General features: G+C 37.6%; 3 protein-coding genes and 1 pseudogene across 21 annotated transcripts in view; 2 read left to right on the forward strand and 2 right to left on the reverse strand.

Annotated features, from left to right (window-relative positions):
* Positions 1-13,473: 13,473 nt before the first annotated feature.
* Positions 13,474-13,815, reverse strand: LOC101417493 (mitochondrial import inner membrane translocase subunit TIM14 pseudogene; annotated as a pseudogene).
* A 32,318-nt stretch (positions 13,816-46,133) lies between these two features.
* Positions 46,134-101,685, reverse strand: EAF2 (ELL associated factor 2). The gene is made up of 6 exons (XM_004480754.4): positions 101,459-101,685; positions 95,357-95,451; positions 72,897-73,033; positions 71,075-71,220; positions 60,873-61,091; positions 46,134-46,303 (listed from the first exon to the last, which is right to left on the reverse strand). Exons 1-6 carry the CDS (start codon positions 101,565-101,567, stop codon positions 46,257-46,259), a joined length of 753 nt encoding a protein of 250 aa, XP_004480811.1. The 5' UTR covers positions 101,568-101,685; the 3' UTR covers positions 46,134-46,256.
* Positions 101,686-101,775: 90 nt separating this feature from the next.
* IQCB1 (IQ motif containing B1) lies at positions 101,776-183,998 on the forward strand. Of its 5 annotated transcripts, none has more exons than XM_058295726.2 (16): positions 101,776-101,890; positions 102,372-102,458; positions 107,355-107,466; positions 107,698-107,860; positions 110,718-110,847; positions 118,162-118,255; positions 122,727-122,826; positions 134,492-134,670; positions 137,107-137,216; positions 142,142-142,251; positions 149,415-149,557; positions 160,137-160,214; positions 167,455-167,603; positions 172,146-172,277; positions 182,012-182,168; positions 183,480-183,852. In XM_058295726.2, exons 3-16 carry the CDS (start codon positions 107,367-107,369, stop codon positions 183,707-183,709), a joined length of 1,875 nt encoding a protein of 624 aa, XP_058151709.1. In that variant the 5' UTR covers positions 101,776-101,890; positions 102,372-102,458; positions 107,355-107,366; the 3' UTR covers positions 183,710-183,852. The 5 variants fall into 5 exon arrangements, with proteins under 5 accessions (XP_058151709.1, XP_058151713.1, XP_058151711.1 ...); XM_058295725.2 differs by having other exon boundaries at positions 101,867-102,245; XM_058295730.2 differs by lacking the exon at positions 172,146-172,277 and having other exon boundaries at positions 183,480-183,998.
* A 28,803-nt stretch (positions 183,999-212,801) lies between these two features.
* GOLGB1 (golgin B1) overlaps positions 212,802-288,358 on the forward strand; it is a 124,644-nt gene continuing 49,087 nt past the window's right edge. For 3 of the 15 annotated variants that reach the window (XM_058295735.2, XM_058295740.2, XM_058295742.2), the window contains exons 1-11: positions 212,813-212,965; positions 245,214-245,295; positions 246,025-246,177; positions 246,377-246,529; positions 251,637-251,768; positions 255,255-255,380; positions 257,561-257,683; positions 258,758-258,871; positions 264,827-265,229; positions 266,376-266,491; positions 285,753-285,867. In XM_058295735.2, the coding sequence (XP_058151718.1) occupies positions 245,215-245,295; positions 246,025-246,177; positions 246,377-246,529; positions 251,637-251,768; positions 255,255-255,380; positions 257,561-257,683; positions 258,758-258,871; positions 264,827-265,229; positions 266,376-266,491; positions 285,753-285,867 (1,516 nt within the window). In that variant the 5' untranslated portion in view covers positions 212,813-212,965; position 245,214. The other 12 variants (XM_071214751.1, XM_071214754.1, XM_058295747.2 and 9 more) reach the window with 12 other exon arrangements.

Raw genomic sequence — 288,358 nt, forward strand, 5'->3', positions numbered from 1 at the left:
TATTTTACATAAATTAAAGTTCCAAGAGGCTAAGTAACTTGCCAAAAGTCACATGACTAGTAAGTTGCAGATCTGGAATTTCATGACAGATGTGAAAGGTAGAGATTAGTATAGTATCAGTAAAGCCCATGGCCAAAATTCATATATTTAAGGAAAAAGATATAAATTATGATGGAGACTATATAAATGGACATATGAGAAAGCTGAAGGATTGACTTGCATTGAAGAGGAATCAACATCATAAATTGGAGATATAGGAAAAATATTAATTTTTGTTATCAACATAATAAAGTTCACATAGAAATATCCTGTAAGCAGTTCAAGAAGTGGGACTAAAGAAAATGAGAGAAAAGATTTGGTGATGTACATTTGGGAATCATTCTTTTCCATTGCTAAATTCATTCCCTGTGCTTTCAGTATTTCACTTCAAGATGCATCCATATATGAATAATGTAGGAAGATGGAGGAGTAGAAGCCCTAGGACCCAATTCTTCCACCAGAACAACTATTAAACAGGCAGGAACTAACTGAAACAACTATTTTGAAACTCTGGAGATTAGAAGAACACTGTTCAGCATCCAGCAAAGAGAGGGTGGAAGAAACTGACAAATTGCTCCCTCCGCATGGCATGGAGCCTATGCCCCACTCTCATGCAAGGCCACCATGGGACCCAGCCCATGGCTATCTCCCTGGAGACCAAAAGGGACATAAAAGTCCTGGCATGGGCATGGCTGATCACTGATCATGGCTTTTGATTTGTGGCTTAAGATCACTGGGGCCCTGTCTCTACAGGCAGCCATTGTTTCAACCCACAGAGGAAACTTAAAGACACTGTGCTTCCTCAGGGTTGTGGGGGACAATCAGTTGAAGGGCAAGGCTGGGCAGGCCAAGAAAACTCAACTTTTGGGAGCAATAGAAGAGGCTCTTGGCACCCTTTCTGATCCCCTCCTCAGGGGACTTTGGAGCTGATCTATGCCTCCTTCATGGGTCACTGGCACTATTTTGTCTGGGAAAGACTGACATGGGAAAGTCCTCAATGGTGTGCCCCTCCTCCCAGAATTTGCCTTCCAGGCAAAAGCAGCTTATGACAATAAAGAAGCATCTTTATTGTAGAGGCAGACAGTGTGGGGCAAAGGTTTGCCAGCTTCAAACACCTGGGAGAGAGAGATCTGTCTCCCAGGAAACAGGGGAGACAACCAAAATCCTGTAAACAGGGAAACTCCAAAATCACATACAAGCAATTGCTCAAAACAAGATTCAGGCCCAGAAAGACAGAGAAAATCATTTATACTTCATTTGCCTTGAGCAGACCTTCCTGATAGGAGGGTTGAAGTTAAAAAAAAATCTCTGTATTAGCACCACTGTTTACAAAATCAAGAATGAGACATCTCAGGGAATAAGTCCCAGATTTAACAGTTTAAAATGTTAAAATGTACAGTGTACAATGAAGGAATACAAACCAGAAACAGGAAATGAAGGCCCATCCAAAGGAAGAGAATAAAAATCCAGAAAACACTAATGAAGATTAGAATGTGGATATACCAAAGACTTTTAAAAATACTTAAGTAGATGAAGGAAAATACAGAGAAAAAACTAAAGGATATTAGGAAGACAATGAATGAGCAATAGGAAAATCTTAGTAAAGAGACAGAAAATTTTAAAAGGAGCCAAACAAAACTACTGGAGTTGAAGACCACAATATCTGAAATGAAAAATTCCCAGGAGGGTTTCAACAGCAGACAGAAGAAAGAAACAATGAATTTGAAGATAATACACTTGAAATGAATCAGGTTGAGGAATAGAAAGAAAAAAGAATTATAAAAAGTGAATAGCATGAGCACCCCTGGGACACCATCAAACATACCAACATGTGTATTATGAGAGTCCCAGAAGGAGAAGAAAGAGGCATAAAGAATATTCAAAGAAATAATGACAGAGAGCTCCCCAAACTTAGCACAAGACAGGAATGTGCGCATCCAAGAAACACAGAGAACACCAAACAGTATAAACATGAAGAAAAATACCCCATCATATTGATCAAATTATTGAATGCAAAGGAAAAGGAGAGAATTCTAAAAGCTGCAAGAGAAAAGCAAGGTATGCTGTACAAGGGAGTCTTAATTAGATTGAGTGCTAATTTCTCATCAGAAACCATGGAGACAAGAAGGCAGTAGGCTGAAATACTTTAAGTGCTAAAAGAAAATAACTTCTGACCAAGAATTTTATATCCAGTGAGATTTTCCTTCAAAAATGAAAGATTAAGACAATTCCAGATAAACAAAAGCTGAGGGAGTTTATCATCACTATACCCGCCCTCAAGCAATGCTGAAGAGAATTCTTCAGACCAAAAGGAAAGGACTACTAGAGAGTAGTTCAAAGTGGCATAAATAAATAAAGACCTTTGTAAGGGTAACCACTTGGAAAATTATAAATGCCAGAATTATTTTAGTGTATTGTTTGGCCTGTAAGTCCAATTCTTACTTCCCATAGGTGCTAAAATGCAAATGAATAAAAAGTAATGAAGAGCTATGTTTTTGGACATACAATGTACAATGTAGAAAAAGTATATGTGTATGCTATTGAAATTGTTGTATTAACCCCATGGTAACTACAAAGAAAAAGGATGAAAAATATATCAAGGTAGAAAAGAGAAGGAACTCAATGTGGTACAACAACAAAAAATCAAGTAAATATAAAAGTAGGCATTAATGGAAGAATTGAGGGACAAAACTAAATAGCAAAATGGCAGAAGAAAATCCTAAATTATCAGTAGTGACTTTAAATGTTAAGTGGATTAAACTCTCCAGTCAAAAGGTAGAGTTTGGCAGAACGGGTAAAAAGCAGGACCCAACTATATGTTGTCAGCAAAAGACTCACATTAAATTAAAAGATTCAAGTTGTTTGAAAGTGAAAGGATGAAAAAATATATATACCATGCAAGTAGTAGCCAAAAGAGAGCTGGTATGGCTATACTAACATTAGATAAAATAGACTTTAAGTCAAAAACAGTTAAAAGGGACAAAGACAGTTATTATATACTGATAAAGGGAATATTAAAAAAAAGAGACATAATAATTATAAATACATATAACCTAACAAGGATTAGAGCAGAGATTAATGAAGTAGAAGGAAAATACAGAGAATCAACAAAACTAAAAGTTGGTTCATTGAAAAGATCAATCAAATCTACAGACCTTTAGCCAGACTGACAAAAGAAAAAGAGAGAAGACACAAATAATCAAAATCACAAATGAAAGGGAGACGTTAATACTGACACTGCTGAAATAAAAAGAACTACAAGAGGATTCTAGGAGCAACAGTACACCCATAAACTTGATAACCTAGATTAAATGGAAAATTTTATAAACACACAAACTACCAACAGAGTGACTCAAGAAAAAATATTTGGAAGCCACATATATTGAATAAAGGTTTAATATCCATAATATAGAAAGATATCTTTCAACTTAACAATAAAAAGACAACCATATTTAAAAATGGACAAAAGACTTGAATAGATGTCCCTACAAGGAAGATAAACAAATGGCCAGAAAGCACATGAGAAGATGCTCAACGTCATTAGCCATCTGGAAATGCAAATCAAACCTTCAATGAGATATCATTTCACACCCACTGGAATGGCTGCTATTTTTTTAAAAAAGGAAATAAACAAGTTTTGGAGAGAATGTGGGGAAAGAGGGACACTCATTCTTTGCTGGTGGCAATGTAAAATGATACAATCCCTGTGGAAGACAGTTTGGCAGTTCCTCAGAAAGCAAGGTATAGTACTACCATATGACCTGGCATTCCCACTACTAGGGATATATCCCAAAAATTGGAAACAGGGACTCTAATAGATATTTTCACACCAATATTCAGAGAAGCATTCTTCACAATTGCTAAAAGTTGGAAGCAACCCAAGCATCCATCAATACAGAACAGATAAGTAAAATGTAGTAAATACATATAATGGAATATTATTCATTCATAAAAAGGAATGAAATCCTATGCATGTAACAAATTGATGAATCTTGAAGATAGCATGTTGAGTGAGATTAGCCAGAAACAAAAGGACAAACATTGTATGATCTCACTGATTTGAAATAATTAGAACAAGCAAACTCATAATCTACCAGGGGACAGGGTGAGGATAGGGAATGGGAAGTTAGGGCTTAAAATGTACAGATCCCCAAAAAATACATTAAAAGAATTATATACCATGATCAAGTAGGTTTTATTCCAAGTAGGCAAGTGTGGTTCAACACAAGAAAATCAATTAGTGTAATAAATCACATTGATAAATTGAAGAAGAAAATCACATGATCCTCTCAGTTGATACAGAAAAGGCATTTGACAAAGCACAGCACTCTTTCTTGATATTAATAAAAGCACTTCAAAAGGTAGGAAAAATAGGACTTTCTCAGTATGGTAAAGTGCTTATATGAAAAACCTACAGCTAGCATTGTACTCAACTGTGAAAGACTGAAAGCTTTGAGATCAGGACCAAAAGAATGCCCACTGTCACCAATATTATCCAATATTGTGCTGAAAGTTCTAGCTAGAGCAATTAGGCTAGATAAAGAAATAAAAGGCAGCCAAATAGGAAAGGAAGAAGTAAAACTTTCACTATTCATTGAAAATATGTTCCTATATCTAGAAAATCCTGAAAAATCTACAACAAAGCTATTAGAATTGATATATGAGTTCAGCAAAGTGGCAGGATACAAATTAATACACAAAACTCAGTAGTGTTTGTATACACCACTGATGTGCAATCTGAGTAGGAAATCAGAAAAAAAAATTCTATTTATAATCACAACTAAAACAATAAAATATTTAGGAATAAACTTAACCAAGGATATGAATGACCTGTGTTTAGAAACTACAAAACATTGGTAAAAGAAACCAAAGAAGACTTAAATAAATAGAAAGACATTCAGTGTTCATGGATTGGAACACTAAATGTAGTTAAGATGTCAATTCTACCCAAACTGATTTACAAATTCTGCACAATCCCAAAAAACATTCCAACAGTCATTTTTGCAGAAATTAAAAAGCCAATAACATAATTTATTTGGCAGGGTAAGGTGCCCCAAATTGCCAAAAATGTCTTTAAAAAAAAAAAAACAAAGTGGAGGACTCTCACTCTGGACTTGAAAAAGCATATTACTTAGCCACAGTGGTAAAACAGCATGGTACTAGCATAAAGAGAGATTGACCAAAGGAATAGAATTGAGAACTCAGAAATAGACCCTCGCATCTAGAGTCAAGTGATTTTTGACAAGGCTGTTAAGTTCACCCAGCTGGCCCAGAACAGTCTCTTCAACAAATGGTGCTAGGAAAATTGAATAATCATATCCAAAACAAAGAGGACCCCTATCTCACACCTTATACAAAAATTAACTTAAAATAGATCAACGACGTAAATATAAAAGCAACCACCGTAAAACTCCTAGAAGAAAATACAGGAAAACATATTCAAGATCTTGAGGGAGACGGTAGTTTCTTAAACCTTACACCCAAAGCACAAGAAACAAAAGAAAAAAAAAAACCAGATAAATGGCACCTCCTCAAAATTCACACTTTTGCACCTCAAAGGATTTTGTCAAAAGGGTGAAAAGGCAGCCAGCTCAAGGGAAGAAAATATTTGTCAATCACATATCCAATAAGGGTTTAATATTCATGATATATAAAGACGTCATACAACTCAACAATAAAAAAAAAAAAACTATTTGATTAAAAAATGGGCAAAAGACTTAAAATGACAGTTGTCCAAAGAAGAAACACAAATGGTGAAAAACACATGAAAAAAATGTTCAACATCACTAGCAATTAGGGAAATGCAAATCAAAGCTACAAGATATCACTTCACACCTATTAAACTAACCACTATTAAAAAGTTGAAATCTATGTGCAAAAATATAAATCTCCACCCATGCCTCACATCATATTCAAAAATTAACTCAAAACAGATCATAAAACCTAAAATTACAAAACCTCCAGAAGAAAATGTAGGAGTATATCATTGTGACCTTAAATTAGACAAAAGTTTCTTTCAAAAAACACAAACTATGAAAGAAAAAGTTGATAAATTGGACTTCATCAAAACTAAAAACACCTATTCCTCAAAAGATACTGCTAAAACAGAAAACATGGACTTTGAAAAAATATTTGCACACCACTGATAAAATACTGGTATCCTTAATATGTGAAGAACTCTCACAACTTAATAATAAGAAAGAGATACAGGTGGGAAATAATCAATGAAAAGATAGTCAGCACCTTTAGTCATTAGGAAAGTGCAAATTATAAAACTACAGTGAGCTACCACTATATACCTATTAAAACGGCTAAAATTTTAAAAACTGACAGTGCTGGAGAGGATGCTGTGCAACTGGAACTCACATGTTGTGAGTGGGATATAAAATGGTACAGCCACTTTGAGAAACAGTTTGGCAGTTTCTTATAAGTTAAACATATACTTATTACATAAGTCAGCAATCTCACTCCTAGTTTTTGCCTAAGACAAATGAAAACATATGTCCAAAGACCTGTACATGAATATTCATAGTAATTTTATTAATAATTGCCAAAACCTCAAATGCAGATGACACAAATGTCCATTAACCTATAAAGGGATAAATAAACTGTGGTATATCCATAAAATGTAATAATACTCAACAAAAGAAAGGAATGAATTAGTGATACCTGCTACTACATGGAGAGATCTAAAAAGCATTATACTAAATGAAAGAAGGGTAATTCAAAAGGCCAAGCGTTGGAGCAGAACAGATTCAAGCAGTTGAGTGCCTACCTCCCTCATGGGAGGTCCCTGTTCAGTTCCTGGTGCCTCCTGAAAAAGAACAAAAAAAGAAACAACAAGTAAAACAAACGAAAAAACTAACTCAGAGAAGCCGATGTGGCTCAATGGTTGAGCACCAGCTTCTCACATACAAGGTCCTGGGTTCAATCTCTGCTCCCAGTACCTAAAAAAAAAGGCATACGTTATATTTTCAATTTATATGACACTTTAGGAAAAGTAAAATTCTAGGGTCTGACATGACATGAACTAAGGAGTTACCACATAAGGGCATGAGAGAACTTTATGGGGTGCTGGAAATAGTCTATATTTTAATTATGGTAGGGGTTATATGACTGAAGGTGCTTGTCAACATTCATATAACTGTACATCTAAAATGGGTGAGTTTTGCTCTATGTAAATTATAGATCAATAAAACAATTTAAAAATGGCAACAAAAAGGTTGGAAAACTGTATATGTTGGAGAAAATGTGGAGAAATAGGAATGTTTATTCACTGTTGGTGGGAACATAGAATCATACAGCCTAAATGGCGGACTGTTTGGCAGTTTCTAAGGAAGTTGAATATAGAATTACCATGGGATCCAGCAATACCATTACTGTGCATAAACCCAGAAGAACGGAGAGCAGTGACACAAATAGACATCTGCATACCGATGTTCATTAGTCATGATTACCAAAAGTTGGAAAAACCCCAGGTGTCTGTCAACTGATGAATGGATAAACTAATTGTGGTGTATACACACAATGGAATATTATGCAGCAGTAAAAAAAATTAAGTGTTGAGCATAAATATGACAACATGGATGAATCTGGAGGACATTATGTTGAGGGAAACAAGCCAGACACAAAAAGACAAATACTGTCTGGTTGCACTATTATGAACTAAATATATTATGTAAACTCATGGAATTAATAATTAGAATAAAGGTCACCAGAAAATAGCATGAGGGTTGAGAATAGAAAGTTGATGGTTAATGTATGTCAGCCAAAATGGTGCTTATGCAAAATACCAGAAGCCTGTTGGTTTTTATAAAGGGTATTTGTTTGGGGTAGGAGCTTACAGATACCAGCCATAAAGCATAGGTTACTTCCCCCACCAAAGTCTATTTTCACATGTTGGAACAAGACGGCTGCCGATGTCTGCCAGGGTTCAGGCTTCCTGAGTGCCTCTCTTCCCAGGGCTTGCTTCTTTCCAGGCTCAGGGTTCCTCTAGTCCCAGGACTTGATTCTCTTGCCTCACAACCATGCTCCTCTGTGTACTTACTTTCCAAGACTCCAGCATCAAACTCCAACATCAAAATCTTGAACTCTGTCCTTTGCATGTCTTTTATCTGTGAGTTCCCACCCATCAAAATGTGGGGACTCAACACCCTACTGACATGGCCTAATCAAAACCCTAATCATAATTTAATCACACCCAGGTACAAACAGTTTACAAACATAATCCAATATCTACTTTTGGAATTCATAACTATATCAAACTGCTACAGCTAATCTGTGCAGAAATGGTTAAAACTGCAACTATGGATAGTTGTCAAAAACTATGAAATTGTGCTGTGCAAAGTGTAAACTATAATGTAAACTGTAAACCATTGTTAGTAGCAATGCTTCAATATGCATTCCTCAACTGTAACAAATGTACCACGCTAATGAAAGATGTCATTAATGGGGGAAAGTGGGGAAGAAGGTATGGGGTATATGGGAATCCCCTATATTTTTGAGGTAACATTTATGTAATCTAAATCTTCGTTAAAAATAAAAAAAAATTAAAAAGAGGTTGTTTGTAAACCTTTGGAAATCAGTAGAAATTGTGAGAGCACATAATGCTGTTTGTGACTAGCAGAGCTATTATATGGGTATGACGGTAGTTGGAAGGGAAACCTAAGGAATTTATATTACCAGAAAGAAAACTGAAAAATGTAACATGGGATTGTATAACATAGTGAACCTCATGTAAAATATCAATACGTGTGATTTTGCATATATGACAGTTTTAACAAAATATAAATACAAATATACTAGGGAGAAGAAAACAGATTAGCAGCTATGTAGGGCAGGGGAAGCATAGAGAGATTGAGAGGAGATGAGTTTTGTTTCTTTGGTTGATTTTTGTTTTTTAGTATTATTAATATTACAGGAATAATGAAAATGCTCTAAAAATGATTGGTGTGATGAATACACAACTATATGACTAAACTGAATGCATTTATGCTTTATTAATACATATCAATAAAATTGATTTGTTAAAAAAATAAATTGCATACTGCTGAGAAAATGTATAGGATTCATATTTGGAATAATGGAAATATTTTGATAATGGATGGTGGTGATGGTAGCATAATATCGTGTGAACATAATTAACAGTGCTGAAACATATGTCTGAATGTGATTAAAAGGAGAAATGTTAGATCATATAAATGGTAACAGACTACAAATTTTTAAAAATCTATGGAACTGCACTACATAAGTGGTGAGCCCTAAGTTAAACCATGGACTATAGATAATAGTACAATTGTAAAAATGTGCTATAATCGATTGTAACAAATGTTCCAAACTAATGGAAGGTCTTGGTAGTGGGATGGTGTATGAAAATACTGTATTTTGTGCATGGTTGTTGTATAACCCACAATTTCTCTACTAAAGAAAAAAAAGATGCATCCATCTTTCCATTAAAAAAAATTAAAATTTAATTTCAACAAATATAATGAACTAGTTTCTTTATAGGTAGTGTTGCAAACATCAGTTTCCTTGATTTTTAGTGGATGGACTCCCTAATGGAATATGATTTTGGTCTTCACCAGAGAAAGAGAAAATTATTTTCTTTTCTTTTTCTTTTTCTTTTTCTTTGTTTAATTTTTAGCTTTGTTTTGGGGGAGGTTTTGGATTGCAGAAGGGTCACAGCTGTAGCAGGGGAGAATCACTGGTGCAAGGTGTTGGTGCTGAGGGGATATATATGGAGGAGTATACTTGGGGCATGCCTCTATGGAATATGAATATGTTCAAGTGTTCACGGGTATTGTCTCAGTGGATAAAGACCTGAACAATAACTGAAAGAATATTGAATTCCCATCCAAGAAAGTACTGTTACATTCTCTAATAGAGCAGCAAGAATCCCCTGAGTACATGGGCAGTGTCTAGCGAAGTAGGACAGATCATTATTCCAGACCTTGCTATTGATGGTTGTACTTTTGAAATTTTTCTCAATAAATTGAAATTTAGCCTAGTTTTACATATTGCCTAAGAGTTCCCTCCTGAAAGTCTCCTTGTTGCTCAAATGTGGCCTCTCTCTAAGCCAAACTCAGCATATAAATGCACTACCTTCCCCCTATTCCGCGTGGGACATGACTACCAGATAAGCCTCCCTGGCACTGAGAGATTATTGCCAAGCACCAACTAGCAGTGCATTTGGAAAAAGACCTTGACCAAAAGGGGGAAATATCAAATACAAATGAATTTTCATGGCTAAGAGATTTCAAAGTAAGTCAAGAGTTTATTTATGCATGTCTCAGGAGGATCTCATTGACTGCCACTGTAAACAGTGCCTCAAACAGTGGGGTTCCTGGGGGCTCTAGCAACATCTAGACACTGTAGGCAGGGCAGACAACCTCAGGAATTTAGCACTCTGTCAGTGCACTTTGCTTGGAAATATATGCTCCCCAATGTAACAGAGCTGGACTCATTTACAATTTCCCTACACATGACTCTTTTGCCCCTTTTATTTGAACTTATAATTAGTGCTATACCCATTAAATGTATTTCTCAGACTTAAATCCTTGGTCTGTTCATATGCTGGTTGATCCGTGAATCTCAGCAGAGTTGCAGCCAACTCTACTTTGCAGTTCATTGGACTTGCCTAGATCAAATAACAAAAGAATAATGCTAGACAACACCCATCCCAAAAATCAGAGAGTATCTATAACTTCAGGCAAGACAGTTCCATCCATCTGCCCCATGGGATCTAAGCCCCCTCTCAGTCAGAATCAGAGTGGCATCACCATCCTAAAATCTTCCAGACTGTGGAATGAACAAACATAAGAGGGGAAAGCAAGTATGGACTTAAATGGACTTATTATTCTAGTAATAAAAGAACTTGTTTTATTGATATAAAGGCAGTATAGTGGCCTCCACAGGTTCTGAGGGGAGGGAGAGAGAAGAATAGGTATAATGAGAGGTACGTTAGGGACACTGGAATTGTCCTGCATGACATTGCAGTGACAGATAAAGGACATTATAAATTTGTCAAAGCCTATAAAATTGTGTGGTGCAAAGTGTAAATTATAATGTAAACTATAGTCCAAGGTTAGTAGCAATACTTAAATATTTCTTCATCAATTGTAACCAATGTCCTACACTGATGAAAGACATTGTTAATGGGGGAATATGTGTAGGGGGTTTGGGAATATGGGAATCCCCTATATTTTATATGTAAAATTTATGTAATCTAAAGCTTCTTTTAAAAAATTTTAACTAAAAAAAAAGAACAAGATTATAAATAAATTTTAAACTGTGTTATTTTTGCTATATCAAAGAGGTAAAAGAAGAAAAAAAAGTATGGTGTCAGTCAAAAGAAGAGGGAAAAGAATTGCCAGAGAGTTATGAGAGAAATAAGGGAAAAAATGAAGACTAAACCAAGGAGGAGGTCAGGCAACACCAGAATGAATGACTGAGTTAGAATATGAGAGAACGAACACATCACTCTATCCCTCACAAAATTCTCAAATTACTGATTTCAGTAATGTATTGATAAATAAGGCCAGGATAAATTCTGCCTTTTCCTCCCTAAACCTTACTTCAGACTTTGGCCGTGTCTTCTCAGCTTGTTATTATATGCCTCATCCCCCCTCTCTCCCATCAACTTTACCCAATGAAGGGCCTAACTTCTTTTCTGATTGTGGCATTAATGACTAAGCTGTAGTTATTCTTTCAGGGAATATTGTTCCTTCTGACCCAGTTTGGTTAATGACTCTCAAAGCAAAACAAATAATTAGTCATAAATTACTATCCAAGTTAAGTAGTAGAAGCACTGATGCCTTGCGAATCTTCTTCAGTGGCTTCCTCTACCATGGCTTTGTACCTCTGGAATTGTATCTGATCTGGCAGAGCACATAGAATACCATCTGTAGAAAATACACCAACTCATTTGTGCTCATATGTTCCCAAAATAGCAAACGTTAAAATACAGATATTGGTTCCCTGATACTCCTTTGTTCTGATGTTTGTTCTGATCTTTATGTCAACAAAATGCTAGCATTCAAAGAATCAAATAATATCAGATGGAAGGAATCTTAATTTTGTTCCATGTGAACCAAACTTTGATGATAAGAATCAGTTAGGGCAATTCTTTTTTCTTCTTCTTAATTTGTAAAGAAGCTTAAGATTACATAAAAGTTACATAAAAAATAAAAAGGATTCCCATATACCCCATACTTCACCCATTAACAACATCTTTCATTAACATGGTACATTAGTTACAATTGATGAACATATATTGAAGCACTGCTACTAACCATGGTCTATAGTTTACATTATGGTTTATACTTTGCATCACACAGTTTTATAGGTTTTGGCAAAATGTATAATGGCCTGGATCCATCATTGCAATATCATGCAGGACAATTCCAAAGTCCCAGAAATGTCCCACGTTACACCTATTTCTTCTGTCTCCCTCCCCTCAGAACCTCTGGTGAACACTGTCTTTATATCAATGTTACAAGTTCTTATATTACTAGAATAATAAGTTCATCTTGGTCCATAGTTGCATTCCCAACTAAGTTTGTTCATTCCTCAATCTTGAGGATTTGGGGATGGTGATGCCTTCCTTGCTCCAATTGAGAGGGGATTTAGATCCCATGGGGCAGATGGATGGAACTGCCTTGCTTGCAGTTACAGATATTCTCTGATTTTGGGGGTGGGTGTTGTCCATCATCCTCCTTTTCTCATTTGTCCTAGGCAAGTGCAATGAACTAGAGAGTAGCTCAGCTGAGATTCAGGGCTCAACCAGCACATGAACAGACCAAAAATTTAAGTCTCTGGGACAGATATTTAATGGGTATAGTGCTAATTATAGGTTCAAATAAAAGGAGCAGAAGAATCACATGTAGGGAAATTGTAAATGAGTCCAACTCTGTTACATTGGAAGCATATATTCCAAAGTAAGGCCCACTTACAGGGTGCTGAATTCCTGAAGATATCTGCCCTGCCTATAATGTCTAGATGTCTCTAGAGCCTTCAGGAACCCCCGTTTGAGACACTGTTTACTGTAGCAGTCAATGAGATCCTGCTGAAATGTACATGAGTGTAACTCCTGGAATGACCTCCCAACTCACTTTGAAATCTCTTAGCCATAAAAACTGATTTGTATTTAATATTTTCCCCTTTTAGTCAAGGTCTTTTTGCAAATCCATCACTAGTTGGCACTTTGTAATAATGCCTCAGCACTAAGGAGTCCCATTCCCAGGAGTCATGTCCCATGTAGGGCAATTTTTATATAAATACAAATTTACAGGTCTTTCCCTTGAACATTTCGATTCAATAAGTTTAAGCAGGGACCTAAGCCCTGTATTTTTTTTTCACAGCTTTGAGGCATTTTATTATAAAAAGTTGGTAATCATATACATAAATTTATATGAACTTAAAATTCATACATTTACTTCATTTCTTAGCTTGACATTCTAGTAAATCATTGATTTTGGCTGCTAAATAAGGAGATCCTCCTTTGTCTGGGTGATTTAAGAGCATAATTTGTCTATGAGCATCTCTTATTTTTCCTTTATTGGCAGTAGGACTTACACCTAGTATTAATGCTGCCTCCTGGTTTGTCATTTTGGGCTCAAATCCACCTGTGTGATAACCACCACTGAAGGCACATTTTGGGAGACTTTGAAAAACTTGTTTTACTTGAGGCTCCATATGCTTCATGGCTTGCAAAACACAATGACCTGCAAATCCTGCAGCAGCAACGGTCAGTCCAACTGCTACCACTAGACTGGCCATAGCTCAGCCTTGGCTCTCCTGCCTCCAGCAGGAGCGCAGTTCATCCCAGCCCCTAAGCCTTGTATTTTTAATATGTATCCTTGGTGATTCTTATGTCAAGGATTTAGAGAACACTGGTTTTACATCTCTCTTCTATTTTAGTCTAGTGTAGATGTACTTAGAAGAGACAGATGAAGGGCTAGAAGTCCAGGTTCTCAAGGCTTAATCCAAAACAGTTTCTATCATACCAACATGCCTCTTGTACTTTATTATTTTTACTAACTTGAAATCGATAGAAGGATGAAAGAGAAAAGATCAAAGAGAAAAGTACTTCCTGGAAAAAAAAATGAGCACAAATTGTTCAGAGCCACAAAAGGCAATAAAAGTGGAATCATTTTAAATATTGGTGATAAGGTAAAAGAATATTTGTGGTCTTGGTGATCAGGACATCAGAGAGTAATGTTTTACAGTCATACCTGGCCAGAAAACAAACTCTGTAATAGTAAATACTAATATGTAAATGATACAGTCAGATAGAAGAGGTCACTATGAAATGAAAAGAGAACATGTGTTAGCAAGGTCACCGAATTTAAAATCAGCACATAAAAATTAATTGCATTTAAATATTGTCAACAAATAGAAAATGGAACTTAAAAAGTATACCAGCTATAATGAAATAAAAAGTACTTAGGAATAAACATAACTAAAGATTTTCAAGATCAACTATGAAGCATTTTTGAAAGAAATTAATGAAGATATAAATAAATTGAGAGAATACCATGCTCATGGTTTGGAAGGCTCATATTGTAAAAATGTCAATATTTCCCAAATTAACCCGAAGTTTCAACACAATAAAAATCCCAGGAGGTTTTGTGTATGTATAAAATGACAAGTTGATAGAAAAAGACCTAGAATAAAAGGGGGAAATGGTAAAGACAAATGAGTTTATATGACTAAGAGACTTCAAAATGAGTTAGGAGGTCATCAGAGGTGTAGTACTTACACACATCTCAGCAGGATCCCAGAGACAGTCAAAGTAGATACATCCCTCCAGTGCTGCTCCTGAGGGCTATGGAGACACCCAGGACCTACAGTCATAGCAGATGGCTCTGGAGTTCAGTGTATTGCCAGTGGGCCTTACTTTGGGATTTATGCTCCTGAGTGTGATGGAGTTGGACCCAGATGTGACCTCTTTACACATCCCTCTTTGTCACTTTTGCTGAAACCTGTGGCTGGTGCTGGGTTTGGTGTATGCTCAGGAGACTTGAATCTCTACACTGTCTGTGTGCCAACTGGGCCCTGAGCCTCAGCAAAGTTGCAATATCTACTCTCCAGTTTGTTGGACTTACCCAGGTCACCTAACAGGGAGCTGAGGATAGTCAACCACCATACCAGGGAACCGAGAGAATCTATAGCTGCAAGCAGGATATTTCCATCCATCAGCCATATGGGAATTAAGCCCCCTCTTGATTTAGAGGTGAAGTGGACATTGCCATCCCAGGGTCCTCAGGATGGAGGAATAAAATATGGATTAGAGTGGACTGACTGGTATTCTACTGTTGAATTATTGTGATTCTCGCAATGGGAGAAATATCACTGATGTGGGGACAGTGGCCACAGGAGTTGCTGAAGGCAGGGAGAGGGAAAAAGAGGTGTGATATTGGGTCATTTTTGGGACTTGGAGTTGTCATCAATGATATTGCAGGGACAGATGCAGGACATTATATATCCTGCCATAACCCCCTGAATGGACTGGGGGAGAGTGTAAACTACAACATAAACTATAATCTATGCTGTGTAGAAATGCTCCAAAATGTACACATCAAATGCAATGAATGTACCACCCTAATGAAAGAAGTTGCTGATGTGGGAGAAGTGGGACTGTGGGAAGTGGGGTATATGGGAACTTCTTACATTTTTAATGTAACATTTTGTGGGATTTATGTATCTTTTTAAAAAAGATAATAAAAAAAGGAAAAAAATGACATGTTGAATTTTAAAATTCAAATAGAGGTGCAAAAGGCCAAGAATAGCAAGGGCAATCATGATGAATAACAATTGTGGAGGGCTTATATTATCCAATATAAGACCTATTATAATGTTATAATAATTATGACAGAGCAGTAACAACACAAAGATAGATAAGCAAAGAATGAGATAGAGATTGTTTCTTTAAAAAAGACCCACACAACCACATAGGCATAATTTATGAAAAAGACAACTCTACAGTGCAGTGAGGGAAATAATGGTATTTGCAATAACTAAGCACCATTTGGATATGCATATAAAAATTTCTATTTTCAGCCTTACCTCACACCATATGCAAAAATCAATTCTGTATAGATTGGAGATCTATATTTTAAAGTTTGAAAAAAAGCTTTTAGAATAAATAATAAGAGAACATCTCTATGACCCTGGTATAAATCAAGATTTCTTAAAAAGGATATAAAATATGCAAATCATAAAAGAAAAAATTGAAATGTTGAATGATATAAAGTTAAGAACTTATTTCCTGCAAAAGCAACTAATAGGAGAGTGAAAAAACAATTCACAGAGTGAGAGAAAATATTCATCTTACATATATCTGAAAAGGGATTTGTATCCAGACTATATTAATAATTCCAAAAAGAAAAAAGAAAATGTAATAATCAAGAAGAAAAATGTTCAAAAGTTTTGAATAGATTTTCAAAAAAAAGGATATCCAAATGGTCAATAAATTCGTGAATAGAAAAATTAACACCAATCCTGTTTATACTCTTCCAAAAAATTGAAGAGGGAAAATTACTCAACACAATTTGTGAAGCCAACATCACCCTAATACCAAAGCCAGATAAAGACACTACAAGAAAAGAAAATTACAGACCTCTAATGAACATACATGCAAAAATGCTTAACAAAATACTAGCAAATCAAATCCAACAGCATATCAAAAGGCTTACACATCATGACCCAGTAAGACTTATTCCTTGTATACAAGTCTGGATCAACATAATAAAATCCATCAATGTAATACAACACTATATTTTAAAAGTTGAAGGTAAAAAAACCATATGATCATTTCAATTGATGCAAAAAGGGCATTCAACAAAACCAGCATCCTTTCTTGATAAAAACACTTCAAAAGATAGAAATAGAAGGAAAATTCCTCAATATGATAACAAAAGGCATATATGAAAAGCCCATACCCAGCATCATACTCAATGGAGAAAAGTTGAAAGCTTTCTGTCTAAGATCAGGAACAAGACAAGGATGCCCACTGTCACCATTGTTCTTCAACATTGTACTAGAAGTTCTAGACAGAGCAATCAGACAAGAAAAATAGGAAAAGAAATAGTAAAACTCTCATTGTTTATGAATGACCTGATCCTATATTTAGAAAATTCTGAAATGTCTACAAGAAAGCTACTTGAGCTAATACATGAGTTCAACAAAGTGGCAGGATACAAGATCAACATGCAAAAATCAGTAATGCTTTTGTATACAAGCACTGAACAATCTGAGGAGGAAATAGGGGCGGGGGGGGGGAGGAAGGGGAAATTCCATTTACAATAGCAACAAAAAGACTGAAATACCTAGGAATCAATGTAACAAAGAAGTACAGGACCTATAATATGCAGAAAACTACAAAACAATACTAAAAGAAATCAATGAAGACCTGAACAAATGGAAAGACATTCCATGTTCATGGACTGGAAGACCAAATATCAATTCTACCCGAACTGATTTACAGATTTAATTCAATACCAATCAAAATCCCAACAATCTATTTTACAGAAATAGAAAAGGCAATTACCAAATTCATTTGGAAGGGAAAGTGTACCTGAGTAGCCAAAAGCATTCAAAAAAGAAGAGTGACATGGGAGGAATTTCACTGCCTGGACTCAAAACATATTACAAAGCTACAGTGGTCAAAACAGCATGGTACTGGCATAAAGATTTGTACATCAATCAGTGGAATAGGGTTGAGAGTCCAGAAATAAACCTTCATCTCTACTGTCACTGGTTTTTAACAAACCTACCAAGTCCATGTTAATGGGACAAAACAGTCTCTTCAACAAATGGTGCTGGGAAAACTGTTTATCTATAACCAAAAGAATGAAAAAGAACCTCTATCTCACTCCCTATACAAGAATCAACTCAAAATGGATCAAAGACCTAAATATAAAAGCCAGGACCATTAAGCTACTAGAGGAAAATGTAAAGAAACATCTCAAAGACCTTGTGGTAGGTAGTGATTTCTTGGACTTTACACCCAAAGCATACACAACAAAAGAAAAAATAGATAAATGGGACCTCCTCAAATTTAAACACTTTTGCACCTCACAGGACTTTGTCAAAAGGGTGAAAAGGCAACCAACTCGATGAGAGAAAATATTTGAAAATCACATGTCTGATAAGGGTGTAATATCCATGAAATATAAAGAGATGTTACAACTCAACCATAAAAATACAAATGACCAGATTATAAAATGGGCAAAAGATCTGACTAGACATTTGTCCAAAGAAGAAATGCAAATGGCAAAAAAAAAAACAACCCACAAAACCAACACATGAAAAATGTTCAACATCATTAATGATTAGGGAAATGCAAATCCAGACTACAATGAGATATCATGTCACACCTATCAGAATGGCCACTATTAAAAGACAGAAAACAATAAGTGTTGGAGAGGCTGTGGAGATAGGAGCACTTACTCACTGTTGGTGGGAATGAGAATGGTACAGCCACTGTGAAGGACTGTTTGGCAGTTCCTAAAGAAGTGGAATATGGATTTGCCATGTGACCTGGCAATACCACTACTGGGTGTATATCCAGAAGAACTGAGAGCAGTGACACAAACAGACATCTGCAAACCTATGTTCATAGTGGCATTATTCATGATTGTCAAAGGTTTGAAACAACCCCGGTGTCCAACAACTGATAAATGGATACTGTGATGTAGTCACACGATGGAATATTTTGCAGCTGTAAGAAGAAATGAAGTCATAAAGCATATGTGATGGTTATGCTAGTATGTCAACTTGTATGTCAACAGGTAATTGTGCCTAGTTTTTGGTCAAGCAAGCACTTGGCTAATTGTAATACAAAGACATTCATAGACTTTCATCATCAGTGAGTTTTTTTCTGCATAGATGGCTGATTACATCTATGACCAACCAGGGAGATTGCTGACTGCAATGAGTGATGTTTTAGCCAATCAGTTGAATGCCTTGAAAGGGGAAGTAATTTCAGTATTCAGAGAAAATTTCCTAGCTCATCTTTGGACAGCCAACATCTTCCAGAAACTCATCAATGACTTTCAATGGACTTTCATCAGAGTCCCTGGTTTGCAGTCTGCCTGTGGAACTTGGACTTGTGCATCCCCGCAGTCACTTGAGAGAATCTTATAAAATCTCATTCTATTTACAGATATCTCCTGTTGATTCTGTTCCCTAGAGAACCCTGATTAATACAATATATGACAACATGGATGAACCTGGAGGACATTGTGTTGAGTGAAGCAAGCCAGACACAAAAGGAAAAATACTGTATGATTGCATTACTATGAACTAAACATATTATGTAACATATTGTATGATTCTCTTTACATAAAATGTAAATATAAATCAATTTATAAAGATGAAATGTGATTAGTGGCTATGTAGGGCTAAGGAAGGCATGCTAAGAGGTGTGGAGTTTTTCTTCTTGGAGTAATGAAATAATTCTAAATTTTTTGTGATGATGGATGCACAGTATTGTGATTATACTAACAGCCATTGATTAGATAGATTGTATGGTATGTGAATGTATCTCAATAAACTGCTTAATAAATAAATAAATACATAATTGTGCAAGAATAGCCAGAAATAGCAGTGATGTACTTTAGGGGAAAGATGGATATTGAAAGATGAAGAATTTTCTTCTTTGTCTGTTTAAAATGATTATTATTGAAATAATGAAAATGTTCTAATAATGATAAATTTGATGATTGCACAACTATGTGATTATACCAAATACCACTGACTGTACACTTTGGGTGAATTACATGCTTTATTAATATGTATCAATAAAATTTATTTGTTAAAAAATTTTTTTTAAGTAAGTATTCCCAAACAGTTTCCCTAAGTGCTTTTGGTTGTTATATTTATATTCTGGATACAGCTCCTTTGGTGAATATCTGTATTGCAAATCCCTCCTCTCAGACCGTATTTTCTCTTTTCCCTCTCTTAATGGTGTCTTTCACAGAATATAATTTCTTAATTTTAATAAAGTATAACTTATCTTTCTTTTATTTGTATGATTAGTGCTTTTGTGTTCTGTTTAAGGACTGTGTCTATCCTAAAGTTATGAAGATATTACCCTATTTTCTTCTAGAAGACCTTCACATTTAGGTCTATAGTCCTTGTTTAATTAATTCTTGTACATGGAAGTGTGAGCTAGTGTTTGTTTGTTTGTTTTTTTCTCCATTTGGGTATCATATTGGCTCAGAATATTTTTTTAAAAAAGATGTTGTTATAAGTTAGGTGCTGTATGTAGGCTTGTTTCTAGATTCTGTTCTACTTATTTATTTGTTTGTCCTTACACAAGGAATACACTCTCTTCCTTGATGTAGTTTGAGAGCAAGTTTTGATGAATGGGGTTCATCTGTTTCAATATTGTCCTGATTATTCTAGGTCATTTGCATATACACATAAATTTTAGAAACTGTCAATTCTGGTAAAGGAAACCTGCTGGAATTCTGATTAGGATTGCAGTGAATCTAAAGATTAATTTTGGAAAATTTTTGTCTTAACCATATTGTCTCCAGTCCATGAATATGGCATATCCATCCATTATTAAGGTATTATTTAATTTCTCTCAACGATGTTTTGTAATTTTCTGTGCAGACATCTTCCATATCTTTTGTTATATATATTCCTAGTTATTTTATGTTTTCTATGTTATAGTAAAACTTTAAAATTTCATTTCCCATTTGTTTATTATTAGTATACTGAAATACATTTGTTTATTGTAAGTATACAGGAATATAATATATAATATAATTGCTATTTATATATTGATCTTTTATCCACCAAGCTTGTTTAATTCATATTAATTTTAATTGTTTGAGATTATTTAGATCTTCTATATACACAATCATGTCATTTGCAATTAAAGCATGATTGAATATGCCTTGTTCTTTCTTTATAGTATCCAACTCCCCATCATTAATAAAATGGTATTCCCTATTGCCATGTTATACATGTTGTGTATACTATACTTTGAAGATCATACGTGCTTTTTTGCAAATATTCAACTGCCATTGTGGAGCAAATGCAGGCATCAACAATATGTAAATGTGCATGACTATGTTCCAATATAACTTTATTTACAAAAACAGATGGCATGTGTAGCAGTTAGATATAACTGATGAATTCCAAAAAGAAATATTGGATTATGCTTGTAATCTGATCTGTACCTGGGCATGATTGAGTTATGATTTGGGGTGGGGACTCACAGATAAAAGGCATGGCAAAGAACAGAGCTGAGGGTTTCTGATGTTGGAGTTTTGATGTTAGAGTATGATGCTGAAGACTTAAGGTGGAGCCCCAGGAAGTAAGCTTCCAAAGGAAAGAAGAGCCAACCGAGTCCAACTCTGTCATTCTAGGGAGCACAAACTCCCAATCAGAGCCTACTGGTAGGGCACCAAACCCCCAAGCTGTGCACCCTGCCCACAGTGTCTGGATGTCTCTACTATTCGGGCAATACTTACTTTGGCAGTCAGTGAGATCCCACTGAGATGTGCACAAGCGTAACCTTTGGAATTGACCTCCCAACTCACATTAAAGTCTTTTAGTTATGTAAACTCATTTGTCTTTACTCTTACTCCCTTTTGGTCAAGGTCTTTTTCCAGTTGCATTGCTAGTTGGTGCTTGGAAGTAATCTTTCAGTGCCAGGAAGGTTCATCCCCAGGAGCCATGTCTCATGTTAGGGGGAAGTTAATGCATTTATATACTGAGTTTGGCTAAGAGAGAGGCCACATATGAGCAATAAGGAGGCTCTCAGGAGGCAACTCCCAGGCACCCCACAATACTAGGCCAAGTTTCAATTTCAAAAGCAAAAGTCATCAACATCAAAGGCATGTCAGTGGTCCATCCTCCCTCACCAGTCACTGCCCCTGCACTCAGGGGACTCTTGCTGTCCCATTAGAGAATGTGGGAGAGCTCCCCAGGATTGGAACTTGACATTCTTTTGGTTATTGTGTGATTCTCCACCCACTGTGACAATGTCCCATGAACACTTGAACACATTTAGATGCCTTATAGGTACATCCCAGGTGAACCTCCTCCTGTGCACCCTCCCACCACTGACATCCTGCACCAATGATCCTTCCCTGTCATAGCTGTAACACTTCTGTGATCCAAAACTGCCTCAAAAATGAAGCCAAGAAAACAATCAAATACAATTAATAAGAAAATGAAATAATAATGATAGTTTCAAAAATAAATAAAATATGATTTTTAAAAAAATTTGGAATAATAAAAAATAATTTTAAAAATATAAAATTAAAAAAAAATTTTGGTATTATGCCCCTCATCACTGCAAGATCTGCTATCCTGTATGTACAGTGACATTTTCCTCTGTCCATTTCCCCAGTCTTATTCTTTTCATTCCTTCTTCAAAAAGGCTCCAGGTTACAGAAAAATCATGCACAGAATATAGGGGATTCCCAAACACTCAACCTCCTCCCCATTTTCTCCCTCCCCCATCAATAACATTTTACATGTGGATGGTACATTCACTACAATTGACATATAAATACTGAAACATTGCCACCAACCATGGTCAATGATCTACATTATGGTTTACATATTGGACCATACGCTTTTATAAATTTTGATGAGATTTAACATGGCCTGTATCCATCACTGGAAGACCATGCAGAACACTTCCATCACCCCCAAAATGACCCATGCTCCATCTATTCTACTCCTTCCTCCCCATCCCCCTGAGGCCCATGGCAACCACCAAGCCTCACTCCCCAAGGAATAAGACTTAGTTATTTGCAACCACACTGAGGGCCCAACACACTGGCCCATCCTCCCCTACTAGGCACTGCCCATGCTCTTGAGAGTCTCCTGACACTCTACTTGAGAACACAGAAGGACTCCCCGGGATGGGAGTTTGATACCGTCCTGCTCACTATGTGGGTCTCCACCCACTGGCACAACACACCATGAAAAGATGAATACTCACACACTTCCTAGAAGCCTGCCCCAGGCAAGCCCTGCCTTGAATGGCCCCCACATTCAACACCCCAAACCAGCTTAATTGTATATTTTTCTCTTTTTAACATTTATGTCAAATCCATGGATGTGTGATATCTCTTTGTTTATTCTGATTTTTTAAAATTTCTTTAATATTTGTAATGTTTTGTGTTCTTATCTTGCATGTCCTTTGCTAAATTTATTTGTATTTTATTCTTTTTGACAGTATTCTGATGTAATTATTTTCTTAATTTCATTTTCAGACTTTGTTACTCATATATAAAACTAAAATTGATGTTAGCATATTGAATTGGTATTCTGCATACTTGCTAAACTCATTTAGTAGTTTTAGTAGGGTTTTTAAAAAATATTACATGGGATTTTGTACATACAAGATCATGTCATTCACAAATAAAGATAGACTTATTTTTTCCTGTGCAATCTGATTGCTATATAAATATTTATCACCAGGTAGTAGAACTTCCAGTATAAAGTTGAATTGAAGCAGTGAAAATGTATATCCTTGCCTGTTCCCTATTTTGGGGGAAAACATATATCTTTCAACACTAAGGTTGACATTAGCTGTAGGTTTTACAAAGATACTCTTTATCAGGTGGAGATAGTTCCCTCCATTCCTAGTTTGTTGCAAGTTTTTATCATGAATGTGTGTTGTGTTTTGTCAAAAATACTTTTCCTGCATATATTGAGATGATAATGTGGTTTTTGCTCTTATTCTGTTAATCTTGTATAATCCATTAATTGACATTCAGTTATTAAACTATACTTGCATTCCTAGGATAGAATCCTCTTAACATTGTACATAATCATTTTCCTAAGTTGCTAGATTTGGTTTGTTAGTACTTTGTTCATTTTTTTTTATGTTGATGAGGGATATTGATATATAGTTTTGCTTTCACTACATCTTCTTATGATTTTGGTATCAGGGTAAAACTGGCACTGTAGAATGAGTTTGGAAGTGTTTCTACTTCTGCTCTTCTGCGAAAGAATTTGTGAAGTCTTGGTATTATTTTTTCTGTAGGTATTTGATAGAATTCATCAATGAAGCCATTTGGCCCTTGGCATTTCTTTGTAGGAAGATTTTAAAGATTTATTTATTTATTTATTTCTCTCCCCTTCTCCCCCCTGCCCCAGATGTCTGTTCTCTGTGTCTATTTGCTGCGTGTTCTTTGTCTGCTTCTGTTGTTTCAGTGGCACGGGAATCTGTGTTTCTTTTTGTTTCGTCATCTTGTGTCAGCTCTCCGTGTGTGTGGTGCCATTCCTGGGCAGGCTGCACTTTCTTTCGCACTGGGCGGCTCTCCTTATGGGGCGCACTTCTTGAGTGTGGGGCTCCCCTAAGCCGGGACACCCCTGCATGGCAGGGCACTCCTTGTGCACATCAGCACTGCACGTGGGCCAGCTCCACATGGGTCAAGGAGGCCCCGGGTTTGAACTGTGGACCTCCCATGTGGTAGACGGACACCCTAACCACTGGGCCAAGTCCGCTTCCCAGAAGTTTTAAAATTATGAATTAAATTTCTTTACTTGATTGAAATCTTTTAGCAGTTTGATGTAATTGATGAGTTCCAAAAAGAAATATTGGATTATGCTTGTAATGTGATCTGTACCTGAGCATGATTGAGTTATGATTAGGGCGTTGAGTCCTCACACACTGAGAGGTAGGGACTCAAAAGTAAAAGGCCTGGTAAAGAACAGAGTTGAGAGCTTTTAATATTGGAGTTTTGATTTTGTAGTTTGATGCTGAAGACTTAAACTGGAGCCCTGGGAAGTCAGCATGCAGAGGAAAGAGAAGCCAGGCCCAGGAAGGGAGGAATCTTGAAGCCAGAGTAAAGCAAGCCCCAGGAAGGAAGGAACCCAGGAAGCCTGAACCCTCATAGACATCGGCAGCCATCTAGCTCCAAAAAGACTTTGGTGAGGGAAGTAATTTATGCTTTATGGCTTGTATCTGTAAGCTCCTACCCCAAATAAATACCCTTTATAAAAACAAACCAATTTCTGGTATTTTGCATCAGCACCCCTTTTGGCTAATAAAAGTCTCTTCATATTTTCTATTTTTAATAGAGTAATTTTTGTTTTTGTATCTTTGTAGTAATTTGTCCATTTCATCTAGGTTGTCTAATTTGTTGGCAGGAAGTTGTTCATAACATTCCATTTTAATCCTTTGAATTTCTATTTATCAGTAGTGATATCTCTTCTTTCCTTCTTGATTTTGGTAATTTGCATCATCTTATTTACTTGTACAATCAATTTAGGTTATTTTTTACTCTTTTCCAAGAGCCAATCATTGTTTATATTGATTCTCTTTGTTTTTGTTGTACATTTCATTGATTTCTATTCTAATCTCTATTATTGCCCGTATTCTGCTTGCTTTGGATTAGTTTTCTCTTCTTAGTTTATTAAGGTGGATACTGAGGTTATTGACTAGATAGCATTTCTTTTCTGATAAAGGCATTTAAAGTTATAAATTTTCATCTGTGCATTGCTTTAAAAAATTGTCAAATACATTTTAATATGTTCAATTTAGTTTACACCAATTTTTGAAATATGTTCTAATTTCTTTTATTGTTTTGACCCATGCTTTATTTAGAAGTGTGCTATTTAAAACTTCCAAATATTTGGGTATACCCCAAATTTCTTCCTATTGGCGATTTCTAATTTAATTCTGAAGTGGTTTGAGAACATACTTTTTATGATTTTAATCTTTCTCAATTTACTGAGTTTTCTTTATGGCTTAGCACATGTTACATGTTACTTGAAAGGAATATGTATTTTGCCATCATTGGATGGAGTATTTTAGATATATGTTGGGGAAATTAGTTGTTATCAAATCTCCTATATTCTTGCTAATTTCAATCAATTATTGAGGGTCAGTTATTGAATCTCTATAACTGTTGAAAAATAAATTTCTCCTTTCATTTGTATCAGTTTTTGTTTCAAGTATTTTGGAGCTGTTATTAGGTACATAAATTTATATTTGTTACATATATCTGATGTATTGAACTTTTATCATTTTGAAATGTCTCTTTGTCTCTAACATTTCTTGCCTTAAAGCCTAGTTTTATTGCTAATATAGCTCTCTATTTTGCTGTTTGCATCCTTTTGCTTTTAACCTATTTGTTTCTTTGAATCTAAGATGTGTCTCTTGAAGACAATGTAGTTGGAGTTTGCTTTTGTAAAAATCAAGTCTGACAATCTTTGCTTTTTCATTGAGGTATTTAAATCATTCACATTTTATATTATTAAGGTGGTTGAGTTTAGATTTACCATTTGTTATTAGTTTCTATATGCCTCCTGTGTTTTTCGTTTTGTTCCTCCTGGACTGCCTTTATTTGCATTAAACAATATTTTAGCTTGCGATTTTAATTACTGTTTTTTTACTTTTTGTATTATATTTTGCTGAGTTATTTTCTCATTGTCTGTCTTAAGGATTACGATATGCATCACAATCCAGCAAAATCTACTTCAGATTAATATTAACTTTATCCCAAAGAAATATAGAAGCTTTGCTCCAATATTGGTCCATTATCTCTCCCTTCATTTGTCAAATTTATAGCATCTACATATGTAAAAAAATAATACTGTCATAATTATTGCTTATACAATCATATCTTTTAAAGAACATATGAAAAATAAATGAGAAAGTACATTTCCATAGTATTTTATATTAACCAGGTGTTTACCATTTCCAGGATCTTCATTTCTTCCTATGAATTCAAATTACTGCCTGACTTACTTTAGTTATTTTTTGTAAGTTTCTCTAAGCCTTTATTTACCTTGAAATGTATTTTTTACTTATTTTAGAAAACTTTTTTTTTTATTTTTTATTTTTTTAAAGATTTATTTATTTTATTTAATTCGCCCCCCTCCCCCGGTTGTCTGTTCTCTGTGTCTATTTGCTGCGTCTTGTTTCTTTGTCCACTTCAGTTGTTGTCAGCAGCATGGGAAGTGTGGGTGGTGCGATTCCTGGGCAGGCTGCACTTTCTTTTTTTTTTTTTCTTTTTTTTTTTTTTTATTGACTTTGTAATAATATTACATTAAAAATATATATGAGAGGTCCCATTCAACTCCACCCCCCCACCCCCCTCTCCCCCCCCCAACAACACTCGTTCCCATCATCATGACACATCCATTGGATTTGGTAAGTACATCTTTGGGCACCTCTGCACCTCATAGACAATGGTTCACATCATGGCCCATACTCTCCTCCATTCCATCCAGTGGGCCCTGTGAGGATTTACAATGTCCGGTGATTACCTCTGAAGCACCATCCAGGGCAGCTCCATGTCCCAAAGACGCCTCCACCTCTCATCTCTTCCTGCCTTTCCCCATACCCATCGTCCACCATGTCCACTTTTCCCAATCCAATGCCACCTCTTCTATGTGGACATTGGATTGGTTGTGTCCATTGCACCTCTATGTCAAGAGGAGGCTCAGATTCCACATGGATGCTGGATGCAATCCTCCCATTTTCAGTTGTAATCACTCTAGGCTCCATGGTGTGGTGGTTGTCCTTCTTCAACTCCATCTTAGCTGAGTGTGGTAAGTCCAATAGATCAGATTGTAGGTGCTGGAGTCTGTTGAGGCTCAGGACCTGGCTATCACATTGTCAGTCCAGAGATTCAAATCCCCTAAATATATCTTAAACCCCAACATTAACTGCACCTCCAGCACATTAGCATGAAAGTCTTATGAAGGGAGATCCCATCTGAGTCCAGATTCATCACACATAAACACCATTTCCAAAGAGGGGCCATCTGCCCTGGTAGTTAACCCCATCGGCCATGACCATAACTCCCATGGGTCTCTTTAGCCCTCAAAGGAACCAATATCTGGGGGTTGTATCTGCTTTATCTGTCTCTCTGACTCTGCTCAGTTGTGCATGAGGGCAATCCTTCTGCCAGCCTCCAGACTCTTTTTTAGAAACTCGTAGCCATATAAACTCATTTCTCCTTTCCATTTCCCCCTTACTTTAGGTCAAACAGCATTTTAAAGTCATGGTATTTTATGTAGACATGGATATTCTGCTGATCTGCATTGAACCTTCCGTATAAGGTCATTTTCCAGTTGCATCATCAGTTGGTAGTTGATAGTGGTCCCTCGTTGCCAGGGAGGCTCATCCCCGGGTGTCATGTCCCACGCTGGGAGGAAGGCATTGCATTTACATGCTGAGTTTGGCTTCGAGACTGGCCACATTTGAGTAACATGAAGGCTGACAGGAGGAAATTCCCAGGCACAATGTTGTTCTAGGCCTTGTTCTTATTTTAGGTTTATCAGCTCACAAGCATAGTCATTAGCATCAGGGGCTCACTGTTGAACCCTCACTCCCTCCCGGTCCCCGCTGCTGTACCTGGGAGACTGTCGCTGCTCCCCTAGGGACCATGACAGAGCACCACTGGCCAGGAACCCAGTACCCCCCCTGCTGTGGTTTTTAATTGTTGCCACTATGAGTATATCCAAACATTACCATGCACCCTGGACATATGTTCTGTACAGCTCCCTGTCAGCCATATATCACCTGTCATTGGTATCCCATACCAGTATCCCTCCATTGCCATTGTTGAAACACTCTGTGATCCAGAACTCCCCGAAATTTGAAGCCCAATATAATGTCATGGTCCCTTACTAGGGAATGGCATATAGCAATGGGTTTAAAGGATAGATAAAGAATTTGGATAAAGTTAGATAAAGAACTTAGATAAAGAATGTTGACTTGAAAAAATTCCACATCCTATCTTTTTCTTTTTTTTCTTTCCCCCCCCCCCCTAATTATTCAGCTTTTCTTCACAGGAGTCCTAGACCACAGCAATGTATATATATAATATACAGCACTCCCACACATCCACCAGAAAACCTTTTCCCTTCCACAGTGATACTCTTACGCCCTATTCATATCATATTTACTTAAAGTGATGTACAGAGTCTGAGACATTAGCTTTCTAACAAGGTGACATCTGTGCTTACATTATGGTGCATACTTTAGGATACACAGTTCTTTACATTTTTAGTTATCCTATGTTTTACATTATGGTTTACATTATCAGTCTGTCATCTCCTATATGTTATGGTGTAATATTACATGTTTTATATCCATCCTTGTGTACTCTCAAGAAACTCCTCTCTTACCCCCCATTTACTTTGGTTCCACACATTTAACGTCCATTTTCCCTTCCACCTTGGTGCCCACAGTGACAGCCAACCTCCGTTTCCTGAGGAGCCACTTCCAGAGATAGATGGAATAGTGTTCAGGGCCTAACTTGCTCAACTGCCCCAATGCCCTGGGAGCCACCCTTTCTCTCGAGGGATACAGTTCCCTCTATTTGATGGCATTAGTCCTCCCCAGGATGTGGGTCCACCCCCACTCTCACTACTTGGGTTTCTACCCCATGGTGTCACCCACTCTGGCAGAATGAGCATTTAGACATTCCCCAGGAGCCCATCCTGCATCAGACCCTCCCCTCCGAGCATTCTAAACAGGTAACCCTCTTTATTATATTTTGATATGATTTTCTCGGCATTTTACTCTCCACCAACACCTGACCCTCTCCTGTGTTCGTATGCTACCCCTCCCTCCCCCCACTTTTGGGCAACGTTACCCATCCGTCCCTCCCCAGCCACCCTCAAACCCGCAAAGCCCCAACCAAAGGCAACCCCTTGCCCCCCTTTTATCTCTTCTTTGTGTTCATACTTACCACCATCTCGTCTTAAATTCCACCCCTGCAGACATCGGCTCATATCCTTCCTCCACCCTCCGATTTCCTGTAAGCCTATCGTTCAGTCTCTTGCTATCTAGGGCAGCTTGTTTATTTCATATCATTGAGGTCATGTAGTATTTGTCCTTCAATGTCTGGGTTGCTTCACTCAACATAAGGTTCTCAAGATTCATCCATGTTATCACATGTGTTTGTAGTGTGTTTGTTCTTACAGCCGAGTAGTATTCCATTGTGTGTATATACCACATTTTATTGATCCACTCATCTGTTGATGGGCATTTGGGTTGATTCCAACTTTTGGCAATAGTGAACAATGCTGCTATGAACATTGGTGTACATGTATCGGTTTGTGTCCTTGTTTTCAGTTCTGCTGGGTATATACCCAGCAGTGGTATTGCTGGGTCATATGGCAAATCTATGGCTAGTTTTTTGAGAAACCGCCATACTGTTCTCCAGAATGGTTGGATCCTTCTGCATTCCCACCAGCAGTGGATGAGTGTTCCCCTTCCTTCACATCCTCTCCAGCACTTGTATTCTTCTGTTTTTTTCATAGCTGCCAATCTTATGGGTGTAAGATGGTATCTCATTGTAGTTTTGATTTGCATTTCCCTGATAGCTAGAGATTTGGAACATTTTTTCATGTGCTTTCTTGCCATTTGTATTTCTTCTTCGGAGAAGTGTCTGTTTAAGTATTTTTCCCATTTTTTAAATGGGTTGTTTATCTTTTTATTTTCAAGATATAGGAGTTCTTTATATATGCAAGTTATAAGTTTCTTATCAGATATATGATTGCCAAATATTTTCTCCCACTGTGTGGGCTCCCTTTTTACTTTCTTGACAAACTCCTTTGAGGTGCAGAAGGCTTTAATTTTGAGGAAGTCCCATTTATCTATTAGTTCTTTTGCTGCTCGTACTTTTGGTGAGATATTCATAAATCCATTTCCTATTACAAGGTCCTGTAGATGTTTCCCTACACTGCTTTCTAAGGTTTTTATGGTCTTGGCTCTTATATTTAGGTCTTTGATCCATCTTGAGTTGATCTTTGTATAAGGTGTGAGATGGTAATCCTCTTTCATTCTTCTACATATGGCTATCCAGTTCTCCAGACACCATTTGTTGAATAGGCCACTCTCTCCCAGTTGAGAGGGTTTGGTGGCTTTATCGAATATTATGTGGTTGTATATGTGAGGTTCTATATCAGAGCTTTCAATTCGATTCCATTGGTCTATGTGTCTCTCCTTATGCCAATACCATGCTGTTTTCACCACCGTAGCTTTATAGTATGTTTTGAAGTCAGGTAGTGTGATTCCTCCAATTTCGTTTTTCTTTTTCAGTATGTCTTTGGCTATTCGGGGTCTCTTCCCTTTCCAAATAAATTTCATAGTTAGTTTTTCTAGTTCCTTAAAGAAGGCTGCGTTGATTTTTATTGGGATTGCATTGAATGTGTAGATCAGTTTTGGTAGGATAGACATCTTAATAATGTTCAGTCTTCCTATCCATGAACAAGGAATAGTCTTCCATTTATTTAGGTCTTCTTTGATTTCCTTGAACAATCTTGTATAGTTCTCGGTGTATAAGTTCTTTACCTCTTTAGTTAAATTTATTCCTAAGTATTTGATTTTTTTATTTACTATTGTGAATGGTATTTGTTTCTTGATTTCCTCCTGATCTTGCTCATTATTGGTGTACAGAAATGCTACCGATTTTTGCGCATTGATCTTATAACCTGCGACTTTACTAAACTCATTTATGAGTTCTAGAATCTTCGTTGTAGATCTCTCAGGGTTTTCTATGTATAGGATCATGTCATCTGCAAATAATGAAATTTTGACTTCTTCCTTTCCAATTTGAATGCCTTTTATTTCTGGTTCTTGCCTCAGTGCTCGAGCAAGTACTTCTAAGACAATGTTAAATAGGAGCGGAGACAGTGGGCATCCTTGTCTTGTTCCTGAGCTTAGAGGGAAGGAGTCTAGGATTTCTCCATTGTAAACAATATTGGCTTTAGGTTTTTCATATATACTCTTTATCATGTTCAAAAAATTCCCTTGTATTCCAATCTTTTGGAGTGTTTTTATCAAGAAAGGGTGCTGTATTTTGTCAAATGCTTTTTCTGCATCAATAGATATAATCATGTGATTTTTTTCCTTCAATCTGTTTATATGGTGTATTACGTTGATTGATTTTCTTATGTTGAACCATCCTTGCATACCTGGGATGAATCCCACTTGGTCGTGGTGTATAATACGTTTAATGTGTTGTTGAATACGATTAGCAAGTATTTTGTTAAGTATTTTTGCGTCTAGGTTCATTAGAGAAATTGGTCTGTAATTTTCCTTTCTTGTGATGTCTTTGTTTGGCTTTGGTACTAGGGTAATGTTGGCATCATAGAAGGAGTTGGGTAATGTTCTTTCTGTTTCGATGTTTTGGAATAGTTTCAGCAGGATTGGTGTCAGTTCTTTCCGGAATGTTTTGTAGAATTCACCTGTGAAGCCATCTGGCCCTGGGCTCTTCTTAGTTGGGAGATTTTTAATAACTGATTCTATCTCTCTGCTTGTGATTGGTTTGTTAAGATCATCAATTTCTTCTTTTGTCAATATGGGCTGCTTATGTGTTTCTAGGAATTTGTCCATTTCCTCTAGATTGTCATTTTTGTTGGAATATAGTTTTTCAAAATATCCTCTTATGATAGTCTTTATTTCTGTGGGGTCAGTGGTGATATCGCCTTTCTCATTTCTTATTTTGTGTATTTGCATCTTCTCTCTTTTTTTCTTTGTTAGTGTTGCTAAAGGTTTGTCAATTTTGTTAATCTTCTCAAAAAACCAGCTCTTGGTCTTGTTTATCTGTTCAAGTGCTTTCTTATTTTCTATTTCATTTAGTTCTGCTTTATCTTTGTTATTTCCTTCCTTCTTCTTCCTGTTGGGTTACTTTGTTGTTGTTTTTCTAATTCCTTCAAATGTGCAGTTAGTTCTTCAATTTTTGCTCTTTCTTCTTTTTTGATATATGAATTTATGGCTATAAACTTCCCTCTCAGTACTGCTTTTGCTGCATCCCATAAATTTTGGTATGTTGTGTTATCATTATCATTTGTTTCAAGGTAGTCATTGATTTCTTTTGAGATTTCCTCTTTGACCCACTATTTTTCTAAGAGTGTGCTGTTTAATTTCCAAATCGTGGTGTGAAATCTGGGCTTCTGTCCCTTGCAAATCTCCAGCTTGACTCCACTGTGGTCAGAGATAATGTTTTGTATGATTTCAATCTTTCTGAATTCGTTCAGCCTTTCTTTGTGGCCTAGCATATGATCTATCTTGGAGAATGATCCATGTGCGCTTGAGAAAAATGTATATCCTGCTGTGTTTGGGTGTAGCGATCTATATATGTCTATTAGATCGAGCTCCTCTAATATACTATTCAGATGCTTTGTTTCTTTGGTGATTCTCTTTTGAGATGTTCTGTCCAGAGTTGATAGTGGTGTATTAAAATCCCCCACTATAATTGTAGATGTATCTATTCTTTCACTTAGTTTTTCCAGTGTTTGCCTGACGTATTTAGAGGTACCCTTGTTAGGGGCATAGATATTTATGATTGTTCGATCTTCTTGACAGATTTTCCCTTTGACTAAAATGTAGTATCCTTCTTTGTCTCTCACAATTGTTTCACATTTAAAGTCTATTTTGTCTGATATTAATATAGCTACTCCTGCCTTTTTTTGGTTATTGTTTGCTTGTATGATTGTTTTCCAGCCATTCACTTTCAATCTCCATGCGTCTCTGGGTCTAAGATGTGTCTCTTGTAGACAGCATATGGATGGGTCATATTTCCTTATCCAATGTCCCAGTCTGAATCTTTTGATAGGTGAGTTTAATCCGTTGACATTCAGTGTTATTACTATCAAGGAATTATTTGTGTTAGCCATATTTTGATTGGATTTGTGTTTGTCATATTTTGTTTGTATGTTTTTTTTTTTGTCTTTTTTGTTGTTGTTGTTGGTCTTATACTCTCCTCCAACTTTGCCTTTCCTGTTTTTTCCTTTCTTCCTGCAGAACTCCCTTTAGAATTTCTTGAAGGGGAGGTTTCTTGTTGGTATACTCTTTCAGTTTCTGTTTGTCTGCGAATATTTTGAACTCTCCATCATGTTTGAATGCTAGTTTAGCTGGATAGAGTATTCTTGGTTGGAAATTTTTTTCCTTTAGTACCTTGACTATATCATACCACTGTCTTCTTGCCTCCATGGTTTCAGAAGAGAAATCAGCACTTAATCTAATTGAGCTTCCCTTGTATGTGATGGTTTTCTTTTCTCTTGCTGCTTTTAGGATTTTCTCTTTGTCTTGAGCATTGGATAATTTGACAAGTATATGTCTTGGGGTGGGCCTGTTGGGGTTTATGACTTGTGGAGTGCGCTGTGCTTCTTGGATATGTACATCTGTCTCTTTCAGTAGATTTGGGAAGTTTTCAGCCATTATTTCCTGCAACACTCCTTCTGACCCCTTTCCCTTCTCTTCACCTTCTGGAATGCCTATAATACGTATGTTTGAGCGTTTTGCATTGTCATTCAGGTCCCTAAATCCTAATTGGATTTTTTCTATCTTCTTATTGACCCCTTCTACTATCTGTTTGATTTCTGATGTACTGTCTTCCACATCACTAATTCTCTGCTCTGTCTCTTCTAGTCTGCTGATATTTGCTGCAAGTGTATTTTTGATTTCTTGAACTGTGGTGTTCATTCCCATCATATCTGTTATGTTTTTGCGTATGTCTGCAATTTCCCCTCCAAGTGATGTCTTCATGTTGTTAACCTCTTTCATTACTGCATCAAATTTGTCGGTGATAAATGTTCTGAGATCTTTCATTGCTTGTGCCAAGTTTTGCTCCCCTCGTGATTATTGGTTTGTTGATTGGATTCAGCCATGTTTTCCTGATTATTGGTTTGGTTTGTAGATTTTTGTTGCTTTCTGGTCATCTCTTTATTTTGACGAATTTAATCAGTTCCTTAGCTTCTTTGTCTGCTCTTGGAGGTTAATTAGTTGTTATTTTCGCATAGGTGTTATATCTTCTCTTTGTCACTTTTTTCTTCTTATTCTAGTTACTTGTTGTTGGTTAAGTTCACTTTAGAGGAAAGTATTAGTGTTGGGGAAAGGCAATTGTGTAAGCAGGGGAAAAGTGTAAAGTAGTATTGGTGATGTATGTTAACAAAGCAAGAATATGAGATCTGGGAGGATGGAGGTTAGATTCATGTAGATTGTATAGAGTTATAGCTGTAGGTAGAGTACCTTTTATGAAGTAGATGACTGAATATGGGAGGAATATGGTATGAACTACAAAGCTATTGTTTTCATGAGAGAGGGAAAAAGAAAAGAAAGGTAGTAGTTTCAAGAGTGGTTAACAGACAGAAAACAGAACAAAGGTATTAGAAATTAAGAGTTAGACACTTTGTGGATCAAAGAACGGGAGGTGGGGGGTGGAATATAGGAGAGACAGTAGATGATAGTGGATATCAAGATGCAGGGGAAGGGGGATAGTGTAGGTAGCCTAAATCAGTTCACACAGAAATGAGGCAGTGGAGGATCGGAAAACCCAGCAAATGTGAGGTGTTCCCTGTAGCACCTATTGTATACTTGAATTAAAATAAAATAAGTGGAAGATGAGGGACAAGAGGGAAAGAGAAAACCGAAAAAAAAAACTAATTATAATAAAGAAAAAAAGAAAGACAAGAAGAAAGGAAGAAAGAAAAAGAGGATGGGCAAACGGTGGGGAACGGATAGGGGGAAGAGAGCTACAGGTATACACGTGTCACAATTGCAACACTATCTAAAACAACAACTTCCCCCCGCTTTGCCCTAAAACCCCCCGTCTGTCTGCCCAAATGGGTCTGCAAGCACCTCCCTTCCCACAAACCCCCAATAGGCCGCCCAGGGCCCACGAACTCCCCAGTACTGCAGATGCTCCAAAAAAAAAAAAAAAAATTTAAATAAAATAAATTAAAAAAAAACAAAAAAAACACAAAGAACAGAAACCCCTCCGCAGGCCCGGCTCCGCCCGCCGCTGCCCGCCGCGGAGGCCTGGACCGGCTCTGCCTGGCTCCGTACGCCGCAGCGGCCCGGCCCGGCTCCGCCCGGCTCCGCTCGCTACAGCGGCCCGGCCCGGCTCCGGCGTCCGCCTCTTGCCACAGCGTCCTGGACCGGCCCCGCCCGGCTCTGTACGCCACCGCGGCCCGGCCCCGCTACGCCCGGCTCCACTCGCTACAGCGGCCTAGGCCCGGCCCCGGTGTCCGCCGCCCGCTGCCGCGGCCTGAACTGGCCCCGCCCGGCTCCGCACGCCGCCGCCGGCGCAGCCCGGCCCGGCTCCGGCGTCCGCCGCTGCGGCCCGGCCTGGCTCAGCCCCACCTAGCGGGGCTAGATGCCTCGTCTCCGCCTACCCAAGGAGGGAATCCTCTACAGGTAGCTGGGATCTCCATGTATATTTCACAGACGGATCCTCTCTGTTACCTTCCCTCCAAATCGATGTCCAGACACCTCCAGACCAGCAAAAATCCCGAAACAATCCGGTCCCAAAGAGTCTCCAACTCCGCCCAGCCGATTCCCTGCAGAAGACCCTAACAGGGATGTTCACTCAGCCGCCATCTTGCCCCCTCCCTCTGCACTTTCTTTTGTGCTGGGCGGCTCTCCTTACGGGTGCACTCCTTGCGGGTGGGGCTCCCCCAAGCGGGGGACACCCCTGCGTGGCGCGGCACTCCTTGCGTGCATCAGCACTACGCATGGGCCAGCTCCACACTGGTCAAGGAGGCCCAGGGTTTGAACCGCGGGCCTCCCATGTGGTAGACGGATGCCCTAACCACTGGGCCAAGTCCGTTTCCCAAAACTTTTATTTTAAAATAACTAAAAAGTCACAAGAGGGTGTGAAAATATATACAAGGAAGCCCTGCGCTCTTCACTTACTCTCCTCTTATGTTAGCATCCTGAATACCTGTAGTACAATATCAAAACCATGGCACTGGTATAATCCACAGAGATTATTTCATTAGTTATACATGCACTCATTTGTGTGTGTGTGCATGTATACTTCTATGAAGATTTGTCAGATGTGTAGCTTCATGTAATTACCATTATAATTAAGATGCAGAATTGTTCCATCCCAAGGCTCCCTCAAGCTATCCCTTTATAGCTACGCACGTCCAAACATCTCACTCCAAACTCTAAACCCTGGCAACCACTAATATATTTTCCATCTTTCTAATTACATTATATTAAGAACATTATATAAGTAAAATCAAACACTATGTATCTTTTTGAAATTGTTTTTTTTTTTACTCAGCATAATGCCCTTGAGTCCATGCAAGCTGTTAGGTGTGTCAATAGTTTCTTTTTATTATTGAGTTGTTTCCTATGGCATGAATGTGGTACATTCATGCCATAGAAAATGTTTTCTCTGTTTTCTCATTGAAGGACATTTGGGGTAGTTGCCAGTTTGGGGCTATTATGCATAAAGCTGCCATGAACTTTTGCTTACAGCTTTTTGCATGAACATAAGTTTTCATTTTTCTGGGACAAAAGCCAAGAGTGCAATTGCTGGGCCATATGGTAGTTGCATGTTTAATTTTTTAAAAAACTGCCAGATTATTTTCCATAGAGGCTATACCATTTTACATCCCCACTAGCAAGTATCGGTATTCTAGTTTCTCTGCATGCTTGCCAGCATTTGCAGTTATCACTGGTTTAGTCATCCTGATAGGTGTATAGTGATATCTCATTAATATTAATTTGCACTTTTCTAATGTCTAATGATGTTGAACAGTTTTATGTACTTATTTGTATTCATATCTATATCTTTGAAATGTCAGTGCATGTGTTTTGCCCATTTTCTAATTCAATTGTTTGGTTAATTTACCATTGTGTTTTGAGAATTTTTTGTGTATTCTAGGTATAAGCATTTTTTTCAATATGCGATTTGAAATATGTTCTCCAGTCCATAACTTGTCACTTTACAAAATAAACATTTTTAATTTAAAGAGTCAAATTACCATTTTTTTCTTTTATGGATTACGTTTTTGGTGTCAAGCCTAAGAACTACTTCCCTAATATTAGGTCTTAAAGATTTTCTCCCATCTATTTTTTTCCTAAAAATTTAAATTTTAAATTTTAACTCCCTGATCCATTTGGAGTTAATTTTTGTATAACATCTGAGATTTGGGTTGAGGTTCAGTTTTTGTTGCCTATACATGTCCAATTGCTTCAACACCCACTTATTTAAAAGACTATTATTTCTCCACTGAATTGTCTTGTACCTTTGCTAAAGAGTGGTTGGTCATATTTGTGTGGGTTGATTTATTGGTTCTCTATTGTGTTCTATTGATCAAAATGTGTATCCATCCTGTAGTAGCATACTGTAATGATACTGTGGTTGTATTATTGTAAGTTTTGACATCAGGAAAACTGACTATTCACATTTTATTCCAGTTTGAATTTGTTTTGGCTATTTCAGGATGTTTGATTTCCACATTAATTTTAGACCAAGCCTTTATAAAACCTTGATGCCATTTTATAGGAATTGCATTAAAACTAAAGATCGACTAGGAGAGAACTGACATCTCTGAGGTTACAATCTATGAGCACAGTATGTCTTAACTATTATTATTTTATTTTTTATTAGCATTTTAAATTTTTGGCATACATATCTTGTACATATTTTTGTTAGATTTATACCAATGTGTTTCATTATCCATGAACAGTTACATAAATATATTACATTTTAAGTTTCAATTTCCACTTGTCCTTGTCAGCATACAGAGATGCAAATGATTTTTTAAAATCTTGCTCTTGTACTCTGACTTTCTTGAAATAATTTGTTAGTTCTGTGAGTTTTTATTATTTATTCCATGGGATGTTTTTACATAGACAGTCATGTTGTCTGCAAATATGGACAGTTTTATTTCTTCTTTTCCAATCTGAATAGTTTCTCTTTCTTGCTTTCTTGTGGCGGCTAAAATTTCCAGTACTATGTTGAAGGAAAGTGGTGAGTTTAGACACTCTTGCCTTATTCACTATCCTAGGCAGAAAACTTTCAGTCTTTCACCATTAGTAAAATGTTAACTATAGGTTTTGGTAGATATTTGAGGTGGTTGGGAGATGTAAGTACCCTAGAAAAACATGTTCTTAAACTTAATCCATTCCTGTGGGTGTGAACTCATTGTAAGTAGGGCCTTTTTAATAAGGTTACTTCAGTTAAGGTGGGGCCCAAACCAGTCAGGATGGGTCTTAATCCTATTACTGTATTTTGTTATAAGTGGAATGAAATTCAGACAGATAGAGAATGCCATGGGAAGCTGAAATTCAGTGGAAAGTGGAAGAGAACAGAGAGGCCAGAGAAGGCAACCATGTGTATTGCCATATGACAGGAAACTTAGGATCAAGGATGGTTGGCAGCCACCCCCAGAATGCCAATTCTCAGGAAGAAAACATCATCTTGATTACCCCTTGATTTGGACTTTTCCTTTCCTTTATTTATTTACTTAAATTTTTAAAAATTAATAGATCACAAGGAATGTATGAGGTCACCCCTCGGGCTGAAGCGTGGTTTGCTGGCCTGGCAGGGGAGCGGCCGCGGTAGGCCAAGCCGCTGCCCCCATAATAGGGTGGCTGGTCGGACTCACCGCCACCCCTGAAGGGAGCTCGGCATGGGCGCAGAGTGCCCTCGGGTCTCCCCTTCTCGGCAGCCATGCTTCCGTGGCCGCCCCTCCTCCCCGATGGCGCCACACGATGCCTGTGGGGTGGCACCCTTCTTCTTTCTCCCTGCGCAGGCGCAGGGCGGAAAATTCCAGTCTGCCCTTTTCCCCTCCCCCGACAGCAGCAACAGCCAGGCGTGGGCGGGAAACTCAAGTCTGCCCTCCACCCCAGCAACAGCAGCCACCAATCCCTAAACCCTGCCCCTTCCCCCAGCAACAGCGACAGCCAATCCCTAACCACCACCCCTCCCCCGTCCAGTACCGCCCACTGACCTTTCGCCGGCAACCAATCAGAACAGGGCGTGGCTTCGACCAATCAGCCTTCCCCAGCCCCTATAAAACTGTTGCCTCTCCCTCAATAAAGTGGACTTGCGTGTTTACCTCGTCTCCGCAGTAGTTCTTCTGCCGTGCGCCCTCCAGTCCTGAGAGCCCCCGACAAGGGCCTGGCCTCCCTTGTCCCCAGTTCGTCGCCTGCTTCTCCGGGTGACCCCTTCGTCGCCGGCTTCGCCGGGCGACCCCATCAGCCGAACCGCGCAACCCCTGTGAGACCGACCCCTGGTCTGCTGCCGGACCGACCCCTCGTCCCAAGTGGGACCGACCCCTTGTCCTGAGCTGGACCGACCCCTCGTCCGCAGCCAGACCCCACCTCTACCGACCGAGCAAGCTGCCACAAATGTACATTAAAAAACATAAAAAAACAAAAAACATAAGAGGTACCCATATAACCCACTCCCCACCACATCATTTTTGTAAATTGTATTTTTTAAAAGATATTATACATCACGAAAAAACTGTTACGCTAAAAAATATGAGGTTCCAGTATACCTCCCACCCTCCCCTACCCCACTCCTTCCACACCAACAACCTCCCTCATCATTGTGGCACCATCATTGCACACAGTGAACACATTTTGGGGCACTGCTGCACTACACAGATAATAGTTTACCCTGTAGTTCACACTCTCCCCCAGTACATTCAGTGGATTATGGCAGGATATAGAAAGTCCAGCTTCTGACCCTGCAATATCATTAGGGCAACTCAAAATCCACCTCAAAACTGTGAGCTAATAAATTCCCATTGTTTAAGTCAACTCATTGCATGGTATTTGCTTGAGTAGCCAAGGAAATAAAACAATGTTCTTTATCAAATTGAGTTGAAAAAGTTTCACTCTAGTAACAGTTTGCCGAGAGTTTTGTTTTTTAAATCATTTTCTGCATCAATTGATATGAACATATAATTTTTGTTCTTTAACCTGTCGATATGTTGGATTACACTGATTTTTGAAAGTTGAGCCAACCTAGTATTCTTGGGATAAATCCTTGTTGGTCATTCTATATAATTCATTTTATATAATCAAACATAGGTTTCGGTTAGTTAATATTTTGTTGAGGAATTTTGTGTGTAAGTTAATGAAACATTTTGGTCTGTAGTTTTCTTTTTTTATTCTATGTCTTTATCTGATTTTGATATCAAGGTCAAATAGGCATAATAAAATGAGTTGTGAAGTGTTTCTTCCTCTTCTCTTTTCTGGAAATGACTCTGTAAAACTGTGTTAATTCTTCTTTAAATATTTGGTAGAATTTACAAGGGAAACCACCTGGACCTGGAAATTTCTTTTTCAGGTCCTTTTAAGCTAGAATATAAATTTCTATCATGGTTATGGGACTATTCAGGTTATCAATTTCACCTCATTTGAGTTTTGACAGTTGCATTTCCCACACATCTGTGATGCTCTGTTAATTTTTTTTACAATCAATTTTTCCAGGATTGGCTGACCTAGGTTCCACTGTTACAACTGCTGTGGATGGATTGGTCCACTGCTGCCCTGAGAGTGGGGTGGGTTTTTGGCTTCCCCTGTCCTGATCCTTTGGCCAGAGAGACTAGGCATTTCTTGTTTGTGTATGCTTGTTTTTTGTTTTTATTTGTCTTTGCCTGTTGGTGGTTCTGAGTTATTTCAAGTCTCTCTGGTACCCAGTCCAGGATATAAAGTAGATAAAATAAAACCCAGGGTACTTTAAAACAATTAGAAAAAGCAAACTCATAGAATCAGAATATAGAATATAGATTACCAGGGGAGGGGGTGGGGATAAGGAATGGGAACTTTTTTTTTGTAATATGTGATCCCTTTACAGGAAGTAAAGGGACAAAAATTTTTAAGATTTATTTTATTTATTGATTTCCTTGCCCCCCTCCCCCTTGTTTGCACTCATGATTTGCTTTCTGTGTTTGTTTTGTGTTCTCTGTGTCTGCTCATCTTTTTTTTAAAGGAGGTACTGGGAACTGAACACAGGACCTCCCATGTGCAAGGGAGGCACCCAATCACTTGAGCCGCCTCCATCCCTGCTTGTTGTGTCTCTCATTGTGTTTTGTGTTTCCTCATTATGTCTCCTTGCTGTGTCATCTTGTTGCATCAGCTTGCCGCTCCAGCCTGTGTCAGCTCACTGTCTTACACATCTTAGGAGGCACTGGGAACCGAATTTGGGACATCCAATATGGTAGGCAGGTGCCCACCTTCTTGAGCCACATCTGCTTCCCAGGAATGGGAACATACAGGGTTCCACCACACCAGGGAGCCAAGAGTGCCTACAACTGAAAGCAGGAGGACTGCCTCCAGCATCCATGCGGAATCTAAGGCCCCTCTTGATATAGATGTGGAGTGGAAACAACCATTCCAAGGTCCACAGGATGGAGGAATAGAGTATGGATTAGTGTGGACTTACTGATATTCTATTCATGAACTATTGTGACTAGTGATAGAAGAAAATGTCGCATTGGTGTGGAGAAAGCAGCCATGGTAGCTGCTGGGGGTAGGGAATGGGAGGAAGATATGAGATGTGGGGGCGTTTTCAGGACTTGGAGTTGTCCTGGGTGGTGCTGCAGGGACAGGTACTGGACATTGTATGTCCTCCCATGGCCCACTGGGTGGAACGTGGGTGAGTGTGGGCTATGATGAGGACCATTGACCATGAGGTGCAGCGGTGCTCAGAGATGTATTCACCAAATGCAATGAATGTCTCATGATGATGGAGGAGATTGTTGTTATGGGGGGAGGAGTGGGGTGAGGGGGGTGGGGGGTATATGGGGACCTCATATTTTTTAATGTAATATTAAAAAAATAAATAAAGGCAAAATATTTTTTAAAATGTACAGGGTTCCTACCGGAATGATGGAAATGTTTTGGTAATGGATGGTGGTGATGGTAAACACAACATTGTGAATGTAATTAACAGAACTGAAATATATATCTGAATATGATTAAAAGGGAAATATTAGATTATATTATAGAAATTAAATACATAATTTTAAAAAGCCATAGAACTATACCAAATAAACAATGAACTCTAAACCATGGACTCTGTAATTAATAGTGCAATTATAAAAACATGTTATCATCAATTGTGAATGTTCCACACCAGTGCAAGGTGTTGGTGTTGGGTTCTGTAAACCCACAACTTCTCTAATAAAGAAAACAAAACCAAACAAAATGAGAGTACTCACTATCTTATCATTCTTCAAGTCCTATGGTTTCTAATCAATCTGCCTTCTTTCCAGCTCAGAGTCCTTTAATGGAAACATTCTCAGGGCATTTAATTGCGTCTAAGGGGAAGGGCAGGGAAAAGTGAATCAATGCCAACTTGTCTATGACCACAAGTTGCCTTCATTTTGAAAGATAATTTTGTTAGAGAATTCTTGGGTAACCTATTTCAGCACTTTGAAACTGTCATTCCACTTTGTTCTGACCTCCGCTTTTCAGATGAGAAGTAGTGATGCTCCCTTGTACCTAATGAGTTATTTTTTTCTTGCTGCCTTCAAGATTTTTTGACTATGTGTCTAGGTATGGATCGCTTCGTATTTATTAATTTGAAGTTGATTGTGCTTGTTGAAAGTGTAGATTACTTTTTTCATCAAGTTTTTCAACTATTTTTCACTTTTTTCTGCCTCTCTCTCCTGTTTCTAGGACTTCCATTACATGTATGACACATCTCTGATGCTCTGTTAATTTTTCTACAATCTATTTTCTTTTGTTCTTCCAAGTGGGTAATTTCTATTGATCTCTCTCCAAGTTCACAGATTCTGCTTTCTGCCATGTCGACTGTTGAGCTCTCTCTATATTAATATTTCATTGGAATTATATTTTTTAACTTTGGATTCTTCGGTTAGGCTAATTTACTCTTTTCATATTTTCCTCTAAATATTCAACACAGTTTTCTTTAGTTATTTGAGTATACTTATAACAGCTTCTTTGAAGTGTGCTCACTAAATCTGTTATCTTGGGACATTCAAACACATTTTCTGCTGACTACATTTTTTCCCAAAGATGGATCATGTTACTGCTTCTTTGTAAGTCTCATAATTTTTTGTTAGAAACTGAACATTTTAGATAATAGTTTGTGACAATGTTAGATTCTGGTATTTTCTCCCCAAAAGGTTGTTGTGCTGTTTTTTGTTTGCATCTTTGTTTAGTAACTTACATAGGTTAAATCATTGAAAACGTCTTCCATGTGGTGTGAAGCTACTGCTCTAGCCAGATTTTTTGTTTCGTTTTCTAATTTTTAGCCAGTTTTCCTAGGGGTGGTGCCTCTGTTTGTGTAGTTTGTGGTCAGCTAAAGACTGGACAGAAGTTGTGGTCAAACACCTTGGGCCAATAAGGCTTTTGTCCTTTGCTAATGGATCTGCATGTGCAGGGAGTACTGTTTTCAACTTTCCCAGGTTTTAGTTTCTGCCAGGCCCTTTTGAGTCCTATACAAATGCATGTAGCCTCCAGGCTGGTCAGGAGTGTGTGAAGAGCTTTGTTATCTCTATCCGTTGCTGCACCTGTACACAGCCACATCCTAAAATACTGTTGACTCAGGTATGACTGAAACCTCAGGCTAGCAGGACTAAGCTCTTGACCTCCTTTGCTGGCCAGTAAGTGAGAAATGACTTCCGTTTACAATGCTGCTGCTCCAAATTGCTTGAGTCCCTTTCACAGGGGCAGAGTAGCTGCTAGTACTTAATATATTAGATTGTTACTGACCTTTTCATAAAAAATTGTTAAAATTTTCTAATTCTTGGATTCTTAATTTTGATTTTTTAGTAAATTATTAAACAGGAATGGTATGTGAATGATGTAATTCCTGAATTCTGACATGTCCAATAATAACTTCTTATCAAACTATGGATGACACTTGATGGACATAGAATTTACAAGTCATAATCATACCCTTTTGTACAGATACTGCTTTACTAAGTTTAGAGTTTTAGTGTTGTGGAATAGTTTAAAGTTCATTGATTTTTGTTCCTTTGTAGACAATTTATGTTTTCAGGTTGCATAATTATATCATCAGAACTTTTGTCAAGCCTCTCAGAACCAGTCAAACTAAAAGGATATGAGCTTAGAATCATGTCAGGATCATCAAATGTTTCTGATAGAGAATCTCTTATACAAGAACTTGTCTAAAACAAAATCTTCCTCCATGTTAATGAAAACTCACCAAATAAGGAGGCACAAAAGAGCAAGAGATATGATCTCATTCCTCATGAAGCTACTTCTCCAGAAAACAAGGTATAGAGAATAACATACTAGGAAAGGTCATTAAGAGCTTGTTCCACTTGTGGGACAAATAAGGAGAGGAAAAGATGAGCTATTTGACTTAAAGGTAGTATAGTCTGAGAACATAATACGTAGCATATTATGTAGCCAGCACTATCAACTCATATTTTCATGTATTCATTTCTGGCAGACTAAACACTAACAAAAGCAATCCAGCAAAACATTTGGTAAAACAAATTATAATTTGTCTTTCTCTATTAAAAGCTAAGCACATTTTACTAGATAATTTGAATGTATGAGATTGTTTTGGTCAATAAATGACATAATTGTGGTTCTCAGCTAAGTATTGATGAAAAATTAGATATAAAAAGAAGACACAGATAGATTAACTGAAGGTAAACCAGAAAGTGGGAGGAATACAGGGATGGAGAGAGAGTGAAAGAAAGTAGAAGGGATTAAAACTAAAACTCATGGTTTTTTAAACAAAACTAAAAAGATTCCAATGTTAAGAGGTGGGATTAAAAAAGAATCACTGGCCAATGACTTTCGTATTAAACAAATACAACTACAATCTGACATTCACCATTTCCCCCAATTCAAAGATATTATAAATATAAATATTAGTAATATTTCTTCTTACCATTTTGCTTTTTCTCTCAATAGTAAAATAAGAAATTGATTAAAAATTGATAAACAGAATAGTTGTTTCATTAAGACAATTATTTAACTTTATCTTAACCCTAAATTATAGCTTAATTTAGTCTAAAATTAAAGTATTTTCAACCAAAATTTGAGGAATACAAAAGGCTCAGAAATATAGTTAAAACCAAAGATATTTATTTTGAGGGATACAAGATACAAAAGGCCCAGAAATACAGTTACAACAATATTTATTATAAATCAATAATTTTGACATTTCAACATTGTGATAAACGACAGTACTGAATTTGTTTCCAGAATATCTAATCTGCTACTCTACTTCTTATCTAAGAATTTGTGTGTAAATTATCTAACCTCTGAATCTGTTTTCTAATCTGTTAAATGGAAGTAAAACACTTCATAAAGGTTTTGTTAAGATTAACTGAAGATACCATAAGAAAATGTTGGCACTCAGTAAAAAGTTAAAATTCTGAATGAAATTCAATTTTTTCAGCTTCAAACTTAAGACATATTTCCTTCAGTTTTAGGAATTTTTATTCCTAATACAAAATAAATGACCACATGCTTATCAATTATATATTTATAGCTCAATGTATCTTCAGTCATCACTGTCACTTCCTGATTCACTCAGTTGCAAATCATTTCCTAAAATAAAAAAGAAATGGCAAAACAAGCAGTAATTAGATATTTAATGTATTTATTTTTGCATAAATTGAATATTATGCAAAATATAATTCCAATGGTGATTCTATTTAACTAGCATTTTGTCATTAATAATCTGATTGCTATCCTGTAATTTAATTAGTCATTAGTAACTCAAATAATACATGTAAAGAAAAAAACAGTCAAATTTAAGCATGGTTTTGGTATCATCTAACATCAATTTTAGTCTTCTTTCACAAACCAATGATTTAATTATACTAGGAAATTAGAGAAAATGTGGTTCAGAAGATCAGATTATAAGTTATGTAAGATTTTACTTAAAATGTAGTCCTAATCATTTAGTAGTGTACATCAAGATGGGTATGGAAATAGTGGTGGGAGATGTAATTTTACATAGAATAATTAGGGAAGGCCTCATTGAAGGTGACTTTTGAAGAGAGATTCCAATGTAGTAAAAAAAGTCATGAAACTATCTGGGGAAAAGTTGTCCCAGTGAAGGGAACAGCAAACATAAATACCCAAGGCAAGAGGATGCCTGTTTTGTTCTCGGACTGCAAGGTGGCCACTGAGCTGGTGCAGAATGAATGAGAAAGAGAAAGGTAGGAAATGAGGTCAGAAAAAGGTAGGAGACCATGGCTTCTAGGCATCATAAAAACTTTGGATTTTTAAAAAAGTGTAATGGGAATTAATCTGAAAAGTTTAAGCAAGCAACTGAATAGACTATAATGGCAGAGCAGAAGCATTGAAGCAGGGAGACCACTTATGAGTTTAATGCAGACTCTCAGCTGAAAAACAATGTTGGCTTTGACTCAGGTGGTACAGGTGGAGGCAGTGCTGTGTAGTCAGATTCATAATATACTTTGAAGATAGAGCTTAGAGGACTATCAAAAGCATTGGATTAGGAGTATGAGAGAAAGAAAATGAAAAAAGACCCCAAGGTTTCTGATCTGAACAACAGTATGAATGGTGGTATCATTTACTAAGAGATGGTAAACATCATAGAAACACATTTGATCTATGTATCTTCAAAAATAAAAAAAAATTTTTTTAAAAACACATTTGTGGGAGAAAAATAATAAGTTCAATTTTTGACTTGTTTGGGATACCCAGTAAACATTCACACATATGCTGTAAGAAAAAATTGAATATACAAGTCTGGAACTCAAGGTAGAGGTTAGAGCTAGAAAAAAAGATCTGGGAGTCATTAATTGGAGGGAATTATTTGAAGGTATGGGATTAAATGAAATTACCTGGGTAGTAAATTACAAAGGCTTAGGGGAAAAAAAAGAAACTTTTTTGTATTTAATGAACACAAAAGTTCTCATATTTTGAAGTCTATACCCAATTTAAGAGTAGTTTTTATGCTCTATATAAATAACTGTAAAGGTATCTCAGTCCATCTCATGAGCATGATAACCAATTATATCATTTAGTAAAGAAATCTAATAAATCTTTTGTTTATCTTGCTCCTATGATCATTTTATCATTTTCAAAAGATTGTTTCCACTTATACAATTATCGTATGATATGAGAATGTCGACTTGATATGGTATCTGTAATATGAGTTTCTCAAGTGATATAAACCCAAACATTTTCAGGATTCCACTTGCATTCATAGACTTCATGCCATCATGGTTATATGCACTGAATGATCAAGCTCTTGGCTGAAATGTTCAGTCAGTTTTTAAGGTCTTAGATAAGGCTTTACATATGACATGCCTAGTAAGGGAAATTTCTTTTTAATCAAAACAGTATGAATGAGAAAGAGAATGATAGAAGATGGCTTGGGAAAAAGATAATTAACCTACTGCAAATGTATTCAGACATCTAAACTAACAGTTTTCAATGAGAGCACTATGTTCCCTAGGAGATGTTAAAGGAATTTACCCAAGGGGTTGGTTGGCACAGTTACTGTAAATTGCTAATGGAATGTAGAGGGAGGAGGGACCCAGGGTTGCTATTATGTCTTGCAATGCACAGACTTCCAGGAAGATGGAGGATTAGAGAGACACAGGACTTACTTCTCTCCCAGAAAAAGAACTAAAGGACAGGTAGAAACTGTCTGGAAAACTGCTCTAGAGCTTAGGACACCAGGCAAAGGCTGGACACCGCCCAGAAGAAAAGACTCGATGGGGAAGGTCTGTGAATAAAATCTGCAGCTGCAGCTGTTGGTACCCATTTCCCCACATTTGAAGCAGGACAGCATTGAGTCTTCTGTCTCCTGGCTGGTGGCTATGGATGGAGAGGGGCACAGGTGTCCACCTCCCCAGGCAAGGGGAGTGAGAGGGATGCAGCCTACGGTTGATTTAGCTCTACGCCAACATATGTGTCTGTTGTGTCCCCTTCCAGGATGGGATGGGCTCTGACACTGAGCATCCTGGGAGCCAGCAGGGAACTAAAGAGACCCTCCCATCTCCAACACTCTCCCTACTGAACTGGGCTGGCTGTTGATGACACAGAATTTATTTCCTTCCAAGGAAAAAGGAAGGGGCAGCTGGCCAAGGAAGGAGAGCGGAGACTGGGAAAGTTTGATTTATCCAGTCTTGGCCCTGAGAAGAATTCTCTGTCACATCATCTCTGCACTGCCAGCCCAGTAGGAGTTACAGCACACACATTCTGACCAGGGTTTGAGCAGAGGTCTGCTGAGGAGTGCCACCTGCAGGCAGACCAAGAAGTGCATGCAAGGACTTAGAAGAAGCTTTTATAGCCTCCCTCCAAAAAGCCTTTGGAAAGTGGTCTGCAACCCATTACTGGGTCCATGGTCCTGAGTTGAGCAACTAAACAGGGACAATCCTAAAGACCAAGAACAAGTTGAATGAAGAATCTAAGAACAGTGATAACAGACAGTCACACACCACTGAGCTTAAGCCATACTAAGAAAAAGGATCATATGGCTTAGGCAAAGGAACAAGTCAAAACTCCAGATGAGACACAGGATTTAAGAAAACTAATCAATGATGTTCATACAAATCTCCTAAATCAAATCAAGGAGTTAAAATATAATATGGCCAAAGAGATAAAGGATATCAAGAAGAAACTGGGCGAGCACAAAGAAGAATTTGAAAACATGAACAGAAAAATAACGGAGCTTATGGGAATGAAAGACACAATAAGTGAGATGAAAAACACACTAGAGGCATACAACAGAAGATTCAAAATCATTGAAGAAAGAATTCGTGATGTAGAGGACAGAACATCTGAAATTGAAGAGAGAAGAAAAATGAGAGAATAGAAAAAATTGAGCAGGGACTCAGGGAGTTGAATGATAGCATAAAGTGCAACAACATACATGTCATGGGAGTTCCAGAAGAAGAAGAGAAGGGAAAAGGGGCAGAAAGAGTATTTGAAGGAAAAATGGCTAAGAGAAATAAATTTACAAATCCAGGAAGGGCAGTGTACTCCAAACAGAATAAATCCGAAAAGACCTACTCCAAAACTGATATTACTCAGAATGTCAAATGCTAAAGATAGAGAAAATTCTGAAAGCAGCAAGAAAGAAGCAAATCATCATGTACAAGGGATGCCCAGCAATACTTTGTGTGGATTTCTTATCAGAATCATGAAGTGAAATAAGCCAGACACAAGAGGACAGGCATTGTGTAGCATGACTAATATGAACTAAATACACAGAGTTAAACTCTAGAATACACGTTACTAGGAGATAGAATAAAGGTTGAGAAGGGGGAGCTGATGCTTGACATATGTAAAATTTATAGTAAGATTGATTGTAAATGTGTGGAAACGGACAGAGTTGATGGTAACATATTATAGTAAGCATAACACTGATGTTTATAAATGTGATAATTAGAAATGTGATAAATGTGGTAGTCTAGGGATGTAAATGTCAACTGAAAGAAAGCTAGAGGATAACTAGGCACTGTATAACAGTGAACTTGGTGGTACATGAGGATTGTTGTTAACAGAACGGATAGTAGAATGTCTATGAATTAGAACAAATGTATGCCACTGTTACAAGATGCTAAGAATATGGTAATACAGGGGAAAATACAACTAATGTAACTTATGGACTGTAGTTAATAGTAATATATTTGCATCAATGGTAAAGAAGGTACTATTTCAATGCTAAGTGTCAAGAATGGGGGGTGGTTAAAGGGTTATGGGATTTTTCCTTTTGGAGTAATGAAAATATTCTAGAATTGATTGGGATGATGACAGCACAATGCTGTGATGAAACAGAGAGCCACTGACTGTACACTTTCGATGGAATATACAAGGCATGGGACCGTATAACACAGTGAACCCGTGGTGGATGATGAACTGTGGTTAACAGAACAAATATGAGAACTCTCATGATTTAGAAGAAATGTACAATACTGATATATGCTGTTAAAGATAGGGTGGTTTATGGTAAAAATACACCAAATGTAAGCTATGGACAATAATTAGCAGTAATATATATATATTTTTAAAGATTTATTTATTTATTTATCTCCCCTTCCCCCCTCACCTGGTTGTCTGTTCACTGTGTCTGTTTGCTGCATTGTCTTCTTTGTCTGCTTCTGTTGTTGTCAGTGGCATGGGTATCTGTTTCTTTTTGTTGTGTTATCTTGTTGTGTCAGCTCTCTGTGTGTGCGGCGCCATTCCTCGCAGGCTGAACTTTCTTTCGTGCTGGGCAGTTCTCCTTACGGGGCGCACTCCTTGCGCGTGGGGCTCCCCTATGCAGGGACACTCCTGCATGGCAGGGCACTCCTTGCGCGCATCAGCACTGCGCATGGGCCAGCTGCACACGGGTCAAGGAGGTCCTGGGTTTGAACCACGGACCTCCCATGTGGTAGATGGACGCCCTAACCACTGGGCCAAGTCTGACACCCTAGCAATAATATTTTGATAGCTTTTTCATCAATTGTAACAATATATTCCACAACAATGCAAGGTATACAGTGGTAGGGTGATGTATGGGAATCCTGTATATTATGCATGATTGTTTTGTAAACTCACAACTCCTCTTTTAAAACAAAAAAGTAAATGGACAAATCTAAGTAGATTTTAATAAAAAGAATTAAAAGTTTCTGGAATTTTAAAACTTTTTCTACAAATGGCAGATGCAGCCTTGAGCCAAATTATGATGGCATACTGTTTTGTGAGACAGGATTGTCATCTCTTTTAAAATCAAAGCAAAAGGACTTTGGATTGAACAAGATGGTGGCATAAGATGCTCCAGGGGTGCTGTCCACACAATCTTTGAAACACTAGCAAAAACTGCAAAGCCACTCTTCTCCAAACTCAGGAAAATAGTTAAAGGGTTGTAATAATTGTGCAAATGACAAATCAAGAAAAAGTCTGAAAAACAGTAGGCGAAGTACATGCTGTCCCTGCTAGCCCCATCCCTACTTCTTCCCCAACCCGGTGTGGAGGTAGCCTGTACTCCCACTGTGAGTCCCTGGCTCTGTATCAGAGGGAAGAGAGTAACCCCTGAGCACATACTAGGGTGACTGTATATTAGTGTCAATCTATTGAGTAGAAGACTGAAAAACTGAATGAGGTATGTCCTCCTAGAATTTGTCTGGAAAGCAGAGAAGCAGCTAAAGCTGTGTAAGAAACGTCAAGTCTAAAAGGCCGGGGGCAAAAGACTACTGCATTAAGTCACACAAAAGAGCACCAAGGAGAGAGAGAAAGTCTATTTCAAAGGGAGTAGAGGGGGACATTTGAACTTCTGTACACTGTAAATGGGGGCAATCCTAAAGCCACAAGCAAGAAAAGGCCACGAAAAGAAGCTGGCTAAAGGTCTAGGCAGTCTCTGATAAGACAGAAATGACCCTGCACTTTGCATTTGTGAAGGGCTGATCTTCACAGAAGGGCTAATCTCCGAGGGAAACCACCAGTCAAAGCAGAGCCTATTTGCAGACTGTGAAGGGTGTGCTTTTGCTTAGGTCTGTTTGTTTTTGTTAGCTCCTGGCACTCAAGGAAATCTCTGTCATATCACTACCTAGATACAAACTTAGGGAACAGAGCTCAGGGACTTACTCAGGGACTAAATCCTGGAGTTACACATTTTAAAAAACCAAAATGTACAGTATGCGGTAAACATATTACAAGACAGAGAAACAAGATAAAAATCCAGAAACCATCAATTTGAAAATCTCAATAAAGAGACATTTTTAAAGGGACCAAACAGTTATACTGGTGTTGAAGACCACAATAATGAAATGAAAAATTCCCTAAAGGGTTTCAACAGCAGATTGGTGCAGGCAGAAGAAAGAATCAGAAATACTAAAGACAAGAAAATTGAAATGCTTCAGGCTGAGAAGCAGAAAGTGAAAAAGAATTTTATTTCAAAAAGTGAAATGAGCATAAGAATCTGTGGGACACCACCAGGCATACCAGTATCTGTCCCAGAGGTAAAAAAAAAAAAAAAAAAAAAAAAGGACTGTAAGAGGATACTATTAAAAAAACTGTACAAAAACAAAATTAGATAACCTGGACAAAATGAACAAATTCCTAGAAACACACAAACTACCTAAACTGAGTCAAAAAGAAATTGAATATCTCAACAAACCAATAACAAGTAAAGAGATTGAATCAGTCATCAAAAGCCTCCCAACGAAGAAAAGTCCAGGACCAGATGAGTTTGCAGGGTATTATACCAAACATTTCAAGAAGTAAAACCAATCCTCCTCAAACTCTTCCAAAAAACTAAAGAGGAGGGAATACTCCCTAACCAGTTCTATGAGCCCAACATCACCCTTATACCAAAGCTAGATGATACCACAAGGAAAGAAAAGTACAGACCAATATCCCTTATGAATATAGATGCAAAAATCTTCAACAAATTACTAGCAAAATGAATCCAATAGCACTTTAAAAGAATTATACAACATGTTGAAGTGGGATTTATCCCTGATATGCGAGGGTGGTACAACATAAGAAAATAAATTAATGTAACACAGCACATTAACAGAACAAAGAAAAAAAACACATGATCATATCAATTGAGGCAAAAAGACATTTGACAAATTCCACACCCTTCTTGATAAAAAATGACTCAAAAATTAGGAATAGAATGAAACTTCAACATGATAAAGGGCATATATGAAAAATCCAACACTAACATCATACTTAATGGTAAAAGACTGAAAACTTTCCCTCTTAGATCAGGAACAAGACTAGAACATCCACTGTTACCACTTTATTCAATATCGTACCAGAAGTTCTAGCTAGAGCAATTAGGCAAGAAAAAGAAATAAAAAGGATGAAAATTGGTAGGAATAAGTGAAACTTTCCCTATTTGCAGATGATATGATACCATATACAGAACACCCTGAAAAAACTACAACACAGCTACTAGAACCAACAAATGAACTCAGCAAAGTGGTGGTGTACAAGATCAACACCCAAAAATCAGTAATGTTTCAACAGACAAGCTATAAACAATTGGAAGAGGGAATAAAAAAAAAAATTCCATTTACAATACGAACTATAAGTATCAAAATATTAGGAATAAATCTAACCAAGAATGTAAAAGACTTATACACAGAAAACTATAAAACATTGCCAAAAGAAATGAAAGAAGACTTAAATAAATGGAAGGACATTCCATGTTCACGGATTCTAAGTAAATATTGTTGAGATGTCAATTGTACCCGAAGTGATTTATAGATTCAACGCAATCTCAATGAAAATTCCAACAACATTCTTCGAGGACATGCAAAAGCCAATCATCAAATTTATCTTGATACATAAGTGGCCCAAACAGCCAAAGCCATCTTGAAAAAGAAAAACAATTTGGAGGACCACAACTTAAAATTATTACAAAGCCACAGTAACCAAAACAGCATGGTACTAGAAGGACAGACATAAAGATCTTTGGATTTGAATTGGGAGTTCAGAATAAACGCTTTCATCCATAGCCATCTGATTTTTGACAAGGGTGCCAAGTCCACTCAATTTTGGAAATAATCTCTTCCACAGATGGTGTTGGGTAAATGAAATGTCATATGACAAAGAATGAAGATGGGCCCCTACTTCACACTGTATGAAAAATCAACTCAAAATGGAACACAGACAGGGAAAAAAAATTTTTAGAGAAGAGAAAAAAAAAAAAAAAGAAAGAAGAATGGAAAAAAGACCTAAAAAGAAGAGTCCAAATTGTAAAACTACTAGAAGAAAACACAGGAAAGCATCTTCAGGACCTTGTGTTAGGTAATGGTATTAGACATTATATCTAAAGCATGAGCAACAAAAGAAAATATAGATAATAGAAATTCATAAAAGTTAAGCACTTTTGTGCATCAGAGGATTTTATCATGAAAGTAAAAGGACAACCTACACAATAGGAGAAAACATTTGGAAACCATATATCTAAAAAGTATGTAATATCAAGAATATATAAAGAAATACTACAATGCAACTACAAAAATTCAAGCAACCTAATGAACAAAATGGGCAAAACATGAATAGACATTTTTCAAAAGTAGATACAGAAATAGCCAAAAGCACATAAAAAGATGCTCAACGTCATTAGCCATTGGGGAAATTTAAATCAAAACCACAATGAGATACCATTCACACCCACTAGACTGGCTACTATTTAAAAAAACAGAAAATTACAAGTGTGGAGAGGATGTGGAGAAATAGGAACACATTTATTACTGGTGGGCATGTAAAATGGTGCAGCCACTTTGGAAGACTGGTGGTTCTTCAGAAAGTTAAGTATAGAATTACCATATGACCTGCAATCCCACTTCTAGACCCAAAAGAATTGAAAGCAGGGACTGAATGAACATTTATATGCATACTAATGTTTATGGCAGCATTATTCACAATTGACAAAAGATGGAAACAACCCAAGAATTCCTTAACAGATGAATGGATAAATAAAATGTGGTATATATACAATGCAATGTTATTCAGTCATAAAAAGAAATGAAAATTGTCACTGTACATACAAGATAACAGATCTTACAGTGATGAAAGACACAATGTACAAAAAATTTTTATTTTATTTCAAAATTTTTTTACTTTTCTATTTTTTATTTTGTTTTTTTAAATTATTATTTTATTTGATTAATTTTTGACTTTGTTTTTGGAGGTTTTAGATTACAGAATGGTCACAACTGTGGCAGGGGAAGATTACTGGTGAGGGATACTGGTGATGTGGGAGATGTATGCGGAGGGGTATACCTGGGGTACACCTCTAAGGCACATAAATATGTTCAAGTGTTCATGAGGTGCTGTCTCAGTAGGTAGAGACCCACACAATAACTGAAACAATATTGAATTCCCATCCTGGGGAGTCCCGTTACATTCTATAATAGAATGTAAGACTCCCCCTAGTACAAGGGCAATGCCTAGTGAAAGAAGACAGACCATTATGCCAAGCACTTGATGCTGATGATTGTATTTATGAACCTTATCTTGTGAAATTGAAACATAGCCTGGTATTATATATTGCCTAATAGCTCCCTTCTGAAAGCCTCCTTTTGCTCAAATATGGTCTTTCTCTAAGCCAAACTCAGCATATAATTGCACTATATTCCTCCCTGGCATGGAACATGACTCCCAGGGATAAGCCTCTCTAGCACTGAGGGATTATTACCAAGCCTTGACTAGTGAAGCATCTAGAAAAAGACCTTGACTGAAAGGGGAAACTATTAAATACAAATGAGTTTTTATGATTTAGAGATTTCAAAGTGAGCTGGGAGGTCATTCCAGAGGTTATGCTTTTGCATGTTTCAGCAGGATCTCATTGACTGCCACAGTAAACAGTGCTTCAAACAGTAGGGTTCCTGAAGACTCTAGAGATATCTAGACATTATAAGCAGGGTAGACAGGCTCAGGAGTTTGCAACACTGTCAGTAGGCCTTATTTTGGAATATATGCTCCCCAATGTAACAGAATCATTTATAGTTTCCCTACACATGGCTCTTCTGCGCCTTTTATTTGACCCTATAATTAGCACTATACTTGTTAAACATGTGTCCCAGAAACTTAAATCTTTGGACTGTTCATGGGCCAGTTGAGCCCTGAATCTAAGCAGAGTTGCAACACCTACTCTGCGGTACTTTGGCTCAACCAGGACAACTAACAAGGAGATGATGATGGACAACACCCATCCCAAGGAACAGAGAATGTCTGTAACTGCAAGCAAGACAGTTCCACCCATCTGCCCCATGGGATCTAAGCCCCCTCTCAGTGGGCATCACCATCCCAAAATCATCAAGATTGGGGAATGAGCAGTGGACTAAAGTAGATTATTATATTTATTACTTTTCTAGCAATGGAAGAACTTGTATCATTGATATAAAGGCAATGACCACCCGAGGTTCTAAAGGGAAGAAGAGGGAAGAATAGGTAAAACATGGGGACATTTTTGGGACATTGGAATTGTCCTGCATGTCACTGCAATGACAAATACAGGCCATTATACATTTTGTCAAAACCTATAGACTTGTGCAGGGCAGAGTGCAAGTTATAATGTAACCTATGTTCCATGGTTAGTGGCAATGCTTCAATATGTGTTCATCAATTGTAACAAATGTGTCGGTCTCTCTTTAATACGGCATAGTATTCTTTACACAATTTTAACATGATTTCAAGAGCAGAACTAAGAAACATTACTGATAAGACTTCAGGGTGTAAAAATACCACTTTTAGAGATGGTTAGTTTTTTTTTTTAAATGTTTTACACAAGTGTTCTAAAAAAGTTTTCAGGTTGGTAGTGTTCATCAAATTTTGTTTAATGTCAGGGTTACAGTCAAACCAAAGATGATGTTTTATTTCATTGGGATGTGTTACTATAGCCTAAAGTCCATAATGCTGTAGTAGGTTTCTCCAATTTGAGCATTAGTTCCCCAGGACTCTTGTTTAAAACAGATTGGGGGAAGCGGACTTGGCCCAGTGGATAGGGCATCCGTCTACCACATGGGAGGTCCATGGTTCAAACTCCGGGCCTCCTTGACCCGTGTGGAGCTGGCCCATGTGCAGTGCTGATGCACGCAAGGAGTGCCCTGCCATGCAGGGGTGTCCCCCGCATAGGGGAGCCCCACGCGCAAGGAGCGCGCCCCATAAGGAGAGCTGCCCAGCGCGAAAGAAAGTGCGGCCTGCCCAAGAATGGCGCCGCACACATGGAGAGTTGATGCAGCAAGATGACACAACAAAAAGAAACACAAATTCTCATGCCGCTAACAACAACAGAAGTGGACAAAACCAAGAACACGCAGCAAATGGACACAGAGAACAGACAACGGGGGGGGGGGGCGAGGGGAGAGAAATAAATAAAATAAATCTTAAAAAAAAAAACAGATTGAAGGTCCTATCTCCAGAGTTTCTGATTCAGTAGGGCTGAATGTGGGAAAGTGTGGGAAGGGGAGGGGGGAGAGGCATATGGATGAATACCCTATGTTTTTGATGTAACATTTATGTAATCTAAAGCTTCTATAAAAATAAAAATTAAAATAAAAAATTAAAACAAGAAATGGAGTTCTGATAACATGTGACAACAATTATGAACTGAAGACAACATGTTGAGTGAAAGAAGCCAGTCACAAAAGAACAAATATTGTATGATCTAACTGTTATGAAATAATTAGAATAAGCAAATTCATTGAGTCAGAAACTAGAATATAGATTACCAGGACTGGGGTGGGGTTAGGGAATAGGGAGTTAATGCTTAAATGTACAAAGTTTCTATTTGGGGTGATGGAAAAGTTTTGGTAATGGATGGTGGTGATAGTAGCAGAACATTGTGAACATAATTAGCACTGAATGAAATATTTGAACATGGTTAAAAGAGGAAATTTAAGGTTGTTACTAGAATAAAAATTTAAAAACAAACAAAATAAAGCAAAAACCATGGGACAGGAAGCGGATGTGGCTTGAGCGATTGAGCTCCCACCAACCACTGGGAGGTCCTGGGTTTGGCTCCCAGTGCCTCCTAAAAGGAAGACCAGCACTCAACAAGCAGATACAGAAAAGGCAAACTATGAGGGGGTGGGGAGAAACAAATAAATAAATCTTTAAAATAAACAATACAAAAAAACTATGGGACTGTACAACACATACAGGGAACCATAAAGTGAATCATGGACTATAGGTAATGCTATAATCGTAATAATATTCTTAAAGCAATTGTAAGAAATATACCAGGCTAATACAAAAAGATGGGGTGGATATATGGAAACTCTATTTTTTGATGGTTTTTCTGTAAATCTACAACTTCTCTAAAAAAACAGAGCAAGAGGTAGAAATTGTTTATACATGAGTAAATTACATTTGTTTTTTCCTCATATATCATTAAACAAAAACTGTAGCAGTAGAGTAATAAAGTCTATTAGAAACAAGAAATTTGAATAAGCAATTATTTGTTCATTAACAAATTACAATTGAAGATAAACTACCTTTGTGCTACGATTATGATAAATAAAGACTTTTTATAAGAGTCATAAGAATATTTTGAAAACAAAAGGAGGGCAAACAGCAGAAAAGTTTAAGAAGTCCTGTGATCCTTTTAAAATGCAAGTTCAGGCTTAATTTAACAAGAACTTTTCTCTATGCCAAAGTTCTTTTGTCTTCATGTCTCTTTTCTGGCTCAGTTTTGCCATCCATTAACCAGTTGCCTGACTACTGGAACTCTGAAATACCACTTTTCTTCCATCTTTATCCATCCATTCACCTCACTTCTATGGCTGTCTTAGGAATGAAGTGGTAGACAATAGCCATCTTTCCTCCTCTGCTCTCAGTTCTCCATTGCATGTCCTGCTCTCACCTTCCATCAACCCAATAATTATCCTTCTTTTGAGTGATGGTCTCTATTATTATCCTTTTCACAGTGGGTCTAGGAGTACAACACTCCCCAGATAAACTAATCCAATGGCTTTCAATTCTGGCTGTACATCAGAATTGCCTTTAAATTTTTTATTGACCAGAATCCACTTCAAACCAAATAAACAGAACCTCTGCAGTTGGATGATTTAGGTCATCACAGTTCTTTACTAGTCTAGTGAAAAAGTTATATCAAGACAAAAAGAAACTGTGAATAGAAATTAGACAAAAATGAAATAATAATCCATGTTTAAACAGCATGACTGAACATTAGATAGAAGTCCTACCTCTAACTGAAAATCAAAAATCCAAATCTCCTATACATTTCAAAGAACAATCAAATATACACCATTTATCTAGACATATTACTTTTTTTATTTTCATAGAAGCAAGACACCCCTAAAAAAAGTTCTATTAAGATTAGAAGAAATTATATGCCCTTAAATAAAAACTGCAAACAAGGGTCATAATATGGCAATTTTAATGTCTGATATTGCTATAACTTCCTATCTAGCCGGTTCATGTATTCACATACCTTGCTGAAACAGATTTTTAACTTCATCAAAACCTTCAGTTCAGGCAGCGGACTTGGCCCAGTGGTTAGGGCATCCATCTACCATATGGGAGGTCCGCGGTTCAAACCCTGGGCCTCCTTGACCGGTGTGGAGCTGGCCCATGCGCAGTGCTGATGTGCACAAGGAGTGCCCTGCCACGCAGGGGTGTCCCCTGTGTAGGGGAGCTCCACGCGCAAGGAGTGCGCCCCATAACGAGAGCCGCCCAGCACAAAAGAAAGTGCAGCCTGCCCAGGAGTGGTGCCACACACACGGAAAGCTGACACAACAAGATGATGCAACAAAAAGAAACACAGATTCCTGGTGCCACTGATAGGGATAGGATCAGTCACAGAAGAACACACAGCAAATGGACACAGAGAGCAGACAATGGGGGGTTAATAGGGGAAAGCGTGGGAGGGTATATAGTTATACCTTATATTTTTGATGTAACATTTATGTAATCTAAATCTTCTTCAAAAATAAAAAAAATTAAAATTAAAAAAAGAAATAATGGGAAATTGAACTAGAGTGATTGTGGAGATGCAGCAAAGGAGACTAATTTGGGAAATATTTAGGATGTAAAAATCAAAAGAACTTGGTGAAAAATTGGCTACATTGTAAAGAGGGAGAGGAAGTAAGTCAACCCTTAAACACTATAGGTTTCTGGTTTATATAATTAGATGAATGCTGCCTGTCACTAAGAGTAAACATACGGAGTCCAAGATCATGAGTTGGTTTTGGACAAAGTGAGTTCCAAGTGTCTTTTACTAAGAGATGATGTTGGACCTATGTGTCTAGAGTTCAGAGGAGAGGTTGGGCTAAGATATAAATTTGAAATTATCTACATATAAGTACTGATTGAAACAAATGTGAAAGAGATTATCTATGGAAAGAGTATTGAATAAAAAGAAAAATGGGCCTAGAGCAAAGCCTTATGGAACTTCAACTCAAATGATTGAGTGGAAAATTATAAACCTGCAAAGGAAAGACAGAAGAGTTTCTAGAGAGCTAGAGAAAAAACAGGTACGACATCACAGAGTCAAAAGAAAACGATTTTAAAAAAAAGAAAATGAATAATTCAATAAAAAGGTAATTGTTCATAGTGTCATATGCACAAAACAGGAATCTTTCTTTTTTACACAAATTTTAGATCATTATCAATATGGCTTCATGGTGAATTCTTACTTTTCAAATTATTCATGTTTATGTATACTTACTTAAAGTATTCATCAGAAGGTCACTGTTGGCATGAAATCTATTATGGCTGGCATCCATATGTCCTGAGTGATAAGTGCCTGGATCAGGAGAGGATCTGCTCTCATCATCTTCTGAGTCACTAGAACTATCCTCACTACTCGAAGATGATGAACTTTTGGAATCTGAGGAACTATCACAACTACTCATCTGGTCCATTATATTAGCTTCTGCCTTCAGTTCTAAAAATAAAACAGAAATGAATACTTAGATTAAATAATACATAATGTAAAATTCTGGCTACATTAGTTTCTAAGAAATTATTGATGAGCAACAAATAAGACCAAATACATATTTAGAACATTTAAAGTATTTTATTTAAAGCTCCTCTACCATCAAGTTATACTTCAATAACAGGATTATGAAAAACTAAAAGACTTACATTACACTGGCCACAGAAAATGTCTAATTATAAACTCCACATTTATTTATACCACTGTAGTTAAATATACATGTAACTCAAATATTACATTTATATAAATATATCATAAATAATCTGAAATATTTAAGCTTTTAGGCAAAATGGTCCCTATTTCTTTTCTTATTCCTTTACTATACATAATACAATAGAATTTCACTCTTTTTCTGGCTGTCCTAGAGAACAGTTTGACCAAACATCTTTATTAGGTTTAAAGTTTTTTTTTCCTTAATGGGGATTTAAACATTCTAAATATTTTTGAATTATAGCTTTGGTTATAAATGTTTCAGCAGATAAAAAGGGCAATAATGCCAAAGTCTTCTTTGGTTTAGTGTTTTCAAAATCTTTTCTAAGACATGGAAATTTATGGTTGGAAAGGTTTTCAGCTACCATTTAAATTAAAGTCATAATTTTACAAATGAGGGAACCAAGATACAGAAATGTCAAAGTTATTAGCTATTTAAGGGTAGAACCAGGTCCACTGACTTTTAGGCCAGTATTTTTCTACTGTATGAGCACATATGTCAAGTAGTTACACAAAAATTTTTAATCCAAAAAGTTCAAAGTGAATAATAATCTCAGCACATTGTCATTTGATATCATCTTAGTACATGCCATGTAATCTGATGATTTCAGCCTACTAGCTCATTCTCTCTATTACAGATATGTTGCCTTTCTTTCTATTATTTGGCCATATCAAATCTAGTCCCATCCTAAATTGTCTGCACTAGCTGTTTCCTCTGCTTAGCATATTCTTCCCCAAGATGTTTTTTTTTCTTAATATGTAATTTACATACATAATGGTGCAGAGTTTGATAAATTTTAGAATATTTGTAACCTGCATATCTACCACTGAATCAAGATATAGAATATTTCCATCTTCCTGTGCTCTTTTCTACTTGATAATTACTATTTTGATTATATTACCAATGATTCTTTTTTTGTCTGTTCTTGGACTTCATACAAATGGGCTCATTCAGCATGTACCTTTTTTGTGTCTGCCTTCTTTCATCAATATGTTTCAATTCATCCATCTTATTGCATGAATCAGTAGCTCAATCTTCTCTATTGCTACATGATATTCCATTGTATAAATATACCATAAGCTGTTTACCCATTGTCCTATTTATGAATATTCGTTTACAATTTATGTGTTTACAATTTTATACTATTATGAATAGCCATATACAAGTCTGTTTTTGGATATATGCACTCATTTCTCTTGAGTAAAAACATAAGAAAGACAGTGCTGGGTCATAAGATAGGCATAATGTTTAATTTCACTCAATACTGCCACACAGTTTCCAAACTGGTTGTATCATTTTATAATCCCATCAGCAATGTCTGTACCATTTTACATTTCCATCAACATCTCCCAATTTACAGATGCTTCATACCTTTCCCCACCCCAACACACACACACTTAGCAAAGCCAGTCATTTGAGTTTTATCTTTTCTGGTGTTATGGTATCTCACTGTGGTTTTGATTTGCATTATTTTGGTAAGTATTAATATGAAGCAGCTATCTTCATATTAACCGGCCATAGCTAACCGGCCATTTAGCTATCTTCTTTTTTTTTTTTTTTAATTTATTTATTCATTTATCCCCTCCCCCTGCCACCTTGCACTTGCGGTCTGTTCTCTGTGTCCATTCACTGCATGTTCTTCTGTGTCTGCTTGTCTTCTTTTCTCATCTTCTCTTTAGGAGGCACCAGGAACCGATCCTGGGACCTTCTGACATGGGAGAGAGGCACTCAACTGCCTGAGCCACTTCAGCTCCCTGGTTTGCTGTGTCTCTCATTGTCTCTCCTCTGTGTCTCTTTTTTGTTGCATCATCTTGCTGCACCAGCTACCTGCACGGGTCAGCTTGTTTTCACCAGGAAACCATGGGAACCAAACTCAGGACCTCCCGTACAATAGACAGGAGCCCCATCACTTGAGCCACATCCACTTCCCTGGCTATCTTCTTTTGTGAAACACTTTTTGTCCATTTTTGTATTGGGTTGTATTTTTCTTTTCTTGCTGATTTGTCAACATTTTTTGTATTAGTTCTTCCGGCTACAAGCCCTTTGTCAGACATATGTATTGTGAAGTATTTCTTCCAAATCTGTAACTAGCCTTTTCACTTTTTTAATAGTGTCTTTTGATGAAATTGTAGATTCCAGATCTCTGAGAGCCTGCATCCTTCTTAAAGCAACCTTCCCAAAAAAGTCCTTCCTTCCCAACCACCACTGCCTTGTTTTATTTTCTTTTAGGCATTTATTTTCTGAAATTCACTGGTTTATTTGTTTGCATTTGTTTGCTTTTTTTTTTTTTTTTACTGTCACTCCCCACCCTCATTCACACTCCCAAATGTAATTACGGTAAGAATGGAATTGTTGTCTTTCTTTTCTGCCCTCAGATCCACAAAACCCAGAACATTTAGTTGCCTAACAGACCTATAACTGGACTTTAAAAAGTAACCATCTAACAAATGAATAAACAATGTCCAAGAACAACTCTAAATGCTCAAACAGCAAGTCTAAAATTTTAATATTTACTTTAAAACTACTACACAGGCCACATGACCAACCCAAATTTGTTGAAAAAGAAGAAATATTGGTGAAATGTTTATAACCTGTTATTATAATTCACAGTTTTAAATATTAATGTTACATAGACCTGTCAAGCTGTTTAAATATTAATGATACTGGTCAATTTAAAATAATGTTGAAGTTCTAAGTAACAGCACCTCAAAACTGCATGAAACCAATGAAATGGACAGATGGCCAAAATAATTCTTCATATATGAAGGTGATATTGGGGGTTCAGCTGGAGAGAATGAGCTTTGAATTGTTTTTTCAATAGTGATTATAAACATAGAATGAAATATGCAAACCATCTCAGTCTAAAGGCTTCCTTGTAATCTACTGCATGAATGTATCAATGCAGTACTGAATAAAAAGTAAAGCTTATATCCATGGGCATAACAAAAGTGTTTATTTGAATAAACTCAGAAACAGGATCACTTTATTGCCAGCATTCTATTCTAATCTACAGAAGTTAACATGTGGAATATCAAAATTGTTAATACAAAGCTTATCAAACCGAAATGTTGAAAGAAACAATTTCTTAGCCTAAATATAGTAATTTATTTGACTCAATGATTCACATAGAAAACATTTCTAAAAGTAAACTATGAACAAATGAAACTTTGATTATGTATCTCTTAAAATAAAAGCTTTTTGTGCGATCTATGTATCTTTAAAAAAAAGATAATTAAAAAAATAAAACAAACGCACAAAATATATATAAGCTATAGGGGAGCCGATATGGCTCAGTGGCTGAATGCTGACCTCCCGCATACAAGGTCCCGGGTTCAATCCCCAGTCCTGGTATCTCAAAAAATATATATAAATATATATATCTCAAATATATATATATATATAGCTACAGTTCCATTTCTGTTCAGGATGCAAGAGCCACCAGACAACACTGCTCTCATCTTAGCAATGAGAAAAAGCTGAATAAATCTACAAAACCAGAATTTGCTCCATGCCCAGGTGAAGTGAATTCCAAATGGTTACATGCCCTTCTGAGAAGAGATGGAACACAAAAACTCTTTCATTTTTGACAGAGCATGGGAAAAAGAGGTGACAACTACAAATGCCAGTAAGAAGTAAACAACTAAAATTTTAATAAAATCTTAAAGGTTAAAATCTTAAAGGCTATCATGACAGCTTAGAATCTTTAGGAACCCCAGACCAAGGGGAAAACATATCCACTTGCCAGCTCATTTCCATGGGCCAGGCAAATGGCTCATAAGAAAGATTTGGAACAGGGTAGAAGATCCAAGAGGGCACTCCACAGTGGTGGTACAGGTAGTCAGAGCTTGCCAAGATTTGAGGGTGGAGCAGGAGTACCCGGAGAAGCCCATCAAAGCTGTGGACACTGAATGAGTAAAATGTAATCAGCTGCCACTTGGGGGATGGGCAATTAACTTCCTCATATTCTGGACCTGACCTTGATTTGACCTAAGTTAAAAGCCAACTATAAGTGAGCAAACCAATCTCCACTTTTCTCTACCACTCCAAGAAAGATAGGGAGGATTAGAAAACCTGTCTCTGCTGACCTTGCAAAGATGATGGGCAAATGTGCAAAAGCCATCTGGTGCTGGGGGAATGACAGAAAACTTGTTCATGTCCAAGATTTTGTACTGTTACCAGGTAGAGATTTGCTGTTGCAGGGGAAATAGTGGGAAGCCTCACTTAAGTCCAGTATTCCCATTAATAAAAGAAAGTTTGCCTGCCATGTCAGGGAGGGGACAAGAAATCAATCTGTGCTCTAGATCCTGAAATGAATAGGAAGCAGATGTTGCTTGACAGTGGGGACAGGCAGGAACACTAAGGAAGTAGCATTCCTAAGGTTGAGGTGGGTACAGGGCCTGCCTAAGAAAGGGTGGAAGAGAGGAGAGAAACACCCCTGACCTTATCATGAGCTTTGTATCAAGTTACCAGAATCAGCAGGTTACCGCTGGGTAAGGAGTAAGAACATGGAGAAAGACTTTTCTCTATACAGGCATGCAGAATCTGTTGAGAGGAGGGAATAAAGTAGGAACACTGAGGAAAATCTCTGGCACTCCAGGCTTGTCACAAAGAACAAGGTAGTAGCAGTACTCCCCTGGAGAAGCCTGAGTGCACTGAAGGTAACAAGAACAACAATTACACTGAAACGCAGCTCCAAACTAACTAGAATGACTCAGCCCTCCCTCCACACTAATAGCCTGAGAGAAGAAGAGGAATGTCCATTTCCAAATATTTGCCTCAAGTTTCTACTGCTCTTAATTACAAAGTCTGTAATTCAGTGAAGATTATGAGACAAAAAAAGCAAGGAAAAGCCCAACCACAGTCAAGAGATAAAACCTTCAGCAGTTCCAGACCCAGTGATGACCCAGATGATGGAATTATCATGCAAACATTTAGAAATAACTATGATTAATATGTGAAAGGAACAAGAGAAAAAGGTATACCAAATGCATAAACACATGGGGAAATTCAGCAAAGAGCTAAAAGCCATAAAAAAAAAGAAAAGAAAAAGAGTCAAATGGAATATTAGAAATGAAAACCATAACATTGAAGATGAAGAATTTCTGTGACAGGCTTATCAACTGGACGCTGCAGAGGAAAGAATCAGGAACTATACAAATCCAGAAAACATTGAAGAAATATCTTTCAAGTTCTAAAAGAAAAAATAAAAAGACTATTAATCTTGTGAATAGTAATAACTAGTGAAAATATCTTTCAAAAATAGGGTCAATATAAAGACTTTTTCAGAAATACAAAAGTTGAGAGAAATCATGGTCAGCAGACATGTACATGAGAAATATTAAAGATAGTTCTTCATGCAGAAGAAATATGATGCCAGATAGAAATTTGGGTCTTCACAAAGAAACAAAGAATGCTGAAAAGATAAAATCATGATTAAATATAAAACACGTTTTCTAATTGACTAAAGCTAAACAGTAAACAATGCACTGTGAAATTTATAACACATGTAAAAGTTAAACTCATGAAAACTAGAGCACAAAGGAAGAAATAAAGATAATATAAGTATACTGTTGCAAAATTCATACATGATGGTGCAATATTATTTGAAAGTAGATTGTGATATGATAAAGATATATATTATAAATCTCAGACTAATCAGTAAAAAAATAAAAATAAGAGGTATATCCAAAAGCCATTGGGAAACGGACTTTGGCCCAGTGGTTAGGGCGTCCGTCTACCATATGGGAGGTCCGCGGTTCAAACCCCGGACCTCCTTGATCCGTGTGGAGCTGGCCATGCGCAGTGCTGATGCGCGCAAGGAGTGCCGTGCCACGCAAGGGTGTCCCCCGCATGGGGGAGCCTCACGCGCAAGGAGTGCGCCCGTGAGGAAAGTCGCCCAGCGTGAAAAGAAAGAGCAGCCTGCCCAGGAATGGCGCCGCCCACACTTCCCGTGCCGCCGCCGACAACAGAAGCGGACAAAGAAACAAGACGCAGCAAATAGACACCAAGAACAGACAACCAGGGGAGGGGGGGAAATTAAATAAATAAATAAATCTTTAAAAAAAAAAACAAAAAAAAAACCACAAAAGCCATTAGTAGATGAAAAATAAAATCATAAAAAATACTGAATCCAAAATAATACAGGAAATGAGGAAAAATGAAACGAAGAACAGCTGGGTTAAAGAGAAAATGAGGGAAGCAGATTTGGCTCAACTGATAGAGCATCTGCCTACCATATGGGAGGTCCAGGGTTCAAATCCAAGGCCTCCTGACCCGCGTGGTAAGCGGGCCCATGCACAGTGCTGATGCGCAAAAGGAGTGCCATGCCATGCAGGGGTGTCCCCCGCATAGGGGAGCCCCACACACAAGGAGTGCACCCTTCATGGAGAGCCGTCCCAAAGGAGAAAAGCGCAGCCTGCCCAGGAATGGGGCCGTAAACATGGAAAGGTGACACAGGAAGATGATGCAACAAAAAAAAGACACAGATTCCTGGTGCCAGTGACAAGAATGTAAGCGGAAACAGAAGAACACACAGCAAATGGACAGAGAACAGACAACATGGGGGCATGGGGGGGGGGAGGGAGGGAAAAGGGGAGAGAAATAAAAAATAAAAAAATCTTTTAAAAAAGAGGAAATGAATAGCAAGATGCTATATTTAAACCTAAACATATTAATAATTACATTAAACAAACTGAAGGCAGAGACTGTTATTGGATAGAAAAGAGCCAGTAATATGTTCTGTATGAGAAATCTGCTTTAAACATAAAGGTTAAATAGAATAAATGGAAAAGAATGAGAAAAGCTTCACCATGAAAATGCTAATCCAAATAAAGCTGGAGTGACTGCATTAATATTAGACAAAATAGACGTCAGCAAAATATTATGAGGAATAATCAAGGATATTTACAACAGTTAAGGAAACAAATCATGAAGAAGATATAATAATCCTGAATATATTCCTAATAATAGAGCTTCAAAATTCATATCTTAAACACTGATAAAATTGAAAGGAGAAATAGATAAATCCGAAGTTATATTTGGATTATTTCCAGACTCTTCTTAGTACCTGACACACTCACTAAGATAAACATGATTTAAACATTATCTCACTAAGATAAACATGATTTAAACATTATCAAGCAACTCTACCCTAGGTTTACAAAATATTACAGACGAAAATGGCAAAACAATATTCATTTTAATCACATATGGAATATTCACCAAGGTAGATCATGTACTTTTGATCTTAACATAATTTTTAAAATCAAACTTCTTATTTTGAAATAATTATAATATAAATTCACATGTAAGATAAACTATGGAGAGATTCCACATACCCTTTATCTAGTTCTCCCAAAAGCAAAATTTAACAAAACTATAGGACAAATCACAACCATGATAGTGACCACTGATACAATCAAGATAGAGAACAATTACATCCTCACAAGGATCCTTCCATATTGCTCTTTTATAGCCACACCCTCCAGCTGCTCCTTCCCTATTTGCTGGCAACCATTAATCTCATCTAGGGAACATTCGTAGGAACCTCTCAATGTAAATGAAATTCTATTTCTATATCAAGTTAGACTAACAACAAAGCTTTATCTTGGATCATGTTAACTTATCTTCTATATTTGTTTTCCCCAGAGTTATGTTTCAATGCAATGCTTTTATTAAGGTCTCTGATAAAAAGAAATTGAAAGGAACCTCTATGTATACAGTAAAATTATTGTTGAAGACACTGTGTAGTGTAATGTTCCCTAGAACAGGTCCCATGTGATGAATTTCTTTTCTAATTTAATAACAGAAGAGCCTGATTCTTTGGAACATGTCTCTTAAATAATATGCAATAAGAAACTTATATCTTCATTTTTGTCTTAGGTGGCCAGGAACTCTAGAGGTAAACGTATTGTTTCAATAATCAGCAAATTTGCTTCCTTTGCCCCTTTGATATCTTGATTTTCTGTTTCTGTATTTTATTGTATACATACTCATAATGACATCATGATTCAGACCTATTTTGGAAGCAGACATGATATAACAATAAAATAAAATTCAAGTTGTCTTGTTGAACAAGTGTTCTGAACTTTTATCTCCCTTACTGTAATAGCAGTGCAAATGTGTAAAAGAACCACTGATGTATTGGGGAACTAATACCATTCTGGGCCCAAAAGAGGGTGTGAGAGTTTGAAACTATTTTGTGAATCCCCAAAAAAGAAAGATTATGTTTTTTAACTAATCCATTCCTTTGGATGGTAGACCCTTTTGATTGTACTATGCCAGTGAGATGTAACTCAGATTGAGACTCTGCCGTCTTGCTGGGACTGAGATAAACAGAGACACAGAAAGAGAGACAAACAAGAAAAGAAAGCCACCACCATCTTTACCCTGCCATGTGTGAGAGAAGATTCAAGCATTGCTAACAGCCAAAGCTGAAGCATGAACCCCCAAGAGTCCAGGCCCACAGAACAGCTCATGACTGAAGAGATGAACTCCAAAGCTGGGCTCCAGGAGATGGTGAAGCCTGGAGGGGAAGGCAGGGACCTAGGCAGAGCTTGCCCACCATCCTGCTTTACCTCCTTGCAGCTTGCCTGGATCACTGGCAGCTGACTTTGGTGAGAAAGCATCTCTGACTGTGTCTTGATTTGGACATTTCATGGCCTTGGAACTGTAAGATTTTCCCCTAATAAAATTCCAATTTCTGGAATTTTGTGTCAGTAGCCCTGTGGCAAACTAAGACAGGGGGCAAGTGGACTTGGAGAGCTACATGGAAATCATGAAGGTAAAATATAAAAGCAAATATACTTTGGTGACCAGAGTCTCACTGCCACAATTACTATACCAACATCCACACCTCAGCTAGAAAAATAATGGGGACTTATGTTTTCTTACTTTCAAAAGGACTGTACCAGGTAGAAATGCTTTCCGTCCAAGAAGAGAGCAGCAACTCTGAAGAATTTGTCTGCTGCTTCGGCTTACTACATCTCTTCACTTCCCTAGCAGTTTGGTGACGTCTTAGACATCTACATATAGTTTGGCTATATACAAAGAACTTCAACAGGAAAATGCTATGAAGAATTGAGTTTGAATTATAACAACTGCCAAAAAGAAGAAAACTCACAGTCACATCCATCTAAAGTCACTTTTTTCCCTCAATAATGAAAAAATTATACAAATTCTCTCATACAGATATAGTCTAGAACTTACATAATACTCTGAATCATGAACTACATCCCTTCCCCAGAAAAATCCATAATAACAAAAAAGAACACGCTCTCAAAATATTTTTTGGGGGGTGGGAAATGGGGAATTAATGCTCAGAGCTTCTGTTTGGGAAGATGGAAAAGTTTTAGTAATGTAGATTACGGAGAGAATTAGCAGAACATTGTGAATGTATTTAACACCATTGACTTGTATACTTGAAAGTGGCTAAAATGTTTAACTATGGACTACAGTTAATAATACAATTATAACAGCAATGTTTTATCAATTGTAACAAAGGTATCATACTAACACAAAATGTTAATCACAGGGAAAAATGAGTGGTAGGGGTTAAGGGAATTATGTACTTTCTGCATGATCTTTCTGTAAACCTACAACTACTCTAACAAAAAAAACTTATTTGTGCAGCTAGTCCCATTGTTAATGAAGTTCAAAATTTCCACTTAATATTTCTTAGTAAGTCTTTTGTAAAGAGCCATTATATACATTTATATTTTACCTCTTTCAATATCATCCATTGGAGATGCTGGGGACATCTTATCTTTGGATGGAGAATGTTTTACAAGATTGGGAGTCTTAGTTGAATTCTGCATTTGTTGCTGCTGTTGCTCTAAACGGTACTGAATTTTACTACTTCCTTCAACTCTGCAATTAAGGAACATCAAAGATCAAAATAGGTATGACAGCAATTTGAACTCACAAAACTACTAAAATTGAACACATTATTTTCCCTAGATATCTTTAAAAATTATTTTCAAGATAAAAACATTAGTTCATTATTTAACAAATACCCACTGAACACATAGCATACACCCAGGTCTACTGACAGATAGAAATATGAACAAAAACAAGAACACTACTCAAATTGAAAAGATAGGACATACATAATGACTAAAATAAGAGGGAAAACATAAGTACACAACAGAGGTACAATAATTTTAAACTCTAAAATCATCATTTCTGTTAAAATTACATCACTTCCACATTTTCAATTCATAAGTTTAAGATATGCTACTAAAGGGAATACATAAATTTTTCTTGTAAGAAAAAAAGTGTAACACATTTATGCTTGTTTTCTGCTTCTTCCATTTCCCATCACAAAGTCCTGTTAGTACTTCCTTCACAAAATATTTAGAACCTCACTTTTCATTTCCACTCTCAGAAATCCCAGTTCACACATTTTTTTGTTTCCTACATTGTTTCACTGTACTCGTTTTCTTTGCTGGATTAATGTTTCAAAACAAAGCAGTAAGTATGCCAATCCTTGGCTTTAAGAAACCTTAATATGCCATCACTGAAGGCAAGACAATGTTCTAATTTCCTAATATCTAATCTAATATTTAAGGCATTAACCTCAATTTACTTTTACAATCTTATCCCTAACCCACTATCAACATCACCTTCCACTTTCAAATACTATAGACAGGTACACAGATTCTGTTCAAACTGGTCATATTAATTTGCTCTGAATAAATGAGCTACATCCCTACCTTCAACTTTGTTTACAATTTCATGTCCTCTCTGATCAATTAAATCCGTATTTTCCAACCTCTCCTACATGAAATAATCACCTGGGGAGAGGGATATACTAAGTATTAGAGCTTCTTGGGTACCTCCCCTAACCTGAAGTTGGATTTGGGAATTAATTTTTAACAAGCATCCAAAGTAAGTCTTACGATCAGAAGTGTTTGACCAAAAAAACAAAGAAAAAAAAATCCCTAAATCTTAAACTCCTGTCCAGATACATGTGTAAGGCCTCCCTGAATGTTACAATCTTCTCTCTTTACCCTTAATTCCTAGAGCAATTTTTGTCTATACTACTTGTATGGCTTTTAGAACAAGTGCCCTTATATTACACGGTTATTAATGCCCCACCTATTTCCAAAAAATATTTGAGATAGCTATATTCTGTTGAATTTTGCAGTGGTATAGTCTCTTAATCCAGACTTTTTAAGTTTAGCATTTGCATAATAAACTTTCCTTTTTCTAGTCCCTTGAGTATTCTCAGTGCTCACTACATATTTACTAGTGAAGATGAAATTATTTTAGAGGGTATATAATGGCTCCTTTCAGTCCAATTTTATTAAATCATCTATAATAGAATAAAAGGTATACTTATACATATAGAAACAGTAGAAAAACAGTTTTATATATCATAAGGAAGAAGTAATAAAAGTTTTTTTCTGAAGAATGCCACCAAATTTAAACTTGGAAAAAGATTAAAATATTTTGTAGCATAATGTGACAATTCAATCTCTTTTCCTAACATTTACTTAGCAACTTATGAGTTTATAAAATGATTATTTCATTAAGCTACATACCTTGTTTTTTTAACAGTAATGTTGCTGCTGAGTTTTTCTAGTCGACATTCTCCAGTATCATGGTTAATGATCAAAATGCATTCTTTTAAGTAAGGTTTCTTTGAACCTTTGAAAACTGTTACTGGTGGAGTTGAACCCTGTTTAAAAGTTAATTATTATGGTTAAATCAAGCTTACCTGGAGGAAATAACCAATCTAATACTCAGATAAAACACTTGAAGAAACTAACAAAAAGTCTTTTTGCGTACAAGCACCATTTGTCTCCCTACTCTTATTTCCTCTGTATAAAAGGGACTGAAAAATTCTATTTGGGGCTCGGTTTTTATTAGGACAGGAGTCTGCCTAGTCTGGCTGGTTGAAATAAATCAACTTCCTTCTCAGAGTTCTCATGTCCTGGTCTTCAATACCGCATACACCCGACTTCTGACAACATTATTACTTCAATTTTACCATAAAAATTCAGTTGGGAGGGCCTTGAGATCTTCTGGTCTTAACCCATGCTATACTTCAAGGCATCTAACTATTTAAATTTACTATTGATCCCAAGCAATGTAGTAAAAAAGACAGATATGAAGAGAGGCTGAAACCTCATAGCTGTTATCATTTAAGAAAGAGAACAGAAGAAGGACTTGCCTTGAGCTAGTAAAGACTTATTTCATTGGACTACAGTGGGTAATTAGGATACAATTCTAATACAACCAATATATTTAACAGATAAGAGAATAGAAGCCTTGAATAATACTATCTTCTCGTCATTACTGCTTTCTAAGTTTAGTTTTTAAACCTGGTATTCTCTCAAAGTGGTGCCTCTCCTTTGCAGATTGAGGAAAATTAATGTATCAAAGAACACTTATTACATTGAACCCAGTGACGAATTTTAGCATTAATTGTAGGCAGAAACCGTCTGAAACAACTCTTCTGTGGTTCCAGAAGACAGGAGAACTGTACAGCATCCAAGAAGAGCAGGAAGAAGAGACTGAGAAACTGCTGTAAAAACCTGTTTCACTCTAAGGTGTCTGCTAGTGTCTGTCCCCCACTCGTGGGGAGCTGCTTCAGGTCCAGTCCCTGGGTGGCTGCAGCAGTAGGAGAGGGATGTGGAAACCCTCCTCCCCAAGAACAGGGACAGGCACGGCTGAGTATTGATGATGGCTTTTAATCAGCAAATTTAGATCCCTGGGTCCTGGCTCTGAACAGCTGGTTCAGCCCACCTCACCCACTGGAAGTTTTGATACTGCCTCCTAAGGGCTGCATGGAATGTTTTGCTGAAGAGCACCATCTTCTGAGCAGGCCAAGGAAGCACAACTTTGAGAAGCCCAAAAAAAGGTTTTCTGGCCTCCTTCCTTACCCCATCCGCAGGGCCCTTTGGAACTGATCTGCACCCCCTTCATGGTCCCTGGCACTATTTTGACTGGGGAATTCTGACTTGAGAACATCTTCAGGAAGCCTCTTCTAGAATTTCCCCTCCAGGCAAAAGCAGCTAGAGACAACAAATGGAAAAAGGAGAGTTAAAAAAAAAAAAAAACACTATAGAGGCAAAACAAAACCAAACATAATAGATCAAGATTCCCAGAAAAGTAACAGAGAAAGGAAGTTTTTTGCCTGGGGGTAAAACAACTGCACAAACAGAGGAACCCTAAAAATCATACCACACACCCCAGACAAAAAGGGAGATAAAGAAGGATTGAATAAATCTGTTCAGTTAAACACAGGTAATTCTAAAGGTCTAGAATAATTTGAACCAAGTGTCAAAGAAGAGCCTTCACACAAAGTCAGTCAATAATAAAAATCTAGTAAGAGAGAGAAACTTACCTTCAGAGCAAACTCATCTAGATAATCAGATGCCTAGACATCAGCAAAAAATTATAATTCATACTAAGAAACAGGATGATATGGCCCAGTCAAAGGGACAAATAAAAAATTCAGAGGTGTCAGAATATGGAACTATGTAGAAACAAATCTCCTAAATCAATGAAAGAAGATGAAAGAAAATAGGGCTAAAGAGATAAAGGATATTGAGAAAACACTAGGTAAGCATGAAGAAGAATCCAAAAGATGAAAAGAAATATATATAAATAAAAGAAATATAACAGAACCTATGGGAATAAAAGGCAAAAGAGTAGAGGTTAAAAATACACTAGAGGCATACAACAGCAGACATGAACAGGCAGAATAAAGAAACAGCAAACCAGAAGATAGGACAATTGAAACTGGACATTTAGAAGAATAGAGAAAAGAATAGAAAAAATTATGCAGTGTCTTAATTATTTAAATGACAGCATGAAGCATGCAAACATATGTGTCGTGGGTGTCCCAGAAAGAGGAGAGAAAAGGGACAGAAAGAATATTTGAAGAAATAAAGGATAAAAATTTCCCAACTCTTATGAAAGACAGAAATACTCACATCCAAGAAGTACAACATACTCAAAACAGAATAAATCTTCCAAGACACATACTAATCAGAATGTCAAAGAAAGAATCCTGAAAGCAGCAAGAAAAGAGCAATTAGTCATATACAAGAGAACCACAATAAGATTAAATGCTGATTGTCATCAGAGACCATGGAGGCTAGAAGGCAGTGGATTGATATATTTAAGGTACTGAAAGAGAAAAACTGCCATTCAAGAATTTCTTACCCAGCAAAACTTTCCTTCAAAAATGAGGGTGAATTAAAAATATTCATAGATAGAAAAAAATAGAGTTCTTCAACGAGACCTTCCCCACAAGAAATACTAAAGGGAGTTCTGGGAAGTGGATGTGGCTCAACTTATAAAGCATCTGCCTACCCATGTGGGAGGCTCCAGGGTTCGATACCCAGGGCCTCCTGACCCATTTGGTAAGCTGGCCCACATGCAGAGCTGTTGTGTGCAAGGAGTACTGTGCCACGTAGGGGTGCCCCCGAGTGGGGGTGCCCCACGCGGAAGAAGTGCGCCCTGCAAGGAGAGCTGCCCCATGTGAAAAAAAAAAAAAGTGCAGCCCACCTAGGAGTGGCGCCACACACACACAGAGCTGATGCAGCAAGATGACACAACAAAAATGAGACACAGTTTCCCAGTGCCACCAAGGGTGCAAACGGACACAGAACACACAGAAGTGGACACAGAGAGCAGACGATGGGGGGGGGGGGAGGGAGAGAAATAAAACAGATCTTTAAAAAATAATAAAGGGAGTTCTACAGACTGAATGGAAAAGACAGGAGAGAGAGGCTTGGAGTACAGTACAGAAATGAAGATTATCAATAAGGGTAACTAAAAGGGTAAAAAGAAAGACCAAAAAGAAAAAAAGATATCACATATAAAAAGAGAGGATAAAATCACTGAAGGAAATACTGCATTTACAGTAATATAATTGAGCATTAATGGAATAAACTCCCCAATCAAAGGACACAGGTTGGTAGAATGGAACACTGCAATCCCAAAACAGCAAGATATACATTCTTCTCAAGTGCACATTGATCATTCTCCATAATAGATCACATGCTAGGTCATAAAACAGTCTCAATAAAAAATCTCTGACCACATGGAATGAAGCTGGAGCTCAATTATAAGCAAAGAACTGGAAAATCCAGGAATATATGAAAGTTAAATAACATTCTCTTAAACAAACAGTGGGTCAAAGTAGAAACTGCAAGGGAAATCAGTAAATATTTTGAGATAAATGAAAATGAAAACACAACATATCAAAACTTATGGGATGCAGTGAAGGCAGTACTGAGGGAGACATTTATAGCCCTAAATGGTTACAATAAAGAAGAAGAAAGCCTAACTGCACATGTGGAGGGACTAGAAAAACAACAGAAAACTAATCCAAAAGCAAACAGAAGGAAAGAAATAACAAACACCAGAGCAGAAATAAATGAAATAGAGAATTTAAAAACAGAGAAAATTAAAAACAAAAGTAAAAGTTGGTTCTTTGAAAGGATCAACAAAATTGACAAACTCTTAGCTAGACTAACAAAGAAAAAAAGAGAGATGCTAATAATTAAAATAAGGAATGAATGGTAGACATTACTACTGACCACATAGAAATATAAAAGGATCATAAGAGGATATTATAAACAAATGTATGCTGACAAACTGGAATAAATGGACAAAATCCTAGAACACATGAATAAGCCACACTGACTCTACAAGAAATAGAAGGCAGACCAATTACAAGTCAAGAGATTGACTCAGTCACCACAAACCTCCCAACAAAGAAAAGCTCAGGACCAGATGGCTTCACAGGTGAATTCTACCAACCATTCCAAGTAGCTTCCAATCCTGCTCAAACTCTTACAAAAAATGAAGAGGAGAGAACACTACCTAACTCATTCTGTGAGTCCAGCATCACCCTAATTCCAAAGTCAGATAAAGATACTACAAGAAAAGAAAATTACAGACCTATCTCTCTTATAATATATTCATAATTACATAAATATATTAACAGATACAAAAATATTTATAATTGCATAAATACATTGATAAAAAATCTGAAAAATTACTAACAAATTGAATCCAACAGTACATTAAAAGAATTATGCCACTTACTCTCCAGCTCATTGGACTCACCCAGGACAACTAACAAGGAGATGATGATGGACAAACACCATACCAAGGAATTGAGAGAGTCTACAACTGCAAACAAGAGAGTCCCATCCATCGGCCATATGGGACTGAAGCCCCCTCTCAATTAGACGTGGAGTGGACATCACCATCCCAGACTCCTCAGGATTGGGGAATGAACTATGGACTAGAGTGGACTTACTCCTATTCTACTATAGACTTATTGTGATTGTAGCAATGGAAGACCTTGTAACATTGATGTGGAGGCAGTGGTCACTGGAGTTTCTGAGGTCAGGGAGAGGGAAAACAGGTGTAATACGGGGGCATTTTCAGGACTTGGGAATTGTCCTGAATGACACTGCAACAACAGATACAGGCCATAATATATAATATCTTGCTATAACCTACAGAATTGTGTGAAAGAGAGTGTAAACTACAATGAAAACTATAATCCATGCTTAGGGGCAATGCTCCAAAACGTGTTCAATAACAACGAATGTATCACACTAATGAAGGATATTGTTATGGTAAGTGTGGGTAGTGTGGAGAACAGGGCATATGCGAATCCCCTATTATTTTTATGTAATATTTATGTAACCTAAGTATCTTTTTTAAAAAATTTTAAAAAAATTTTTAAAGAGTTATGCACCATGATCATGTGGGAATTATCCCAGGAGTGCAAGTGGTTAAGCATAAGAACATCAATTAATGGAATAAACCACATTAACAGAATTAAGGGCAAGAAAAACAAATGATCATCTCAATTGACACAGAAAAGGCATTTGACAAAATGTAGCATCCTTTTTTAATAAAAATACTTTGAAAGATAAGAATAGAAGGAGCTTCCTCAAGATGACAAACGGCATATATGAAAATCCCACAGTTAACATCATATTCGATGGAGAAAAACTAAAAGCTTTCCCTCTAAGATCTGGAACAGGATAAAGGTGTCCACTTCCACCACTGTTACTCAACATTGTGCCAGAAGTTCTAACTAGAGCAGTTAGGCAAGAAAAAGAAAAGAAAAGAAAAGGCATCCAAATTGGAAAGAAGAAATAAAACTTTCATCATTTATAGATGACATGATATATATAAAAAGTCCCGGAAAATCTGTAACAAAGCTATTAGAGCTAATAATTGAGTTCAACAAAGTGGCAAAGTAAAAATCAACAGGCAATCAATAGTGTTTCTATACACTATTAATAAGCAATCTGAGAAGGAAATCAAGAAAAATTTCCATTTACAATAGCAAATAAGAGAATCAAGTATCTAGGAATAAGTTTAATCAAGGATGTAAAGGATCTGTTCATAGAAAACAACAAAACATTGCTAAAAGAAATCAAGAAGACCTAAATAAAGTGAAGGATATCCCACCATCATGGATCAGAAGACTAAAGATCGTCAAGATGTCAATTCTAACTAAACTGATTTTCCAGATTCAACACAATCCCAATAAAAAAACTATAACAACCTACTTTACAGAAATGGAAAGGCCAGTTATCAAATTTATTTGGTAGGATAAGGGCCCCAAATAGCCAAAAAATACATATATATACATACACACACACACTGAAAAAGAAGAATGAAATTGGAAGACTCATACTTCCTGACTTTAAGTCATATTATAAGGCTACAGTGATCAAAGCAGAATAGTACTGGCATAAAAGGTATATTGAAAACTGGAATCAAATTGAGAGTTCAGAAACAGACCCTCACATCTACGGCCAACTGATATTTAACAAGGCTGCCAAATCCACTCAACTGGGGTAGAATAGTTTTTTCAACAAATGATGATGGAGAACTGGATATCCATATTCAAAAGAATGAAAAAAGACCCCTATCTTGTACCTTATCAAAAATTAATTCAAAATGAATGAAAGACCTAAATATAAGAGCCTGGACCATAAAGTTCCTAGAAAAAAAAAGGAAGTGAAAAGGCAGCCTACTCAACTGGAGAAAATATTTGGAAACCACATATCTGAGGGTTTGATATCCAGCATATGTAAAGAAATCTACAACTCAACAATAAAAAGGACCAAGAAATTAAAAAATTAAAAAATGGACAAAAGACTTGAAAAGATATTTTTCCAAAGAGGAAATAAAAATGGCTAAAAAGCAGATGAAAAGATACTTAACATTACTAGGTATTAGGGAAATCAAAATCAAAATCACAATGAGTATTCTGGTATTCTACTATAGAACTGTTGTGACTCTAGCAATGGAAGAAATTGCATCATTGATGTGGAGCCAGTGGTCAAGGTAGTTCCTGAAGGCAGGGAGAGGGAAGAAGAGATGTGATGTGGGGGCATTTTCTGGACTTGGAGCTGTCCTAAATGATACTGCAGGGTCAGATGCCGGACATTATATACCCCGCCACAACCCACTGAATGGACTGGGAGAGAGTGTAAACTATAATGTAAACTATAATCCATTCGGTGCAGTAGTGCTCCAAAATGTATTCACCAAATGCAATGAATGTGCCACAGTGACGAAAGAGGTTGCTGATGTGGGAGGAGCAGGGGAGGTGAAGGGTAGGGTATATGGGAACCTCTTCTACTTTTTAATGTAGAATCACTTTTTGTGATCTATGTATCTTAAAAAAAAAAAAGAATTAAAAAATAAATTTTAAAAAATCACAATGAGATATTTCACATCAGCTAGAATGGCCACCATTTAAAAAAACAGAAAAAATGTTGGAGAGGATGTGGAGAAACAGAGACACTCATTCATTGCTGGTAGGAATGTAAAATGGTGCAACCACTGTGGAATACAGTTTGGCAATTCCTCAGGAAGCTAAGAATAGAACTGCCATACAATCTAGCAATCCGGCTACTAGGTACATACCCAGAAGAACCGAGACCAGGGACTCGAGCAGACATTCGCACCCTGATGCTCATAGTTGCATTATTCATAATTGCCAAAAGACGGAAGCAACCCAAGTGTTCATCAATTGATGAATGGATGAAACAAATGTGGTATACACATACAATGGAATATATTTTAGCTGTGAGAAGGAATGAAGTCCTGATGCATGCAACAGCATGGATGAGCCTCGAGGATATTATGTTGAGTGAAATAAACAAGACACAAAAGGACAAATATTGTATGATCTCACTAATATGAGCTAATTATAATAAGCAAAATCATAGATTTACAAAACTATAATAGAGTTTACCAGGAGATAGAATGAGGGTAGAGAATGGAGATTTGATGGTTAATTTGTGCAAAATTTCTATTTAGGTGGATTATAAATGTTCAGAAATGGACAGAGGTAGCACATTATTGTGAGTATAATTAACAGAGCTGAATTACATTTGTGAATGTGGTTGAAAAGGAATCATAAGAGGATACTAGAGAATCATAAGAGAACGCAAGAGAATAAAGGATGAGACTGTATGACATTGTATAACACTTTATAACAGTGAACCTTTCTGTGGACAATGACGATGGTTAATAGCACAAATAGAAGAACATTCTTTCATGAACTATAACAAATGTACTTCACTATTATAAGGTGTTATAATAAGGTGGTATATGGGAAAAAATATACTCAGTGCAAACATGTCCTCTAGTTAATAGGAATATTTTAATATTCTTTCATCAGTTGAAACAAAGGTACCACACCAATGCAAAGTTACAACAATGGGGGCATGGTATATGGGAACGTTGTATTTTCACATGAAATTATGTAAAGTTACAACTTCTCTAATTTCAAAAAATTACAATAATTAGGGAGTGGATGTGGCTAAGGTAGTTGGGCACCCACCTCCCACATGGGAGGCCCGTGTTTGGTTCCCAGTGCCTCCTAAAGAAGACAAGCAGAAGCAATGAAAGGGTGCAACAAGCTGACACAACAAGCTGGTGCAATGACTAGGAAGAGGATGTGGCTCAAGTGGTTGGGCACCTGCCTCCCACATGGGAGGGCCCAGGTTTGGTACCTGGTGCTTTGTAAATAAGAGGAGCAGACAAGTGGACACAACAAGCAGGCAAAAAGTAGACACAACAAGGAGAGACAAGTGGACAAAGCAAGCAGAATACTGAGCAGAGACAAAGAGCAGACACAACAAGCAAACAGATGAGGAAGCCATTTTGGAGGGGGGAATTAAAATAATTTTTAAAAACCATTATGCTAAGTTAAAGAAACCAGACACAAAGTACTACAGATGGTATGATTCCATTTGTATGAAATATAAACATAAATAAGTCCACAGAGACAGAATTAGATTAGTGGTTATATAGGGCTGGAGAAAGAAAGATTGAGAAGTGATTGCTAAGGGGTATTGGGTTTTTCTTTTTTAAGTAATGAAAATGTTCAAAAATTGACTGTGGTCATGAATGCACAACTCATTGATTATATACCTTGAATGAACTGTATGGCTTGTGAATATATCTCAACAAAAATCCTTAAAAAAAATTGAGGGGTTATAATACTCACCTCATAGGCTTGCTATAAGGATTAAATGAGAGTTCAGCTTCAATGAGTCTAACACATACAAGATGCCCAATAAAATTGTTTCTCCTTCCTTGCATTAAAAAAAAAAAACCAATGTGACTCTCATCAAGCAAGCCTTTAGATATAACATCAAGCCTTTAAATATAACTAACAGGATACATGGAGAAAAGAGGAAGAAGTTAAATAATACCAGAAGTAATTTGAAATCTAGGATGTGGGTATATTCCTCCAGGACAAATAACCTAGATTCTCCAATAAAACAATGGCATAAAAAGAGAAGGGACTTTCATAGAATAAAAGAGATTTAGGAAACATAATATCCAAATACAACATTGTAATCTTATTTGGATTTTGGTTAGGAAAAAAAACTAAAGAAGACATTTTTGTGGAGCAGGTGTAACTCAGTGGTTGAGTGCTTGCTTCACATGTACGAGGTCCCGGGTTCAATCCCCGGTCCTTCCTAAAACAACAAAAATAACAACAAAAACTGCTTAATAAATAAATTTTTAAAAAACAAAGGAAAAAAAAAAGACATTTTTGATACTATCATTAAAATGTGAGTATGAACCAGATACTATTAATAGTAATTCTGCTAGGTGTGATAATAGCATGGTACTTAAAAATAGAAATGACCTTTATCAGTTAAAGATGCATACTTAGTAATAATGGGTGAAATGAAATAATGTCTTAGATTTGCTTTAAAATACTCCAGGGGGAAAAAAATGAAGGGAGAACAGATTTTTAAAAAATAATAAACGTTGATAATTGTTGAAGAGCTCAGTTATGAGATTTCTCACTATTTTCCATAATAAAAGGTTAGAAAAACCTGATCATTACTAATAACCTACATCTACCTCCTCCCCTATCCCTTACCCCTGTCTACCTGAACCCTAAAGGAATTTTATGTTAAGCGTTCCCTTGCTTTATCTGGCATGTACATATTGCTAAATGATATATTGTTTTAGGTTTGTTTTTGAATTATCTGCAAGTTCTCTTCTTTTGTTGCTGTATATTAGCCTGTCCACTTCCTTGACTAAAATGTCCTTACCTTTCTCCTTCACCTTTACAATGACACCCCTAAGACACTATCAACAGCACCCTCCACTTCAATTCATCTTCAAGACTCAGTTCAGGCACTGCCTCCTCTGAGAAGCATATCATGTCTCCTCCCCTTCCTTTGGCTTGTGATGTCTCTCTTCTGTGCTCCCATAATATTCTGTGTATTCTCTTATGATAGCCCTTAATTTCTATATTTTAATCAGTTATTTCTTATGTTCCCCATTAAATTTTTTATACTTTATTTTTAGAGAAGTATTAGAATTACAGAAAAGTTACACCGAAAGTATAGGGAATTTCTGCATAACTACTCCTATACACACACACACACACCTTTCCCTATTATTAACATCTTACATTTGTGTGGTACATTTGTTACAACTGATAAACCAATACTGAAGCACTGCTACAAACCAGTCTACAGTTTATGCTAAGGTTTACTTACACTTGCACTGTACAGTTTTATAGGCTTTGACAAATGTATAATGTCATGTGTCTGTCACTGCAGTATCACACAGAGTAATTTCACTACCCTAAATATGCCCTGTGCTCAACCTATTCTTCCCTCATCCTCTCTTCTAAACCCATGGTAACCTTTATCTTTATACCAAAGTCACAAGTTCTTCCATTAACACCAGCTAAAAACTACAATAACAATAAATCTACTTGGATTCATGGTTTCACTCCCCCCTTATGTTTGCTCGTTCCTGAGTATTGAGGGATTTGGGATGATGTCCTTCTGACTGCTTCAGGCTGAGAGAGGATTTAGATATTGTGGGGCAGATGGAATTGTGTTGCTTGCAGTTGTAGATACTCCTTGTTCTTTGGGGGGATGGGATTTGGCTCTCATCATCATTCTGTTGGTTGTCTAAGGCAAGCCCTAAGAACTGGAGAGTAGGAGTTGGCCACAACTCTGCTAAGATTCAGGGCTCAACTGGCATATGAACAATCCAAAGATTTAAGTCTATGAGAGATATATTTATTGAGTATATTGAAAATTATAAGTTCAAATAAAAGGAGCAGAAGAATCACAGGTAGGAGAATTATAAATAACAATGTAATGTTGTGGAAATAGAATATCATATATTACCGAATAGGGCCTGCCAAGGGATTATTGATTTCATGAGGCCCTGTGGCTTGTCTCTGGTATCCAGAGATCCCCAAAACCCTCAAAAGCACTCTTGCTTGAGGCTTTGTTTACTGTGGCAGTTTGTGAAATCTGCCAGAGACCTGCCTAAGTGTGTTATCTGGAATGACCTCTTGAATCACTTTGAACTCTCTTAGGCATAAAAACTCTTTTTTATTTAAAGTTTCCACCTTTTGATCAAGATCTTTTTCTAAATGCATCATTTAGGACATTTCATCACTGTATTCTCTGTAGCTACTTAGCATAGAACTTACTACGTAAAAGGTACAGTCTCTCTCTCTCATACACATATATCCACACAAAAATACCATGGCATATACTTTTTTAGATATATCTCTGGTGTGCTATGGGAGATACAGTTTTCCAAATGATTGCTTTGCCTTTTCAGAAACATACAAGTTGCAGGCCTGAAAATTACCTCTGTATTTGCCATTTCTATAAGAAAGGTAATTCAATTGAGATCATAACCAAATACATGGTGGATGGCAATGCTTGATTAAAGCAGGATGTGAATGAATAAAAAAGGTTTTATTAATAAATGTAGGAATCTCTGCCTGTTTGGAATAGAAAAGCAATGCAAAGAATGAAAATAGGGAGACTACAATTTAAGAAAAAATACTCTATATGGCAAAGGAAGAAACTGACTAAAGTTTTTCTACACACCAAACATCACCAATCAGTAATACTATAAAATGAGACCATGGTGATGGTGCCTGTTATCAACTTAAGGTTTTTCAATTACATAAATTTAAGTAGCTGGTTTAAGCTTTTCTTTAATAAACATCATGAAGAAAAGAAAACTTAGGTTATTGTAGACTAAATTTCCACATTATTTTAGAATCACCAGAATATGAACACTTCACTCATAACAGAGTAACACAAAGGTTTACTCATCCACAACATCTTATACTGAATTGATTTTTCATTTCCTTCATTCCCTATGGAAGCAAATGAAAAATATTCACTAAAATGCCACCACAAATTTAATTAGCCTTAGGGAAAACCTTCAGGGGCAGCAACTGATAGTCTGACATATACTTAAGAGTCTCAATAAAAGATGTTGACTGATTAAAAAAAAGAAAAAGATAGTAAACTAGAGAATAGAGAGCTTAATGGCTATGTCTCTAAAATCATGACAGGCCATCTTAATGCACAGAAGAAAATGTGAAGAGACCTGCTTAAATCATTACTACTACAAAACTCAATAAAGAAAACAAATCTCAAGAAATCATGTTCCAGTGCTTTTTTAATATAATGAAGAAAAAAAGTTATAGTCTCGGTTTTCTCTGAGAATAGACCAACTCAGTACAAAAATAAGTAAATAAATAAACAATTGAATAGTTAGGAATTTTAAACTCAAGTACTGAAAAAACTAGAGCTTGCAACAAAGAACTTGCAGTTTTAGGCAAATGATATTTCATAGTGTTACTTGGATTCATCTGGAAATAAAGAAATGTACAAGACTTTTGCTTAAAGTCACCTTGATCTATTCTCTGATTTTCAATCCATTCTCTAAACTACTGCTAGGCTCCCTCAAAACATATAAATTTCATCATGTCACCTCTGCTTAAAACCTTTTTCTAATGTCTATGGTATAAAGGCCAAATTCTACATTACAACATAAAAGAACCTTCACAATTTGATCACAACCTATCCAGTCTCTACTCCTATCATAAGTAAAACAGTTTTACTGAAATATATTCACACATCATACAATCTATCCAAAGCGTACAATCAATGGCTTTCAGTATAATCACAACAGTGCTGTGCATTCAGCACCAAAAAAAATTTTTAGAACAATTTCTTTACTCCAAAAAGAAAAACTTTCCCCCTAGCAGTCACCACTCAATCCCTCTATCCTTCCCCAGCCCTACATAACCACTAATCTAATTCCATCTTTATAAATTTTATATTTACATTTTATGTAAATAGAATCATACAATATGTGGTATTTTGTGCCTGATTTCTTTCACTCAGCATAATTTTTTGTCTGATATTAGTATCTTGTAACAGTAACATACATTTGTTGAGTTTCAAAGAAAAAGTCTTATATAAGCAATATCACCCGTATTCATATTTCATATAAGGTTTTACTATGTTATATAGTTCCATGTTATATTTTTTAGGTTTCCTATCATCATATAATTGCGCTGCTAGTTACACAGACTATGTTGTGCTTTCACATTTTCTATTCTGCACAGGTTAACCGTTAGCTTTCCATCCTCTAAACTCATTCTATTTTCTGGTAATTCATATTCACGTGATTAACTATATGAGTTTACACAACATATATAGTTCATAGTAGCACAATCATACAGTATTTGTCCTTTTGTGTCTGGCTTGCTTCATTCAATGTTCTACAGGTTCATCCAAGTTGTCATATGCTTTACAACTTAATTTCTTCTTACAGCTGTATAATATTCCATTGGGTGTGTACTCTACAGTTTGTTTATTCATTCATCAGTTGATGGCCATCTGGTCTGTTTCCATCTTTTGGCAACTGTGAATCATAATGCTATGAACATCAGTGTGCACATGTTTATTTGAGTCACTGCTCTCAGTTCTTCTGGGAATATACAAAGTAGTGGTATTGCCAGATCACATGGAAATCTATATTCAACTTCTTCAGGAACTGCCAAACAGTCTTCCACAGTGGCTATACCATTCTACATTCCCACCAACAGTGAATAAGCATTCCTATCTCTCCATGTCCTCTCCAACACTTATAGTTTTCTGTCTTTTTAATAGTGGCCATTTTAATAGATATGAAATGATATCTCATTGTAGCTTTGATTTGCATTTCCCTAATTGCTAGTGATGTTGAACATCTTTTCATGTTTTTTTTTCACCATTTGTATTTCTTCCTTGGACAAACTTCTATTCAAGTCTTGCCCATTTTAAAAACCAGGTTGTTTGTCTTTTTATTGTTGAGTTGTAGCTCTCTTTATAATTCATGGATATTAAACTCTTATCCAAAATGTGATTTCCAAATATTTTCTCACATTGAGTCAGATGCTTTTTCACCCTTTTGACCAAGTCCTCTAAGGTACACAAGTGTTCAATTTTGAGGCGGTCCCATTGACATATTTTTTCTTTTGCTGCTCATGCTTTGGGTAGGTCCAAGAAACCACCACTTACCACAAAATGTTTAAGATGTTTCTCTACATTTTTTTCTAGCAGTTTTATGGTCCTGGCTTTTATATTTAGACCTGATCATTTCGAGTTGATTCTTGTGTAGGGAGTGAGATAGGGATCCTCTTTCATTCTTTTGGTTTTGAACATCCAGTTCTCCCAGCACTATTAACCAAGTCCAGTTAACAAGGATTTTGTAGGTCAAAAAACAAAAACAAATAAAACAGTAGACCATAGAGGTTAAGGTTTATTTCTGGGCTCTCAATTCTATTCCACTGATAAATGTGTCTGTCTTTATGCCAATATCATGCTGTTTTGACCACTGTAGCTTTGTAATATATTTCAAGATCAGGAAGTGAAAATTCTTCCACATTGCTCTTCTTTTTTTAATGCGTTTGGCTATTCAGGTATACTTTCCAAATAAATTTCCAAATAAATTTTTAATGCACTTGGCTATTCAGGTATACTTTCCCTTCCAAATAAATTACCAAATTTCCTGTTCCTGTAAAGTAAGCTGTTAAAATTTTGATTGGTATTGCATTGAATCTATAAATCAGTTTGGATAGGACTGACATCTTTACAATATTTTGTCTTCCAATCCATGAACATGTCTTTCCATTTGTTTAGGTCTTCTTTGATTTATTTTAGCATTGTATTGTAATTTTCTGATTAAACGTCATGTAATTCTTTGATTAAATTGATTCATAGGTATTTGAGTCTTTTTGTTGCTAAGGTAAATGGAATTTTTTTCCTGATTTCCTTCTCAGATTGTTCACTACTAGAGTACAGAAACATTACTGATTTTTGCATGTTGATCTTGTATCCTGCCACTTTGCTGAACTCGTTTATTAGTTCGAGTAGCTTTGTTGTAGATATTCCACAATTTTCTAAATATAGGATCATGTCATCTGTGAATAGTGAGAGTTACTTCCTCTTTTCCTATTTGGATACCTTTATTTATTTAGTCTAATTGCTCTGGCTAGAACTTCTAGTACAATGTTGAAAAACAGTGTTGACAGTGGGCATCCTTGTCTTGTTCCCAATCTTAGGGGGAAAGCTCTTAATATTTCCCCATTGAATGCAATGTTGGCTATGGGTTCTTCATATATGCCTTTTATTATATTGAGGAATTTTCCTTCTATTACTACCTTTTGAAGTGTTATCAAGAAAGGATACTGGGGGTGGCGGACTTGGCCCAGTGGTTAGGGCATCCATCTACCACATGGGAGGTCCGCGGTTCAAACCCCGGGCCTCCTTGACCCATGTGGAGCTGGCTCATGTGCAGTGCTGATGTGCGCAAGGAGTGCCGTGCCACGCAGGTGTGTCCCCACGTAGGGGAGCCCCACTCGCAAAGAGTGCGCCCCGTAAGGAGAGCCGCCCAGCACGAAACAAAGTGCAGCCTTCCCAGGAATGGTGAAGTACACACGGAGAGCTGACACAATAAGATGATGCAACAAAAAGAAACACAGATCCCCGTGCTGCTCACAACAACAGAAGCAGCAGACAAAGAAGACGCAGCAAACAGACACAGAGAACAGACAACCTGGGTGGGGGGGATGCAGAGAGAAATAAATAAATAAATCTTTAAAAAAAAAAAAGAAAGAATACTGGATTTTGTCAAATGCGTCTTCTGCATCAATAGAGATGATCATGTGGGTTTATCCCTTCAATTTGCTAATGTGGTGTATCACATTAAGTGATTTTCTTATGTTGAACCAGCCTTGCATGTCAGTAATAAATCCCACTTGGTCGTGATGTATATAACTCTTTTCATTTGCTGTTGGATTCTATTTCCAAACATTTTGCTCAGAATTTTTGCATCTATGTTCATTAGAGAGATTGGTCTCTAATTTTCTTTTCTTAGTATTTTATCTGGCTCTGGTATTAGGTTGGTATTAGCTTCATAAAATAAGTTGAGGTTTCCCTCCTCTTCAATTTCAATTTTTTGGAAGAGTTTAAACAGGATTGGTGTTAGTTCCTCTCAAAATGCTTGGTTAGAATTCACCTGTGAAGCCCTCTGGTCCTAGACTTTTCTTTGTTGGGAGATTTTTGATGAGTGATTCAATATCTTTAAATGTGACTGGTTTCTTGAGTTCAATGTTGAGTAATATAAGTTGTTTGTGCATTTCTAGGAATTTATCCATTTGATCTAGGTTGTCTAACTTGTTGGCATACAGTTGTTCATAATATTCTCTGTTGGTCTCTTTTATTTCTGTGAGGTCAGTCATAACTTTCCCCTTTTCATTTTTGATTTTATTCATTTGCATCTTCCCTTCTTTTTTTGTTAGTCTAGCTAAGGGTTTGTCAATTTTATCGATCTTCTCAAAAAATCAATTTTGGGGGTTTTGTTTTTTTGGAGGTAGTGGCTATTGAACCCAGGACCCTGTACAGGGGAAGCAGGTGCTCAACCACTGATCTTCATCTGCACCTCCAGAACCAGTTTTTGGTTTTGTTCACTTTTGTTTTCTGTTGTTCTCAATTTCATTTCTGCTCTAATCTTTATTATTTCCTTCCTTCTGCTTACTTTGGGAATGGTTTGCTGTTCTGTTTCTAGTTTCTCCAGTTGTTCAGCTAGATCTTTAATTTTAGCTCTTTTTTCTCTTTTTAATATAGACATTTAGGGATGTAAATTTCTCACCACTGCCTTCACTGTATCCCATAAGTTTTGATAAGTTTTCTTCTCATTTTTGTTAACCTTGAAATATTTACTAATTTCTCTTACAATTTCTTCTTTGACCCACTTGTTGTTTAGGAGTGTGTTGTTTAGCCACTGTCCATTTGCAAATTTTCACCTTTCCCATCTATTATTGATTTTCAGTTTTATTCCCTTATGATCTGAGAAGTTGTTTTGTATAATTTCAATCTTTTTGTATTTATTGAGACCTGCCTTGTAACCTAACATGTGGTCTATCCTATAGAAAGACACATGTGCAGTTAAGAAGAATGTACAACCCTCTGATTTAGGATGCAACATTCTGTTAAGTCAAGCTTGTTTATCACATTGTTCAAGTTCTCTATTTCCTTGTTAATCTCTTGTCAAGTTTTCCATCTAATGATGTAAGTAGTATGTTGACGTCTCCAACTATTATTGTAGAGATGTCTATTTCTCCCTTAAGTTTTGTCAGAGTTTGCCTCATATTTTGGAGCACCCTGGGTAGGAGCATAGATATTTATGACTATTACTCCTTCCTGGTTGGTTACTTTTATTAATATAAAATGGCCTTCCGTATCTCTTTTGTGCATTTAAAGTCTGTTTTGTACGCTATTAGTATAGGTACCCCTGCTCTTTTTTGCTTACTGTTTGCATGGAATATCTTTTACTGACCTTTCACTTTCAGCTAGTTTGTATCCCTGGGTCTAAGGTAAGTCTCTTGTAGGCAGTATATGGATGACTCATGTGTTTTTATCCCTTTTGTCAGCCTGTATCTTTTGACTGGGGAGTTTAATTCATTCACATTCAACGATATTACTGTAAATGTATTATTTACTTCCTCCATTTTATTCTTTGGTTTTCACACGTCATATCTTATTTTCATCTCTTTTTTACTCATTTAATCATTTTGCTATTCTTGCCTTCTAAACTCTCCTCCAAGTCTCTCTCTCCTGTCTTTTTCTTTCAGTCTATAGGGCTCCCTTTAATATTTTCTGCAAAGGTGGATTCTTTTTCAGGAACTCTCTTAAATTCTGCTTATTTGTGACTATTTTAAACTCAACTTCATATGAGAAGTTGATTAAAGAATTTTTGGCTGGCCTTTTCCTCTTTCAGTGTCCTAATTATATCATGCCACTATCTTCCCACCTCCATACTTTCTGATGACAAATCCACACTAAGTCTTACTGGGTGTCCCTTCTATGTGATGGTTTGCTTCTCCTTTGTTGCTCTCAGAATTTTCTCTTTATCTTTGGCATTTGACATTCTGAGTAGTATGTATTTTATAGTAGGTCTATTCAGATTCATTCTGATTGGGTATTCTTGGATATGTGAACTCATTTCTTTCATGAGAGTTGGGAAATTTTCAGCCATTTTTCCTTAAATACCCGTTCTGCCCATTTTCCCTCCTCTTCTCCTTCTGTGTTATGGGAAAACATTAAGGAACATGGTTTGAAGTTGAAATGTTTCCATAATGCAGACAAAAAGTGCAGGCTTAGGAACACCAGGCCTTGACTAGATGGAACGCTGTATGGTCAGCACAAAAAAAATGTTCGCGTGAGGAGGCATTTGAACTTTGTATGACCTGTACCTTATTATTGTAAATGTTGCACCTGTCCCTTATTATAGTAATAACGAACACTGCTTATTAGTTCCTAAATAAATACAATGTGGAAACTAGAGTTAAGGCTCTCAGTTTCAGAAGCTGTGAGTCCCCTGGTCCCATCTTTATTTCCTCTCTTGTGTCTTTCTTTCCGTCCTTTTATTTTTTCAGTTCTGCATCACCTTCCCTTCATGCAAAACTATTGCTGAGCTTGTCTCAGCAACTGGCACCCAATGAGGGGCACAAAGGGAAGAAGAATCAAGCAAAATTAAAAGAGTTGTCATGGCATAGAGCCCCGAGTGGTTTAGAAGGCCTTCCAAGTCCTCAGCGAGTAAGGACACTCTCAGGTATTCTAGCAGGGTTATGATGGGAAACAGAGACAGTTCAACAAAATAACACCCATATGTCTGTCTCCTCAAACAACTCCTCAAGGCAGGAGGAGCCGAGGCCAGCAAGTCTTGTATTTCAGAACTTTTACAGATTATAAAAAATATTGCTCATGGTTCCCAGCAGTAGGAAGTTTAGAATTAGAAGACTAGGAAAGACTAGGAAAAGAGTTTAAAAAATTACATGTACAAGGTATTCCACTCCCTGTTACTATTTGGTCCACTTGGACGATTATTAAATCTGTTTTGGAACCTTTGCAAACAGAAGATGAGGAAGAAAAAATGAAAATAGAGAAAGTGAGGAAGTTCCTCCCACTGGATTTTTTGATGATACTAAAGTTATTTTGTCTTCATCTCCTTCATTAACTGACTTTAGAAAGTCACTTCTCCCCCCCCCCCCCCGCCACCCACCACCTCCAGCCTGGGACTTCCAGAGTGGGAGAGAAGCACTCAATCTCTTGCGCCACCTCAGCTCCCTAGCCTGCTGTGTCTCTTATTGTCTCTCCTCTGTGTCTCTGTTTTGTTTTTGTTGTTGTGTCATCTTGCTGCACCAGCTCTCCACATGGGCTAGCGTTCTGTGCAGGCAAGCACTCTTCATGTGCCAGCAGTCTGCGTGGGCCAACTCTCCACTCAGGCCAGTTCACCACACAGGTCAGTTTGCCTCCACCAGGAGGCCCCAGGAATTGAACCCTGGACCTCCTATATGATAGATGGAAGCCCAACCACTTGAGCTACATCTGCTTCCTTCTAATGTGTTTTTTACCTCACCTATCATGTTTTTCATTCCCGTGAGCTCTGTTAATGCCCTATTCAGGTTGTCAAATTCTTCCTTGTTCTTGTTCAATGTCTTCTTGATGTCCTTTATCTCTTTAGACATATTTCCTTTCAAGTCATTAATGTGCTTCTGGAAATTTGTATGAATCTCATTGGTTAGTTTTCTTGAATCCTGTGTCTCATCTGGGGCTTTGATATATTCCTTTGCTTGAGCCATTTCTTTCAGTTTTCTAGTATAGCTTGTAATTTTGTGCTGATGTACAGGTATCTGATTATGATGGCAAGTTTACTCTGATCCTCAATTTTTCTCTCTTTTGTAGGGATTTAGTGGTGGGAGGCTGTGTGCTACTTTTGTTCTTCGATTCTTGGTTCAACCTGTTGTAGTTCTTTAGGATTGTCCCTTTTAGTTGCTCAAATCTGCGCCATGTGCCCAGGGTTGCAGACCTGCTTCCAAGGGCCTTGGGGAGGGAGGCTGTAAGGCTAGAAAAAGACTTTCTTACTTACTTACCTTTAATTTCTTCACAATTTCCTTGGTCAGCCAGCAGAGAGCACTCTTTGGCAGCCCTCTCATTTCAGTGTGGTCTGAGTGTGTTCTCTGCAACACTGACCACAACAATGTGAGAGAGGATCCAACCTGGATATTCAGAGCCTCATAATTCAAACTTTCTCAGAGGCTATTCGCCAACCTTTGCTGGCAGCCTCCTCCATTTTCCTGGGTAGGAAATAATTTCACTTCCCTCTGCATCCTAAACAACTAATACCAGCGAAGCGGGCTTGGATAGGGAGTCTGTATACCACATGGGAGGTCTGCGATTCAAACACAGGCCTCCTTGACCCGTGTGGAGCTGGCCCACATGCAGTGCTGATGCACGCAAGGAGTGCTGTGCCATGCAGGGGTGCCCCCGTGTAGGGGAACCCCATGCGCAAGGAGTGCACCCCGTAAGGAGAGCCGCCCAGCGCAAAAGAAAGTTCAACCTGCCCAGGAATGGCGCCGCACACACAGAGAGCTGACGCAGCAAGATGACGCAACAAAAAAGAGACATAGATTCCCATGCCGCTGACAACAACAGAAGCGGACAAAAGAAGAACATGCAACAAATGGTCACAGAGAACAGACAACTGGGGTGGGGAGGGGGGAGGGGGAGGGGAAGGGGAGAGAAATTTAAAAAAAAAACAATACTAATACCAGGTGGTAAGGAGTGTGATTAAGAGAGCAGGATCTTCTTAGTTCTGTGCTGGCCCCCCAGAGCAAACAACAGCATGGCCCCTACCAGCCTGGATCATCTTGTGGGATATAGCAGGACAAATGTGTTGGCCAAAAGCTGAATCAGCCTTAGCTGTGTTGCTCTCTCTCTCTCCCATTTCTTGGGGAGGGGAATCAATGTAGCCCTCTCTCTCTGTAGCTCCCAGACTTGAGAATTCAAAATTATCTGCTCATCAGGTAAGGGTGCTGGTGACTACAGTTGCTGCTTCTACTCATGATCTCTTCATCAAGACTTTTCTTCTGTGCCCCTCTCTCTTCTACGTGGTGTCCAGCCTTCCCCAGGTGTCCCAAACCCTAGAACATTTTTTTTCAGTCTGTTTCTGCCTCTCCTGTAGCTATTTTTCTGGGAGAGAAGAGAGTTCCATGTCTTTTTAATCCACCATCTTCCTGGAAGTCCCTTACTCCTTTCAGTTTTCATTATTCTATAATCTACTACATAAAATCTCTTTTTTCACAAACTTCTTGCTCTTTTAGCATTTGAACCTTTTACATACTTTTTAGAATACCTAGAATATTCCACTCCTTTTCTACCTGATGAAATCCTAATTGTCTTTTAAGACATCAGTTGAGCTCAAATATCACCTCTTTGTGAAGCCTTACAAGATTCCACCAGACAGAACGTTTGATTCTACTTAAGTGCTTGTGCATTTTATACATGCTCTAACTTACCATACTAGATGCTTACACAAGAAGGTAGGGGATTTGTTAATCATCTTTGTATCCCTAGTTCAGACTACAAAATTTGGATCATAATGGTAATTTAAAAAATATTTAATTTAGATCTCTAATTGTTTCAAATCATTTGCTACAAAAGTTCTTGAAACTATTAAATGGATATTTTTTTAATTACTTTACCTAAAATATTTTAAAATAAGGATTTTCACTTTGCAATATTTATTAATTACTTTTTATCTGACTACACTACACATACTATGGAATTACTTTTCTTTAAAGTTACTAAAACTTTAGGGAAGCGGATTTGGCCCAACAGATAGTGCATCTGTCTATCACATGGGAGGTCCAAGGTTCAAACCCAGGGCCTCCTAACTCGTATGACGAGCTGGCCCACACTCAGGGCTGATGTGCGCAAGGAGTGCTGTGCCACAAAGGGGTGTCCCCCGCATAGGGAAACCCCATGTGCAAGGAATACGCCCCATAATGAGAGCTGCCCAGCGTGAAAAAGTGCAGCCTGCCCAGGAATGGTGCCACATACACGGAAAGCTGATGCAGCAAGATGATGCAACAAAATGAGACACAGATTCTGGGTGTCACTGACAAGATTACAACTGGACACAGAAAAACACACAGCGAATGGACACAGAGAGCAGACAACATGGCGGGGGGCAGGGAAGGAGAGAGAAATAAAAAAATAAATAAATCTTTAAAACAACAAATAAATAAAGTTAATGAAACTTTAAACAAAGCAATCTAGTCTAAATATATAGAAATACTCACTTCTATATTTGGCAGGGTTATTGTCACTTGTTCACCTTTGCCGACTTCAAGGTCTCCTTCACAAGAAGTATCAATAGAAGCAGGTTTGAAGTCATCTGCAAAGAAATATAAATACTTGAGTATTCAAAAAATGAGTGCATTTCAGAATGATAAATCATTTTTTAAAAAGTTAGTAACTGAAATGGCTTGGAAGAGTCTGAAGAACAAACAAAATATAATCCAATTTATTTCCACATAAATTTTGAGGGGAAAAAAAGCTAGCTATACTCTAAATCAGTATTCCTCAACCACACTTCCTCAGAATCCTGCTGAGACCAAGATAAACTACATTAAGATGTTTTACTTGCTAAAAAACTGATGTCAATAGAATGTTTTCAATTTTCAGTCTTTTTAACCCAAAATTTTTTCTTAAGCCTTTGGTGTCCACTACCACTTGCGGTCTGTCCTAACAGAGTACAAAATTAATGAATACATGGCAAATACATATTAATGGAGAAATTTAAAAAAAGGAAAAAGCAATCTTATTCAGTTTAATGGCTTTAGTTTTTTCATGGATATGTAAACTATTTTGGTACCTCAAAAGGACTTAAGTTTTAATTTTCAGTTTGAAATGAAGATATAGTGCCTGGGAGGAATTAAGGATGCTCAAGGTACTTCATGTGCTAAACAAGCTTTAAAACCACTAAAATATGAGAGCTGCTTAAAGAAATTCATATTTTAAAAAATCCATATCAATATATCGAACACTGATAATAATATAAATGTAGAATTCCTTTGGTTATATATTTTTTTCTAAGTTAACTTTTGATTAAAATATAGCATACTTGCAAAACAGAGCATAAATATCATAAGCTTGATGTGGGTAATCAGCAATCAGATAAAGAAAGAATATTATGGCCCTCCTCCTCCAGGCCCCTTTCAGGTATTATCCTACCCCAAGGGATTTATCTTTATATTAACAGGGAAGCCCCAAAAACAACAAGTCTAAATCCCAAGTAATGAATCTTTATTAATGGAATTTAGGGTACTGTAATGGGCAGATCTTGGGTAGGAGAATTTTCTAGTGCTCATCAAATCAAGACTGTCAATAAACGAAGGCTGGTCATGCTTCACAATGACAACGTTTATGGAACACTTATTTGTGCCAGGCCCATGCTTAACACTTTATATTCAATTCCCATAACAATTCTATGAAAAGAAATAAAATCCATTTCTCTATTTCTTAAACAAATATAAATGCAAATGAATATAACAATCACTTAAAGTAATCTATATTCTTCATAATATAGTTTATTTTTTATTCTTCATACTGCTTTAATTCAAATCCAAATACATGCAATAGCCATCTCTTAAAATCTCTATGCTTATTCCTAAATTTTAGGAAACAGATAAAAAAATAACATAAGAAATATGAAAAATGTATAAGTTTTGATTTAAAATTTATCTCTAGGTAATAAACCTGGGAACCAAAGAATGAAGATTAGGCTGAAAGCAAATTGGGAAGTTCATTAGTAGTAGCAAGGTAAGTAAGAATGATGATAAGTTTAGTTTTAAAGATAATTAAGATAGTATATTTCAGATGCTTGAAAGAGGGTTTAGATTTAGTGAAGTAAGTATTAATTTATATCAACTAATCAAAAGACAGTGATATTGGAAGGAAAAAAAAAAGGCCTGAATATCACAGAAGAGAAAGAATGCAGAAGAGAAGCCAGAAAAATCCAAGAAAAATGAGCATAGATACAAAACAAAACAATAATAATAGCTATTATTTACGTGCTAATCAGTTTAAATGTTTTCCAATCACTTTTATTTCTAAATCTCACAATAAACCTATAAATAAGTGAATATCCCTCTTTTAAAAATCAGGAAAATGAGGGTAGAAGAAGTTACGTATTTTGTCCAAGATCATGCAACTAATATTTGCTAAAGCTAGAATAAGGATCAACAAAACCCAGCAATATTAAAATGATGAGAGGTTGGCCAAGACATATCAACATCAATGGGGACAGAGAAAAACTTTGGTTTGAGAAGCAAATAGCATTTGAGACGCTAAAGGGAGAGCTAAAGTCATTTTATAAGGATGTATATAGTAGAAAAGAAGCAATTACCACTTTTTAAAAAATCTTTCGATATAAGTAAGTCATTAACATGCCTTATATAAGTGTCCACAGTTGGTCTCAAAAAGTCCTCAGCTTTCTATTTTTTAACCTTCCTTCAGGGTTCTGCTCATCAATGTAAATATTCCTCTAAATATTCCTCAATCTTCTTCATCACTCACATCTAGTCACTAAATCTTCTTTCATAATATCTTTCACAGCTATCTCCTTCCATTCTTGAAGTTATCTCCTTCCAGATTAGTTTCTGATTGTAAACTAGTAAAGGCTAAACTGTTTAAATACTTCCAGACTGTTCTGCTTTTCTCTATTCTATGTTTTTGCTCTCTTGGACTTTACATTTTATTTCAAAGCATCTTCTTCCCTGAAGCTACTTTTGGGTGCAGCCCTTTTCATATCCTCCAAAATCTCAATTTCTTCTCCACTTCCATGGATATGGCCTACTATATTGTATATATTTTTAAAAAGTACAGTGCTTCATACTTCAATTCCTCCAGAACCTAGCACAGGGTCTTTATTACACCAGACACATAAGAAATCTTCATTGTTGACTCTGGTTTGGACTGTTCACCCTACTATAACCACTTCCAAACTTATTTTAAATATATAGAGATGCTAAGCTATATATAAAAACATGGTTTTCTAAATGTTTCCTATAGATCCAGATTCATCTCTACCCAATTTCTTTAGGGGAGATATTGCCATATTCCTTTTATATTTTTTCATTAGTACACTTCTGTTCTTACAGAGTGCATCAATTACTTACTATCTGACAATGAAGAATTCTCTGATAAATATGTAAAACATAGAAATTACACTCTGGATTAAAACCCTCTCTCTCTGATCTTCAATAGTTTTCTGACAGGGGGAGTTGTGATTGTCATTTAACTGTAGCTAACATTGTCTAATGCTTTAGTAGAGAAGTTAGCCAGGTAATCCATGGGAGTGAAGCAGAGCAGTGGCCAAGCAAATGAATGTGTCCCCCCTCAAGGGAACAACCACAATTCAGCTCCACCTGCTGCCAAGAGAAAATATGGGTTTAGTGTTGCCGGATTATCTTCTGATTTTTAAAAACAAACTGGAAATCCAGACAAAAGCTCCAGATTTTTAAGTATTTGCAACTAATTTAACACAGCAACAATTATGTGGGTCAAACAAAGCATTTCTAAAGTCAAACTTGGTCTATAGGCTGGTAAATCTATATCTCTGCTTTAGTGTTTAAAAAGTGTTTTTCTATTGTTTTGTTTTTTACAATATACTATCACTTTTGATCTTCACAACTGCTTTTTGAGTTGAATATTCTTTCCACATTTTACCAATGGGACTACCTCTAAAGTAATGAAGCTGGTAAATGATCAAGCCAAGAACACAAACACATTATATCCACCCATTATAGGGCCTCTTAGCCTATATCCATGCTTGTTAACTTTTGTGTTGACTGTTAAGAGATGTGGAAAATCTTAAATTCTGTGAAAAGCTGTTGAAAATTCTAGACCACTTATAGAACCCATCTATCCACAGAAAAATGCACATATGAACATACATATCAAATACTGTATAATTTCAAGAGGTTCATAGGCCCTAAAGCCTATCAATAGATGCCTAAAAATATATGAGACTAACTTAAGGAGATGGGAATGTACTCAAAGCATCTGTAACTTTACTTAATGGTAAGAATTTATAATCAATAAGTCTATCAAAACTATTCTGAACTTAGTTGCTTTTCTAATTATTCTATAGTTAGGTTTAATCAATTCTACTTTTTATTACTTGTATTAAGTAGTATTGTCTTTTATTTGGCCTTCACTTTTTTTTTAAAGTATACAAGTTTTGAGTATCAACAGGTTAAGACAGTTCTAGAATTACAGAATTTCAGTGAAGAATCTGTTGTAAGCATTTAGTTTAGCATTGATTAAACATCTCATGTGGGAAGCGGACTTGGCCCAGTGGTTAGGGCGTCCGTCTACCACATGGGAGGTCTGCGGTTCGAACCCCGGGCCTCCTTGACCCGTGTGGAGCTGGCCCATGCTCAGTGCCGATGTGCGCAAGGAGTGCCCTGCCACGCTCAGGGGTGTCCCCGCGTGGGGGAGCCCCACGCGCAAGGAGAGCCGCCCAGCGTGAAACAAAGTGCACCTGCCCAGGAATGGCGCAGCACACACGGAGAGCTGACACACAGATGATGCAACAAAAAGAAACACAGATTCCCATGCCACGGACAACAGCAGAAGCGGACAAAGAAGGCGCAGCAAATAGACACAGAGAACAGACAGCTGTGGTTGGGGAGGAAGGGGAGAGAAATAAATAAATAAGTATTAAAAAAAAACACACATACTGTAAAAAAAAAAAAAACCCAAAAAAACTCTCATGTGCTCCCCACCACATGCCAGACTATCTATTTGACAGGTTTTATTGCCAAGTCTGATAAATGCTTTTTGAAAGTGTAAGTGAATTACATTCACTGGCACTCCTCATAAATATAACCCTTCAAGAATAATGACTAGTATTTATTGTCTACCACATGTCAAACACTGTGCTAGGTTGTTTACACTATCTTAATTAATCCTTACAAAACCCTTGAAATGTACTTATTATTAATACCATTTTACACACAAGAAAACTAAGGCTGAGGGCTTAGAAAATGTTTCTAACACTACATTACTTAAACAGATGGTAGAGGCCAGGATTCACATTCAGGTCTGTCTAAGACCACAGCATATCAGACAGGCATAACTGCCTCTTTACATAAAAAAAGAATATTACTCCCCCCAGATTACATTGATTTATGTGCTGGTTATAAAATAGGTTCACCTGTACTGTATGAAAGTCAGATCCCCTTTCTATTGTTTCCATCCTCACTTTGAACTTTTTAAGTGAGGATATACCCTTCAAGGTTTAAAAATCTACTGTTTTTCATAACCTACTGGGAGTTACTGTAATTAGATTGTCTACATCTCAAGCAAACTTTTAGAGAATGTATTAGTTATTTTGCTTGAAGCCTGGAATACTTCAGAGAAAAAACCATGAAGGTCTGTGGACATCCTGATGGTAGGATGGGGGTACAAAATGACTCAGAAGGGTGGAAGATTGAGACACTGAAGAAGGCAAGGGGTGAATAAAAGGACTGAAAAATTATCTACTGTGAAATTTTGATACACATAAAAAATGAGAAGTTATGATTCAATGATCTCAAAACTTCCTTCCAGCTCTAGAATTCTATGCAAAGAATCAATGTTTTACATACAAAATTATAATATGATATATTTTCCCTCCTGAAATCAGCATCAGGAAACCACTTAAGCAAGGGCTCTCTTCTCTGTCTCAACAACATAAAAGAGAATAATTTATTAAAACGAGTGACAGAGCACATAAGTAAACCAAAGGATAGAAATCATAAGGAGAGAAATATCTTCCAAATACAGCAATTAACAAACCCTCTAATACTTAATAATCAGTATTTAACTTACTGAATGAAATGGGTCCAAAAGAGATTCAGATCATTGGGAAAGTACAGAATCTCTTCTCAGGAACAATCTAAATAAGGACCTTCATCATCCAGAGGTCAGAAAAAGTGAAGAAAGGAGAGAATATCCTGCCACCATCCTCAAAGCAGTCCTTTCTCCCTGAATAATGAAGAGGAGTTCGGCCCCTTGCATCCTTCTTTTTGTCACATTATTTTCCTTTCCACCGCTACATCATCCATCTGTCAACGTCTGTCTCTACAGTCACTCCTACAACCCTTCTTCACAAAGTGTCACCTTCCTGCTTGCTGGTCTCACTCAAATCCTTCAGTGCAGGGTTTACCCACATCTGCTCCGCTCCTGCTCCTTCCCCCGGCCTCCAGGAACGCCAGGCAGGACAACGGAGCGCGCTACGCCTCCCATTCTCCAGCAAAGTTAGGAGAATTGGAGGACAGAACTCGGAAGGGTTCCTGCCACCACACCCCTATACCGGCGGTTCTCCCTCTTTCTCAGTGTCCGTCCCCACTCACAGCGCACAGTGTGGAAAGCGCAGCGCGGCTGCTTCTCGAAACTCTCGCCCAACTTGAGAACCCGCTCGCGACTGCCAATGTTCAAGTGTTTCATCGCTCCATGCATCATTATCTTCCAGCCGCAACCTTGCCGGCGCCAGCGGCGCTCACCACTACCTGCCACTCAACCTGAAGTAGACTTGGTAGCAGCCGCCCGCACCACCACCACAGACTCAGCGAGCGCCGCACTCGCGCGACCCTAAGGGGAACCTCTCGCGTGCTGATTGGCTGCCCGGCGAAGAACGCCCCGCCCCTTGGCTCGGAGGCGTCCTGGGCCCGCCTTCGCGCGCGTTCTAGCGTAGCGTCGCGCGCTGCCGGGATAGGGCTGCGCCGCTGAAGCGCGTAGCTGGAGCGTTGTCCGCTTTCGGTGGAGGAACGCAAAGCGAGGATGAGGTAGCTGACCTAAGGTGGCAGCTGGGAGAGGAGAATGCCCCCAGGGTGCCGAAAGACCTGGACCCCAGGCGCCTGGGCCTAGTGACCCGGCATGTCCGAACTCTTCATGGGAATCGGCCTTCTCTTGTCCCGTCTGTTTATTGTTGATAGCGCCTTTCGCAGAGATCTTGTGTTTAAACTGAGGCTTGGGAGGGACGGTAGCTGAACATTATATCCGGTAGCTCCAAATCCCTGTCTAGAACCCTTAGAAGAGGAGCCCGCAATCAGAGCCTGCGTGCGTGGACCTGAATAAAGGGAAAGCAGTTGCCTAGGCAATCGTTTTCTGACCTTTATGTTCCAGAGGAAGTTCCTGGTGGTAATAAGACTGGGAGAAAGGCGGTGGAGGGAGGAGGGAAAAAGGGTTGAGAGTTGTGAACAGATGCTTAGAATCGGTTGCATCTAGATTGCATTGGGTTGCCTTCTTTTGTTATTTCCATCACAGTGATCCACAGAGGCGGTAACCGCAAGGCCAGAGAGACGTGATTCCTAAAGGCAGGGCTGAGGTTCGAGCTGGTGCACTAGTAACAAGGTAATGGCATCAATAAATAATAAATAACTTGTCATAATGTTGCTTCTTTCTGTCAGAGTTTATAAATTTTTTTTTTAAGATTTTTCATATTTATTTCTACCCCCTTCCCCCCCTCCCCCCTTTTGTCTGCTCCATGTGTCCATTTGCTGTGTGTTCTTCTGTGTCCGCTTGTATTCTGTGAGCAGCACCGGGAATCTGTGTCTCTTTATGTTGCATCATCTTGCTGCGTCAGCCCTGCATGCCTCTGGTGCTGCTTATGGGCAGGCTGCGCTTTTTTCTCGCAGGGCATCTCTCCTCCTGGGGCACACTCTTTGCGCATGGGATACCCCTACACAGAGGACACCCCTGCTTTGCACAGCACTCTTTGCATGCATCAGCACTGTGCGTAAGCCAGCTCACCACACAGGCTCGGGAGGCCCTGGGTTTGAATCCTGGACCTTCCATGTGGTAGGCAGATGCTCCATCAGTTGAGTCACATCCGCTTTCCTAGTTTATGAATTTCATGGTAACGATGGAAGAAGTACTGCTTTGGGGTCTAATTGTATTAGAGAAGTACGAGAGAAAGTTTACAAATTAATGACGATTGTTCATCATCGTAACTCTGCAAATCACCTCCCTTATTTAACTTCTACCATAGCCAAATTGGTCATTTGTTTTTGTTGTTGTTCCAGGTGGGTAGGTGAATGTGTTCTCCCTCTAACTATCATCTTGTCTAACTCTACTCTTTTAAGGCTACTAAACTTGTTTCATGTAGAGGATAAGAGATTTGTGGAAACTGGAGGCAGAATCTGGGTTTGAATTCCAGCTTCAGATTTAACAATGTAATTTTGTGCAAACTAAACTCGCCAAGATTAAGTCTTCTCATTGTTAAAACTGGGTAAAAATATTAGTACCTATCAGAATTTTTGAGAGGATTAAATGAATTAATGCATAAAAGCATTTAGAACAAAGCATGGCACATAAGAGCTCCCCAAATGGCTATTATTAAGGCCCAGCTCTACTGTCAGGCAAAATTTTAGGATCATCCTTGGTGGCTCCCTTCTCTTCTAAATCTAGAATTATTCTAGGAGGTAGGAATTCTTCTTTTGTTTACTTTGCAGATAAGGAGACTGGTTCAGAGAAGCCCAGTCCTCTAAGTCTATGATTTATATTTTTGTACATGTCACTATTTTATTTTATGTACTTCTGTGTCCATCTAAGTTTTTTTACTTCCCAACTACAATGTGAGCAGGGACCTGTACTTTATAAAATGTTTGTGACCTTTGCATCTAACATAGCATGTTATACACAAATGTTTGGTGATGACGATAATGTTTCAGTGATGTTTTATTTTGTTAGCCAAGAGGGAAAGACTGTGTTTGAAGCCTATTTTATTTCAAAATGGCTTCCAATCAGAAATCAGGTTTATTTGATTTTAACAGGGGGAAAAAAAAGAAGGTCAAGAAACTGAGTCTTGGCATTCCCGAGGTCTGTGCAGTTATAGCCATTCAACTTGTATTTTTAACTACCTAATATATGCCAGGTACTACACTGGGGATGTAGCAGTAAGCCAAAGAGATAGGAAAGCAGCTTTTGCCTGTCTGGCACTTACATTATAGTGTGAATTTTCCCCAAATAGATATTAAAATGAACTATGTTGTACTAATCCAGTAATAAACAAATAGATTAATGGACTTGAAAAGAGTCCAAAAATAAACCCAAGTATATGTATGGGAATTTAGTGTATGACAAAAGTAACTTTTCAGATTGCTTCTATTATGTCTATTTTTGGCTAATTACTACCTCAGGAACTTATGACAGAAATGTGCATTTTTTCTTATTCTACCAATCTATGATCTCACCAAACTAAAAATATTTTTATTGTTTTTCTCACATCATTAAAAAAATACCTTACATATATAGAGAAGATATAATTTAAGTAAAACAAAACCATAAAAACACTAGAAAATTTTTGGAAGAATGTTTTTACTTCTTGGGATAGGGAAGAACTTTCTTAGAATTGGCAAAAACACAGGAGCCATAGAGAAAAAGACTTATATTTGACTACATTAACATTTTAAACCTTATGCTAAGAACACCATAATCAAACTTTAAAAACAGACAAGAAGAAAATGTTTATAGTCAATATAATAAACAGTTCATATCAATATATGAAAATCTTCTACAAAAGAATAAGACAAACCAATAGAAAAATGGTCAAGGGATTTGTAGAAAATATATAAAGAAAATATGACCAGTGAACATGAAAATGTGCCTAACCTCCCTGATAATCAGAGAAATATAAATGATAGAAGTTTTCGACTTGCAGATTGGCAAAAATATAAAAAATAACATTCTGTATTAGTGAAGGTACAGGAAAATGAACACCCTTGTAATTGTTGATGGGAATGTTGATGGGAACACCATTTAGGGGAAAAATTTGGCATTATCTAATCAAAGTTTAAAATATATATACTTTGTGATCTAGCCATCCAACTTCAAGGAATTCACTCTACAGAAATACTAACATGAGGGAAGCAGATGTAGCTCAAGTGATAGGGCCTCTGCCTACTATATGGGAGGATCTGGGTTTGATCCCAGGGACCTCCAGGTAAAAAAGAGAAAGCGTGCCTGTATGGTGAACCAGTGCCTGCACAGCAAGCTGACTGCCCATGCTGCAAGCCAGTGCCCACATGGAGAGCCAGTGCCTGTAAGCGCGCAAGTGAGTCATGCAGCAAGATGATGAGGCAAGAAAAGAGAGATGGGAGAGTCAAGGTGAAGTGCAGCAGAGACCAGGAATTCAGGTGGTACAATTGACAAGGAACCTCCCTCCACATCAGAGGTCCCCAGGATCAAATCCTGGTGAATCCTAGAGAAAGCAAGAAGAGAAGACAAATCGAGAAATAGATACAGAAGATCACACAGTGAATGGACACAGCAAAAAACAACAGGGTGGGGTGGGGGGGAAGAAATAAACAATACTAACATGAGAGGGTATAGCTCAGTGGATGAGCATGTGCTTCACATGTACGAGGTCTCAGTTCAATCCCTGGTATCTGCTAAAAAAATTTAAAAATTACTAGCATGAGAGCATAAAGACAGATACATTGATATTCACTACAGTATAGCTTATAAAATGCATGACACTAAATGACCACAGTAGAGAGTATATTAAAAATTTTGATACATTCTTAAAAAGGAAGCCTAGTAATGCAGGCATTGGAAAGAATGATATAACTCTATTATATGCACTGTCTTCAACAAACTTTTTTTTTAAGATTTATATTTTACCTACTAGGGATGAATTCTAGATTCCTGTGTTATAGCCAATGTTTATATATAAAAGATGGACTATGATGCTAGTTATCAAGGATAATAGCTAGAAAGTGAGTTACGTTTTGTGTTTTTTACTTTTACATAAGAGGGAATATTAAGAATATAGTATGATCATAAAAACCACAGACTTTGGAATCAGACTGGCATGGATTTGAATACTTCCTCTACCATGTGCTGGTAGAACAATGACAAGTTTCTTCATTTTTCTTACCTGTAAAATTGAGATGATACTAGGCACTGCTTCACAGTCCTATTGTGAGAATTAAGCAAAGTATATAAGAGCACTTAACACAATGCTTAGCTCACAGTAAATACTTAATATATGTCAGCTTTCATTAATTATAAATAAATATTGTACTTTTTACTAAATGTTGCTATCTTTGAGCTTTAATATACCATAAATTAAAACTTTATGGAGCAGATGTGGCTCAAGCACTTGAGCACCTGCCTCCCATGTGGGAGGTCCTGGGTTCTCATTTCCTAATGCCTCCTAAAGAAAAAACAGACAATGAGCACGAAACAATGAGCAAAAACAACGAGGAAACAGACAAAGGAGCCATCTCAGGGGAAGGGGAAAATTCCTAAAAAAAAAAAAAAAAAAACTATATAGAAAAAATTTTAACTACAAATTAAATTGGAATGTAGGGTTGTTTTTTTTTTTATAATTTTAGGAGTATTGCTTTTATTCACCACTCTATTTATAAACAAGCTATTGTTATAATTACTTAGCATTTCTGTACTGTGGTATATTGGGAGTCCCCAAGATCATCATCAGGTTTGGTGATTTGCTAGGAGGAATTAGCATATAGTTATATTTGTGGCTATGATTTATTATAGCCAATGATACTAAGCAAAATCAGCAAAAGGAAAAGGTGCATGGAGCGAATCCAGAGGAAACCAGGAAATATTTCAGTCTTCTAGAAATGAGTTGTGAGAACACATGTGAAGTGTTGTCCACCAAGGAAGTTCACTAAAGACTTGGTGCCCAGTGTTTTAATTAGGAACTGGTCACATAGGCAACTTCTGTCTAGCACATACCAGAATTCCAGACTCCTAAAAGAAACATAAATATTCAGCATAAACACATTGTAAGTACAAACAATTTAGGCAAAATGAGCCACTCTTATCAAGGAATGGTGGGACCCTTACCAAAATCCAAGTTTCCAGATGCTAGTCGAGGGCCAACCTTGTGAACAGACCTTTTAAAGAACAGTTTCAGTTCTACAATGTTAACTCTGCACTCTCAGTTTACTGTATGATAAAAGAAAATTAAATCTTATCCAAGGATTGTTGTACAAATAAGAGTGAACGTGAAGCACCTAGCACAGTTCTTGACAGTGCATGCTCAATAAAAAATACCTATTATAGCTGTTACATATGGGGTGTAGGAGTCTTAAGCTCTCCTAGAGGTACTTTGGTTAGAAAAACTAGATTTCCTATAAGAAATGGAAAATGTCTACCTTTCCGTTCTCAAACAAAGCATAGTTTTCATTTATGTTGAAACCGTATTTCAAACATGATTTAGAAAGTGAATATTTTAGAGCTGTTTGACCTTTATTTTCTGATTCTGTTAAAATATAGGTGATATGAGAAATGAAGCCTACTGGTACAGATCCAAGAATATTATCTCTAGCTGCTGAAGTTGCAAAAAGTCCTGAGCAGAATGTTCCTGTTATATTGTTGAAATTAAAAGGTAAGAAAGTCTATTTGTTATTGGCTAACACTTTTTAAGCAACAATTCTTAAGTAAACGATTCCATCATGGGTACAATTTTAGTATTTGCTTCCAATTCATTTGGAGAAATGATATAGCAATGATTTTTCCATGTTAGTATATTTTTAGTTATTATTCAGCATATAAAATTACAAATAGCTCTTGTATTTATTGAGCAAAAATAAGTCTATCCTGTTTCCTTTTGCCTTAGAAATAATAAACAGCACATCTTTAGGAAGCTCAGAGTTGAAGAAAATCAAACAAGATATATACTGTTATGACCTCATTCAATATTGCCTCTTGGTACTCAGTCAAGATTGTTCTCGAATCCAGGGTGGTTGGACTACAATTTCCCAGCTTACACAGATATTAAGGTAAAATGAAGCAATAAATTAGATATTCTCAGGAATGTAGTAGCAGGTTCTGATTTTCAACTTTGCTTCCTTTTTATTCATCTACTTAATGGATAACCTCCTGTGTTAGATTTTGCTTGTGCTTTTCCTCATGATATTTGTTATTCACAATTCTGTATTTGTGTGATTATTTGACTAACATCTGAAATTTCCCTCCATAAGCTTCATGAAGATGGTGATCATATCTTTTGCTCACCTCTGAATCCCAAGTCCCTAGTAGACTATTTGATGACTATGTAATGAATATTTGAATGAAGAAATAAAGAAGCTTACAAAAAAGATGGGGTGACTTCATATAAATGTATGATGCAAGAGAAAATGAAAGAAATGCTAAAATGAAAGCCATAACAGATACAAAGCCTAGTAACTATACTTTGTATTGATTTAGCTGTCTTAACTATATTTCATTATTAACCAAATCCTGACAAAATTTAGAAGCAGCATTGACCAATCTAGTACTATATTAGAAATTAGTAGAAAAGAGAACAAAATAGTTCAATAAAGGTCAAATCCCAATATATAGTTAAAAAGATGAATTTTAAAATGTAGATAATATACTTTTTTATACTTTAATTTTCAAGATGAATTATGTGCTTAACTTTTTTTATTAGATATGTTAGCTTAAGAAAATACTGATCAAGCAAGGCTCTATAAAATGGAATCCAAGACTTAAGAAATTTGTTAATGCACAAACATGATTTCATTTATTAATGTTCTCAATCAAAATAGATAAATACTCTTTAAATAACTTTAGGAACTGAAGTGCTAAAAGAAAAGAAAAATTGATATATATAAGCAATAGCCCATTAACTTTTGGAACTGAAATGCAAAATACAACTGGATACATGTAAGCATTAGCCAGTTAGGTTTTTTTAGCATGCTCAATATGTAGTTGTCGTTACTTATCTATGTTTGCATATTTTATTGAAAAGACCAAATAGCAGTCCTTATTCATTAGTGTATACATAGAGACTGTTCTTGGGCTTGGGGCTCTTTTTGCTAATTAGTCTACACAAGTACTTTTTCGTTGTTGTTGTTGCGTCACCTTGCTGTGTCAGCTCTCTGTGTGTGCGATGCCATTCCTAGGCTGGCTGCACTTTCTTTTGCACTGGCAGCTCTCCTTACGGTGTGCACTCCTTGTGCGTGGGGCTCCCCTACATGGGGGCACCCCTGTGTGGCATGGCACTCCTTGTGCGCATCAGCACTGTGCATGGGCCAGCTCCACACGGGTCAAGGAGGCCCAGGGTTTGAACAACGGATCTCCCATGTGGTAGGCAGACACCCTATCCATTGGGCCAAGTCCGCTTCCCAAATACTTTTTTTTATTATTATTATTTTAAAATTTTTTATATTTTTTTTAAAGATTTTTTTTTTTTTAATTCCCCTCCCCTCCCCTGGTTGTCTGTTTTCTGTGTCTTGTTTCTTTGTCCGCTTCTGTTGTCATCAGCGGCAGGGGAAGTGTGGGCGGCGCCATTCCTCAGCATGCTGCACTTTCCTTCGCGCTGGGTGGCTCCCCTTACGGGTGCACTCCTTGTGAGGGGGACACCCCTGTGTGGCATGGCACTCCTTGCGCGCATCAGCATTGCGCATGGGCCAGCTCCAAACGGGTCAAGGAGGGTCAAGGAGGCCCGGGGTTTGAACCACGGACCTCCCATGTGGTAGACGGATGCCCTAACCACTGGGCCAAAGTCCATTTCCCTAAAAATTTTTCTTTGAATTATTTATTTATTTCTCTCCCCTTCCCCACCCCTCCTCCTCCCAGTTGTCTGCTCTCTGTATCCATTAGCTGTGTGTTCTTCTGTGTGTGCTTATATTCTTGTCAGCGGCACCCGGAATCTGTGTCTCGTTTTGTTGTGTCATCTTGCTGTGTCATCTCTCCATGTGTGCAGCACCATTCCTGGGCAGACTGTACTATTTTCGTGCCGGGTAGCTCCTTATGGGGCGCACTCCTTGCATGTGGGGCTCCCCTACACGGGGGACACCTGTGCGTGGCATGGCACTCCTTGCACGAATCAGCGCTGCGCATGGGCCAGCTCATCACATGGGTCAGGAGGCCCTGGGTTTAAACCTTGGACCTCCCATGTGATAGGTGGACACCCTATCCATTGGGCCAAATCTGCTTCCCTCTTTTTATTACTGATACTTCTGATCATGTCCAGCAAGTGACTTTGCCAATGAAAAACAGTCATAACCTATATTTTATGTGCAATTTCAAGAGGACTCATTTCCTAAGTAACTTTCTTTTAATGTATATTTACTATTTCTGCTAGAGTTAGTTATTTGTTGTTTTCCCTTTGATATAAAGAATATGCAGGCAAATCTTAAGAAAGTAAATCTGTAGGAAAGTAGAAATTGGTGTAAAATTAGAGTGGTTGATTTCCTAATCGGTGCCTTATTAATACTATCATGGGTAGCTTTTAGCTCTGAAATGTTCAAGATTCATCAGTTAACACAAATGCTACCCCTGAGTTAACTTTTCAGGGTATTCCTTTGTTTTTAGAGTGACTGTAGCTCATTCACTGAAAACTTGCCTTGTGTCTTTATTGTGAACCAAATGTCTTTTCTTTCCTGAGGTATTGACATGTAGGTTTATAGGACATATGAGTTTTAGATCTAAGTACAGGTAAGGTGGTGTGGACCACTGTTTACTTTTCTAGAAAATTATTAGACTACTTTTCCAAGAGTTCTCTATTGGCCTGGCAACAAAAGAAGGATACTAAAAATTTTCATTAAAACACAGTGGCTGTACAAACTTTGGGATTCAACTGAAATTTTAACTAAACACAAACTAAGTCACAAACCTGTGCTTTTGTTTCAGCCATTGCTGTGTGGGCTTGGAACCAGGAGAAGATGCAGAGGAATTTTACAATGAATTACTTCCATCAGCTGCAGAAAATTTTCTGGTTTTGGGGAGGCATTTACAAACATGTTTCATCAATGCAGCTAAGGTATATATGTTTAATTGGTGTTTTATAGTCAAAATAGTTTAATTCTTGAGAAAAGGTTCCACTTTTTTTTTTTATTAGCACCCCCTCCCCGCAGCTTTTTGTATGCTGTCGGCTCTCTGTGTCCATTCACTGTGCGTTCTTCTGTGTCTGTATTTATTTTTTATTTATTTCCCCCCCACTTGCAGCTTGTTTTGTCTGCTCTCTGTGTCCATTCACTGTGTGTTCTTCTGCATTGTTGCTTGTATCCCTTTTTGTTGCGTCACCTTGCTGAGTTGGCTCTCCACTGTGCTTGCGGGCTGGCGGCACTCTGAGGCACTTGTAGGCTGGGTGGCACTACGTGGTGCCTGGGCTGGTGACTCACCACAGTGTGCGGGTGAGCCTGCCTTCACAAGGAGGCCCTGGGATGCAAACCCAGGGCCTCCCATATGGTAGACAGGAGCCTAACTGATTGAGCCACAGCCACTTCCCTCGTTTCAATTATTTTTTAAAATGTACACTACTTGGCTGAATGTACAATTAGAGTAGTGACTTTAAACATTTTCAGTTAGAACAAAAAAATGTTAATACTCACCTGTATTTTCAAAAATTTTGCAGTACTAGCTAAAGCAGATTGAATGACTTTTTGAAGGCTCTGCCACACTATCAAATTTGGGCAGAACTCAGAGACACTTATTTTTATAACATCTTCCTAAACCATGGTTTCTCCTTAACAACAAAGGAAAGTTCTCTTCTCTAGGTCCAGGATTTTTCACACTAGTGCCCAGTGGTGAAGAAGGATGAAAGTGAACTTTCTTTTTCCCTTTGATCTTTCAAATCCTCCCTAGTCAAAACATTTCAACCTAAACATAGAGGTCATTTCAATTCAGTTCAATTTTTTACTTGATTCTGAACACTGTTATATATGTAGAAATGCTTTTATTCCTCTGAACACTGTTGAGAGTAGTTAAATACTACCAGCTCAATTAGACTTGTGGAGGCTTGGTTTTAAGCGTTTTAGGGCAAATTTTCTTCAGTTTTGCTCTCAGTGTTAGAACACTGCTCTTAGTACTAGTTCATAATCCTTACCCCTAAGGTGTGGCCCTTCTATGGTTTTAGTGGTAAGTCTAAGGTGTTAACCCAGTCTTACTTTGGAGGGATTTGAACTCTAAATTATGTATGCACAGATGAAAAAATCACTGTTTGCTGTCGCTTTCATTTGGGTACCTGGGGAACCAATTCTCACATATTCATAGTCCAGGAATCAGCCAAGAATGCGCTAGGTGTTTGTGCATAGACTTCTATGTTTCCTATTCTATGAATCACTCATTTTTAGCTGTTCTGGCAGTCCCAAACTCCAGCCTCTGATCTCTTAAGCCCAATATAACTGGAACTTTTTGCTTGAACCTCTTTCTCTGTGCTATACACACACTGGTGAGTATCCACAAGAGAAAACCCACATAAATCTTGATCTCAGCCAGTGCATTTTATTTCAGGGTCATAGCCTCTAGTTTCTTGATGCTTTTGATTATTGTATTAGTCAGCCAAAGGGGTGCTGATGCAATATACCAGAAATCATTTGATTTTTATGAACAATATTTATTTGGGGTAGGAGCTGACAGATCCCAGGCCGTAAAACATAAGTTACTTCCCTCACCAAAGTGTTTTCACTTGTTGGAGTAAAATGGCTGCCAACGTCTGTGAGGGTTCAGGCTTTCTGGGTTCCTCTGGGCTCAGATTTTCTCTGGGTTCAAGGTTCTTTTCTTCCTGAGGCTTACTTCTCCTTCCTGTACATGCTTTATTTCCCGGGTATTCAGCATCAAACTCCAACATCAAAACTCGAACATCAGAAACCCTCAACTCTGTCCTTCACCATGCCTTTTATCTGTGAGTCACCACCCACCAAGGGGTGGGGACTAATCATAACTCAATCATGCCCAGGTACAGATCAGATTATAAGCATAATCCAATATTTCTTTTTGGAATTCATCAGGTATATCAAACTGCTACTATTACTCTCCAGTGCCTTCAAACAATTGTTTGTTTTTTTCATTATCAGCAAAAGCATGGGCCAACAAACTAGAGCCTATTAACTAAATCCAGGCAGGTACCTGTTTTATTTCTAAATAAACTTTTTTTTATTGGAACATATCTATGCCTATTTGTTTACATATTGCCTATGGTTGCTTTCACACTTAGTTAAGTGGTTGCTACAGAGACTACAAAGCCTAAAATATGTGTTTTCTAGCACTCTACAGAAAAGTTTGCCCAACCCAAGGCAAGAGGGGTGGCGAGATAGGCTACTCTTTCATTATCAGAAGTCAGAAGTTTATAGTGCTCTGATGCTTAACTTATTTAAGATGCTTAAATTCTTATTGAGATGATGTAAGTTCTAGAACTAACAATTAAATAACAATCAAAGGCGTTATATAATTAACAGACAAGTAAATTTTATAAGAAGAGGAAGCAACCTATGTGAACAAGAGTGATTAGAAGAAGCTATGATAACAATAGAAATATCTCTCCCCAAAGAAAGGATGAGATTTGCCAAAGGTAGAAATTGAATGGCAAAAGTGATGAGATTCATTTGAAGTTAGTTAAATTGCCCAGTAGAAATATCCAAGTTAGAAATATGGGATTGAATTTGATTGCAAGGTCAACACTGGCTAAAGACTGGAAAGCCCTTTTGTGTGACAGCTAGTTAAACCCTTGAGGAGAGTAATGGAGAATGAGCTTTCTGAAGGATACAGTATAGAGAAACAATATCTAAAGACTAAATGCAGAGCCTTTGGGCTGTCTGAAATAATGAGATTTATATGGGCAAATTGAGGACTATGGCTCAGTATGCTATCTGAATGGAAAAAACTGCAGGATCAGAAGTTGAGAAGGCCACCTATTATTTTTATAGATAACATTTGTCATCTTAGCTAAATTTGCTAGGTGTTCTGCCTGCAATTTAATTTAGGTGGCCATGTCTAATTTAAGGCCTTATGATCTGTTACACAGTCGAATATGATAGTCATTAGTCCCATGTAACAGTTGAGTACTTGAAATGTGGCTTTTATAACTGAGGAACTAAGTTTTAAAATTTTATTTAATTTTAATTGGTTTAAATTTAAAAGTTGAGACAATTCCATTTTGGGGAAACTTTTAAGGATGTTTGGAACAATTTGAGCATGTGAATCTCCTTTTTTAATGATAAATTTATTAAGTCTAATGCATATCAAGTATTTCTAGTTAAAATTGAGCATCTAAGTTGGGGTTTCCATATTTGTAAAATGCCTGGCAGATTTCAAAGACTTGATACTAAATTTTTTTTTATATTGATTCCATGTTAAAATGATAATATTTGGATAAAATGAGCTAAATAAAATATATTAAAATTAGTTTCACCTGTTTATTTTTACTTTTTTTAAGGTTGCTACTAGGAAATTTAAAATTATGTTGCTTGCATTGTATTTCTTTTGGGACAGCACTGAGCTGTACATTTTGGTTACTCATAAGTAAATAATTTGAGAATTTAGCACGATATTCCTTTCAGTTATGCTTTTTCTCTTTAAAAAGTCCGATAAAACAATAGTGTATTTATTAATAACTAATCAGTATATTTAAAAAGAAGAAATAATTAAGAGTAAGCTATTGAAAATATGAATAACTAGATACTCTTAAGATATTTATTGTGTTGTTAGTAAACTACTTTTAAACACAGTTCTCTACTTTTGAGTAGATTTTACTAATTGTAAGACCCTTCTTGCATAAATTACTTTTTGCCTCCACCCTCATTCAGTAGTTTGCAATTTAATTACCTACTCAGTCTCAGATTCGGGTTCTCTTAAGTATTATCTGAAGCTTCTGATTGGATTTTTAACTTGACCTCTTTTCTCTGTTACATACTGATTGCCTGTGCCTCCTTGAGTCTTACTCATGTCTTTTGACCTACCAGCAGACATTTGGTTAGATCTTATAATCTCTCTTTAAAATTCTGTTCAATAAATAAAATAAATAAATAAAAATTTAAAAAAACAAAATAAATAAATTGAGCTGTGACTCAATCAGTTGGGCTCCTGTCTATCATATGGGAGGCCCTGGGTTCGTGTCCCAAGGCCTCCTTGTGAAGGCAGGCTCGCCCGCAAGCACTATGGAAAGCCGACTCAGCAAGGTGACTCAACAGAAAGGGAGACAAGCAGAAACACAGAAGAGTGTGCAGCGAATGGACACAGAGAACAGGCAACAAGCAAGCCACAAGGGGGGAGAGGAATAAAAAATTTTTTAAATTCTGTTCAACTTTTCCTTGTAGTACATACCAATCATCAATCAATCTCTTCTTTTTTTATCTTAGAAGCTTTTTATTATCTCCTTTGCATTCTATCTTCAAGTTGCTTAGCTACAAACTCAGGTCTTTAGTTCTGCCTTCTAGCAGTTCTAGTTTAGTTCTTGACTTCTAACTTCCAGGCCTAGCCCAGAGTCTTATTTAACCTCATAATTCTCTCTTATCCTGGACTTCTAGTTTAGATCCAGTTTCTCAATTTCACTTGGGAAATCTAGCAGAGCTATTTCCTCTCACTTCTCTGTCAGCTGATTTTCTGATGTTTCCTCATTAAGCACCCCACATGGGAAACCAAAACTAAATACTGCAGAGAGGTATACTTGGGAGTACTCAATATGTCGTAATAATTTGCAAATTCTTTTTGCCCTTTAAATGCTAGAAAGTGCCTTAAACACTTTCATAAAGAAAGACAGCAAAGGCTTATCTAAGAATTTATAGAGAATGGTAATTCTACAAGGTTGAAATCTCTTTACCTTGGAAGAGTCCTTGGCTGTGTATACATTTGGCCCTACTGTTAAGCAGACTCTTAAGTTTTGTGAATTATGAAGAGGTAATGCAGTCACCATGGGATATTAAGCTCCACGTGAGATGCTTTGAGTGTATAAAAAATAAACACAGAACTCCAAGGCTAATAAAGTAAATAAGATATTTAGATATCTGTTACAGGAAAACTAAAACAGATGTATTTTTAATTCACAAAAACAATAAATTAAAAAATCTCAAGCATGAATTGAACCAGAGGTAGAACAATGTGGACAACATGGATGAGGTAAGTAGAAGAAATATGAATTTAACTCAAGTGGTAGAACATGTGCTTTTGAGGTAATAGTTTGCAATATTCCACTTCTGGCTCTCCACTGGCATGTTAAGAGAACTAGAACTAAATAAATATTTGCATATTTGAGTTAGGTTTGATTTAATTCAGGTCAGTTTAAGCAGCATGATCTATGGAAAGTTGTGTTGGATTTGATTTCTTTTTCTGGCTGTGCTACAAACTAGCTCTGGATACTTAGTAAAGTCACTTAATTTCACTTTACCTCAGTTTCCTCATTTGTAAATGATTTCTATCTCATGAACAGCTCAGGCCCATATGTAGGCTTTATCTTTCCTATAAAGTACTTTTATTTAATATCACCCCTGTAGCAGTTTGGCATTGTTCATGAATTTAAAAAATAGTTATTGGATTATATTTCTAAACTGGTCCGTCAGAGGTATCACTTTTAATTGATTAAATTATGACTAGGGCTTTGATTGGGCCATGACTATCCACCCCTTGGTTGGTGGGGACTCACAAGTAAAAGACATGGCAAAAGACAGAGTTGGGTATTTTGAGCTGGAGCCAGGAAATAAGCACACAGAGGATCAAAGCAGCTGAACCCAGGGAGAATGGAGTCCTGGGGAGAGAGACAGAGCCAGTCACCTGATAGTGTACAGCTGGCCTTGTGGAGAGAGGCAAAGCCTAAAGAGCCTCATAGTCTACAGCTGACCTGTGGAGAAAACAGGAACTGAGCTAAGAGAAATGAGCCCCAGGAAGAGAGGAACCCAGGAAGCCTGAACCCTGGCAGACATCGGCAGCCATCTCACTCCAGCATGTGGCAATAGACTTTGGTGAGGGCATAACTTACACTTTATGGCCTGATAACTGTAAGCTTCTATCACAAATATAAAACCCTTTATAAAAACCAATTTCTGGTATGTTGCATCAGCATCCCATTGGCTGATTAATACACCTGCTTCAGGGCACTAATAATTATAGTCTTTTATATAGTGCTTTAATAATTTTCCATATACTTTTGTTCTTTATTATTGCATTTGTATCTAGATAAAAGGTTCTTTAGTAAGTACATCAAAGGGAATAAACCAGCTAGAGAAAAAGTGGGGCTGCTTTACCACAGGTCAAAATTGAAATGGGGATCCTTTTTGTGCTGTGACTTTTAGTAAAACTGGCAAAGGGGTTTTATTGGACTAAAGGGATTATTAAGCTAAAGTGACTTTCTTATGTTTGTTTTGTTGTTAGATTTAAGTCAGCACACGTCTATTAAGCACCTTTCTAACCCTGTGCTGCAATAATAGGAAGAAAATTATTATGAAGACTAATCTTAGTAATCATAATATTTTTACTGTTGTCACCATTATATTAAGGACAACTTTCCACTAAAATTAGCCAGTGAATGACAGAACTGTAAATGGAATATATGTTTCTAATTTCCCATTGTAATGCTCTAATCTAGAATAATTTGTTACCCTACTTTCCAAAAAGGAAGAAATAGAAAAAATTCATTTATTTATTGAGTAAATATTGTTCGAATATTTACTATGTGTCATAACTGTTCTAGGCACTGTGTATAGCGGTGAACTAAATGAATATGATTTCTGCACTCATGGAATAGAGGGTCATAGAGTAGAAACTGAAACTGAAATGCACTATTACTAACACCTTTCTTGCTGACATCTTACATTTGCATATTGCAGAATTTTCAATCCTGGCTGCACAACCAAATCACGTACCTAACGGTGTGAAAAAACAGATGTACAGATTTCAACCTTGGAGATTCAGATTCAGTATGTTTGTAATAAAGCCTATGCATGGGTGTATTTAAAAAGCTCCACAGGTGATTCTGATGCATAGCCAATCTTGAGAAGACCTAGCATATCAACTTGTAGTTCTTGTACTACTTATACTGTCTCATTTGATCTAGATAATAACTATTTCTGGCAAGTGGAAAAGTTACTATTAGCCTGAAGTCATAAGGTTTTACAAGTTAAGAAATTAAAGTCTACAAGATCATCTACCTCATAAATAACTAAGCTAGATTCAGAATCCAGGTCTTCTGATTCCCCAGAGAGGTCCTTTTTTTTTTTTTTTTTTGAGGTACTGGGGCTGGGGTTTGAACTGGTGGCTTCATAATAGGAAGCTGGCACTCAACCACTAAGCCATATCGGCTCCCAGATGTCATTTTTAAATAAAGCAAATTATAAAAGAGCCAATTGGATTTGTCTTTTGTGTTAAGGGTGAAGAAAAAGATGAATTACTGCATTTTTTCCAAATTGTGGCTGATTCTCTCTTCTGGCTATTGGGAGGCCATGTTCAACTCATCCAGAATGGTAAGAAAAGTTATTTTAATGAAACTGATAGTCATTGTGGAGTCAGCTGTTAATAGTTTGATCTTTTCTTCTGTAAGTAAATGCCTCATTAACTATACAGATAACCACAGTTAAATGAAACCACCTTGAAATAACTCCACCATAAGAATAAACAAGCTCATTTGGACAGTCTAGCTTTAAACAGCAAACCTTAGAATATGAATATTATATTAAGGGGGAAATTGCTAAAATATTACTTTTTAGCTTAGCTTTTTCTATTTAGCAAAACCATGATAATAATTGGTGGTAATTTGAACAATTTAGTCCAGGAAATAAAAAAGATTATAGTTGTGTCTTATATTAATACCTACTATAAGAGAAAGTCCTATGAACAGAGCAGTTATGATTTCTTTCACACCCTAACCAAGTAAGAGCAAGCTTTTTATATAATGACATTTTATTGGACTTCAGTTACTTTTTAGAATTTTTCTATACACACAAATTTAAGTTAATGTTTTATTTTTTAAAAACTGAGGAAATATTCCTGTGATAATTGTAGCAATATTCCTACCCATTTGAAAAATCCAATTATATAAATGCAAACGTATAAGAATATTGTTTGGTTTTTTTATTTTAGGAAATAAGGCTTGAACTATTTATTTTTTCTCTCAGCATTATGCATGCACATAATTTAAAGTGTCAAATGGTTCTGTAAGAATTATTAATAAAAACAATCCTTGGTCCTCATGCGCCACTCCATTTCCTGTGTACCAAAGGCAACCACTTTCAATAAGTATTGCTAATACTTTGGGTACTTATATCCATATAACTGATACTTTTTTAAAAACATTATCTATTAATTTCCCATTTGGAACATTAGGGTTTAGCTCTCTTTCACTCCATGCCCATACAGGTACATAACTTCCCATTCCCCATCCTCTTACTGTAGTTAACAATTTTCATTAGATAATTTTCTGTCTGGCACTCTTTCTTAGTGTGTTTAAAAATTTCTTATTTTTCTGTATAGTTCAACAAATTCACAAATTCAACCCCAGCCACTCCCAGTTATAACTATAAATTTCTTCCTAATAGTTTTAAATGCAGTAGATATTCTATCAATTTTGTCCTGAAGAAATCTCTTCTGGAGTCTTTTGACCTGCACCACCCTAGACTGATTATTTTCTAGGCCTGGTTCACAGCTGTCATCCTAGTATCTTCTTTTACTAGCATCCTTGTAATTGCCTTTACCTCTCTCTAGTAGGTCACTTACCTTCCTCTTTCATGATTTATTCCCTCAATTGATAGACCACAGCCTTTTTTTTTTTTAAAAGATTTATTTTTTTATTTTATTTAATTCCCCACTCCGTCCCTTTCGCGCTGGGCGGCTCTCCTTACAGGTGCAGTCCTTGCGCGTGGGGCTCCCCTACACGCGGGACACCCGTGGCGCAGCACTCCTTGCGTGCATCAGCACTGCGCATGGGCCAGCTCCACACGGAGCAAGGAGGCCCCGGGTTTGAACCGCGGACCTCCCATGTGGTAGACGGACGCCCTAACCACTGGGCCAAGTCCATTTCCCGACCACAGCCTTTAGTAACTTCTAGGGTACATGGGAGGTAATTTTTTGAGAATTTGCATATCTTAAAATGTATCCCAAAAAAACAAAAAAGTGTATCCAGTTTCCCTCCCACTTGAGATGCCTATTTCCCTCAGTGCAATTGGTTAAGAAATCCAAGGCCATTCTTATTCCTAACTTTTGTATGGAACCAGCTTTTATATCTTTAAAAGTTTGTCTTTGTCTCTAGATTTTGAAAACTTACAGTGATATGTCTAAGTGTGGAACTAATTTCATCCAGTATTCTAGGCTCTCATTGGAGTCTGTTCAGTCCGGAAACTTAAACAGCCTTTATTTCTGTAAGTTTTATTAGAGTGGTTTTTTTGGATGGTTTCCTCTCCTCCATTTCCTTTCAGCAATTACTTTTTGCAACTACTCATCAATTGATCCCCTAAGTGAAAAAAAAAAATTCTTATATTTTCTTTCTCTGGTCTTTTGGTTCTGCTCTCTGTAAGATTCCTTCAAATTTATCTTCTAACTTTTCTATAGAACGTTTCCTTTCTGCTATTTTATTTTTCATTTCTAAGAGATCTTTTTTATTCTATGTTCTTTTTTTATGACTTTCAGTTCTTGTTTCATTGATTTATAGCATCTAAGACTGTGATATATGTGTATATGTGTGTGTGTATATAAATATATGATGATTTGTTTCCTTCTCCCTTGGTATTTTTCAACCAAATTGCTTTTTTGTTTTGGTTTATTTTAGTCATTGTTTTGAAGATTGGATGTTTTCCTCAAACATTCAGTGAGCCTTGGCTATGTGCTCATAATTATGAATTTTAAAAAGCATTTAGAAAATCTCTCACCTGTGGGAGGATCTTGACATGTGTATATTTCACCGTGAAGAGATTTGCGAGCACTTTCACTGAGGGAATTATCTCTTGGGCTGAATGGAATCCCCATCACAAATCCTTTCAGACTTTTTTCAGAAAGGTTCAAACTTGATTGAATGTATCCTGGGAGACCAGTGGGAAAGGCCAGAAATTCTCAACATTTATAATACAAGCTTTTTTTTCCTTCAAAGATCTATTTATTTATTTATACACACACACACACACACACACACACACTTTGTCTGCTCTCTGTGTCCATCCACTGTGTTCTTCTGTGTCTGCTTGTCTTCTCCTTAGGCAGCACCAGGAACCAATCCTGGGACCTTCCGGAGTGGGAGAGAAGTGCTCAATCTCTTGTGCCACCTCAGCTCCCTGGTGTGCTGCATCTCTTATTGTCTCTCTTCTTTGTCTCTTTTTTTTTTTGCATCATCTTGCTGTGCCAGCACTCCTGCATGGGCCAGCACTCCTGCATGGGCCAGCACTCTGCATGGGCTAGCTTGCCTTCACCAGGAGGCCCCAGGAATCAAACCCTGGACCTCCAATGTGGTAGATGGGAGCCCAATCACTTGAACCACATCAGCTTCCCAATATAAGCTTTCATTTAATCCATCTGTTTTAAATAGTATAGTGTCTCTTGTCTTAACTCTGCTTAGTGTTCCAAGATTCAGAAGCTCTTTTACCCTCTACAGAGAAATTAAACCTTCAGGCTTCTGCTTAGGAGGTAGAGGGGCAATCTCCATGTTGCCCAAAGTGGGAGAAGTAATTTGAACATCTAGTTCGTTTTTTAATAGATTTCTTTACAATCACATTCTCCTTGTTTTAGCTTCTTTTTCACCCTCTTTTCCAGGTGCCTCCAATTCTTGAACTTTGGAGGGTTCTGTGATGTTAAATTAGAGGATTTGTCTATTTCATTCCTGGCTTAGAATTGAGCTCAGGTCTGCTAAGTCACTTACGACTCATCTATTTAGTTTTCAGTTTCTGAGATTTTGTTGCCGTTGTTTCCTCTCCCATTTGGCTTGATGTGTGTTTTTATGCTCTTTTTAAATTTCTTAATTGTCATTTTAGTGGAGTTTTACAGAAGGAGCAGGGCTTAATGAATGTGGTCAGTAGACCACCTTTAATAGAAAGCAGGTCATCTAATTTTTATTTACACTTATAGAAAGCAAAAAATAAATGGCTTATTTTATAGGTGTCAGGAAGAAATTATTTAACCGTTCTTGAAGCTGTGGACTATGGAAATAGAAATAGAATCTTTTCCCTCAGGAGATATAAAGAAGAAAAGAGTAAAGTTGTTTTGTAGATGCTAGGGTAAAGTGTCCCCAGAGATGGATTGCCAAAATAGCTGATCCCATTTTAATTAAAATTCTGTTCATTTAGCGGAGAATGGAATGAAAACTGTTCTAGGACATCCTGCAATAGCCTGTGGGAGAGCTAATATTTCTAGTTTTACAGATAAAAAAATGGAGGTTCCAAAATGTTAAGTAACTTGCCTAACTATCCAATGTCAAGATTTTATAACTGGCCATTCAGAGCCTAAGAATTATAAACCAATAAAAACAAATGTTTTTTTCTTAGCTAATGTTTTCATTATCATTAAAGACAAGGTATTAGCAAACATGGAATATTATATAGCAAATTAATTTTTTTTAAGAACCTAAGTCACTGAATACAGTCATCTGTACCATTTCCATTCTTTCATATTCTCTCTTCTTCATAAGAAATTTGTTTTTCTTCATTGAAATTCACTGCTAAAACAAGGGATTCAGATTTAGGAGGTTAACATTTTATTTCAATTTAAGATAGCAGTAGATTCTTAGCCTGATATTTATGGATGTTCTCTGACTATAACTGTTCATAATAATGGAATGACTATTATTTATGGTTATATAAAACTGCCTACATCTTTAAAATTTTTGTTGTAGGTAGTTTACAAAGGTAGGATGTTTAGCAGAATTGGTCATGCTTTAATTTGGCTTTAAAAGGACTAAAATATCCTACTTGTGCCATTATGGAACTTTGCATTGATCTTTTTTTTCCCTTCTTTTAGTACTACAAAGTGATCATTTCTTGCACCTACTACAAACTGACAATGTTCAAATAGGATCTACAGTCATGACTGTGCTACAGAACATACTGCAGATCAACAGGTGATCTGATTTTACAAAATGTTACTGGTATTTCATTCTTGATCTTAAGCATTATTTTATGAATTTTTTTATCAGTTTTGCTGAAATCATTGATTTTTAAATATGTGTCACTTAAAAAGCTCTGTTAGCATTGTCTTTCAGGAAAAAAATGAATATAAAATACTTCAAAAAGCTGGAAATTTGTTATAGAATTTGTATTTTATCTCAGACCTTCAAAAGATTTTAGATCAACCTTCAGGCTTAGAGAGAATAATTAATGTGATATCTAAAGAAAAATATGAGATCATAGTAAAAAATATTTAGTCATATATTTATTTAGCAAGTATCAGGCACCTATAGTGTGCTTAGTATTGTGCCAGGTGCTTTAGGAGGGTATAAAAGAAGTAATGAACAATTTTCTCATATAAAATTAGAAAGCCAGAGCATAAACAGTTGAAATCATTGATTCATTCAGTTCTTTATGGATTTATTAAGCAGTTACTCTATGCCAAGTACTGTGTTTGTAATTAATTTACCACGTTGATTGAGATGTAATACTTATCTTCAAAAAGCTTACAGGTTAGTAGAAGAGACAGACACATGAATGTAATTATTTTACATTGTGTTAAGTTACGGTGTTAAAGTTGTGCACAGGTGAATCAGTCAGGGTTCTCAAGGGAAACAGAATCAACAGGAGATATCTGTCAATAGTAAGAGATTTTTTTAAGAGTCTCTCACATGACTGTGGGGATGCACAAGTCCAGGTACCACAGGCAGGCTGCAAACCAGGGCTCCAATGAAAGTCCAGTGAAGGTCCTAAATGAGCTTCCTGGAAACCTTGGCTATCCAGAGACGAGCTGGGAACTTCTCTCTGAATACTGAAATCACTTCTGCTTTTAAGGCATTCAACTGATTGAATAAAGTGTCACTCATTGCTGACAATAATCTTCCTGGTTGATTTAGATATAATCAGCTATCTATGCAGTAAACTCACATGTGACTGAAGTCCATAAATGCCCTTGTATTACAGTTAGTCCAGTGCTTGCAAACAACTGAGAACAATTCCCTGGCTGAGTTGACACATTATCCCAGCCATTAAAACAAGTGTTAGAAGACTTTCTAACTAAACTGAGGGAGTATGCTTCCTGGTTGAAGGTAACATCTGAGATGAAAGCTTAAGACCAAGAAATTCCTCCTTCCATGTAGGAAGGGGAGAATCCAGGAGGAGGTAACAACATAAGCAAAAGCACAAAATAAGAAACAACATGCAGATGGTGAAAAGTATTTACAATTCATTGTTCCTGGCATTTAAAATTTGGTAACTAACCAGTTGCCGAACTGATAACTAACCAGTTCAGCACAGTCTAAGTCATAAAGAGCTTATAAACTGTTAAGGAAACTTAAGTTTTATCGTGTAGGCAGGATTTAAATGTAAAAGATTTAAATGTAAAAATGGTCAGATTACATTTCAGTTGTTACTCTGGTGGTTGTTTAAAGAAAAAACTTAAGACAAAACTCTAGACAAAGGTGGCAATTAGAGGAAGCACTATAGTAATCCAAGTGAAGTAATAAAACCTTGTCCTTGGGCACTGGTACCAGAGGATTGGATTTAGAAAATAATAAATTAAAATCCTGAGGCCTTCACTTCTGACTCAGGTGGAATAGCAGGAGTGGATATACCCTTCCACCAGATTAAAACAAAACACCATACAAAACATATGTAACAGCAGTTTTTAAGAAATGAATCAGTCAGTGAAAGAAACTGATCCCTAAGAAAAAGGAATAAAGAAGATAAGCCCTACAGATACCCTAACTCATAGCATTGAGCTTCCAGACTTTGGCACAGGGAGGGATATTCCAGATAGGTTGAGTTAAAGAGATAGAGCTGAGAGTATGAGAGAACATCATGCTGGAGTTTACAGGACGAGAGAGCTACACAGAGAGAGAGAACCTCAGAGATCTGCAGAAGATTCCCCTCAATTATTCAGCAGAAAACTGTTGAGCACATAAGTGGAATAAAGTATCCAATGTCAAGGAAAAGAATAATCCAAAAGGCTTAAAAGGAACGGTGCCAGGCACATCTTGGGAATACTGCCAGGAATAGTGCCCATTTCTAACAGGAAAACTGGAAATCTTATAAATACCAGGACATTGGGAAGAGTACTCAGGAAAGTTTCACATCATTAGTGGGGAATAATTAGCACTAAACTGAGCGCTATTCTGAACCATCCAAACAAATCATTAAAGCAAAAACTGAAAAGATCAAACTATTTCCAGGTAACCTCATCTGGGTATTTAAACTGCCTAAATCTTAACATCTAGATTTCCTTACTCTCTATTGTAGAGTATACAAAGGCAGGAAGTTTAGCAGAAATGATCATGCCTTGATTTAGCTTTAAAAGGACAAGAATATCCCACTTGTGCCATTATGGAATCTTTGCTTTGATCTTTCTTTTTTTCTCTTCTTTTTAGTCCTACAAAGTATCATTCCTTACACTTATGAACTAACAATGTTCAAATAAGATCTACAGCAATACCTATGCTACAGAATATAGTACATGTCAATAGATGACTTTGTTTTACAGAATGTTATTGTTTTTGATCAGATCTTTACTAATTTTATACCAATTTTGCTGAAATCATTGACTGTTTATGATTTGTCCATGGCACTAAAAAGCTCTAACCAGAACAAGCTCAAGAATATTTTGAGAGGGAAACGGATGTGGCTCAAGCAGTTGGGCTCCCATCTACCATATAGGAGGTCTAGAGTTTGATGCCAAGGGCCTCCTGGTGAAGTCAGGCTGGTCTGCCCGGCAAGCTGGCCCATGCAGAGTGCCAGCCCACATGGGAATGCCGCCCCGCACAGGAGTGTCGGCCAATGCAGAGAGCTAGTGCGGCAAGATGATGCAACAAGAGGCACAGAGAAGAGAAAATAAGAAGACGTAGCAGAACAGGGAGCTAAGGTGGTACAAGAGAGTGATTGCCTCTCTCCCACTCTGGAAGGTCCCAGAATCAGTTCCCAGAGCAACCCAATGGGAATACAGGCAGACACAAAAGAACCCACAGCGAATTGACACAGAAAACAGGCAGCAGAGGGACAGGGGTAGGGGAGAGAAATAAATAAATCTTTTAAAAATTATATTTTGAGAAATACAAAAATATCCAGCACCCAGCAAGGTAAAATTCATTGTCTTGCATCCAATTCAAGATTACAAGGCATATGAAGAAAGAGGAGAATAGGATCCATAAAGAGAAGAATGAATTGGTCAAATAGACAAGAGATGTCAGAATATACAGATAAGGATATTAAACAATTATTATAACAGTGTTTCATATGTTTAAAAAGTTGAGTAGAGACATGGATGATATGAAAAAGATCCAAACTGAACTTCTGGAGATGGAAACTACTATGTCTGCGATGAAAGCTAAACAGACTGGGATTAACAGCAGATTAACATTACAGAAGATTAATAAACTTGAAAACAAACACAGTGATGGAAACTATCCAAAATTAAACAGAAAGAAAAAGAAAAATGCACCAGAGAACTGTGGGACAACTTCAAGCAGCCTCATTTATGTGTAATTGGAGTACCTGATAAGAGAGTCAGTTCAGAAAAAAATTTGGCTGGAAATTTTTCAAATTTGGAGATAACTCACAAACTCAAGAATCTCAACAAACCCCAAGGACAATAAATATGAAGGAAACTATATACGAAGACACATCATAAAGTGTTCACCATCAGTAATAAAGAAAAACTTAAAAGCAGCCAGAGGAAAAAGACACATTATATACAGAAGAATAAACATAAGGATGACAGCAACTTTCTCATCAGAAACAATGTAGAGCAAAAAGAAAATTGAGTGACGTCTTTAAAGTACTAAATGAAAAGAGTCAAATAGAATATATTCAGCAAAAGTGTATTTAAAAAACAGACTAACTGCTTTTTAAGAAATCACTAGCACATGTACACTATAAGGACTGTTAAAAGAATTCATCACCATAAAACACTGAGAAGTGTTTAAGGAAATCCTTAGACCAGAAGGAAAATGGATGTGAACAAAGTAATGAAGAATTTAAAAAATGATAATTGCATGGTAAGTATATAAGATTATTTTTCTTATTAGTTAAATCTCTTTAAAAGATACTGTCTATATAAAAATAACTATATTTTGGGGGTTATAACATTTGACTAAGTAATATGTAGAACAACAATAAAATAAAGGCCAGGAAAGGAGAAATAGAAATATACTCTTGTAAGGTTCTTACACTATATATGAACTGGTATAATATCATCTGAAGTTAAATATATGAACTGGTATAATATCATCTGAAGTTAAAGTGTGATAAGTTGAAGACATATACTGTGAATCTGAAAGCAACCAGGAAAATAACAAAGTGTTAAGCCAACAAAAGCAATAAAATCAAATCATTAAAATATATAATCCAAAAGATAACAATTTAAAAAAAAGGAGGGCAGAGTGAACAAAGGACAAATGGGACAAGTAAAAACTAGATGATAAATTTAAAACTATTTATAAATGAAAAACCCCAATTTAAAAGCAGAGGTTTGCAGAGTGGGTTGAAAAAAAAGGGGGGAACCAACTGCATGTCACCTATAAGAAGTGCCCTTTAAATATAAAGGCACAAATAGTTTGATAAAAGTGAAAGAATGAAAAAAAGATATACCATGCTAACACTAATCAGATATAACTAGAGTATATTAATATCAGACAATGTAAGTGTCAAAGCAAAGAATATTACCAGTGATAAAGAAGTTTATTTCATTATAATGAAGGGATCAATTCACAGGATATGCCAGTCATAAATATTTCTTGACCTATTAACAGAACTTCAAAATACATAAGCAAAAACTGATAGAACTGCAGTGAGAAATAGAAAAATGTAGTTGTAGTGAAAGATGTCAATATACCTCTATTGATAATTGGTAGAACAAGTAGACCAAAAATTAGTATGACTATAAATAATTTGAACAGCAGTATCAATTAACTTGACCTATGGTAACACTCTACCATAACAACAGAATATATATTCCCTTTTTTTTTTTTAGTTAATTTTTGATTTTTAAAGAAGCTTTAAGTTACATAAATGCTACATGAAAAATATAGGGGATTACCGTATACCCCAACCCCTCCCCCTCACACACTTTCCCATTAACATCTTTCATTAATGTGGTACTGTTGTTACTATTGATGAACGTATATTGATGCATTGCTACTAACCGTGGACTATAGTTTACGTTATAGTTTACACTTTGCACCACACAATTTTACAGGTTTTGACAAAATGTATCTCAATCAGGGACAGGGTAGGTATCACCATCCTAAAATCCTCAAGATTTTGCATACATAAGCGGGGAATGCAACTACAGACTTAAGTAACCTTAGGATTATTCTAGCAATGGAAGTTCTTGTTTCACTGATAGAAAGGCATTGGCCACCAAAAGTTCTGCAGGGAGAGAGAGGGAAGTATAGGTGTAACATAGGGTACTTTAGGGACATTGGAATTGTCCTGCATGACATTGCAATGATGGATACATATTCCTTTTAAGTGAAAATAAAACATTTATAAGGATAAACCATATTCTGGGCCCATAAAGTAAATCTCAATAAATTTAAAAGGATTTAAGTCATACAAAATATGTTCTCTGATCTCAATGAAATTAAATTAGAAATAAATGCCAGGAAGATCTCTGAAAAAAAAAATCCCAAATTTGTGGGAAATAATAACTCATAAAAATAACCCATAAGATGAAGAAGGAATTAGAGGGAAGTTAGAATTATTTTGAATGGAATGAAAGTTAAAACAGGACATATTAAAATTTCTGGGTTACAACTAGAACAGTACTAAGGGGGAACTTTATATCTCTATTTTCTTTTTTTTTTTAAGATTTTATTATTTTATTTTTTATTTCCCCCTTCCCCCCTCTCCCCCCCAGTTGTCTACTCTCTCTGTCCATTTGCTGTGCGCTCCCCTGTGACCGTTTCTATCCTTATCAGTGGCACCGGGAATCAGTGTTTCTCTTTGTTGCATCATCTTGTTATGTCAGCTCTCCGTGTGTGCAGTGCCATTCCTGGGCAGGCTACACTTTCCTTCGCACTGGGTGACTCTCCTTACGGGGCGCACTCCCTGCGCATGGGGCTCCCCTATGCGGGGAACACTCCTATGTGGCGTGGCGCTCCTTGCGTGCGTCAGCACTGCACATGGGGCCAGCTCCACACGGGTCAAGGAAGCCCAGGGTTTGAACTGCAGGCCTCCCATGTGGTAGGCGGACGCCCTATCCATTGGGCCAAGTCCACTTCCCAACTTTATATCTCTAAATGCCTATATTAGGAAAGAAGAAACATATCAAATCACTGACCTCAGCATCTACCTTAAGAAACTAAAAAAAAAATTTTTTAAGGAAATTAAATCCAAAGTAAGCAGAAAAAAAGGAAATGGTCTAATTCAAAGCAGATATCAAACAAATAGAAAACAAAAATAATAGAGAAAAATCAATGAAACCATAAACTGGCTCTTTGAGAATCTCAGGGATATTAGTAAACCTGTAGAAAAATTGATCAAGAAAAAGAAGAAAGACAAACTACCATTATCAGGAATTAAAGAAGTGGTGACACCACAGCAGTGTGTTCAGGTATTAAAAGTATAAGAAGAAAATAATATAAACATTTAGAATTATATTTTGACAACTTAAATTAAATAGGCTGGGAAACGGAATTGGCCCAGTGCTCAGGGCACCCGTCTACCACCTGGGAGGTCCGCAGTTCAAACCCCTGGCCTCCATGATCCGTGTGGAGCTGGCCCATGCATAGTGCTGATGCGCACAAGGAGTACCCTGCCATGCAGGGGTGTCCCCCGTGTAGGGGAGCCCCACACACAAGGAATGCGCCCCGTAAGGAGAGCCGCCCAACGCTAAAGAAAGTGCAGCCTGCCTAAGAATGGCGCCACCCATGCGGAGAGCTGACACAACAATATGACACAACAAAAAGAGACACAGATTCCCATGCCGCTGACAACAACAGAAGCGGACAAAGAAAATAGACACAGAGAACAAGACATCCGGGGGCGGGGGGGGGGAAATAAATAAATAAATCTTTTTAAAAAATAATTAAATGGGCAAGTTCTTTGAAAGATGCAAACCACAAAAACTCACTCAAAAAGCAGTAGATTATCTGAATAGCCTTATTGTAGCTATAAAGAAATTGAATTTGTAGCTAAAAACCTTCCCACAAGGAAAACCCCAGGCTATGGTGGCCTCACTGATAAGTTCTATTAAACATTTAAGGAAAAAATAATAACAAACTCTTCCAGAAAATTGAAGAGGAAATATTTCCCAAGTCATTATGTAAGGTCATCATTACCCTGATACCAGAGCCAGACAAAGACAATACAAGAAAACTACTCACCAATATACTCATGGACATAGATGCAAAAATTCTAAACAAAATTTTAGCCAATCCAATAATATAGTAAAAGGTTAATATATCATGAATGTATTGAGTTTATTCAGGAATGCAGGGGTGCTTTAATATTCTCAAATCAATAAATGTAATTCATCATTAACAAACTGGAAAAGAAAAACCATATCATCAATCAGTAGATGCAGAAAAGCATTTGATAAAATCCAACATCTGTTCCTGATTTTTAAAGAAAACTCAGGAAAGTAGTAGAAGCAAATTTCCTCAGCCCAATGAATGGTATTTAGGGAAAGCCTACAGTTAACATCATACTTAATGTTAATATCAAGAACAAAATAATGATGTTGACCCTCACTACTATTTCTCAGCACTGTACTGGCTATTCTAGCTGGTGTGGTCTGACAAGAAAAAGAAAAGTTGTCTGGAATGGAGGAAGAGATAAAACTTTCTGTATTCTTATATAATACTCTCATCTTTATAAAAAATCTGAAGGAATCTACAAAGAAGCAGCTAAAACTAGTATGTGAGATTAAGAAGGTAGTAGGATGCAAAATCCCTATAAAATATAAATTGAATTTTTTTATCTGTGGCAGTTTGAGTCTTTTGTGGACCCCGGAAAATCCTGTTCTTAAAGCCAATCTATTCCTGTGTGTGTTAACCTATTGTAGATGGCAGCTTTTGATTAGATTCAGTTAAGGAACATTCCTTTTGATTAGATCACTCCAGTAAGGCATGACTGGTAAGTCTTAATCCTCTTAACCTGAAGTCCTTCATAAATGGAGGAATAAAAAGCCATCGACACAGAAAAAAACCTGCAGAGACAGAGAGGAACTGACAAGCTGAGAGAGAAGGCCCTGAGAGCCGAGAAAGCCACTTTAGCCAGAAATCAAAAGCAAGGAGGCCCAGAGGAAAGGGGAGAGAGATGCTGATGCTGCCATGTGCCTGACTGCTCACAGCTCCAGCTTGTGGAGAAAATGAGCCCAAAGGAGAAGGCGGAGACTGGCAGACACCATAGTGCCCTGCCATGTTCCTGATTGCCCACAGTTCAGCTCAGTGAGGAAGTTTCTGATGATACCTTATCTGAACACTTTCACTGTAAGCTTTTAACCTAATAAATCCCATTGTAAAAGCCAATTCATTTCTGGTCTATTGCTTTGGTAGTATTTAGCAAACTAAAACAATATCAATTAATACTCAGAAATTGAATTCTTTTAAAATTTCCATTTATAGTATCATAAAAAATATAAAATATGTATAGTTAAATCTGACAAAAGATGTGAAAGACCTATTCACTGAAAACTGCAAAATATTGATGAGAGAAATTAAAGAATATCTAAATAAATGAAAAAAAATATATCCTTTTGATAAGTTGACAGCAATATTATTAAGATCTCAGTTCTCCCCAGATTAATGTATATATAATCACAATACCAGTCAAAATTCTATTTTGGTAGAAATGGACGAGCTGATTATACAATTCATGTAGAAATCAAAAGACCTAACCAGCTTTGAAAATGAAGAAGAAATTTGGAGAATAACACTACCTGATTTGAAAACCTCTGTATAAAGTTAAAGTAATTAAAACAATGTGGTATTGGTACAAAAATGTACAAATATATCAATGGAACAGCATAGAATCCAGAAACAGAGCCACACATATAAATACAATTGATTTTGAACAGAGGTGTTAAGGCTATCCAATGGGAAAGGATAGTCTTTTTAAATGGTGGTGGGGCAATTGGATATCAGTGTGCAAAGAAAAGAACTTTGCTCTATACCTCTCACCATATAAAAAAACTTAAATGCAAAACCTAAACTATAAAACTTCTTGAAAAAAAATTATAATTGTCAGGGATCTTTAGGGAAACAGAACCAACAGAACTCTCAATTTGATTGCATTGGTTTCTATGTCTGTCCTTGTGTACTCACATGCTGTTTTTATTCCTGTGGCTTTACAATAAATTTTTTTTCTTTAAGATTTATTTATTTATTTATCTCCCCTTCCCTGCTCCAGTTGTCTGTCTCTGTGTCTATTTGCTGTGTCTTCTTTGTCCGCTTCTGTTGTTGTCAGCAGCACAGGAATCTGTGTTTCTTTTTTGTTGCATCATCTTGTGTGTCAGCTCTCCGTGTGTGCGGCGCCATTCCTGGGCAGCCTGAACTTTCTTAAGCACTGGGCGGCTCTCCTTGGGGCGCACTCCTTGCGCGTGGGGATCCCCTACGCAGGGGACACCCCTGGGCACTCCTTGCGCACATCAGCACTACGCATGAACCAGCTCCATACGGGTCAAGGAAGCCCAGGATTTGAACCGCGGACCTCCTATGTGGTAGACGGATGCCCTAACCACTGGACCAAGTCGGCTTCCCTATTATAAGTTTTAAAATCAGGAAGTGTGACCTCCAACTTTGTTCTTTCCCAAGATGGCCTTAGCAATTTGGGGCCCTTTAACCTTCCATATAAATTTAATGATTAACTTTTTCATTTCTGCAAATAATACTCTTGGAATTTTGATTGGGATTCTGTTGAATCTATAAATCCCTTTAGGTAGGATCGACATCTGTAGTAGTTTGATGTTATTGATGAATTCCAAAAAGAAATATTGGATTATGTTTGTAAACTGGTCTGTACCTGGGTGTGATTAAATTATGATTAGGGCTTTGATTGGACCACATCAGTAGGGTGTTGAGTCCCTACCCCTTGTTGGGTGGGGACTAACAGATAAAAGACATGGCAAAGGACAGAGTTGAAGTTTTGATGCTGGAGCCCAGGGAAGTAAGCACACAGAGGAGCTTGGTTGTGAGGAAAGAGAAGCAAGCCTTGGAAAGAGAGGAACTCTGAACCTAGAGAGAAGCAAGACCGTGGAAGAGAAGAACTCAGGAAACCTGAACCCTGGCAGATGTCAGCAGCCAACTTGCTCCAACACGTGGCAAAAGACTTGGGGGGCGAGAGGGGAAGTAACCTTTTTTTTTTTTTTCAAGATTTTTTTTTTATTTATTTCTCTCCCCTCCCCCTCCCCCAGTTGTCTGCTCTCTGTGTCCATTCACTGTGTGTTCTTCTGTGTCTGCTTGTATTCTTGTCAGCAACACCGAGAATCTATGTCTCTTTTTGTTTTGTCATCTTGCTCCATCACCTCTCCATGTGTGCATTGCCACCCCTGGGCAGGCTGCACTTTTTTTTCACATGGGGCGGCTCTCCTTACGGAGTGCATTCCTTGCATGTGAGGCTTCACTACGCAAGGGACACTTCTGCGTGGCACGGCACTCCTTGCTCACATCAGCACTGCACATGGGCCAGCTCACCACATGGGTCAGGAGGCCCTGGGTTTGAACCCTGGACCTCCCATGTGGTAGGCGGATGCTCTATCCATTGAGCCAAATCCGCTTCCCTGGGGGAAGTAACTTATGCTTTATGGCATGGTAAGTGCAAGCTTCTACCCTAAAAAAATACCTTTTATAAAAACCAACCAATTTTTGGTATTTTGCATCAGCACCCCTTTGGCTGACTAATACAGTATCTTAACAACATTTTGTTTTTGAATCCATGAACATGGAATGTCCTTCCATTTTTTAGTTCTCCTTTGGTTTCTTTTAGCAATGTTGTCAAGATTCTAAAACTAGTCCTTTGGATACTTGGTTAGACTTATTCCTAGATATTTGAATCTTTTACTTGCTATTGTAAATGGAATTTTTTTTCTCACTTTTTCATATTGTTCATCACTAGTTTCTTTTTTTTGAGGTACCAGGGCTGGGGATTATTCCTGGTATCTTGTGTGTGGGAAGCCAGCCACATCAGTTCCCCTGAATTGGTTGGTTTGTTTTGCTTGGTTTGTTTGTTCGTTTGTTTGTTTTTAGGAGCCAGTGGAAACTGAACCCAGTACCTCCCATGTGGCAACTGCATGAGCCACATCCACTCCCCTGCCTTGAAATTTTTTAATCACTTTCCTTCAATATTTTGCACACTTATCTTTCCTCCTCAGTTTTATTACAGGTTTCACGGAGGTGATGGCCCTTGACTACTTTCTCTTCCCTATTGTGCCTGGCATAGTGCCTTGTACACAGTAGAGATTCAATAAAAATTAATTTCATTTGATGTATTCTTGGAACCAAGCTATAGATTTAAACAATTGATTGCTTTCTTGAATTCGGCCACAGTCAGGCTTTAAGTTGTTTAATCTTTTATGTTTAATTTGTTATGATACCAATGCATCAATCAGTAATGATACATTCTTTATATGTGATTTTGTTCTAATAGTGGTGATTTACTGAGAATAGAAGGAAAAACCCTGCATTCAATTTTAGACGAAGTTGTTTTCAAGCTTTTATCAACTCGTAGTCCAGAAATAAGAAGTACTGCTACAAAGCTTCTACTGTTGATGGCTGAATCCCATCAGGAAATTTTGATTTTACTGAGGTTAAGTGCCTGCTACAAAGGTAGTACATACATTCTTTCTTTCTTTCTTTTTTTAGGATTGTCAAAAAGAAAGTTTTTATTAATGGTTTATGAAAAGCAAAATAATAATTTTTTTAAGTGTTTAACTGAAGTGTGCAGAGAAAATCCTATCACAACACATATCAATTCAGGAAAAAAATCTTTATATAACAAGCTATCTTCATGTCTTAGCAGATGCCATATGGTGCTTTTTTAAAAAGGTTACAATGAATATTTATGCCCTCTAAGACAAAAAGATTGTGTATTGAATATGCCATGTGGTGTAGTAAAATAATGGCTGAAAAGATGGGTGAATTTATTAAGACTTACTTTAGTGGAGAAAATTAAGATGTCCTTCAGGGATTGATAGTCCTTTTGTTTTTACATAAAATAATTACTGTTCAGCTCCTTCACTGCCTTCCCTCAAAAAACAAACAATAAAAAAATCCCTCTTACTTCCAAAATCAGTCACATATATGAATAAAAGTCAGAAATTTTGAGGAATATAGGACTTGGTGTTTTAGCATCCCCTGTGTAATAGCTTCCATTTATTTGAGCACTTACTACATAATATGCATGCATTAAAATATTTACATGGATTTACTTGCATCTACCTACTTTACATGCATTTAAAACATTTATTCTCCATAACAGCCTTGTTATGGAGATACTCATATCTTCATTTTATAGAGCTAGAAGCAGAAACACGGAAATATTAGGTTATCTTCCCAAGATCACAGAGTGTATATTTTTTTCAATTGCCAAGCAAAATTTATTAGCTTTGTTTTCTCTGGTGACCAGAGCCATGTAGTAATTACAAAACATTTTCTTACTCAACATGGTCAGAAAATAGATTTCTAGTTGATTAAATATACTTATAAATACCAGGTTATATTGGGATTTTTAAAAATTAGAAGATAATTTGATGAATTTAATACCAAAACAATTAAAATGGCTTTTAATCATTTCTGATTATTAAAAACATATTTTGGGGGAAATGGACTTTGGCCCAGTGGTTAGGGCGTCCGTCTACCATATGGGAGGTCCGCGGTTCAAGCCCCGGGCCCCCTTGACCAGTGTGGAGCTGGCCCATGTGCAGTGCTGATGCGCGCAAGGAGTGCCGTGCCACACAGGGGTGTCCCCCGCGTAGGGGAGCCCCACGCGCAAGGAGTGCACCCATAAGGAGAGCCGCCCAGTGCGAAGGAGGGAGCAGCCTGCCGAGGAATGGCGCCACCCACACTTCCCGTGCTGCTGACAACAACAGAAGCAAAGAAACAAGACACAGCAAAAAAAAAAAAAAAAAAAAAAAAAGACACAGAAAACAGACAACCAGGGGAGGGGAGGAGAATTAAATAAATAAAAAAATAAATCTTTAAAAAAAAAAAACAAAAAAGACATATTTTTGGTAATTTACCATTGCATCAGTCCTTACTGTGGACATTGTGATTATTTTATGTATTATAGAAATAGGGAGATAAAATGGCAGTAATAGAATTCTCAAGTTGGTTTTATGCCATGTACACATTTTCAATATCTGTAATCAGATTCCTCTACTATAAAAATGTGGTTGTCCGACAGAGGTCATTATTAAGGAATTTTCACCTTAACAATCCTTCCTTTCTTTGTCTTACATCTCAATAGCTTAACTTACTTAAGCTCCCCAGGATATTTTATAATTGTTAATACTGCTGAGAACTTGGGTCTTGAAGAGAACATAAGGCATGGAAAAATACATATGGTGTCTTTCCCAATTGTACAGTACAGGGCCATTTTACCTTACTTATTTGTACTGAATAGATACAGTACATTATTCCAGTATGCCTTGGAAATACTTACTTTGCTCTATATACCACTACTATGATTTTTTTAGGGGATGCAAATACAGTATCCTAGTGTTACAGCAGTTATATTATATTTGCTCAGGAACCTCTGGATTTGCCACCAAGTTAATAAGTTACTATATACTTGATTTAGTAATGATTTAGTAATAAAGTACTTGATTTAGTAATAAAGCTCAATTAATAATAACTAATAATAAGCTAGTTCAGTGCTTCCACTTAACTTGGATAGACACTTACTAAGTTTATGTTTTTAAAACTCTTTTAGTTTTTGGTATTTATATCTAAATAGAAAAAAAACCCTGTATCTATGCCCTTTAACTTAGCACAGTGATTCCACTCCCCTTCTTTTAATTAAAGAGATTGACTAAACAGACAAATTTTGCATCAGATCTCATAAGTGAGCATATGAGAATTCTTAGGACAGGAACAGCCCAAAGACCTTAGCTTGGAAGTCTTTGGGTAAAGGAAAAAGAAAAATCATGTGACTAATGTTATTGTATTAATTTTTTTCTAAACCTGACCTTTTAACCTCAATTTAATTATATAAGAAGATCATATTTGTTATTAATAGTTATAACTTTGTTTTTTTCATTTCAGGAGTCAGAAGTCTACTAAATAATCAGGAAACTGGGTCAGAATTTAATCAAGAACTTAGACAGCTCCTTGGCCTTTTAAGTCCTAAGGTCCATCAGGAAGAAGAAGAGCAGGTATTAAATTATAAAAATAATTTGTGATATGTACTAATCAACTTAATTAAATCTCAGTTTTCCTTAAAAGCTCCTCACTTTCTTTCTCTTAATTCTTTAAATAAAATGCTTCCCCAGAAAATAATCTGCTGTTCAGACTACCTACAAACATAATTTCAGTCTCCCATTTATACCTATTTGTATACACCACTGTACTGATAGTTTTTCAGAATTTCTCATGAAATCCCCCATCTCTGATGTTTATCCTCTTTCTTCTATAAACTATTTAAACTTGATTGACTATTTTTTCCCTTAAAATCTCTAACAATAACAAACTATAGTTAGAATCACTTAAGGCAAGCCTTCTTGTGCTTTTGAGATATAAAGATAATGCTTTTTGCCTCCATGTAAAAATAGTATTTGTAGAAATTATTTTAACATTAATGATTATTTGATCATACTTCCTCTAGTATATTCAAAATGGTGGCTCTAGATCGTCTACTCCAATAGGAAAAGCTATATAGCTTTCAGTTTTCCATATGAATTTATGAGTTTCTAAATGAATTTAGAAAACAAATCCAGAACAAAATATATTTTAATTAATTAAACAAAAATGAATACATTGTATATCCAAAATCCACAACTGAAAAGATAATAAATTTTAAAATTCAAGTAGAAACCATGAAAAAAAGACCAGGCAGGCAGGAGGAGCATAAGGGAATGAACCTGGGAGGAAGAGAGCCAAAGAAAGGGATTCCTTAATACTGTGTATGAACCCTTACAAGTCTTAGAATAATCTCCAAATTATGAATATGCAGGACACACACAAAACAGCATACCAAAGGCTTACAGAACAGATTTCAATAACCACCCCCAAAGAGCTGAGCAGGTTTCCAGCCTGAACCAACCAGAGTAAATGCCTATTAAATAAAAGCGTGAACATGTTAACTCAATGTTAATGTCAGCTATGAGGGAAGCTGATTTGGCTCAACTGATAGAGCATCAGCCTAATGTGGAAGGTCCAGGGTTCAAACCCAGGGCCTCCTGACTCATGTGATGAGCTGGCCCACGTGCAGTGCTGATGGGCGCAAGGAGTGCCGTACCATGCAGGGGTGTCCCCCACATAGGGGAGCCCCACGTGCAAGGAGTGCGCCCTGCAAGGAGAGCCATCCCATGTGAAAAAAAGCACAGCCCACCCAGGAGTGGCACTGCACACATGGAGAGCTGCCACAGCAAGATGACGCAACAAAAAGAGAGACAGATTCCCAGTGCTGCTGACAAGAATGCAAGCGGACACAGAAGAAAACACAACAAATAGACACAGAGAGCAGACAGTGGGGGTTGGGGGGGGGAGAAGGGGAGAGAAATAAATAAAAAATCTTTAAAAAAAAAAAGTAGACTACAAAAGGTTAGTCATGTAAACTGTAAACCTCCTCTAAGAAATAAGACAGTTCCTAGATAAAAAGTCAGTGGATAAGTTAAAATGTAATACTAAGAAATATTTAAATAATCAAAAATGAGGCAGGAAAGAGGGAACAGAGTAGCAACAACAATTAAAAAAAGAGGGTACGTACAAAAAAAAATGGTAGGTATAACTTCAAATGTAATAGTTAACATTGATGTAATTATTAAAAGATAGAGATTGTCAGAAGAGATAAAAAAAGCAAAATCCAGCTATATGCTGCCTCCAAGAGACACATGTTACTATAAAGACACAGATAGGTTGAAAGTAAGGGGATGGAAAAAGATATGTCACAGAAACATTAAGCATAAGGGCTCAAGTAGATATATTAAAAGCAGATAAAAGAATATATTAGGGGAAACGGACTTGGCCCAGTAGTTAGGGCGTCCGTCTACCACACGGGAGGTCCGCGGTTCAAACCCCGGGCCTCCTTGACCCGTGTGGAGCTGGCCCATGCACAGTGCTGATGCGCGCAAGGAGTGCTGTGCCACACAGGGGTGTCCCCCGCATAGGGGAGCCCCACGCGCAAGGAGTGCGCCCCCTAAGGAGAGCCGCCCAGCGCGAAAGAAAGTGCAGCCTGCCCAGGAATGGCGCCGCCCACACTTCCCGTGCCGCTGACAACAACAGAAGCGGACAAAGAAACAAGACGCAACAAATAGACACAGAGAACAGACAACGGGGGAGGGGAGGGAATTAAATAAATAAATCTTTTTTAAAAATATATATATATTAGACAAAGCGTAATACTAGAAGTAAAGTAGTATGTGTAAAAATGATAAAAGGGAGAATTGTCAAAATGACAATTATAAATGTTTCCATACTAAAGACAGAATTAAAGGTAGAGATAGACAATACCACAATGATAGAGATTTACTAACCCTCATAAATTGATGGACCACTAAACAAAGAAACTAGTAAATACATAGAAGATCTGACATCATCAATATCAACTATCCAAATTTTATTGACATTTATAAAACATTACATCCAACTAGTGCAGAATTCACGTTCTTTTCAAGTGTGCTAGTTCATAAATCAAATCTGAATAAAATGAAAAGGATTGAAATCATATAGCTTATGGTCTGTGATCATAACAAATTTAAATCAGTTATAAGATTTCTAGGAAAATACCAGATATGTGAAAATTAAATAGCACACTTCTGAATAATTCATTAATTCATGGATCAAATAAATTAGCACAACGAAAATTAGAAAATATTTTTTAGCAGAATGCTAACAGAAATAGATCATATCAAATTTTGTGTTTTATAGCTACAGCAGTGCTTAGAAGGAAATGCATGGCTTTAAATGCTTATATTAGAAAAGAAAAAAAGTGTAAAATTAGCAGCTTCAGATTCTGTATTAAGAAGCCAGAAAAATAAGAGCAAAGTAAACTCAAAATATAACAGAGAAAATAATAACAGAAATCCAAAAGAAAAATTTAACAAAGATAAAAGTTGTATTTTTAAAAATCAACTATCAAGAAGAAAAGAGAATACAAATCACTAGGAATGATTATTAGGAATAAAAAGGAAGTTATCACAACTGGTCCTGTAGACAATATAAGGATAAAGAGAATATTGTGAACAATTTGTATAAACAGATTTGGATTCTTTGATGAAATGGACATATTTCTTCAAAATATGGTTTACCAAAGTAGACACAAGAGGATCAATACCTGAAGAGTCCAGTATCTATATTTTTAATTGAATTCATTACAAAAAACCTTCCCAAAAACAAATCTTCCAACCCAGATAGTTTCATTGGTGAATTCTATCAAACATTCGAGAAAAATATATAATACCAATATTGTATAAACTATTTCAGAAAACAGAGAAGGAGGGAGCACTCCCAACTCATTTAATGAGGTTGGATAAAACTGTACAAAATCTGAAAAAGACATTACAAAGTTAAAAACATATATATATATGTGTGCATATATATATATATATTCACCTTTCTTTATCATACATACAAAAATCCTTACAAACATTTAAGCCAGTTGAATCTGCCAATTTATAAAATGTATAATACATCTCACCAAGGAAGATTTAGTCCAGAAATGCAAGATTGGCTTAACATTCAAAAATCAATCATTATAATTCACTATATTAACAATAAAGTAGAACACCCATTTACGATATTAAAAAAAAAAAAGCTTTCCAAAAACTAGTGTCTACCCAGAGGTAGATAATCCAAGCTTTATATGACTCCAGTATATCATAAGGACCCAGATTTCTATTTTTTCTTTTTCAAGTCTAGCATTAAACTTCTAACCTCAGGGTAACCTCATTAATCAAGAAGGCTGCTAGAGCACCAGCTATCTTATCTATATTCCAGCATGATAGGAAAATGTAAGGAATTTCAAAAAGGGTACTTATGCCATACCTTCCCTTTGTGGAAGTCTAGCCTAAAGTTTTACAACACTTCTCCGTACTTTTCTTTGTCCGTAACTCAGAAATATATAGGTAAGGGGTAAGAACTTCAAACCAGGCAATAATTTGAACAGCCAGAAAAATCAGGATTACTATAAGAAAGAGGGGACAATAAATGATTGGTAGGCAGCTAGCAGTCTTCGCATGGGGAGAAAATAATAAATTCTAATGCTAGGAGATGAAAGATAGTCCTTTCATTAAACTTCCCAATCGAATAAAAATGCTAATCCTCAGTTTTAAAAAGCATGTTAATTCACATACACCTGTATAAGCAAATACCAATTTTATATAGAATATGGATAGTATATAAAAGTAACAAAAGTTTTATATGGTAAAATTAGTAAATTAAATAGCATTTATCTTCTTAGAATTTAAAATTGTTTTGAAGAGATAAATTAGGTTGGCCCATTTCTCTTAATACATGTACATATGCCAAACATAGATATCCAGAATTTCAATGACCTTATTAAATGTTTCATAAAAGTTCAGTTCCATAGTATTAGCGAGTGGTAATCTCTTGAATATTTTATTTCCTCTCCTCTTCTTTACTTATCTCTCATAACATTCAGAGCAGCCTTAATTTAGGAGTGTGCATGTGAATGCTTATGGACTGAATTTTCAACAACCCCAGGGCCTTTTTTTTTTTCTTTTCTTTTTTTTAATACAAGGGATTCTCCAGAACTCTTGAATCTGAATAAATGAGACAGGCATAAGAAGTCAAGCAAAGAGGTTAAAGCACTAAATGAGCAGAACTTCAGAACTATGAAATCTTTGAAAAAATAGTGGAAGTAAGATTAGTCAGGGAGAATTTGGAGCTAACTAGACAATATTTTGAGTATGTTCTAGATATTGCCTAACCTCCCACCCTTGCAGAGTCAGATTTAGTATTCTTATGCCTTTTCTTTCCTGGGACTATGAACTTAATTTTGCCTCCTCCCTTATTAGAAATGGAGATTAAAACTTGGCCAAGCCTGATATTTTAAGAGGTAAACTTTTAAATAAGGCTTTCCTAGACAAGTTTTCAAATTCATTCTGATATTTAATTTCAGAAACTGCATCAGGCAGCTTGCTTGATTCAAGCTTATTGGAAGGGTTTTCAGACTAGGAAAAGAATAAAGAAGCTTCCGTCTGCTGTGACTGCTTTGCAGAGGAGTTTCAGGTAAACATTTTTGATAAGAATGATGATCTGAGAGTGTCAGAGACATCTTACTGGAGTGCAGCTGAATGGAAATTTAATGTTTGTTTTTTTCCAATCTCCTAATCTATTTCTTTTACTCTTCCTTTCATTCTTGTTCCATGTGTTTCTGAGCAGCAGTACTACAGTAACCATATGCACTTTCAAAGCAAAAGGTAAACCCTAAGACAGGATCAAATACACAATCCTATCCACTTAATAAGATGTTTCGTAGGCCAAGCCTGCAGAGGGAGCGAATGGTAGTCCATTATCTTAAGACCTGAAAACCCAAAATTGCCATTATTGTCCATATATAATCATGGTAAAAAAACGTATGAGGATATAAAGATTTAAGTATGTTAACCTAATTTTCTTGAATAAATATGGCATGGATGGGTATTGTCATTTAGATACAGCATAGTTTGTCATTTCTCTTTCAAGTGGACTAAAAATGAAATACTGAAGACATGGCCTAGTTTTGATATGACTAACTCATCTAGGTTCTTTTTTTTTTTCCCCACCCTAATCCATATTTTATTCCTCCATTCTGTGGGCCCTGGGATAGTGATGTCTATTCCACCTTTATCGAGAGGGGGCTTAGATTCCACTTGGATGATGGATGCAATTCTCCTGCTTGCAGATGTAGGCGCTCTCAGTTCCCTGGTGTGGTGATTCATCTAGGTTCTTAAAGCCTTTGGAAAGAGCACAAAAAAATGACTAGGTTTCTAGGCCATTTATGATAGTGTACAGCCGTTTCAGAGGGGATTTTTACATGCAGCCTAGCTCAAAGATCAATTTTAATTCATTAAAGTGAAACTTTGATGTTACATAAGTCAGTGGTTTTTTGTTTTCTTTTTTAGAAAAGCTGAAACTATTCTTTTAATAACTGCAGCTGCATTTCTCAGTTATGAAAATATTTTAAAATGGTTCTGGGGTTCAAAAGAGTATATTGTTAAAGGATGATATTTAAATCAAGATTTGAATTCCTTTGGCTGTGTCTCTCTGTTTCACTATGCCCTTTAGTGGATATGCTATTCACTGGTTCCTTCAGGGAAAAGAGGTTATAAGTATTATTGGGCATGAGTGTTGGTGACAAAGAAAAGCATTAATTTTTTAAACATATATCAAGTGCCTAATGTATACCAGGTGTCGTTACTCTAGGTATTACTGGAGTTACACTTGAGTTTGTTTCCCAGCTCAGCAACTTATTGGCTGAGTGACCTTGGACAAATTATCCTACCTCTCAGCCTCAAATTTCCCATCTACCTCACAAGATTAATGTAAAATTTGAGAAAAAGAATGAAATACTATAAAGTTTTTTAGCATGTTACCTGACACTTAGGAAATGGTAGGAGGGAAACAAATGCATAGGGCACATTTCCTGCCCTTGAAGATTCACATATTTAATCACACAAATGCGTATGTTAAATAATGTTAAATAAGTGATTATAGTATTCATGACCAGCAAGTGTTATCCATTTCAGCATTGCCCGAAGTTTATTGCCAATTCTACAGTATTATTTTTAAAACATTAAAAAAGCAATTCTGTGGTCAAGTGAAATTGGGAAATAATGAATAATTTGAGAGTCATGATATGTGTATATCTCAGAAGAGTCTCAGATGCTCTTGGTATACCCTTGCCTTCTGTTGTGAACTCAAGTAGAAAGCAGTTATTTTTTATGGATTCTACCTGCTATCCTCAGTGTCTGTCTTCTTATGTTTAAAAGTTATTTTTGTTTTTGTATTTTTTTACCTTGAATTTGGACCTTTAATGTTTAGTCCAACAGTATTTGCCAAATTTGCCAGTTTACTTTCTCTTTCAATATTAAAATCTTTATTTAAAAGAATCCCAGGATTACAGACCATGTTCACTTAGAAGTATATCTCTGGAATTTAATTAATATCAACTATTTTAAAATAGAAATTCCATTGTTTTCTTTGTTACAAAACTGTACCAGTTATATTTCCATTCAAAAAGATTAGCTATAAAACCAAAATGATATGTTTCATATTGTAATGCATTTATTTCCTTTCCAGTATTTTGAGCTTGATGTTCTAGGACACCCTGAAGTAGTTTTAACCTTTGGATTCTTATTAAAGTTTTTAAATTTCAAGTTAGCTCCAAACTTTTAGCACCTTTCTTAATCTATTTTGCTGTAGTTTATACAAATTTCTCTTGCTTCCTGTGCAGCTGGGCTTTTTGCAGAGTTTATTTGTGTCTCTTTGTGGTCAGTTCATTATCTCAAAGTAATTTCCCCCTCTCATGCTTTTTTTTTGGGAGGAACTGCCCAGCACCCATACATTTATGGGTCCTGATTCTGCTCTTTAGATTCAGCATGAGGCACTCTTTTATAGTCATACCATTGCTAAAGCACTTTCATGGGGGTGTCTTTTTTTTTTTTAATCTTAGTTTTATTTTTGTACTCCCCAGTTTATTTTGAAAACAATCATTTCTGATATATATGCAAATGAATTTGAGATGACAGTTATCTCAAAGTACGGGGAGATTTACTTACATTCTCCTCTAAATGAAACGGTGACAAAAGAACACCTAACCTATCATTATTTAAGGACTTTAACATAATAGAAATCTCTTTCTCCAGCTTTTTAACTATTTTTTTCTCATCTAAGACAATATATATTTGACAATTAGGTGACATTTGCATATAAAAACATCCATTTATCAAAGTGGGCATAGAACAGCATTGCATTCTTATCTTTTCTGGATATAATTAAATTTTCAGATGCAAAGTTGTCGAAATGGGAGCAAAAATAACAACTTACTTATGAAATAGACTAGGTAAACACAAAAATTAAGATGCTAAAGATTAATTCCATGAATCATTCTCTCTTTCCTATCCTTTTAACATGCAAGTATGCACTGTAGGTGTGTGGGAGTTAGAATACTGCCAGTCAAGATTGTGAACTTCTGACTATGGATATGTAATTCAATACAATGCCCTGGGGTAAAAAGATAAGAGGTAGTATAGGTGACTAGAAGACATTTATCCATCAGGTTATCCATATCAATTTCCTGAAGAGGTAGATTATTTAAAAATCTCAATGGTCTTAGTTATAGACTTGGGCCTTAAAGTGATGTTTTATTTCATTATTTATTAAAATCATAATTAAGCATACTAGAATATTAGCTGTCACTGAATTTGTACCTTTAGGTTAAACACTGGAAAGAAATTATTGTGCATTATATTTTCTAGTTCTACAATTTGTTCCACTATTTTTGTAATTGAGCAAGGTAAGAGGTCCAGTTTGTTTAAAAACATTTTATGTACCCCATAAACTGTCTGAATCAAAGGTTTTTATTCTTCTGCCAAACACAACACTGATTTCCATCACAATTATTTTTTAAGATAAAAAATAATAAGTCAATTGAAAAAAACAATTGTGGCTTTAAGCTATGAAAAATTACACTTTACCACACTGATGGATTGAAAAACCTAGAACATCATTGTAAAGATGTTAATCATTGTTGGTCTTCAGCAATTAATGGATGCAGCTTTTCTGTGACTTCTCCAAAAATGCTTTGCAGCACCTATCACACCACTGGTACACAGTCTCAAAATCAGAGTCATTCCCATAATAGAGATCTTCAATAAGAAGTTGTTTTTATGGATCCCAAGTAGTTCAGTTTTGGCTTTGCAGTTTTTAACTTGACTACCTTTTCTATTCAAATATCTCAGATTACTTTCATACATACATAGTATATAATCAAATATGGAAAAGTCTTCTTTGGTAACCTGTCTCACGTTATGGGCTGTTTTAATGTCATGATTTCTTAGGTAGCTTACACCTCTTGGATCTGGTGACTGGCCCTCGTTCCAGTCAGAAAAGGCACCACTGGCAATGATACAATTATCTGAAATATTTTGATCAGTTACAAGTTTTCTGAAAACTGCTTCTGCAATGGGTGATCAGCAAATGTTACCAATATACAAACAGTACCAACTTGAACAGTGCTCTGCCATCTTCTCAGGCACAAAGAAAGACATAGAGTGAGGCTGGGATGTCTTTTTTATTTGATTTTTCCTGATCCAAAACTTTATTTTATCTTAAGTTCTCTTTCCCTCAGCCACCTTTTCTGAACTAGCTAACACTTGCTAATGTTATATTGGGGAAACCTTATAATTTTCCTACCTTTATCATGGTACTGATGGTATTTAGGTGTCTTAATTATATTGTTTGACTTTCCCTTGAACAGAGAATACACCCCTTCTTTGCCCAGCAATTCAAGGAACTTCCACATTCATACTTTTTGCTGGAGAATTCCTAATCTCTTGCCAGCAGATAGTTTGCTCAATACTCTCTTTGATGGTAAAACTTCAGATTAATTAAATGTAAATCATATCTATCATATTTTGAGACTATGATACTGATCAGTCACTTGCTTTTCGTAAGTACAGTACAGATGCCAGATGGTCAGTTACCTACTATTTCTTACAAAGGAACCAGTTGGATGAATAAATTTTAATCTTTGAATGATTATAGAATTCTTACCTGTAGAATAGCATTACCGAGGGAGGGAAACAGCATTCAGAATCACATCAATTCTTAACAAATGTTTTCAAACATGATTGAAGCATATGAATCCAGAAATATTTGTTTTTCTATAATTTATAAAAGTCTTTATTTCATTCACTGAATCTCACTTTTCTACTGTCTTCCTGGTTTATATTTTACTTCTACCTTCATGGGCCAGTCCTTTTCAGTTTTGCAATATTTCATAGCCTGCATGCCTAATCTGTTTCCCAAACCTGGTTTAATAACAGATTAAATGTTCTGGCAATACAGATTTAATGATTACCATGTTTCTTCTACTAACAGTATATTAGCAGTATAGATAATGTAATATTAAACATTATAAACACTAACCAATTAGAAGTTACAAAGATATATATATATAAAATTTCTTAATCAATTTGAAAGGATACTGTTTAGGGTCTGCTCTCTTTTACCCACCATAGGTGGGGAAGGACAGAACTAGATCAGTTAAAACTTCATTATCTACATGCTGTACAACCCAGAACTTTTGGGGGCGGGGGTAGTTCTGTAGGAGAAACAAGTTTCTATCAGCCATTCTTTAGGAAGAAAGGGTCCTTTACCTACTTGATCTCCAGCTGTCAAGAATATCAAGAGACACTTAGAAACCACTCAGTTACCCCTCCATCCTCTCTAGAACCCCTTCTCCTTTTGGCACACACACACACACACACACTTGCAGTCGTCCTTTTTGATAATAGGGATGAGAAAGATGTTTTGAAACAAATCCTCAATCCTATCTTAAGTGAAAAGTCAAGAAAAACTTAAGCTGTGATTGATAACAGTCAAGACATTTTAGGGAAGTGGATGTGGCTCAAGCATTTGGGTGCCCATCTACCACATGGAAAGTCCTGGTTTGGTTGCTGGTGCCTCCTAGAAAAGACAAGTAAGACAACAAGCTGACCTGATGGGCTGGCGCAATGAGCTAGCATGGCAAGCTGATGCAACAAGGAGACACAATGAGAAACACAGCAAAGCAGGGAGCTGAGGTGGCTCAAGCAATTGAGGACCTCTCTGTGGGCAAAGAAGGGGGTGGGGTGTATTCTTTGTTAAAGGGGAAGTCACATGGGAGGTCCCAGGTTTGGTTCCTGATGCCTCCTAAAGAGAAGATGAGCAGACACAGAAAGTGCACAATGAATAGACATAGAACAGACAGCAAGCACAGACAACCAGGGTGGGGGAAGGAAAGAATGAAATAAAATAAATCTTAAAAAAAAAAAGAAATTGTACGAAAAGAAACCAAAAAAGCACACATACAATCTTTTATCAAAATAATTTTGTGAGTTTTCCTTCCCTACTTTAAAAGGTTTCATTTTAAAATTGTCGAATGCATAATTGTTTTTGATTTTTCAAAAGAAAAATTGAGTTGGAACTCTTGATAGCCCTCTCTGACTACATCATTATGAAGTCTGGGTATTAAGACTACAAAGCTATAGTTAAGGTACTACATATGTTGGCAGTTTAATGCCAGGAGGAGGATCTAAAAGAAAACAAATGTTCTTAAATGAGATCCTTGCAAATTAAATCTATAAAGATACAATAAATAGTGTATTCTGCTTCTCTTTTCTTCTTATCCCATTTGGTTCCTTTCCTATTTTCAGTATATGTATTGTAGATTAATACTTGTAATCATCTTATAAAGCAATAAAAACTGGATAAGAATCTCTAAGGAGGGAAACAGACTTTGGCCCAGTGGTTAGGGCGTCCGTCTACCATATGGGAGGTCCGCGGTTCAAACCCCGGGCCTCCTTGACCCGTGTGGAGCTGGCCATGCACAGTGCTGATGCGCGCAAGGAGTGCCGTGCCACGCAAGGGTGTCCCCCGCGTGGGGGAGCCCCACGCGCAAGGAGTGCGCCCGTGAGGAAAGCTGCCCAGCGTGAAAAGAAAGAGCAGCCTGCCCAGGAATGGCACCGCCCACACTTCCCGTGCCGCTGACAACAACAGAAGCGGACAAAGAAACAAGACGCAGCAAATAGACACCAAGAACAGACAACCAGGGGAGGGGGGGGGAATTAAATAAATAAATAAATCTTTAAAAAAAAAAAAAAAAAGAATCTCTAAGGAGAAATGTTAGTGAATAGAAGCAGATATTACATGTATGCTAATTAAATAAAATTTGGGGGGCCAAATGGCAATTTTCATATCCAGTTATAAAAACAGTTTGTTAGTCAATAATCGAGAGATAGGTAAACATAAGAGAAATTAATCAGCCATAATCACTCCATGTAATGAATTTTGTAGTTAAAAGTTGAATGTCTATTTAATTATTTTTCTACATAAATATATATAATTTCCTTAAGGATATTATAAATGGAATTTATTGGTCAATATTTTAAGGCTTTTGTTACATATTTCCAAATAGTTCTCCAGGCTTTTGATGCATATATCCAAATATTTCTCCAGAAAGGTTTTGTAGAGGCAGCACATAAGAACTTATTTCATCATACTATAGCAACACCAGGAATTTTCTTTTTAAAAAATTATTTTTCCTGCCTGCATTTATTCAGTTATTGATGAGGTTATACATATGATCGTTGAGTGGCCATATGATTTTTGAAAACTATTTATGTCAGCAATTTATGTTTCCATCACAGAACTAAACGAACAACAAGATTGGTGAAGCTCAATAGGCATAAGGAGGAAGAGGACCACAGATTACAAGTACAACTTCAAAGACAGAGAGCCATGAGACTTTCCCGAGAATTACGTCTGAATATGCTTGAAATAGTTCATCCAGGTGGGTGGTAGTGTCAACTTTATAAGTGTTAAGAATGTGTGAACTACCTTTTAGTAAACCAAATATCCCAGCTATCTGATTTTTTATTAAATTTAAATTCAGACCTATTTCTCCTTTTTCAGATAAACCTTGTTAAATCTCTTGAGTTAAAAAAAATTACCATTTTTTCAAATTAAGGGCTATTGGTTGATGATGAGTAATCTCCCTACAAGTTGTTCTTTTCTTTTAGATAAATTAGTGAAATTTGAAAATTTATGCTTAAAGGTTACTATCAGAGACATAAAGAAAGAAACCCTTTGAACTTAAGTAAGAAGTTTGAATATTGCTATACTTTGCCATCAGGACTTTATTTATTCCCCACTATAAACCATGTGGCATTTCCTTGCCAACTTTTCCCACTCATTGCTGGGAAAATGATTTAGAAAAATATTAGGCCATCAGCTTTGGATAAAATTTCTCCTCTAATTCAAATTCAGCTATGATCGCTGACTGATGATAAGCAAGACATGTTCAAAGAAGTTCAGCTTTTATTCCTGTCCCCTGCAGTCTTTTCCCCCCTCCATTCATAGATATTTATTTTATTTTATATTTATCTTTCCACTGTTTGTTGTTTGATTTCTGGCTTGCTCTTTTTGTTTGTTTTTAATATTTAGAAAGACTTTTATTTTTATTGTAGTGTTTACCGTTATTCTAAAATCGAATATTCCTAGTTCCCTCTTGTATTATGGTTCCCTCTATGAGTAATAATGAAATTAGTTAATGAATGCTGCTTCTCCCTCTTCCCAGCACTGACTGGAAGATTAGTATCCTTTTATTCTTCCTTGGTAATTATAAGGCAATAGTCAGCAGTTTTTTTCCCTACTTTTTAAATATTCTTCACCTTTTTTTTTTTTTAAGGAGGTCCTGGGGAGTGAACCCAGGACCTCATACATGAGAAGCAAGCTCCTCAACCACTTGAGCTATATCTACTCCCTCTCCCACTATTTTTTGATAGTTGTACTGTATCTCCATTGTCATAGTATTTAACAATTATAGACTATAGACTTTTCCTTTTACCCTTGGTCCTATAGTTGAATGTTTATTTAACACTCAACACCAGTCCTCTGTCAATGTCTCTATAGTTATTTTGGTTGTCTATGTTCCTTCTCAGTAAATTCCTCAGGAAGGGCTCATGGGAACACTATTTCTGAGACTTTTTTTTTTTTTTTAACTCAGTGTACCCTTTCTTGAATTTTTTTTTATTATGATATCATATACATAACATGAAATTTGCCATTTTAACCATTTTTAATTGTATAAGTCAATGGCATTAATTACTTTTACCATTACCATCACCACCTTCCATTACGAAAACCTTTCCATTACTGAAAACAGAAGTCTTTATCCATTAAACAATAACTTTCCATTACCCATCTACTCAGCCCCTGCTACCCTGTAATTTACATTCTGTCTCTAATAATTTGCATATTCTAGCTGAGAACTTGCATATTCTACATATTTCATATATGTGAAATATTTGTCCTTTTGTGGATGGCTTATTTCACTGAATATAATGTTTTCAGGGTTCATCCACATTATAGCATGTTATTTCCTAAGTTCTTACTAAGTTCTTACTTGTTGCTAATAGTTTTTCTGACGCCTTTATTCTTAAAAGTCAATTTGGCTGATATGTAATCTTTGGCTCACATTTTCTTTTCCAAGTATCTTAAAGGTATTACTCTGCTATTTAAGGGAATAAAACAGCACTGTCAAACATTCCAGTGAGAATCTGATTTTTTTTTTCCTTACAAATGATTTGATCTTTTTACCTAACTGGCCTAAGCATGTTGATTTATCAAGTAATTTTAGTAAAATATGTCTTTTTTTAAAAAAACTTTTATTTATTTCTCCTCCCCCTTCCCCCCATTGTCTGCTCTCTGTGTCCATTTGCTGTGTGTTCTTCTGTGTCTGCTTGTATTCTCATTAGGTGACTCCAGGAACCAATCCTGGGACCTTCCAGAATGGGAGAGAGGCAATTACTCTCTTGCACCCTCCCTACTCTCTGTTCTGCTATGTCTTCTTGTATTCTGTCCTCTGTGTCTCTTGTTGTGCCATCTTGCTGCTCCAGCTCTCCATGTGATTGGCACTCCTGCACAGGTGGCTTTCCTGCGCTGGGCAGCATTCCCACATTTTTGTGTGCCTTTGCCTATTCTCTATATTTATCATTTTCCCATAAATCCTTTTTATCTTTCTATAGATATTTTTATCATTTTTATTGATACTTATTAATAAAGCATAAATCCATCCAAAGTGTGTAGTCAATGGTATTTGCATTTATTGCTTCAGTCATTTTTAGAGCATTTTCACTATTCCAGTAATAATAATACTACTAAGAAACAAAAACAAAACAAACAAAATTCATCACCTCTCAATCACTATGCTTCCCCTGCCGTACATGGCTGCTATTCTATTTCCTTATCTCTAGTTTATTTGTATTTATATTTTGTAAAAACTTTATGTACCCAGTTTGACCCATATCGTGTTTTTCATGAGGTTTCACTATGTTATACAGTCCCCTTTACATTTTTTAACTTTCCTTCTAGTAATATACATGTCCTTATAATTTCCCTTTCAGCCATTGTTATACCCATATAATAGCTCTGCTAGTCACAAACACCATGATGTGCTCTCACCATTTCCATTCATTTCTAAAGATTGACAAGCAAACTTTAATTCTGCACAGTTTTTTAAAATATATTTTTTATTTATTTTTAAAGGATATTTAAATTACATAAAAAGTTACATTAAAAATATAAGGGATTCCCATATGCCCCACACCTCACACTTTTCCCCATATTAACAACTTCTTTCATTTGTGTGGTACATTCATTGCAATTAATGAATACATTTTGGAGCATTCCCACTAAGCAATGGATTATAGTTTACATTGTAGTTTACATGCTCTTCCACTCAATTTTGTAGGTTATGGCTGGATATATAATGGCCTGTATCTGTCATTGCAGTGCCATTCAGGACAATTCCAAGTCCTGAAAATGCCCCCATATTACACTCTTTTTCTGTCTCCCTGACTTCAGCACCTCCAGTGGCCACTGTCTTCACATCAGTGATATAATTTCTTTCATTGCTAGAATCACAATAAGTCTATAGTAGAATACCAGTAAGTCTACTCTAGTCCATATTTTATTCCCCAATCCTGAGAATTCTGGGATGGTGATGCCCACTCCACCTCTAATTGAGAGGGGGCTTCTATCCCTTATGGCTGATGAATGGGACTTTCTTGCTTGCAGTTGTAGACTCTCTCAGTTCCTTGGTGTGGTGGTTTCCATCCTCACCTCCTTCTTAGTTGTCCTGGGTGAGTCCAGTCAACTGGAGAGTAGGTCTTGCAACTCTACTGAGACTCAGGGCCCAGCTGGCACATGGACAGCCCAGAGATTCAAGTCTCTTGCACAGATTAACCATCAGCTTTGCATTCTCTACCCTCATTCTATTTTCTGGTGACCTATATTCTAAATATTAATTCCATGAGTTTACATAATATATTTAGTTCATCATAGCACAGTCATATAGTATTTGTCTTTTTGTGTCTGGCTTGCTTCACTCAGCTTAATGTCCTCTAGGTTCAACCATGTTGTCATATGCTTCACGACTTCATTTCTTCAACCACTGATAATATTCCATCAGTTTGTATACACCACAATTTGTTTATCCATTCATCAGTTGATGGACACCTGGGTTGTTTCCAAGTTTTGGGAACCATGAATAACACTGCTGTGAACGTTGGTGTGCAGATGTCTATTCATGTCACTGCTCTCAGTTCTGAGTATATGCCTAGTGATGGTATTGCCAGGTCACATGGCAAGTCTATATTCAACTTCCTTAGGAACTGCCAAACAGTCCTCCCGTGACTGTACCATTCTACATTCCCACCAACAGTAAGTAAGCATTACTATCTCTCTACATCCCCTCCAACAGTTACAGTTTAGTGACTTTTCAATAGGGGCCAGTCTGATAGGTGTGAAATGATATCTCATTGTAGTTTTCGTTTGCATTTCCCTAATCACTAGTGATGTTGAACATTTTTTCATGTTTTTCTTTGTCACTTATATTTCTTCTTTGGACAGTTTTTTTTTTTTTCAGGTCTTTGGCCCATTTTTTAATCAGATTGTTTGTCTTTATTGTTGAATTGTATTATCTCTTTATATATCATGGATATTAAACCCTTATCAGATATGTGATTACCAAATATTTTCTCCCATTGAATTGGCTGCCTTTTCATTCTTTTTACGAAGTCCTTTGTGGTGCAAAAGCATTTAATTTTTTATCTATTTTATCTTCTGTTGCTCATGCTTTAGGTGTAAGGTTTAAGAAATTACTGTCTACCACGAGATCATTTATTTATTTATTTTTTCTACTACAAAATCTTGAAGATGTTCTCCTACATTTTCTTCTAGGATTTTTATGGTTGTTGCTTTTATATTTAGGTCCTTGATCCATTTTCAGGTAAATTTTATATAAGTTGTGAGATAGGGATACCCTTTCTTTTAGATATGGCTATCCAGTTCTCCGAGCACAATTTGTTGAATAGATTGGTTTGGCCCAGCTGGGTGGGCATAACAGCCTAATCAAAAATAACTTACTGTAGATATGAGGGTCTATTTCTTAGTTCTCAGTTTGGTTCCATTGGTCAATCTGTCTGTATGTCAGTGCCATGCCCGTTTTGCCACTGTAGCTAAGTAAAATGCTGTAAAGTCAGGAAGTGAAAGTCTTCTATCTTCATTCCTCCTTTTTTTTAAAGATTTATTTATTTCTCTCCCCTTCCCCCTCCCCCACTCCAGTTGTCTGTTCTCTGTATCTATTTGCTGCATCTTCTTTGTCCACTTCTGTTGTTGTCAGCGGCATGGGAATCTGTGTTTCTTTTTGTCCGTGTGTGCAGCACCATTTCTGGGCAGGCTGCACTTTCTTTCGCACTGGGAAGCTCTCCTTACGGGGCGCACTCCTTGCTCTTGGGGCTCCTCCCTGCATGGCAGGGTACTCCTTGCGCGCATCAGCACTGTGCATGGGCCAGCTCCACACGGGTCAAGGAGGCCCGGGGTTTGAACCGCGGACCTCCCATGTGGTAGACGGATGCCCTAACCACTGGGCTAAGTCCGCCACCCATTCCTCTTTTTCAAAACATTTTTGGCTATTAGGGACTCCTTACCCTTCCAAATAAATTTTATTATAGGCTTTTCCATTTCTGCAAAAAAGCTTTCCCACCAAGATCAGGAAAAAGACAAGGATGCCCACTATCACCATTGTTATTCAATATTGTGGTAGAACTTCTAGCCAGAACAATTAGGCTAAATAAAGAAATAACAGATACCCATATAGGAAAGAAAGAAGTAAAACTTTCACTATTCACTGATGATATGATTTTGCAACTAGAAAATCCTGAAAAATTCACAAGAAAGCTACTAGAATTAATAGGCAAGTTCAGCAAAGTGGTGGGATACAAGATTAATATACAATATGCAAAAATCAATAGCGTTTCTAAACACTACTGTTCTGCAATCTGAGTAGGAAATCAGAAAGAAAATTCCAGTTATAATAGGGACTAAAATAATCAAATATTTAGGAATAAACTTAATCAAGGACATAAAGGACCTGTATTCAGAAAACTACAAAACATTGCTAAAAGAAACTAAAGAAAACCTAAATAAATGGAAGGACATTCTGTGTTAATGGACTGCAAGATTAAATATCATTAAGATGTTTGTTCTACCCAAACTGATTTACAAATTCAACTCAATTCCAATAAAATCTATATTTTCATTTAAAATTTTCTTTCTTTTTCATCTCTTTTTTCTAGTTTAGTGTTCACTTCTGAGGTAGTGTTTTATTTCTAATTCTGAGTTCTAGCTAATCATTTGTTTTTCTAATTCTGATTTATGTTGGTCTTTCATATCTTTCAAAATTTCAATTTTTTAACTTGTTTTAAAACACTAGGTTATAATTTTTATCAGTTTCTTAAGCAGATGTTTTCTTAGTTTATAGAGACATTTTCGGCTCCTCATGCTTTTCTACTTTTAGTAAGCTTGTATGGAATTCAAGCACTATTCTTCTAATTTTTTTATGAGAAATTAGTGTTCTTGATTTTTTTTAGAAAGGAAGGTACTTGAGTCAAGATAGTTTGTGTAACTTCATAGCTCTGGAGCTCTCCAGTTGTTTTCATGTACTATTAAAAAATATGGCACCTTTTTTTTTTCACTTGAAAACAATTTTTTGAAGTATATCATTCATACATGAACATACATAAACAATAAGTGTATAGTAAAAGTTGTGAATTTACTAAAACAAACACACATAACATCATACAGGGCTCCCAGATATCATCCCACCACAAATACCTTACATTATTTTGAAACATTTGTTACAAATTATGAAAGAGAATCATCAAATTAGTACTACTAACTATAGTCTGTATCTTACATTTGGTGTATTTTTCCCCCAACCCACCCTTTTTTTTTTTTTCATAAACCATATATTTTTATCTAAATTGTATAATCATTGGCATTTGGTATAATCACTGAGTTGCTTATTCATCACTTCAATCAATATTAGAGCATTTTCATTACTCCCCCCCAAAAAAAACCCACAAACCACTATCATACCAATATGTTAACGCTACTAATCACCATTTCTGTTCATTTCCAAATATTTTTAAATGACTTTTTACCAGTTCTGCACAGGTCAAACTTCCACTTTCCATTCGTTAAACACATTCTATTCTCTGATAACTTATATTCTAGCTATTAATTCCATGAGATTGTTCGATGTATTTAGTTCTTAATAGCGAAGTCATACAATAGTTGTCCTTTTGTGCCTGGCTTTCTTCACTCAAAATGATGTCCTCCAGGTTAATCCCTGTTGTCATGTGCTTCATGACTTCATTTCGTCTTACAGCTGAATAATATTCCATCATGTGTGCATACCACAATTTGTTTTTCCATTCTTCAGTTGATAAACAACGGGGTTGTTTACATTTTTTGTCAATTGTGAATAATATCACTATGAACATCAGTGTGCAGATGTCTATTCGTGTCACTGTTCTCAGGTCTTCTGGGTGTAAACCCAGTAGTGCTATTGAAGGGTCACATGGTAGGTCTATATCTAACTTCCTTAGAAACTACCAAACATTCCTCCACAGTGACTGTACCATTCTACAGTCCCACCAACAGTGAATAAGTATTCCTTTCTCTCCACATCTTCTCCAACACTTGTAATGTTCTGTTTTGTTAATAGTGGCCATTCTTATAGGTGTGAAATGAAATCTCATTGTAGCTTTGATTTGCATTTCACTAATAGCCAGTGATGTTGAACCTTTTTTCATTTGTTTTTTCACCATTTGTAATTCTTCAGAAAAATGTCAGTTCAGGTCTTTTGCCCACTTTTTAATCAGGTCATTTGCCTTTTCATTGTTGAGTTGTAGGATCTCTTTATATATCATGGATATTAGACCCCGTCGCATGTGTGTTTTCCAAATATTTTCTCTCACTGAATAGGCTGCATTTTCACCCTCTTCACGAAGTCCTTTGATGTGCAAAAGTGTTTAATATTTAGGAGGTTCTATTTATCTATTTCTCTTTCTTTTGTTGCTGTACTTGGGTTAAGATATAAGAGACTCCCACCTACTACAAGATCTTATAGATGTTTCCCTACATTAACTTCTAGGAGTTTTATGGTCCTGACTTTTATGTTTAGGTCTTTGATCCATTTTGAGTTGATTCTGGTATAGGGAGTAAGGTGTAGGGGTTCTCTTTTCATTCTTTTGTTTATGGATTTCCAGTACTCCCAGCACCATTTGTTGAAGAGACTCTTCTGGTCCCAGAAAAGTGGATTTGATATGCTTATAAAAAGTCAGTTGACCACAGAGTTGAAGGTCTATTTCTGAACACTCCATTCAATTCTGCTTATCATTGTATATATATTTATGCCAATACCATGCTGTTTTGACCACTGTAGCTTTATAATACACTTCAAGGGCAGGGAGCTTGAGTCCTTGGACTTTGCTCCTCTTTTTTAGGATGTTTTTGGCTATTCAGGATTCTTTCCCCTTCCAAATAAATTTGGTAATTGACTATTTCTGTATAATAGTCTGTTGGAGTTTTGATTGGTGTGGCATTGAATCTATAAATCAGTTTGGGTAGACTTGACTTCTTCAAATGTTTAATATTCCAGTCCAAGAACACAGAATGTCCTTCTATTTGTTTAGGTCTTCTTTGATTTCTTTTAGCAGTGTTTTTTCATTTTCTGAATATTGATCCTTTATATTCTTGGTTTAATCAATTCCTAGATATTTGAATCTCTTTGTTGCTATTGTAAATGGAATTTTTTTTCTTGATTTCCTCCTCAGCTTGCTCATTACTAGTATATAGAAACCCTACTGATTTTTGCATGTTGATCTTATATCCTGCCACTTTGCTGAACTCATTTATTAGCTCTAATAGCTTTGTTGTAGATATTTTGGGATTTTCTAAGTACAGGATCAAGTCATATGCGAATAGTGAGAGTTTTACTGCCTTATTTCCAATTTAGATACCTTTTATTTCTTTTTCTTGCTTAATTGCTCCAGCTAGAATTTTTGGCACAATGTTGAATAACAGTGGGCATCCTTGTCTTGTTCCTGATCTTAGAGGGAAAGCTTTCAACATCTCCCCATTCAGTACAATGTTGGCTGTGGGATTTTTATATATGCCCTATATTATGTTGAGGGACTTTCCTTTTATACCTATCTTTTGCAGTATTTTTATCAAGAAAGGATGCTGGATTTTGTCAAATACCTTTTCTGCATCAATTGAGATGATCATGTGGTTTTTTCCGTTTGATTTGTTAATATGCTGTATTGTGTTGATTTCTTATATTGAACCATCCTTGCATACCAGGAATAAAACCCACTTGATTGTGATGTATATTTCTTTTATATGCTGTAGGATTGGATTTGCAAGTATATGTTAAGAATTTTTGCAACTATTATAATGTTCATGGTCTGTAATTTTCTTTTCTTATAGTTTCTTTATCTGACTTTGGGACTAGAGTGATATTGGATTCATAAATTGTGTTGAGTAATTTACCCTCCTTTTCAATTTTTTGGAATAGTTTAAACAGACTTAGTATAAATTCTTCTTGAAATGTTTGGTAGATTTCACTTGTGAAGCCATCTGGTCCTGGACTTTGTTGGTAGATTTTTGATGACTGATACAATCTCTTGTGATTGGTTTGTGGAGTATTTCTTGCAGTGTCATTTTAGGTTGTTCATGCGTTTCTCAGAATTTGTGCATTTCCTCTAGTTTGTCTAATTTCTTGGCATACAGTTCCTCATAATATCCTCTTATGATTCTTTTTATTTCTATGGGGTCAGCCATAGTGGCCTCCCTTTCATTCCTGATTTTATTGATTTACATCTTGTCTCTTTTCTTTATTGTTAAAGAAACCCTTAGTTTTATTGATTTTCTCAAAGAACCAGATTTTGGTTTTGTTGATTTTCTCTATTTTGTTGTTGTTGTTCTTGATTTCATTTATTTCTACTGTGATCTTTATTATTTCTTTCTTTCTGCTTGCTTTGGGATTGGTTTGCTGTTCCTTTTCTAGTTTCTCCAGTTAGATCTTTGACTTTAGCTCTTTATTCAGAATTTAGGGTTATATATTTACCTCTCTGCACTGTCTTTGCTGTATCACATAAATTTTTTAAAATTTATTTTCCCCCAAAGATAACTTCCTCCTCTGTTTGCTCATTGTTTTTGCTTGCTGTTTTGTTTTGGTTTGGTTTTGCTCATTGTTTGCACTCACTGTCTGCTTGTTGCTTTTTTTTTTCCTCATTGTCTGTTAGTTATTTAGGAGTCACTGGGAACCGAACCTGGGACTGCCCATGTGGGAGGTAGGTGCCCAACTGCTTGAGCCACATCCACTCGATGGTCATTTTTTTGTTTTTCGATTGTTGTTTCTGTTCAGTGTCTGCTCATTGTCTGCTTATTGTTTATTTGTCTTCTTTAAGAGGCACCAGGAACTGAGCCTGAGACCTCCCATGTGGGAGATGGGCACCCAACTGCTTGAGCCACATCCAGTCCCTCCCATAAGTTTTGATAAGTCATGTTCTCATTTTCATTCATCTTGAGATATCTATTAAATTCTCTTGCAATTTATTCTTTGACCCACTGATTATTTAGGAGTGTGTATGTTGTTTAATATATTTGCTAATTTTCCCCTCTCCCACCTATTATTGATTTCCAGCTTCATTCCATTACAAGAGAAGGTGCTTTGTATAATTTCAATCTTATTAAATTCATTGAGAGCCGTGTTGTGTCCCAACATGTGGTCTTTCCTGGAGAAAGATCCATGAGTACTTGAGAAGAACTAAAACCTACTGATTTGGGGTACAGTGTTTTGTGTATGTCTGTCAGGTTCAATTATTACATTGTTCAAGTTCTCTGTTTCCTTTTTATTTATTTATTTCTCTCCCCTTCCCTGCCCCCTCCCCACCAGTTGTCTGCTCTCTGTGTCCATTTACTCTGTGTTCTTCTGTGTCCACTTGTATTCTTGTCAGCGGTACCCGGAATCTGCGTGACGTTTTGTTGCATCATCTTGCTGCGTCAGCTGTCCGTGTGTGTGGTGCCATTCCTGGGTAAGCTACACTTTTTTCATCTGGGCAGCTCTCCTTATGGGGCGCACTTCTTGCGCGTGGGGCTCCCCTGCGTGGCACAGCACTCCTTATGCATATCAGCACTGCACGTGGGCCAGCTCATCACATGGGTCAGGACGCCCTGGGTTTGAACGTTGGACCTCCCATGTGATAGGCGGATGCCCTATCCATTGGGCCAAATCTGCTTTCCTCTGTTTCCTTTTTGGTCTTCTGTCTAGTTGTTCTATCTAATGATTGAAGTCTTCAGCTATTATTGTAGAAACATATATTTCTCCTTTCAATTTTGCCAGAGTTTGCCTCATGTGTTTTGGGGTACCACAGTTAGATATTCATGACTATTACCTCTTCTTGGTGGATTTTCCCTTCTATTGATATATAATTGCCTTCCGCTTCTTGTATCACTTTTTTGCATTTAAAAGTCTATTTTGTCTAACACTAGTATAGCTGTATAGTTACCCCTGCTCTCTTTTGGTTACTATTTGCTTGAAATATCTTTCTAACCTTTCACTTAAATCCCTGTGTCTAAGGTGAGTCTCCTGCAGGCAACATATGGATGACTCATGTTTTCTTAATCATTCTTTCAGCCTATGTCTTTTGATTGAGGAATTTCATTCATTAACATTCAGTGTTAATGCTGTAAAGGCATTACTTAACCATTTTATCTTTTAGCTTTCTTATGTCATTTTATTTTTGTCCATCTTTTTACCTTTTTGGTTATCCTTTCTGATAGTCCTCACGTCTATACTCTCCTCCAAGCCTCTCTCTCTCCTCTTTTCTTTTCTGGTTGCAGAACTCCATTTAGTGTTTTCTGCAGAACTGGATTCTTCTTTATGAACTCTCTTAGTTTCTGTTTACCTATGAATATTTTTAACTCACTGTCATATTTGAAGGACACTTTTCCTAGATAAAGAATTCTTGGCTGAGCTGGCAGTTTTTCTCTTTCACTACCTTAATTATGTCATACCACAACCTTCTCACTTCCGTGGTTTCTGAGGAGAAATCCACATCTTGTATGTGATGTTCTGCTTTTCCTTTGCTGCTTTCAGATTTTTCTCTTTATCTTTGGCATTTGGTATTCTGAGTATTATGTGTCTTAGGGTAGGTCTATTTGATTTTATCCTTATTGGATATGCTGTGCTTCCTGGACACACATATTCATGTCTTTCATAGAGTTGGGAAGCTTTGGCCATTATTTCTAATACTCTCTCTGTCCCTTCTCTTCTCCTTCTGGAATTCTCATAACCCATATGTCATGCTGTCATTCAACTCCCTGATCCTCTGCTCAATTTTTCCATTCTTTCTCTCTTTGTTCTTCTCTCTTTTCAGTTTCAGTTGTTTTTCTTCCACTTTGCTGATTCTTTTTTCCATGGTTTCATATCTGCTATTGTATGCCTCTATTATATTATTTTTGTTTTTTATTTTATTATATTTTAATCTCACTTATTTTGTCTTTCATTCCCGAAAGCTCATTTTTTTTTTCTATCCAAGATTTCAAATTTTTCTTTGTGCTTACCCAGTGTTCTTTTATTGTTGTTGTTTTTTTTCTTTTAATTTATCAGGGCTGGGAATTGAACCCAGGGCCTCATATGTAGAAAGCCAGTGCTCAACCACTGAGCTACATTGGCTCCCCTGACTTGTTTTTTGTTTGTTTGTTTGTTTTGCTTGTTGTTTGTTTTTGTTGTTGTTTAAAAGACACCAGCAATTGAACCCAGGACTTCCCATGGGGGAAGCAGGCATCTCAACCACTTTAGCCACATCTACTCCCTTCTTATTGTCTTGTATTTCTTTAGCCATGTTGTCATTCAACTCTTGATTTAGGAGATTTATATGCCCTCATCAATTAGCTGTTTCAAGTCCTGTGTCTTGTCTAGAAATTTGATTTGCTCCTTTGCTTGAGTCCTATCTTCCTTTTTCTTAGTATGGCTTGTAATTTTTTGCTGAAGTCTAGGCATCTGATTCTAATGGTGATTTTACTCTGATGTTCGTTTCTCTCTTGCCTAGGATTTACTATTACATAGCTGTGTGCTACCACTGTTTTTTGCCTCTTGGTTCAAGTTGTTCTAGATATTTAGGATTGACCCTGTTTAACTGCTCACACCAGGGGTAAGGACCCAGTAATTGGGTGGGTGGAGGCAATTTCCCAAGGTCCTTGAGAGGGACAGTAAAGGCACCTTCTTGCCTCTTTTAGTTATTATTTTTCCTTTTTATGTACTTTTCTAGTCTTGCCAACAGATGGTACTCTTTGATAGACCTCACAGGTCAGACCCCAGGTGCTGGGGGGGATGGAGAGGGGATGCATTCAGTGAAACTCCATGGTAGGTGGTATAGAAGCAATGTCCTCAGGGCTGGCCAAGCTGCACAGACTTTCTCAGAAGCTGTTCTCTTCCCTTGGCAGACCACATGCTCCCTCCCTGTGCCTCCTCTGCAACCAGTCCAGAACAGTAGGGAGGGTGTTTGAGAAGGAAAATTATCTCTAGTTCCCTACCAGCTTTCAGGGCAACAGTGTCACAGCTCCACCTGACCTGAAAGTATGCAACCCCCTCCAATCTAACAGACCAAGTTTGCTGGCCAAAATCTGAATTTTCTCTAGGCTGTGTCCCTCCCTCTCCCCTTCCTTGGGGAAGAGGACCCCTCCCCTCAGTTCACAGCCCCTGCAGTCCATAGACTGCTGTTTGCTCTGAAGGTGGGGGGATGGGCTCCCATTGTTGCTTCTGTAGCTTTACTCACAGATTTTTCAGCCAGCTGTGACTCCTTTCCTTTTCCACTCTCTTCTTGGTGGTGTCTCACCTTTCCTGATGTCCTGAGTCCCCGAGCAGCCCTCCAGACAGTCTCTACCTCTCCTAGCTATTTTTTCTGGGAGAGAAGTCATCCCTTGGCCTCTCTAATCCTCCATGCAACTTGCCTTTTGATATTTCCTAGCTTTGTTCTTTTCCTCCATTCTCTGTCATTCACTCCTATTGCCCTGTCCTACTTAATTTGGATTCTGGTCCCATTTTCTATTCAGGGTAGAACTTTGCCTTGAGAAGGAACTTTGTCTGGTGAGTTTTGACAGTTCATAAGATCCAGTCTTCCCTAGCTTCTTTAGTTCTCACAGCAGAACTTTTGCACTCACCCACAAACTGGAGTGTGCACACCCTTCTTAGTTTCATCTGCTGTTCTCAAACTGAGTCACCATGCTTTCCATCAGATGCTTTTTCTTTCCCTCTGCTTTTTTCTGAACAAACACTGGCACAACATGGATCTTGTAGCTATTTTAATTTCCCCCATTTGCTTATATTTTGGGGTTTATAAGGATACCATGTCAACTATTTTTTTATGTAGATATTGTCCATGTTTTGTTTTTTAATTTTACTGTACTAGTTGCTCTATTTTTATGGGTATATTCTGTAAGATTTTAAAGCTATAACACTATAGGCACATCTTTCATGCTTCAAGTTCTTAATTCCTGTTATTTAGTTATCCTTTTTGATGATTTCAGAGCATGAGGAACAAGAAATAGTATTATCATTATTATAGATAAAAAAGATGATACACAGAGAAGGTAGGCAGTTTGCATAAAGTTATACATTGAATTTGGATCAAGACTTCTGAAGTATAGGGCTTGTAATTCCTGAGCCTATATTGACATGGAAAAAGAAACAAACTTTTCCATTTGTTTTATTCCTAACCTCAAAGTAGATTGGTATTTATTTTGATTATTAACAACAGTTCATATTCATTTTTTAAATAAATTAACTTTCTGATGAATGTGTATATGACAGGGAAACAAATTTAACGGACAGTTGAATAGAGAAAATAATTTTTCTGTTTTTCTTAAAGACTTCCATAAAGGTTTTCTAAGAGTATGACAGTCATGAATCAGGTATCTCAGTTCTTTCTGTAGAAGTGTTGACTCCAAAAAGGAAATTTAGATTCCAGTTCTGTCAGCAGTTCCTTCTACTTTCTTGTAGGTTTCACCTTTTCTAATAGCTACACTGCCGTTTTAGTATATGCAAGAAATTTAGTGAAGGGAAGAATCCAGCAAAGTAAAATACTATAACTTGCAGGAAGAATGTTTTGGATACAGTATCTTAACAGATCCTGTTAGTGTCAGCTATCTTACTTTAGTTTAACACATGTATTTCCATCCCCCCATGTGCTATGTTTGCTGCCTGCTGTATTTGCTCGTGTTCCTTCCTTTTGAATTAACTGTCATATACTTTTTTATGCTAACCAATAATGCCCTTCACTCAGTAGAAAACATGGTATATCTGCACCAGGAGGAAGGCACCACATGCTATGCTTCTGACTGTGGTATCTTTTTATTTCTCCACTCCTGAAAATTGGTCCCATCTCTATTCTGTGGGCTCGTCTTTATCACCCCAGTTATACTCGTCTAATTAGGTCACCTTTTTTACTTTTTTTTATAGCTCAACTTTAAGACCTTTTCTTTCAGGATGCTCTCATAAAAAAATCCTCTGTAGCCCAACCTAGGGAGTCTGTTTTTTCTAACTTACTTTCAGCATTTTTATATTATATGTAGTTTATAAAACCGTATGAGCATATCCTTGTGTGTTTTAAGGAACAGTTTTTAATATAATTTTCATGTTTTTGTATTTTTTTTCCTTACCAAGTGAGAACACAGACTGTGACTCCTTTTTCCTGTCAGTTCCCAACACTTCCCAGCCCAGAATTCTGTAAACATATAGAATGTGCAGTGCTGTAAAGAAAGTCTAAGTGACTGAGATATCATGTTCCCTACTGATAACAAGGCATAATGCTTTTCCCCAAAACTAGCATAAGGATCCCCATTCCCTTTGAGCTACCAAGTTTTTAATTTAGATTATTTGCATCAGAAAATGCCTCAGAAACAAAGGATCCTCTTCTTTATTAACACTATTCCCCTTCATGATCATGGCCCTTGAGTCTAAATTTTTTCCTGTCCTACTGTGCAAGAGGGTAGAGATTTGTGGGGTTTTTTTCATTATCAAACATTAAAGCTAATGCTTCTTTAGTTCTCCTAAAATCTTTCCTCACATTATATGAGCAACCCTTTTCCAGCAGGAATGGTTAGTCATTGATCTTTTTTTTTTTTTTAGATTTGTTTTATTTATTTCTCTTCCCTTTCCCTCAGTTGTCTCCTCTCTGTGTCTATTCGCTGTGTGTTCTTCTGCCTGCTTGCATTATCAGGTGGCACTGGGAAACTGTGTCACTTTTTTTTTTGTTGTGTCATCTTGCTGTGTCAGCTCTCTATGTATGCAGCGCCACTCCTGGCAGGCTGTGCTTTTTTCACACAGGGCAGCTCTCCTTGCAGGATGTACTCCTTGCGCATGGGGCACCCCTGTGCAGGGGACACCCCTGGATGGCACGGCACTCCTTGCAGCAGCAGCACTGTGCGTGGGCCAGCTCACCACAAGGGTCACGAGACCCTGGGTATTGAACCCTGGACCCTCCATATGAGAGGTGGAAACTATCAGTTGAGGCACAACTGCTTCCCAGATCTTCTTGATTCGTTTTATTTTATTTTTATTTTTATTTATTTTTAGATTTTTTATTTTTTTATTTATTTCTCTCCCCTTTCCCCCCCCCCCCCCCGCCCAGTTGTCTGCTTTCTATGTCCATTTGCTGTGTGTTCTTCTGTGTTCACTTCCATCCTTATCAGCGGCACCAGGAATCTGTGTTTCTTTTTGTTGTATCATCTTGTTGTGTCAGCTCTCCATGTGTGTGCGGCACCATTCTTGGGCAGGCTGCACTTTGTTTCACGCTGGGTGGCTCTCCTTACGGGGCTCACTCCTTGCGGGTGGGGCTCCCCTATGTGGGGGACACCCCTGCATGGCACGGCACTCCTTGCGCACATCAGCACTGCGCATGGGCCAGCTCTACACGGGTCAAGAAGGCCCGGGGTTTGAACCGCGAACCTCCCATGTGGTAGGCGGACGCCCTATCAGTTGGGCCAAGTCCACTTCCCTTGATTCATTTTATTGTTGAATAATGGACTACCTAACCGCCCCTCCCATTCAAATTACTTTTTTATGTCTTCTTAGTGCTCATTTGTAATACATGGTCATTCATCATGCTTGAGAAATATACTTTGACCACACACACTGAGCAGAAATTAAAATTAATAATAAATGTAGTCTTGGAGGACTGAGTGGTTTCAAATTTTTTTGTCCTTTTTTTCCCTTCCCCTCTGACTTCTCATTCCCAGTGTCCTTCACCCACCCCTTCTTTACATTTCCCTTAAATATAAATGTTTTCCACGGTTCCATCTTTACCCTATTAATTCCATTTTTCTCTTCCTAGGGTATCCCGTTCATAGTTTTAGTTTCACCTGTTAGCTGAATGCTCAGACCTCTGATTTCCATCTTCAACCTCTCTCCTAAGCTCCAGACCATCATTGTCCATTAGAACTTTCTGTGGAAATGAAATAGTCTATATCTGCCCTATCCAGGAATATGGTAGCCACTGGCAACAGGTGGCCATTGAATACTTGAATGTGACTAGTACATTCAAGGACCTGAATTTATACTTTTACTTAATTTAAGTATCCATTTATGGCTAGTGTATCCCATATTGGGCAGCACAGATCTAGAGTCAATGGCCTATTGGTTCTCTTTAGTTGGATAACCACAAGCAGCCCAAAAACAATGTTTAAAACTAAAGTAATTATCTTACATCTCAAATTTCCTCTTCTTGTACTCCCCATCTGAGGTAGTGATACCAACATTCTTCTCAGTTGCCCTTTCTTCTCTCACCTCCATGTTAAATCCTGTCAGTTATTTGTACTAACTTTCAAATACCCTCTTCTTTTTTATTACCACCACTAATGCCTTATTCTATCACTTACCTACTCTGAACCCTGGGCTATATGCTGACCATTTCCCGGAAAGTGAAAAAAGAATGTCAGCTGAGAACTGACTGAGTGACTTAATTTGGAAGCACACAGAGTAAAGGAGATAACACATGCACACATATTGCCCATTCCCTGTGGTACCAGTTAAGGTCTTTTGAATGAAAATTATGAGTCTTTCTCTAAAGAAGCTGTATAATCTGAGCAAACTTTTGGAGCTTTTTGTTTCTAAAATCTTAGAATGATATAAAGCAATAGAATTGGGAAAATTAGCGACCAGTATTTAAGAAAATATAAAAGCACTGCAAAATGGTTATTACTAATGTCCTGATTCCAGAACTTGAAAAAGCATAGCAGTGAGTATGTTGTAACAGTGTATGTCATCTTTTTTAGGTCAGGTGGAAAAGCACAATCGGGAAATGGAGGAGAAATCAGCATTGATTATCCAGAAACATTGGAGAGGGTACAGGGAAAGGAAAAAATTTCACCAGCAGAAGCCATCTCTCGTGGAATATAAAGCAGCTGTCACACTTCAGAGAGCAGTGAGTCTGATGTAATAAAATGAGCATTCCTTGGATTAGGAGACAAAGATATGAGTTCAAACCTGACTTTCCTAATTACCTCCCCTAAAGCCTTGATCAAGTCACTTAGCTTTCCTGAATTTTATTTTACTTTATTTTATTTATTATTTTTAAGATTTATTTTATTTATTTCTCTCCCATTCCCCCCTGCCCCTGTTGTCTGCTCTCTTATGTCCATTCACCATGTGTTCTTCTGTGTCCACTTGCATTCTCAGCAGCACCAGGAATTTGTGTCTCTTTTTGTTGCATCATCTTGCTGTGTCAGCTCTCCATGTGTGGTGACACTCCTGGGCGGGCTGCAGTTTTTTCACGTGGGGCAGCTCTCCTTGTGGTGCGCACTCCTTGCACATGGGCTCTGCTACGCGGGGGACACCCATGCGTGGCACGGCACTCCTTGCGCGCAGCAGCACTGCGCATGGGCCATTTCACCACATGGGCCAAGAGGCCCTGGGTTTGAACCCTGGACCTCCCATGTGGTAGGTGGATGCTCTATCAGTTGAACCACATCCACTTCACTATCCTGAATTTTAGTTTCTTCCTAGTTTCTTCCTCTATAAAATAAGAACCTCCTTAACTCTGGCCAAATTGATTTACACACTCAGTTCTTAGTACTTCCATAGACCTTTGTACATCATTTACTGTACTGCAGTGTTATTATTGTTAAATTTTTTTTCTTATTGATCTGTGTCCTCCTCAAGGATAAGGAAGGAACTGAGTCTTATTTATTGTTGTCTGCTCTCAGCATTTACTTGGTGCTCTGCCATACCTGTTTCACTCATTTGTTATATGGATCAAATGACCTGATTTATGAGAAAGTACTTTGTAAATTATAAAATCCTATGTAAATGCAGTGTATCATATTTGATATTTTTAATGCAGAGAGCAGTATTAGGTATAATTAAATCACTGAAATTCTTTAATTGTAGAATGATGTTCTTAAATGATAATTTTACTCGGATTTATTTAGACTGTAGTCATATTTTGTTGACTTGGAAAAAAACAGCACAAAGCTTTGTATTTCATTTAATGGCCAGTTGTTCCAAATATCCAGTTATTCTCTTACACATACTTTGCGTTTCAGATCCTATAGCATTTAGTTTAGCCATCCCTTTGGGTTGAATTTTTAGGTCAAATTCAGTTTCCACAGCATTAGATTTTGTTTTTCTTTCTTAGAGAAGTTGTAGGTTTACAGAACAATCATGCATAAAACACAGGAATCCCATTCACCACCCCACCAACAACAACTTGCATTGGTGTGGAACATTTGTTACAAGTGGTGATAGCACATTTTTATAACTGTACTGTTAATTAAAGTCCATGGTATCTGTTATCATATATACCATCTGGCATTTTCCCCTTTTAATCATATTCAGAAATATATTTCGTTGCTGTTAATTGTGTTCACAGTGTTGTGCTCCCATCACCACCATCCATTACTAAAACATTTCCATCATTACGAATAGGAACTCTACTTCTTAAGTTTCCCATTCCCTATCCCCACACTGTCCCCTGGTAACCTGTCTTCCAAACTCAAACTCCATGAGTCTGCTCACTGTCCTTAATTCATATCAGTGCAATCATGCAATATTGTGCATGATCTTTTCTGTCTGGCTTATTTCACTCAACATAAGGCCCTCAGGGTTCATTCATGTTGTCATGTGTGTCAGTACTTCATTCTTTCTTACAGCTGAGTAATATTCCATTGTCTGTGTGTAACACATTTTGTTTAGCCATTCATCTCTTAATGGACCACCTGGGTTGCTTCCATCTTTTAGCAATTGTGAATAATGCCACTGTGAGCATCGGTGTGCAAATACCTGTTTGTGTTCCTACTTTCATTTATTCTGTGTAGATATCTAGTAGTGGGCTTGCCAGATCATACAGCTATTTTATACTTAGCTTCCTGAGGAACTACCAAACTATCCTCCACAGTGGCTGCACCATTCTACATTCTCACCAGCAATAAATGAGTGTTCTGTTTCTCTGCATCCTCTCCAAAACTTCGTGTTTATTTAATAGCAGCCAGTCTATTAGGTGTGAAATGATATCTCATTGTAGCTTTGATTTCCATTTCCCTAATAGCTAGTGATATTGAGTATCTTTTCATGTGCTTTTTATTTTATTTTTCTTTATTTTTTTTTTATTTTTAAAGATTTATTTATTTATTTAATCCCTCCCCCTCCCCCAGTTGTCTGTTCTCTGTGTCTATTTGCTGCGTCTTGTTTCTTTGTCCACTTCTGTTGTCGTCAGTGGCACTGGAAGTGTGGGCAGTGCCATTCCTGGGCAGGCTGCACTTTCTTTCGCGCTGGGCAGCTCTCCTTACGGGTGCACTCCTTGTGCGTGGGGCTCCCCTACGCGGGGGACACCCCTGCGTGGCACAGCACTCCTTGCGCGCATCAGCACTGTGCTTGGGCCAGCTCCACATGGGTCAAGGAGGCCCGGGGTTTGAACCGCGGACCTCCCATGTGGTAGACGGACGCCCTAACCACGGGGCCAAGTCCATTTCCCTTTTTCTTTATTTTTAAAGAAGCTTTAGATTACATAAATATTATGTCAAAAAGATAGGGAATTCCCATATACCCTACCTCCTCCCTCTCTCACAATTAACAACATCTTTCATTAGTGTGGTACATTTGTTACAATTGATGAACACATACTGAAGCATTGCTACAAAGCATGGTCTGTAGTTTACATATGGTTAACACTTTGCACCACACAATTTTATAGGTTTTGATAAAATGTATAATGGCTTATATCCATCATTGAAATATCATGCAGAACAATTCCAGTGTCCCAAAAATGCCCCATGTTCTGTGTATTCTTCCTTCTTCCTCCTCTCAGAGCCTCTGGTGACCACTGTCTTTATATCAATGTAACAAGTTCTTCCTTGGCTAGAATAATAATGCCTTCTTTAGTCCATAGTTGCATTCCCACATTATGTTTGTTCCTTAATCTTGAGGATCTGGGAATGGTGATGTCCACTCTGCTTCCATTTGAGAGGGGTCTTAGATCCCGTGGGGCAGATGGGTGGAATTGTTTTGCTTGCAGTTGTAGATACTCTCTGTTTTTTTGGGATGGGCATTGTCTGTCATCGTCCTTTTGTTAGTTGTCCTGGGTGAGTCCAATGAACTGGAGAGTAGATGTTGTCTGCAACTCTGCTGAGATTCAGGGCTCAACTGACATATGACCAGACCAAAGATTTAAATCTATGGTACTTATTTTTAATGGATATAGTGCTAATTATAGGTTCAAATAAAAGGGGCAGAATAACCATATAAAGGAAAATTATAAATGAATCTAACTCTGATATATTGGGGAAATATTATCATATTCCGTATTCCAAGGTAAGGCCCACTGAGGGGGTACCAATTTTCTGGGGTTGTCTGCCCTGCTTATTGAGTCTAGATGTCTCTAGAGCCCTCAGTAGTACCTCTGTTTGAGGCACTGTTTACCGTGGCAGTCAGTGATATCCTCCTGAGACGTGCATAACCGTAACCTCTGGAATGACCCCCCCCTCACTTTGGAATCTCTTAGCCATAAAAACTCATTTGTATCTAATATTTCCCCTTTTGGTCTAGGTCTTTTTCCAAATGCATCACTAGCTGGCACTTGGTAATAATCCCTCAGTGCCAGGGAGGCCCATTCCTGCTTACAGATCCCCACCCCATGGCCCCAGACCCACCAAATGAGAACTTATTCTCCCTTGTGTCAAGACATTTCTTCTGGTGCTACTCCCTGCAGAGATCAGTGCAGCAGAGGACAGTCTAGAAATAGTGTTAGCAAAGAAAAACAGCAACAGGAAACACTGGGACTGACGATTCTTGGTACTGAATACCTATCAGTTTCTACAGAGAAGGTGGGAGGTGGGGAAGACTTGTATAAACACACCCACCTCACCAAAAGTGCAAAGATATGCTGTCATAGTCCCTTCTGGAAGTTTCTGGTGCCATTTCTGAACTGTTAACAACCTGCCTAGAATTTCTAAGCCTGGCTCATATTTATATTTTGCCATCCAAATAAAGATAATCCTCATTCCATTAAAAAAAAAAAACTTTCTGGTGCTATTTCTGAACTGTTACAACCTGCTTAGAATTTCTACGCCTAGCTTATATTTATACTTTGCAGTCCAAATAAAGATAACCCTCATTTCATTAAAAAAAAAAGGGGGGGGGGCAGGGGGGACTAGAATCAAGATTAGAACCCAGTGCTTATTTCCCTTTATTGCCCATTGCACAAATAATACATGACTATATCCTTATAAAAATGTTAAAAAACACTACTCTAGAATAGTTAAAAAGTCATTGTCCTCCTTCACCTCCTGTTACAATCCTGTTCCCTTTCCCATACATACTCAAATACTTACTCAGTGTTACAATATTGTACCATACTCTACCATATATTATAGGGAGAAAATATTTCTGTGATACCTTACCAGCTTACTTGAAAATTTTGTCAACTAATATCTTAGGGCAGAAAAATTACAAACCTTTTTTTTCCCCCCAGGCTTTAAAATTCCTGGCAAAATGCCATAAGAGAAAGAAACAATTTGCTCCTTGGCAAGGACTCCAAGGACTCACTGATGCACACAGAGTTGAACTGAAGCAACAAGTGGATGACTATGTCAGAAGACATCCAGTATGTAGGCTTCTGTGCTAAATATCAGTATTAAATTATTTTTGTGAATGGTAGTTACCAACAAAGCAGTGTTTTGGATGTTTATGTATATTTATTGTTAGCAATAAGGCAACGCAATGGTTTTACTATAAAGTTAATGGATTTGGAGTCTTTTTTATAGTTATATGGTCCATAGTAGTAATGGAAATTTTGGTTCAAATGAGTTATTTCTCATAGTATATCAGCAAGACTTGGTCATTACTTCTTTTGCAATAGTACAGTACAGTAAAACTTTGGATATTCTGAACCTTCCAGATAGATTAGATGTAGCTGTCTATCAGCAAATAGCCTTTGCTACATATGTGCACTCAAATACACAGATGCACATGTATGGATATTTATATGTGCTAGACTGTTAATGAACTCCCAGGTGCTAATAAGGTATAGTATTTGATTATTTGCTTCTTAAGATTTTATCACTGTAGAATTGCTACCACCTTTTTCCCAATAGAAATGTCCCTATCTTCCACCTTCTATGACCACAGTACTGCAGTTCAGGTGTTACTTGTTTCTCCCTCCTGAATTCTTGACTTTATGTTATTGTATGTCTTTGTTGGTTATTTTCCTTTCTTCCTTTAGAGTTTTCACCATCCCTGCTGTTAATTGTAAGGACCTATATGTTTTATTGAGTCCCTCTATCTTGCTTTTGCTGCTTCTCCCATGCTTCTACACTTGTCTAGTTTTATGGGGAAACTTGGCAGCTTATACATTTCAGACCATTAGAATACTTACTTCCTTCATTTGATCCAACCACTTGCAAGTGTATGGTGGTACTTTTCACATCCATGGTATAATGACTTTATTGTTGTTGTTATGTCTCTTGGTTCATTTTCTATATCTGTTTCACCCACACACATGCATACACACACATCTATAAAGTTTGAGGGTTCTGGGTGACCATGTTAGAAGTTTGATATTTAGGTAGTTCTGTTACCCATTGTTCCATTCCTCCAGAGCTCCTGAAATGAAAGAGCTTTATACAAAGAACAATATAAATGGAAAGCAGAGTTCAAATTTATTATTAGCTGAGCATGCATCTGATAAACACTGGAGTAGAGAACTGGTAAAAGCTGAGTTGGATAGCAAAGCTCAATCCCAGCAGCACAAATAAGACTTCCTACATTCCCCTTCCACTAATTTGAATAGAGGGACCAGCACACTAAATGACCCTGTAGAGAAAGATGATTACAAGCCTGCCCTTGCATGTAAGGCATGTGCTTACCACATAGAGGTAGACAGAAGAAAAATACCTGACTTCTTTTTTCAGCTAAGATTGAGCCACACTGACTGAATTTACCATCTACCTAAAGTAACTGAAAAACAAAACAAATGGGTAAAATACATGAAACATCAGTTTTCAAAAACCTGCATATCAGACAATGAAGGACAGTGATCTCTGAGAGGGAAAAAGTGAGTCCTACAATCATCCCAGCTTTTCTCCTTGACAGAGTTTCCAGGCCACAGCACAGGGAAGGGGAACAGAAGAGGAGCTCAATGTAATCCCTAAACTGAGGAGATGAAACTGAAAGTCTGGGGAACAAGGAAGCTAGACTTCACAGGACAGTACCAGAGTGGGGAGAGCTGCACAAAGAGAATCCCAGAGATTTGCATAATGTCCCCCTTGAGTATTCTTCAGAATACTGATCAGCACATGTATGTGAAGAAACTACCCAAGACCAGAGAACCCACCATCTGAAAAGATAAGATGGAACAGTGCCTAGTACTCACACAGATCCAGGAATAGTGCCTGTTCCCAACAAACGAGAAAAACTCATAATTCACAGGGCACTGGGAAGAGTGCTCAGGAAGATCTCACCTACATAGTGGTGGCACTTCACTGCTACAGATCTGCAAAACAAATTATAGCAGCAAGAACCAAAAAGATGAAATTATTTCAATGTAATTTTATGGTATCCCAGGATAAAGCTACAAAATATCTATAGGAATAGGAAGTTATCCAGCCCCTAACAAGGTAAAATTCACAGTGTCATCATCAATCAAAGATTAACAGGCATGCAGAGAAGAAAACATAACCCATAATGAGGAGGATATACAATTGAAAGCAATCCAGAAATTATACATATGTTAGAGAAGGACATTGAGTTATTATAACAGTATTCCCTATATTCAAAAGTTAAGACATGGAAGTTATAAAAAATACCTAAACTAAACATCTGCAATATGAAAAACACACTGATAGAATTAATAACCAATTAGGCATTGCTGGAAAATGATTAATAAAGTTAAAGGCATAGTAATGTTATAAAAAATGAAAAACACAGAGAAACAAATTGAAAAGAACATAATTAAGATGTGGGACAACTTCAAGTGACTGAATAAATGATTAATTAGAGACCCTGAGGGAGAAAGGAAAGAAGGAACAGAAAAAATATTTGAAGAAAAGATGGCCAAAATTTTTCTAAACTTAAAACTATAAACCCACACTGAAAAAGCCCAATGAACCCCATGTACAGGTTACATGAAGAAAAATATGCCATGACATATCATAATCTGATAAACTACTTATGAAGTGAAAATCTTGAAAACAAAGAATGGAAAGAACACATTTGTCTTAGTTTCCCATCTACAAAATAAATACCACTCTATGGGTTTTTTTAAATAATGGAAATGTATTGGTTCATGGTGTTAAAGCTAAGAGAAGTCTAAAATCCAGTCATCAGCAAGACAATGCTTTCTTCCCAAAAATTCTTGTGTTCTGGTGCTGGCTGATGACAATCCTTGGGTCTTAGGCTTTTCCATCACATGGCAGTGTACATGGTGATGTCCTATCTTTCTCTTCCAGGTTCTGTTGACTTCCAGCTTCTTTTCCTCCCCAGTGGCTCTCTCCCTGTGGCTTTCTTATAAACTTTTCAGTAATAGGGTTCAGACCCATCCTGGTTTAGTTGGCCACATCTTAACTAAAAATAACTTTTTTAAAAGGTCCTGTTTACAGTGGAAATGGAGTAAAATTGAGAACAGTGTTTTTTCTGGTGTACATAATTTAGCCTACCACAGTCCATCCTCTGGGCCCAAAAAAAGACATGGTCCTCCCACATGCAAAATATATTCATTCTATCTCAATTTCCCAAAAGCCTTAAGCCATTTTGGAACAACTCAAATCCAAAGTCACATTAAAATCAGTTATGGGTATGTTCTGTCCTAGGGCAAAATTCCTCTTCACCTGATGGTCCTATGAAACCTAGCAAACAAGTTATCTGCTTCTTAAATACAATGGTGGGACAGAGATAGGATAAACATTCCCATTCCAGGAGAGAGAAATTGTAAACAAAATAGGTCACAAGTACCAGACTAGTCTGAAACCCAACAGGGTAAACTCCATTAGATCTTAAGGTCTGAGATTCATCCATGGATCTGTGCTTTGTCCTCTAGACCGCTATAGCAGCAGCCCCACCCTCTCCAAGTATCAGAATGACAGCCAGGCTCTCAGTGAATGACAAGACATAGGCCTCACCATCTTTCATCATTGGAATGGTGGCACTCTCCATGAATATCAGGGCCCAAGGCCTGCACCCTCCAAGCACCAGCATAGATGGCCTGCTCCTCCAAGTACTGGGGCAGATCTGCCCTTTCTATACATGTGGATGGGCCCAATCTTTTGGCCTGAGGAGGTCTTTTCAGTCTAGACCTCTGCATCCATGGTTCTGCCCTCATAATCATTCTTCCTTCAATATGTCCTTTCTCTGTACTGTTCAGAGAACAATGGTTGGCAATGGTTCTGCCTATACAAATTTTTCAAAGCATTATCAATGTTACATTCAGTTGAAGGATGTTCAAACTATCAGACTTTCACTGAAATGTCTGAATGGATCCATGTTCAACCAGACTCTCTTTAGCAAAGGGCTGTTCAGTTAAACCCTCACATGCAGTCCTTTTCTCTGGGGACTCACTTCTGGGAAGAAGCTCAGAGAGGTCCCTGATCAAGCTGCTTCTGGCCCTAGTCTCAGAGCACACTATCTGGATAAGCTGAGAATTTTCAGAATCTTCAATTTCTGGTTTAAATGTGCTTAAGAGTTTTATTCTCAGCTTATGCCTTTCCTCTCACATTTTACTATAAGCTGCAAGGAAAAAACCACGCTGCACCTTCCACACTTAGCTTAGAAATCTCCTCAGTTAAATATCCATCTTCGGGACACAGACATGGCTCTACTGATAGAGCGTCCATCTACCATATGGAGGGTCCATGGTTTGATCCCCAGGGCCTCCTGACCCATGTGGTGAGCTGGCCCACACACAGTGCTGCAGGGGAGGCCCATGTGCAAGGAGTGTGACCCGCAAGGAGAATTGCCCCGCATGAAGAAAGCACAGCCCACCCAGGAGTGGTGCCACACACATGGAGAGCTGATGCAGCAAGATGACACAACAAAAAGAGATGCAGTTTCCCGGTGCTGTCAGATAATGCAAGTGGACACAGAAGAACACACAGCGAATGGACACAGAGAGCAGACAACGGGGGGAAGGGGAGAGAAATAAATAAAATAAATCTTTAAGTCTTCATTGCTTGCAAGTTCTGTCTTCCATCTGACATGAAAACAATTTTGCCAAGTTATCTACTGCTTTATAGCAAGGATCACCTTTCCTTCCATTTCCTGTGACACATTCATCATTTCTTTCTTAGGCCTCATTGGAAGTACTTTTAAAATCTGTATCTACCAACACACTCTTTAAACCAATCAGGACGTTTTCTATCAAGTACCTTGCAATTCTTCCAGCCTCTACTCAATTTGAAAACCATTTCCACATCTTTAGGTATATGTAATAGCAGCACCCACATTCCAGTACCAAGAACTCTCTTCGGGTTCTCCAGAAAAACAAAACCAACAGGATGTAAATATAAAAACTCACTTGAATAATCTGATAAATGAACTAGACCTAAGAGACATATGCAAAACATTATATCCCAAAATAGCAGGATATACATTCTTCTCAAGTGCACACAGATCATTCTCCATGATTGACCACATGTTGGGTCACAAAACAAATCTCACTAAATGTTAAAAATTTAAAAAGATTGAAATTATATGCAGCATCTTCTCAGACCACACTGGAATGAAGCTGGAACTCAGTAGTAGGCAGAGAACTGGAAAATCCACAAATATATAGAAGTTAATATACTCTTAAAAAATCAGTGGATCAAAGAAGAAAATATAAGGATATTAGTAAATATCTTGAGATGAAAGAAAACAAGAACGCAACTTATGAAAATGTATGAGATACAGTGCAGGCAGTGCTGAGAGGGTAATTCATAGCTCTATAAGCTGACATTTAAAAAGAAGAGGGAAGCAGATGAGGCTCAACTGATAAAGCTTCCACCTACCATAGAGGAGGTCCAGGGTTTGATACCCAAGGCCTCCTGGCCCCTGTGGCACGCTGGCCCACGTGGAGTGCTGCCGCACACAAGGAGTGTCGCCCCACACAGGTGTGCCCCCCGTATAGGAGTGCAGCCCACTCAGGAGTGGTGCCACCCACACAGAGAGCTGAGGCAGCAAGATGATGCAACAAAAAAGAGATGCAGAGAAGAGACAATATGAGACGCAGCAAACTAGGGAACTGAAGTGGAGCAAAAGAATAATCACCTCTCTCCCACTCCAGAAGGTCCCAGGATGGGTTCCCGGAGCTGCCTAATGAGAATACAATAGACACAGAAAAACGCACAGCGAATGGACACAGAGCAGACAACAGAGCAGGGAGAAATAAGAAAAATAAAATTATTAAAAACAATAGATTTAAAAAAATAAAAAGAAGAAAGAGCTAAAATCAAAGACTTAACTGCACACCTGTAGGTAATAGAAAAAGATCAGCAAACTAAAGAAGGAAATAAATAGCAAAAATTAGAGCAGAAATAGAGAATTTTTAAAAATGAGAGAGCATTAACAAAACCAAAAGTTGGTTCTTTGAAAAGATCAATAAAAAAGAAAAAGAGAAGATGCAAATAAAATCACAAACGAGAGGGGGGGACATTATTACTGACCCCATAGAAATGAAAAGAATCCTAAGAGAATACTGTGAAAAACTCCATACCAAAAAATCAGACAACCTAGATGAAATGGACAAATTCCTAGAAACACACAAAAATAGAAAAAATAGATCTCAGCAGACCAGTTACAAGTAAAGAGATGAAATAAATCATCAAAAAATTCCCAATAAAGAAAAGACCAGGGGAAGCGGACTTGGCCCAACAGATAAGGTGTCCACCTACCACATGGGAGGTCCAAGGTTCAATACCCAGGGTCTCCTGACGCATGTGATGAGCTGGCCCACGTGCAGTGCTGATGCACACAAGGAGTCCCATGCCACACAGGGGTGTCCCTTGTGTAGGATAGCCCCACGCTCGAGGAGTGCGCCCCATAAGGAGAGTCGCCCCGCGGGAAAAGAGTGCAGTCTGCCCAGGAATGGCACCACACACATGGAGAGCTGACGCAACAAAATGACACACAGATACCTGGTGCTGCTGACAAGAATACAAGCAGACACAGAAGAACACACAGTGAATGGACACAGAGAGCAGACAATGGGGGGGGGGGGGGTAGGGGGATGGGGAAGGGGAGAGAAATAAAAATAAATAAATAAATCTTTAAAAAAAGAAAAGAAAAGACCAGGACCAGATGGCTTCACAGGTGAGTTCTTCAAACATTTCAAGAAGGATTAATAACAATACTGCTCAAATCCTTCCTTAAAATGAAGAGAAGGGAACACAACCTAATTCATTCCATGAGCCAACATCACCCTAATACCAAAGCCAGATAAAGATACTACAAGAAAAAAAAAATTATAGATCAATCTCTCTTGTGATTTTTTTAGACCCATTACCAGTGGTTCTGATTTAATGCTTTTATTTTTATTTTTTTAAGATTTATTTCTTTCTTTCTCTCTCCTCCCCTCCCCTCCCCCTCACCCCGGTTATCTGTTCTCTGTGTCTATTTGCTGCATCTTATTTCTTTGTCCGCTTCTGTTGTTGTCAGCAACACAAGAATTTGTGTCTCTCTTTGTTGCATCATCTTGTTGTGTCAGCTCTCCGTGTGTGTGGCGCCACTCCTGGACAAGCTGCACTTTCCTTCGTGCTGGGCGGCCCTCCCCATGGGGCGCACTCCCTGCGCATGGGGCTCCCACACACGGGGGACACCCCTGCCTGGCACGGCACTCTCTACGCGCATCAGCACTGCACATGGGCCAGCTCCACATGGGTCAAGGAGGCCTGGGGTTTGAACCGCAGAACTCCCATGTGGTAGATGGTCACCCTAACCACTGGGCCAAGTCCGTTTCCCTCTCTTATGAATTTAGATGTAAAAATCCTCAACAAAATACTAGCAAATTGAATCTAACAGCACATTAAAAGAATTATACACCATAATCAAGTGGGAGTTATCCCAGGTGAATAAGGATCGTTCAATATAAGAAAGCCAATTATTAGATAACACCACATTAAAAAAATGAAAAAAACACATGAGCATCTCAATTGACGAAGTAAAGGTATATGACAAAATCCAGCATCCTTTCTGGATAAAAACATTTAGAAAAACAGGAATAAAGGGAAGTTTCCTCAAATGACAAAGGTATGAAAAACCCTCATTGATATGATGTCATCATATTCAGTGGTGAAAGACTGGAAGTTTTCACTCTATGTTCTGGGACAAGACAGAGATGCCCACTTTCAACACTGTTATTCAACATTTTACTAGAAGTTCTAGTTGGACCAATTAGGCAAGAAAAAGAAATAAAAGTCATCCACATTGGAATGGAAGAAGTATAACTTTCCATATTTGCTGATGACATGATGCTATATATAGAAAGTCCTGGAAAATATACAACAAAGCCACTAGAGCTATTAAACGAATTCAGCAAAGTAGTGGGATAAGAGATCAACATGCAAAGATCAGGAGTGTTTATATACATTACTAATGAACAATCTGGTGAGGAAATCATCATTTTACAATAGCAACTAAAAGAATAAAATATCTCAGAATAAATTTAACCTAGGATGTAAAGGACTTATAACATGAAAAACTATAGAACTTTGCCAAAAGAAATCAAAGAAGACCTAGATAAATGGAAGGACAGTCCATGCTCATGGATTAGAAGGCTAATCAGTTAGGATGTCAGTTCGGCCCAAAGCAATTTACAGATTCAATCCCAATCAAAACGCCAACAGACTACTTTTCAGGAGTGGAAAACCAGTCATCACGTTTTGTTTGGAAGGGTAAGGGACCCTGAATAGCTAAAATAATCTTGAATAAGGAGAAAAAAGTTTGATGTCTCATACTTCCTAACTTTAAAACTTATTACAAAGCTACAGTGGTCAAAACAGCACAGTTCTGACATAAGGTTAGATATATAGACAATGGAATCAAGTCAAAATTTCAGAAATAGCACCTCACATATAAGCCAGTTGATTTTTTTAAAGATACATAGATCACACAAAATGTTACATTAAACAATATAAAAGGTTCCCATATACCCCACTCCCCACATCCCCCATACCTCCCATATTGACAACTTCTTTCATTAGAGTGGTACATTCATTGCGTTTGATGAGTACATTTTGGAGCATTTCTACACAGCATAGATTATAGTTTATGTTGTAGTTTACACTTTCCCAGTCTATTCAGTGGATTATGGCAGGATATATAATGTCCTGCATCTCTCCCTGCAGTATCATCGAGGACAATTCCAAGTCCCAAAAATGCCAAAATATCACACCTCTTTTTCCCTCTCCTTGCTCTCAGCAAGGTGTGGTCACTGTCTCCACATCAATGATATAATTTCTTCCATTGCTAGAGTCACAATAATTCTATGGTAGAATACAAGTAAGTTCACTCTAATCCATATTTTATTCCTCCATCCTGAGGACCCTGGGATGGCAATGTCCACTCCACCGCTAAATCGAGAGGGGGCTTAGATCCCACATGGCTGATGGATAGAATTTTCCTGCTTGCAACTGTAGACTCTCTCGGTTCCCCCAACTGATTTTTGGCAAGGCAGCCAAGTCCACTCAATTGGGAAAGAATAGTCTCTTCAACAGATGGTCCTGGGAGAACTGGATATCCATAAGCAAAAGAATGAACAAGGACCCCATCTCATACTGTATATAAAAGTTAACTTAAAATGAATGAAATACCTAAATATAACAATTAAAACTATAAAACTCCTAGAAGAAAACATAGGGAAACATCTTTAGGATTTTGTGTTAGGCAATGATTGCTTAGACGTTACACACAAAGCACAAGCAACAAAAGAGAAAAATAAACAGGACCTCATCAAAATTAAAAACTTTTGTTTCTCAAAGGAGAGCACGCAGCAAGATATTGCCACAGAGGGAGACACAAAGGAGAGACAGTGAGAGACACAACAGATCGGTGAGATGAAGTGGCTCAAGCAGTTGAGTGTCTGTCTCCCACACTGTAGGTCCCGGGATCAGTTCCTGGTGCCTCCTAAAGAGAAAGATGAGAAGAAAAGACAAGCAGACATGGAAAAACACACAGCAAATGGACACAGAGAGCAGATACCAAGCACAAACAACAAAGGGGTGTGGGATGGAATAAAATAAAATTTAAAAAAAGATTCATTTGTTAAGGTGAAAGAGAGATAAGCATTCTGGAACCTCTGCTAAGTGATTGGGTGAAACATACTTTGATATATATATCCTTCCTGTGACAAGTTTTTCTGTTCTCTGTCCTCAGGTTGCTCAGATGTCAGATGTCGCCAGCAGGGACCTCCATGCCCAGGCTCAAGAACGACTGCAACACTACTTTATGGGCAGGGCTATAGAAGAGAGAGCCCAGCAGCACAGGGAGGCTTTGATGGCTCAGATCAGCACCAACATTGAACAGTTAATAAGTATGTGCTTGTATTAATCAGCCAAAAAATGTGCTGATGCAAAATACCAGAAAGTGGTTGGTTTTCATAAAGGGCATTTATTTGGGGTTGGAGCTTACAGATTCCAGCCCATAAAGTGTGTGTCACTTCCCTCACCAAAGTCTATTTGGAACAATATGGGTGCTGACGTCTGCGACGGTTCAGGCTTCCTGGGTTCCTACTTTCCTGGAGCTTGCTTTTCTCTAGATTCAAAGTTCCTTCCTTCCTGGTGCTGGTTTCTCTTTTGTCTGGGTGCTGACTTCCCGGGTCTTTAGCATCAAACTCTAACATCAGAAATCCCCAACTCTGTTCTTTGCCATGCCTTGTATCTGTGAGTTCCCACCCACCAAGGTGTGGGGATGCAACGCCTTAATCATAACTCAATCATGCCCAAGTATAGATCAGATTACAAGCATAATCCAATATTTCTTTTTGGAATTCAGCAATTATATCAAACTGCTACAGTGCTCATTCCATTTATTTCCTAAAAGGAACAACCTATGCAAGATCTTGTGACATCCAACATCCTCAGAAGGAAAACACCATTTAATGATCTTGTACTCCATCTCTTGTCAGAAATTTCTACATCTAGCTCATACCAGCACCCAATGTTTTCAAATGATGCAGATGCCATAACTTCCTTCTTGACTGCCCACCCAGCCCTTCTATCATTCATATGTAACAGTTCAGGCAAAATTATTAATTTCAAAGATGCTGAGCCCTGCTAGCCAGATTCTACTCTATGGTCTCAAAAGCTTTTGGCCATACTTTAGAAGTAGATAAGGAGACTAGTTGAAATACAATTCACTTGTAGAGTATTCCATAATTTGTAAAGAAGTTATTTCACAAAAATTAATTCATCTGGCACATCTAATGAGATATCCCATCTGTGAAGCCAGTGTTACAATCAGCCTCTGGGATTACTGTTAGTTTATGTGGAACATAAAATGCCCCAGTCTTCTATTTAATGGCCTTTACTTGTAACTGTACCTCTCATCCATAAGATGGGATTTTCTTATTATTTGAAAAGTTCTTGTTCTTTAAATAAACCATCTATCAGAAATCTACAGCTTATTCCTTTATTTTAAACACAGAAGTTGGGGGAGGAGGCAGTTACTACCACCTACAACTACCACTTGTGAATAGTTACATACCATCTGCAGCTAGCAACAGTAATAGGTTCAAAATTGAACTCCTGTCCCTGCCTACTATAACAGAGTTCCAACTCCTTGGTCTCTAAGTTCCTTCTTGACACAGAACTCTACTAAACTGCTTATTTTCTGTTTGTTACAGGAGCACCAAGTCTGAAGGAGGTAGAGGAAAAAGAACCTGAGCTATTCATCAGTAGATCCAGGCCTGTGGCTGCCAAGGCCAAGCAGGCCCATCTTACCACCCTGAAGTACATACAAGCACCCTGGTGGAAGAAAATTGGGGAAAAAGCAGGAGATGAAATTGATGTCGCACAGGATGAACTTAGTGTAGAATTAGAAACTTTATTCATTGGTGGAACCAAACCCCCTTAGGGAGGTATCCTAAGAACTGCCATGAGTTCTATGTAGAAGATTGTAAGATTATATTGGTTCTACCTCTGGCATGCTAATAGACTAGGCCTGTCATAACTCTTGGTTTTCTAGAGGCTCCTTCCTACACACATACACACCCAATCCCTGGCCAAACAAATTTGTGAGGCTTGAATGTGAAATTAAAGTCAGCATTGCACCCTATTATTTATATGAAATGTGAGCTTTCTTTTCTTTCTGCTGTTTTCTAACAAAATGTTTTTCTAAATAAATATTTTCAGCTGTTCCAAAAGACTTGTTGGCATTACTTCAACATTTTGCATTTTTTATTTAGAATTCCTAGTTTTTATTTATATGGGAATTGTGCTATTGGCCTTTTTTAAGGTGAGGAAAAGAAATGTTTAATTGAAGGACATTCACTTTTTTCTATTTTGTTGTGTCTATAAGAACTACATACATAATATACACAAAAAATCCTAGAATTCAAAATTAAATACACAGTTTCTCCAGATAAAATTTCATTCTTGGGAAGCAGAAGTGGCTCAACTGATAAGAGTGTCTGCCTACCATATGGAGGGTCCAGGGTTCGATACCCGTGTGGCAAGCTGGCCTATGCACAGTGCTGCCGCGTGCAAGGAGTGTCATGCCACGCAGGGACACCCAATGTAGGGGAGTCCCACGTGCAAGGAGTGCGCCCCGCAAGGAGAGCCCCACCACGTAAAAAAAAAAGCGCAGCCCACCCAGGAGTGGTGCTGCACACACTGAAAGCTGATGCAGCAAGATGATGCAACAAAAAAGAGATGCAGTTTCCCAGTGTCGCCTGACAATGCAAGCAGATGCAGAAGAACACACAGCGAATGGACACAGAGAACAGACAATGGGGGGAAGGGGAGAGAAATAAATAAAATTAATCTTTTAAAAAAAAATGCATTCTTTTTATTGAACTAAGAGCTGTATAGCATACTGTTACCCTTTTTGTCTTCTCTCCTAGGAATCTCAGCTAAATATAATGTTTATGTTATGTTCCTAGATACTTATGTGAATACTTGGTTCCATTCTATTAATTTCTGGTTTCTCTGTTTATCTTTAATTGTATTTAACACTAGAATCATCCTAATTTGAGTTTGAAACAATATGGAATTTAAGTTAAAATCAATTAACAAATCATAGAATCCATATCATAAGGAAACTAGTAGGAGTTTTTTCTGTATGAATGAACAATTTATGAAATATGTTTAAAAATATATTTCATTTATGTATTTTAAAAGTGAATGTAAATACCTGTGTTTATGGCTGGGAAGACCAAATAATGTCAGTTCTCCCCAAATTAATTTTAGTATGAGTCTAGGCAAATTCCTAAAATTTTCATTCAAAATGGAAATGTATAAAATTTATCCATTTAAGTATAAGAACGTATAAGTTTCTGGAATGAAAAAAAGTACATGAGAGTATTGCTAACACCTTATAACAACAAAAAAAAAGCTAAATAATCCACAAAAACAACTTTTCTTGAGCCCATCAGATAGTAGAGGCCCCACAGCAACCAATTAAACTGAGATGGAACTCAGTATCTGAAACTAGTTCATTTTCAATAGCATAGGGGAAAGATGTGGCCTGGTAAGAAGAAAACTAAAATTTTAACTTTCTCAAAACGTAAGTGTGTGCTAGTATATCAGTTTAGAACAGCTAGGAGCCTCAGATGCTAAGAGTACCTAAGCCTCTACCAGCTGCTCACAAGGAAGGTTAGGAGCAGGGCTGGGGACCTGGGAAGACCCCCTTAGTGTAGTAGGTCAAATGGGATGATAGGCTGCTGCTGGGTGACATGCCCAAAGTCCACCTACTTACTTCTCTTAAAAACATGATGCTTTAAAAAACCTTATGATCTTATGATGCTAGAGTAAGGACTGCAAACTCTCTCACCTCCAAGGCTCAGGTAAAAATCCACTGGAAGGAAGGAAGAGAAAAACAAAAACTATCTGCCTGTAGAGTCTTCTTAGCCCCAGGCACAATTAAAGATCCAGTGTTGCTGAAAGAGGAATAGAATGAAAAACTACCCCTTGGGGAGAGACGGGAAATCATCTTGGGCCCAGAAATACTACACTGTAACAAAGCAGAGACTGTAGGACTGTACAATACAAACTGAATCATAATGTAATAATAGTCTGTCAGCTGTTTTAATGAAAGTACCATACTAATGCAAAATGTTAACAATGGGAATGGGTATATGGGAACTCTTATTTTCTGCATGATTTTTCTTTACACCTTCAACTTCTCTAATAAAAAATATACATATTAAAAACTGAAGATGTCACATTGAATAAAATAAGCAAGACATAACAGAACAAATGCTGTATGATCTCAGTTGTATGAAATAATTAGAATAGAGTTAAAATTTACAATATAGTTTACCAGGGGCAAAGGTGGTAGGGGTAATGAGAAGTTCATTTTCAAAGGGAGAAAAGAGCTGTCAAGACTATCTCCCCATCTCAGTTTCTTGTTTATCTTCTTGCTGCTTTTGTACTTTCCTTTTACAAACCTGAATAACAAAAATATCTTTTTCTGGAAAGCAGATGTGGCTCAAGCAGTTGAGCGCCAGCTTCATACATGGCAGGTCCCAGGTTAGGTTCCCGGTGCCTCCTAAAAACAAAAAAAACAACAAGCAAATGAAAAAACCTACTCAGGGGAGCCAATGTGGCTCAGTGGTTGAGCACCAGCTTCCCACATAAAAGGTCCTGGGTTCAATTCCTGGCCCTGGTACCTCAAAAAAAAAAATATTTTCTGGATTCTCAACACGGGTTCCTTATTAGAATGACCAGAGCCTTGCTGATCAAAGTGTTCATGGAGCTATTAGGCAATTTTTAGATACCACCCAGATCAACTACATCATAATTTGTATTTGAATATGATCCTCAGGTTATTCATAGTTAAGTTAATTTTCAATGATTTGATATTAATTTTTCGTTTCAGTTATTGTGATCCTCAGCTCCAGTATTTGAGTACTTTTTAAAATATCTCTCCTCATTGAGATTCTCATATTGTTTTTCTTTTTTTTTAAAGATTTATTTATTTATTTATTTCTCTCCCCTCCCCCCTCCCACCCCAGTGGTCTGTTCTCTGTGTCTATTTCCTGCGTGTTTTTCTTTGTCCTCTTCTGTTGTTGTCAGCGGCACAGGAATCTGTTTCTTTTTGTTGCATCACCTTGTGTCAGCTCACCATGTGTGCAGCGCCATTCCTGGGCAGGCTACATTTTCTTTCGCGCTGGGTGGCTCTCCTTACGGGGCGCACTCCTTGCGTGTGGGGCTCCCCTACGCGGGGGACACCCCGGCATGGCAGGGCACTCCTTGCGCGCATCAGCACTGTGCATGGGCCAGCTCCACACGGGTCAAGGAGGCCCGGGGTTTGAACCGCAGACCTCCCTTGTGGTACACGGATGCCCTAACCACTGGGCCAAGTCCGCTTCCCTTCATTGTTTTTCTGATAGCCTTTAGTTTTTTCTCTGTATTTTCCTTCATCTCCTTCAGCATATTTAGTATAAAATTTGTTTAAAATCTTTGCCTGGTATGTCTATATTCCGGTCTTCTTCCTTGATGTTTTCTAGATTTTTATCTGTTCCTTTGAATGGGCCGTCATTTCCATGTTTGTTTGTTTTGAGTTTTTTATCTTTTAATCTTTTGTTGCGCACTGTACATTTTATTACTTTCAAGTGTTAACTCTGGGATTTCTTCCGGAGCTGTCCGGACGTTGCCCCATAGCATGTTCCCGCTCATGTTATGACAAGAGATGCCTTTGAGTACCAATAGCAAACAAAACAAAACACACCAATGCAAAAATCACCTTTCCTAGTGTAAATTTACTGTGTTGGCCTGTGCTTTTCTGAGTTCAGCCCTACTATCAAGAAGATCAGTCTGAGGCGAATGCGAAGTGCAGCATCCCGTCTGTCTTTTCCAAGTCTGTTTCTTGTACTTGATAGTGGCCTTCACAATTCCCCCATTTATAGGAATTAGTATACCCCCTGTACCTAGTATGAAATAGACTTTCTCTCTTTCCCTGGTGCTCTTTTGTGCCTTAAATCAGATAAGCCTTTGCCCATGCTGCTTTGACTTGTTTCTTACACTACTTTAGCTGTCTTCAAGCAGCTCCCACCTGGAGGGCGAATTCTGGGAAGGCAAGCCAGAGTTTTTCAAGATGCCTCCCATTTGATTAGCACTGATATACAGGCAACCCAGTACGTCCATAGGGGTTACTCTGCTCTCACTGGAACAGTGCCAGGGACGCACAATTGGAACACAGGCTGGCTTCACACATACTAGGAAGGGGAGCAATGGTGCCAGAGGCTTCTACAGCTTTTGAAGCTGTTTTCTTGATTTGACACTTGCCTAGTTACTGTCCCCTCTAACTGTTTTTCTATAATTTAGAGGTAGGGTACTCCTCTACCACTTCTGCCTGAAAGGGGTTGGAATAATGGACTCTCAGACCTGGCCCCCAGCAATCTGTAGTAGCTGATCAAAAGCATTGATCATAGATCAGACCCACAGATTCTGGAGCATGAGATCTTTATATGCCACTCTGGCACCAGCAAGCTGCACCAAGAGCTGGAGCTGCAGACCCCACTGCTGTCAACCAACTGACTGGGGGATGAGGAAGGTAGTTGCTGCTTGGAGGGTAAAATATGCCTTATTTTCAACAATGTACTAGCATCTCCTTCCAGCTCTTCCTTGGAGGATGCACAGTTGATTCAGATAGTTCCTTGCCAGTTTAGCAGTTGTTTTGGTCGTGGGGGAATGATTCCTAGTGCTTCCTACTCTACTGTCTTCCTAATCTTCACAACTCTCATTGCAGTTTTGATTTGCACTTCCGTAATAGCTAATGATGTTTAGCTTCTCTTTGTGTATATATTGGCAGTTTGCACATCTTCTTTCGAGAAATGTCTATTTTAGCCTATTTTTATTTGGATTGTTTATCTTTTTCTTGTTGATTCATAGTCCTTTATATATTCTGGACATTAAACCCTCATCAGATATATGATTTACAAATATTTTCTTACAGTCTGTAGGTTGTCTTTTTACTTTCATTACAAAGTCCTTTGATGCACAAAAGTATTTTGTTTTTACAAAGTTTATTTATCTATTTTTGTTGTTGCTCATGCATTGGTGTAAAGTCTAAGAAAGCTTTGCCTAACACAGGAGCCTGAAGATTCTTCGCTATGTTTTCTTCAAGGAGTTTTATAGCTTCAGCTCTTAAACCTTAGGCCTTTGAAACATTTCAAGTTAATTTTTGTATTTGGTGGGAGGTAGAGTCCACCTTTATTCTTTCGTATATGGATATCTAGTTGTCCCAGCACCATTTTGAAGAAACTATTTTGTTCCCTTTGAGTGGGCTTAGCCAAAAATCAATTGGCCATAGATGTAAGGGTTTATTTTATAAACTCTCACTTCTATTTCATTGTTCTGTATGTCTGTTCTTGTCCTAGTATCATGTTGTTTTGATTACAGTAGCTTTTTAATTACTTTTAAAATCTGGAAGTATGAATCCTCCCTCTTCATTCTTTCTCAATATGGTTTTAGCTAATCAGGGCCCTTGTCTAGCCATATAAATTTGATTATTGGCTTTTCCATTTCTGTAGAAAAGATGTTGGAGTTTTTATTGGGATGTGTTCAATCTGTAGATCACTTTTGGTAGAATTTGCATCTTAACAATGTTTAGTCTTTGAATCCATGATTGCAGAATATCCTTCCATTTATTTAGATTTTTTATTTCTTTTAGCAATGTTTTGTAGTTTTCCATTTACAAAGCCTTTACATCTGTGGTTAAATTTATTCCTAGATATTTTATTTTTTTGCTATTGGAAATGGAATTTTTCTTGATTTTCTCCTCAAATAGTTCTCTAGTGTATAGAAACTCTACTGATTTTTGCATGGTGATCTTGTACTCTGTCAGTTGGCCAAATTAATTTATAAGCTTCTGTAGCTTTGTTGTGGATTTTTCAGGAATTTTTTTAAAGATTTATTTATTTATTTCTCCCCTCCTGCCTCATTGTTTGTGCACACTGTCTGTTCTTTGTGTCTTCATTGTGTGCTCTCTGTGGCTGTTCATGTTTTAGGAGGCACCAGGAACTGAACCTGGAACCTCCCATGTGGGAGAGAGGTGCCCAATCACTTGAGCCACATCTGCTTCCTGCTCGTTGAGTCTCTTGTTATGTCTTCTCATTGCATCATCCCATTGCATCAACTCATTGTATCAGCTCACTGATACAATGTGCCAGCTCACTCTCTTAATTGTCTTCTTTAGGAGGCACCAGGAACCAAACCTGGGAGGCCATGTAGGAGGTGGGCACCCAATTGCTTGAGCCACATTTTCTCCCATTTTCAGAATTTTCTGTATATAGGAGCATGCCCTCTGCATATAGGAAAAACTTTACTTCTTCCTTTCCAATTTGTATGCCTTTAATTACTTTTTCTTGCCTAATTACTCAGGCTAGAACTTCCAATACAATGCTGAATAGCAGTAGTCGAATTGTTTCTTAAATTCACCAGCAAAACATGGGATTTTCTTTGTTGTGAGATTTTTAATTTCCTTGCTTGTTACTTGTTCATATCTTCTATTTCTTCTTGATTGTGTTTAGGTAGTTTGTTTTTTTCTAAAATTTATCCAGTTCATCTAGGTTATCTAGGTTTTTGATATACAGTAGTTCATAGTATCCTCTTATAATCCTTTTTATTTCTGTGGGGTTGGTAGTAATGGCCTCTATTTCACCTGTCATTTTAATTATTTGCATCTTCTCTCTTTTCTTCTCCATCTAGAAGTAAAGTTTTATTAATTTTATTATCTTTTGAAAGAACCAGACTTTGGGTTCATTTTTTCCTTTCTCTTGCTTTTTCATTCTTTATTTCATTTATCTCTAATCTTTTTTATTCCCCCCGCCCCCTCCATTTTCTAGATTCCCTTATTGTGAGGTTAGGTCTCTGATTTGGGGGCAAGATGGCATCTGAGAGAGTGCACCTCATAATCTCTCCTGCAAAGAAGTGGCTGAGTAGGGTTGGAGTCCTGCTGGACCAGGCTGTTTTGGATGCTTGCAGGGCAGGAGGTGTCTGGATGTCGATTTGGTGAGACAGTGACAGAAGAAATACTTACAAGAGGTAGAATTTTGGGTCTCTTACACAAAGGTCAGAAGTTCTGGGTGGGGCCCTTCCCCCTAGGGCTGGTGGCCTGGCTGTGGCGATTCCTGAAAACTTTGTTGTGCTGAGGTGTTCCCAAACCCTGAGCAGGTTGTTTCAGGGGCTTACAGGGCAGGAGATGTCTGATGTCGATTTGGTGAGAGAGTGACAGAAGAGATTCTTGCAAGAGGTGGAATTTTGGGTCTCTGACATGGAGGTCAGAAGTTGTAGGTGAAACCCCTTCCCCTAGGGCTGGCGGCCCAGCCGCAGTGATCCCTGAAATCTTTCTTGTGCTGCGGTGTTCCCAAACCCCATGTTTACTGGATGCGCGGATCCCAGGTCCAAATCCCCTAAACCCTGGTAGCCCACGCTCCAGAGACTAACACACCTTGAGTCTTCAATATCATGGACTTTCCATTCCCGAATCCACCACACCCTGAAGTCCATCTGAGGTCCTGCTAATTACCCTAGCCCTCTGCATTTTTTGTTGTTGTTTTTTTCTCCTTGAGCTGACCTGGGGAGAGTCTAGGAAGAAAGGAGAGGCAAATCTGCTGAGTAAGCCCAATTTACCTAAATGTACTGGGATAGGAAACTTGGTCTGGGAGAAGGTGGAGTCGAGAAATCAATTAGACCTGCCCTAGCACACCTAAGGGGGAGGGACTGTAGGACGTGCTATCCAAGCTTCCAATAGCATATTTGGGGTTTCTGGTGAGGTGTAGGTGCTCTCACGCTGGAAATAAAGAGTCATAGTCTTCCATGTTGAGTTGGTTCAACAAGGACCCACTTGAATCTCTTACTGGACATCTCAGGCAGCTTTCCTGCTGCCCTGGGAGAGAGGGAAGTGAGGAAGGGAGAAAGGGGGAAGGTCAGATCCCTTAACTGCAAAGAGGATTTCTAGCTTGAAACGTTGGTTCTTTTGTGTGTGTGTGTGTGTGTGTGTGTGTGTGTGTGTGTGTGGTGGTGGTTGCTACTATTGCATTGTCTCCTGGTCTTTTCTCCCGTTTTATCCCCCAAGTTCCTTTTTCATTTATTCAGTTTTTTTCTCTTTTTCTTTTTCTTGTTTGTCCCCCCCCTTTTCTCTGCCCCCCTTTTTCTCTTCTTTTTTTTTCTTTTCCCTCTTTTTCTTCTTTTTTATTTTATTTTCTTTATATAATAGGTGCCACAGGGAGCACTTCACATTTGCTGTGTTTCCTCATCCTCCATTTCCTCTTTTCTGTGTGTATTGATTTTGGCCACCTACACTATCCCCTTTCCCCTACATCCTTCTATCCCCCATCATCTACTGTTTCTCTTACATTCCACCTCCCTTTCTTTGGCCCCCAAATTGTCTGACTTTTATTTCTAATACCTTTGTTCTGTTTTTTGTCTTTTATCCACTCTTGATATTATTGTCTTTCTTTTCTCTTTCCCTTTCTCATGAAAACACTGGCCTTTTAATTCATACTCTATTCCTCCCTATATTCAGTTGACTATCTCATTATAGGTACTCTACTTACTACTATAACTCTACACAACTTACATAAGTCTAATGTCCATTCTCCTAGATCTCACATTGTTGCTCTGTTAACATTTATTACCAATACAACTTTATACATTTTCTTTTCTTACTCATTTTGCATTCCCTGACCCTAATATTTTCCTTCAAAGTGAACTTAGCCAGCAACAAGAAAATAGAGTAAGAAGAACAAAGTGACAAAGAGAAGACATAACACTTACACATGAACAAGAACTAATTAATCCCCAAGACTAGACAAAGATCTCTGATTTGGGATCGTTCTTCTTTATTAATGTAAACCTTAGAACTGTAATTTTCCCCTGCAGCACTGCCTTTGCTGCATCCCATAAATTTTGTTATGTTGTATTTTCATTTCATTCACCTGAAGATATTTCCTATTTTCCTTTGTAATTTCTTCTTTGACACATTGGGTCTTCACGCATGTGTTGTTTAATTTCCATAAGTTTGTAAATTTTCCCATTATCTCTCTGTTATTGATTTCTAGCTTCATTCCATTTTGGTAGATAAAGAAGGAACATTGTATGATTTAAGTATTTTAAAATTTATTGAGACATGTTTTGTGACCTAACATATGGTCTATCCTGAGGAATGAACCATGTGAACTGGAGAAACATGTGTATTCTGTTGGTATTTAGTAATTGTTGAATGAAGTATTCGATATACGTCTGTTAGGTCTGTTTAGTTTTAAAAGTATTTTTCAAGTTTTCTATTTCCTATTGATTATCTGTCTAGATGTTTAATTCATTACTGGAAGTGGTATAGTAAAGTCTCTTACTTTCAATGTAGAACCATCTATTTCTCCCTTCAAATCTGTCAACATTTGCTTCATATATTTTTGGGCTCTGCCATAACATGCATATTTATAATTGTCATGTCTTCTTGCTGAATTGACTCCTTTTATAGGTATATAGTAACCTTCTTTGTCCTTCATAACAGTTTTTACTTAAAGCCTTGTATCCTTTAATTTAAGGTGAATCTCAGTAAACAGCACATTTAATGTTGTTTGCTTTTTTAAACTCTTTCTGCTCCTTAGCCTGACTCGTTTCAATTGTATTGTGTTCCAGATCACTGATTCTTCTGCCAGTTTCAATCTGCTGTTGAAACCCTGTAGGGGATTTTTAATTTCCAATATTTGGTCTTCAACACTAGTATTTGTTGGGTTCCTTTTTAAAATTTCTGCCTGTTAATCCTAGTCCTCATATTGTTCATTTGTGATTTTCCTGATAGTCTTTAGTTTTCTCTCTGTGTTTTCCTTTATCTCTTTGAGTATATTATGGATCATGTCTTTCAAATGTTTCTTTGGTACCCAAAACTTGGTTTTCTTCTTTGATGGTTTCTGAATTGTTATCTGGTTTCTTTGTGTTGGCCACCATTTCCTGATTCTTCGTTTTTTGTTGCACACTGTACATTTTCATATTTAAATTGCTAACTCTAGAATTTAGTGTCTGGGCTATTTGTTCCTCAGTTTTGTATCCAGATAGTATCTCAGAGATTTCCTTTAGTGCAAGAAACTAACAAAAACATATCAACATGTGAAACTCCTTTCACAGTCTTTGCCAACCGCTGCATTGGCTCATGCTCTCCTTCAGAGTTTAGCTCTCCTATCTAGAAGATCAGCACGAGATGAAAGTGCAGTATGTAGGTTATCTCTGTCTTTTCTGAGCCTGCACTTTGTCTAGGGCTTGTGTTAGCTCATGACCTCAGAAATTCCTCCATTTACAGAAATCTATCTCCTCCTCTCCCAATAAAATAGACTTCCACCTCCTGGGTTCTCTATTTTTGTCTCATAATTAGTAACACTTTGCCCCAGGCTCTTTGACTTAATTCTTTCCTACACTGCTTTTGCTGTTCCCAAGCTGCCTCTGCCTGCCCGGCAATTTGTGGAACGGCAAGTCAGAAGCAAGTGTCCTGATTCAGTCTTTCACCTGATAGATTTGTACTGATAGAAAAACACTGCAGTATGTGCATAAGGGTTATTCTTCTCCCTTCAGAACAGGCCAGAGACCCACAAAGGAAGTAGGCTGGTTCCACACTGCATAGGGTATGTTTTGGGGAGGGGTCAGCAAGGGTGCCAGCATTTATACCATTTCAAAATTGTATTTTCTTGATCCTGCACTGGCCCAGTTACTGCAATGAGAGTTTTGAGAAAGATGGCTCTGCCAGATTTTGCTACTTGTTCAAAGATTCTGTGAGGAAATGGAACCCTGGAACAACTTACTCCATGATTTTGGTTGACCAGAAGCTTGTTTATTAAATTTTAAGAAATACTGACCTGAGCTATTCTTAGAGATACTGTTTCTTATACCCACATCTAATTTAATTATTCTCCAACAGTGAATTTTATTTTATTTTTTTTAATTGATTTTGTAAAAATATTACATTAAAAAAATATATGAGGACCCATTCAACCCCACCACCCCCACCCCACCACTCCCCCCCCAGCAACACTCATTCCCATCATCATGACACATCCATTGCATTTGGTAAGTACATCTCTGGGCACCTCTGCATCTCATGGTCAAGGGTCCACATCATGGCCCATACTCTCCCCCATTCCATCCAGTGGGCCCTGTGAGGATTTACAATGTCCGGTGATTGCCCCTGAAGCACCATCCAGGGCAGCTCCAAGTCCCAAAGATGCCTCCACATCTCGTTTCTTCCTGCCATTCCCCATACCCATTAGCCACCATGTCCACTTTTCCCACTCCAATGCCACCTTTTCTCTGTGGAACTTGGATTGGTTGTGTCCATTGCACCTCTATGTCAAGAGGAGGCTCAGATTCCACGTGTGAATTTTAAAAGCCTCCTTGATGGTTCTAATTTGTAGCTAAGTTTCAGAGACTACAACTTGTTGAGTTTTGTTGTGGAAAGAAGAATATGCCCAATTATCAGAAAAAGGCTATAAACATGTTCCTTTCTTTTTTAAATTACTTATCTTTGCAAAGCTGGATTTTTTTCCATAACTTCAAACAAAACAACATATCACAACAGATTAAATACAGAAGTTGATATGAAAATCTAGCTGTGTACTTTTAAGCCAGATATTAAAGAGCTTAGCAAAAAATGTATAGCGATGTCACTATTTTAAATAAAATATTTGTTTTGGAAAATACTGTTATTTTTTCATAATAATGCTCTTTATGTAAATATGTAGTGTATTTATTTATTTATTTTCCCCCTTCCCCTCCTCCCACCCTGCTGTTTTTGCTGTCTATGCTGTCTTCTCTTCTCATTTTCTCCCCTCTAGGTTTCACCGGGATTTGATGTGGAGAGAAGTTCTCTGTCAATTGTATCACCTCAGTTCTTGGTTTCTGCTGCACTTCACCTTGACTTTCCCCTTGGCTCTCTTTCTGATGTGTCATCATCTTGCTGCGTGACTCACTTGTGGGGGCACTGGCTCACCATGTGGGCACTTGCACCCCACACAGGCACTCATGGGCAGTGGCTCATCACACAGATACACTTTCTGTTCTTCTTTTTCATGAGGAGGCCCTAGGGATTGAACCTGGGTCCTCCCATATGGTGGGCAGAAGCTCTATCACTTGAGCCACATCCACGTCCCAATTATTAATTTTTAAAAATAAATGTTTCTAACATTTCCCTGTTTTAATTCTAATGTGATAAACATAGAAAGATATAACTAATGGTGTGCTGAAAACTTGTTCAGGCTTGCCAATGCCAATTGTTAAATTTTGGGGGAGTATTAGAAGCTGGTTGTTAAAAGTGATCATTAAAAATTAAATTATATAAAGTTACAATTAAATAAATTATATTTATACAAACACAGTAGACATATTACTTTTGTAATATGCAATGGCTTGCCCCATTTTTCTTTCTGTATTCAGTGACAGCATACTGGCATATTGAAATCAGCCACAATGGGAAGGATTATGTCACAGGAATCAGCACATAATACATGTCAGAAATTTTCTTTCTGGAGAAACATTTATCCTGGTTATTAAATATTTACTAATACCTCACTGGATCTAACCCATGGAAACAAAAGTTCTTTGAGTTTCTCATTAATATTTAAGTGTATTAGGAGTTTGAGAATTACTGATCTAAGATGATCATTTCAACATTTAACAGTCTTTTACATTTGGCCCCCTGCCTAGCCTTTTATCAAATATCCTGCCTTTACCCTCCCAGTAACCTAATAATAACAATCACCACTATTAATAAGTAATTGTTAATATATGTTGGTGCTATGTGCCAGACTTTGTGCTATGTATTTTATGGTCGTTATCTCATTTAATCCTCACATCAATTCTATAAAACATGAACATTTATAATTTCTACTTTACAGATATGAAATTGGAAGCCAAGAGACATTAACTAATTTGCCTGCATTAAATCCAGGTCTACATAACTCTAAATTAACCACTTAATCATTTCATTTAATCCATTCACTCATACACTCATTTGGTATGTTAGATTTATATAGGCGTGTAACTGTACTTGTGCAAATAGCTCATCACCACTTTCTTAAGTCCCCTGTATTAGTCAGGGTTCTCTAGGGAAACAGAATCAACAAGAGATATCTGTCAATAGTTTGTGATTCTGTAAGAGTCTCTCACACAGCTGTGGGATTGCACAAGTCCAGGTCCTGCAGGCAGGCTGCAACCAGGGGCTGCAATGAAAGCCCAATGAAGGTTCTTGATGAGTTCTGAGAGACGTTGGCTGTCCAAAGACAAGAGCTGGGAAATTCTCTCTCAATGCTGGAATCACTTCCCCTTTTAAAGCATTCAACTGATTGGGTTAAGCGTCACTCATTGCTGATGGCAATGTCCCTGATTGATGTAATTATAACCAGCTATCTATGATTTACCACTGCAGTAAAGTCAATGGTGACTAAAGTCCATAAATGTCCTTGTATTACAGTTAGCCCAGTGCTTGCTTGACCAAACAAGTGGGCACAATTACCTGACTGAGTTGACACAGTAGCCTAACCATCACACCCCCTAAGGGCCAGGATGGTATCCTATAACATTTCTTAGTAGCTCCCCACCATCATGCATTATGCCCTTTGTGGGTCAGTTAATAGTTGTTAATGACTGAGTGCTCAGTACTTGACCAAGTACTGTATCTCTATTATGTTAAAAAATGTTAAACTTTAAGAAACATCCATTTATTTAATGAATATTTATAAGCATGTATAATATAATTTCTGTGCTAGATGCAGAAGATGGACATGCTCATGGAACTTATGTCCCAGTAGGTGAGATAAGAATTACACAAATTATTTCAAGTATGATGACTGCTAGGGAGTGATAGATACTTAGTCTCAGAGAAGGGCAGCAGAAGCCCCTCCCAGGAAGTTACCGAAGGATGAACTGCACAGTTGAAGTAAAAGGTAAGTTTCCAGGCAGAAGGAATGAAAAGACTATGTCTGTTTAACCTATTTATCATGAAGAAGGCATTCAGTGATATTTGCTATACCTATTTGCTGGGAGTGGATTTGTCTGCCATAAAGACTTCCAAACAATTTTATGTGCTTTGGTTTTTGTGTAACGCATTCACAAAAATAAATAGTATACAGAATGGAAAAATTAATAAAAATAAGATAACCAATACTTACGGCAAGAACAAATTTTGGCATTAAAGGATGCCCTGATAAAGCATATGGAAGATGAGAGAGTTGAGGTAAGGTCCTTGATGAAATGACTCTGAAATATGCACTCCTCAGCACTATCACAGACACAAGAGGAAGTCACATATCTTAATGAGAAAGAATCTCCCAGGGAGCAGAGAATCAGCAACTGTGTCCCTATCGGACTCTTACCAGGCATCTTATTACCGTATCTATGAATTATGCAGCCAAATCCTTCATTCATATTAATCAGCCTGTATATCTTACACCTGTCAGCCTAAATAAGGGTGTGTTAAGGAGTGGAATGACTAGGTAATCCAGAGAGCTGAGAGGAATAGGGCAGGAGATAGAGGCTAGGGCTGCATTCTCTTCAGGGAACAGAAGAGAGGGTGTTAATTACGGGTTTTATAAAACCTACTTAAAAACTTAGTTTTGAGCAAGGATGAATACACTTTCCTAAGCAGCATGCTTGCTACTCTAAAGTAGTAAATGGAGGAAATCTCTTAATTGTTAAAGAAATGATCTGATAAAGATGAAGCAGAGGCTATTAAGGACTACACACGTTTGGAAAATATCTGCTCCGGAGGCAAATCTTCAAATTTACCAGTTACATCGGCAAGGGTGGGGTGACTTCATTGATCCTAATAGTGTTTCTTGTTAGGAATATCAGTGAGGGTAAGCTCTAGTGTCAGAGTCCTGCAAAGTACAATGAGGCATATCAGAGGTATCAGTTTGAGATGTAACTTGAGTTCTAGTTATGTCTTTAAAGAGCTAGTATCTTTACTCATTAAATATAGCTGTATCCTGAGGAACTTCTATAGTACTTGGGAGTTCTCCAAAAGAGGGATCTATCATATCCCCTAAAATACATGAGAAGAACATTCCTCAAATTGATGGGCTGGAGAAGACTCCTTCATGAAGGCTGCTTAGAGGCCTGGAGTTTGTTCTTAGGTCCTAGATCAAATATTAGCCACAATAGTGCCTGGCACATATTCTGTGTTTAGTATTTGTTTAATGTATATTTAAGAAAGCTTTAGGGTCACACTTCTTGGGAATTTTCTCTCTGGTTTCAGATTCCTCATGACCCTGGTTCCAGGTGTCCCAGGATGGGAAGTCATCACCACTTCCCGTATGACCTCGTATATTATAAATGCTCAATAATGACTCATAGCGTAATAATGTCTGAGTTCTTCTGCTATGAATGCTACTCCTCTACAAAATAGTAAGGCTCCATCCCCTTTGGAAGGGGGGGATGGTCTATCTAAGTTTTTAAAAAAAACCAGCTACCTGCCTGAGTCTTTCCCCACCCTTTGCCTTCCATGAATTCCAGGGTTTCCTGCCTGGCTTCACGTGGGCAGAGAATCTGCTGATTCTAGGAGGAAGACTCTTGTCACCTGATTGACCTGGAGCCAAGCCATTGAGCCAGACAGTTCTGGCATCTCTAGCCCCTGTGGACACAGTGGGAGTTTTAACAGTGATCCTCTTTTCAGCGATCAGAGGAGCAGTTTGCAGACACCCCATGGCTGCAAGTTAACTCCTTGCATTCGCCCATGAAAGGTGGTCTGGTTTCTTTAGCTCGTCTCCTCTCCCATGTGCCAGAATTCCTGCTTAGTCTTGTCTACCTTTGGGCAAACTGGTGCTGCTAATACTCAGCAAAAACTGGAAGATAGTCATTGTGGCCTTTGCACCAATGCAGGAGCAGAAAACCAGTAAGCCTCTGCATTCCCTATCCCCCACCCCCCAGGAAGCCAGGAGGTCTGCTTATTCCATATCCGTAGCCCTGCCAAGGCCCGACCTGGCTAGCTCACTTGCTGTCTAGGAGGTCATTAAAGAGGAGGCAAGGAGGTGCCTGCAGCTCCACAGACAGAACAGGTCTCCAGATCTCAACCTCTCCCATCTCAAAGATAGACTATATACTTGTGGATATCAGGGTTCTGGAATTACCCTGCTATATATTCCAACTTTTGAGGATAAAACACAAGTCATAAGATCTGACCTCAATTTTCTAAAATCAACTCAACCTCTCCAAGGGTCTAGTACCTATTCAGGAGTGCCAACATTCCAGGAGGAAAATAAGAAGAACAGAGGAGGCAACAAATTTCCCTAGTAAGCCTCCTCTGGCAACTACTTCTAGGAGTTCATTGGTATGAAGTATGACTACTAACTCGAACATGGAGACAAATTGTCTGAAATTGACACCATGTGATATTGGCTTCCTTGGGGCACCAGAACAGCACCCACACAATTCAGAGATAGCAGTCCCTCTATTCTCAGCATAGGTGGCATACCAGTTCCTATCTGCTGCAGGCAAGTCCTAGTCAAGAAAAAGGTGCCAAAGTATGGACAGTTCTTTCCCGACTTCTAAGAAACTTCCATTTTGCTTTTGAGATGGCATCATCTTGTTGCCTCAACTTTGTCCTAGAAACATTGACTTTTTCAGTTCAGAGCCTGTCTCCAAAGAAAAGGATGGTGTCATTGGATCACCTCTGGACCTCATTAACAAGAGGCAGAGCATTGGTGAAGCCGAGAATGCCAGATTCTATGGAGACAATGCTTGAGAAAACAGTTCAATCACCTACTTCTGGAGGCCCTTTGGGCTCCAGGGTTTACTCTGTTGTATGATAGGCTGGGAACTTTCATTTATCCCTGACTAGTGCCTTACATAAACCTGACCTTCCTCAACTTTGAACAAGCCCCACAGGGTAGTTCTGACCTGGGATGATGCCAGAATTCAGTAAAGCTCCCAGGACTTAGCTGGCTTAGAATCATGATCCTGAAGCCGAGAGGGTAAAGAACTATCACCACCCTGAGGCAGGGCCAAAACCATGAAAATGTACCTTAAAGTTATGAAAAGAGGGGCAAGAAACCCATTTCCTTTGCATAATCCATTCCCCTATATTTGGGTGCTCTTTCTTTCTCATCTGCCCACCCTCTTTACCCCAAAGTCATTTCTTAGAGGTATTTGTTTTAAGCACATAACACACTCATCAATCTTTCTTATACATTAAGGCTCTGTCCAATGTACATTATTCCTTTGAACTTACCTGTATGCTGCTTAGTAACTAAGTATGTTTTGTGTATGTAAATAGCAAACCTGTAATTAGACTGCAAAAGTCTGGAGGGCAAAGACAAAATTTTCTACTTTATTATATCCAATAGAGGGCCAATTATATGCCCAGTTCCCAGTATATGCTCCAATAAGGGCTGATTCATGAACTTCTTTCCCTCAGTTTTCAGAGACAATATACTGGAAACCTAATACTACCATTGTTTTCTGTAGCCACAGCCCTAAGTCTGCTACTAAGTGTTCAACGTGACCATCCAAATCCCAGAATGTTGAGCATTCTGACCTGGACAATAGCAGCCTCTCTGGAGAGACCCATTGCAAATGAGTAAGGAAAGGTCAAGAAGATCAGAGAGAACACTCACGTGACTGAACAGGTAAGGTCAGCTTGTTGGGCAGTGAGCAGAACATGAGGCAGTACAGTAGAGTGTTCATATATCAGAATGTCTGAGTATGAATTGGAGGACTTGGGGGAAAGGGAGCTCCATGATCCATCTTTCAGGTCCTCACCTGGGTGCTGGAATGCAGATATGCTGCTCTGGTAGAAGGCAGCAAGAGCAAGGTACAGCTTGATAAGTAAATTTCTTAGTGCCTCTTGATGAGTAGAGCTGCAGTGCTCTTGGTAAGGAAGATGAATTCTCTGTTCCAAGTCAGTCACAATGATCCCATGGACACCCATTTGATCCTCCTAAGAACAAAACTAATGAATTCTACTTTGGAAATCAAACAAAGTAGAGATGATTTTGAGGATATAGAGGTTAGGGGGATACAGGATATGGGAACAATTAGGTGGTCTCAGTGTGTGTATTCCAATTCAGGTTCTATTCTCAAGATGCTATGGTTGATTCTTCCACCACAAGTCCATTCTTCCCTCCTTTCATTCTCTTACCCTTAGACTTGGGTTCTTTTGCCCCTCAGTCTAGCCAAGATCCACGACTCCCTTTCCTTTCTCTCTTACTTACCTCCTAATCATACTCTGACCTTCGTGGCTCAAACTTTCTCCTCCAAACCCTCTTGTGTTGCACCCACCCATTCTAGCCAAGTCTCCAAAGCACAGCTATGGGTTGGGGTTTAGGTAGAAGCAGTCTTGCCAGCTTTTCGGCTAACATGCTGTGTCAGCCTGCCTACTAGGTTCAGGGATTTCAGAAGAATAAGCATGTCCACTCTGTATCCTTAAGGATTTTTTCCTGATGGAGGGCAAAACAAAGATGAAGACCCAGAGCTCTGTGAGGGCAAGCGTACAGAGATATTTTCATAGAAGATCCAAATTTCATAATTTAGATTTTTCTTCACCACTTGAGAATCAAGATTAATGAGTTCTCATGTCTGTTTTTTGTTTATTCTTAATACTGAAATAATGAAAATGCTCTAATAATGATTGAAGTGATGAATACACAACTATATGATTATGCCAGACACGATTGACTGTATACCTTGGATGGACTGTAAGCTTTACTAATAGGTATCATTAAAATTGATTTGTTTAAAAACAAAGCAAAGCAAAAGATCAATGAGGACTTTAATGACTGTATTTAAATGTAATTCACAGAGGCCAGCTACATAACAGACCTGCATATCATTAGGGAGCAGTTTCAGCTGCTCAGACAGTCTGTTGGAAGTCTCAGCCCTGAACAACAGCAGCTGGTATTGAGGAATATTCTATTGCTTATTGACCTCAACCAGAAGCTCTCAGGAAGTCTGCAGAAAAAGATATCCCAAGCCCTGGCTAATCTCAGGTCCTGGAAGGGCTGCCCTGGCTCTGTGGCCCTGCCATGGGTACACTACATGATGGTCCACCATGTTTTTGCCCTGCTTTCTTTCCACAGCCCCTGCTTGTCTCCTTCTCTTTTTCTCTCAACAGGACTCCTGTATGTAAAAATAATTTACAAATGTCAAAGTTCTATACAAACATGAGCAGGTGTTATTACAATATGATACACAGATGTCAACTCAGTTTACCATTGCTTAGAAAAAACATGAAAAAACTAGTGAAGAGATTTTTGTGCCCCCCCCCATTGAATATTAATTAAAGCTATACTCAAGTATGACTTCCAAAAAGTGTAAGGGAAACAATCATAGAAGGGAGATACTATACTCCTGTCTTCCCAAAGCTGGAGTCTACAGCCAATGTAAGAAGGCAGAGAAGTAAACAGACAACTATAATGCAGTGTGTTAAGTGTAATATTGGGGGACATGGAGGGTACAGAGGAGGGACACCTCACCCAGGGATAAAGGACTGGAGAAGGCTTCCTAAAGGGATGAAATTTAAACTGAGGCCTGAGATATGAATAGGAAAGAGCCAGAAGAAAAGCTGACAGAAATATTTCTTGACAGAACCATAGGTGCAGAGGCCTTGGGGCAAGAAAAAGCTAGATGCACTAGAATGGTTTTTGACCTTGGCTGTACCTTATAGTCTAGTCCTAGGGGAACTTTAAGTAATACTGATACTGGGCCCCACCCCAGACCAATATAAATGAGAGAGCCACTGGGCAAGATTAATCACAGAAGTTCAATCACTGGAGCAAGGAGAGTGGGAGGAGAAAGTGGCCAGTTATTAAGGGATTTCTAAGCCAAGCCAAGGAGGTTTGATTTCATCCTATGGACAATGGGAACTTCTGCAGCTTGATGAGTTTTGTGGAAACTCATCTCACTTGCATTGAAGTACAAGACTGGAGACAGGAAGACCAAGTAAAGGGTAAAGAACGAACAAAGGGGCTTTAAAGGTATAGAATTTCACACTGACCCCTCGTCTCCCACTAAGCCAATTACTGAAAATAGGTAGTGAAGGAAGAATGTGACAATATTCTAAGATAAATAAGGGTGAATGTCAATAAAGGAAGTACAAAAGACCAGTTATGCTACAGAGGAAAAATTTAATAATTAAATAGTAATGGAAAAGATTACCTTCTCTGTACCTCCCCAGTGCCATTTCTATAAAGAAAGTGTGAGAAGAAAAACATCTACTTCCCACTGGCTGCAAGATGATGAGGACCTGACATTGGTGGGCATTGGTGAAATTTTCCTCAAGGACATCATATGTTACCTGCCTTCTAGAATTACTGCTGACAGTCTGAGAGACCATGCTTTCCACTCAAACTAGAACTTGCTGTGAATTCAGAAAGAAGGCAGGGGCATTATAAGAAAAATGAATAACAAAGGAACCTTATCATATTCTCTCTTAAACACCTAACTGCCTTGTATTAGCCAATCTCTTATACTGAAAATGATAAAAAGGAAAGGGAAAGACAGAGCAATCCATAATTCCTTTTCCTTTTAGTACATCCTTATTCATCAGGTAGCCAAAGGTAGAGAGTATTAGTAGAATGTGTGAATATCAAGGAGTGAAATATAAACAATTGATATGAGTTTATGTAATGTTTCCACTGTTCTGATAAGAACAAAATATGCATTGGCAAGCTATGGAATATGAATTGTGCAAGTGTGGTGATTCCATATATGAGTTAAAATTCTATTAATATTATATTTATGTTTAAAGTTGGCTTTGCACAATATGAAGATACATGGCAAAATTCCTGTTAGTAATTTAAAATAATTTTCTTTACTTAAAATAACATTAAACAGAAAATTAAAATTACCATAGAGGTCATAGAGGAAAAGAAAAAACTTTATATTTTTGTAACTTTGGCATATTTTTCCCACTTTTTGAACAAGGGATCTCCAAAATTACATAGCTGGCCCTGCTTACAGAAGCAACATCAATGAACAACTTCAGAAATTTGAAGAAGGAAAAGGAACTGCTTCAATAGGAAGCAGAGTTGTAGAAGTCCAATTGATTATAGGGAATTCCAATGGGAAGGGAAGGTTTAACTCTATAACTTCCCATCATTCCCCAACCTGACAAGGATATGGGAAGTAGTCGCAAGGCATATGAGTGACAGGTCAGAGAGTCATGAGTTCCCAGTGTGAAACCCTCTATTGTCTCTGATCATGGGAGAGAAATAGGGTGGGTCCTGCTACCTGTCAGTGCCTCCATTTCTCCTGTTAGATGGAGATAATCACATCAGGCTTTTCCTCTCTCCTAGCTCTCCAAAATTCCTTCCTGGCCCAACCCCAACAAAGCAAAGCACTGAAAACAGATGAGCATTGGAAGAATGTGACAATATTCCAAAAGTAGAACAGAAAAGTAAAAATGGATAATCACTTAAAACTATGTATTAATTAACAGCTTATTTTTAAAAATAAAAGTTCACAGTACCTTAAAATCTATAATATATCTATCTAAAATTCTCAGAATTAAAAAAATAGTGGAAGCAGATGTGGCTCAAGTGACTGGGCTTCCGCCTACCACATGCAAGGTCCCGGGTTCAGTTCTGGGTGCCTCCTGGAGAAGATGAGCTGGCGCGGCAGGCAGGCACAGCAAGCTGATGTAACAATATGACACAACAAAAGAGACACAAAGAGGAAAGACAATGAGAGATACAACAAACCAGAGAGCTGAGATGGCTCAGGTGATTGAGCGCCTCTCTCCCACATGGGAGATCCCCGGTTTGGTTCTTGGTGCCTCCTAAAGAGAAGACAAGCAGACACAGAGAGCACACAACAAATAGACACAGAGAGCAGACAGTGACTGCAAACAATGAGGGGGTGTGGGGATAAATAAACAAAAATTTAAAAATCTCTGAGAAATAGCAAAAATAAACTCACTGTATGACTAGAAATTTAGAATAACTTCTAAGTATTTAACCTTTAGTTTGCCTCTGTCCTGTACCAAACCACCCCAGAACTTAACAGGATAAACGTCGGTTTCTTATTTTGTCACATGATACTGTGTATAGGACATTGGAGGGCTTACCTGTGCTCACTCATGTGGCTGTAGTCATCGGACAGCTACACTAGAGCTGAAAGGTCCAAATGACCTCACTCACACTACAAGTCTGGCAGTGGGTGGTGCTTGTCAGCTGGGGGACCTTGATTGTCCTCCAGGTGGCCTCTTACCCCCAGTAGGCCTGATTGGGCTTCCTCAGAACAAGGTAGTCTCGAGGTTTCAAGAAGGCAGAAGCTATAAGTCTTCTTGAGAGCCAAGGCCCCAGACCTTGCACAATGTCATTTCCACCACATTGTGCCAGTCAAAGCAAGTCACAAAGTCGGTGCGATTAATGGAATGGAGAAATAAACCCTCCCTCTTGATGGGAGGAATGGCAAAATCACATTGCTAAGAGAAGCAGACACAGAGAGGCCATTGGGGGGCCCTTGTTAAAACAATCTGTCTCAGTGAGGCAAAATAAGAAACTTCAGTCATACATCACTGTTTAAAAATTCAGGGACATGGACTATTTTAATAAGTTTTTCCTTAAAAAAATATTTTCCATTATAAAACATAACATTAAAGACAACTTTGAGACCTAAAAGGAATTGCAAAAGTTAGCATACTATCACTCCAAACAATTTCATTGAACATTTTATTTTCTTCAGTTTTTTTCAGTGTATGTTTTCATACTTGAATTCACGCTGTTATGTATAATTTTTATACTGTAATTTTTCTTTAACATTATAAGAATCCTCTTTGTTATTGTAAGTGTTCCTTTAATGATTGCCTGGAGTGGACTTAAATGGCTCACCTTTTCTTTTTTGTTACTTTTAAAATTTCCAAACATACCACAACATACAGAGAATAGTATCAGGATCTCATGTACCCATTATTCAGTTATCAATCCTGTTCCATCTATTCTCATATCCATTCATGATTTTTCATGGAGTCTTTTTAAAGCAACTGCCACATTCCATGTCGTTTCATTTTTAAATACTTCAAAATACATCAATAGCAAATAAGGACATTTTTAAAAACACAACCATCATGCCATTATCACACAAACCTAACAAAATTAACAATAATTCCTTAATTTCAGCTAATACCCAGTCCATATTTTCTGTTTTCTCATAGATACATTTTTAATAGATTTGATTAAATTGGGATTCTAATGATTCACAAATAATTGGTTATGTGCCTGAAATCTTTCTTAATCCACAGCCCCATCTTGCTTCATTCTAGGCCATTGGTTTGTTGAAGGAAGCAGAACATTTAGAATCTTCTACATTCCAGATTTGGCCTATTCTTCCTCACAGAGTGATTTAAATTGGTACTTTGTTACTAGTAAATTGACAATCAGGTTTAGGGATATATTGGGAACTTAGATTCAAGTTCAATTATTTAAGCAAGCGTATTTCATAGGTTTTTCTGTGTAGTTCCCACTGCATCATATTTTGAGACATGAGAGACTCTCCCTATTTTAGTCATGTTAAGATTGCTCATAGGGCTCACATAGTGTCAGTTTGATCCCGCCATTTCAAATTTCCTCATCAACATTTCACTCTCCTTGAGTGCCCAGATTCATCATTTCTAGGTATGGTATTTGAATTGTTGTATTCCTCCTGCATTTATTAGCTGGATTCTTCAGCAAAGCCAACTTTTACCTCATCAGCTATTTGGTTACTATGAAAAACAGTTTATTAAAGGATGCTAAATAAATGCTTGATTCTTTTCCTTCATCTGTTTTCAGAGAAATGGGTTAGTGTTGCCAGAGCAACCTCCACTGGTGACTAAAGTGAGTATTTTTCTTTCTTGCAAGTCAATTTGAACTCATGATTTTTAAATATTTGATGTGTTTTAATTCACTGTCATCACTGTTCTTTTTGATACTCAAAGTTTCCATCTTGAGAGAGAGGGCGCCCCTTTCAGCCAATTGCTATCCTTTGGTATGTCCGCATTCATTTAGTACTTCAATGCTTTCTGGCACACCAATGTGGTCCAGGCTCACCTTGTTCTTTCCCTGTTCCATGCTTGAAATCAGCCATTTCTCCATGGAACCCTTGTTCTCTGTAGTGTAGCATCATATTTAATAACCAAGAACTGGGCAATAGGTGTGTTCATTGCTACTTGTCATTGTCTCTATGCCTTTTCTGCGGATAGAACTAGGAAAAAAAAGTTGTGAGTTCATAAGTTCAAATTTAAGAATCAGTTTTTATTGACTTCATATTCATTTATTTTTCTTACATCAAAAATCCTGATTCCTTCCATCAATGCACTTATTTTATCTAATATACCTATAATAATTTCAAAATTCCAGTATCAATATTACTACCAACAGCAAATCTGCTCAGTACAGTTGAAGATTTCTCTGTGGTTTCCTTCATGTTTAAAATACATCTTGTATAAGATGTATAGTAAAGATGCTATTTTAAAGATACTTCTATCTATGTATTTATGTTACCATCTTGGTATACATCAAATTTATTTGTTTCAGTTTTACTTTTTCAAGTTTTAAAAAATTTCCATTTTGATTTAATTTAAAAATCTTTAAAAAATTATGTGATAAATTTACATGGTTCCTAAGTCAAAACTATATAACAAGGTGCATTAAGCCAAGTGTTACTTCCTTTTCTGGTCCCTTATCCTGTTTTTTCACACTGCCTATTGGTAATCATTTCATTAATTTTTGGTTTGTCCTTCCACTCTTCCTTCAGGAAAATATAAGCAAATAGATGCACACACACATTATTATTTCTCTGCTTTTCTACACATAAAAAAATAGCAAGCTATTAACAGTTCCTTTCCCTGGTGAGTTCCAAAATATCCTGGCAATCAGTATATAGAGAGCTTCTTCATGCTTTGTTACAACTGTTGGTAGTCCAGCTGTAACCTTTGTTTCTTCAGTCCATTCCCAGTTGTTTTTCAACCAGTGCCCTGTTGATAGATATCTGGGTAGTTTCTAGTCTTTTGGCATTTTGTTATTACAAATATGCATTTAGCCACATGCTTCAAATCATTTATTTTTTTCTATGGTTAACTTTTCTAGTCAAAACCTTCATAGCCATCCTAATCATCTCAACAGAAATAATATTAGCAGTCTGGAGGAAAATCATGTTCTATTTTTGAAAATTATCTCATCATTTTGGGTTACTTTCCTTAGGCCCTTAAACTCTTATCAGAGCACTCCAAGTTGCTGAGAAATTTTTTTATTATTGCATGTTTGGGGGTCTTGCAAAGGGCCTACACAGTACTTCAGACAAAGTCACAGTGCTCCTGCAACACCTTCCAAGTACACTCAGTTTCTGGCTTACATCTCACCAGCCACGATTACTTCCACCAGAGCACAGCAATCTGCACAAGGCCTCTGGCTTCCTGGGCGCCTGAGTACATCAACAAGCAGACAAGACAGGAGGGGCCCTTGCCACGGGTTCTGGGCCCTTTCTGCCTATACAATCTGAAGAATGTTGTGGCCTTTGACCACCAGAAGTTGGTGCCAGAGGCCTTGACCTGGCTCAGAGAGAAGGGCTTAGGAGTGGAGGTGTTGGATGTAGGATGACCAAATACCTGAAAGTAACTTGTTTCTCTCCCTGTTGCTATGATACAAAGAAAAGAATTGTATGTAAATCAGAAGGTAATGAAATGCAACCCTCTTTTCCTGCCAAATTCCACTTTTGGTGGTCAAGAATATCCTGTTGAAGCAATGAAGTATGAAAAATAACTTCAATAGGTTGGCCCAACCTATGCAGAAGCAGCGCCTTGCCGTGCTCACTTCCATTTGCTTAATTAACATAGTAAAATTCCCACCCAGCGGTAGAGTTACCTGCCCCTTTCTTGACCATGCAATATATGTGCAAGTGTGATTTCCTGCACATACGAATCATATAATTATATAACCAGTTATGTGTGTTCATCCATATGCATAAAAACTAATGCATAATCAAAGCAAATGCTACGTAGTAACTTGGATATTTAAACAGGAGTGAAACTGCAACACAGGGAGTCAGGTCTGGGTCACTTTAGACTGGCCTTGGCTCCTTACCTGTACAGATGTAATAAATGTTTGTTTGCCTAACTCTTGTGTTGAAGTTTTCTTCATGCCATCTCTGGTAATCCATAAAGGCCCTGCCTTGAGGCCTAACAGAGGGAGCCCTGGAGCAAGTCCAACCTCTGAAAGCTCCTAGGGAGGAAAGGGCGGCTGAGCCCTCAAGTTTTAGGCCCTTCAGATGCTGCTGCTGCTCAGGCTCTAAGGAGCGTGGAAGGAGGACTTGGCCTTGGGAGACAAATTGAGGGGTCAGTAAGGAACACAGTGCTATCGATTTAAAGTAATAAGAGTCTTCTGAGACAGCCAGTATGACTTGGCCATGCTCGACCAGTGAATGGTACTCCCGACCCCACATCTCCAATTTCAAACTGCTGGAAGCATGACAAGGAGATATTGTTATATTACATGAAGGGAACTGGACTGCCACTTAGTTCAGGGTGCACCTGATACACAATAATGTGCACTTACTGGACTCCTTGAAGAGGTAGTGCAAGGCATTGCCCAATATCATGATCCAAACTCCTAGCCAGCCCCAAACTCAAAGCCATTCCCAAATGGATTTTTTTCTAGCCTCAAAACCTAATAAAGTTCCACTATTTAAGTCAACCCATTTCATAGTATATGCTTGAGTAGCCTAGGAAACTAAAAGACTAGTTTTCTAAAACTAGCTGGAAAGTGTTCCATCTGTTTCTATTTCTGGAACAGATTATTCAGCATAGGAAGTATCTGTGATCTTTTCAGACTACCTTCTTTCATTAGCAATATGTGTTTAAGTTTCCTATATGTCATTATGTGGCATGAGAGGTCATTCCTTTTTATCACTGAATAATATTCCATTGTATGGGTGTACCAGTTTCTCTTTTCACCTATTGGAAGACATGTTGAATACTTCTAATTTTCAGCAATTATGCATAAAGCTGCTATAAATATTGGTGTACAAGTTTTGTGTGGACATAAATTTTCAACTCATTTGGGTAAAACCTAGCAGCACTATTGCTGGATTTTATGTTAAGACTTGTTTAGTTTTATAACAAACTGCCAAACTGTCTTCCATATTGGCTGTACCATATTGCATACTTACCAGCAATGAATGGGTGTTTCTACTGCTCTGCATTCTTGGCAGCATTTGGTATTGTTAGTGTTTTAGATTTTAGCCATTCCAATAGATGTGCAGAAGCACCTCGTTGCTGTTTTAACTTGAATTCCCTCATGATGTGGTGTGGAGCTTCTTATCAAGTGCTTATTTTCCATCTGTCTATCTTTAATGAGGTGTGTGTGTAGCTCTTTTGCCCATTTCTCAATTGGGTTGTTTTCTTATTGCTCAGTTTTAAGAATTCTTTGTATATTATGAATACAATTCTTTGTGTAACTTTGTGCAAATTACTTAATCTTCTGAAGCCCTGTTGTATCACAGATAAAATCGTATGTGTGTCCCTGATTCAGTAGATACTGTATGCATACCAGGTACTGTTCTGGAACCTACAGATATAGCTGAAATCAAGAGACAAAAATTTCTGCTTTCTTGGAGCTGATATTCTAAGAGAAAAAAAAATAAACAAAATAAATAAAATAGTATGTTAGATGTAAAACGTTTAGGGAAAAAAATACAGAGAAGTGTGTGGTGAGTACAGGGCATTGTGATTTTTAGATGGGGACCAGGAAAGGCCTTACGGAGCCTCAAAGGATTACTCAAGTATTAAACCAGAGGATAAGGATGCATATAACCAGCTAGCCAATTGCCTGGCACATAGCAAGACCAAATAAATTCAAGGTAATATCATTCTTATTGTCAAGAGAGTGCCTTCAATGACAGATCATGAGAACTGGCCACTTTTTCCCTTTTGCTTAGTGGCTTAAGGAGAGCACACACGATTTTGGTGACTTTTGCTATTGTCCTGTCATTGACTCCCATTCTGGGACCTGAATTCTCAAACCTCTGTTTTCTTAAGGTCAAGTTTAAGCACCACTTCCTAAGAGACATTTTCCAATTTTCACTATTCTCACTTACAAACTCACGTCCTTAGAGACATTTCTGGTCCTCCTTCATACAGGCTCTAGATTCTAGTCCTAGTTCTATCAAGTCACTGTTTTTGTTTGGTAAGCCACATCTCTCCTTTTGTTGTTGTTGTGGTTGTCTTGTGTTCTAATACTCAACAAATTTATTTTTCACTTCCTCTCCATTTCTTATTCCACATATCATTTTAATAATTTTATTCAATGACCCTGGTGGAAGACAAGGAATTTGTATGTTCTTTTCCTTCTGTACTTTTGTTTCCTCTGTTTCTGACAGGATGGTGTTTTTGTTTCTTCGTGTTCACTACTACTTTTGAGGATGAGGAGCTGGAAATAGGATCGGGGGTTTTTGTTCTCCACATGTCCAATTACATATTTATTTTTGTTTTGTGGTGTACATGCTACATTTCCTTTAGCATCTCCCGTCGACCGGGAGCAGCCCTGGCACCCAGCAAATGCCGCATAAGCCAGGCGCCGCTCGCTCCCGTGGTTCTCATTCATTACAGTAAAACGAAAAGGACATCCTAGACCAAAACGGTTCCTTTCAGGCTCTTTAAAACCCATTTCCCCACTCCTCCTCACAGCTCACTCAACAATAAAGGCAGCGGATACCCGCAGTCCGAAATCTCCGAAGTCAAAGACTCAGTGTGGACCAGTCAGTCAACGCGGCAGAATAAATGGAAGAAACCAGCATACCCAACACACTCTCGAAACTCCTGACCTTTCCCAGAACGCCCGTCCTCCCCGCATTTCCGGTCCTTCTCCATAACTTCTTCCGGAACACTCGCTCCTGTTTGACCCGTTACCTCCTCTACCCTTTAGAGTCCATTGGCTGTTTTTTCGAGGAAGCGAAGATTTTCTGATGTTGATTGGTTGCCGTCCTTGTTGATGGGTTAGTTAGAAACAAGGCGTGCCTGGTATCCCTGGTAACGCTCTGCCGATAGTCCTGATTGGCCAATGTCCTTATCCCATTTTCCGTCCTAACTGCGAGTGGTTGAGTCCCTCGCGGGGCGCGTCAGTGGTAGGTGTCCGGGATCCCAGAGCTGACGTGGCTTAAATTGGGTAAGGGGGGGAGGGGGAGGCTTGGAGCTCCCGGCAGCAGCCGCTTCCAGGTGAGTAGGGACGCTCTCCAACTCTTCCTTCCCAGAGTCCTTTAACGGTCACCCCCGCCACAGGGGCCGCGGGGCTGCCCAAACAGCCACAGTCGGGTTCTTTCCTCTCCCCACCCCGCCCCTTTCCTCAGGCCGGGATCCAGCCTTTGACCCGCCTCCCTTCATCTACTTGGCCTCTTCCTAGTCTCCCCGTGCAATCTCAGAGTCATTGTGCCCCCTGGCAGGCACTATAGTCAAAACGTTTCTCCACGGGGAGCGAGCGTGAAAAGCGCCCAGGTAGTCAGGTCTGCAGGGCCATGTTCTCTAAGCGGCCGGCTTGGGCCTATCTCCTTACGCTGCAGCTGACGTCGGAGAGAACATACCTGGCCGCCGTTCTAAACAAACTTAGAGTCCGGACTGAGAGGCGGGACCTAAACAAATCAAGAGATCTTTAGGGCGGAGGTCATCGAAACTTAGCGAAATCAACGCAAACGGGGGTTTGTCGAATGATCCTACTAGTGCTGATGGGTTGCTGGAGAGATGAAGAGAGAGGGACAATCCTTGCGATCCCATCAACTCTAAAATCCCTGGAATCAGAGGTGGGCATGCTGTTATAAGGAAGCAAACCCCGAAGCGAGATGTGGAGGAAGTTTATTCTGCCTAAAGGGAGTGGTGTGTAGGAGTGTGAAGGGAGGGTGAGCCCTTTGACGAATGAGTACTGTTTGTCTGATTTACGTGTTGCAGTTGGTTTATAGTTGAAATGGGGAAAGGATCATTTAAGAGTGAGACAGATATTTTAAATCACTGGACAAGGAAATAGTTTTGGGAAATAGTGGGATGCCTTCTGAGCACTTAGAGCTCTTTCAGTTCTACACAAGATGGCATGGAGAACTTAAAGACATGCTAGAGGCTTTTCCTGAAGAATGAAGTAATAAGAATTGGATGGTCAGATGACTATAAAGTGTCAAATCTGCTGAAAAAAATAGCAGGAATAGATATAGGAAAAATTTGAAGAAAACTAAAAAATTGCAGACCTTGTACACTAATTCGCAGATTTTATCCCTTGACACTGGATTGCCCATTTAATACTTTCCTTTTCACTGCCTTAAATCCTTAAATGTGTTTGACTACATTGGTAGCATCAATCATTTTAAAGTGTGTACCCTGTCAGTAAAACATTTTTGAGCATGCATCCTCCTAAACACCTGTATATTTCATTATAATGTGTGACTACTACTGTAAATAGATTATGTGTATTATTAGGTACACAAACTATGAATTTAAAAGGAGATTAAAAAAATCTCTTGCCCACTCCTTGGGATACTCCCAACACAATTTCAAGAACACATTAAAACAAAACAAAACAAAACAAAAAGACCACCTTAAGGTGTTATGTTGTTTTTCAATAAGGTTGTTTGCATCTCTGAGGAACTCCTTAATGGGGGGACCTCCATTCTTATAGAATGCAGCCTCTGCTACAGGTAATTTTTGGAGATAATTCTTTTTACTTTCTGTTTGGCTTTGTGTCAGATTTCCTCTTTCTTCCATTTTTTTGGAAGACTGTAGACTTCCTTAGTTTTAATTGTGAGAAATCTCTCTACTTTTCCTCCTCCTCTCACCATGGGATTAATGAGTTGTAATGGAGAATGTGGTCACTACATGCTTGGACTGCAGTTTGGTTGGGATTATTTTGGGAGAGTGGGGAATTGCAGGGAGAAGAGGTTAGGGCACGTGAATCAGAGAAGATATGTCCCTCATGTCTCAAATCAGAACTTGTGATTTCTAATAGAACCAAATACAAAAAAGCACATTCCTATTGAATAGTTTAGAGTTATGAGTAATTTACCTTAATTTCCTGTGTTCAAGGAAGCATATTGGAATATAGTTGAATAAGAGTTAGTTAATTGAAAGGATATTCATTTTACTCTTGTTTATAAAAATAAATCATTCATAAACTATTCTAGGTTAATTATTATTAGGAATAAGTTTCTTGAGACACACATTACCACTGATCATAACATACCAGTCTATTGTAAAATGGTTAGGAACCACTATGTAAAAGGAGATTGGGCTCCTTATTACTCTATTTTTAATCAAGTGATTTAAAAATAAGTAATACCTTCTTTTTATAAAAGGAAATTCAAAACATAAGGATATAATATAAAAAGAAAAATCCTTCTCCCCTACCTATTGGCCCTCTTCTCCATTCCCTACTTCCCATTCCTCATTTCCCGTAGTAAGCACTATAAACAATTCTTGATCATATTGAAGTACATACATATGTTACACATATCACCCTCCTTTTTCTCTCCTGTAAGTGAAGTCATAGTATACATGCTATTCTACACTTTGCTTCCCCCCCCCACTTAATAGTATATCTTAGGCATTTAGTCCATATCCATGAGTATAAAAGAACCTAATTCAGATTACACAGCATTCCCTCCTCCAAATATTTAAGTGGATCTAACCTGTCCTTTTTTTTTTTTTAAAGATTTATTTATTTTAATTTTTATTTTATGTTCTCTGTGTCTATTTGCTGCTAATCTTTTTTCCCACTTCTTTTGTTGTCAGTGGCACGGGAATCTGTGTTTCTTTTTGTTGCATCATCTTGTGTCACCTCTCTGTGTGTGTGGCACCATTCCTGGGCAGGCTGAACTTGCTTTTGTGCTGGGCGGCTCTCCCTACTGGGCGCACTTGCGCGTGGGGCTCCCCTGCGTGGCAGGGCACTCCTTGCGTGTATCAGCACTGCACATGGGCCAGCTGCACACGGGTCAAGGAGGCCCGGGGTTTGAACTGCAGACCTCCCATATGATAGATGGACGCCCTAACTACTGGGCCAAGTCCACTTCCCTCCTGTCCTCTATTGATGGGCATCTTTTTAGTCATAAATACTGCTATAGTAAATATTTGTGTACATATATCCTTATGCCCATGTGTCAACCTATATAAAATAAAAACAATATAGAATTCTTCTGGGCCATACTCTTTTGAATCATTTCATTTCAGCCAGTGTACTCTTTAAATTATAGAATAACTATAGAATTATTAGCACAGTGCCTCCATCCCTATTTTCAGCCCTGATGAAAAGTGTTGGGTGATGTGGTTACTCAGAATAAAATTATCTTTTGTGTATCTCCATCAGCCAAGAAGCTTCATTGAGTTGTATGAATGGGCAAATTACTTAGCTCCCTATGCCTCAGTTTACTCACCTTAAAATTGTAGTATTGATAGTGCTTCCCCCTTGGGGTTGTTTTAATAATAAAATTAGTTAATGAGGATAAATAAGTTGCTATATGTGAAGCGGTTAAACCAGTGCTTTGCACATAGTGCTGTGTTTATACATTATAGCTACCACTTACCTTCTACATTTGTTTAATAAAGTAGTTTTTGTATCATGAAAATGGTTTTTCATATTTAAGTGTAAAATTATATCATAATATTGAATAAACTTTTCCCAGCTATACAATATCATCTTGTCAGCTTCTCAACCTGATTGAGGATCACTCTGGGAATTAAAGAAAACTACTGAGGCTCAACTAAATATGCATTAAATAAATGGAATGGAAGTCTAACTATTTTCTATGTTATTGTTTCTGGGGAAAATATGATTTAATTTCCGAACCAAAGAGTGCATATACATATACACACAGGCATGCACTCAAAGCTGTCATATTAAATTATTGTTCTTTTTTATTTTCCCATGATATTGTACTAAGCTCTCTGTGGTTAGGAATCATGCCTTATATTTCTTTGTGTATTTTTCTGGTTCCTAGCATAATACTCGACATCAAGTAGGTATATTAAAAATAATAATTATTAATAGCAATGGGGCTTTGAGAAATAAGGCAGAATTAATTCTAAGTTCCGCCTCAGCATACAAGTGTTGAGGTTCCTGTAGCAGGGTTTGTGGAAGGTGTGACCAGCACTAACTTTGAGGGATTGTTTTATTTACTTAAGTGTTTTACTGAAGCCTGGCCTTGGTGTGAAGCTCTTTAAACTGTAGCAAGAGCCTTGTCTGCCACAGCCATACATACTTCTTATATGAATTTATTATTGTGAATATGAATATTTTTCCCTCTACTAATATTTAAAAAATAAACATTTGCCTATTTCTGGAAGAGACCCATTTTTCTTCCTTTAATCTAAGCATGACTATTTAGTTACTGTCTTGCCCTCAAGTCCCCTACCTTTCAGCCATCCATAGAAGTTCTTATGCCTGAGAATACCCTTCCGTTTTACATTTCCAGATTATTCGTTTAATGTCAACAGCTCTAGAAATCACTTGAATCATGGTATCGTAATACTTGAGCTTTAGAATAGACTTTGTCACTCTTCTTCATTTTAAGATGAGGAAACTGAGGCCCAAAAGATAAGGTGACTTAGCCAAGGTAATGCAGCCTCTTACTGTTAAGACCAGGACTGGAAGCCCAGTTCCCTATCTCCTACTTTGGTCTTACTTCCACTATGCCATCCCACTTTGCTAGGAGCCTTCCAGATTGTTGGATATGTCTACAAGTCAGATCCTTTTATTGTTACTATAGCCTGAAATGGTACATCCATGGAACTCTCCAAGATTTTTATCTCATTTAAATATTGATCTTTACTATCTTAAAATTACATGGTTTTAAACAGTTATGTGAGAAAAATAACCCATTTTCCATTTAAAGGTAGCTTTATTTCTTATTCTATTGCTTATTTAGCTGAATGACCTTGAAATCTCTTAATTTCTCTGGTAGTTTTCCTCATCTATAAAATGGGCATAATAATGATACCTACCTCTCAGGTTTTGTAAGGATTAGAGAGAAATGTATAATAAATTGTTTGGCACATAGTGTTCTATAAATGGTGGCTATTCATATTATCACTATCCTATGTTTATGTGTATGTGTCCTTCAGGTGCAGTGATTTTTAGCAGGGGGCTGGAGGAGACACACTCTTCTAGGGAGGATGAATCAGAATCTCATGTATGGTAGTACTAGTGAGGGAAGAGGGGGTGCAGTTATAATTTGGAAAAACCTTTAGGATTTTAACTTTAAGTTTGGAAAACTGAAAAAAAAAGTCATTTTCACAGTAGACATTATGTAAGATAAGATTCAACACAATCTTCTCTGCCTATGGTGAAATGCAAAATACTTGATCTATGGTATACTCACCTTGAGCACACACGTGTGTATGTGTATGTTTGTGTGTGTGTATAAGTTTGCATGCATGTGATAGTTTTACATTTCTCTAAGGGATTTGGTTTAAAAATAGTTAAGAAACACTATCATTATGTCTAGAATCTCAGCACTTTTCTGCTTATCCATCAAGGTGGTAGCAGTAGAAGCCAAACTACTTAGGGCAGAAAGGGGGGGTGCAAATAGCAGAGCTATGATGGAGGAGGGGTTAAGGATTGGTTTGGGGATTTAAACTTAAAATGATGGAAAACAGTCAGTGAGTGAGGTATATATAGGGTTAGGGCATGTGACAAAGCAAAGGGTTAAGTCAAGAACTTATAGACAGCTGTAAACATTATTGCTTAACTATTTCTGTTAGTAGCTTTTTTTTTTTTTAAAGGTAGGCAAGGGAGTAAAGAGTTTATTAATTTAGAAAAAATGAGAAAAGTATATAGTCCATGCTGAGACATGGACTGTGGGCACACTGCAGCGTGAGTGGCCAGTAGCTTTTAAAAAAATTAAGGTAAAATAAAACACAGATATAGAAAACCAAATCCAAAAATGTATCACTTAAGAAATGTTTATAAGGCGAACATCCTTGTGATAACTACCAGGTCAAGAAATAGAACTTTTCCAGTCATTCTGGAATACCCTCCATGTGCCCCATCCCAGTCACAGCCCTCTCCTTCTTTTTAAAATTAATCGCTTCTTTTTGTTTCTTTATGATTTTAGCACCCAAATGTGTTTTCTCTTTTTCCTTCCCTTCCCTTTTTCCTCCCCCTTTTTCCTTCCTTTTTTCCTTTTCTTTCCTTTCCTTCTTTTTAACTTGATACATGTCTTAAGTCTTTTCCTTTCCATTTATCTGTTGAAGAATTTAGGCCTTTTGACCTGTGGAGTTTCCCACAATTTGGAAATTGCAGATTCATGGGACAGTTCAGCCATCATGTTTCTCTGTCTTCTGCATTTCCTTCAGATTGGCTGCTGGATCTAGAGATATCAGATTGAGGTTCTGTTTTTCTGGTAAGACTAAGTGGTGATGTGCTCATAATGTCTAGTTTTTGCTCTACTTTTTATTGTTAGCAAATGTTGATAATGTCAAGACCCATCAGTTCATTCAAACTTGCAAAATATTAGAATAGATATTCCAATTCTATCATTGTGTTTTCATTTATTAGCTGGAATAATTTTATATGGAGATGCATCCCCATCTGCCATTTGCTTCCTGAGTCATGAGGTTCATATAGGAAAGTTAAGATAAGTACTTGTGTTTACCCAGTTTTCAAGATAATTGGTTCAGATTGTGACCATTTACTTTATTATGAACTTTGCTTTTAAATATTTTTGGTGGCTTTCAATTTGTTGCAGTTCATACTCTTATGGAAATTCTAATTGTCACTTTAGCCAGTAGGTTCCTCTTCAGTTTGGCTCCTGGGTCCTTTTGACCTGACTCTAGTAGTCTTTGATAGCTTCTTTGTTATCTTGTATGACAAAATGTTTCAGGCTGATGTTGTACATTTCCTGCCTCAAAATTGGAATCAGCCATTTCTCTAAGAAGCTTTCCTTTTAAAATGGGAAATGCTATTTCAATACCCCAATCTAGGTGCTAGAGGTGCTCATTATTTCTCAGTTTGTCATTGTTTTTAGACCTTTGCTGTGGAAAGAGCTAGGAAAATATATGGATTGAAATAAAATAGTTCGTAGTGATCTTTCTGATTAAAAAATAAGATCAGTTTTATTTTGGGGTTCTTACTTTTTTTTTTCTATATTACATTTGTATCTCCTTTTTTCATCCTGAAAGCATCATGATAGAATTCATATACCCATAATTATTCATTTGTTTTAATTCAACATTACACATACAATAGTCATGGAATAACAATATTAATACTGCTGCCGCCAATTTCCATTACAGAAAACAGTTAAATGTTTTTTTTTAATATGCTATTCTCATTTCTCCCCATTTTTTTTATTGGTTGCCTTATATATATCTTAGAGCATATAAGCATTGCATAGTATACTCTCTTCCTTCCAGCCTTTATGAATCTTTGTTCTATAAATAACTGCATATTTAATGCTTACCACCAATCCTTATGATGATGTTTCTAGTCATTTTGGTTGTCTTAAGTTATTCATCTAATATAGTAGATTCCTTAGGAAGGGCTCGTGGGAAAATATTTCATGATTTTTCTTACATGTTCATAACGTTTTTTTGGCTGGAAATAAAATCCTTGACTCATAATTTATTTCCTTGAATATCTTAAATCTGTAACTAATATTTTCTTCGGCAAAAACATTGTTGGTGAAAAAGTCTGATGATAGTCTAATTATCTTTATTTTATAAATCAAGTAATATTTTGACCTTAATCCAAAGGGAAATTTTTTTAAGTCCATTTATTTTTCTAGAAGATCTTGTTGTTCATTCTTGGTCAGTATTCTAAAGTACATTGTGTGCTCTTTCACTATATAATTTGAAATCTTTGTTATTTCAGTTATGTTTTCTTCCATTATGGTCTTTAATATTTGCTCTCTTTCTTTCCTTTAATTTTCTTTTTCAGGGTCTCCTATTATCCAAATTTTATGACTTTAATACTTATCACTTTCTCTTTAGTCCTTTTTAACTCTTCATTTCTTTAAAATTTAAAAAAGAAAACATTTATTAGGAATAATTTTAGGCTTACAACAGAACTTTTGCAAAGGTTATAGAGAGTTCCATATACCTTTACCCAGTTTTTCCTAATGTTAACGTGTTACATTATCAGTGTACTTTTATCAAAACTAAGGAACTAACATTGGTACATTACAGTAGTTAACTAAACTTCCTTTGTTCATATGTCTCCATTAATGCCCTTTTTCTGTTCCAAAATCCAATCTAGAATATCACATTGTGTTTAGTTCATTTTTTAAAAAAATTAAGATAATTTTTAATTCACATGCAGCTCTAAGAAATAATATGAAGAGTTTCTCCCAGTGGTAACATTTTGCAAAACTATAGCGTATTAGCACAACCAGGATTTTGATGTTGACGTAACACTCAGGTGTTATACAAATCTCCCTGGTTTTACTTGAATACTCATTTCTATGTGTATATGTGTCTGTTACATTTTATACATTTTTTAGCACCTGTCTAGATTCCTGTATAGAGTACCACAGTCAACTATGAACATTTCCAATACCACAAGGATCCCTTTTATTGCCTTTTTACAACAACTGCTAATCTATGCTTCATTTCTAACATTTTATCTTTTCGAAAATGTTGATGTAACTATGGGATAATACAAAATGTAACCTTTTGGGGTTGACTTTTTTGTTATTCAGCATAATTTCCTGAAGAGGATCTCCCATGTCGTAGGCAGATGCCCTGTTGGGCCAAATCGGCTTCCCTATTTAGATTCTCTTTTATTTCCTTTGGCAGTATTTTATGGTTTTCTGTATGAGTTCTTTACAACCTTAATTAAATTTATTCCTAAGTATTTGACTCTTCTATTTGCTATTGCAAATGGGATTTTTTTTTTATTTCCTCTTCAGAGTGTTCATTACTAGTGTATAGAAACACAATTTCTGCTTGTTGATCTTGTAACCCATCACTTTACTGAATTTATTAGCTCTAGAAGCTTTTTTGTGGATTTTTTCAGGATTTTCAAGCTATAGACTCATATCATCTGTAAATAGAGAATATTTTACTTCTTTCTTTCCAATTTGTATGCCTTTTGTTTATTTTTCTTGCCTAATTGCTCTGCTAGCATTTCAGTATGTTTTTTTGTTTTTGTTTTTGTTTATTCTGTTTATTTCAGCATCTTACCATCATTCTGTTCATGACAAATTATATATTTTATAAGATGACACAAACTTTCTTTATAGTTCTCATTCATTTTTAAAAATATATATTTTATTTATTTTTAAAAAATACGTAGATTACATAAAATGTTATGTTAAAAAGTGTAGGGGATTCCCATATGCCCCACTCCCCACACTTCCCTTTTTTCCCACATTAACAACTTCTTTCATTAGTGTGGTACATTCATTGCAATTGATGAACACATTTTGGAGCATTGTCACACAGCATGGATTTTAGTTTACATTGCAGTTTACGCTCTCTCCCACTCCATTCTGTAGGTTATGGCAGGATATATAATTTCCTGTATCTGTCTTTGCAGAGCCCTCACAAATCTTCTATCTTCTATTAATTACCCAATTCCAAAGCCATTTACAGAGTTAGGATATTTGCAGTAGTGGCATCCTACTCTCCTGTTACGAAAACCTGTTTTAGTTTGTTTGCTGCTCAGGCAAATACGATGAAATAGCTTAGTCTTAACAATGGGAATTTACTCACTCAGTTTGAGGATGGGAAAAAGTTCAAATCAAGGCATCATCAAATTCAAAATTTTTTCCAAAGTTTGTGACATTCTGGGGCTGGCAGCTGGTGATCCTTGGTTCTTAGTTCCCCTGTCACATGGTGATGCACATGGTGGCCTCTTCTGACCTCTCCATTCTTTTTGGGTTTCCACTGGATTTTTCAACTTCTGATTTCTTTCTGTGACAATTGTATAATGTTGAATAACAGTGATGCCAGTAGACATCTTTGTCTTGTTCTTGATCTTAGAGGGAAAGCTTTCAGCCTCTCACCATTGAGTATAATGTTAGTTGTGTGTTTTTCATATATGCCTTTTATCATGTTAACGTTTCCTCCTATTCCTAGTTTTCTAAGTGTTTTTATGAAGAAAGTGTGTTGAATTTTGTCAGATGTATTTTCTGCATCAATTAAAAAGATAATATGTATTTTTCCCTTTGTTCTATTAAAGTGATGTATTATATCAACTGATTTTCTTATGCTGAGCTACCCTTCCATGTTGTATAATTCTTTTACTTGGCTGTTGGAGTCAATTGACTAGTATTTTGTTGAGGATTTCTGTACCTGCAATTGTAAGGGATATTGTGTATGTAATTCTCCTTTCTCCTGATATGTTTAAATGACTTTAATATTAGGGTAATGTTGACCTTATAGAAGAATTAGGTAGTGTTCTGTCCTCTTCGATTTTTTGGAAGAGTTTGAGCAGCGTTGGTATTAATTATTCTTGGAATGATTGGTAGAATTCACCTGTGAAGCCATCTGGTCCTGGGCTTTTATTTTTTGGGAGGTTTTTGATGACTAATTCAATCTCTTTATTTGTAGTTGGTCTGTTGAGGACTTCTATTTCTTCTGGAGTAAATGTAGGTTGTTCATGTATTTTCTAGGAATTTTTCCAGGTCATCTAAGTTGTCTAATTTGTTGACGTACAGTTGTTCATAGTATCCTCTTTATTTCCTTTTTATTTCTTTGGGGTCAGTTGTAATGTTTCCCCTCTCATTTCTGATTTTATTAATTTGCATCTTCTATTTTTCCTTTTCTGTCTAGCTAAGGGTATGTTAGCTTTATTGATCTTTTAGAAGAACCAACTTTTGATTTTGTTAATTCTTTTTTTTCCCTCTCAATTTCCTTAGTTTCTGCTCTAATCTTTGTTATTTCTTTTCTTCTGCTTGCTTTGGCATTAATTTGCTGTTCTTTTGTCAGGTTGCTCCGGGTGTGCAGTTAGGTCTTTGAGTTTAACTCTTTTTCTTTTTAAATGTAGGCATTAGGGCTATCAGTTTCCCTCTGAGCACTGCCTTTATTGCAACCTTTCAGTTTTTAAAAAATTTGTAGAAAATGGACATTTTAATCATGAATTTTTGTATTTTTAAACATGATCTATTTCTCCATTTATTTAGGTCTCTTTTTATCTCTTAAGTTTGATGAAATTAATATATAAATATTACACACTTTTTTAGGTTTATTCTAACCCACTAGGTTTGTACTATTTTTATTAGCATTATTAAAAGAACATTTTTTTATTTATTATTGCTGTTGTATGGGAATGCTATTGATTTTATAAACTGATCAGTTATCAAGAATGCTTATTTCTGTCATGTCTATCTGGCTTATTTATAGATTATCCTAATATTTCTATATAAATAATCATAGTTTCACTGAATAGTGATGTTTTAAAATCCCTTCTTTACCATTTTGTATTCGTATTTCTTTACCCAGACTTATTTATTTGGTTACATCCTTCATTATAATATTGAATAGAAAGAGGTAGTGGAACACTCTGACTTTAATGACAAAGCTATTTAATGCTTTGCCATTTGAAAGATATTTTATAGAATTTTAGTGTAAACCCATTATTAGATTAATAAAATTCCACTCAATATCTAGTTTGATATGTGCATGATCAAATTTTTTCCCACTTAATAATCCCAACAAGGAGGATCACAGTAAAAGATTTCTTAGGGACTTCCAGGAAGATGGCAAACTAGAAAGACATGGGACTCTCTTCTCTCCCAGAAAAAGAGCTAGAGGACAGATAGAAATGACTTGGAAAAAAAGTCCCCTAGGATATAGGACACCAGGGAAAGGCTGGACATTGCCCAGAGGAGAGATTAGCAAAGGAAAAGAATCTAGATAGGGGAACTGTGAGTTAAGAGCCACAGCTGCAAATGCGGGCACTCTCCCCCACATCATACATAATTTTGAATTCTCAGGCCTCAGGCCAGCAGCTAAAGATAAAGGGGACCCCAGCTGTCCACCTCCCCAGGAAAGTGGAGAGAGAAGGACACAACCTAAGGCTGACTCAGCTTCTGACCCACATATTTGGTCTGCTGTGTCCCAGGAGTCCTTGCAGGCTGGGTGAGACCATGCCATTGTTTGCCTTGGGAGTCATTAAGGGACTAAAGAGATTGGACCTTCTCAGTCTCCTGCTCTACTGACTGGGACTGGTTGTTGACCATGCAGAGGGAAGTGGAATTACTTCCTACCTAGGAAAAGGGAAGGGGCTGCCAGCAAAGGTTGGAGAACTAGCTTTGAGAAAGTTTGAATTAAGAAGCTCTTTGCCTGCAGGTAGGAACCTCTGTCACATTGATCTGTCCCTGTTGTAGCAAACACACTCCAACCTGGGCACTGAACTGAGAGGACTGTCAAAGAGCACCATCTGCTGGCTGACCAAGGGTGTGCACATGAGGAAATTAAAACTAAATACATATAAGAGGTTTTACCGGCCTTTAACGTCTCTCTACCCAAGACCCTAAGAAGCAGATCTACAACCCATTACTTGGTCCAGGGCCCAGATTTGAACAACTACCAGGGTCAGAACAGGTTGAATCGTGAATCAAAGAACAGCAGTAACACACAGCCTCCTGCAATTAAAACCCTATGAAAGAGAGAGAAATTGAGCATCTGAGTAAACTCACCACCCTAATCACCTGTTTAGGCATCTGCAAAAAATTACAAATGTACTAAGAAAATGGAAGAAAGCCCCAGATGAAACACAAGATTTGAGACAGCTAATCAAGAAGATGCATACAAATTTCCAAAACCAATGAATTGAAAGACAATATGGCTAAAGAGATAAAGGACACCAAGAAGACACTGAGTGAGCACAAAGAAGAATTTGAAAACTTGAAAAAAAAACAGAGCTCATGGGAATGAAAGACACAATAGGTGAGATAAAAAACTACATTAGAGTGTGAAACCAAATGTGCCTGGGAGGCCTTACTTCTAAAGACAATACCTGAAATTGAAGAGAGAAAAGAATGAAAAAAAAATTGAGCAAGGACTCAGGGAGTTGAATGGTAACACAAAATGCAACTCATGAGCAACGTGGGAGCACCAGAGGAGAAAGGAAAAGGGGCAGAAGGAGTATTTGAGGAAATATTCCTTTTTTTTTTTTTTATCTTTTATTTATTTATTTTTTAATTACATTATGAAAAATATGAGGTCCCATTCAACCCCACCGCCCCCGCCCCCCACTCCCCCCACAGCAACACTCTCTCCCATCATCATGACACATCCATTGCACCTGGTAAGTTATTTGAGGAAATAATAGCTGAAAATTTCCCAACTCTCACGAAAGAAATGAACTTACATTTTTAAGAAGCCCAGTGTACCCTGATCAGAATAAATCTGAATAGACATACCTTAAGACACTTCTCAGAATGTCATGTGTCAAAGATAAATAGAAAATTCTGAGAGCTGCAAAGGAGAACCATCACATACAAGGGATGCCCAGTAAGACTTAGTGAAGATTTCTCTTCAGAAACCACGTAGGCGAGAAGATAGTGGTATGATACAATTAGGATACTGAAAGAGAAAAACTGCCACCTGAGAATTCTTTCTTCAGCAAAATTGTCCTTCAAATATGAAGGTGAGTTTAAAACATTGACAAATAGAAACTAAGAGCTCGTAGAAAATAATCCACCTTTGCAGGAAATATTAAAGAAAGCCTTATAGTCAGAAAGAAAAATCTAGGAGAGAGAGGCTTGGAGGAGAGAATAGAAGAAAGAATAGAGGAAAGGGTAACCAAAAGAATAAAAAGACATATGAAAACCAAAGAATAAAATGGTGGAAGTAAATAATGCATTTACAGTAATATCATTGAGTGAATGAATTAAACTCCCCAATTAAAAGGTATAGGCTGACAGAACGGATTAAAAAAACATGAGCCATATGCTGCTTACAAGGGACTCACTTTAGACCCAGGAATACAAACTGCCAGGGAGAAATGACAGTCATATATATGTATGCATCTAACCAGGGTGCCCCAAAATACATGAGACAAACTCTGGCAAAACTGAGGGGAGAAATAGACATCTGTACAATAATAGTTTAACACATCACTCACATCATTAGATAGAACAACTAGTCAGAAGATCAACAAGGAAGCAGAGAACTTGAACAATATGATAAATGGGGTAGACCTAACAGACAAATACAGAACATTGCACCCAAACTCAGCAGATTATACACTCTTCTCAAGTGCCCATGGATCTTTCTTTAATGTATGATCTCTAAGACCATATGTTGGATCATAAAGCACCCTCTCAGATCATAAGGGGATGAAACTGAAAATCAATAGATAGGAAAGGTAAATCTGCAAATGTATGGAGACTAAACAACAAACTCCTAAATCAGTGAATCGAAGAAATTGCAAGTGAGATCAGTAAATATATTGAGACAAATGAAAGTGAGAACACAACTTATCAAAACTTATAGGATATAGCAAAGGCAGTCTTGAATAGGAAATTTATAACCCTAAATGCTGATATTAAAAAAGAAGAGTTAAAGCCAAAGATTTCACTGAACAACTAGAGAAACTAAAAAAGAACAGCAAACCAAGAGAAGTCCAGGAAGTGGCAGGGGCCAGTGAGCTGGCGGACTGGGGGCTTAAGCCGCAGAGGTCAAGAACCTGGTGGACAGCAGAGAGAGAGGCCTCTGGCCACCACCACCATACCAGGAGGGCAGCCTTTAGTTTTTCTTACTAATCCTCCTTTTACTCTCTTCTTGAACCCTCTCTCTCCTGTTTTTTCCTTTCAACCTGCATAATTCCCTTTAGTATTTCTTGAAGGGAAGGTTTCTTGTTGACAAACTCTCTTAATTTCTGTTAATCTGTGAATATTTTGAACTTGTCTTCATTTTTGAATGCCAGCGTTGCTGGATACAGAATTCCTGGCTGACAGGTTTTTTCCTTTTAGCACCTTAACTATGTCATACCACTGCCTTCTCACCTCCATAGTTTCAGATGAGAAATGAGTGCTTAATCATATCTATTATAATTTCCATTGTATGTGATGGATCTCTTTTCTCTTGCTGTTTTCAGTGTTCTCTCTTTGTCTTGAGTGTTTGACAGTTTAATCAGTATATGTTTCAGGGTAGGCCTGTTAGGATTTATACTGTTTGAAGTGTACTGCACCTCCTGGACATGTACATCCATGTCCAGGAAATTTTCAGCCATTATTTCTTTGGACATCCTTGATTAGTCGTTCCATGTTCTGCATTTCCTCCTGTGTTTTTTTTTTTTTTTAAATTTTGTTCATCAGACTGGGCCATGTCTTCCTGTTTCTTAGTATGCCTTGTGATTTTTTATTGGTGTTTAGGCATCTGTTTATCTTGATGTGCTTCTTCAGATGGTTAGCGTCTCTTTCTATTCTAGGGTTTTAGTTCTTTTTTTTGTGTGGTAAGTTTCCCTTTTGAAACTTGGTTCCTCTTATTCTAAATCTTTGTAGTTGTCTGTGTTCTCTTGAAAAAATATCAAGACCATAGAAAAGGAAGAAGATGTGAAAAAGAATAATAGTAATAATAAAAGAAAAGAACCATAAAAGAGCCAGGAAAATAAATATTAGGAGTGAAAAATCAATAAGAATACCAAGTGGGAAGTGGATGTGGCTCAAGTGATAGGGCTTCCACCTACCATATGGGAGGACCTGGGTTCGATCCCTGTGGCCTCCTGGTGAATAAGAAGAGAAAGTGTGCCTGCATGGTGAACCAGTGCCTACGTGGTGAGCCAAGTGGCTGCACGATGAGCCAGTGCCTGCGCAAGTGAGTCACGCAGCAAGATGATGACAGTACAAAAGAAACAAAGGAGAGAGTCAAGGTGAAGCACACTAGAAACCAGGAACTGAGGTGGCGCAGCTGAGAGGAACCTCTCTCCACATCAGAGGTCCCCAGGATCAAATTCTGGTGAATCCTAGAAGAGAAAAAGTGAAAAAGAGAAGACCAAAAAAAAAAAAAAAAAAAAAAGAAATAGATACAGAAGATCACACAGCAAAAACACAGACAGGAAAAACAGTAGGGTGGAGGAAGGGGGAAGGGAAAGGGAAAATAAATAAATCTTTTTAAAAAAAGAATACAAAGTAATGAGAATAAAAAAGGTGGAATAAAAAAATGAAACAAGAAAAATAAATAGAATAAAAAAAAGGCAAGGAAGATGAGAAGGACCAAACAAGAAAAGGTAGAATGAAAGAAAAGCAACAGAAGAGGGAAAAATGAAAGAAAATAAATAAACTAAGGATAGAAAAATAGCGAGAAGAAAAAAATGGAAACAGAGAAAAGACAAACAAAAAACAACCCAGGGAAAAAAACCGGTTTCCCTCTTAGGCCCTTAGGAACCGTCTCGGGCTGCCAGTGCTCATCAGTCAGTCACCCTACAGCCTGCCCTCCACAGGTAAGGTACCCAGTTTTAGTGAATAAAATAAGAATAAGAAAAAATATAAGAAAGTAAGACATGATAAGAAATTAAAAACAATAGCTCAAAACAAACAAAAAACCTCTCAGTCTATAAGTTCACTGTCATAAAGTACTGGCTGACCCATTGTGTAACTTTCTGGATCCCTTCTCTTACCAGGTAACAGGAATCGAACCAGGGACCTTGTATATGTGAGACAGGGGATCCTACACTGAACTCCAGCCACTCCACAGGTTAGATAGGCTTCTGAAAGCTTATCTGGTGGTCCCCACCTCCTTTGCCTCAGGCCAGTTGGGCTTCTGACAGTTTGCAGGCTGTCTTTCCTGGTTTCTTTCTCTCCCTAACTGATTATGCACCTGCCCGTCTCTGCATTCCTCCTTACCTAATTCCTCTCTCCTTGGGCAGCTGGGTTTGACAGCTTGCCTGATCAAATCTCCTCTCCCCTTTCCCTGGGGCCACTTCAGTGCTGGCTGGGATATTTTTTGATATTCCAAGGTGACTCAGCTGGCCAGACTCACTGAAGAGAAGCCACTTCCTGCTCTCCACCAGGCCCCTCTTTTTCCAAGGGAAGAGATGGTTCTTTCCTTCTCAGTTGGCTGCAGTGAGCTAGGAGTTTTACTGAGGCTCTTTGCCTTCAAGGTGGGGTATATGTGCCATTTCTGACCACAGGGGTGAGTAACTCATGGTTTTAATTTGCCTTCGTTGTCTCTCTAACCCTCTCCCTCCTGGATGATGCGCAGCATACTCCTGGCATGAAGATCCCTGAAGCAACTCCCTTGAGTTGCCCTTCCTCCATTGTTTTTGTGAAGGAGTTGAGTCCTGCCTACCTACTTTGACAGTTGCAGTTCCCTTGAATGTAACAAATCACTTTTCATTTGCTTCTTTCAGAATTTGCCCTTTATCTTTGGCATAAGAGTTGGGACATTTTTGGTAATTATTTCCTCAGATTTTCTTTCTGCCTGTTTTCCTTTCTCGTCTTCTGGGACACCCATGATGTGTGTATTTGCACACTTCATGCTGTCATCCTATTCCCTGGAGTTTTTCCTCGTTTTTTCTCTGTCTCTTCTGTCTGTAACATTTTGATTGTCCTGTCTTCTAGTTTGCTATTTCTTTGTTCTGTCTGTTCAAATCCGCTGTTGTATGCCTCTGGTGGTTTTTTTGTTTTTGTTTTTGTTTTTAATCTCCTCCAAGTGCCTTTCATTCCCATGAGTTCTGTTATGTTTCTTTTAATACTTTCAAATTCTACTCTATGCTCTTATTATCCTTTATCTCTTTAGCCATATTTTCTTTCATCTCCTTGAATTGATTAATTTAGGAGATTTGTTCTTCAACATCATTGATTGTTGTTTCAAATTCTGTGTGTCCTCTGTAGTTTTAATTTGCTTCGTGACTGGGCCATATTTTCCTGTTTCCTAGTATGGCTTGTAATTTTTTGCTGATGTCTTGGCATCTGTTTATCTTTCTGAAATTACTCTGAAGGTCAGTTTTTCTCTCTTGCCTAGGGCTTTATTGTTGAGTGGCCTTGTTTTAAGGCTCTTCTTTGACACTTGGTTCAGCTTATTCTAGACCTTTGGAATTTCTTGTGTTTAACTGAGCATATTTACCCAGCTTTTCTTTATCTGATTCTTGCCCGAGATATGCAATACAATTTTTTTTTCAAACATGCTTTTTTCTAAAGATTTATTTATTTATTTTTCTCCCCTCCCCCCCCAGTTGTCTGTTCTCTGTGTCTGTTTGCTGCGTCTTCTTTGTCCACTTCTGTTGTTGTCAGTGGCACGGGAATCTGTGTTTCTTTTTGTTGCATCATCTTGTTGTGTCAGCTCTCCTTGTGTGCAGCACCATTCCTGGACGAGCTGCACTTTCTTTCGTGCTGGGCGACTCTCCTTATGGGGCGCACTCCTTGAGCGTGGGGCTCCCCTACGCGGGGGACACCCCTCCGTGGCACAGCACTCCTTGCCCACATCAGCACTGCATATGGGCCAGGAGGCCTGGGGTTTGAACAGTGGACCTCCCATGTGGTAGATGGATGCCCTAACCACTGGGCCAAGTCTGCCACCTGCAATACAATTTTTAAGATTTCATTTGTACATTTGTTTCACCGCCAGGAGAAAGCTTCCTTTCCTCTGTTCCTTCTCTGGGAATCTTGATGTTTGTTTTTTTTTTAAGTCTATAGTTTTTTGGTTTTAAAAAATTCCGTCAGTGCCTCTAGCTGCTTTTGCCTGGAGGGCAAATTCTGGGGGAGAAGGGTCTCCCCAAAGAGGACTTTTCTGAGTCAGTATTTCCCAGCCAAAACATAGCCAAGGACCAATGAAGGGGGCACAGACCAATTTCAAAGAGCCCTGGGGACAGGGTCAGGAAAGATGCCAAAAGCCTTTTTGATGATTCCCTTAAGTTGCACTTTATTGACTTGCCAAGCAGATGACACTTCAGCAAACTGTTTGCTGCAACCCTAAGGATGTACTGTGCCTACAAACCTTTACAGCTTCTGCCCCTCTCAGGGGCAGGATTGAAACAACTTCTGGAGCTGTGCTTGTCTGTCGTGGACTGTAACAGCAGATCAGACCTGGTCCCAGCAATCCAAATTCTGTAGTCACAGGCCATTTTCAGTGTATGTACATCCCTCTTCTTCTGCATCAGTCAGCCTGGGGCCAATCCTGTGGTAGCCTGCCTTGAGAGGGGGGACTGGGCACTGGCAGCCACATGGAACAAGCTACTCATGGTTTTATTTTTTTTCAATTTCTCAACCTCTTCCTCCTACTCTTCCCTGGATTCTGTACAGTGTTCCCCTGGCCTCTAGAGCCCCAGAACAGTTGTTTCAGACGGTTCCTGCCTGTCCGTTAGCTGTTTTGGGGGAAGAATGTGTCCTGGAGCCCCCTACTCTGCCATCTTCGCAGGAGTTCCCACTCTCTCCCTCATTTTTGAAAGACTGTCTTGCCTGATAAAAAATGCTTGTTGGCTGTTTTTTCTTCAGCACCTTAAATATTTCATCCTGCTGCCTTTTTGGTTTCTGATGAGAATTGGCACTTTATCTTATTGGGGATCCCTTGTACATAAGATGTTTATTTTCTCTTGTAGCTCTCAGTACTTTCTACAATCTTTGGGATTTCAGTTTGACTACATGTGCCTGGGCATGTTTCCTTCAAGTTTATCCTGTTTGAAATTTGTTAGGTTTCTTAAATGTCCAGTCATATCTTTTATTAAACTTGAGAAGTTTTCTGCCATTAAAAAAAATACTACTTCTTTCTTTCTTGTCCTTCTGAGATTCCCTTAATACCTATATTAGTACACTTGATGGTAACCTACAGATCTCTTAGGCTCTATTCACTGTTTTTCATTCATTCTGATGTGGGGGGGAGGTGCCTAATCGCTAGAGCCACCTCTGCTCCCTGCTTTGTTATATCTCTCATTATGTTTTTCCTCTCCGCATCTCTTGCTGCATCAGCTTGCCACACCTGCCTGTCGCTCCAGCTTGCTGTCTTCTTTAGGAGTCATCGGGATCTGAACCAGAGACCTCTCGTGGTGGGCAGGAGCCCAGTTGCCTGACCATGTTCACTTCCCCACTGATTCTTTTTTTGCTCTTGTTAACCACTAGATAACTTTTATTTTCAGTTATTGTGGTCTTCACTTGCCGTGTTTCTTTTTAGTTCTTTTAAAAAATCTTTTATCACTTTATTGCAATTATTATTTATTCATCATTTTTATTATATTCTTTAATTCTGTCCTCTTGTTTTCCTTGCTCTCGTTTAGCATATTGAAGTCATTGAAAAATTATTTGGATGGAGGAGGTTGTTGGTGTGGGAGGAATAGTGTGTGTGGGGGGTGGGGGTATATGGGAACCTCTTATATTTTTTAATGTAACACTTTTTTTGTGATGTATATATCTTCAAAAAATACAATTTACAAAAATGATGGGGTGGGGGGTGGGGAGTGGGGTATATGGGAACCTCTTACAGTTTTTATGTTTTTTTATGTTTTTTAATGTAACATTCTTTGTGCTCTATTAACTTTAATTTAAAAAGTGTAAAAAAATAAAATAAAAAGAAACATTATTTGGTTTGTCTAAAGTATAGTATTCTTCATTGATGGTTTGTAAGTTTGTTCCTTCGCCTGAGAATTCATTTCTTGTATCTTTGTCTTGTAATCTTTTTTGTACACTGTACATTTTAATATTTTAACATGTTATCTCTAGTCTTTAGTTCATGATCTGTCTGTTCCTTAAATTTCTAGCTAGCTAGCAATATGACAGAGATTTCCTTACAGGTTAGAACTAAGAAAGCAAATGTATCATAGCAAAATATACATTTCATAGTCTGCTAATTGATTCTGCATTGACTGGGGCTTTCCTTTGGAGTTAGCCCCTCTATCAAGGAGATCAGCCTGAGAAGAAAGAGCAGTGTCCTCTCCAACTTTTCTGGTCCTAATTCTTTTCTTGGGCTTGAGCTTTCTGTGGCCTTAGGGATTCCTCTGTTTACTGGAGTCTGAAGGAACCCTTCACTTTCTCTGAAAGAAACTCTTTCTCCTTCTCTGTGCTCTATTGTATGTCTTAAAGCTTGTAATCCTCTGTCCAGGCTGCTGTGGTTTAATTGTTTCTTACACCGCTTTGTTGCCCATAAGCTGCTTCTGTAGGGCCATATTTTGGAGGGTGAACTAGAGACAAGTGTCCTGGTTCTGTCGTTCAGGCTGCCACCCTAGAGATTAGCACTGACGTATGGGCACCCCAGTATGTTCATAGGGGTTACTCTGGAATAGGGTCAGGAATCCACAGTGGAAGTGAGGCCAGCTTCACACAATGCCAGGGAGGGGGTGGAGGAGGGCCCACCAAAGATGTCATGAGCTTCTCCTACCATTTTTCTTTTTTTTTCCCCAGGAGGTACTGGGGGTTGAACCCAGGACACACATGTGGAAAGCATATGCTCAACCACAAGCTACATCCATTCCCCTCCTACCATTTTTAAACCATTCCTTTCTTGATTTGGCACTGAACCAGTTACTGTAGCCGTTTAACTGCTTTCTAGAGCTGTGAGGAATGTAGCTTTGCCAATTTTTGGTAGTTGTTGATATATTCTGTGTGGAAATAGAACCATGGAATATCTTACACTGCCTTCTTGGTGGACTGGATCTGTGATACTTTTTAGTTGCTAATTTTTATGTGAGTTTAATAATGCTGAACTTTTAGAAGGAAGGTTATTTTAGGAGGCTTTTCTAACTTCAAAGAACTAGATTTTGTATCAAAGTAAGTGGCTCGATTTCTGAGATTTCCTGGCTCCCCCCATCCTCTGCCTTTACCTGGCCCTTTTCTTTCCTTAGTCTCTGTTGACTCTGTCTTGATGAATTTTGATCCACTTTCAGCAGATTTTCCTCAGTGTTGGAGCCTGTCCTGAAATGGAGCCCTGGTTCCTCAGTTTGGGAAGTTCATAGAGCCCAGACTGCCTGAGCCCTTTTGGACTTTGCAGGTCCCTTGTACTTACTACCTCTCCTGATACAGTTACTCTTCTTTAATTGGCTTGCACATTTCCAGTGAACACTCACAGGCTTTTTTTGTGATTCTCTTGGTATTCGGTCTCTTGCATCCTATAGCTTCCCTTTGCTTTCTCTCACTTGGTCACTAATACTATGTAGATCTTGGGACTGTTGGTGATTTGTGTATAACTATCTTTATTTTGGGGTTTGTAGAAAATTTTTCACATTGTGTTTTTTGTTTTTATTTTTGTTTTGTAAATGCTGTTCATAGCTTCCTGGTTTTGTTCTCTAATTGCTTTTGTCTATTTTTATGTGCAACTTAGGAAAATCCTAAATTTATGCTGCCCCTGCTACTACCATCTTCATCTTCTCAGAATCCTACCAGTTTTTGTTTTGTTTTGCTTAATTCCCAAAGTGATATGAAAAAGTTTGATAAGTTAGGTCCTATTATGTTTTTCTTCGATTAGTGAATCTCTGTACCTAATAAAGAATCTTCAGTGGTTGGTGTTCATTTCTTTCATTAAAATTACCAAAGAAAATTGGACCTCTAAAGTTGAAAAGAAAGTTTGGATTCTGTGTACTGATGACTTGTGATTTTTTTTTTAGCTGACTGTAGCTGTGAGTTACATAGCATGAATGAGCAAGTATGTATGGTCTTATGTAGTTATACATCACCCTATTGTGCTCTTCCAGTAGAATATTTGACTATATGTAGTTATATATGGTCTTTTATTGCCCTCCTCGGTGTTGGTTCCCTTTTTCCTATCCAGTCTCACACGTCTTTTCTAAAACCTATATAACAATTAGGCTTGCCCAGAACGATGTGTTGTGTTCTCTTCTGTAGAAACAGAGGTCTCTTGCTACTTCTTTCTTAAGGACCATGGCTACCTTAAGCAACATTATTACTCTGAGTAGAAGAAAACTGTTGCAGAGACTAATTTTATTCAAGTACTTACTTTGTATAACAGCTTTTATATTTCTCCCTGCTAAGCATTTTAATAGCCAAAGAACATTTTATCACAAAATATATAAAATTTAGTATAATCACTTGTAGTAGTGCTGTGCATAGTTCAGTTCTGTTTTGGTTTTGCCTATCAAAGCAATAATAGGGTTCTCACTTTCAGGAAATTGGCAGACTGGCAGTTGACACTGATCTGAATTTTTTAAAAGATTAATTTATCCTACCCCCCCCCTTGTTGTTTGTGCTCGCTATCTGCTCATCTTCTCTTTAGGAGGCATAGGGAACCGAACATGGGACCTCACATGTAGGAGAGAGGTGCTCAATCTGTTGAGCTGCCTCAGCTCCCTGGTTTGTTGTGTCTTTCATTGTCTTTCTTCTTAGTGTCTTTTTGTTGTGTCATCTTGTGTCAGCTCACTGCACCTGCAATGAACCTTCTCCAGGAGTCCCTGGGAAACAAATCCAGGACCTCCTGTGTGGAAGGCGGGAGCTCAATTGCTTAAGCCTTATCTGCTTTCCTGATCTGAATTTATAGTTATAATTACAAAAGTGAATTAATTTTGGAACAGTTTTTGATTTACATAAAACTTGAAATGATAGTACAGAGAATTTTTTTTCTTTTTTAAAGATTTATTTGTTTATATCCCCCCACTCCTCCCCTCTCTGTTGTCTTCTCTCTGTATCCATTCGCTATGCATTCTTGTGTGTCTGCTTGCCTTCTCATTAGGTGGCACTGGAAACCAATCTTGGGACATTTCAGAGTGGGAAAGAGGTGCTCAATCTCTTGTGGCACCTCAGCTCTTTGATCTGCTGCATTTTTTATTGTCTCTCCTCTGTGTCACTTTTTGTTGTATCATCTTGCTGCGCCAGCTGTCCACTTGGGCCAGCAATCCTGCATGAATAAGAACTCCTGCATGGGACAACACTCCACTCGGGCCAGCACCCTGTGTGGGCCAGCTCTTTACTCGGGCCAGCTTGCTGCATGGGCCAGCTTGTCTTCACCAGGAGGCCCCAAGAGTCGAACCCTGGACTTCCCATATGGTAGATGGGAGCCCAGTCACTTGAGCCATATCTGCTTCCCCAGAGAATTCTTGTGTACCCTTCATCCAGCTTCTTCTAATAGTAATATATAATATAACTATGGTAAATTTTTTAAAACTAAGAACATTAGTACAGTACTACTAAATAAACTTTATTCTGAGTTTACAGTACTACTGAATAAACTTTATTCTGATTTCACCAGTTTTTCCACTTACATACTTTTTCTGTTTCAGGGTCCAGTCCTGAATATTCCTTTGCATTTAGTCAGCTTGTCTTCTTAGTCTCCTCTGATCTGTGTCAGTTTCTTAGTGTTGGTTTTGTGACCTTGAATGTCCTGAAGCATATTAGTCACATAGTTTTTAGTATGCCCCTGAATTTGGGTTTGCCTGATGTTTTCTCATCATTACACTGAGGTTACAGATTTTGGGGAAAAATATTACAGAGGTGAAGTACTTTTCTTGTCTCATTAAGGGTTACGTGATATTAAGATAGCTCGTTACTAGTACCGTTAACTTTGATCACTTGGTTAAGGTCATATGTGCCAGTTCTCTCCACTCTAAATATACTGTTTTTACCTTTTCAAGCTCTGTTCTTTGAAAGCAACTCACTAAGTCCAGCCTAAACTCAAGAAGAGTGGAATTAAGTTCTACTTCCTGGAGGGAGAGGTGATTAACTATGTTACTTAGAACTTTTCTATAAGGGAGATTTGTCTCTTCTCTACTATTTATTTATTTAATATTTTATATCAGTATGGACTTAAGAATATTTATTTTATTCTTTGGGTTATAATCCAATATTATTATTTATTTTGTGCCTCAAATTATTCTAGCTTTGGCCTTTGGGAGGGTTGGTTCCTTGTGACTTGGCCCAATTTTTTAAAAAATCTTTTTTCTTTTTTGAGCACTTCCTTTTTTGATCCTATGCAAGATGCTCTAGGCTCATCTTCTTCTACCTTTTTCATCCCAACTCTAGATAATTCTTTCTCCAAGAATCCCTGGTTCCTTTTCTTGGAAATTAGTATTTAGAAACCAAGACTTGGGGGAAGCGGACTTGGCCCAATGGATAGGGCATCCGTCTACCACATGGGAGGTCCGCAGTTCAAACCCTGGGTCTCCTTGACCCATGTGGAGCTGGCCCATGCGCAGTGCTGATGCACGCAAGGAGTGCTGTGCCACGCAGGAGTGCCCCCACATAGGGGAGCCCCATGTGCAAGGAGTGCGCCCCGTAAGGAGAGCCTCTCAGCACTAAAGAAAGTTCAGGCTGCCCAGGAATGGTGCGGCACACATGGAGAGCTGATGCAGCAAGATGATGCAACAAAAAGAGACACAGATTCCCATGCTCCTGAACAGCAACAGAAGCGGACAAAGAAGAATACGCAGCATATGGACATAGAGAACAGACAACTGGGGGTGGGGGGGTGGGGGGGGAAGGAGGGGAGAAATAAATAAAATAAATCTTTAAAAAAAAAAAGAAACCAAGACTTGGGTGATGGGTTTGCTTATTGTTATTGGGTTTTCACTGTTTCTAGGCCTTTCTCAGTGGACAGAGCTAGGATATATATTTATGTACTATAACATATTATGTATAATGCACACATACCTAAATTTCTGTATTTACCTATCTATGTATGTGTATAAATAAGCATTTCATACTGATGTCTCTGACTCTAATTGATCACCAAAGGGTTTATTCTAGCTTTCCTTCCTTGCCTAATTGTAACTTTTTTCACTGATAGATACCTGGAATCCATTATCTACAGTTATTTGCTTATTTTCTCATCTCTAGTATACATCTGAACTAATTTCAGAACTGCTAACCCATACCCCCATGAGAAATAAACTTGCTAACTAGAGTACAATGTTGGTCACTTTTTTGTCTTTAGACATACAGTACCTCGTCGAAGCACCATTTTTCGAAGTTTCTTTAGGTTAGTTCCATTTCTGACCCCTCTATACTTCCTCTGCCTCCTTCAGTGAGGTTTTGTCACAGTTGTAATACAATTCGGTTAATTTGTCACACCAGAGACTTAAATCTTCCAGTTTTTCATAGGTTGGTCTAGTCCTGACTCTCAGCAGAGATGTAGCCAACACCTACTCCAATTCATCAGACTCACTCAGACAACTTAACAAAAGGGTGATGATGGACAAGGCCCATTCCCAAAAAACAGAGTATCTACAACTGCAAGCAAGATGGTTCTACCCATCTGCCCCTTGAGACCTAAGACCCCTCTCCATTTGAAGCAGAGTGGGCATCACCATCCCCATCCTCAAGATTGAGGAATGAACATATAAGGGGAAATGGAACTATGTACTAAGTAGACTTACTATTATTCTTGTAATGGAAGAACTTATAACACTGATATAATGGCAGTGTTCACCAGAGGTTCTGAGGGGAGGGAGAAGGAAGAATAGGTATAACTTGGGACATTTTGGGGACATGGGAATTGTTCTGCATGACAATGCAGTAATGGGTATAGGCCATTATACATTTTGTCAAAACTTATAAAATTGTGTGGTGCAGAGTGTAAGACATAATGTAAACTATAGACCTTTGTTGGTAGCAATACTTCAGTATGTGTTCATCAGTTTTAACAAATGTACCACATAGTAAAAGATGTTGTTAATAGGGAAAAGTGTGGGAAGGGAAGGTGGTGAGATATATGGGAATCCCCTATATTTTTGATGTAACATTTATGTCATCCAAAGCTTCTTTAATAATAAAAAATAAAATAAGAAATAAATTGATGATCAAAGAAGTAAATATATAATATTTTAAACTGAAAGATTAATTTGTCACAGTGTGAATTCCATCCTGGGATCCCATGATCTTGTTTTTTTATTTAATGCAGTTAAGTTTACTCCTAAGGATGTGCAATTTTATGAGTTTTGTATCCCAAGACCATTTGACACATTTCCTTCACCATGAAATTTTCCCAGTGGGGAGTAGGTGTAGCTCAGTGTTGAGGCCCTGCTTCACAAGTACAAGGTCCTGGGTTTAATCCCCTTGTACCTACTAAAAAAAAAAATTCTCCTGTGCCACCCTTTTGTAGAGATTCACACCACCTTCCTTCAACCCCTGGCAACTATATTTGTGCAAGTCTATTTCTGGCCTTTTTCCATAATGTGTCAAGTAAATGGTATCTTATAATACATAGCCTTTTGAATTTAGCTTCTTTCACTTAGCCAAAAATATTTTATATTCATCCATGTTGTTGTGTTAATTAATAGTTTGTTCCTTTTTATTGCTGGAAAGCATTCCATTGCTTGTTAAGTACCACAGATTGTTATCCAATTACCTTGCAGGATATTTTATTTTGTTTTGCTTTATTTTCATGTTTTTTTTTTTTGCTATTATGAATAAACTTATAAACATTCATGTACATCTTTGTGAATATAAGTTTCAATTCACTTTTGTAAATACCTAGGAGTGGGATTGGTAAATGTTTACCATTTGGGTTTATTTATTTATTTATTTATTTATTTAATTCCCCTCCCCTCCCCCAGTTGTCTGTTTTCTGTGTCTTTTTGCTGCGTCTTGTTTTTTTGTCCGCTTCTGTTGTCGTTAGTGGCACGGGAAGTGTGGGCGGCACCATTCCTTGGCAGGCTGCTCCCTCCTTCGCGCTGGGTGGCTCTCCTTATGGGTGCACTCCTTGCGCGTGGGGCTCCCCTACGCGGGGGACACCCCTGTGTGGCATGGGACTCCTTGCGCGCATCAGCACTGCGCATGGGCCAGCTCCACACGGGTCAAGGAGGCCCGGGGCTTGGGCCTCCCATGTGGTAGACGGACGCCCTAACCACTGGGCCAAAGTCCGTTTCCCCCCATTTGGGTTTAAAGAAACTCAAAATAGCTGTACTATTTTGCATTCCCATCTACAATGAAGATATGTTCTTGTTGCTCCAAATATCTGCTAGTATTTGGTATTTTCAGTTTTTAAAAATTTATTTTAGCATTTCTAATAGGTATGTAATGATAGCTCACTGTAGTTTTAATTTGTATTTTTATGGCAAATGAAGTTGAACATTGTATTAGTCAGCTAAAGGGGTGCTGATGCAAAATACAGAAATCTGTTGGTTTTGATAAAGGGTATTTATTTGGGATAGAAGCTTACAGTTACCAGGCCATAAAGCATAAGTTACTTCCTTCACCAAAGTCTGTTGCCACGTGTTGGGGCAAGATAGCTGCCAATGTCTGCCAAGAGTTATGTATTATTCTCCTCTTGGGGCTCCATTTCTCTCTGGACTCAGCTGGTGTGTTCTCTCCACAGGCCAACTGTAGACTATCAGGTGAATGGCTCTCTCTCTCCCCCTAGGGCTTCTGTCATGTCCAAGGAGCCATCTCTGTTCCTTTGTGTTCTCCTGTGTTCACTTCCTGGGCTGTAGCTCAAAACTCCCAACTCTGTCCTTTGCCATGTGTTTTCTCTGTGAGTCCCCGCCCACCAAAGGGTAAGGAGGACTCAACACCCCACAGACATGGCCTAATCAAAGTCCTAATCATATTAATCAAAAGTGATACCTCTGACAAACTAATTTACAAATATAATCCAATAACTTTTTGGAGTTCATAAACGGTGTCAAACTGGTACAAGCATCTTTTCATATACTTATTTACCATCCATATATCTTCTTTGATGATGTGTCTGTTGATCTTTTGTACATCTCTTTATTGTTTTGTTTTCTTATTGTTGAGTTTTAAGAGGTTTTTTGATTTGTTTATTCTGGAAATAAGTATCTTGATAGTTGGAAATATTCTTTCTCAGTCTGTGGGTTGTCTTTCTCAACACTGCCTTTCTTAGAACAAAAGTTTTTAAACTATATATAGTTATAGATAAATACTAACTTATTAATTTTTCTATTATAGATTGTGCTTCTTGTGTTGTGTCTAAAAACTCTTTGCCAAATTCAAGTTCACACAGAGTTTTTCCTGTGTTTTGTGCTAGAAGTTTTTGCATAAGGTGTTAGTTATATATTATATTGGTCAAGGTTCTCTAGGGAAACAGAATCAACAGGAGATATCTATAAATACTATGAGATCTTTATAAGAATTGCCTCATGCACCTGTGGGAATGGGCAAGTCCAAATTCTGTAGGGCTGGTCACAAGCTGGGAACTCTGATGAAGTTTTTTGGTAAATTCCCCAGGGGAAGCTGGCTGGCTGAAGTAGAGATGGAAATTCTCTCTTCTGACTGCTGAAATCATTATTTCTTTTAAATCCTTCAACTGAATGGATGAGACTTCTCTCATTGTTGAAAGCAGTCTCCCCATTTGATTGTGATGTAATCAGCCAAAAATGTAATCAACTTATGATTCAAGTCCACGAAATTTCCTCACAGTATCATTTAGGCCAGTACTTGTGACCAAACAACTGGGCACCATACTTAGCCAAGTTGACACATGAACTTAACCATCACATACATCACAGTTCATTTTTTTGCAGGTGGATTTCCAGTTTGATAGAAAGATCATCCTTTCTCAACTAAATATCATTTGTACCTTTGTGAAAATTCAGTTGACTCTGTTTATGTGCATCTTTTTCTAGGCTTTCCGTTCTGTTCCACTGATCTTTGTGTCTGTCTTTGACCAATACCATACTTTCTTGATTATTATAGTTTTATTAATACTATAATTAATAGTTAAGTTCACTTCCTTTACCTTTCTGTATGTATTTGAGAATCAGCTTGTTGATGTTCACAAAAAGCTTGCTGAGATTTAGATTGGGATTGTCTTAATTTTAAAAATCAAAATGGAAAGAATTGACACCTTAACAGTATAGTCTCCAAATTATGCACATAGTTTATTTCTCCATTTATTTATTTATTGCCTTAAAAAGTGACATTTATTCAAAGAAAAAAAAAAAAAAAGACAAGATGTCCATCCCTTGGCTCCCTTCCCACCCCCCTCCTGTTTCTTCTCAGCCCACCAGGAATGAGCCCTGGCTGGGGTCCCTCAGATGAGGTCAACATTGATGGGCATCTCTCTTCTTTTATTTAGATCTTTGTTTTCCTTCATCATTATTTTACAGTTTTAAGCATACATATTCTGCATGTTTTTTTAGATTTATAACCAAGTCATCATTCTCCCTCCTCCTCCTCCTCCTCCTTATTGTAAATAGTATTGTTGTATTTCAAATTTTACTTGTTCATTGTTTATATATGGGAATGTGATTGACTTTGCATATTGACTTCATATCTATGACATAGATAAACTCACTTATTAGTTCTAGGAGATTATTTGTAGATTAAAAAAATTTTTTAACAAATCAATTTTATTGATACATATTAATAAAGCATACAGTTCATCCAAAGAGTACAATCAGTCATATTTGGTATAATCTCATAGTTGTTCATTCATCACTTCAATCATTATTAGAGCATGTTCATTATTTCAATAATAATAAACAAAATCAGACAAAATTCATCACCTCTCAATCTCTCTATGCTTCTCCTGCTGTATTTGTAGATTTTTTAAAAGGAAAATCTATTGGACAATCATGTCTTTTGCTAACAGAGGCAGTTTTATTTTCTCCTTTCCAATCTATATGCCTTTTATTTATTTTTCCTGCCTTATTGCAGTGATTAGGGCTTCCTGTATAGTGTTGAATAGAAGTGGTGAGAGATGACATCCTTGTCTTACTCCCAGTCTTAGCTGAAAACATTCAGCCTCTTGCCATCAGTTATTATTTTAGCTATAGGTTTTTTATAGATGTACTGCTTAGATTAAGAAAGTTTTCTTCTATTCCTAATTTGCTTATAGTTTTTATCATGAATGCATGTTGAAAATACTTTTTCTGAAAGTATTTTTTGATTATGATTTGGTTTATTTTTATTTAATTTATTAATATGGTGAATTACATTGATTGATTTTCGTATGTACCCGTCTTTCTGGGATGAATCCCACTTGTTTGTGATTTGTTTTTTAATTCTTTGCTGATCTGATTTGGTAATATTTTGTTGAGTATTTTAAGTATTTTCTTGAATATGATCATGAGGCATATTGGTCTATAGTTTTCTTTTCTTGTAGTATCTTTGTTTTCTTTTGATAGTAAGGTAATGCTGGTCCCATAAAATGAGTTGTGAATTGTTTTCTCTTCTTTTTTTTTTTTTTTTTTAAATATTTTTTTTATTATTTTTTTATTTTTTTATTTTCTATTTTTTTATTTTTTATTTTTATTTTTTAAAGATTTATTTATTTTATTTAATTTCCCCCCTCCCCTGGTTGTCTGTTCTTGGTGTCTATTTGCTGCGTCTTGTTTCTTTGTCCGCTTCTGTTGTCGTCAGCGGCACGGGAAGTGTGGGCGCCACCATTCTTGGGCAGACTGCTCTTTCTTTTCACGCTGGGCAGCTTTCCTCACGGGCACACTCCTTGTGCGTGGGGCTCCCCCACGCGGGGGACACCCTTGCGTGGCACGGCACTCCTTGCGCGCATCAGCACTGCGCATGGCCAGCTCCACACGGGTCAAGGAGGCCCGGGGTTTGAACCACGGACCTCCCATATGGTAGACGGACACCCTAACCACTGGGCCAAAGTCCGTTTCCCTTCTCTTCTATTTTCTTGCAGAGATTGTGTATTTTTCCTTAAATATTTGGTGGGAGTCACCAATGAAGCCATATTGACCTGGATTTTTCCTTTTTAGAAATTTAAAAATAAAGTATAAAATCACTTTCGTATCTATGCACACGTGTGTGTGTATACAGGCTTTCTAGTTCTTCTTGAATGAGTTTCATAGCTTATCTCTTTCAGGGAATTCATCTATGTTGATGAATTTATAGGCATAGGGTTGTTTATTATATTCCTTTATTATCTTTAAAGGTAGGTTGGATCAGTAATGATGCTTTCACTTTAATTTCTAATATTGAAAATTTGTCTTCTCTCTTTTTTCTTGGTCATTCTAATGTAAGCTTTATTAATTTTATCAAGAGATAAAATTGTCAGAGAACCAGCGTTTTGTTTCACTGATCTTATCTATTTTCAATTTCATAAATTTCTGCTTAAACCTTCATTTCCTTCTTTCTGCTTGCATTTGTTTTAATTTCTTCTTCTTTCTCTAATTTCTTAGGGTGAAACAAAGGTTCTTGGTTTTAATCCTTCTTTTCTAATACCTTTCAGTGTTATACATTTTGAACAAGGATCATATTTAAAATTTGGAGAATCTACATGGTTTATCAGGAAAAATTCTCAGAAGAACGATGTACATGGGGCACATAAGAAAAATTTCTTTGACTCACACAGGACTTGAAAAAGCAGGAGAGAATAACAGACTGGCAGAGGGAGGAATAGTAAGAAATTTGTTTGAAATTGAAATTGTGATGAAAGAAAGGACAGTAAAGATGACCCCTAGGGTGTATTGTTTCCTACTTTATAATTATGTACTTAGATTTTATTTTAAAATGGTATTGGTGATGGTGATTAAAATCTCTGGACAGTTGCTCCTGAAAATAACAGTGCATAACTACACTGAACATATTCAAATGCCCTTTGGAATACATCATCATGTTGCATACTATGACTAATATATGCTACCTGCATAGTTGTCTTTTTTCATTTGTGGATGATACAGATATCAATACAGGAGAAACTTATGTACGTTTTTACTGATTCTTAAATGTTTTCTTTTCCTTTTTTCCTATAGAATGCTGAGCCGATTAGCAAATGTCCTGCATGAATTATCAGGAGATGACACTGATCAGACTATGGAGACTCCCTTAGACCCTGTGAGTAGCTCTGTTCTGTTTAAATTGATGAGGCATATATTCCATGTTCTTCTAAGGAAAATAACTTAAGATAGAAGGGTATGAGCAGTCTCCCTTTTGCTAGGTAGAAGAGAGGATTAAGAATATTGAGACTTTCTAAATGAGCCTTCTGTAAGTTTGTAATATAAGAGCCACAGTGATGGGAATCAAGTCCTTGATGAGATTTGAAAGACCTTTCTCTTTGTGCCCTTGGGGCCTATTTAGTGCCAGATTATTTTTTTAACTCGTCTTCTTCCCCCTTGTCCTCAGGAATATATTCCTGTTCCATAGGAAAGGTTTGAATGACAAATGACAAACAAATTCATCTACCACATCTCTTATAAGTGTTGTATTTTCTGAGGGCCACATAAGGAGTCAAAAGAAGTTTTTTAGTTTTCTGAAAAGACGAGCAATTTTGCCTAGTGGTTAAGAGATGTTTATTCAATTATTATCATAATTTTAAATGCTTTCCTTAATTTCTTCTGTAAAATTAAGAAAATGATTCCTCAAATGAGATAATGTTTGTAAAAGTCTTAACATTTACTAAATACGTGGTAAGGACTATGATAATTATTATTGAATCAGAATTGGAAAGAATTTTTAAATAGGATGTAAGTTGGGCAAAAGGAAGATGAAATTGTAATAAAGGAACTCCTCTTTGGAAACTAATACCTTTTCCCTGGTGTTTGGAAACCTTTTTCTAAATACTAGGAATTACCCCAAGAATCTGACATGGAATTTAATAGTAGAACTCAAGAAGATGTTCTGGAGCGCTTGGCTTGTGCAGAAAGGTTGGTGGTAGAGCTGAAAGATATTATTAGACAGAAAGATATTCAGCTTCAGCAGAAGGATGAAATTCTACAGGTAATTTTTTTGTCTTTTTGGCAACTGTTTGATAAAAGGCAGATGCACCATTCACTTAGATTTTTCTCTTCACTTAGATTATTAGAGAATCTGATTTTTTTCCCCTAATTCTATAAGACAATGCCTACTGAAAAAAACTTTGGTTTTGTGCTAGATAAGTGGTGACATTTATGTATTTACCACCTTTCTTCTCTGACAGGAAGAAAGAAAAGCTGCTGAAAACAAAATTAAAAAACTAAAACTACATGCTAAAGCCAAATTAACTTCTTTGAATAAACACATAGAAGAAATGAAGGCACAAGGAGGGACTGTTTTGCCTACAGAACATCAGCCAGAGGAAGAACTTGCCAAGGTGTGATAATTGAGTATAATACATATTTTCTGAGTCAAAAAAAACCTCCCATGATATCAGATCTTCACAGATCACAAACATTTATAAAGCTAAAGTAATACAGCACTAAATGCTGACCTTTCCTATTGAATTTGCAGTTTAGCTGAGCTACCAGCTACACACACCAGGGAGAATGAAAGGTAGAACATGAATATGAAATGCCAGTTGTCACCTAGACTTTCAGATAATTTAAAAAACTAAAGGGAAGGAAGAAATAAATACTGAAGCAAGGCATTTAGAGAGGAGAGGTACATATCTATTGAAGCAATTTTATCATTGGATAGAAGATTAAACTGGATGGTTTCTAAGGTTTTTCCCAGTTATTCTGATATACAGAATACTCAGTGTCCTCATTTGGCCACATAGCAATGTAAAAGTTTCATGCATTGTGGGCGGTATTTACTCTGCTAGTTTATTGTAGGCTCCCTTAAAAAGGAGGCTCCCTGGTCTTATGATTGCTAGCTACAAAACAGTTGAAGGGTAAGGATAGATTGGGGAGTAAGGAAAGTGTTGCCTTTTGAGGAAAAGAGCATTGTCCCAATACTAGGTTTTCATTACTTTTTTCTATGGTTAAATCCCAGAAATGTCACATGCAGCCAGTCATATAGAGAACAGGAACTTTCTTTTTTGCGGAGAGTTTGGTATAGATTTTATGAGGCGGGCATATCACATGTGTACATTATAGTTGTAATGGTAGCTTAGAAAATAAAAGAAATCTTTTTCTTTTCTTTTTTTAAAGATTTATTTTTTATTTATTTCTCTCCCCTTCCTCCCCCCTGCCCCCCCCCCCCCCCCAGGTTGTCTGCTCTCTGTGTCCATTCACTGTGTATTCTTCTATGTCTGCTTGTATTCTTGTCAGCAGCACCCGGAATCTGTGTCTCTTTTGTTGTTGTTGCATCATCTTGCCGTGTCAGCTCTCCATGTGTGTGGCATCATTCCTGGGCAGGCTGCACTTTTTTCGCACTGGGCAGCTCTCTTTACAGGGCATACTCCTTGTGCGTGGGGCTCTCCTACGCTGGGAATACCCCTGCGTGGCATGGCACTCCTTGCACGCATCAGTGTTGTGTGTGGGCCAGCTCATCACATGGGTCAGGAGGCGCTGGGTTAGAACCTTGGACCTCCCATGTGGTAGGTGAATGTCCTATCTGTTGGGCCAAATCTGGTTCTCTCTTTTTATTTTCTTAATTTCACCCTGCTTTACCCTTTGACCCATTAATGTTCTTTTCCCTCAGTATTTTCTGTCCTTGGGAAGTAAGGTTTTAATCAATTCTCTGGGCACAACCCTTGAGTTCACTAATTAGCTCTTTAGTACCCTAGTTAGTCTTTTTCTTCTGGGTCTAATGCTTAGACGCCATTACTTTTCCTTATTTAATAGACTTGATAGCCTTAAAGTTTATTCTAAAAGTTGTTCTCAATCTTCTCAAGTAATTTCTTCATCATGATTCTTCTTTTTGTTTTCTTCTGCTGATAATTCTTTCTTCTCTTGGCTGTTGTAGCACCAACCTGTCCCTTTCCTTGTTGTTTTGTTTCTTCTACCCTCCTCTCTGTTATATTGTTAGATTTTTAAATCATCTGTTTTATACTGTGCTTTTTTTTTCTTTTTTAAAGCTCTGGGGCCCTAACAAATCAACATCTTAGAGCTTCAGTTCCTTCCTCTGTTCAATAAAAGGGTAGATTAAATGGTTTCTGAGTCCCAACAATTAGTCATATCAGCCCTTTAATTATTATATACCCAAAACAGAGCTAACTATTTTGGGGAAAATATAGTTGAATAAATGCTAACAATCCTCAGATGCTTGGCTGACTATTATATGGAAGAAAGTATAGAATTATACTGTGTAGTTCCAATAAACAGAAATAGGTTCATTTAGGGGATGAATTTAATAGGGAGGCAGAATCTAGTTCAGTCAAAGAAAGAACTTATGGGAAAAAATAGACTATTAAAAGAGTCTAGAGCTTCCCTCACTGGTTCTTTTCTGACATCTCTGTTCTCTGGTTCTTCAAGCCAGTAAAACTTGGGGATTTCTGTTACGTTTTAATCCTGCATGCTACCTCCTGAGAGTCTCCTTGTTGCTCAGATGTGGCCTCTCTCTAAGCCAAACTCAGCATATAAATGCATTACCTTCCCCTGCAGCATGGGACATGACTCCTGGGGTTGAGCCTCCCTGGCAGTGAGGGATTACTACCAAACTCCAACTAGGAATGCAACTGGAAAAAGATCTTGACCAAAAGGGGGAAAGGGTAAAGACAAATGAGTTTATGTGGTTAAGAGACTTCAATGTGAATTGGGAGGTCATTCCAGAGGTTATGCTTACGTATGTCTCAGCAGGACCTTATTGACTGCCAAAGTAAATACTGCCTCAAATAGCAGGGCTTCTGAAGGCTCTGGAAAGATCCAGACACTATAGGCAAGGCGGGCAGCTCAGAATTGTGGCACCCTGCCAGTGGGCCCTACTTTGGAATTTAAGCTTCCCGGTGTGACAGGATTGGACTCAGCTGTGGTTTCCTTATACATGGCTCTTCTGCCCCTTCTATTATTTGAATCTATAATTAGTACTAGAGTTGATAGGTGTATGTCCAAGAGACTTAAATCTTTGGTATGTCCATGTACCAGTTGGTCCCTAAATCTCAACAGTTACAACACCTACTCTCCGGTTCATTGGACATCTAACAAGGAAATGATGATGGACAATGCCCATCCCAAGGAACAGAGAGAGTCTACAACTTCAAGCAAGTTAGTCCCTTCCATCTGCCCCATGGGAACTAAGCACCCTCTCAATTAGAGGTGGAGTGGTCATCACCATCCCAGAATCCTCAGGATTGGGGAATGAACAATGGACTAGAGTAGACTTACTGTTATTCTACTATGGACTTATTGTAATCTAACAATGGAAGAAATTTTACCATTGATGAGGAGGCAGTGGCCCCTGGAGGTTCTGAGGGGTGAGGGAGGGAAAAACAGGTGTCATTTGGGAGCATTTTCTGGGACTTGGGTATTGTCCTGAATGACACTGCAATGAAAGATATAGGCCATTATATATCTTGTAATAACTTAAAAACTGTGCAGGAGAGAGTGTAAACTATAACCCACGCTTAGTGGTAATGCTCCAAAATGTGTTCATCAATTGTAACAAATGTAGCACACTAATGAAGGATGTTGTTAACTTGGGAAAATGTGGGAGGGCTAGGGAGTGGGGCATAGGGGAATCCCCTATTTTTTTTTTTAAAGACTTATTTTTTATTTATTTATCCCCCCACTTGCCGCTTGCTTGCTGTCTGCTTTCTGTGTCCATTTGCTGCGTGTTCTTCTGTGTCTGTTTGTCTCCCTTTGTTGTGTCATCTTGCTGTGCCAGCTCTTCGCAGGCGCGGGCCAGCTTGCCTTCACAGGGAGGGCTGGGACAGGAACCCAGGGCCTCCCAAATGGTAGATGGGAGTCCAATCAATTGAACGACATCTACTCCCTCCCTATATTTTTTATATAACATTTATGTAATCTAAGTATTTTTTTAAAATAAATTAAAAAGTATATTTAAAAAAATATCCTTCATGGTATCTACTGGTCTCTCAGACTAAAAGCTGCAAAAAATGGGAAACTCACACAGTGCCATTTCCTTCTTCCAAATATTAATCCTGTTCCAGTTTTCCTGCTTTCATTTGCTCTTCAGTGTCTTCAGATAGCTGATCCAGAGTTTAGAGTTATGTGTGTAAGGTTTGGCCAGTAGGAGTGACATGGCTATACTACCTTCCCTGTGGGTAGGCTGGTTGTCTGAATCTCACAGCAGATTATTCTTTCCTCATTTCTACTCTTCTTCTCTTCTGCTGCAGACTGGAAAATTAGATAAATATACTTTTCTGAACCATGTGTAAAATGTCCATAAATTCATCCTGAGAAGGAGTATTTAAGTAGTAGTGAATTAATAGTTCTTTTAGCAGCTACTAATTAGTAGCTCTTTTGGTTTTTAATGTGGGAACGCTGCGGTGTTTATTTTGACTACTCATGTCCCCTTATTTGGATTTTTCTGGTTCTCTTGTGTTCTTTATATTGGGGTTGGGAACATGTCAAAGAATAAGAGATGTATTAATTCATAAAAATACCAAATTTAGATAATATAAACATTCAGTAACTTTAGTGATAACTGAGTGCTTGTGTTAAAACTTTTTTAGTTTACATCAAATTACTTTCTAAATTAATAACTTGATTATATTAAGATGGATTTTTGATGAACCCTGGAAAGTAATTAATTTTATTTATTTTAGCCTTTTGTTTGTTTCAGGATTCATTTTTTTATTGTGGGGGGACAGGGTGATTGAGTGAGGGTGAGGAATGTAGAAGAAACATGCTGATCATCCTTTTTTCCTTCCTCTACTAAGAACCAAAATATAAATAATGAAATTTGTCAGCACAGTTACAGTCTGCCATGCCCTTTTAAAAAAAATATTTATTTATTTATTTACTGCGTTCCCAACCCCCCCCCCCCAGTTGTTTTTGCACTCGCTTTCTGCTGTGTTCATTTGCTGTGTGTTCTTCTGTGTCTGTTTGTTTTCTCTAGGCGGCACCAGGAACCAATCCCAGCACCTTCCAGAGTGAGAGAGAGGGACTCAATCTCTTGCACCACCTCAGCTCTCTGGTCTGCTGTATCTCTTATTGTCTCTCCTCTGTGTCTCTTTTTGTTGCGTCATCTTGCTGTGACAGCTCTCTGCTTGCGCCAGCTCGCCACATGTGCCAGCTTTTCTTTAACCAGGAGGCCCCGGGAATCAAACCCTGGACCTCCTATGTGGTAGACGGGAGCCCAGTCACTTGAACCACATCCGTTTCCCAAGTCTGCCATGCTTTTAAGGGAAAATTTGTAGTTACTTGGAGCCAGGTGAAGTAACTCTTAGAAAGAATGATCACTGTACAAAAGTTGAGCTAAGGGTACAAGAATGAAGAAGATGCAGTAAACCAGGAATTATCGGAGATTTAATAAAACTTCACAATAAAATAGTTGTATGGGGCAAATTTGAGGAAAAGACAAAGTAAATATGCATTGAAAAACTTAATAAATGGCTTTATCTCCTGAATTTTCAGCGTGTCAAGAGTTCTCCAGAGGAAAAGATGGAAGAGATAGAAAAGATAAAACATAAACTCCAGGAGAAGGAGGAACTAATTAGCAGTTTGCAAGCTCAACTTACCCAGGCACAGGCAGAGCAAGCTGCACAGGTAGGGGTGTAAGTCATCTTATAATCATTAGGTTAAGGAATAACTAAAGCCCAATTAATTATTACAAGACATTTTTCTAGATTTTCATTGGATATCTATGTTCTTCCTTCTCTTCCTTTTTTTATGTGATTGATTATTGAATATTTGTTAGCATTCCTTTTGTTTCAATAAAATCTCTGTCAAAGTCTTTCCCTTTTTTAATTTTTCAAGATATTTATTTATTTATTTATTTCCCCCATGTCATTGTTTCGTGCTTGCTATCTGCTCTTTTTATCTGTTTGTTTTGTACTCTCGGTGTCTGCTCATCCTCTTTTTAGGAGGCACTGGGAACCAAACCTGGGACCTCCCGTCTGGGAGGGAGGCACTCAATCTCTTGAGTTACATCTGCTCCTTGCCTGTTGTGTCTTTCATTGTGTCTCTTCATTGTGTCTCCTTGTTGCCTCAGCTAACCATGCTAGCCCACCACACCAGCCTGTCACGTCAGCTCCTCTCTTGCTCATCTTCTTTAGGAGGCACTGGGAACTAAACCCGGGACCTCCCATGTGAGAGGCAGGCATCCAACTGCTTGAACATCTGCTCCCACTCATTCTCTTTAACCATTTAACCAAAGATCATTGGCAAAGGAAAACAGATTATTAAATTCATTGTCTTTTATTTCTTACAATTTCAAAAACTGGTGATGATTCATAGCATTTGTACATATATATTGAACAATTTTAGCAACCATATCTGTAATACTTTTCTTAGAGTTTGATTCAGAAAATTGAGCATAGTTTCAATAGTATCTTAAAATGGAAGGAAGCCCTAAGAGAAACAGAAGTTCCTTGTTTAAAAATTTCTGTAAATTCTAACATAGGAACAGCACTATATATATTGAGGGAGACTGCTTTTTTTTCATATCTAGTCGAAATTCTTATTTATAGATGTGAAAGATTAAAAACTGTGGCACCGTTTGATTGTTTTAAGGTCATGAATTGACAATATGTCTTTGTAAGTCTGAAGTCCTTTGAGATAATATGTACCCAAAGTATTAAGTAGGTAATATTTCTCACATGACTCATTTAATGCTAAAAAAAAATACTTGTAATTTTTAAAATGTTGAATCAGTTAATTGTTTATATTGTTTAAAAGGTCTTGCATTTTATGGTCAGTTCTATGACTTAACTGACAATTTTTCACTTATGAAATATAATTTTTAGACTTTTCCTCATAATTTACTAACAAAATTTGCGTAACTAGGGTATAATTTACTTTACCAGCTCTCCATCTAAAATTGGTTCCCTTTCTTATGTAATAATCCAAGCCATCTTATATTTGGCCAAAGTTAAAAACTCACATCCTGTTAAAAATCATTAACATTTTTGTTGATTATTTAATTTTGATTTCAGGTTACTAATTTCATTGATTTATTTATTTTTCTTATTATTGAAAGGAAACTGATTACCATTTACTGAAAAATATTGTATACTTTATTTCCTTAAGACTTTTTTTACACAAGTGGCTTCTTCATTTTGTTTTGCTGCAGCAAATTGTATTTGGCATTCAAACTTGTGAATACTTTCTTCTGGTCTTTTTTTATTTTTCCCAATGTTGTACATCTGAGAGACAGGCTGTTAGTAAGACTTCATTTATTTATTTTAGGAGGTACCAGGGATTGAATCCAGGAACTCGTACATTAGAGGCAGGTGACCACTGAGCTACATCTCATTTTTTTTTCTTTACTCTTCTGGTCTTTACTCTTTCTTTACTCTTCTGGTCTGGAACTAGCTTCTATATCTCCACTTAATTCTGTGTCAGTAGTGTATCTCCATTTTAAACTTAAAAAATATGGTCTATACTTTTTTATTTTTAAGTCACTAGGGCTGGGGGTTGAACCCGGGACCTCTTATGTGGGAAACTGGTGCTCAATCACTGAGCCACATCAGCTTCCCTGGGTTGGTTGTTTCAGTTGTTTGCTTGTTGTTTGCTTTTGTTTTCAGGAGGCATCTGAGATTGAACCCGGGACCCCATGTGAGAAGCACGCACTCAGTTGCTTGAGCCATATCTGCTCCCCATCTATACTTCTTTTTGAACTAGAAAATTAGTTAAATTATACTTTAATTAAAGTAATTTATATTTCAGTTTAATTACCAATTGTAATTTACATAGACATGAACTGTTACTTGTGCTGTCAGTATAAAGTATTCAGATAAACACAATACAGTGTTACCTAGGCATGTAGGAAAAATATTGTTCAGACTGAAACAACCCTTTGACACTGAGTAGATGGGTGAGGTGCTGTAATGCTAGAAAGGTGTCTGCTTGTTATTTGCACAATATAGTATCTTACATAATGCAATAGATAGAGTGAAATGTAATCATAGCAAAACAAAGTTGTGTTTAATGGAAAAAAATTATACTTATTCAGTTTTTAAATTTAACTTAATTGAAATTAAGTAATACTAAAAATTTAGTTCGTCACATTGGACACATTTCAAGCCCTCCATAGCCACATAGGCCTAACTGATATCAAATTATACAGCATGTGGTAAACTTTTCTTTTGTCTCTGTTAATTTTGATTGTACTCCTAGCTTGGTGCAGAGCCATGTCCTGGAAGGGAGTCCTGATGAGTCAGTTAGAGAATTCAGAGGGGCTAGATTGCTCCAACCCTTTCAGTCCTTCTTCCTGTGGGTCCCCTGCATTTATCCAATATTTGGAGAATGAGCATGCCCTCTCAAGTTAACCTCCTGTTCTAAAATAGGCCAACTGTGCTTTCCAATAAATATTTATTGAGTCTTTTAGGGATTTCCTGTTCTCAGGGCCATCAGATACTGCTCTGATGCTTTCTTCTTGCTTTCACACAGACTCTGATACCAGCAAGGTCCTATGGCTTTTGGTTGTTTCTGTTTCTCTCTGCCTACTTGTATTTTGTTGTTTGTGGGATTGCCTTCCTAATTTTGTTATAAATATTTTTTACTGGTTTTGGCTTTACTATTTAATTGTGCTGTATCTTTTTATGTGGGGATTCAGAGAAATTGAATAATTACTACTGCTAATGTTATCCTGTTACAAATAAATTTTGATAATTACTTTTAAAAACCATATATATATAGATACAATTTCCTTACATGTTAGGTGGAAATTATAATAAAATATGGTGGATATTCAGGGCAAATGAAAAATAAACGTCAAAGAATTAAGACTGTCAGCCCTTAAAAAGGAATGAAGTTTTGATACATGCTGTAACATGGATGAACCTTGACAATATGCTGAGTAAAATAAGCAAGCCATATTGGGGTAAATAATGTATCATTCATTTTATATGGCATATCTAGAAATAGCAAATTCATATACACAGAAAGAAGTTACGTGGGACTGATGGGACGGGGAAGGAGGAATTGTTGCTTGGTAGGTGCCAAATGTTTGTAAATTCAGAAATTTGGAATTAAAAATAAAAGAAATGTTTTACATAAATAAATAAATAAATAATTCTTCTCTCTCATTAGCTTGATAAGAGTTCTACAGAAATGAAAGATTTTTTAATGATGACGCAGCAGCTCCAAGAGAAGGAGGAGCTCATTAGCTCTTTGCAAGCCCAGCTCAGCCAGACGCAGGCGGAACAAGCTGCACAGGTAGGGGTGGAAGCTACCTCATAATCATTAGGATAAAATACCATGAAAGTCCAATGGATTTTCACATGACAAGTCAATTCAGACAGTTAACTTTTTAAAACCTTAGTAGGTAAAAAGTATAGTACTCAGAGTGTTACAATACAACTTAGAAGGGAGATACTGTTGCTAAGTGTGTTACTAGGTACCACCATCTAACTACCAAGAAATTTCACGAAGTGTAATTTACCTTGATGGATTTACCATCACCTAGTTGCTGGCTGTTCCTTAGTTCTATAGGCCCAGAAACTTGCTTTTAATACAATAGTTTCAGTCTGTTAGGAATGGGCCCATACTAATTAAGTTGAAAACAGACTGGTAAACCAAGATAATCATTGAAACATGAAAATTAGAAATACAGATGATTAGATCCATTCTTTTCCTCTAGCAGAGTCTTAATGGGAAGTTAAATTATATTCAGAAGATTACTTAATGAGTATGTGATCAGAAAGTGGCGTAGATTATATGACTGAATGTTAAATGGCACCAATATGTGACATTCTTCTTCACATTTATTTCTGCCACCAGGACTAAACTCTGTTTGGACTAGTACTCTCTATTTTTCTAATGTTTCTGGTTGACTACCCCTTCCCCCCATATTTTTTGTTTGGTAATGCTTTTGACTCATGAAACATTTTTTCCCCTGAAGTGCCTTTGTACTTACTGATCTTACCTATCAGGTCTTTATATTATTAATATCTTATAGTAGTAGAAGTACCTCTGTTTATGGGAGGCCTACTGCTTTGTAGGCCATTAAACTGTGTATCCTAAAAGTCATAATTTTACCTATCAGCTTTTATTGTGTCCTTTTTATGTGCAGAGTACTATATAGAGTGTAGTATGGTAAAGTACAAAACATAATTCTTATCCACGAGTTGCTGGGAATGTGGAAAAGCCAAGATATTTACATATATTAACAGATCCTTTACAATGCAGGCTGTGCAGAATAAATGTGAAAATGAGCAACAACACAAACTGAAAGCATTTTGAGAAGTGAAAGAGGTTATCAAGGCTGTGACAAGCAAGGAAGATTATATGGAAAATGTAGGATGTAGGCAAAATCGTGATAAGTTGATAATATTGTAGACAAGGTGGGAGAATATATTCCAGTTTTGGGCAATAGTATGGGCAAAGTCTTAGAGAGAAAAAGCTGTGGCACATTTATGGGAAAGTATGTGTTTGACTAATGAAGGACTCTTTCTGTCTAAACACTTGAAACAGGATTTCAAATTCATACTGCAATGAGAATTCATATAATCAAAAAATTTTTGAATGTAGATATCAAGGAGAGCCAAGTTTAATTCAAGGTTTTACAGATTGAGAAATCAGCACTCATTGAAGGACCAGTGCAAAATGGACAAGCTAAGAGATGGTCAGCTAACTCAACCATAGATCTTAAAGAAACAAATAAGCAGACACAACATACATGCACACAATCACAAAGCCTAAAAACAAAAGAAACAAAAACTCTACTACTGAGCAGCTCACAATCCATCCATTTATTTCTATTTCACTTTGTGAAGAGCCAGTTACAAGTGAGTGTGTTCTGCAAGCTTGCAGGTAGTCACAGTTTGGGGAAATAGTGTGGGTCTGAAAGTACACTGAGTTCTTTGGTAGAAGCAATTCTTTGATAATAAAACTAGAAAGATATATTTGTATTTCCAGTTTTGAGATTCTTGAATACAGGGTACTTAAATTTGAATTTTAACTTAAAGGACATGAGAATTTCCTTGAAAGTTTTTGAGCACAAGTTTGATATTGAAAGAAGTGTTTAGAGCTTAACAGAAATCTAACTTTACTTTCTATGTTTACTATTCTAATATACTTTGAACTTTTTATACATCACCTCATATTCTTGTATCTTTATTAAAAGTATTTCTAGTCATCATTCCAAATGTAATTTTTAATTGAATTTTATATTTAGGCTGATTTCTGAATTTGATGAGGCATTCTTTTACACTTGCAGTTACTGTCAGGCCTATGTCTTTGCCAGTGTTCTCATCCTTAACATCAGAATCTGATTTTTCAGAAAAGCCATTTCTATCAATTCTGGGTGTCTTATCTTTGGAGAGTAGTCTCTGAGATTTGTTTGTTCAATATTCGGGGAGTGTAACTTGTATAGTTTCTTTGGTGTATGTCTTCAGTTGAGTTCCATGCAGCAGGTGGTCCGAGAGAAAGATGCCCGCTTTGAAACACAGGTTCGTCTTCATGAAGATGAGCTTCTTCAGTTAGTAACCCAGGCAGATGTGGAAACAGAGATGCAACAGGTGTGTTGCCAAAACTTGGTAGAATGATTGTCATTTTGGTTAACATTTAATTAAGTCATAAGAGTCATTTTTCTACCGTTACCCACTGCTCTTCACTTGGTCTTAGCTTTTTCTTTAATTGGCTTCTTTTCAGTAGCCTTGTCTTCCTGTTGCATATTATTTATTTTTTCTTATCCTAGCCTTGCCTTTTACATCTCTAATCGGGTCACTGGTACTCAAAAGCTAAGTTTGTGTATAACATAGTCAGAAATTGGTTTCTCTGTAGTTTGCTGATTTATAGCTACCTTCGAACATTAAAAACTTGATCCAACATTTCAAATCAATGAAGTCACTTTTAAACTTTCAGAAAATTAAAGCTGAAAAGGAGTGATTTTGAAGCCATGAACTCTTTTATTAAATCAATAGTTCTTTAAAAAATTCATGCTGTGTATTTTGAAAATTGGCTTCATTGATTTTGAGTTCATCATCATCTAACTCAACAGTATTTGTTTTTACTTACTGTATAGTATAGTGTGGTACCCAAAGGCACACCAGTAGTACTTGCTGCTTGATTACCTTAATTGTTTTTGAATGAAAACTTCTTCCAATTTTTAAGCAGAATACAACACTGAATGAACAGATTTTCAGAATAATAATTGTATATGTGTATCATTTTTTCAACAATTGTTTATCAGGTGCCTGCCCTGTATATGACATAGGTAGAAGATAAATTGTTCTTGCCTACAGAGAATTTTCTCTTCGGTGGGTGATACATACCTCTACCTATGTTTTCTAAGTGAAAGACATTGACCATATAATTTTGAAAGTGCACATGTGTTGTTTTTTCTAATATAACAAAGGCTCCCTAATTCTGGGACTTGTTTGTATCTAAGTTTGGTTGCTGTCAGTGCTCTGGAGAAGACAATTTTGGAGATTCTTTGTTGCTGCTGGATGGGGAGCATGGCATGCTGGTGTCCCTCTCTTTAATCTATCCCTTCAACGTGCAGAAATCTTAAGTATACAAATCTACATGACAATTTTGAAAGTAAGCAGATAATAGTGCTCATTTGTTAACATATTACATTTTCCTCTCAGAACTTGAGGGTGCTGCAGAGGAAGCTTGAAGAACATGAAGAAGCCCTATTGGGCCGTACTCAAGTAGTAGACTTGCTACAAAAAGAGCTGACTGCTGCAGAACAGCGAAACCAGGTACTGCCTTAGGCTCTTTATTGCCTGCCTTGATTTCCACTTTAGTTTTCCAGGAAGCAGGTATAAAATCCTATTATAAACCTTCAGAGAACAAATGACTTTTATTCATTCAATAAATACCCTGTGCTTAAGTGGTAGTGATATGATGATGAGCAAAAGAGTTATAGTTCCTTACCACATGGAGCTTGCATTTCACATCTTTTTTTTTTAGGTACTAATTATCTTTTTTCTTTTGTCTTTATTCATTTTTTAAATATTACATTCAAAAAAATATGAGGTCCCCATATACCCTCCGCCCCCTCACCCACTACTCCCCCCATAGCAACATTCTCCTCCATCATCATGAGACATTCATTGCATTTGGTGAATATATCTCTGAGCATCGCTGCACCTCATGGTCATTGGTCCACATCATAGCCCACACTCTCCCACGTTCCATCCAGTGGGCCATGGGAGGACCTACCATGTCTGGTAATTGTTCTTGTAGCACCACCCAGGACAACTCCAAGTCCTGAAAACGCCTCCACATCTCATCTCTTCCTCCCATTCCCCACACCCAGCAGCCACCATGGCCACTTTCTCCACACCGATGCCACATTTTCTTCAATTACTAATCACAGTAGTTCATGAATAGAATATCAGTAAGTCCACTCTAATCCATATTCTATTCCTCCGTCCCGTGGACCTTGGATTGATTGTGTCCATTTCACATCTATGTCAAGAGGGGGCTTAGATTCCACATGGATACTGGATGCAATCCTCCTGCTTTCAGTTGTACGCACTATTGGCTCCATGGTGTGGTGGTTGACCTTCTTCAACGCCATGTTAGCTGAGTGGGATAAGTCCAATAAACCAGAGTGTAGAAGCTGAAGTCTGTTGAGGCTCAGGGCCTGGCTATCATATGGTCAGTCCAGATATTCAGATCCCCTGGGTATATATTAAACCCCAGCACCAACTACAATTCTCGTAAAGTAACAGGAAAGGCTTGTGAAAAGGGATTGTATCTGAGTCCAGCTCCATCACACAGAAACACCAACTCCAAAGAAGGGCCAACTGACATGGCACTGAACTCCATCTGCCATGACCATAAAACCTGTGGGTCTCTGTAGCCCTCAGAAGAACCAATACCTGGGGTTATATCTACTTTATCTGTCTCTGGGACTCTGCTCAGGTGTGCATAAGGGCAACCCCTCTGATAACCTCCTGGCTCTTTTTTAGAGACTCATAGCCATATAAACTCATTTGTCCTTTCCATTTCCCCCTTGATTTAGGTCAAAAAGCATTTTTAACTCCTGTTATTATATGTAGACAGAGATATTCTGCTGGTCCGAGTTGAACCTTTTATTCAAGGTCATTTTCTAGTTACATCATCAGCTGGTACTTGGTAGTGATCCCTTGGCGTCAGGGAGGCTCATCCCCGGGCATCATGTCCCACGCTGGGGGGAAGGCAGTGAATTTACATGCTGAGTTTGGCTTCGAGACTGGCCACATTTGAGCAACATGGAGGCTCTCGGGACGTACTTCTTAGGCACACTGCCACTCTAGGCCTTGTTCTTATTTCAGGTGCACAGGCTCACAAGCATAGTCATTAGAATCAGGGGCTCATTGTTGGACCTTCATTCTTTTTTGGTCTTTGCCGTTGCACTTGGGGGATTGTTGCTGTTCCTTTAGGGACTGTGATAGAGCTCCCCTGGCCAGGATCTCAGCGCTCCCTCAGTTGTTGTTTTTAATTGTTTCCATTATGTAAATACCCAAACATTTTTATGTACTCTGGATATATGCCCTGTAGAACTCCCTGCCAACCATGTGTTCCCTGTCAATAACATCCCACACTAATATTCCTCCGCTGCCATTGTTGAACCTCTCTGTGATCCAAAACTTCCTGAAAAGTGAAGCCCAATATATTGCCAGGTTCCCTTAATAGTAAAAGGGAATATAGCAATGAGCTTAAAGGTTAGATATAGAATACATATTAATTTGGAAAAATTCTACATCCTATCTTTTTCTTTTCTTTTTCTAATTATTAAGCTTATCTTCACAAGAGTCTTAGATCACAGTAATTCATATATACAATATACAGTACTCTCACATATCCTACATAAAACCTTTTCCCTTCCACAGCAATAATCTTTTAACATATTCATACCATATTTACTGAAACTGATGTACAGATATTGAGACAATAGCTTTCAAACAAGGTAACATTTGTGTTTACATTGTGGTTTATATTTTAGACTATACGATTTTCTAAATTTTTAGTTATCTTATGTTTTACGTTATGATTTACATTTTAGCCTATCAGCCCATATATATTTTTGGTGTAATTTTACATGTCTTATATCCATCCTTGCATACTCTTGTGAAACACTTCTCTTGCCTACACAGTTACATTGGTTCCATCTATTCAATACCTATTTCCCCCTCCCCTTAGGGCCCACATTGACAGTCAATCTTCATTTCTTGAAGAGCCATGTTCAGAGATACTTGCAACCGTCATTTCACATCTTTTATTGTTGCTCTTTTCCCTTGTGATTTTAGGTCGAGGGTCCTACTTTCTCAAAAGGCATGTCATATTTTCCTCTAGTGAGTTTCTTTTCCATCAGTTTACCCCTTCTCTTTCTTGAATAGTGCTTGTGCTTTTTTGTATCATTCCTCTTTGCTTGCTTTTGTCAGTTGATTTTCTCTTTGATTAAAATAATTTCACTTTGCGATATTACCTTGAATCTAAAGGTAATCAAGAATGCTGCTGTTCTAAAATCTTAATCTCTATTCTTCTATTCTCTCACTATAATCCATCCTGTCATTCCTTTTATTGGTTACCCTGATCTTTATTCTCATTGAGATCCTTTGATCTTTCCACTTTGTGCATGCAGTTTATTAGTTGTTTCTCAGCCTTTCCTTGTCCTGTATGGACACATCTTGGCCATTTGAACTACTCTTTTACCAGCCCTTGGACTTCCTGTGCTTTGTCCTTCTATCACACCTAAGTAGTTAACCACTGATGGAGAATCAGTGCTACATTCTGCTTTCTGTGCATGTTCATCAGGGTGCTAAGTGCTGCTGGAGAACATCTATCACTTCTTCTCATTTTAATTTTCTATTCTCCTTCTTGAGAAAGGCTTTTTCTCTAGCATAGAAACATGTTCCCATTCCTCCCATCTAACAAAACCTACACTTGACCTTTGGGCTTCTCTCTGGCTATCATCAGACAGTCTGAATCAAATCCCATTCGTGTCATTTACTATCTATGTGACTTATGGCATATTATATCTTAGTAATAGTACTATGACTCTTCACAACAACATACAATAGGTACTGTTATTATCCCCATTTCATAGGTGAAGAGATCCAGGCATAGAGAAAATAAGTAACTTGTCCAGGCTAATTCACTAGGTTTCAGATTTTTCCTTTATAAAATAGTAGTAATAGTATTTACATCATGGGCATGTCCTAAGGATCATATGAAATTCTTCTTAGGATAGTTCTTGGCATAATAATAGGATAGTATGATAGCTAATATTACTGTAACTCTACTGAAACCATTTTATTTTTTTTATTTTTTATTTTTTATTTTTTTTAAAGATTTATTTTATTTGTTTCTCTCCCCCCCCCCCACCAGTTGTCTGTTCTCTGTGTCCATTTGCTACGTGTTCTTCTTTGTCCATTTTTGTTGTCAGCGGCATGGGAATCTGTGTTTCTTTTTGTTGCATCATCTTGCTGTGTCAGCTCTCCATGTGTGTGGTGCCATTCCTGGGCAGCCTGAACTTTCTTTCGTGCTGGGCGGCTCTCCTTATGGGGTGCACTTCTTGTGCATGGGGCTCCCCTATGCAGGGGACACCCCTGCGTGGCACGGCACTCCTAGTGCGCATCAGCACTGCATGTGGGCCAGCTCCATACTGGTCAAGGAGGCTGGGCGTTTGAATCACGGACCTCCCATGTGGTAGATGGACGCCCTATCCATTGGGCCAAGTCCGCTTCCCTGAAATCATTTTAGGTAAGGTGATGAAACACTTCTGAGTTTAAATCAAGTGGACATTTTCTAGTTCCTACTTCACTGGACCTTACTGCCATATTTGTTACTGTTCAATCGTTAACACCTTAAAGCTTTCCATTCCCTTGATAACTAGAACATTGAGTTCTTTTAGTTTTCTTCCTACAAGTTCTTTTAGTTTTCTTCCTACGTCTCTGGGGCTTTTCTTTTGTTTGTTTGTTTTTTCTTCATGGATCTCTCTCGGCACCTGTTAAATGATTTCTCGGGGTACCAGCCTATCTTATAGTCTTCCTATTCTACACATTCTTCTCACACTCTCTTGGTAAATAAAAGACTTTATGCCCATTGCCACTGAATACTGATTTATCCCAAATCTCTCTTATATATCCAGTCTCCTGCAGGATATATGGGTACCCCCAAAGCACGTCAAACTCAATAATAATAATAATAACAACAACAGCAGCAACAACCACAGTAATCACCACCTCGTCTTCTCTCCTTAAAACCTATTCCTTTTACTGTATTTTCCCTCTGTTAGTGGACCATTCACCAAAAGTATAAAACCTGTTAGGCTTTCTTGTTTCCTCCCTATTACTTAACTGCATATTGAATTAATTATCAAGTTCAGCTGATTTTACCTCTTTAAATAATAATTTTTGAATCTGTCTGCTTTTCATCAATACCATCACTATCCTAGTTCAGGCTCAGGAATATCTTTGCATAGTGAGTGCTTCCTAACAGGGTTTTCTCTCTCTATTTTCCCCTCTTCCCCAAATATATCCTCTTTATGGCAATCTGGGTGATATATCTAAAACTCAGATGTGACCATGGTCCTTAATTACTTAAAAGAGCAAATTCCAAGTTTGGCAAAATGGTATAAAAAGATCTTTTTGACTTGATTTCTTGTTATTTTTCCAGCCTCATCTCTTTTTTATTGCTAGAGATTTAATACTTGAAACTACATAGATACATCATTACTTTTTCTTATTTCAATGCTTTGCTTGGCCTGTTTCTCTGCCTAAAGTATTATTATTATTTTTTTCATTAAAAAAAAATTTATTGGAGACCAGCTGTAACTTAGTGGTTGAGTGCCTGCTTCCCATGTACAACATCCTCAGTTCAATCCCCAGTACCTCCTAAAAAAAAATTGAAGTATATCATTCATACATAAACATATATTAAAGTATTATTTGTAATATCTGTTTGTCTGACTAACTCCCCATTATCTAAGTCTCAGATTAGGTGGTTCTTACTTCAGGAAGGCTTTCTTTCCTATCCCATTACTCTTTTCTGTGTCTGTTAATATTTTATAAGTATTTTTACTTTGTATTATAATTTGTATTGTATAATACATTTTGTATTATAATTATCTCTTCAAGTATGCTTCTCTCACTGAATACTTGAGTTCCTTGTGGGAAGGGACTGCATTCATTCATTTATTCATTATTTATTGAGTGCTACTGTATGCCATATGGTGTACTAAGTGCTGGAGAACAATGAGGATAAAACATTCCCTTCTCTTATGGAACTTATTTCCTAATGGGTAAGACAGAAATTAAAAGATAATGACACGTACAATTAGAACTAGGGCACCAGAATTCTGAAACTTTAGCCAGTGTTTTCTTGGCAGAAAGTATCTCTGCTACTGCTGGAATATACCAGAGTTCATTATGGCTACAATTTAATTGGAGAATACAAATCAGGCATGCCTAAAGAACTCTACAGAAAGAAGATTGTTTCTTTTAGGTCATGACAGGGAGGTGGTGAATGGAGTCAGTTGTTTTAAGACATCCAAATTAAAAACAAAAATAAAGATAATGACACATAAAAAATATGTAAGTCCAAACTGTCAAAAGTTCCAAGAAACAAAAATAGAGGATACTGTGCCATTTAGCCAAGTCCTGTGTCTACTGAAGTGAAAGAATGAATTTATAGCTTATGAGGCTTTGTTTTTTTTTTTTTAGATTCTCTCTCAGCAGTTACAGCAGATGGAAGCTGAACAGAATATTTTAAGGAACACTGTGGAAGCAGAAAGACAGGAGTCTAAGATCCTGATGGAAAAGATGGAACTTGAAGTGGCAGAGAGAAAATTATCCTTCCATAACCTACAGGAAGAAATGCATCATCTTTTGGAACAGCTTGAGCAAGCAGGCCAAGCCCAGGCTGAACTAGAGTCTCAGTACAGTGTCTTGGAACAGAAACAGAAAGTAGAAATGGAGCAGAAGACCTCTCACATTTTGAATCTTCAAAAGACTGAACGAGAGTTGCATTCTGCCTGTGATGCCCTGAAGGATCAAAACTCAAAGCTTCTTCAAGAGAAGAGTGAACAGGCATTTCAGTCAGCCCAGGCCATTCGGCAACTGGAAGGTCAGCATTTGATTGCCTTTGAAACATCTCTAACCACCCGAGTGGCCCTTTCTTCCAAATTTCAGTGATTATACACAATATCATTTCTTCAAACCAACTAAATCAAAAGAAGAAATAAGAAATGCATCTCTCCTAAGCTCTTGGTTGCATTTTTCCTTTCTGTGACTCGTTACTATCCTGTTTGATATTATAATTATCATTAAAATACTTATGGTTATTGATAATGATGTGCCAGGTATTAAATGGAATGCTATGTGAAATATGACTGGCCTGAAGGATTCAGTGACTGAAATAAGTAGAATTTGAATTAATTTGTGGAAAACTCAAGCCAGATTAGGTGCATAGGTTAGGAGACCTGAATTTCATGGAGTCGTCCTTAGATCTAAAGATGGATCTGAGTGCTTTTCTTATAGCTGAGAATTTTATTTTTTTAAGGATTGGAACCCAGGACTTGTACATATGAAACATGCATTCAACCACTGAGCCACACCCACACCATGAGAATTTCTTTTTAAAGAAAGCTTTAATCCTTAGAAAGGTTTAAAGAAAACTTATTTTTAAAAAAATGTGAATATTATACAAACAATATATGCCTTTAAAAAATTAAGCATTTTAGAAGTTTATAAATTAAAACGTAAAACTCCCTCAGCAACAATACTCCATCCCAGCAGTCCTGTTTCCCAAGTGATAAACTCTATTAATTAATAGATTGATATATATCTAAAGGAAAGATTAAAAAATAAATTAAGTTGAAGATTTGCTTGTTGAAGAATTGACTGTCCCTTGAGGGACATTACACGGTAACAGTGATATGTCCTCTTAACAGCTGAACTATGTTCATTATCAAAGCCATGTTATAAAATCTTGGAGGGACCTATAAAGTTCAAGTGGAAAGTAAGGAAAATAAAACTAAAAATGCCAAAACCATTTCCAAGGAGGAAAGGAAAAACAACTAAAAAATGCTATTTTATTGTACTTTAAAAGGAAGTAGTTTACTGAGGTGCTCTTTGGTGCATAAAGATTATTTAAGCAGTTAAAAAAAGTTGTCATTGGCATTTTAATTTTAATTAAGTTAATGGAATTAGAGTAACTCACTAAATTTCAGACTTGAGGCAGATGGAATTTAAATTTATTTTCTTTTCCTAGATCAACTCCAGCAAAAATCTCAAGAAATTAGCCAAGTTCTGAATAAATCAACCTTGCAGAGTCATGAAACTGAACCTCAGACTTCTTTCCCTAGTGTTTATAACAAGGACATAGAGGTAATTAAAAAGAACTTCTTATGAATCTGATCTATTTCTCTTTGCTATATCTATATTTAGGTGCTCTAATGAAGGTTGATTCTAGAACACACTAAAAGTCTTCTTTCTTGCTTGCCTGATAAAAAGCTTTTGGGGGACAGGTCCATTTGAAAAGAATCATTAAATGCATTAATGTAGTATGTCACCAACTAATGATGAAAAAATAATAGATAAAAGCATCATGATTTCAGGAACCTTTCTGAACCTAAGGTCTCAAAAATTTGCATTGGAGATTGATCATTACTTTTGATCTTAAAATCAAGATTCCGAGTTCAGAAGTCAATTTTGTTTTCAGTAGACTCAGATTTAATCAGGTTTGTCATTAACAATTTTGTCTTCCCTCTGTGGAAAGCTAGACTATGATCACTGAAAGGCTGCTTATTGAGGATGAATATCAGAACAAGGATAGTTGTTTGATGATGTTAAGTGTTAAGTGATGGTAAGTGTTAACCTGGGTTAACTACATGCATCCATTTCCATTATAAGATTATATCTTCCAAACTGACAGACTGGCAGAATCCTTTGGGTAATGGGCAGTGCTGGGCATTGAAACATTTTTTTCACATTTGCTCCTGGATTCTAGCATCTGTAGGCTTTCCAATTTCTTCTCTTCTCCCATTCTCAATCTCCCTCCCTATGTCTTGCTAATACATTTTTTTTGCCATACAAAAAATGAAAGAATTTTACAGTGAACACCTGTACACCCACTACCTAGATTCTTTCAATAACATTTTAATATATTTGCTATATCAAATATCTGTGTATTTATTTATCTCTGTCTTTTTCTAATTCATCTTATTTATATATTTCACATTAGGTGGTAGGCATCAGTACATTTCTCTCTAAATATTTCAGCATGTACATCAACCCGATTTCAATATGTGCTTATAGTTCTTTTTCTTTTGAGATAGGATATACAAACCATGAAGTGCCCAGATCTTAAGTGTACCTTCAACAAATGCATACACCTGTTCCCCAACCCCTTCAAGATACATCACATTGTTATCACCCCACAGAGTATCCCCATTCCCCTTTGCAGTCAGTCCCTACCTTCTCACTCCAGAGATGACTGCTGTTCAGTTTTTTTCACCAATGATTAATTTTGCCTGTTTTATAATTTCATATAAGTATAATCATACTGAATTTTTTTTTTAAAGATTTATTTTTATTTATTTCTCTCTCCTTCCCCCCCGCCCCAGTTGTCCGCTCTCTGTGTCCGTTTGCTGTGTGTTCTTACGTGACCACTTCTATCATTGCCAGTGACACTGGGAATCTGTGTTTCTTTTTGTTGTGTCATCTTGCTGCGTGAGCTATCCATGTGTGCGGCGCCACTCCTGGGCAGCCTGAGCTTTCTTTCGCACTGGGCGGCTCTCCTTATGGGGCACACTCCTTGTGCGTGGGGCTACCCTACGCGGGGGACACCCCTGCGTGGCAGGGCACTCTGTGCGTATCAGCACTGCATGTGGGCCAGCTCCACACAGGTCAAGGAGGCCCTGGGTTTGAACTGTGGACCTCCCATATAGTAGGCAGACACCCTATCCATTGGGCCAAGTCCGCTTCCCAGAATGTTCTCTTTTATTTAAAAAAACCACGATTTAGTTGATTTTTAGCAAATTTTTTTAATGTCTTTTTTTTTAAAGATACATAGATCACAAAAAAGGTTACATTAAAAAGTATAAGAAGGAAGTGGATTTGGCTCAACTGATAGAGCATCCGCCTACCATATGGGAGGTCCAGGGTTCAAACCCAGGGCCTCCTCACCCATGTGGTGAGCTGGCCCACGCGCAGTGCTGATGCACACAAGGAGTGCCGTGCCATGCAGGGATGCCCCCGTGTAGGGGAGCTCCCCCACAAAAGGAGTGCACCCTGTAAGGAGAGCTGCCCCTTGTGAAAAAAGTGCAGCCTGCCCAGGAGTGGAGCTGCACATATGGAGAGCTGATACAGCAAGATGATGCAACAGAAAGAGACCCTGATTCCCAGTGATGCCAGACATAGAAGAACACACAACAAATAGACACAGAGAGCAGACAATGGGGGGGGAGGGGGAAGAGAAATAAATAAAAAATAAACCAAAAAAAGCAGCAGGTATGGGTTACTTAAAAAAATAAATTATATATATATGAAGTTCCCATATTCCCCACCCCTCCCATATCAACAACCTCTTTCGTCAGTGTGGCATATTCATTGCATTTGGTGAATACATTTTGGAGCACTGCTACACCATATGGATTATAGTTTACCTTGTAGTTTACACTCTCCCCAGTCCGTACAGTGGGTTATGGCAGAATATACAATGTCCTGCATCTGTCCCTGTCATATCATCCAGGACAACTCCAAGTCCTGAAAATGCCTCCATATCACACCTCTTCTTTCCTCTCCCTGCCCTCAGCAACTCCTGTGGCCACTTTCTCCACATCAGTGATACAATTTCTTCCATTGCTAGAGTCACAATAGTTTTCTAGTAGGATACCAGTAAGTCCACTCTTTTATATAAAGCTGCTTTCAGTCAGCGTGTTTTTAGATTCATTCATATTGTTGCATGTGTCATATTTGTTATTTTATATTGCTGAGAAATACTTCATTTTATGAATATGATAAAGTTTACTTTTGCGTGAATGTGCTGTAATTTCCTATTGATGGTCACCAGGGCTTTTTCACCTCAGGCTATTGAATTTAACTGCTATGAACCTTCTTGCACAAGTATTTTTGTTGACAGATGTTTTCATTTCTCTTTAGTAAATACTAGTTGAGGAATTGCTGCATCATAGAATAAGTGTATATTTAGCTTTAAAAGGAACTGCAATATTTTTTTTCCAAAGTGACTATACCATTTAATACTTGTACCTTAAATATATGAGTTCAGTTGCTCCACATCTTATCCAAGATTTGTTGTCGTCAGTCTTTTAAATAGTCATTCTGGTACACGTGTAGTGGTATCTCACTGCATTTTCAGTTTGCATTTTCCTGATGACAGATGATGTTGAGCATTTTTTCCTGAGATTTTGGTAATGAATTGAAATTTTTAAATAGATATAAAGCTAATAGACTTTTTCTTTATTTTCATCTTGTGCCAGTTTGGTTTCGGTGTTTTTTATTTTTTTAGGATTTTGGTCCATTTCATTGAAAATGTCAAATTTGTTAGAATAATGTTGGTTAGAATAGTCTCTCTTTATCATTTTAATGTCTAAGCTCTGCAGTGATACCTGCCCCTTCCCATTCTTATTATTATTAATTTGGGTTTGCTATTTTTCTTGATCCATCTACCTAGAGATTATTCAATTTGTAAAAATATTTTTCAAGAAATAACTTTTGGCTTTGTTAATTTTCTGTATTGCTGTTCCCTTTTTACTTTCTTTGATTTCTGTTCTTAACTTTTGTGTTTCTATGTATTTGCATTTATTTTATTCTTTTTCTAGCTTTTTTCTCATATTAGCAGTTATACAATTTCTTCCTAGCACACATTTTTTAAGATTTTTTCATTTCTTTGTGAATTCTCTTCTTTGATCGTGAATTATTTAGAAATGTGTTATTTAATTTTTAGATACTTGGTTTTATTTCTTATAATTGATTTCTAATTTCATCCCAGTTTGATCAGAAAATATACTCTATATGATTTCAGTTCTTTGAAATTTAGAGACTTGTTTTATGATACAGCATATCTTGGTGAACATACCTTGTGTGCTTGTAAAGAGTGTGTATTCTGTAGTTGTTGGGTGAAATGTCTATGAATACCATTTAGATATAGTGTTTGAGTTATCCTTGTTTTGACTGATTTTTGCTAGTTGTGGAAACAGTTACTGAGAAGGGGGATATGTGGAATTGTCTATTTCTTCTTTTAATTCCCTTTTTTGCTGCTTCTTTTTAATTTGAATCTCTGTTATTAAGTGCATACATATTGTGTGCGGCAGCCAAAGGGGTGCTCATGCAAAATACCAGAAATTGGTTGATTTTTATAAAGGTTATTTATTTGGGGTAGGAACTTGCAGATACCAGGCCATAAAGCATTATAGTTACTTCCCTCACCAAAGTCTTTTTCCATGTGTTGGAGCAAGATGGCTGCCCATTTCTGCGAGGGTCCAGGCTTTCTGGTTTCCTCTGGGCTCAGCTCCTCTGTTTTCTCCACAAGGTCAGCTGTAGACTATGAGGCTTTCTAGGCTTTGCCTCTCTCCACAAGGTCAGCTGTAGACTATCAGGTGAATGGCTCTGTCTCTGTCCCTGGGGCTCCAGTTTAAAACTTCAGCATCAAACTCTGACATCAAAATTCCAACATAAAAGCCCCCAACTCTATCCTTTGCCATGCCTTTTATCTGTGAGTCCCCACCCACCAAAGGGCGGGAACTCAACACCCTACTGGCACAGGAGGTTTACACGATTACTTAAGCAAACTTCTGAATCCAATATAATCTGATATGCTCAGAGGAAAAGATGAGTTTACAAACATAATCCAGTATTTCTTTTTGGAATTCATCAATAACATCAAACTGCTACACCCTTAATATGTTTTCCTGATGAATTGTTCCTTTTTTTAAAATTCACGAAATATTAGTCTCTGCTCATGCTTCTTGAAGCTCTACTGTTTATGATTTTATAAAGGAATTCTGGTCTTATACTTAAGGTTTTCATAGTATATTCTTTTCTAACCCTTTACTTTCAATTTTTTTTTTCTTTAAAGTATCTTGAAGGCAGCATATAGTTCAGTTGAGCCTTTAAAATTTTTTCTTACACTTTCTGCTTCATAATTGTAGTGTTTAATCTCATTTAATGTAATTATTGATATAGCTCTACCATTTTTGCTTTCTGTTTTTTCTCCTATAGTTTTCTGTGCTTCTCTTCTCCTTCCTGCTTTCTTTTTGATTATTTGAAATTTTTAAAAAAATTATCTATTGGCTTTTTCCTTTTGAACAGCTCTCTTAGAAGTATAATTGCCATATGATAATCTGTACATATTTAAAACACAACTTGTTAGGTTTCAATATATGTATAGGAGAAATGGTGATTCCTGGACTAGTTTTTCAGTGTACTACACAACTCTGCAGGCTGCTTGTAGCACTTCGTGTGACGACTTGTGCCTAGTGGAGGGGAACAAACTAAAGTAGAAAAGTTCATGGTCATTGGAAGGGGCAGAATTTGTCACCACTTTGATCGGATGTAACCCGCTGAATCAACCAACAGCAGGTCATGGCTGTGATTTATGTGCCTCAAAGTGGTTGGTGGTTGGTGACGGCGTGGGCTGTTTTTTTTTTTTTAAAGCCGAAGGCATATTCCGGGAGTTTTTACTCGTGTGGTGTCTTTAGGCGTCGGGTACTTCCGCCACATGGAGCTGGAAAGCCGCAAAGGCAGCACAGGCGGGAGGCGAGGGGCGGGGAGGGTCGTCAACCGGGTCGGCCCCTCCCGGTGACAGACAGCAGCAACGCCAGCGAAGGTCTGGAGCTTCAGCCTGGGTCCCCCGATGGGGGATGTGATAGCAAGCCCAGAGAAGACTTTGTGCTGCCTCGGCACCCTTATCCGAGGAGTCTGTTTTTTGATGTTACCTCTTCTTGCCTCTCTCTTCTCTTTTTAATCCGGTTTGAGCTCCCCGGATATTCCGCATAAGATCGTGAAGAATTGGGTTTCCTAACCTCTTTCTGTGGGGGACCTTTGAATGCAACCTGGCTTGTGAATGGCATACCGTTAATTCCTCACATGTTAGCATGACCGGATTAATCAGAGCCCGAGTACTGGAAGCACTGCATTTGGAAAAAGAAGTTCCGGGTGGGAGTCAGTATTTTGATGATGCCTGTGAGACTCTGGGCAATTTTATCTAAATGTCTCTGAGCCTTAGCTTCTTTGATTGTAAAATGGGTATAATTATACTTGCCTCCTAGAGTAGGGTTTCGTGACATGATGATGGTAATAGTGGTAATAAAGATTGAAGCCTTCTTGGTACTCTGCTGGATAATTTTTTTAAAAAGTATATAGGAAAGCGGAGGTGGCTCAACTGAAAGAGCATCAGTCTACCATATGGAGGATCCCGGGTTGGATCCCCAGGGCCTCCTGACCCATGTGGTGAGATGGGCCATGTGCAAGGAGTGCCATGCCACGGGTGCCCCAAGCACAAGGAATGCACCACGCGTGATAAAAACGCAGCCGACTGTGTGTGATAAAAGCACCACACACGGAGAGCTGATGATGCAACAAAAAAGAGATGTAGTTTTTCAGTGCCACTGGATAATGCCAGTGGAGGCAGAAAAACACACAGCGAATGGACACAGAGAGCAGACAATGGGGGGAAGGGGAGAGAAATAAATAAAAATAAGTCTTAAAAAAAAAAGTATAACATGAAACCATTCTATCAAGAAAGGAAATATATCTACCATCCCCAAAAGTTTCCTCATGTCCTTATTTGCTTTCCTCTGCATCTCCCCCCACCAAGCCCTCCCACCCCCAGGGCAAACATTGATTTGCTTTCTTTTATTATAGATTAGTTTATACTTTTTTAGGATTTTATATAAATTGTATCATAGAGTATATACTCTTTCTTTACTGGCTTTTTAAACTCAGCCTACTTACTTTGAGATTAATTCATGTGTTATATGTAGCAAAAATTCACCCCTTTGTGTTGTTGAGTATATTGTAGATACTACAGATTTGTTTACCTATTTACCTGTCGATGGACAATTTGGGTTGTTATCAGTTTTGGCCACCACAAATAAAGTTTCCATAAATATTATTTACAAGTCATTGTTTGAACCTATGCTGTCTTTATTCTTGGATAATATCTAAAAGTGGCATGCCTAGATCATATGGGAGGTATATGGGAAGTTTTCAAGAGACTGCCACAATGTTCTCCAAAGTAGATGTACCATTTTATTTTACTTCCCACTAACAGTGTGTGTGAGTTCCAGGGAAAAGCCTGACTTGGTAATAATACATTATCCTTTTTTAAAAAAATATTGTTGGATTTGATTTGCTAAAAATCTGTATTGAGTTTTTGCATCTATGTTTATGAGTGATGTTGGTCTGTCTGTAGTTTTCTTATCTTGTATCTTTTTTTTTTTTTTACCAGGAGGTCTGGGAATCGAACCCAGGTCCTCCATATGGTAAATGAGGGCCCAATTGCTTGAGCCACAGCCATTTCCTTTGTTATATTTTATGTGGTTTTGCTATATGGGTAATATTGGTCTTTTAGGATCAAGTGAGAAATGTTATAGCCTTTCCCATTATTTTGAAAGAATTTTTGTAAACATGTTATTATTTCTTTCTAAAATGTTTGGTAAGAATTCACCAGTGAAGCTATCTAGTTCTAGAATTTACTTAGTGGGAACATTTTTTTTTTCCCCCAAGATTTTATTTCTTCCACCACCTCATTGATTTGTACTTGCCGTGTCTGTTCATCTTCCTTGTTTCTTTAGGATACACCAGGAAACGAACCTGGGACCTCCAATATGGTAGGGAGGTGCCAAATCACTTGAGCCACTTCTGTTCCCTGTTTTGATGTGTTTCTCATTGTGTTTTTCCTCTTGTGTCTTCTGTTGTGTCAGCTTGCCATGCCTGCCTGTTGCACCAGCTCGCTGTCTTCTTTAGGAGGCACTCTCATGTGGTAGTTTGGAGCTCTGTCACTGGAGCCATGTCCACTTCCCAGTGGGAACATTTAAAATTATAAATTCTAGTTTGTTTAGTAGCTATACGTCTAGCCATGTTATTATTTCTTCTTGAGTGTTTTATATTTTTTAGGAAATTTGTCCATTTCTATAAATTGTCATATTTATAGACATAAAGTTGTTATGATATCTCCTTATTATCCTCTTAATATTTATATCAGTATTTTATATTTTCTTTCTTATTTTCCAGTTTATATCTGCCTACAGGTTTATTGATTTTATTAATTTTCTCAGAAAACCAGCTTTTGGCTTTATTGATTTTTCTCAAGTTTTCCTGTTTTATAGTTCATTGATTTCTACTTCTTTATCATTTCCTTTCTTTCATTTATTTTGGATTTTCTTTCCCCTTCTTTTCCTGGTGTCTTATGGTAGAAGCTGAGGTCATTAGTTCGAGGCCTTTTTTATTCTTAATTTAGGCATTTTGTGCTATAAAATTCCACTAAAAGCAGATTTAACAGCATCTCAGAAATTCTGTTACATTTTCATTTTCATCCAATTCAAAATACTATCTAATTTCCCTTTGATTTTTTTCTTTATCCCTTGGATTATTTAGTTTCCAAATATTTGGGGATGATGTGTCCAGAAGTCTTTCTGTTACTGGTTTCTAACTTAATTCCACTGTAGTCAGAGAACATAATTTGTATGACTTTGATTCCTTTTAAATTTATTGAGACTTGTTTTATGGCCAAGAATATTGTCTATCTTGCTAAATGTTCCATCTGTATTTGAAAATAATATGTAGTCTCCTCTTGTTGACTTGAGTGTGCTATAGATGCCAGTGATATAAGATTGGTTGAAAGTGTTAACCAACTGTACAATATCCTTGCTGATTTTCTTGCCTGTTTTAGAAATTGTTCAGAGAGGGCTTTTGAAATCTCTGATTGTAATTGTGGATTTGTCTGTTTATCCTTGTAGTTCTGTCAGTTTTTGCGTCTTATGTTCGCAAGCTGTGTTATTAGGGGCTTAAACATTTAGTATTTTTATGTCTTCTTGATTGAGCAACCCTTTTGTCATTACGAAATGACCTTTATCCTTGATAATAATCATTTGTCTCATACTACTATAACCTCTCCAATTTCCTTTGACTAGTGTTAGAATGGTCTATCTTTGCCATCCTTTTACTTTGAACTTATTTGTGTCTTTTTTGTTTTTTGTTTTTATATTTTGTTATTATTTGTGTCTTTATATTTAAAGTGCATTGCTTGTATACAAAAATGCTTTTGAATCTAATTTCTGTCTTTTAATTGGGCTGTTTAGACCAATTATAGTTAATGCGATTTTTGATATAATTAGTTTTAAGTCTCTCACTTTGCCATTTGTTTTCTATTTTTCCCATCTATTATCTAACCCTTAATTTACTTTTCCTTCCTTTCAAAAAAGTTGGGTGAGTAATTTTTATGAATCTCTTTTTCCTCTTTGTTAGTTTATTAGCTATAACTGTTTTATTATTTTAGTGGTTACATTTGGAATTATAGTATGCATTTTAAATTTATTACCGTTTACCTTCAAGTAATATTATGCCACTTCATGTATAGAGCAGGAATCTTGGAATCATATACTTCCATTTTTTCACTCCTTAGATTTATACTATTTTTATCATATATGTATGTTAAAATCCTCAGATTGTTATATTTATTTAAACAATCTTTTTAGGAGATTCAAATAAGAAAATTAATCTTAGATGTTTATCATTATAGCTCCATTTATGATAGTTTTCATTCCTTTGAGTAGATTAGGGCTTGGTAATTGTTTTCTATAAAGGGTCAATTCGTAAATATTTTAGGCTTTGCAGGACGTACAGTCTTCTTAGCTTCTCAACTCAGCCATTGTCATGCAAGAGCAGACATGGTCCATCGGTAAGCAATTAGACATGGCTTTGTTCTAATAAAACAGGTGGTGGGTCTCCAGAGTTTGTCAACCCCCAATGTAGTTTCATATTTCTTTCTGTTATCATATTACTTCTGCCTGAAGAACTTCCTGAAACATATATTTGTGTGTGCATGTCTGCTGGTAACGGATTCTTGTAGCTCTTGTATGTCTGAAGACGTCTTTTTCTCACCATTGTTTTGTAAAAATGGTTTTGCTATCTCTAGTATTCTGTTAGCAAATTTTTTTCCTTTCAATTATTTAAAGATGTATTTTCCAGATTCTTTGTATGCCTGGTAATCTTTTGTTGGTTGCCAGATATCATATATACTAGATATTTTTTATTTACTTATATATTTTGGAGTTTTTCTTATGAGATGCAATTAAGTTAGTTGAAAAAAGTTTGATCCTTTCACGTCTCACCTCTTTGATTTGTTAGGAAGGTCTGGACTGGATCAGTACTCCGTTTAGTGTTTTTCCTTCCATAACACTGAGACAAAATCTGGCTGAGTATTCTATTCCATTCCCTGTGAATTTTGAGTTTTTCATATTTGTCTGCAGGAACAGACACTGTTTAGGCCCTGTATGAGCACCAGTGTTGTTTTCTAACCTCTTCAGATGTTTTTTCCACCAACCTTTGGTAGTTTACTCATAAATGTTTATTCCTCTGAACCCTGCTAAATACTTGTAGGGGTACTCTCCAGGCTTCTGTTCAGTACTCTGTTTTACAAAGTCTAGCTCCCCTGAGCTCCGTTGATTCTTAGCTATGTTTTCTCAACTTAGGGACTCTGCCTCAGTTTCCTTTTTCTGGGCCACACCCTGGAAACTCTCCCAAGGCATTAAGTGTTAATTGTAGGGCTCATCTCCATCTCTCAGGGATCTTTGTCCTTAGTTGCCTGATGTCCAGTATTCTGAAAATTATGTTTTTTTAGATTGTTTCAGATGAGAGGATAATCCATCCCATATTATACTATCTTCAGCAGATGTGAAAATACTCTATTGAATTTTTAGCTATATTTTATTTTTATTTATTTATTTATTTTTAAAAGATACTTAGATTACATAAAATGTTACATAAAAAAATATAAGGGGTTCCCACAAACCCCACTCCACACACCTCACACTTTTCCCCATATTAACAACTTCTTTCATTAGTGTGGTACATTCATTGCAATTGATCAATGTATTTTGGAGCATTGCCACTAAGCATGGATTATAGTTTACATTGTAGCTTACACTTTCCCACTCAATTCTATTGGTTATGGCTGGATGTAGAATGGCCTGTATCTGTCATTGCAATGTCATTCAGGGCAATTCCAAGCCCTGAAAATGCCCCCATATTACACCTGTTTTTCCCTCTCCCTGCCTTCAGCGCCTCCAGTGGCCCCTGTCTCCACATCAGTGATATAATTTCTTCCATTGCTAGAATTACAATAAGTCTATAGTAGAATACAAGTCCACTCTAGTCCATATTTTATTCCCCAGTCCCTAGGATTCTGGGATGGTAATGCCTACTCCACCTCTTATTGAAGAGGGCTTCGATCCCATGTGGCTGATGGATGAAACTCTCTTGCCTGTAGTTGTAGACTATCTCAGTTCTTTGGTGTGGTGGTTGTCCATCCTCACGTCCTTGTTAGTTGTCCTGCATGAGTCTAATGAACTGGAGAGTAGGCGTTGCAACTCCTCTGAGGCTCAGGGCCCAGCTGGCACATAGACAGCCCAGAGATTCAAGTCTCTTGGATGTACACCTACCAACTCCAGCACCAACTATAGGTTCAAATAAAAGAGAAAAAAGAGGCATGTGTAGAGAAGTCATATCTGAATTCAACTCTGTCTCACTTCAGAGCACAAACTACAAAGTAGGGCCCACTGGCAAGGCACCAAACTCTAGAGCTATCTGCCATGACCACAGGACCTGGGTGTCTCCAGAGCCCTCAGGAGCCCATTTGGGGTAGTATCTACTTTGGCAGTCTATGAAATCCTGCTGAGATGTGCATAAGTGTTACCTCTCTGATGATCTCCCGACTCCTTTGAAGTCTCTTAGCCATATAAACTCATTTGTCTTTACCTTTATTCAAAAAGGCCTTATTCAAGGTCTTTTTCCAGTTCCATCACCAGCCAGCGTTTGGTAGTAATCTCTTGGTACTAGGGAGGCCCATCACGGGAGTCATATCCCACGCTGGGGGGAAGGTAATGCATTTATATACTGAGTTTGGCTTATAGAGGGGCCACAATTGAGCAACCTCTCAGGAGGTAACTCTTAGGAACCCTACAACACTAGGCTAAGTTACAATATCAAGAGCAAACGCTCATAAGCATAATCAAGGGCCCATCAATGGACCATCCTTCTTTACTAGTCATTGCCCTTGTACTTGGGGGATTGTTGCTGTTCCATCAGAGAATGTGGCAGAGCTCCCCAGGATCGGAATTCAATATTCTTTTTTTTTCTTTGAAAAGATTTATTTATTATTTTCCCCCTTCCCTTCCTCCTGTCCTGCTGTTTTTGCTGTCTGTGTTGTCCTCTCTTCTCATTTTTTCTCCTCTAGGATTCACCAGGATTCGATCCTAGAGCTCTGATGTGGAGAGAGGTTCCCTGTCAGTTGTGCCACTTCAGTTCCTGGTCTCTGCTGCACTTCACCTTGGCTCTCTCCTTGTCACTCTTTTGTTGTGTCATCATCTTGCTGTGTGATTCACTTGCATGGGCACTGGCTAACCACGCGGGCACTTGGACTTACCATGTGGGCACTGGCTTGCCATGCAGGCGCACTTTCTATTTTTCTTTTTCACCAGGAGGCCCCAGAGATTGAACCCGAATCCTCCCATATGATAGGTGGAAACCCTATTATTTGAGCCAAATCCACTTCCCTCAATATTCTTTTGGTTGTTGTGTGAATCTTTATCCACTGTCGTAATGCCCCATAAATATTTGAGCACATTTCTATACTACGTATGCCCAGGTGAAATTCCTCCAATGTATCTCCCATCACTGACACCCCACACCACTGATCCTCCCTGCCATAGTTGTAACCCTTCTGTGATCCAAAACTTCTTCAAAAATTAAGCCAAGAATATCACCAAATATAGTTAATAGGAAAATGAAATAATGATAGGTTTGAATATAAGAAATAAAATATGTAATAATTTAGAAGAATTAAAACTAAAATAAAGTAAAAAAATTGGAATATTAAAAAAAATGAAAAATAATAAAAAATTTTTTTTTTGACATTTTGCCTTTCATCACTGTAATATTTCTTTTCCTCTATGTACAGTGGCATTTTCTTCCATTTCTTCCCCAGTGTCTTACTTTTTTTCATATTGTCTTCAAAGAAGTTTTAGGTCACAGTAAAGTCACATGCAGAATATAGGGGATTCCCATATACTCAACATTCTCCCCCTTTTCCCCCTGTCCTGTATTAATAACCTTTTTACATATGGATGGTACATTTGTTACAACTGATATACAAGTATTGAAACATAGCTGCTAACCATGGTCAATGGTTTACATTATGGTTTACATTTTAGACCATACACTTTTATAAGTTTCTTATGAAATTTAATGTGGCCTATATCTATCATTGCAAGATCATGCAGAACACTTCCATTGCCCCCTAAATACCCCTCTTCCATCTATTCTATTCCTCCCTCCCCATCCCCTCAGGTCCCATGTTGATCACTAGGCTTAGCTATACTTTTTTTTCTCTTTTGACTTTACTTTTTAATTTTTTTTTTACACTTTTTTTGTTAAAGTTAATAGCTCACAAAGAACATTACATTAAAAAACATAAGAAGTTCCTATATACCTCCCACCCCTCCATCCCACTCCTCCCACACCAACAACCTCCCCCATCATTGTTGCACACTCATCACACTCAGTGAACACATTTTGGAGCACTGCTGCACCACATGTGTAATAGTTTACCCTGTAGTTCACACTCTCTCCCAGGACATTCAGTGGATTATGGCAGGATATACAAAGTCCAGCATTTGACCCTGCAGTATCACTTAGGACAATCCAAAGTCCCAACAATGCCCCCACATCACATCTCTTCTTCCCTTTCTCTGCCCTCAGGAACTACCATGGCCATTTTATCCACCTCATTGCTACAATTTCTTTCATTACTAGTCACAATAGTTTTATAGTAGATATCAGTAAGTCCACTCTAATCCATATTCTATTTCTCCATCCTGTGGACTCTGGGATGGTGATGTCCACCCCACCTCTAAATCAAGAGGGGGCTTAGATTCCACATGCATGATGCTTATGAGCCTGTGTGCCTGAAATATGACCTAGGCCTAGAGCTGCAGGGTGCCTAAGAGTTAGCTCCTGAAAGCCTCCATGTTGCTCAAATGCGGCCACTCTCTAAGCCAAATGCAGCATGTAAATGCATTACCTTTCCCCAGTTGTGGGACATGACTCCTGGGGACGAGCCTTCTTGGTGCCGAGGGTTTGCTTCCAATCACTAGCTGGTGATGCAACTAGAAAGAGATCTTGAATAAACTGGTCAACTCAGACCAGCAGAACATCTCAGCCTACATGTTGGGTCAAGTGTTCAAAACTGCATTTTGATCTTGAATAAAAGGGGGAAATGGCAAAGACAAATGAGTTTATATGGCTAAGAGTCTTCCAAAAAGAGTTAGGAGGTCATCAGAGGGGTCGCGCTTACTCACCTCAGTAGGACCCCAGAGAGAGCCAAAGTAGAAGCAACCCTAGGTGCTGGTTCTCTTGAAGGCTACAGAGATCCACACGCTATATGGTCATGGCAGATGGATTTGGAATTCTGTTCCATGTCGGAGGGCCCTGCTTTGGAATTTGTGCTCCTGAGTGTATGGAACTGGACTCAGATCTGACCTGTCTACATGTGCCTCTTCTGTCACTTTTACTGAACTTGTGGTTGGCGCTAGGGATGGTGCATACTTGGGACTTGAATCTCTGGACTGCCCGTGTGCCAGCTGGACCCTGAGCCTCAGCAGAGTTGCAAGTCCTACTCTCTGGTTTGTTGGACTTACCCAGGTCAGCTAACAGGGAGGTGAAATGGTCACCCACCACACTAGGGAATCCAGAGTGCGTACAACTGCAAGCAGAGGGCTTGCATCCATCATCCATGTAGAATCTAAGCCCCCTCTTGATCTAGAGGTGGAGTAGCTATACTTTCTAACATAATTTTACATGTTTGCTCTATAAAGTACAATATACTTTGTTAACTTCGTGTCTTCTTAGAGTTAATACTGTCAACTTCAATTAAAATATAGAGGGAAGCAGATGTGGCTCAAGCAGTAAGGCTCCCACCCACTACATCGAAGGTCCCTGGTTCATTTCCTGGTCCCTTCTAAAGAAGACAGTGAGCTGGCGCGATGGGCAGGTGTGGCAAGCTGACACAACAAGAGACGCAAGAAGAAAAACATAAATGAGTGACACAACAAAGCAGGAAACAGAGGTTCCTGGTGCCTCCTACAGAAGATGAGCAAGACAGCAAGCTGATGGGACCGGCAGGTGCGGCAAGTTGACGCAACAAGAGACAAGAAGAAAAACATAATGAGAGATCAACAAAGCAGGGAACGGAGGTGGCTCAAGGGATTAGGCACCTCCCACATCGGAGGTCCCACGTTCATTTCCTGCTGCTTCCTAAAGAAATAAGACCAACAGACACAGCAAGTGCAAACAACGAGGGGGTGGGGAGAAATAAATAAATAAAATAAATATTTTTAAACAATTTAGGCACTTTGTAATCATTTACCTTTTACATACACTCTATTCTTATTTTTTACTTTTAGGTACCAGGGGCTAGAGATTGAACCCGGAATCTCGTGTGGGAAGCTAGTGCCCAGCCACTGAGCCACATTGGCTTCCCTGAGATGGTTTTTTCATTTGTTTTGCTTGTTGTTTGTTTTTTGTTTTCATAGGAGGCACCGGGAACTGAACCCCGGACCACCCAGGTGGGAGGTGGGCACTCAGCCACACAAGCCACATCTACTCCCTCACTCTATTCTTTTTTTTTTTTTTAATTTTATTTTTTATTTATATCTCTCCCCTTTCCCCTTCTCTAATTGTCTGCTCTTTGTGTCCATTCGCTGTGTGTTCTTCTGTGACCATTTCTATCCTTATCAGTGGTACCAGGAATCTGTGTTTCTTTTCATTGTGTCATCTTGCTGTGTCAGCTCTCTGTGTGTGCCGCACCATTCTTGGGCAGGCTGCACTTTCTTTCACGCTGGGCAGCTCTCCTTATGGGGTGCACTCCTTGCATGTGGGCCTCCCCTACATGGGGGACACCCCTGCGTGGCATGGCACTCCTTGCACACATCAGCACTGCGCATGGGCCAGCTCCACACGGGTCAAGGAGGCCTGGGGTTTGAACTGTGGACTTCCCATGTGGTAGACAGATGCCCTGTCCATTGGGCCAAGTCTGCTTCCTGCTCACTCTACTCTTTATGCTATAGTTGCTGTATGTATTATATTTACAAATGTTATAAACCCCAGAATACAATTTAAAACTTTATGCTTTAAACAGTTATATGTATTTTAAAGAAATGAAGAGGAAAACATTGACTTTTGTGTTTACCTATATACTTAACATAAGCAGCTTTTTTCCCTCTCTATTGATCTTGTTCTCATCTGGTATTATTTTTACTTTAGCCTCTAGAACATCCTATAGTATTTCTTAGAGTGCAGATCTGCTGCTGATGAAATTCTCTTAGTCTTCTCTTACATAAAAATTTATTTTGTTTTCACTTATATATGATTTTTTTTCCCCTGGACATATAATTCTGGACAATTTTTTTCAATACTTTCCAGATGATTCACTTCCTTCTGACCTACATTTTTTTGCAGCAGTTGGTCAGTAGTTCTTCAAATTAGTTGTTCCCCTGTATGCAAGGTATAATTTTTCTTTGGCCTCTATTAAGACTTTTCTCTTTATCCTTGTCTATGATGTATTTAGTTGTAGTTTTCTTTGTAACTTTCTTGCTTTTCTTTGGTTGAGCTTCTTGTGTGTATATGTTTAAACTTATGTTTGGTAAACTTTGGACCATTTTTTCTTCATCTAAGTTTTCTGTCCCATTCTGCCTTTCCCATCTTCTGGCACTCTAATTACATGTATACTGAACCTATTAATATTTGTCCCAAAGGTCCTTGAGGTTCTTTTTTTTAATCTTATTCAATTTTCAGACTGTGAGTAATTTCTATTAATATATCTTCAAGTTCACCAATCCTTTCTTTCATCTGTGCTGGAGAAAATATGGTGCTTACTGGGACACAGAGACTGATTGACTGTAGACAGAGAAAGATTTATTGAGAAGCTCTCCAAATGGAGGGGGTCTGAAGAACAGACTTCAGCCCCCCAACAAGCATGGTGGTGGTCTGAAGAGAGACTTCAGCCCACTCCTGGAAGAGGGGGACTTGAATTTATACAGAACTTTCCTAGGTGGGGGAATAATAGTTGGTGGGAGGGGGTTGAGGGTCTGAGTAAAGTGCAGGGACCAATAGGAAGCCCTAGAGATGAAAACATTCCCTGACAGTGAAGAGAAGATAGTAGGTTAGGGAGTTATGGTTTCTTGGAATGCTGCAAGAACAGATGTTTCTTTGTTTTGTAGGAATTTTATCTCCCTCTGATATGTAGGTAGGCAAGGTTTCCATTTCCCTTTACTCCCATCACTATGTGGTTTCTTTATTTAACCTGTGGGGAAGTGCCATGCCCTTGGACATGTAGGCTTATGGGGGATGGGGTTAGCCTTTTCCCAGTGCATATCAGGGGGAACTGAGGTACAGCTTGTTAATTATTGCAAACCTCTAACAATCTGTATTCTGCTCTTAAACTCATTCATTTAATATTTCATTTTTGGATTCTTTTTTTTAAGTTCTAAAATTTCAAGTTGGTTCTTTATTTTGTAGTTCCTCTGTCTCTACTAAGATTTTTTCACTCTTCATCCATTATAAGTATATTTTCCTTTATGTCCTTGGGCATAGTTGCAATAGCTTATTTAAAATGTTCGCTAACCTCAAAGTTTGCATCATCTTCAAATCAATCTCTGTTGATTGTATTTTCTCTTTTTTTTTTTAAAGATTTATTTATTTCTCTCCCCTTCCTGTCCTCACCGCCCCCCCCCCCCATTCCTTTGTCTGCTCTCTGTGTCCATTCGCTGTGTGTTCTGTGTCTGCTTGCATTCTCGGTGGCACTGGGAAACTGCGTCTCTTTTTGTTGCATCATCTTGCTGCATCAGCTGTTTGTGTGTGCGGTGCCACTCCTGGGCAGGCTGTGCTTTTTTCATGTGGGGTGGCTCTCCCTGCGCGGTGCACTCCCTGCACGTGGGGCACCCTTACACGGAGGTGCCCTGAATGGCACGGCACTCCTTGTGTGCGGCAGCTCTGTGCATGGGCCAGCTTATCATACAGGCCAGGAGGCCCTGGGTATTGAACCCTGGACCCTCCCATGTGGTAGGTAGATGCTCTATCAGTTGAGCCACATCCACTTCCTGTATTTTCTCTTGAAAATGAGTCCTATTTCCCTGTTTCTTTGTGTGATGAGTGATTTTGTATTGAGTCCTAGACATTGTGAATATTTTGTTCTCAAGACTCTGGATTTATTATAGTCCTCTGAAGAGATTTGCTTATTTATAGACAATAATTTGTTTGGACTCAGATTACAAACTCTGACTTGTGGTGGGAAGCTACTCAGAATTCAGTTAAGTTACTTTTGCCCTAGCTAGGCTGTTTCAACTCTGCTCTCCAAATGTGCATTGTTCAGTTGCAGATTTGGTTTGATTTATACATAGAATTTGGGGCTCACCCTGTCTGATAGTGTTTCTTCTTGCTATGACTTCTCCCCTCACATTCTGGAAGCTGAGCTCATCCTGTGTTTTCTCATTCTTCAAACCAGACAGACCTATGGCTTTTTGTAGGAGTTGTATACACCCTTTATAATGTATAAAACTCTATAAACTCTATAAAACCCTTTATAGTATAAGCTGGGAACTTCCCTTAGGGCAAGAAAACCATAAAAATCCTATACTGGCTCCTTGGCATTTCTTTAAAAATCAAATGAAGGATTGGAGCTGAGTGTACTCTAAAGATCCTCATGTTTCAAACAGTTTACAATTTTATGAAAAATTGTATAGAATAATTCCCCTGGAAAAGACAAACTTACGAAAAGACCTAAAACTAAAGATGTGGCATCATTAGATCCTTGCTTGTCATTAGGAAAATCAAACATTCTGGATGTCTAAATTAGTGAAAAAAAGTTTTATGATACATAAAAAATTATGATACATAGGAAAAAACAATTATGGCTCTTCTGCATTTCTTAAGGTATGCGTATTGCTTTTGCCTCTTTCCCTTCTTGAGAGCTTCTCTCCATATTCAGTCTCCTTCAGGAGAGAGACTTTGTTAATTAATCTTGTGGCATTAATCTGATATTATTATAATGTTATTTGTTTATGGATGTGAAATTGTTATTCTTGCTTATTCTTTAGGATTTCTGTTTTATAATCCAGGCTTTAGTCTTAAATTCAAAAGCTGATGAGCTAGAGGTTTGTGTGAAAATTTTTTTTCTACGTTTGGGTGATCCTACTTCAAATATTACTTAAGCAGATAAGCAGCTGCTTATTTCTAAAAATATTTTCATGGCCAGAGAAATTTTAGGAGACAAAAATGCTGAATACTGTGTGGACATTTGTATTAGCTTTTTACTGCAACATCATTAATTTGTTATTGTTCTACAATTCAGGCAGTCACTGAAGAGAATATTACCTCATTGCAGAAGAGAGTGTTAGAACTGGAGAATGAAAAGGAAACTTTGCTCCTTAGTTCTGTAGAGCTGGAGCAGCTAAAAGCAGAAAATGGTATGTATAAGTGAAAACCAGAATTCTGTGTCTTCTTATCCCATAGAATTTCTGTTTTTATCCCTAAAAAAACTGACTCTATTATAATAAAGATTATTTTATTATTTTATTATTTTATCTTTTTTATAATAGAGATCTTAGATATAATTATAGAAGATAAAAGTAGTATACATTCATTAGACTGTAATACCAATGTATAGTTTATATGACTATAACGTATGGGCAATATGGGTGAAAAATCTCCTGGATTTCTGCATTACTTATATTTGTTTTGGAGTGGTTAATTAAGGTATATTTTAGGAAATATGACTTGAACAGGACCTACAAAAGATAATAAATTTTTAAATAGGCAAAATGAAGAAAGAAAGGACAATTCTGGTAATAAATTTGTACAGTGAGGTGACAGATCAGTATAAATAAAGGTTTAAAGCTAAGAACCATTTTGGGTTTTGCTCATGCTATACCCTATTTAGAATCTTTCAGGCCTTGACTCTAGGACATTATCTTTTTCAGGAAGTTGATCCCAATACCCAAAAACTGGGTTAAATGCCTCTGTATGCTTCCATAGCATTCTTACATACATCTAATATTGCATTAAAATTATCTGATTAAATGTTTGTCTTGCTTACTCCCCTTAAAGTTCGTCAGGAGTAGGCAAGAAGCTGTTCAAAGGAAGGGAACATTTTTTTAATTCATCTTGGCCTTATTAAGAATTCATATGGGGGCAGCAGATGTGGCTCAGACAACTGGGCTCCCACCTACTACATGTGAAGTCGCTGGTTTGTGTCCTGGTGCCTCCCAAAGAAGACAGTGAGCTGGCACAATGGGCAGATGTGGCAGGCTGACACAACAAGAGATACAAGAAGAAAAGAACATAATGGGAGACACAAACGAAGCAAGGAGCGGAGATTCCCAGTGCCTCCTAAAGAAGACAGCTAGCTGATGCAACAGGCAGGTGCCGCGAGCTGATGCAACAAGATGATTCAACAAGATGACGCAACAAGAGACGTGGGGTGGAAAACAGAGCGAGAGATACAACAAAGCAGGGAGTGGAGGTGGCTCAAGCAATTAGACACCTCCCTTCCACATTGGAGGTCCTGAGTACAGCTCCCAGTGCCTTCTAAAGAAACAAGGAAGACGAACAGACTTAGCAAGTGGAAAACAACAAGAGAGTGGGGAGAAATAAATAAATAAAATAAATCTTAAAAAAAAATTGCCACAACCTCAGTGACTTGCAGCAATAAACGTTAAAAAAAAACAAACTTTGTAGGATACAGTTTTTGGCACATAGTGTCTGCTGAATAAGTTATATTGAATTGAGTGGAACTTGGCATTTTATTTATTGGACTTTGTGTGAGCAGTTAGTAGGAGTGGAGGCATACTTCCTTCCATTTATCACTTGCTACACAGAGAAAAACCTTTGGATTTAGTAGCATTTAGATAATAATGCTTTATTGATCTAATTCATCCTGGATTAACTGGCTACTATACTTATCTTCTAGGGTTAAGAGGAATACGAAGTAAAATTTGTACTAGTTCTTAAAATCTAAAGCAAATATTTCTAACAATAATTTTACAGTATTATACTTAGCTCTAAACTGGAGATTTTGCAACTTTAGTAGACTGCTGATAAATAGCACTGCAAACTCAGCTCATTATTGAACCTCTCAAAGCACTCCTTTGAGACCTTATATATGATGCTTTTCTTAAAGTTTTACAAACTCTGTGTCCCTTTCACATGGTTGCTTATGGCTTATAGGTTTTGTGAGTTCCATTCTCTACTTTTCCTGTAGGGATCACTACTCTTAAGGCTTTGTATACATTTCTCTTCCCTAGTAAAAAGTGGTATTTGGAGTAAACTTAGTTTTCATGTCTAGTGTCATAGGTTAACTTTGTGTTTTGTGTCATATTTTATTCGACTCACCTTTATCACTGCCATTTCCACCACTGCACTCCTTGCTCAGATAATCTCTTGAAGCAGCTGAACACGTTATGTATTCTCTTTTCATTTGTTTCATTAATATTCTTTTCTTCATTCAGCAAATAGCTATGATTTCCTTCCTGTGTGCAAAGAAATATTCTAGTTGTTGGGGATAGTGCAAAGAACATGACATGAAACTTATATAGTAGAGGGAAAATGGGCCATTAACATGTAAGAAATAAAACTTCAGAGAGTGATAAATATTAAGAAAGTAAAATACTTAAAAGAGGTTAAAATAGGAAATTTTGAATTGTATATATGTTACTACAATAAAAGGTTTTTTTAAAAAATAAAAAGAAATAAAACAGGGAACTGCAAATGTACCTGAAGAAGGGAAGGACTGTGTAAGAATAGTCAGGGAAGGCCTCTCTGAGGACTTGAAATCTGAATGATAAAAAGAGGACAGCCATTCAAAGATGCTGAGAAGCATTTCAGATAGAGAAGAGAGCGAATACCATGAAGTATGAATGAACTCGATATGTTTCTGGAGTGTAGTAAACAACAACAAAA

The sequence above is a fragment of the Dasypus novemcinctus genome, chromosome 4, assembly GCF_030445035.2.
Source record: "Dasypus novemcinctus isolate mDasNov1 chromosome 4, mDasNov1.1.hap2, whole genome shotgun sequence".
Taxonomy (NCBI): domain Eukaryota; kingdom Metazoa; phylum Chordata; class Mammalia; order Cingulata; family Dasypodidae; genus Dasypus; species Dasypus novemcinctus.

Coding starts and splice junctions, on each gene's coding strand:
- IQCB1 (XM_058295726.2), top strand. CDS start 107,367: ATGAAGCCTACTGGTACAGATCCAAGAATATTATCTCTAGCTGCTGAA. Junction 122,827..134,491: donor AACATACTGCAGATCAACAG/GTGATCTGATTT, acceptor TTGTTCTAATAG/TGGTGATTTACTGAGAATAG. Junction 149,558..160,136: donor GCTTGAAATAGTTCATCCAG/GTGGGTGGTAGT, acceptor TATTCTTGTCAG/CGGTACCCGGAATCTGCGTG.
- EAF2 (XM_004480754.4), bottom strand. CDS start 101,567: ATGATGCATGGAGCGATGAAACACTTGAACATTGGCAGTCGCGAGCGG. Junction 73,034..95,356: donor TAACCCTGCCAAATATAGAA/GTGAGTATTTCT, acceptor ACTTTTAAACAG/GGTTCAACTCCACCAGTAAC. Junction 61,092..71,074: donor AATGGATGATATTGAAAGAG/GTAAAATATAAA, acceptor TTTTATTTTTAG/AACTGAAGGCAGAAGCTAAT.